The 267,149-nt window shown below is 26.5% G+C and overlaps 20 protein-coding genes and 2 non-coding genes across 27 annotated transcripts; 14 read left to right on the forward strand and 8 right to left on the reverse strand.

The window, feature by feature from the left end:
- The first annotated feature begins 726 nt into the window (after positions 1-726).
- LOC132930083 (leucine zipper putative tumor suppressor 2 homolog) lies at positions 727-47,377 on the forward strand. 2 transcript variants are annotated; one of them, XM_060995751.1, is made up of 8 exons: positions 727-1,006; positions 31,004-31,171; positions 43,212-43,332; positions 44,565-44,760; positions 44,841-45,162; positions 45,275-45,448; positions 46,227-46,445; positions 46,648-47,377. In XM_060995751.1, the coding sequence occupies exons 2-8, from the start codon at positions 31,031-31,033 to the stop codon at positions 47,056-47,058; spliced, it is 1,584 nt and encodes a 527-aa protein (XP_060851734.1). In that variant the 5' UTR covers positions 727-1,006; positions 31,004-31,030; the 3' UTR covers positions 47,059-47,377. The 2 variants fall into 2 exon arrangements, with proteins under 2 accessions (XP_060851734.1, XP_060851735.1); XM_060995752.1 differs by having other exon boundaries at positions 45,281-45,448.
- A 2,890-nt stretch (positions 47,378-50,267) lies between these two features.
- LOC132930359 (probable tyrosyl-DNA phosphodiesterase) lies at positions 50,268-54,222 on the forward strand. The gene is made up of 9 exons (XM_060996190.1): positions 50,268-50,769; positions 50,933-51,035; positions 52,312-52,440; positions 52,520-52,615; positions 52,670-52,837; positions 52,906-53,173; positions 53,233-53,348; positions 53,423-53,636; positions 53,705-54,222. Exons 1-9 carry the CDS (start codon positions 50,580-50,582, stop codon positions 53,825-53,827), a joined length of 1,407 nt encoding a protein of 468 aa, XP_060852173.1. The 5' UTR covers positions 50,268-50,579; the 3' UTR covers positions 53,828-54,222.
- Positions 54,223-55,428: 1,206 nt separating this feature from the next.
- On the forward strand, positions 55,429-56,109 carry LOC132929368 (uncharacterized). Its single transcript, XM_060994685.1, has one exon. It carries the CDS (start codon positions 55,634-55,636, stop codon positions 56,087-56,089), a length of 456 nt encoding a protein of 151 aa, XP_060850668.1. The 5' UTR covers positions 55,429-55,633; the 3' UTR covers positions 56,090-56,109.
- Positions 56,110-61,225: 5,116 nt separating this feature from the next.
- On the forward strand, positions 61,226-62,723 carry LOC132929366 (probable methyltransferase-like protein 15 homolog). Its single transcript, XM_060994683.1, has 2 exons — positions 61,226-61,944; positions 62,163-62,723. Exons 1-2 carry the CDS (start codon positions 61,364-61,366, stop codon positions 62,635-62,637), a joined length of 1,056 nt encoding a protein of 351 aa, XP_060850666.1. The 5' UTR covers positions 61,226-61,363; the 3' UTR covers positions 62,638-62,723.
- A 1,431-nt stretch (positions 62,724-64,154) lies between these two features.
- Positions 64,155-70,006, reverse strand: LOC132929358 (C-1-tetrahydrofolate synthase, cytoplasmic). The gene is made up of 16 exons (XM_060994674.1): positions 69,618-70,006; positions 69,358-69,556; positions 69,094-69,230; positions 68,487-68,579; positions 68,281-68,422; positions 67,837-67,948; positions 67,552-67,777; positions 67,307-67,480; positions 66,716-66,852; positions 66,297-66,629; positions 65,769-66,197; positions 65,529-65,674; positions 65,219-65,472; positions 65,031-65,157; positions 64,664-64,816; positions 64,155-64,585 (listed from the first exon to the last, which is right to left on the reverse strand). Exons 1-16 carry the CDS (start codon positions 69,665-69,667, stop codon positions 64,496-64,498), a joined length of 2,802 nt encoding a protein of 933 aa, XP_060850657.1. The 5' UTR covers positions 69,668-70,006; the 3' UTR covers positions 64,155-64,495.
- A 602-nt stretch (positions 70,007-70,608) lies between these two features.
- LOC132931090 (small nucleolar RNA U3) lies at positions 70,609-70,812 on the reverse strand. The gene has a single exon (XR_009662338.1). It is a non-coding gene; the product is annotated as a small nucleolar RNA U3 (small nucleolar RNA).
- Positions 70,813-72,091: 1,279 nt separating this feature from the next.
- On the forward strand, positions 72,092-72,295 carry LOC132931092 (small nucleolar RNA U3). Its single transcript, XR_009662339.1, has one exon. It is a non-coding gene; the product is annotated as a small nucleolar RNA U3 (small nucleolar RNA).
- Positions 72,296-79,325: 7,030 nt separating this feature from the next.
- On the forward strand, positions 79,326-86,698 carry LOC132930729 (tryptophan 2,3-dioxygenase). Its single transcript, XM_060996758.1, has 9 exons — positions 79,326-79,387; positions 79,453-79,598; positions 80,371-80,444; positions 80,526-80,588; positions 81,686-81,823; positions 82,977-83,177; positions 84,525-84,747; positions 85,194-85,287; positions 86,345-86,698. The coding sequence occupies exons 1-9, from the start codon at positions 79,341-79,343 to the stop codon at positions 86,439-86,441; spliced, it is 1,083 nt and encodes a 360-aa protein (XP_060852741.1). The 5' UTR covers positions 79,326-79,340; the 3' UTR covers positions 86,442-86,698.
- A 2,234-nt stretch (positions 86,699-88,932) lies between these two features.
- LOC132930251 (putative inorganic phosphate cotransporter) lies at positions 88,933-96,422 on the reverse strand. The gene is given in 6 exon segments (XM_060996016.1): positions 88,933-89,276; positions 89,642-89,765; positions 90,037-90,558; positions 93,466-93,822; positions 93,824-94,176; positions 96,125-96,422. Coding segments are annotated over 6 exon segments (1,425 nt in total). The 5' UTR covers positions 96,144-96,422; the 3' UTR covers positions 88,933-89,226.
- Positions 96,423-103,819: 7,397 nt separating this feature from the next.
- On the forward strand, positions 103,820-111,886 carry LOC132930787 (uncharacterized). 2 transcript variants are annotated; one of them, XM_060996836.1, is made up of 7 exons: positions 103,820-104,587; positions 106,238-106,373; positions 107,310-107,476; positions 107,849-107,957; positions 108,838-108,990; positions 109,060-109,175; positions 111,542-111,886. In XM_060996836.1, the coding sequence occupies exons 1-7, from the start codon at positions 104,399-104,401 to the stop codon at positions 111,758-111,760; spliced, it is 1,089 nt and encodes a 362-aa protein (XP_060852819.1). In that variant the 5' UTR covers positions 103,820-104,398; the 3' UTR covers positions 111,761-111,886. The 2 variants fall into 2 exon arrangements, with proteins under 2 accessions (XP_060852819.1, XP_060852820.1); XM_060996837.1 differs by having other exon boundaries at positions 103,823-104,587; positions 108,838-108,975.
- Positions 111,887-114,795: 2,909 nt separating this feature from the next.
- Positions 114,796-118,273, reverse strand: LOC132929363 (ralA-binding protein 1). Its single transcript, XM_060994680.1, has 10 exons — positions 117,935-118,273; positions 117,769-117,847; positions 117,158-117,378; positions 116,970-117,086; positions 116,562-116,706; positions 116,338-116,503; positions 115,728-116,280; positions 115,484-115,634; positions 115,300-115,375; positions 114,796-115,244 (listed from the first exon to the last, which is right to left on the reverse strand). The coding sequence occupies exons 1-10, from the start codon at positions 118,014-118,016 to the stop codon at positions 115,137-115,139; spliced, it is 1,698 nt and encodes a 565-aa protein (XP_060850663.1). The 5' UTR covers positions 118,017-118,273; the 3' UTR covers positions 114,796-115,136.
- Positions 118,274-118,456: 183 nt separating this feature from the next.
- On the forward strand, positions 118,457-183,405 carry LOC132929360 (leishmanolysin-like peptidase). Its single transcript, XM_060994676.1, has 11 exons — positions 118,457-118,838; positions 140,233-140,333; positions 156,350-156,380; positions 166,241-166,323; positions 168,151-168,268; positions 169,579-169,958; positions 171,563-171,788; positions 176,408-176,728; positions 178,052-178,211; positions 178,728-178,894; positions 180,502-183,405. Exons 1-11 carry the CDS (start codon positions 118,719-118,721, stop codon positions 180,787-180,789), a joined length of 1,995 nt encoding a protein of 664 aa, XP_060850659.1. The 5' UTR covers positions 118,457-118,718; the 3' UTR covers positions 180,790-183,405.
- Positions 183,406-183,715: 310 nt separating this feature from the next.
- Positions 183,716-203,140, forward strand: LOC132929361 (uncharacterized). Of its 2 annotated transcripts, XM_060994679.1 has the most exons (8): positions 183,716-183,870; positions 186,826-187,125; positions 195,319-195,570; positions 197,045-197,410; positions 197,705-198,043; positions 198,397-198,726; positions 199,215-199,520; positions 203,004-203,140. In XM_060994679.1, exons 1-7 carry the CDS (start codon positions 183,780-183,782, stop codon positions 199,472-199,474), a joined length of 1,938 nt encoding a protein of 645 aa, XP_060850662.1. In that variant the 5' UTR covers positions 183,716-183,779; the 3' UTR covers positions 199,475-199,520; positions 203,004-203,140. The 2 variants fall into 2 exon arrangements, with proteins under 2 accessions (XP_060850662.1, XP_060850660.1); XM_060994677.1 differs by lacking the exon at positions 203,004-203,140 and having other exon boundaries at positions 199,215-201,342.
- LOC132929367 (NF-kappa-B inhibitor-interacting Ras-like protein 2) lies at positions 201,569-202,782 on the reverse strand. Its single transcript, XM_060994684.1, has 3 exons — positions 202,421-202,782; positions 202,063-202,356; positions 201,569-201,972 (listed from the first exon to the last, which is right to left on the reverse strand). Exons 1-3 carry the CDS (start codon positions 202,517-202,519, stop codon positions 201,736-201,738), a joined length of 630 nt encoding a protein of 209 aa, XP_060850667.1. The 5' UTR covers positions 202,520-202,782; the 3' UTR covers positions 201,569-201,735.
- LOC132929364 (U4/U6 small nuclear ribonucleoprotein Prp4) lies at positions 203,080-206,635 on the forward strand. Its single transcript, XM_060994681.1, has 9 exons — positions 203,080-203,380; positions 203,474-203,678; positions 203,778-203,908; positions 204,007-204,211; positions 204,286-204,462; positions 205,263-205,484; positions 206,001-206,108; positions 206,171-206,336; positions 206,399-206,635. Exons 1-9 carry the CDS (start codon positions 203,227-203,229, stop codon positions 206,549-206,551), a joined length of 1,521 nt encoding a protein of 506 aa, XP_060850664.1. The 5' UTR covers positions 203,080-203,226; the 3' UTR covers positions 206,552-206,635.
- On the reverse strand, positions 206,354-211,416 carry LOC132929359 (conserved oligomeric Golgi complex subunit 7). Its single transcript, XM_060994675.1, has 13 exons — positions 211,027-211,416; positions 210,851-210,940; positions 210,504-210,686; positions 210,308-210,439; positions 210,060-210,243; positions 209,785-209,981; positions 208,920-209,139; positions 208,605-208,861; positions 208,415-208,535; positions 208,195-208,344; positions 207,845-208,032; positions 207,497-207,740; positions 206,354-206,799 (listed from the first exon to the last, which is right to left on the reverse strand). The coding sequence occupies exons 1-13, from the start codon at positions 211,027-211,029 to the stop codon at positions 206,633-206,635; spliced, it is 2,136 nt and encodes a 711-aa protein (XP_060850658.1). The 5' UTR covers positions 211,030-211,416; the 3' UTR covers positions 206,354-206,632.
- A 166-nt stretch (positions 211,417-211,582) lies between these two features.
- LOC132928950 (brefeldin A-inhibited guanine nucleotide-exchange protein 1) lies at positions 211,583-220,553 on the forward strand. The gene is made up of 23 exons (XM_060993909.1): positions 211,583-211,986; positions 212,070-212,242; positions 212,324-212,464; positions 212,527-212,919; positions 212,985-213,127; positions 213,195-213,429; positions 213,494-213,663; positions 213,728-214,096; positions 214,988-215,147; positions 215,685-215,842; positions 215,919-216,163; positions 216,231-216,382; positions 216,863-216,991; positions 217,047-217,347; positions 217,407-217,534; positions 217,597-218,065; positions 218,124-218,284; positions 218,372-218,632; positions 218,734-218,869; positions 218,938-219,104; positions 219,191-219,500; positions 219,566-219,816; positions 219,883-220,553. Exons 1-23 carry the CDS (start codon positions 211,863-211,865, stop codon positions 220,009-220,011), a joined length of 4,905 nt encoding a protein of 1,634 aa, XP_060849892.1. The 5' UTR covers positions 211,583-211,862; the 3' UTR covers positions 220,012-220,553.
- Positions 220,554-221,398: 845 nt separating this feature from the next.
- On the forward strand, positions 221,399-226,062 carry LOC132930326 (kelch domain-containing protein 10 homolog). Of its 2 annotated transcripts, none has more exons than XM_060996154.1 (6): positions 221,399-221,538; positions 221,672-222,004; positions 223,598-223,788; positions 223,857-224,040; positions 224,136-224,473; positions 225,376-226,062. In XM_060996154.1, exons 3-6 carry the CDS (start codon positions 223,615-223,617, stop codon positions 225,889-225,891), a joined length of 1,212 nt encoding a protein of 403 aa, XP_060852137.1. In that variant the 5' UTR covers positions 221,399-221,538; positions 221,672-222,004; positions 223,598-223,614; the 3' UTR covers positions 225,892-226,062. The 2 variants fall into 2 exon arrangements, with proteins under 2 accessions (XP_060852137.1, XP_060852138.1); XM_060996155.1 differs by having other exon boundaries at positions 223,607-223,788.
- Positions 226,063-235,236: 9,174 nt separating this feature from the next.
- On the forward strand, positions 235,237-236,416 carry LOC132928347 (uncharacterized). The gene is made up of 3 exons (XM_060992946.1): positions 235,237-235,438; positions 235,495-235,647; positions 236,222-236,416. The coding sequence occupies exons 1-3, from the start codon at positions 235,393-235,395 to the stop codon at positions 236,263-236,265; spliced, it is 243 nt and encodes an 80-aa protein (XP_060848929.1). The 5' UTR covers positions 235,237-235,392; the 3' UTR covers positions 236,266-236,416.
- On the reverse strand, positions 236,342-237,738 carry LOC132928346 (uncharacterized). The gene is made up of 3 exons (XM_060992945.1): positions 237,417-237,738; positions 237,148-237,360; positions 236,342-236,556 (listed from the first exon to the last, which is right to left on the reverse strand). Exons 1-3 carry the CDS (start codon positions 237,588-237,590, stop codon positions 236,413-236,415), a joined length of 531 nt encoding a protein of 176 aa, XP_060848928.1. The 5' UTR covers positions 237,591-237,738; the 3' UTR covers positions 236,342-236,412.
- Positions 237,739-237,863: 125 nt separating this feature from the next.
- On the forward strand, positions 237,864-252,665 carry LOC132928345 (partitioning defective protein 6). 2 transcript variants are annotated; one of them, XM_060992944.1, is made up of 6 exons: positions 237,864-237,990; positions 238,078-238,237; positions 238,301-238,526; positions 247,690-247,817; positions 247,881-248,147; positions 248,464-252,665. In XM_060992944.1, the coding sequence occupies exons 2-6, from the start codon at positions 238,190-238,192 to the stop codon at positions 248,722-248,724; spliced, it is 930 nt and encodes a 309-aa protein (XP_060848927.1). In that variant the 5' UTR covers positions 237,864-237,990; positions 238,078-238,189; the 3' UTR covers positions 248,725-252,665. The 2 variants fall into 2 exon arrangements, with proteins under 2 accessions (XP_060848927.1, XP_060848924.1); XM_060992941.1 differs by having other exon boundaries at positions 237,899-238,237.
- Positions 252,666-253,931: 1,266 nt separating this feature from the next.
- LOC132928344 (myrosinase 1-like) lies at positions 253,932-261,941 on the reverse strand. The gene is made up of 12 exons (XM_060992940.1): positions 261,799-261,941; positions 261,568-261,684; positions 260,566-261,146; positions 260,017-260,151; positions 259,356-259,478; positions 259,072-259,258; positions 258,539-258,636; positions 257,379-257,520; positions 256,989-257,149; positions 255,666-255,803; positions 255,082-255,188; positions 253,932-254,128 (listed from the first exon to the last, which is right to left on the reverse strand). The coding sequence occupies exons 1-12, from the start codon at positions 261,815-261,817 to the stop codon at positions 253,978-253,980; spliced, it is 1,959 nt and encodes a 652-aa protein (XP_060848923.1). The 5' UTR covers positions 261,818-261,941; the 3' UTR covers positions 253,932-253,977.
- Between the last annotated feature and the right edge of the window lie 5,208 nt (positions 261,942-267,149).

Genomic DNA, 267,149 nt, shown 5'->3' on the forward strand with positions numbered 1-267,149 from the left:
CGGTCAGTTCGAGATTTTGAGTACTTAGTAGCTTTCAATGTGATTTTTGTTTAAATTTAAAAATCAACCGATTTAGTGGCTTAATAATTATTGTTAATACATCGTAATACACTTGGAATACAAACACAGTAGATTATAAATACTTTATGTCTTTATACTACTTACAAGTTTGAAAATGTAAAACAACTCTTTTAAAGTTTAAAATTAAGTGTTTGACTTTTGTGGCGTACAAACTTTGCATACGAGTTTTGTGTTTCCTCGAGTGTGTTCCAAAATGACTCTTATTATTCAATGTTCCTATAGTGCGTTTGAAATAAGATATCCCCGAATGGGTTCTAAGAAAAAACGATCATAATTTTGTCGTTGGTAGATACGATTTTATTGCATACCTAGATTTAATATTTTCTAAGTATTTTATTCTAAAATTGTAAGAACTTATGGAAGCTATACATCATGTTTACTCTAAGTCACCAACCTGACAATTGTGAATTATGATAGCGTATCAGGTATATTGTATAATATTATGGTAGTTGGTAGTTTAATAATATTATGAATACGACGCGGTATGTGAGTTGTTTTGTTTATGTCGAGGACAGTTTGCGACGACAGTGACCCACACGAGAAAAACAGCTGTGAGCCGGGAGGAACGCACGCACGGTCGCGCGTGCGCAACAGTCGAACCGGTCGCCCCGCGCGAAGTGCCGCCGCCAAAGACCACCTCGGGCGCACGGACCGCAGTGGTGTAGTAAGTCGAATACGCAAGTAGTCGACGGTCGGTCACCACCAGCGACGTTATCGAATAGGTTTTGCGCGTGTATGCGCGACTCCGCCACCCCCGCGAGTTTACGCATAATAGCACGGTCGTTTTTTTCCGAAATAATTTTTCGACTAGAAAATCGTGATTTTTTTTCCCGCCGTTTACTATTTCAGCTCACGAGACCACGAATATAAGAATCACAGACATACGCTCTTATCGCCGGGATTTGAAGTTTATAATTTTATTCACGTAAGTAAAATTATGTATTATTATAATTATAACTCTTCGTCGATATCGACTATATATTCTGCGTACATTACAAGCTCAACGAACCAGAGGAAAACCAATCGTAAACCCTCGAAAATCAAAATGTTTTGGGTCCTATTTCCAATATATGTGCATTATAAAATCGATTAACTCATCTACTACACTATATAATATACAGTTTATTAAATATGTTATCTGTATTTTATACTTATAAATATTTAGACAATAGATATCTTCCTAATACCTACTATAGTATAATACTACGAGTTGCGTGAGAGACCCACTTGTGGAAAATGTGTGTAGTACAAGTGGGTTTTATTTTTTTTTTTATGAGGAAATTACGTGTTTTGCCGTGGAAAATGGACACCCGCGCGAGATCCGGGTGATTGTAAACATTCCAAAGAGGACCGAGATTTATGTGCAATTAACAATTTATTCTTCGATGGTAATAAAAATAATATTAATACGTGTATTATATATTTTTATTTTTTCGAATGTACGACCCCGTTTTGAGCCTATAATAAATATCGTTTATGATCATGTTATTTGATATTATATATATCTACGATAGTACGATCGATTATTTGTCAAACTGCGTAATTTATTGGTAAATTTAAATTTCTTCTTTGCGTATATGCCTGTTTTTAAATAAATAAATAATTTGGATTATTTTTTTGTTTGTTATATATTTTAAAAATATTTGTTACGTTGTAAACTCTCCCCTCAACACCACTCCATTAAACACTACAAAAATATTAACTTTTCATTTGATTGTTTTCATTTGTGTTTTAAAATCGATGATTGGTGGCAGTAAAACGTTGCTTGTAAGAAAATAATTATCTTAACGAATTCTGTGATCTGTGTATACATTTAGACGATACAGCTAAATTATTTTATTTACGTTTAAAGTTACAAATTATTTTTAATTTCAATAACGTAATCAACTTGAGATATGATAATTAAAAAGAAAAAATTGTTATCTTTATAAAATTTCGAAAATAACAATAAATATGTGGTAAAAACGTTAATGTATTATAGGTATATATCAAAAAATTTATAAAAAATTTATCGTCATAAATTATCATTTATATATATATAGATAATATATCAACATTTATATTATGTATATAGATTATTGATTAGTTGAATTATTTGTTTATATTGTATACACGCTATTGAAATATTTTAAATAAAAGATTTTTAATATTTGAATGTATATTTCATATATATAGGTATTAGTTATATTTGGGGAAAAAAAGTATTAGTAATATAGCCTATAGGTACTGTTGTATTTCCGTTTTTATTATTTACTTTTTCCAATTTAATATAGTTACCAGTTACGATGGTATAAAGAAATGTCGATCTATTGAAATTCAATTCCTAATTTACCAAATTGAGAACGAGTCGATTAAAATTTCAAGATTTATGTAAAAAATGAAACAATTCAAATCCTAGTGTTATTGTCATTGATTCGAATGGAATAACTGGTTTCGAAATTTAAAACTGTTAACATTTAACGGTGATTGATTATGGTTAATTGCGCGGTCGGGTAAACATTTTCCTATTCGGAAATATGAGACGATATAGCTTGTTACAACTTACAAGTACTATTATATTGGTATCGACGAGTTTAATAAATAACTGTTCAGTATTTCATCATCAGCCATTACTATAAACGTGTTTAATGTTTTTAGGTTGTTATGATTATCATTTTTATTTTTTTTACAATCGGATACTAATAATGTGTATGTCATATGCGTCTTTAAATTAAGTTTGGGATTCAATTTTTAGTAAGATACAGTGTATGAACTCTATCGATATATAAACTTATTTGCTGAAAATTCACCTCATCGTGGGTCATCATATCTTCAATAATATATTTAGAAACTTAATTGTATAGGATTTTATTATAATAAAATGTGTGTGTATATATATAGTTACAAAGGATTTTATCCCCTTATACATTCCCTATTGAGTGGGGGAAAGCGCGCGTGTACTGGGTCATACTTGTACTTTTGGGTGACCGGTTTTACCGCAACATTAACATAATGTAGAGATGAAACGAACGGAATTGTGCAGTCCCGATGGAATGACATTTTGCTGCTGAAAATACTGGTTTGCAAACGAGGCACCGGTCCTCCCGTTTTGGAAGTCCAGCGGACACATTAACGTGTATATAACACATATAAACGGCTGCATAAAAAATATGTTATTTTTTTATAAATCTTTATATTCCAGTAGGAACGTCTAGTAGAAATACACACACATATATATATATATATATATACTTACGGTTTGACCTTTCGAGGCCACAGACGCCGTCACCATATTCTAATCACATAAGACGCGAGTCAGAGCTGTGCGGGTAGACAAGACATTTTTGTACTTAAAAATAAGGAACAAAGGCTCTTTTCTCTCACCAAAGTCGACATCGTAATCAATAACTTATAAGTTATATTATATGCCACTAAATAAAAAAAATATTCAGTTGTCGATTGTATTAAAATATTACTCATTGACTGTAGACACGGAGTAATTATTCACTTTACACTTGTATTCTGAAGTAGGTAGTAGGTAAATCAGATATATTATGTTTTGGACTATTAAACTCTGATTTTTGTCGATTGAATAACCATGGTCAGGCGCGGATCCATAAAATTTTAATAGGGGGCGCTCGAAAAAAAATGTTATACCTTTCTACTTTCTATTTAATTTATTAGAGCTAACATTTTTATCAAACATCAATATTTATTAACTTAAAAATAACATTCATTTCTTATAAATATTAATAAAATAATAGTATAAAAATTAATCGTGAATATCGATCAAATAATAATAATTATCGAATATCGATAACCTGCAATTACAAATAGTTGTACGATAATAGCGGAAAGCACCGATATTATTATTTTTATTTTAAAAAATAAATAATATAATTTATAATATAACTTTATTTTTTGGTGGCTTAGATGACAGGGGGTGTCCGAGCACCCATAGCCCCCCCTAAATCCGCACCTGACTATGGTATAATTTTGATTGTCAGTTTCCTAAATTTAAATATTTGTATTATTATTATTTGAAAACTAATTATTCAACTCTATTACACCACCGATATCATATTAGGTATTCATTCGTTTTTTATTTTTCTATCTAGCATTGCGGTGCTTACATTTAAAATTATTGTGTGGGAAGTTATGACTATCATAATATTATTTAATATTCACCCTTAAACTTTGATATATTTATCAACATATCATCATTTAGAGTTTTTTAAATGTTGTTGACATGTCATATGTTCAATTAATATTTATATAATAATATTTGTATGTCGCACTAACGCTATTTGGTTTTTAGTACATGCAAATTGTGTATTCAGTGTTATTCTATTTTGTGATAACGATATAAATATAGGAAGTACCTATATAAATCTTCGTTTCATTTTATAATTAACCTATTAAAATTAATGATAAAAAAACTGGAGAAATTGCTCTGCTGTATAGTAGGTTTCTAGCGTAACTTGTCATTGAGTAGGTCACTGTAATGGATGTGTTAAATTTGAATTCAATGATAAATCATTCACGAAAAACAATTCTGATCGATGACGGTTAGTTTATATTTTTAAAGATATTTTATGATATATATATATTGTTATATTATAGTTATTAGTAATTTATTTTTCTGTTAGTAATGCGGTAGATTGAACTAATTTTTGCCAAAAATAAATTTCACCTATCATAATATATTTGTAAAAGTTATTAATTATTACAATACTACTATTTATTAGCTGTAACGAATGACTTTGGATAATTGAAATTTTTACCAAATGTTTAAATGATCATTTTTTTTATACATAATACAATTTTAAAATATTTCGACTCTTTTACAGTTATTTATGGACATAAGGAATTTTTTTTTAGTTTTATTTTTATAATTGCTGAGTGCTAACACTAACCGTATAGTTGAGCGGTATCAAACTTCCTCATCTTAATATCTAATTTGGACTATTTTTGAATAAAATATTGTGTATATATAGGTTTATGTATATTTGATATTATTGAAAGGTATAAGTATGTTAAAATTATATGAATACCTATTATATGAATTTGAATAGTATTTTTGTTGATTATATTTATATTAAACACACCGACACATACGGCCTCTTTGATCGGTCTAATAGCCGTTGTTGCAAAAATAAAACTCGTTTGATGTGTATCTACATTCTACTGTGTTATAATTTAAAATTTACCTATAGATAAGTAGATTACTTATCAGTTATCATGAACAATTCTCTCTGTGATATCAACACCGCATTCGTGAGATACAGATATTATTATCATCTTATATTATTATTACAGTTATTCTAAATTTTTTTCACATGATTTGTTTATGAAAGAAATGTTTATAGGCTAATATATTACATAACGAATATCACAAGTTTTTCTTCTGAATTTATATTGTATAACTCACTACTTAGAATGCTGCTGTGGTGTAAGTATTTGAATAATTTATTGTTTTGGATATACTATAACCCGTAAATAGTACAAATGTATAATAATGCATTGACCATAGTTTTTAACGGATACTTATGTACCATAGAAAGTACAAATTTATCCTTTGCATACTATACAGTGATGTACACTTATTTAGGAGATTAAAAAAAAAGCGTAAAAGTATTTTTCAGGAGCTATATTTTAAAATTTTCTCTGTGAAGAAGTTTAGTCTATTAGGAGATATTATGGTTATATATACCTAAATAAATGTTTCATTATTTTATACTCAATGTTGATTTCATTTTAGTTGTTCAACCGATTAGTTTAGTTTAACTAAAACAAATTTTAGATTTAGACATGTTTTTATTCTTAACATAGAAATTAGTTTGATTTTGCATAAGAAAACTGGTCATTTTTTGCATGTGTCTTAGGTACATTAATAGTCCCCGGACCGTATCTTTTATATCCTCCTTCATCACACTTTGTTGGAGCCGTTCAAGGTTAGGTTACAATGAATTGAGTATAAACATATACTTTATACACTCCGTTAATACTTGCAAATAATTAATTTCGTTATTTTTTGTCTATTTTAAAAATTGTGGTAACAATATCTAAAGATTTTTGTTATATACAAATTATGAATAACTAAAATTGTTTAATATACCTACATTAACCAACTTAATATGAATTATAAAATTAACTTTTAATTATTTTAGAATAATGGGACTTACAAATTTGATACTTTTCATACAATTTTATTTGATTAAACAAAATAGTATTAATTTTTCAAAAGTACAATTTCTGTAATAATTTTAATGAGATGAGTTGGAAAAACGTTATTTAAGTAGACTAACATATAATAATAAGACAATTCTGTATCCATGATGACCTGTCGTTCATGATGGGTATAGCGATTTATATATAATATAATATATGCTCTATCACGAAAGCTCCAGTGCGGTGGTTTGTCGGTTTGTTGGCATCGAACCTTGACTACCCCTCCCCCCTTCCTTAGAATAGTATAGAATATTTTAAATATTCATGCTGTGCCAGCATATAGTATAATGACTGCTGAAAATTTCGTCAGGCGTGACATCCCTAACTATATTATATTACAGCTGCGCCGAACTAAATTGATTTTTTTCGACAAGTTGTATTTATAAAGCGGTATATGAACATGTTATCAAGTTTTAATTTCCCGCGCACTATTAGATTTTTTATTAATTATTATTAAAACATCAAAACTAGTTTTTGTACTTATTTTTAATATACGAGGGATGAAATATGTATGCTTAAAGGGGAAATGTTGAAAGCAAATGTCCTAAATATATTATCAGGTCCAACTTAGTTTTATTTTCACGTTAAACACATAAATAGCAACGCGATACTTTACTTGAATGTTTGGACGATCATGTCTCTACTCTTTTGCTGCATTATGTTTGTTAAATTTATTAACTGCACTAGTATGATTTGTATCATCGTGTCGTTTTACACGGTACCCAGACTCATCCAATTCATATATATTACTATTATTATTATCATTATACTATGTAGATAAAATAGTACTTACAGTATATCTTATATATACATTATACATTTATACCCATATATAGATTATATAATATATATTATATTATATATAATAGGTAGTTATGATATTTTCCATAAACTGTATTATTATAACGTCCTATCACATAATTTATTTGTATAGTGAACAGTGAACACATGTATTTTTTTGCAGACTAAATCCAGCGCAGCGTTGCGCAAAAGCGCGCAAAGCAATAGATTAATTGTGACACGATCGGAGAAAGTGCACGTGTGCTCTGTTGGCAGGCTGATTTATTATAATTGATATATCTGTTGCGATACAATATGTATCGCACTCGCACACAATGTGTCCCGTTATAAATGGACTAAATTACAATAAAAACAATTTGAGGACAACATGAAATCGCGTATAATATATGTACCTAGGTTTAAGTACGCGGTCGTATCATATAATGTATTTAGAATAAATTGGAAATTTTAAACAAAAGACAACGATCACGATGCGCGTGGATATTAAATTATTATTACACTCGAGTAATGGCTAACTTTTATCAAAAATAAAAATAATAATAATAATGTATTATTTTTTTGGATGCGATCTCTATATATAGTCTTAAATTTGATAGTTTGTTAGGTCATGTTCGTAAATAATAAGCACCTTCAGGAGATGTATTTTAAGGTCAATGGACGACGAGGTGTCTTATTCAATGTCAAGTGCACATATTTAATATGCAATATGCATGTATGTGTGTCTGTTGGCAGGTGAACGAAAATAAAAATGAAAGTGTAGTTTTAAATCATTGATTTATTTTATTTTTGTTCTTATTTCTTAATAAACAAAAGCTCTAATACAAAAATCTTAAACTAAAGACAATTTAAAATTTGGACGCATTTTATTTTTAAATCATTGCTTTTATTGTGATATTTAAATGATTTGAAATTGAATACACGTAAACAGCATTACAATGTGATTCAACGCACGTAAAACGCACTTATCTGCTAAAATAGTACTGTTATTTTTTAATTATATTATACAATTTATAAAGAATAATAATTGCTGTAATTATTTCTCGACGTTATTTTGTTAAAACGTTTTATTTTTATTTGTAAAATATATCAGTCTTGCCGATTGTTTGTCATTAGGTACTAATCAACACATTTATATGTCTATTATGATCAATACTTTAGTAGATTTTTAATAATTAGCGATTACATTAATTATAACATAATATAGGTAAGCACTACGTTTGTTATTTATAGGAAATAATTTTAGAAAAAAAAATCGATGCGACAGTTAGTCTGTAGAATAATTAGGTAGGTACTTATATCATATTAAGTTAAACAAATATATTGGATTAATTACCACTTATTAAAATCATATTTTGCATTATTTTGTTCATTTTACTTTTCCCGTATGTACCCCGTGAAACGTTCATGATGGTGTAACGTTTTATTTATTATTATTATTATTTTTTAGTGTTATTGAATTATTCAATTTGAATACATTGTACAGAGTTGAGTATATTGACAAAATGATAAATAAGCTATGTATGTGTAATAATAATATATATTTACGAAAACAGAATTGGTTCAAAAAAAGTTTGTACGCCTTTATTTGTCGATTTGAAGCACAAAACTACGTATATACTGTATACTTATGGAAAACATTGACGCATTATTGCTGTGCATACAGAGATTAAAATAATACTTTATTCTAGTATGTTATAGATATTTATTCATGTAATATAATATAAAGAGGGGATTATGTAGACATGTAGTGTCAGATGGGCGGGTGTAATCTTGCAATATAGGCATAACTATAGTGTGTTATTCTATGCTCCACTAGAAAATCCTGTGCGCGCGAGCTGGCCACCTATAATTTTAACAATACATTTACCGACGACGGCCCCACATATGGCTCGCGAGTCTGTGGTGTTTTAGGTTTTTTCTTTTTTAAAACTAATTTAACAACTGTGCATTTTCATTCTATTCTTCGGTCCACGAGAGAACTCAGAGAAATAAACCGTTTCGCGCTTATAGATTTACGGCAGCGACCGATGTTGACTGACGCCAATGTTGTTCGTACCATCTAATGGGTGGGAGATACGTTAATTCAGACACGTTTTGGTCGGAAACTCTAAACACAGTTTACTTTTCTTATTGTGGGCTGAAGTATAGACTCGTTTTGAGTATTACTATTTTTTTGTCGCGGATAGTATGAGTACATATAAAAATGTACATATTATATTCTATATATCTAGTGTATAGTAATAAATATTAATTGTCGTCCATAATATATTTTCAATCACTGTAGGTATAGAGTGTAGAATCTATATTATAAGTCATATTAATATACATAATATAGTACAACTTCTATATTATTTTAATTTGTTTAGTATCCCACACACTGTACAAAGTACACACACGGTGACGATAGCAGTTGAGGTCACCGATTGTATACAAATTCTCAGCGGGAGATTCTGCGATAGCAATATACGAGTGAACCTTCACGTACAAACATCCCTTACGTCACATACTATACACCAAATATTCGTAGTGTATTATAAACATACTGCGCTTAGTGCCCTCCCGTCGAGTGTCGATCATGTACTATATAGACCGTCTCTCAACGATAAAAATTAATTACAACACACACGATCCGAATAGAGCCAGTGCAGCACCAGGACAAGAGAGCATAATAATAATATATGTTTGCCTCAGAGAGGTCATGATACTATGCGTGTTTGTGTGTGTGTGTGTGTGTGTGTGTGTGTGTGTGTGTGTGTGTGTGTGTGTATAATGTCGAGGCAACAGTTATATTTTACATTTTTTTCTATTTCCATCTCTCTCTGTGACGATGACGCTAGGCGGTGTCCACACATACACACACATACATAGAAACATGCACAAGAGGAGTATGTAGGATTTGTGTGCGAGATAAGGATAGGTACCTTGCGGATTACTCAACTGCGCGGGGTCCAGTCACGATTTTTAAGTATTAAAAAACAGCACGTAGCATAAACGTGAGAGAGAAAGCAACTTTTCTTGTATTATATATATCTACATCAGTACCTATATCTATAATAGAGGTGCATGAGGCGGCATCGGTGGCGTATTCGAAAAACTACAACTGCTGATATATATGGGTCAAATGCGCCCCGCAGGAGAATAACCCAGATCACCATTCAACGACGATATTACTCGGAGTCTATCATACATTTATATATCTTATATATAATAATATTACTGTTATACATAATCAGAGTTCGGAGATTGATAGTGATATCTGCAATATTGTTATAGTGCTTACATAATAATAATAATATAGCCGATGCACTAACTATGCTTCTTCTGTTTTGTTTAACACTACTACATTAAAACTGATAAAATAAGAAAAAAATAATAAAGTGCACTAAAATGATGTTTAAATATTCAAAATTTATACTACAATTATATTGAAAAAATAAACAAAGTATTTTAATTATTCATAATTTATAAATGAATTGGAATAAACTAAGAAACTTTGTATATTGTAATTAATTTAGTATAAAGTTTTTTTTTTTTACTGAAATAATTCAAATATATTAGTGTATAAGTATAAAAGAAAATTATATTAAAGTATCATATTTCTTTTTAGTTATTATACATATTATGGACACAAAATATATTTTGGATGGTAGTCATTACTAGTCAATAATAAGTCACGCAGGGAAATCCAATTATATTTTTTAGTTTTGAATATTAAAGGGTTCTACTTTTATGTCATTAAAACAATGCGATATCTAAAGCAGTACGTAAATGTCAATATATCCCGGAAAATTGTACTAGCTAGCTGTTTTGGCTATCAAAGCTGAAATCACTACATACTAACTTAACTAATCATTTTTATTTTAATTGGCACTACCCCATTATTACTGGAAAAAGAAAAAAAACACTTTCATACTTCAACTTCATAATTTAACGTATTGTAACATGACATACACTTCCATAGTAATCTGCTACATTTTAAGTCAATCCATAAAAATAAGCAAATGCTTTAAGTCTCGAGCCCTGGTTATAATAATACATAAATATAATAATTATTGTTATGAGTATAAAGAATGATCGGAAAATTATTACAAATTATAACAAACAAATAAACAATAAAAAAAATTGATAAATTTAAATTCTATAGCAACATAATATTTAAACCATGTTTTATTTTTAATTTTGGTACAGGTTAGTATAGTGTTATATCGTAGTTTATTCGACGAAAATTTTAAAAAGATGATTATATATTTTTATATTTCTTTTGTAGTTATCGAGTAAACTCATATATCCGTAGAATATATTGCATAAACATAGTATAATTGTTACTACAGTCACTGTATACTATACTTTTATATATGCGTATAGTGGCATGTAAGATTTTGTGTGGGCAAAAGAATAAAATATATACACGATAGTATATTCACATGGCGAAGAGTAGATTTCGATTTTTCATTATTGAAAACGTGTGAATCGTACAGTTCTTATGTTTCGTTAAATTTCAAAAATACTCCATGCTGGTATAGTCACTATTTTTCGTCTTAAAATTATTGTGTTATCATTCTTGATAATCGTTCTGTGGTTGACAAACGATGTGGTGTACTGACCCAGCTTTCACTGACACTGCCCGACGAATAATGACCGCAAATTGTGGTTTTTGTTTTTTATTCGTATTTTTTGATTTAGAACGTATGTATAACTTCTATAATAACTAATCCAATAGACTGCAGAAATATTTAGTCTGTTTAATAATCTTTATACTCCGACTGTGCGTCACAATACATTGTAACAATTAATAATAAGAAAAAACTTCTTATACGACAGTAGATATCTGATATAGCATATAGACACTGCAAATTGGAAATGTATTCAGCCTATTCAGATATTCTATTATTATGATAAACAACATACACATGTATAATATTATCTACAGTAACTGTTGTTATAAATTATTCGTATTTTGCATTTGCTAGTAAGAGTATAATTTGACGGTATCTTTTATTACGAATGATGTACAGAATGATTCTATAAGCATGTTTACCCTTTTTTTATTCCTCGATAATGCAGTTATTCAAAATTTAATTTATGAATATTCCTTATATAATTAAAGAATTATATTTCCAAATTTTTGAAATTTTTTCTTTTACTTAGAAGTATCCTATGAAAATGCACCTTTGCTGGTGTAAATTATTTAGTAGATATTTTTTCTGAAAATTTTAATATACCATAATCAAAATTGGAACGAGTAGATTTAGAGTTATTTAAGTTTGTGTACTAATAATAATATAATAATAATATAGGCCCATATAATAATAAATTTGGAAGATATGGGGTCATATCATTTAATGTGATTGAACATTTTAATAGTTAATATTAATCTAGCAATATTTATAATTTGGTCCAAGTATAATAAATACTAGTTCTGATTTTACATATATTTTGTATTTTTGTAAATGAATTTAAACAAATTATATTATTCTTAGACCTTAGTGTAATTGAAAATTAAGAAACTACTCGTTTAAATTTTCAATTAAGTATAAATTAAAACTTTTAAGTTGAACATGCTTGGTGAATCACCCTATTTATAAGTATATATAACCAGTAACCACTATGTACTGTATATATACTTGTATATTATATTATACAGCATTACAGAAATATAAATACATAGTACATACTCGTACGTCATACACGTTATAAACATTTAGTTATAAGCCAGTCGTGTCACCGCGAGCAATACGATATTGAACTACAGAGAAAGCAGAAAACGCACACACATAACGCCCGCGATTATGTGCGATAGGCGCCAAAGTGTTATTCATTATCTCAACCGATATCTGATTTTGTAAAAAAAACTCTTATTCGGTACATAAAATAACCTCGGCGTGGAATAAAACGCACGCAGTTGAATACTATAATATAATATATTATATATTATTCCTCTCACCTGCACGTTTGATAATATTTTAATATTAATAGTATCATTAGGTATAAGCACATAATCAGTAAAAGCTATACAAGCCGCCCACTTGACCATTTTATGTTATACCATTTAATATGATATATTCATCGAAGCATTTATATAAATATGTTTAAAATTTATTTGTAGAATTTATGAAATTTCGCAACTATCCTTATATCTTATCGTAGATATCGTGACTACCGAAGTCAGTTCTCCTAAACTCCCAACATTGCGCCAAAAATAATATATAATAATACTGCACATACTATCGTATACAACATTGAATATACATTATACGCGTTTATTTATACACGAATATACGTGTAATATGTATGTAATTATTATATTACCTATACATACGTACCGATTATTATTTCTCCAATATCCCTTCCGCAAAATGTGCGATAAATCCTCGAACGTGTAATTTTGTTCAAACCGACAATAAACGACTTATCGTTGATAACATAGAATTTTTTTTACTACTTAATAAAGATGTCGAAATTATACACAGCTTACTAGCTTAAGACTGAAATATGATTTTATCGAAATCAGTATTTATCGTGCACTCTATAACTACAGTGACTTTAACTTCATATACCTATTATCGTTTTTACCGAGTACTAGTAGGTATAATTAAGTGTATTCGTTTTTGTGTCATTGTTTATTATATTTTAACATACATGAATGATTTGTCGGTCATAAATCAATGTAGGTAGATTATCTTATATACTATGTACATGCAGTACATTTCTTTGTATATATGTCGTGTACGGTTTCTTAAAAACAACACGTTTTTGTTGTATACACACATATTATCAACAATCATCAGAAACGATTTTTGTCCGAGTGATTATTTATTCGTTTTAATTTCTAACCAAAATCAATGCCTTATTGTGTTATCGGTATATTGAATGAGCAGTAGACACAACAAACGAACGCTGGATAATTTGTGAGCCTATATACATAATGTATATTATATGTATACAAGTCCCTATTGGAAAACTATACGAGAGAAGATTAATTTTTAACTAATTAATTCTATAATAGTTTATAATTAGAGTATCAATAGAATACTGTTACTTATGTATAATACACATATTTTATATCATATTCAAAGATTGAAAATGCTATTATATGACGTGTAATGCATATAATACATACGTGTGTTGTATGTATCCACTATATCCGCATGCAGTGAAAATATCAATAAAAATTATTTCTGCAGATTCCAAAATAAACGTTGTTATTGTATTGCTATATGACTACTTGTAAATAGAACTATAGACACAAACATTTGTATAACGCAGATCACTGACAATTCTGATTATTGATAATACGTGTTATACATATTATGTACGTATAGGTAATTTTACAATAAATAAACCTATACATATTATTTAATAAGTATTTGAATTGAGGAATTATCTATTTTTCAAACTATCTACGTATATATACTTGTTTTTAGTATAGTAAGTATCGTATTTCAATATACCAGTGCCAAAAAGAAAACAAGGCCACACCTACAGAATTCAATATAAATATATATAATATAACCAATATACATATTATTATATAGGTTTTAATTTCAAATAACGGTGAAACTTAAAAATTCAGTTTATATTATAGTTTTTTTTTAATTATTATGATATATGCACATCCCATTAATAAATGTGTTGAAAATCGCTTGCACTAAATTTTCTAACATTTGCCTAGGTTTATGATTATAGTACATATACATAACATTTAATGGCATTAGTTAAGCTAGTGATGCCGCCACCTTAGATCGTTTCAACATAACCATATATTAAGAAATAAGAATTCATCTATATACCAACGTATACATTATACCATATCAGCTATTTAAATATTCGTAAATTAACGTTCACTTAACCTTTTAAACAACGTATTTAAACGTTGATAACATTGTTTGTTTTTCAATTTACTTAAATCAACTGTGGTAGTTAAACAAAAACGACGTTTCAAAAACAAAAATCAGAAAGTTGCTCTACAGTTTATAGTAGGTATCAAATGTGTACTTCATCATTGAGCTAAATCACTATAGTGATAGACGAGTTATAAATTTAATGATATATGAAAAACAATTATACGTGGAAACAGTTAGCCTATATTTTTAAGGATATTTTATAATTTTATTTTATATATTAACATTTATATTTTGTTATTTGTAATTTATTTTTCTGTTTAAGTTATACAGTAAATTTAATTAATTTTGTCGAAAACAATGTAAATTATGGTACCTATATATCATATAATAGTTATTATAATATTAATATATGTTCTTTACTTATAAGTTATAAGTCAATATCAACATACTGTAAAAGTACTGGGAATTATTTACTTTTTATTGTTAGAAAATCCAACTAGAACCAATTAGCTACTAGAAACCACCCCCTAGTTGAAGTAGTATTATTACTGCTGTTAAAGTGTACGTCAGAGTACTCAGAGTTAGACACTCATATATTATTATTGTACAACCAATATATATATATATATATCTATTGCTATGAATCTAAAAATACAATAATAATACGATTTTCTCTTTCTGTTAAACTATACCTATACATATTTATTATGCATACATCAACGCGCTGCTTATATTCCGACACTTACGCATCACACACACATAATATAATAACTATATAATAATTAATAAGTATTCTCGTCGCTGTTTATCATATCGTACAGTATATACTTTGTATCGAAATTATTACTTATTATTATTTAACCGTATCTTATATACCCACATGGCTTTATACACATTATAATGTGTTTGTGCAGTGGTTGAACTTCCGTCATCGTGGTCGATGCATGTTTCCGTCGACACGACGATAACAATATATATAATATATATTATAATCTTTGCCGTATATACTTTGCAGCTATTGTGTATAATATATACGCTTGTGTTTTTTAATTGACCAAACGTGACTTCCTCGACGTTTTGGACACGGGTCGTGCGTACCACCGTCGTTGGGCGACTCATAACAGCAAAATAAATATATATTTATATACCTATACATGTATATTTAAAGCAATAGCAGCTGCTGCTGTTGCTGTTCTGTTGTAGTTGTAGTTGGTCTTGTGCGGAGAAAGAGAAAGAAACGTGCATATATATTTGTTTATTTTTTAGCGCAGTAACCACGACATCACTAAATTGACTTTAAATCGTATTTAGTTGTACGCATTGATAAATACTTGAGCATATATTAACAGGTACAGGGTGAGCTGTTAGATATGGTCTTTGGATTATTAAAAATATAATATTATATTATATCGTATATGACTCACATTTAAATTATTAAGTTGTATGTGTGTGCGCGCTCTCAAGTAAAAGCATATTATTTTAGAAACGAATTGCATCTTAAAATCAGTTGCATCTACTACTTAACGAACTGCAGCTGGAAAAAAGTAAATAGTATGTCTAGTTTAATTAAACATTTTCACGTTGATATTTTAAATCAAATTTATAAGCCATTTGACCAGTTTTGAAAATTAATTTATTTTTTGTATAATTTTCCTTGAACAAGATACGATTTGTTAAAATAATGTATTGATTTGTTATGTTGAGAATGCATGCAGGTAGGACTTTGATAACGCTGCAACTAGGTTTGGAGTATTGATATGTAACATAGGATTTTTCATGATTGGAAATTGTTTTCGGAAACATTTCTCATTGAAAAAGCTATGGAAGAAGTACCTATAATATTAGATATTTCAAGAAATATTATGGTTATATTATTGTATGTAATACATATTATATGGATATTAATAATTTATTCGCGGTAAAAATTCCAGTCTATTGAAAATTATTTTAAAAATTACCTTAATTCTTTTAACACAACTTATACTACTCTCCAAGCTAAGTTAGTAGTCAAAGATTAAAAATTCATAAAAACGCATAAATAATTACACACAACTTATTAAATAATAGTATCTATAAGCAGAGCCGTCTTAAAGTTGTATGCGGCCCTATAATAATAAATTATAATATATACATTTTTAACACATAATGTATTATTATTTATTAAATATTATACTTTATTATTAAAAAGTGAATTTTTGTTTAAATTTCTGTTATTTTTTTGTACGTGTAACGTGTACCAGGAATAACTTTAAAATTTAGAAATTAATCAAATTGTATTATTTTGATATATAAAGCTAATTTTAACACTTTTTCGTACGAGATTTATATTAAAAACATTTTAAAAAAATTTAAAATTATGATATTCAGTAAATAATGTAATCTATGTGAATTTGTGGCCCCTAAATTTCGGGGCCCCAGGCCCATGCCTGAAAGCACTGTCTATATGTATATATGAATTACAGATGAACTATAAACAAGTATAAGTATATAAAATAAAAAGTAACAATGAGTAATTTAAATGTTTTTTTATTGTTTTGATTTTCAAGAGGTTTATTTGAACGACTTTTGTCTGTTTATGCACACATTTTATTACGTGGGGAAAAGTCAAGTCATTGAAATTTTTGTGTGAACCAACTCGCTTGGGCGCGTGCAATGACAACACAACAATTAAAATCGGTTTTGATCGATTGATTGCGTATACTCGTATACCTATTATTAACAATGAAATGCGGCCAAGTGATAATGTCAATTTATCACTGTTAATTTTTTTTTACATTTTCTCTAACGGTAGATATCTTTGCGGTGGGACGCATCATTATCAAAAATAACAGTCATCTTGTAAATATATTTTAATTGACAATAATTTTTGGATCATTACTGGCTAGTTAGTTACTAAAGTGGCTTGTTTAGCATTATTATATAATTAGATAGAGTTTGGTATAGGTATAATAATAAAAATATATGGTCTTGTAAAAATTATATTTCAATGCTATTATTGTAGAGTTAATATATACCGTATTGATGCCTTGATGGAAAAGCTTAAAAACAATGTGGTCGAAGCAAAATTAAAATTAATATGTATATATATATATACATTGAATTCAATGATTCATGAAATGTTTTATTACAATCATATTTTAAATTCTCGTCGAACTTCTGATTACTTTTAGACATTAAACTGTAGGTAATTAAATTATTTAAAAGAAAAAAATTACACGAAAAACTAAGAATATTATGTACTTGTATAATATTCAAAATATTTTATTATTGAATAACCCAAATATACATTATATTATTTATATTCTATATTGAGAATTATTCAAAAAGCTATAAGTTTATTTTTTTTACTTAGCACTTAGCAGGCATGTATCTTAATAGGTTTATTCGTTTATAGTAATTTAAAGAACTATATATTCGGTTTAAATTAAAATTATTATTTATTTATTTATTATACATTATTATATGTATTAATACATAATTAAATAAATAAACAATAAACTATAGAAATTAAAAATAATACATTATTATATTCATCGATATCACCACCATCGGGTATTGTTTAGCTGTTATAAATTTATAAGCAAGTGTTGGTTTGTATATAGATAAATACAATTGCTATACAATTTTACAGGATTTCACTTATCATAATTTGTCAAAAATAGAAATAAATTAAAAATCTCTTTTTTTAATTGATCTCTTTTTTTACGCTTTGATGATTCCCGTGGGTAGTTTTTTTGCCTGTCATGGCAATGCAAATAAATAATTATAATTTAATAGATTTACAACTGGTTTATAGTTCCTTGTTTGGAAGATTATACGGTATGTAATGTTTTTTACACATTTTGTATATTAGATTTACGCGTATTCAGTGTTGCTGTGTAAATATGATTTTATAGTATATACAGTTTATATGATCATTGTTGATATAAATTTCTTGTACATGAATAATTAATTCGAACAATTACGAGAATTTATTGACAATTTAAACGCCGAGACCTAAAACCCTTAAAATGCAGTTTAGTTGTTTAAGTTAGGTATGTTAAATTACACATCATTGAGTTTGTATAAATCAATCTTAATTCAAATTAAATAAAAATTTAAAATCTTGACGATTTTCAACTACCTACTATTCTGTCTTGTAATATATACGATATATACAGTGCATTCTAAAACGAGTAGAAAATTAATATACCTAACCATTGGCAGTATTGGCACTCTCGTATGATTTTTTAATTATTTGTTTGTGAAAATCATATTCATATATAGGTAACCATATCATACTAAACATATAATATATCGTTTGATGACGTGGTATCGTGATGTACACTCTTAAGTCCTGAGACTACTATTTATCATTATTATATTGATTAAAAATTTTAAAATAAATAATAATTTCGTTAATTTTAAGCACAATGTATAATATATTAAGTATAATTAGCTAGTACGTGTATTAAACGTAGAGCTGTTTGTGGAGGTGCGGTGGCGGCAAAAGAACACAGCTTCCGTTATTGGCGGAGAACGGGGTCGGCCGGTAAATCTTTCACGCGGCGGCGTACACCAAAGGAGTGCTTCCAAAGGAGTGCTTATACGACTCGATAATAATAATATAATATTATTGTGAATAATATACACGCGTATACTTGACCGAATGATGACCCTCATCCATCTCACTTAGCAGTATATTATTATTATTATTATTATTATTATTATTATTGTAATCGCCACTGATGCGGCTGTGGTCCACACAATATCTACCTTAAACATACATATAGATCCGTCTGTACGTAAGTTTATACGTATATAATACTATATATATATATATATTATATACTATTTATATATATACATATATGTGTGTGTGTTGCACTATTGCCCACCGTGTACCGGCAGCCGTGTCTCGTAAACACTCGTAGCGAATAGGTATAGGTACTGAATTATCATGTGTTCATATATTATAATAATACAATATGTGTATGCGAATGCGTTTATAAATACGATCGGTCGCCGTATGTATAAGTTCATATATTGTATTATATATTAATATATTATTGTATATTACGCATTTTTACGGCCTGGTGCTAAAACCGGTCTGTCACTCGGGATGCGCGATCATCTATTCTGCTGCGAACATCACATACACATAATCATATCTATACGTAAACATATATCGTATGTTAATCGCACTTTGCCGAGTCCTACTAGACCGTCCATGAATATATATAATATACAGAGTGATTCACCAAGCACAATCACCCCCATTTTTTCTTCTAACAATGCACCTTTTAAATTCTAATTGGGGGACGGGGTGGCCGAGCGGTCTAATTCGTCGGCTGCGGAGCAGCTGGATCCGGTTCGATCCTCGGCCACTGGGCGGCATTTTTCTCCGGGTAAGTCACGGTGTCCGGAGAACAAGTGCTGCCATCCCCCCACCCCGGGGCATGGCAGAAACCTACGGGTGCCCCATTAAAAATTCTGCCAATCAGGCGCCGGGCTTACTCCCGAACTACATACGCCATACGAAAAAAAAAAAAAAAAAAAATTCTAATTTTTGTAGATTTAAGTATATTTAAGAAAATTAAAACCATATTTTCAAATTGTTAGATTTTTTGTGCTACTTAAGGAGTGTCTTGTGGTTTTCAAATTATAACCTTCTTTTTTACTGTACCTAAATTATTATTATTATTATTATTATTGGATAATTTTGTTTAAAATGTCGATGTACTTAGTTAAAAATTTGAAAGTGTAGTTTCTTAGTTATTAAAATTATTATTCTAAGGTCCTTAAAAATATAAAATATATGTAATATGAATCTAATACTTATTAAACTTAGAGCGTTTTTACAATTATAAATTTTGATGGATCAATATTAACTAGGTTCTAAAATGTTCACAATATCTTCAAACACATTAATATAATGGAACTAAATTATCCTTAATAAACAAAGTTAATTTTTTAAAAATATAAAAGTTTTTATGACAGAGTAATATACTCTAATAATAAAATTAAGAACACAGTGATGGGTTCTGTTGCACACAAATCGATTATGTTACACTTAAAACAGAGACAAAATGTATGCTGATACCCTCAAAATAAATAAAGTGTAAGACATAAGTAAGATACTGAAAATGAGAACCATATATTGTTCAGCTATTATCAGGATGGTAAAAAAAATAAGAATATTCAATGAATGAAAATAGTTAATTGGATTTGTTGCACTAAGATAAACTGTATAACATCTCATTTAATAGAAGACGTGTACGACGTGAAACAGGAAGAAGAATATCTAAGGCCAAGAACAAGCTATATAAGATTATAGGACAAATAATGAGTGATGTTGATGTAAGAGCTTATTACACTTTTCGGTAATTCGTAAGAATGTTGCAAATAACACGAGGGTATATCATGAAGAAATTGATTTTGTTATTTAATAAATTCTATGATTTATAACAAATATAAATAGTTCTATATAGTATTTATTTCTTGTGTGTAAACTCTATATGCAGTATATATTACGTAGCTATTATACGGACAGAAGATATGTTCTGTACTGTACTAAATAATAGATATTTTACAATTCATGGGTACGGATACCGCTGGACTTATTATTAAAAACTAATCAAATTCCCACGAATTCGTTTGTTTTAAAATTACTGTTTAAGGCTATGCAACGTAGGCGAATCTCAAGCATGACGGTTTATTATATGCGTTTTAAATAATATATTACGACCTACTGCAAGTAAATAATATATATCGGTGAGAAATTAAATGCATTCTATATTCTAAAAACGTGATATTTTGTACAAAATCGGCGTTCTTTTGCATCACAGTTTTGATTCAGTAATAACTATATATGTAAACATGTAATATTATAAGCATAAATATTAATATCGTCCTTAAGTCAGAATTTTTTTTGTTGTTTTACTCTTCTGAGATCAACGTATCATTGTAAAAAAATTAATTGAAAATAATTTTTAAATATGCGATATTCCATAATGTACCGTATTTATATAAATATTGATCTACATGGCTACATAATATGTATACTATACAGGTTTTAGGATCAACTATATAATAATAAATTAATTTAGTATTATATAAATGTAATAAATTAAAAAAAAATGAAAAATTTAAAGGTATGAGCATATGCATATATAATATAATAATCCCGAACGTCTGGATAAGTAAGTATAACGATTGAAAGAGATTTCATTGTACAAAATAAAAATGTGGTTGTAATACATAATATTATAATTTATGTATCTATTAATTAATAATTTTCCGTTTGTGCATATATTAAACTATGTGGACACTGGCGCACTACCATATATTATTATTATTATGATTTATCAATTATAATGTGTATTATGCATGTGGAACTATTTTTATTGTGTATATTTTTCCAAAAAAATTTTAAATACCTTTTTTATTTTCGGGTTTTACTCATGTTTTCTTGTAAACCGTATACGAGGTGCAACCACCATGGATAAAATAATGTCTGGGAAGGGGTTTCCTCTCGTTGGTTTACAGTTTAACGACGTCCAAATACGGAAGGTTGGAATATTATATAATAAAAATATATAATATACGTACCGCGACGGAATCGTATGTAAAGGACTGCCGCCGAGTGTTTTCTCATGAGATTTTATATACATGGACGACGACCGACGACCGCGACGGTCGCATTATTATTAATACGACCCTCGAACCCATTACATTTCTCTAACCTATAGCGTCGGAAATGTAAAGAGCGGGCCGAACGGGTTTTATTATATTTTTTCGTTTCATTTATACCCCCCCCCCTACCTCACCCAATACATCACTAACCCGAACAATGGTTCATGTCGTAATAATACTTATACATGTTATGTTGTACAGCAGATTAAAAGCAATAAATTGGTGGTGAAATTATAATAATAATAAATAATATATGTATATATATATATATTGGTCACGGTCACGAAGTGCAGTTCGAACTCTTATAGTGCGATTTAATTTAAATCGTGTCAGGGGTTAAAATACGTTACAATGTTACATTATAAAACGCTTTGCAGTATATGTAATAATTTCATTGTACGTAGGTACACCCTTTCACTCGATGTCGTATTGTCGTAAGTCATTAATACAACTTTTTACGATGATAATTATGTATAAGTTATAATATAATCTTAAAGAGCGTTACAACAACAGTAATTATTCATTTTAAAAGCTTCTATTATATAGTTATTTTTATATCATATACCACATAATAATACATTATATACATATATATTTATTCTATGTATGTTTGAATATGATAATATAATCATCTACTTTACAGTTAGGTACATGTAAAAAAATGGTATAGGTATAAATATAATATAAAATAATTACACAGTATACTACGTTATTACTAGCTTATTGACTATGTACATCCTTAAAAATTCATGTTACGAAGTCGAATAGAAATCGTGTTTGAAATATTATTCGTAAGTATGTCCGCGTATGGGATTACCTACGTACTTTGGCCACGTATTATTTTTCTAATCAAGGGCCTACACAATTATAATTATCATAGAGTTCCCATATTCAAAATTAAATTATAGTTACGTCTCTGCAATATACAATAATAACTAATAAGTATGTTTTTGTGAACAGAACACATGTAGGTACTACACGTATTGTTGTGTTTTGTTTTTAATTAAACTGTGTATACTTTTATAAATTCGATCGGGTTAATAACGTAAAACGTACTCGCAATTTACAATTATTATCCATAATTTTTAACGAAAATAACGTGAATTGCAATATTATCCGAATAATACACGCGCATAATATTATGTTATAAAAATAATAATAGTTCTATTTATTTACGAAAATACGCCAACTAGGCTAGGTAGAATAACGTTGGAGATGTGGGGAAATTACGTATATATAGAGAGGCCTATAACCTCCAGTCTCCACTACCCTAATTTATTTTCTATAGTTTGTAAAATGATTCAATTTAGTGTACTTAGTATAATATGAATTATTCATCATAGTATCATACTTCACGTTTACACTTATTGAACAGCAACTATTTTGGTATGTCGTGTGTGACAGTTTTTTATTCAGATAATCAGTTTTTTTTTCTCTTCGAGTATTTGCAACAAAATTTCAGTTTGTCGATTATGAAATAAGTTTTGTGCATCAATTGCAAGTTTTTATAAACGTATATTTTACGGAAAATAAGAAAATTAGAACTTTGTTATATCAACGTTTACCGTGTGAACTCAAAAAATTGTTTCTGTTATACGATATAGCGTCCTTTACTTAGCATTCATACCTACTATCTTTTATTCACTCAGTCGCCCTCCTCATCAGTCCCCACATTTGCAGTATGATCGACTGACGGCAGTCATCCGGTATTGTGCACATGTATATATTCACACCACATACACACATACACAAACAAATATAATGGAGATATACTTCCTGTTTGGGTAGTTTATTGTGCGTTTTTAAGAAATATGAGTCCAAGGGAGAATAATGGTAGTTGTTATCTATATATAAGTACTTATAAGTATTTATAAGTGTTTTTCTCATCGTTTATTTATAAAAGGGAGGACATTTATTGGGTATTACCTAAAGAGTAAATACGGAGGACGGGTGCAGCCCTTTTGAACTGGAACGGATTTTCACACGCCCATTGCGATATTTACTGCAACATACATTTATTGTAACTTGTAAGTAGCTATACTGCAAAAATAAATGTGTGCAAGTTTCAGATTTCCACACCCTACTGTTGGATGTGAACATGCCCGTGTGCGCGAGTGTGTCAATTATGTTAACGGTAAAATAACTTAAGTACCTGTATACGAGTTAATATATTTTATATTATGTATATAATATATATTTATAATTTATAAGTATTTGATAGTTGTATACATATTTCATATTTGTATGAAAACAATTAAGAATAAGAAAAAGCACCTCTGGTCGGTATATTATAATAAGCTATTAATTGACCGCACGCTCTCTATGCCGAATTCATAATATGTAGTTTTATTATTTTTTTTTACCAGTACGCGATGTGGGCCGCCCTATTTATTACGATACGAATTTTTTGTTTTTGGTTGGCGGCAGCTGCAGCCTAAATTAATAATTATATTTATTATGCGCGCGCGCGGTCCGCAGGGTTGCTGCCATGTGTGCGGTCTCAACAGGCGAGCGCGCGGAAAAACTGGTTTGTGTGTGGAAACAGATTCTACGGTGAACCTATCGGAAACGAAATGGGTGAGCGCGACCGTGATTGTGTGTGGAGAAACGAGACCCGATTGATATACACGATATATATATATACTGGTGGAATATATCATATATTATACCTATAATGTATAAACAACGCTTCGAATGAAAACACATAAATCCTTTTGGACGACGACGCATTTTTTTCCAGTTTTGTATATTATATTATATTACGCATCTTCGAGATGCAGAACGATCGCGTACGGTGGAGACCACAGCACAGACAGATTATTCTCTCTTTCACATACTCACGTATTTGCTGGTTATATTACATAATATGGGAGTATAACACGGACATGAGGAACCAATCGTTTTCATCAAACTGTAGTTGTGTGTTATTGTATGATACAACTTGTATCATATATTCATATATCATATGATGAGCAGGTAACGGAGTGCATAATATTAAATATCTTATCGATTTCCCATTTTTGCGCACGCTCAAGAAAAATCTATATTATATAATATAAGTTATACATGCTCTAGTTTTCTCTATATTTTAATATCAATACATATGTCTATTTTTATGCAGGAAAAAATAATGATAGGTACTATATTAACGGCATGGACGTCCCCAGGGGGAGGGGGCAAGATGGAATACTTGCCCCCTAGAATAAACATAATAATGTACTATAAATAAAATGTAAGTTATTTTTTAAATTAATTTTGCCCCTCTCTCCCTAAAAAAATGTCGGATGACACATCATATTATGTACATATAATGCAATTGACGTTCAGCAAAATGGTTAAAATAAAATAACAATTAAATATTGTGTAAATAATGAATACAATTAAACTTAATATTAAAATTGTGTACAATACACTTGGCAAGAGCTATAGACGCGTCCAACCGTGTAACATGGACACATTTTTATTGACACATTTCGATGCGATGACGAAAATTGTAAGCGTGTGTTCTATACACGTGTTTATTACACATAATACACATAATTTACCTACGTTTCGATTGCACATGATGACGACGACTTGGTCGATTATTATATTTGTTATCCGAGTTGAACGGTAAATCGTCGTCTATACGTGTGCATACCGGAGGAGCCGACGGACGCTTAACTTTTATAATATTATACATAAACGATAAACATAACACATATTATGCCAAGACGACCGGTTGATGAAAAACGGGAAATTTATATGTACGAAAGAATTATGTACATAATAAGTATTAATAACATCATTATTCGTAATCACTTATTATCACCTATTATTATTTTTCTAATCCGGGATAAGTACCTACTGAACGTTCTCCTAGTAAATTCGTATACATATCTTCGTCGTAATTTTACGATTATAATGGTCATCGCTTTTAACTGATTTTAATAGATAAATATAAAACACGGCTTTGCATGTTAAAGCCACTTACAGCTAGTTTACACTGAAGATTCTGATGCACCGTCGTTCACAGATGTAGTGTTTATTATATACCTACACCTATTAAATATTTAAATATGCAACATTTCGTGGCTTTTGTTTTCCTTCTTCCGATCTGTTTTCTATTTCTGGTCCGAAATGGTAAATATTTGATAAGTAATAGATGTTCACTGCTCACTAGTCACTATATACAATAATTGCATGCGTATGATGGAAAATCTGATGAACGAGTATTTCGGCAACCTTGACACTGGTAACCACGCGCCATATAAATAATGGTGGAGACTTTAACGTCCCAAAAAAAAGATTTTAATGACGTCACATCAAATTAGCCGTGAAATTAGCGTAGAGGTTATACCCACTCGATAGACCGGTTATATCATATGTGTACAAACGCGCTGTCTATTAGTGTCTTGAAAGTCGTTAAAACCGAGTACACTTCACTCTATACTACCATAGCTATAAGGATGTGTTACAGAAGCGTCATATATTTTTATGTGTATATTTAATATTTATGTGTATAATATATTATGTGCACACGTACTAATCGATATAGAAGTTTGAGTGTTGAAACTCTTGTAGTCTAATTTTGGCCTAAAAACTTGCTCCCTTCAAATTTTAAAATAATTTGGTACCTACACGACTACATACTATATTGTATAACCACATTATGTTTACCAAACTCATCATTATAGTATATGTATATTCATAGCATATGCGACGAGACTAACACATTTTTTGAAATTAACTATTAACATGACAGTAATAATGTATCTGCCCAAATACGAGCTGCACAACTCTCATATCCTTTAATATGTGTTTTACGATCTAAAATTCTAAAAGCATTATTTTTTAATATTATTGTTATGTTCAAATAGTAAGTTGATGACGACTATTTTCTTGACAAAGTAGTCATTATTGTACTCTCTTGAAAAATTAAGCACATAGATATAGAAAAAAGGAATACAATACATTAAGTATAATATAATATATAATATATATATATTATATACCATTTATTATACTTTTTCTCATATAGGTACGATGTTATTGTAATAGTATGTATACTGTCTACTACTGTGTTAAAGGCCTAATACTCAATGTATGGAAAATTTAATATAGGTTAGGTTTTACATTAAACACTATGAAATATGACATAGATAATAAAATGTATTATATTATACCTGCATAGTATAATTTGCAGTGGTTAAAATATGGTAGTAATTTTGAAATATCAAAATTTAATACATATTAATTCTAGTTGTTAATTGTTATAGTCTTATTATATTGATCTTATCAGTGTTAATAAGACTGGGCGAGGAAGGATATCTAAGACAAAGAGTCAATATAAAGAGATAAACGGTGGATCGGGTTAAATGGGGAAACTTGATAAAAAAGCTTTCAAAAAGTCTCAATGGCCTGTATATATATATATATATATATATATATAATACTAAAAATAAATTAATAATATATTATATGAAACGTGTATTTTATAGGTATATAATAAATACACTTATATATCGTTTTGCATTATATATTATATTTGCATGGCTCTGTGATGACGATAGAAGGCTGGTATTGACCATTATGTCTACCGGTGATGAATATGTAAACAAACATTATATATTATAAAGATGATTTATCGTGAAAAAATGATGATTGTAAAATAAAATAAATATCAGTAAAAGTGTGTTTTATTATTTCATAGCGTACAAAGAAATCATACGTGGACCGCACGTGCGTTCAACCAGCCGTTATAGAAAAAAAGGAGAAAAAAAATCTGTTATTTGTACGAAAAATAGTTATTCATATATAATAGAGTTATATTATATATATAATCCATTCCATTACTATACATATAGTTGTCGCTAATGAAAACGTCATTTCTGCGTGCCCAGTCGTAATAATGGGACAAGAAAAAAAAATAAATAAAGAAAAGATTATTGACGTCGTAGAAATCTTTTCGCCTACCCAACCATTTAAATTATTATTATACTTAATATTATATAGACGCTTAGACCGCTGGGAGCATAATATACGCGCACAATATATAGTTTCAGTATATTATATGTATAGGTCGTACCCATATTATTATTACAGTATGCAGTTACCGCGCGTGTGGTATTGTGGTATATTATATTATATAGTATATTTTTTAGTATATTACAGTCTATATGGATATATAAAACAACGTCGTCGGTTCGCTTTCACGGCAAAAAAAATACACACACAAAAACAACGCACGGTGTAGTGTATCGGGTGTGAGCGCGCGCATGTGTGTGTACTGTGTATGTTTTTTTTTAATACGCATTGTTGTTATTATTATTAAATATACCTCAAATGAAACAACGTTCGTTTTAACACGTTGAGCGATAGATCCAAAAAAAAATAAATAATTCTAACGGTTCTAGCGCGATATTATGTACGTCCGTCAACTGCGCGCGCGCCATATACGTACAATGGCGCGGAATCGAATTAATCATTATATAGTATCTCCTCTCACTTTATCAGCCTCGGGGAAAACGCGTTCCAATCGATCCACATAATATCTATCTCAATGTGTGTGTGAGCACTTACCTTGTAACCACCAATATTTTTAACGTATATTCATATAAATATAATTATAATATAATAATATGATACATATTAGGTATACATGGTACATAGCATACTGCAGTACCTATACGACTATACCAACTACCTATTACCGCTATTATATGTTATATAATAGTTATGAGGTGTGTTTAATTATTTGATATATTTTACATCAAAATATATACTCATGTTGCACAGTCTGCACGTGCGAATGACCGACGTGCATCACATGTTTCTATTTATACATAATATTATACTTCCGTGTCGATCGCAAATAACACGTGAATATGCGAATCCATCTGATTGATAGATATAGTAACAAATAACACGTAAGATATTTATTAATATTTTATTGTCCCAAGTTTGACTTACAATTTTAGACAATTTTATTCGGAAATATTTGTATATATAGAACAAAGTATTAAATTATAGATATAGGTATTACAAATTAAATCATATTTGTAAAAACACAAATGTTCCAGATCAAACAATTTTAAAATACACAAAACCATATTTTATAATATACGACTAACCTAACCTACCCTAAATTTGATAGGCAAAAAAATTATGATTTTAAAATTTATATAATATATCGATATCTGCACAAATTAATTTTTACTCAAAAATTAAAATATACATAAATATGAAGTATAAATATATTTTTTAGAAATATTATAAAATAAATTATTCTAACAGAAGAATCGATTTTCAGATTATGAAATTGTAATTTTTAACTTATAAATCTAACCACACATTCCACATAATATACTTATTGTGCTCCGTGAGTATATATTGTGTATTTGTGTATAACAAATAAAGAAAAAAATAAATGTGTAAATCTCATAGTTATTACCGCTTAAATTATGCAGTTGTTTAATTATTTTTTGTTTTTAATTTATATATATTTTTATTTAATAAAATTTTAACGATAAATTATTATATCATTTATACCTCAACAATTAGCGATAAGAATAGAAAAAAGAATTTATATTGAATATTTAAAGGTATTTTTAATCATTTTATCAGTTGGACCTTTGCAAGTTTAATCGCTGTAAATCCCCTTAAAGGCTCTTTTATCAAATGACGGGGTGAATTAAAATCTCTATACGATTAGTGCCTATACATTAAAGGATGTCCGAATAAGAGAAGTATAATACTACATATTAATATAATATATCATTCCATCGGTCACGTTTATGATACAGCATTCCACATATAAACGATGGTACTATACCTACTTAACTACTATATTATAAACTAATACAGTATGAAGTATTTCTTATAAATACAAGGAATTCTTGCGGCGATGGACAATAACACACTTTTAGTCGAAAGTGCATTACGGCGGCGCGGCAGCAGGCAATCGGAAGATAGGCGGCATAATAGCGTTTTAAGGCAAACGTGAATTCTCCATAGACAAAAATATTCAAATTTTCCACATGTACCCATCAATTATTGTACGCATTTAGTTGTTATATTACGCTGCCGGTTTTTTTTTATTCCATAGCCACTGTAGCCAACGCGACGTGTCGTAAATACCTATCTACATCGTTCCTATATTATATATAAATATATAATGCTATTATAATTATCATAATATATATATATATATAGTAAAAATACATAGGTATTATTATATCAAGCTAGAATACAATAATTTTATACAAAAAAGAAACGCTAGCACGTTTCAGCATGTATAATATTTATATTGTACCTACTACAGGACTACATTATATATATATAAACTACACGAACCAATAATATAACTTGAAACGGATTAAAAAAAAAAAAATTCTGTTTTTGTTACATTCCAGAACCGCTGCAGGTTATGAGTATTGAACATGGATAGCGGCAACGAGACCCTTTTCTCGGAGGACTCATCGCCCGACTCGGCGCCACCGCCGTCGCCCAGCAGTGGCCGAGGGAGTCAACAGCCCACGCCAGCGCCCACCCCACCGCACATCACTTCTTCCTTATCCAAGGTAAACACACACATTTTGTATTATAATACTTTATGTTTGCATCAGTCTTCTGATACTGCAGACGATGTCTGTATACATATCATAAAAAGGTTTATACGGTTTTATATCGTCGAAACCCTTTTCTCTGTTTAAAATATTGCGTTGGGCTGAAACAGCACACGACGCCGTCAAGACTCATAATGTCATGTCGTGTTAGAAAATAAGGATCTGAAACGAAAACGATACTAAAGAATGTATTATATTTTCGTGTCAAAAATTTGATAAACCATAAACGTAAACAATTTAAAAGTAAATATAATATTTCATGGTCGTTTTAAATGTCTCTTCTATGGACCTTTTTTTATCGTAAACCAAAAATCTAAATAGTTAAATAAATACGTTCAAAGAAATTTTTAACGACTAATCCAAAAAATATAAAAATATTACTCAAGGTAAATATTTAAAGCTCAAGTTTAAAGAACATGTATAATTTACCTATAACTATCAAACCCCATTTTTAATTTTAAAACAAATCAGAAATAATTTTTGTTCTTATATTAATGTTGAATGCATTAATTATTAACATAATAACATTATATATTTGACTCAAAAGTCAAAATCCATCCCAATAAAAATATTCGTGTTTTATTGACTATAATTGGTATTGTTATTTTGTGCATTCTTATTCAAATCTCCGTTGCATTTTATCAGGTGCGTTGCAATAATTTGATTTCGATTTAAATTATAAATGTAGGTACTCAATCGATATAAAGATATAATATCTAGATTAAACATAAGAACGTGGGAAAAAAAATTATGTCCTGCTACTATTTCAATCAACAATAAAGAAAACAATATAATCTAAAAATTTAATTAGTCTGAAATCTGAGAATACACATCGTATACCTATTGGCTATTAAATACTATACTATAATGTGTGCTTAACGAATCGAAAAACATCAAATTGCGTATTTTTGTACCAAATATGTACATATATGGCCCCAAACAATTATTAATATATAATTACGTGTGCCTACGCGCGTATATTTTGTGCTGTAACTAACATCGGATAAGTTTGGCAAAATGATATGTCGTCATTCTTAATTATACATACTAAACTAAATATGAAATTTTGATACCCGCAGTACAAATACATTGTTAATTATGTAAAAACATATATGTTGGTAATTACTGCCATCCATTATACAAACATAAAATACTCGTTTTCCGTTCAAAAATATGTAGGTATTGTCTGGGAATATTATTCGATTTATAGAGTTTTTATGTTCAATATATTAACGGCATATTTAACTCACAGAAAGGTATAAGACTCGTATCCATATAGTAAGATTTTAATCGATTTAACCTTGTAAATCCTTCTGATTATTATAAATGATCATCACCGTTTATAGCAACGACAACGGAGCCATACGTGTGTATAATGTGTTTAGTCTGGATAATTATTTTAACAATAAACACAGTTTTATTAAAAAATATATTTTCGCTATTTTTATTGTTACCAGTGTTTGAATTTTTTACCTTTTTTGATAATAAAATGTTTTAAATTTGTAAAATTCGAAGCGGAAAATTTCTCTGATAGTAATAAAAATTAAATTTTTTAACAAGTAGTTAATATAAGTTCTAACTTTTAAGTTATGTGTGTTGTAATGATTAATTTTTTTCTCGTAAATCACTATATATTCACTTTTAATGCGTTTGTATAATGAAATATACGTAGTTATTAATTTTATGTATATCTAATTTTGTCAATTAATTTTGAATGACACCCCCTCTCCCCTTTGAAATTCCTAGCTACGTGCCTGTTGTAATCTATTGTATAATTATATATATTATAGGCTAATATTTTGTAAATGTGTTTAATGTGTAGATGATATTAGTGAGGAGTGATACTTTACAAAATGTTGATCCACTACTCTACTCGTCAGAACTTTAAATGTTAAAATATATTATCAAAAACGTTAAATACTTTTCGAGATGATGATGGTGATTAGATTTTAAAGAATTAACCTGTATGATATAAATAAATAACGATGTCAAGTACTTAAGTTTGGCAATGAGAAAATTCCTCATCTTCAAATTAAAATAATATACCATATACCTACCGTGCAAAGGATAATAGTGACACAGTAAGTTCAGCACAGTTACAGACTTTCGGCTATATAATCGGCATTAGACACATTTGGTGTATAATATTTCATATTTTAAATGCTGATTATGAAAACAGTTAAATATTTAGTTTTGAAATCTTTAACGTTTGTATTCAAAGACTAAGCGTATTTTTGCACTTATGTTTATTTTGGCATTATACCTTCACTTTCTAATGCTTTTGTAATGGTGCATACAAAAAATGTTTGTATAGATGCATGTACAGACAAAAATATATAACACTTTATACAGAGTGATCTTTTTATCATACGAGTATAAGGACACTCATTATTAAAGTATTAAAACGTATAAAACCTTTTTAAGTCATTATTAAAAAATAAAATGATTCAAAAATTGTTTATTTATTGTTAAAGTTTTTTACTTTTGAATGATAACAGACATACATATTTAATTTTCTAAGCAGATTATTTTTCGGAGTCTATAGAAACAAAGTTTCGAATAAACATTTAATTAATTATAATTTAAACTCGAAACTTGAAGCTCTTAAAAATTACTTAATATGCATTCATGTTTAAAAACATTTTATAAAACTATAAACACAAATAAGCCCACAATTAATATTCTTTTAGGTTAGTCACATTTATTTGATACGTATTTATGATTAAACTCTTAAAATAATATAAATGATAAAACAAATACCTATAGGAACTTATAAATTTCTAAAAAATAATTTTAAAATAACAAATAATAAATAATAAATAGCTTTTAAATTTTTTTTCTGGAATGAAAATATTCTTCTGATTATAATTATTTCTAATTTTACAATTCAATTTCGTATTTACAGAGCAAAAAACAAACAAATTAAAATTACCAGCCTATTTATAAATAATTTTAATTGCGACACAATAAAAATATTTACTTGTAAGTGCTACTTATACTATATCACACAAAAACTATAGTCATTGAAAAGTTTTTTCCAATTATATTTTAATAAAATGTATAACATAATAACATATAAATAATTTTTATACATTATTATATTAATTAAGTATTTGAAAAATCCTACATAATATGTATTAATGTATATAATATAGTGAATACTGATGAGTAATGCGTTTAAAGAAAATTAATCTTTAATATATTATATTATAATTTACGAATTTCGATTATCATTAATCATCAATTAAATAAAAAACACTAAAAAATTCAACTTAATGTATCGAAATAATCCGTAAAATATTCTTCTTCGAGATGAGAAAATGAAAATGTATGCTGCATTTAAAAATTACAGTAAAAATAGTAAAAAATAATAACATTTTTGGAAAACATACTTCTTATAGTGACTTTAAATTATTAAAAAAAAAAAATAATGTTAATAATGAGAAATATTGAATTTCGTTAAAAAAAATTATTGTGTAAGTATATGAACCACATTTTATGAATCGAAAGTAATCTACTTTTTTCCCTTTATTCACTAAGACAATATTTACTATGTACCTAATAAGTAATGACATTACATACAATATACATTGTGATTTATTGAGACGTCGGATAAGTGTCTAGTGTTAAATGTACCAGCTCATGCTAGTATGCTACCTAGTATGTATACAATAAACATACATATTATAATACGACTTTCGTTTATCGTATTGTAACGCTATATTATATTATTATGCACAAATAAATATATAGATTCAAATACCTATTTAATTATATATTATATCATGACAATATATAATAACGTCGATATTTATTTTAAATTATCTTAAACATAATATTTTATGTATAGGTACATTGTATTAAGTAATATTTTTAATTTTTAATTATTATATATGTCCTATTTTATTATCTACTTATTTTAAAATGTATATTTAGATTATACTATTATATTCATTTTTTTAATAATAATATCTTATGTATAAGTACACAACATGACTTAGGGTTATATCTATGGAAAGTAAAAATAATGACGAAAAATTAAAATAATGATTGTGGAACAATTAACCACGATTCATTAAACTATAATTTGTAAACACAAACTTCCTTTATATTTATCGTACCTTGCTATATATAATACATATAGTTTATTTGTGTAACATTATTTCCATGTAATAGTGTTACATATTAAAGTGTTTAGCTATTTAGCATTGGGAATACAATTAATAATTATTCTTTTATTTTACATGATTTTTACTTATATAATTCTTGAATATCTTCCTATTGGCTATCATAAAGAACTATTGGGAATTGGGATTTCAATAATAATATTTTTAAAAGCATATTATATGGGCACTTTTTAAACATTTAACATTAAAACTCGTCTACATTTGTTCGTTTAAATCTTATACTTTTACGGTTACTCGAAAAATTATTATTTTTTAAAAGTAAAAGTATATTAAATCGAACATAAAAATTATATATTTTATACGTTTATTAATATATCTATGTGACACATGTTTTTTATCGGTTATTTTACCGCATAAATTGTCGAAACCTCACTACCTCAGCATTTTTATTCGAAGGTTACACTTTCTGATAAATGTCAAATCAAATTTAATACGCCAATAAAATACGGCGGCACGTATTGTGTTGTATTTCTTAATAAATATAAAAATAAATTGTTATTTCACTGTGAAACACACGTAACGTCATTTTAAAATCGTTCACCAAATATTATTATTTATTACAGACTGTATTTTATTATAACCGGATACATCACATACATATAATATTATATCACCAAAACAATAATAATTATTCAACAATCTATAAAATATACCTATTAACCCAAACGTATATGTTAAACTCGAATCGTCGTATTTTTTTTTTATTGTTTAACAAGAAATGCATAATATATATTTTCATCAAATCTATAAATTAAATTTTATAATTGTTTTCATAGTAATAATGGTCGTCGGTCGATGTTGTTTTATGATCCATGCAAAATATAATTTACAAGTTGCGATGGGAACGATATTCGCGGGAAGTCGGGAACCGCGACATGTATACTATTATAAATATTTCTATATGTACCTGCATTGCTATACACATTAGTACATTACTCATATTATTTGTGGTCAAACTACACTAATATACTTTAATACTTAAATACGTATTATGTATGTTGTATGTAATATGTATGAATGTACGATGTAACTATTATAAATTTGTAACATATAATAATACTACAGTAGTAGAATATACTACACTGCAGTTGATATAATAATAGGCGACCATTATGATTACGACCTTAGGTAATAAGTAATGAGAAAAATCCAAACAAAAAAGTAAATTCTTTCCATTTTGTCTGTTTTATGTCCTATACGAGCTATCGGCTGGTCTCGTCGGTATATAAATATATAATAATATATTATTATATATTATTGATATTATTATTATTATAATATATTTTAGTCGTTGATAATCGTCGTTTTAACCGTTCATGTACTTATAATATATAGGTGTATTATATCATATAATAATATGTGCTCTTGGCGGGAAAGGAAAGAGACAGGCGAGACTGGTTTAGCACGTGTGTTGTGTTTAACATATATATAAGTTCATATTATTATTATTGTATATTTTATACGTGTGTTTATGATAATATATTATATATATTATGAGCATTAATGCATTTATTATATATTGAACATAAAATGTAGGTTACGCGAGTGACGTAGGTATATAATTTTATAATAATAATAATAAATAGTATACCCAGATACGTTTCAGTCGTGCTCAGTGCAGCTGTAACAGAAACCCGACTAATTACGTCAGTCATCGGATTTATTTGTTTACTTTTTTGTTCTAATCGTTTTTTGTTCCGCGTGTTGTTTATTTTTTTTTTCTTATATTCTAATCGATTCTTTTCCGTGTTGTAATAATGGACAACGGTAGTTATTATTACGCTGTACTGTACGGTCTGTACGTACTGTACTAAACCACACGGACATAGTAAAGTCATGGAGGAATTGTCAGGATTGATTATTAAGCTAATTCACGACGTAGACGAACATGCAGAGATTCATTCAGAATTGTATACGTTTTTAATATACCACAGACATAGTGAGCTCTTTAACCGTTAAATACGAATTGACAATCATAAATAAGTATATACATTGTCACATTGGTGTATTATTTGAAAATTATTTTGTGCAATGTGTATGGTACATTGCATGTGCATGTGTATACGTTGTGTCTTTGTTAGTTTGTTATTACTACTGCTGTTGCAACTACTATCGTCAGTAGGTACTATGCACAACTAAGGTTACACTACATTATTGATTATTGTTTGTGGATAAAAAAATCGTTCCGGTAATTCCGCCATTTCTCTGTGATCGCCGAAATTATGGTTTTAAAACTTACTGTGAAATTTCACAATACTGATTGCTTGAAAAAAAAGATTACATTTTATAAACCTATTTTCAAAATTAACAAATAACAACATAATACCATTGCACTGCAGCTTTTCATCAAACGAGTTGTGTTGTACCAAATTTGTAATAATTACTAACAATTTATAAGTGTATAAAATAGTAAAATAATATAATATTATATTATTATCACTGGAATACGATTAAATCAATTCATTTATTTCCTCTTCCTTTTCATTTGACGTTGCTATTAATCCTTTCCACTGTTCTCTTTTCGATACCAATGTTTTTCTATGTTAATAACAATTTCAACAACGAATCGAAAAAATACAATTATTTATTGAATTTATCATTAAAGCAATCGATTTTAGCAGTATTATAATGTTGCATTTAGGGGTATCAATATATTTTTAAAATGTTAAATATTCAGAAAATGTTTTTTTTTACCTCTAATTATCATTCGATTAATGATTAAAATGTTAAAATTAAAATAATATCTATAGTCTATACTATAGACTCTATAGGTAATATGAAAATCTGTAATGCTAATTAAACGTTAGTCATTAGTTCATTACTAATCCATAATAATTATAACTATTTTATTAATAAAATATTATTAAAATAATTTCATTATAATATTATGTTAAAATTTCAAATTTTATAATGAAATAATGCCTTTGATAATGAAATTGAATTTCAAAAAAGTAAATAATAAGTTCTATGTATTTTAACATTTTTAACCTTAAAGTTTAAATAAGTGAAGCACTACAAATTTCAAACGATGTTAATAAATATTTTCAAAAACACAAATATTTAAAAAAGAAAACTATTATACTTATTCAAATAAGTAATCAATTTTCGACATATTTTATATATATTTATCTCACTTCATAATATTATTAGCATAGTGTACCTAGTGAATAGGGGTTTAAACACGCAAGTGTTAAAAAATGTGTATATAGGATTTAGGTATATATCCCAATATTCAGTAAGCAGTAAATATACATTATTTAAAATTGTATATATTGCACGCTCACGGAAATAATCACCACCCCGCTAGGAAATGTCGTTTTTTTTCTCGCTTTTGTCATTGTTGGATGGATAAAGTAATGACACGACTAAGTATAGTATAATATATATGTATATACATATGTGCAATAAAATCAGGTGAGATATAAGTATACGAGGATGAGGGTTAGGGCATGTGTATCGGTTTTTAAAAACAGCATATTTCAGGATATTTGTGTCCTAGGTTTAAAACTAATTGCAATAGTGGTTTTTTGGAAACTCAAAATTACGAAAATATAATTAAATAGCAATTATTTGCGAATACAAAACATACATATAATATTGGCGTACAACAACAACGACTGTGCGAGCGTTGGTTTATGTGCGGCGGCATGTATACATATATAATAATATATACATGCATAACAAGGTCTAAGAGTGGAGACGAAAATTATTTACAATCCTCGGCGGCAGTGGCGGGCGGCATTATCTCTCCTCTCGGGGACGGACCGTGGGAATGCGTTAACCGAACGCCCACAGTCGTAGAGTATATTATATACTGACACAGACTGGTTTTTTTCTTATTTCCTTCTCTTCTTTACGTCTGTTAGCCTCTCCTTATCCTCTCGGTCACTACCGATTTCGTCTCATTTCCCGGTGAACAGTGTCAAATCCCTGTATAGCTCATTATAATAATATTATATATACCTATAGGTAGGTAAAAAATTTTTAAATTTATTGGAAAAGAAAAAGTATGCTTTAGTGTGAAATATTTCGGCTATTTTTTGTATAAAATAAAAATGTTTTATGTAAATGATACGTCATATGCCTATTAATCTATTTACTACAGGAATATGCAAGTATAGGTAATTTACCTAAGTGTGTTGGTTTTCTAAACTTGGATGTCTGGATAAAATAAAATGCAGACAAGTTGGCTAACCTACATAATGATATATGATATGTAGGTATAGTACCTATATACTATTTTATGTCCAACAACAATTTACATAATTGTATTTTTATTATTATTTTGTTAGCCCACTGTTATTGTTTAAAAAAAACAATTTCTATAAATTTAAATCTATACATAATAATATATATTGAAATACGCGGTTACATATCAAGATTTGTACATATATATATATGAACACTAGACAGTAATTTAGTTTCTTTATGTATAGATACTATTATACTGATATAGTACCTATAATAATAAATTACAACTACGCTAACGGTACATAATTTAATAGTTGAATTTCCTTGTATACGAGTGACGAGTCTGATCATTTTTTAACTATGTTGAAGTGATAATAATTATGATACTCATTTTACTATAATTTAAATACGAACTAATTTTTAATTTTGGTAACTTTATAACGTATTAGTTTAACGTATTATAACTATAATTTATAGTTTATACTTTTATTAAAATGTCAAAATCCTGTTATTTTTGGTGTAACTATTTAAAATCGAAACGAAATCTTAAAAAATAAATTGTTTTATGTCACTTGAAAATATTGAAAAATGCCAATTTATAAATGATTATTGAAATTCTGAGCGGAGCGAAGATTAATGATTTTAAAATCGACCTACCTATATTTTTTATAACTGTCGTCACTTTTATGAGAGCATTGAGAGCAGAGAATTTGCTACCATCGTCCTCATTAAATTTTGATTAAAATCAAAAATTTTAAAATGTATTAACAGATTTCTTCAAATTTGTTGTCTTTAAATAAAAATGCAATTTTATCATTCAAACATTTATCTAACAAAATATTACATACATATATAATCCCTATTATAATATAAAACTATGGCAAATTAATAATAATTTTTGGTCTGATATAGTGAAACGCTTATGATTACTATCTAAAAAAAAAGAAAGTGGAAAATTCAACACGAATTTTCTATCATGGTAATAAACTTCCGGTTTCTGATAATGTACAATTGAAATAAGTACATTACTTAGACAGTGACATTGTATGCTTAAAAAAATGACGACAAAGGTTTATTATTATGCAATCTAAATTTATTTTTATTCTTTAGAAGGCTAATTACAAATATACACAATGAGTGTGATGATATAATACACTAATTGTGTCACTTTTAAGTATTAAGTGCGTGCGCGCGCGCGCCCGTGTGTGTGAAGTTTTTATTATAATATTAATTGGATATTACAATACAAGTTAAAAACTCATTGTTCTATTACAATCTTAGATGTTTGCCGTAATGGATTGTAATAAATAATAATATTATAGTGGTGTTTGTAAAGATAGGTCGTCACAACTCGAACAAAATAATAAATTCATCGATGAGCGAAAAATATTTTACGCAACAAAGCTACACGACTTGACTACAACAAATCGCCTAATAAAATTTATTTTATTGCAATATACATATATGTATTACAATTTTACACTGATATTTAATCATGGTTTAGTTTAGACCATCGTCACGCTGCAATTTATCAATAATATTGTAAACTATATATTATAATTATAAGGCTCGAATGTCGATGTCTACGATAAATCGGCAAAATGCCTATACTTAAGATACAGTCCAACAATTACCAACAAACGTACTAAGTAAATGGCGTAACCAAGAGATGAAAGATTTTCGGAATGGATTTTCCTCTCTCCATCACGCATGAGTAAAATTTGAGTATAAATCTATAAACTAATATAAATGTAGGCTGAGCCGTGCCGTGGGGGGGCCTAGGGAGCATGCGCCCGGGGCGCATGGTTTAAAGGGGATGCCAAAAAAATTGAAATGCATAATGATAAATAAAATAGGGGGTGAATATTTTTAATTTTGCCCTGGGCGCCAAATCTTAACGGCACGGCTCTGAATGTAGGTACAATACAACTATAATATAATGGACGTGGTAAAATTATTACCCAAGTACCACCACCTAAGACTAATATAATAATATGTATAAAATATAATTTTTTCAACATTCAATATAATAAATTATTATTACTGTACTACAGGCCCACGTGGGTTATAATAATTACTGCAGGAAAATCACAGATACGTCATCATAATATTATATAAGCTATACCTATTTCATATTTGTACCTTTTATAGCCTTATAGGTGTCTATTAAATATCATAAACGTACAAATTATTATAAAGCGTCAAAACGTGAACAGCGATGTTTAATTTATTTTTCTTATAATCTTTGATCTACATATTTTATCCCTTGAAAAATACGAACGTTTTCAATGCTCTCCTGGAGCGTTTGTATAATTCTGACCTGTATCTAAATCTTGCTCAACGCCGGCACCATATCAATCGCTTTAAAGACATCTTAGACGCACGTGGCCTCCGGCGTGACGGCTGTATGCTGTTTTTTTTTTAATTTTGTTTTTCCACTTTAATAAAACGTCCACCGGTCGAAATTACAACCTTGCCATACGAGCCTCGAGGTGCCGGTCGCACGACGATGGCGCATATTATTCATACTATATATATTTATATAAGTATAATAATACTATAATAATATGTATCTATATCTACACATTTTTTTTATTCGAGTTCAATTATTAATATTAAAAGAAAAAAAATTAAGAAAAACCGGAACTCGATTTGAAGGCGGTGTTCCGCACGCGCCCATAGTTGAAAAATAAAATCACATGCGCAGAAAGAATATATAATAATATATGTTATCTATGTAGGATTATACACTGTACGGATACTGCAGCAAACTTAAACGGGAACGTTATCCGAAACCGGAAGAACAACATTTAAAAGAGTATCTATATTATATATTATATCGGCTGTTACCTACGACTCTTTATGTCGAAATAATATACATATATTATTATAAAACTATTATATATAAGTATTTAACAAATACATACCTAATATATGTATTTTCAAGTTAATAAATTAAATGTAAGATAACTGTCAAAAAAATTACGCAAGTAGATAGACAATCTTTTGATCCATTTTTATGGACGCGTATATATTCCCATATTATAATGCATCGAATGTGCATAAAAATTATTTATCGTTATTTTAATATCAGCGGATACTCTGTTCTTAAATAATTATTTTAAGTATAATTTTAAGTATAACACATGTATTATACTTAATATATTATTTAATCGGTATTCTTTTAAGTATATTTGTCTGCATAAACTATAAATTATTTTACAGCAATAAACGCGTATAAAATCCATGCAAGCCAACCATCGACCATTTTTCCCTCGTAAAACTACTATTGACTGTCTATTGTCAGTAAAGTTGTCACTGCCGATAATTAAAATATAACACATCAAATTTACTCCCGTAACGTCATATGTCTATGGTATATGCCACATGCGTACATTTAATAATAATTTATTATGTTCACGACGTTGTCGTACTTATTTAGTAATAATTCATCCTGATAACTACTGCCTAACCGACGAATTATTCAAATATATAGTTATGTATGATTATGATAATAATAAATCGTAATATTATTTACTGTGTGTATACCTACCTATCTATGTTTAATGTTTATAATACATATTTATCTTATACTCATCGTGGACGTTTTATTGCAGGGAAACAGTGTTATTCGTCCAGTGGCCTTCAAACCGGGTTCAATGAGATTCACCGACAACGGCGAAAGATATGGCTCCACGCCTATCCTGGCCAGATCCTCGCACAGACATCTATATGGCAGTAAGTACATTTATATAACACATATAATGAGATTTTCCTGCATTCATCTAGCCGATTGTAAGCACATAATATATAATAATAACAAACACTCGATTACTCGAAAGACCTATACGAGATAAAAGAACGCCTATGTATATATATTGTATATAGGTATACCAATATACCCAACCATCGGTATTTTTTCGAAATAGAATTTCAATTCTGTAGCCGTAAGCCCGTAAAGTACTAAAATAAAACTTAGATCCGTTTTTTGGTGGTGAATCGCGGCGTTACGAGGGGGTACTTCGCCTTAGTGGGCAGTCTTTCCCCTCGTATTCACATAATTTATTAAGAACAAAACAAATAAAATAGTAATTCTATTTGTTATACATGAGCGGAGCGATAAATGGATTATCGATATTGGTTTTATAATGATATGTACATATGTTATTGTTGTTTTTATTTTGTTTCTGTTATCGCTTTAAAGAGCAGTTTAAATGTTTAAATATTGAATGAGGTTTCTAGTAACAAATTAGACAAATTAAATCGATTAAGTAATTTGGGGAGGGGTTGTTAAAAATATTCTCGTTACTTTTTACAAACGATTACCTATAATGTATATTCCCTATAGTTGGTAACTCATACATAGTTATATAATATTATATCGTAATTTCCATACAATTTTTGTCTATATTAACAGTTGCGCAGTTGTTTATAACTTATAAGGTAACTTTTCGAGATTTGAAATTATTTATTTATTTTACTCCATCCTACTCACCTATATGGCTACATACCTACAACCTAACAACAGTTTGACACCGACTTCAGTCTTATAAAACAGTGAATTAAATTCCCAACGCCCATAATCAAACTAACTGCCTCTCATATTCCTACCGGAACATATTTTAGCAACCAGTCCAATCGGCCACAGGCGAGCTCGATACCATAAAATATAATAATTTAAATAGATACTATTAATTTAGAATTTATTCGTTTTTTTAAAACATTTGGTTGTGTATAATATTATATTAAACTAAATTAATTTATAAATGGATATCGTTATAGTTCACTAGAACTTTTTAACTTACGTCTCACTTCATCATGTATAATAAGATTATAAAAGATAATATTATGTTTATGCATGATTTTTGTTATGTATATATTTCAATGTGTAACAATTTAAACTGACAATATTCGCTTTGAATCGTATCTGAACAATTTTACGACTTTTTCATTTTTTCAATATATTATAGGTACCAATGAACTGCACCATCAATCTAAGAAAACAAATATGATATCTTCGGGCACGTTGGATCGAAAACTTCGTTCAGCATCTCCCATGGTGATGTCGTCGTTACCGGCTCAAACCAGCTGCAAATTTCGGCTGGGACAGCAAGACGATTTCAAATCATCCTCCTCATACAGTTCCTATAGAGATTACCGACCCAGGTATATATATAACGTTAATGTGCTAATACGAGTATATTTTTCATATATGTATTAACGTGAAATAATTTTATATTTTTTAGTTCGAAATCATTCGCGAGGCTCAGTAAACGATGTTCGGCATCCGAAGGGTCAGCTAGTCTGTTAGACCTGACCCCTTCGCCATCTGAATCTACAATGATGACCGAAATGGAAACAGTGTTGAGAGACAGGGACCGTGAATTGAGGCACCTACGGCAAACGATGGAGCACAACGAGCAAGTTATCTTCAGAGTTTACCAAGAGAAGGAAAACGCTTGGGACAGGGAATTGCGGAGGATCAAAGCAATGGGCGATAATCGACTCAAAACGGCCGCGCAAAAGTCACTTAAGCTAGAACAAATGCTTATGATGCAGACGTACAAGGTAAATATATGCGTAATATACATATCAAGGTTTTTTAAATATTGATATTGGATAATAATAATTTTATCATACTATTTGATATATATCTATATTATTGTGTCATGAATATTAGTTGCAGGATGAAAAAAAAAAATTACAAGAAGAAAATGAACGCTTGGAGTCAGAGACGACGGATTTGAAAAAAGAAGTAGACGAATTGAAGGTGAGACTTGAAGAAACTGAATGGGGATTGTGTCAGAAATCTGGAGAACTTGCTCACGTAAAATCACAACTGAAAGATACTCAAGTAAGTAGACATTATATATATATATATATATATATGTATAAACAATAAACTTACCTACTATATAAGTATAAATACTAAAAATTATAAGAACATATATAGGTACCTACTTAGATCTCAAATATATCTTAATTCAGGGGTAACTGAGTTGAATTTTTTTGAATTTCGTAAATACATTTGAAAATAGGTATGCAATCAAATTTATAAAACTATAGAAATGGTTTATAATAATAATAATAAAAATTGCAACATTTAATTAATATATAAATTGTAATAAATTTTTTTATTATTGTAACTAAGATTAACTGTTTATTTAACTATCATACAGTCAAAGTAAATTAATCATAGTCAAATAACTAAAAAAATTAAGCTAATTTACTATATTAGGTACTTAAATACAATCAAAATTATTTGTAAAAAAAAACAAAGCTTAGAAGTGGCGATTGGGCCTTCAATCCGCTCTTTTTAGTGGCTTAATTAGGAATTTTCCTTGGGAAGGAATACATTTTTTTTAATAAAAGTTGTAAACTATATCACTTCCAAAAAAAAACCTGTAATTTAAACTAAGAACACAATTATCTATAATATTTTAAATGGATTAACTACTATTCAATTATAAATATTAATACAATATTAGTAAAATAAGGTTCTGGGGGATAACCTATCTCCTTAATTACGCCCCTGACTCTTTTTGGAGTAATGTCATAAATTTGTATAAATAATTTTACATACGATGTCGACGTATCACTATTATTTTATACTCAACGGTACCAATTTTCAGAGCGAACTTACGACAAAAGGTCATGAAGTGATCGCGTTGAAATCAGAAGTCAGAGACCTGTTACAAAAACTTGAATCAAAAGAACGTCGTATTAACGAACTCGAAGGGAGACGTCTTGAAGGACGTAACAGTGACAATGGCGGTGACGGCAATAATTGCAACAATGACCAATTGGCAGCAGACAAACTATGTTCGCTCGTCGGACGACTCAACGAACAAGTAAGTTGTTGGATCGTAAAGTTCCGTCTAGAACACTGTCGTCCGTATTGTAGGCACAATAATAATGTTTTTTAATTAATTTTATAGCATTTTCACTATTTTTAGTAACATGACGTGTTAGCAAATAGTAGTACTTATATAACACCTAAATAATAAAATAAATAAATAGGTGGTATTATAATCGCGTTTTGCTTGTGCGCAGGTGGAGAACGAGTTGAGCAAATCGAACAAGTTATTGTCTGGATGCTATAGTACAGAAGACCTGCAGTCGTTGTTACCGAAGAAGGACACGGAGGCGGACTCGCCATTGGAGAAATTCGGAGAACTGGAACGGCATACGGCAAAATTGATCCGAGTGCTTAACGAGGAACGGAAGAACTGGGATCAAGAAAGACTCAAGTGGTTCCAAGAGAAGGAGAAAGTGTTGTGTTACCAAAGGCAGCTTCAGATGAACTACGTGCAAATGTTCAGGAGGACGCAAGCGTTTGAGGCACAGATCGAGAACCTCACTGTGCAAATGAACGTATGCTCGGACCACTGCACCAGCGGCAAGAGCACTGCCCGAAAAACGGCTGCCGCTACAGTGAAGACCGTAAACGCCATTAAATTATAGACAGATTTAAGGACTTTTTTTTTTATTAAAAGTCCATCACATGGGAAGTTATATATATATTGTTGTGTGAAGTTTTTACCATTTATCATAGTTATTATTTCTTATTATGTTTATATTTTATTGTCAATTAATTTTGAAATTATGTATCATATTGGTAAGTATTCTTCTTTGTATAGTTGCAATATATACATATTATGAATACTTCGATAAGGCACATTAATCATTTTGTGTTATTAAAAGTGCAAATTGTAACACGATTACTGATTAGTACTTTTTACTATATACATTTTTACAAGTAATAAAAAATACTTTATTGTTATTCGTTGTTATTTAAATTATTCTCGATTTGTTTTAATTGTTTTGAAATTGAAGCAAAATTGAAAGTAATTCAAACTATACACTGGTAATTAATTTACCATTAATTAGGTGTATTAGTAATTTTACTTATTGATTAATAAAGCCAATAATGGTTTAGATGTTTAGAACAAAGTAAATTGCACAAAATGCCTCCAGCACAATAGGAATTTAATTGCCACATAAATATAATATTCTGACGAAGCTGTATAATATCGTATCGGGAAAAAAACAATGTTTACTTTAAAATTTAAATTAAATTATGCATAAAAAATATTTATATTATAGTTATCAACCCATAATTCATATAAATTATAATAAATTATAAAAATATATTGAATTGCCAATATAATTTATAAATATAAAATATTACCTATATTAATTATAACATTTATAAAATAAATTCTAACTAATTATTTAATATAATTTATATTATATTTAAATTAATTAAAAAGCAAATAATACTATATGTGTTACTAGAAAATAAAAAGTATATGTATACTAATAAATATATTAATTTATTTTCATCAAATTTTTCTAAAAAATCTTAAATTTATTTGTATAATAATATCAATTTGTCGATACTATAATAACAAATAACAATATAAGAAATTATAAAAAAAAATTCATTTGAACTACTAAAAAAAACAAGATAGAGAACAAGAGGGAAGGAGGAAGACTGCGGAAAAAATGAAAGATAACAGTGTCAAGGAACTATTAGAATAAACTGGAGTGGACTGGGAGCAGGATAGAAAAAGATGGAAGGAAGACTAAATAACCCATAAATGGCTAAAATAAAAAAAAATTATTGTGTTGAAATTTTTAATTATTCTTTAGTTTCATTTTCAAAATATTCAATAACATCTTTTCTAGTTGCGGAGATCACTATTTTATATAATTTACAATTTTGATTAGTTAAAGTTTGCATGTATTTTGAAAAAATGTTAAAATTGTTAACATCTATTGAACCATTCTGTGAAAATTCTGTCATTTGCTGCAAATTCTTCATATAAGCCTATTATAAGCTAACATAACAGTGCCTCTGCCTTCTCTGTCTGTTGTCTGTTCTAAATAAGCACAATATTTCCTCGTCATAAACAGGATCCACTAAGGTTTTATTTTCATAAATACTCCATAAAAAAAAAAGAAAATGATTTTAATTATTCAAAAATGACTTCTAATATGAAAGTGGGTCAAATTATTTATTATGGTTAAAATTACAAAAATTGGAGTATTTACAAAATTAATTTTTTATAAATAAATATAGAAATTTATTCTAAATTAGAGTTCTTTAAACTTTAAATAATTTTAAAAATATTTTAGATTTGAGCTATTTATATAAATTTTACATATTTTTTTCATGGCAATATAATTGAAATTCTAATACTAAATCCGATACAAAATATACAAACAGCAATTACTTAAAAAATATTGAAAAAAAATTTACTCAATTTTTTTATAAACTATAAAATTGGATATTTATTGAAAAATAAATAATTTTTTGAATAAAAATTTTTAGTTAGACTATTTGACTTTAAAAATTTAAAAATTAGTTTATAATAAATTACTTTTATATTATATAACTAATAGAAAAATAAAGTACTAGTTATTTTAATATACAATTAAATATTATAGATAATATAGCCATTGAAAATAAGTAGAGAGCTGTTCCCACTCAGAATACTTTTTAACATTCAATGATTGAGTTTAAATTTAGCAGAAATATTACTGAGATCAGTGAGATCGGTCCCCAATAATATGCGAAAACCTACAATAACACAGACCACAGTGACTATTACTGGTTAGTCTGGTTTTAATTATTTTTGTAAAATATATTTTCAAACATGTGACTTTTAAAACAATAATTTGATCATTGTACACATAACACATGTCACTTTTCTAATATTTTTTTTAAAAAAGAGCTATTGTTTGCACACATAAGTTATCAATGCATGTTTATTAAACATTTAAAAAAATAATAAACCAATGAAGTATCAATCAATACAGCCACAATCACATCGAGGTATGCATCCATCTAGGTATTTAGTACTGTTGAAATTAAAAGACAAAATGTTTTTCACAAATCAATCGTTAATATTATTCAAGAATCCAACTGCAGTAACTGCACGTGTAGTGTAAAACAGCTAATCAGCTATAATTCTAATTAGGAGAATGAATGGGACAGAACTTATTCCAATCACCCTGCGGCCATAACTAACGTGTGTCCTTACAAGTTACAGGACATATCTTAAATCAGTTAAATCGTACCTTAAACCGTGGGTAGTTCATTATTGTGATACAATCATATTACGTGCAGTGGCGTATATTGGGAGGGTTTTTGGAGTTCAAACCCTCCCCTGCAATGTACGGGCATTGATTTTGATTGTATAATTAATTGGAATTTAAGAATGGAGATTTTCTTTTAATCCTCCTGAAATTAACTTCTATATACGCCGAGTGCTAAACCACAGAATATAACAATCAGAATGGACACTGTTAAAAAATAAAAACTGACTAAACACAGATATATATATATATATATATATATATATATATATTCATGATATTATATATTTATATCTGACGTATTAATTGTACCACAGCTGAAGACAGAATAATAATAATTAATAATTCCGTCGTTCTGTGAATATGTACACCGTTTATCAGAATGACAGAACGAACCGACACTGGCGTCCACGGCACGGATATAGATATAGTATCTATATCCATGGTCCACGGCATCTTATCCGCTGATAATATGTTAACAACTCCACAGATATAGATAGTTTATTATCTATATCTGTTAACAACTGTTTAGCCGTTGTGGTTGTCGCATAGACATATTATGATAATATATCATAATATGTCTATGGGTTGTCGTGGTGCACCGGTTCATATGCGATTTGTAGTGCCGGTATCATACATTTATATTTCAGTAGGATATTATTATAGGCTATATGCCTGTATAGCAGATATACCATAATTATGCTCAGGTCCTGCTGTAATTCTATACTCATCTGGTATCTTGTGATTCGTCGTTTTGATACTCGTGGCTCTTTCGGCTGTTTGAAAACTTTTTTAACTTAGATATAACAATAGTTACACGGTTTTTGACTTCTGTGGTTAAATTTTCGTATCCGTTTGAATTCAAGTTCGTCCCACAAAAAATGGCGTCTGGATCTGAGTCTTTGAAGCGAAAGGCTCCGGGTCCGGATTCGTATATCGATGAAGTGTGGAAAAATACGAAAGGAGCGGTTGACTTGAAATTGGAGATGTCTAAGCCTATCAGAATATTTATGTCTCCGATAGAATGCGATCCAGCAACACACGATGAAAAATCAACACTGTCGTTTGCAGGTGTGTTTACAGTATAAGGAGTATGCTATGTATTTCAGATGATGACAGTTATTACAGATACTGCATTATCCGTTAATACAGTTTAAGGTGTTAACAATGCTGTGATTTTAGCCAAAAAACACAAAAAAATCAAATGTATAATATTAATTATTGTTTGTTTTAGAACTTTTGGACTTTAGTCTCGGTACTTTGACTGAATCACTTCATATAAACTTCATGGTCGAGCTCGGATGGCTTATTGCTCAATACATCATAACTAATCAAAAGTAATATGATAATAAATATTAATTATAAATAATTTATATAAACTTACTTAATTTCATTATTTGTTTATACAATAACAGCACTTTCACAATTTTTTAAGTTTTACCAAATTTATTTCGTAATTAGACTAATTTAAATCTACAAGTTTATAATAGCATTAATCATTATAAAAAAACAGATAAATATAACAGAGTAAGCTTTAAATTTGTTTTATGCATCAAGAATTCAAAACTAAAAATTGTAGATTATTTATTTTTGTATATTTTAGCATTTAAGATTTTTAATATTCTTCAAATTTGATTAATTTTGTATTTTTCAAAAATTTGTATTTTGAATAAAAATAGAAGAAAAAAAAACTTGAGATTAGATTATAAATTTTAAAAATTACTGTTGTTCATTTCATTCAATCATTTCTTTACACAAATTTATTTTATATTATTTTATTAATTTATTCATATACCTATTAATTATTAATTACTACATATATACAAATTTCTTTTACGTCTTTAAAATAAGATGTTAGATAATAATAATAAAAAAAATGTTTATACATTATTTTTATTTTTAGTGCTATTAAATAATATTGTTCAAAATAACAAAATTGTATGTTTATTCAATCTGTTAATGAGTAATTAAATATATATTATGTATTTAATGATAATGTTGATTGATATTTGTGTTAAAAGGTTATACCCATGTTCAGGGACGTACGCAGAAAAAAGTTTTGGGGGGTGTTTTTGAAAATCAGTTATTGAAAAGTAGAACTTTTTTTAATAAATATACAAAAAAAATTTATGAAAATTAGGTATACTTAAAATTCTTTTTTTAAATACAAACATTAATATAAAAAAATGAATATTGAAATTGAATAAGTAAATAACCATGAAAAAACCCAAGTATTTCGGGGGGTGTTTGAACACCCAAAACACCCCGCTGTGTATATCCCTGCTCGTGTTAAATCGTAAATTATATAGGTACTACACAATTTTAAATACGCATATGTATACACATAAAATGTTCCATAAAACAACATATTATCTTGTACAAACCCTTTTAAAATTTTTAAATCTTATCATTATATTACATATTTAATTATAGGTCACTTATAATCTATATTTCAGAGTTTAAATCTTAAAATACTGTACCAAACTGTAATTAACATTTAAGGAATAATTTTATATTCATAATACTTAAAATAAGATACGTTTGTACAATGTAATTTTAGTTTATGGTAATATTTATTTTTTAAGTAATTTTACATTATTATATTTTTTTCAGGGGGAAAAAAATTACACTTTTATATGAGCATTGTGATGAAGATTTAAGAAAATTAGATTCAAAAAATAAAATACCAAATATTAAACATAAAAAAATACTTAATAAAAATGCTTTTGGTCATCAGCATAGGTCAGTATTATTCTGTAAATATAAATTTATAAACATTGAACACTTACAATAATAAATTTTATTGTATTGTAAATTTTAGTAAGGTATCATTGTTTGCTTATTCTGATGGTAGTTTACGAGTTGTAGTTATGACTGCCAATTTATGTGAAGATGATTGGACCAAATACACTCAAGGGTAAGAAAAATTATTGTTGTTTTTGTTTTTTTATTAAATCATTGTAAATTTTAGGATTTGGGTTAGCCCAGCATTTCCATTAAAAAAGGAAGATAATAAGTCAGATGGTAATTCAAAAACTAATTTTAAAACAGATATTTTACGATATTTAAAATCTTATGATGAACAATTATTAAGTCAATGGATAGAAAAAGTTGAAAAAGTTGATTTCAGTGAAGCAAAGTAAAAACTAGAATATATTAAAAACTAAAATTATGAACAATAAATATTAAAAACTTTTTGTTGTGCAGTGTGTTTTTCATACCTAGTGTTCCAGGCAAGCACAAAGAACAGCTGTGGGGTCATTTATATTTACAAAGTATTTTGAAAAAACATGCTCATCTACCAATTCATGAACCATCAGATTGGCCTATAATAGCTCAATGTTCCTCTTTGGGGTCTTTGGGTACCACAGAAAACGAATGGTTGAAATCAGAGTTTATTAAAAGCCTATCAGCTTCTACCTATTGTGATACCACAAAAATAGATAATAAACCTATTCCTATTCCCTTCAACTTGGTTAGATAAACAATGAATGTAGTAGATATTTAACCTAAATAATGAATTTTACTTTATAGATTTACCCAACTGAGAAAAATGTTTTGAATAGTTGGAATGGACCTTTAGATGGTGCCTGTTTACCCTACAATAAGAACGTACACATCAAACAATTATGGCTTAAAAAATATATGTGGTAAATATTTTATAATTTTTTAAACAATTGGACCTTCTTACACATAGTCTCTATGTTGATACATTGTTTTTCAGCTTATGGGAGTCCTGTTTTCGAAAGCGATCAAAGGCCATGCCTCATTTAAAAACCTATTGCAGAATTTCATCATGTTGTACAAAAATGTCTTGGTTTTTGTTAACTAGCGCTAATTTATCAAAAGCTGCTTGGGGCAGAAAACTTAAGTCAAAAGATGAGAGTAACTACATAATGGCACAAGAAGCTGGAGTTTTGTTCTTGCCAAAATTTTTGGTAGTTATATATTTTTTAATCTTTGAAATGTTTTATTCTTCTAAATATTATGTATCTTATTTTTGCAGACTGGAACAGATACATTTTGTATAGATGAAACCAAACCAAATAAATCACTAGAATATTTCTCTTTACCTTTCGACTTGCCATTAGCTCAATACTCAGCTACTGACCAGCCTTGGACTGTATAAATAGGTATATAATAAATTGATTTTTAAACTTTTATTTAATGAAATAATGAATACTGTTACAAACGAATATACCTACTCATTTTTTATTTTATTTTTTTATGTACCTTGAAATATTAAATTAATGTTTTTAATATTCTTAATTTTGTATTCACTATAGAATAGTTTTTCAATTAAAAATTATTATTTATAGATATTTTTATTTAATTGTGTATAATTTAAAAATACAACATTTCCCAAATATGGTGTAATTAATTTTTAAATATGTAAAACATATTAAAATTATAATTATATTGTGTGTTTAAGGTTTAGATATAATTATTTTATTAATATAATCACAATATTGTAATACAGTGCCACTCAAAATAAAGATTATACAGTGTATTTTTTACTTATAAGTTTTTTTTTTTTTTATTCAGAAAATTTACAATCTATTTATACAATAAGTAAAAGCGATACCTATACATTAAATTTAAAAAAAAAACATGAAGCACATTAGGAGAAAAGCCATCCAGCGATGGAACCCTTTGATTGAATTATTAACTCAATATTACTGTAGCAAGTCACGGTACCAACGCCTCTTGAGGTGGCATGATGAGTTGTCAGGAAGAGTACATGATGATAGATGGAAGATAGATGATAGATGATTAAAATGGTGTTGAAGTTTGGATTGAAGCCTGTTATATTGTACTTTGATTAGTCAACTGTTAAATTTTTAAATTTTTGTATAATTTATATTAGTTATCATGAGCATAACTTGAAAGTTTATTAGGAGGGCAAATATTTAGTTATATATCAATATATTATTAATTATTATTATATTACTTACTCCTAATTTATTCTAGGGGAACAATGGCCTATGTTAGTTATGTTTTTTTTGTAAAACAAGTAACTTATAAATTAATTAATAATTATGTAAGTACCCAACCAGTATAAATTAAACAAAGTTTAACCATATATAAGTCATGAATAAATAGTTTATTTAATCACAGTTTAAATAGTAAATACTTAACCGTATATATAGAGCCTATATATTAACCTCAACTCCCTATAGAGAACATTTTTTAATTCCCCGTGGCTGTCCACTACATAGAGGTTTCACTGTACAATAATACTAAGTAGGGTACTTCTGTGTTATCTTGACTACCCAAATATTTCCAAGACTACCTGTTAGAATCATCTGGGTTATCTCGACTATCTCCGTATAGGAATCTATTATAAAATGTTCCTATTACCAGTATTACCTATATAATATTTAAAATATTGATAGAAATATTTTTCCCAAAACTATAAAGCTGCAGCTATCTGACTCTAATATGCTCTGTACTCTGTTTGAATGCCTTGCCGCCTTGGTGATATCACTATAACATATTATTTTGTGCCTTTGTGGCCGTATTCAGTGGTTTTCAAACTAGGTACGGCGAGATATCGTTCAAAAAATTAAATAACGCCAAAAACAAAACAAAATGATCTTAAAAATTGTATTTATCTAACTTAGTGTTTTAATGTAAAAATAAAATAACCACGAAAGACGTAAAAAAAATGATGTGCCCTGAAATGTATGCAAGAGACCAGTGTTTAAAAAAATGTTGAAAACCACTGATGTAAATCGTGCATGGATCTTATACCCCTATTCGTGATACTTTTTCAAAAATGAACAATGAACGTTTGACACAAAGTGTCTGAAGTGGGTATAGGCAACAGGCATTGACTTTAACGTTCACACAGTGCATCAGTATTCAGTGCAAAATACGAAGTAAAACGGAACTAAATGTGTTAATAATAAATTAAAATATAATAATTGTTATAATGTTTGTAAAACAATTTTCCGGTGTCTCCGCAATAAACAATGTAAAAAAATTTGTTAATAAATATGAAGCTGAGATCGATTCAGATTTAAAATTTATAATCGGTTGGTATACCGTAAACATGGACCATAATGTACACGCGTTTATTTTATACCAAACATCGCGTGAGGATTCTGCTGCATCAATCCTCTTACTTTCGAAATGTGATTTCGACCCGCTAAAACAACAAAGAAAACCACACATTCTAGATTTTGTGTACACAATCCGATCTAGGCGAAAAAGAGGATATGCTGCTAAACTTATTGCAAAAGCTCAAGCCAACTTTCAATTTACGGTATTCTGCAAGAATGATGAAACATCCAAAATGTTTGCAAATTTGAAATGTATAAAAAATGATACTTTATCTGATTCGACTAATTTAAGTGTATTCCGCTGGGACATTTGTGAAAACAAATAAATTATAAAATTTTTTTTTAATTGTAGTAGAAATGTATTAGTTAATTTTATTTTCCCCAATAAGAATTTGACTATCTAGTTAGTAGTGTCTGAACTTGAAAATTATGACAATGGTTGGTTACTTGGTTATTTGTACATGGTTTTATTAAATTCAGATATACTTAATTGCAGTAGCATAGCCAGGGAAGCTGCACTCCCCCCCCACCATCACCCGAAATGTTAAGAAAATTATTTTAATTTTTAATGGTCTATGAAAATTGCAAAGAAAAAACTTAAATTGTATTTCACAAAAATTGATCAGCCCCCCCCTCCGAAAAAAATCCTGGCTACGCCACTGCTTAATTGCAAAGTTCTAATTGTTGACACAATATTTTTCTTTATTGAATATTTTTTTCATATACATTTTCTCATTTAAATAAAATTTAAATTTAGAAAATAATTAGCTATAATTGAAGTAATATTTTCAAATGAATTAAAATTAAATTTTGTTTTGATGGTTATAGCAATATAGCCTATAGGTATATATGTAATTTGGCATGATTTAAAACCTAACTGTCGTACATGAACTATTCAAATCCAATATTGGTTTATGAAAAGTTTTATTTTAAACACACATATCTAACTCTGATAACTACCTATTTTTGTAGCAAAAGGTAACTTTTTTTAAAATAATATAGTATAGTATGTACCTAATCAAATAAATATCTATAAAAATGTATGTATTCGACTAGGAGCTGTCAAACTGCCACTGTATTAGACATTAATATGGGGGAAAACTTACAACATAATAGACACATTTTCTCAGGAAATTTAATGAATTTAATATAGGTATTTCGAAGACTGAAAGAGTTATCTTATAAGAAAATTAGAAAGTACTAATTGTACATATTATTATTATTACTATACAGAAAACACAGCTAAAGATAAACAGTAAAGCAACTAACATATTGATTTTAATAAAATAAATAAATAATTATACCTGAAACACACTAGTAAATTAAAAAAATAATTAAATAATAATTTTATTACGAGATTACAATTTTAATGATCAGTATTATTAGTTCATTAAAAACCAGACATAAAATGTAAAAAAAATGTTTAAGTAATATGTTTTTTGGCCATAGTGTCATCATTACATTATATTTAATTTGTAACATAAAATAGCAGTTTAGCATAATTAGTGCATAGGTTAATACAAAAAATAAATAAATACAGGGAAAACGTGTGATAAATTGGATTGGAATACATTAGTAACTTAAAAAATGTTGTAACTATTTAAATGTGGCCCGAGGAGTTGTTAGTAGCTTTAAACATGCACTGTAAGGTGAAATTATGCCCATATAAAGTTTTATCTTTTATATGTCAATACATACCTAGGGGTTTTTAATATTATGAATATAATGTTTATTAAACATAAAATTAGCAGTTGAAGAAATGTTTCAAATATAATTTTAATTTTATATTTTCAAAATTATATTATTTTCTAGTGTTTATTTATTATTTATATTTAAATCTGTGTATGTTAGCAGGATAATTTTGTTGTTGTTTTTAAATGGAAGTTTTACTCCATACGTGGCAAAATATGCAACTATTCATCCAAAATATCTTTAGTTAGTAACATTACTGCCAAGAAGCAAAGAAGCATTTAATTTTCTTGTATTTAGTATAGTGTAATCTCACTGCCTATACATCTTTTATGACAGTGAATTTAGCATATCATAAAAATGCACAACGAACAAAAAAATACTAATACTTATTTTTATTTAAAATAAAAACAAAATATTTAGCTTATAAAATAAAAATAATATCTTTTAGTAATAGTACAATATACATAATTAATAGTCTAATAAGGAAGAACACCTTTTTAAATATTTAAAAACTCAGATTTTGATGAATGTTGCCTTTAATAGTTTAATTTCATTCAATTAATAAATTGTATCAGTAGGTAATATAATCTGTAAAATTCCCATTAGTTTTATTGAATAGCCTGTAAATTATATCTAATAATTAATACATTTAAAATCTTGTTTACAACTTAGGTAAATCAAAAATAATATATTTAACAAATTAATAGATTGAATATTCTTAAACTTACTATTATGTATAAGTAATAAAATGTCACCAGAATATTGGATAAATGATAATGTAGTGCTTCTTGGTGTAACTAACACATTTCTAAGTATTAAAACTCCAATATTGGTGTGTTACTATCTTTAATAATAATTAATATAGTTATTACTTATTATATTTAATAGATGAACACGTTTTTAAATATTTCATGTTTTTAGGCAATATGTTTTTAATTCTTAGTAATTTTAATGATTAATATGATTTAATCATTATTAATTTTCAAACAAATCAAGTACTTAATAACAATAACAGTATAATAATAATATTAAAATATGATTATATATTATATTGATTAGGTATAAGAATGTTTTTTTTTTTTTGAACATTTATAGTTTAAGACGTTTAAGTAATTTATCTTGCATGTATTATTGAGATATGATAAAAAAATTGTGTCAAATTAGTGTCAATCTCAAATCTCAATAGTCAATGTGTCATCAATGGATGACTTTTTTCATTAAAATCATTCATGATCTTTTTTTTTCTCTGAACCCATATGCTTATTGTGTTATATACTTATATAATATAGATTGTATATTTTTATAGAAATAATAAAATTATTCCAACTTGATTAACTTCATTAGACTAATTTCTTTAGTACCCAATGGGCAATAAAAAACATTAAAAACAACCTCGCGATGTTTGTTTTAAGTTTGTGTATGGCCAACTCGTTTTTAACCGACAGGGGTAATTGGACGTATTACGTAAAATTATATAATGTGTAATCTATTAAGGAAATTTAACTATTATTTAGTATTAACCGAACAATTCCATATTGTATGCCATATGGTATGAGAATAATTAATTGACAATTATTGATTTATTTAAAAAATAAATTCAATAGATAAATTCACAATTATTTTAATGGCCAGAGTATACGGGTTTGACTTAAATTAAGGATCTTTTTTTATATACTTATTTTTTCATTTATACTCTATTCCAAATAAGAACAGGCTTCGACGGCAACCAGTTTACGTCGGGCACATCCGTTTGTCCTTACCTACCAGCTGCTGGTACGACAAGTTGGCCGCCGAAGCCTGTTCTTATTTGGAATAGAGTATAGTTGTGTAACAGATCTCGACAACACTTATACTTCAAGCGTCTTAGGCCTTTAGGGATTACCAGGTATTGGAATAGAGATTTAGTTTTTTTATTAGAGCCTATAGAGGGTTAGTATGTCCGGCTAGACGATTAATGGTTATGAAATCTTTTATAAAAGCATATTTCGCTTCTTCGTTTATGGTAGTTATTTATATAAGACAGGTAAAACAAACAAACAAAAAAAAAATAACCACGGAAAACAATGACAACAATTCTTAATTTTTAAGCATACACAAACATACACTGAATATTCGCCCTCTTCGAATACTGATAGTTGGTAGTAATATTGTACCCAGAGAAGGGATCTATCATCTATGGAGTATTGGAGTCTTAACATTGTAAACCTCAACAAAATTTTTGTTAAAGTAATAAATTATGAATAATACATTATTTATGTTTTATTTTATTCACACAAAATTTTTAAGAAAAAATGATAAGGCTCCCCTTCATAAAATAAAATCCCTACAACTCAATTTTTTAAAAGCTAATTACAAAATTATTTATAATTAATTAAAAACATATAGATTTTAATAAAACAAAATAAATCATTAATAAACACGTCACAAATTTTAATTTATAGAATATGTATTGTGACATTGTGTTTATAAATGATATGGTACCTATTTTGTTTTATCAAAATCTATGTTATTAATTAATTATAAATAATTTTGTAATTAGCTTTTAAACAATTGAAGTGTAAGGATTTTTTTGCTCGGGGATTTTTATTCCGGGATTCGTTGATTTAGTTGCATTAGTTGCATATCGATTTTCACCATTGATGATTGAGTATTTGACTCATTAGTCATTGAGTGCTATAACTACAACTATAATAGACATTCAAATTCTTGGCTTTCATAAATACATTTTCAAAACAAATCTGCCAAAGTGCCAAATTATCGGACGATATTATTAATGGTATACTGGTATCATCACAGAATAATTTATTCTATGGTATAGTTTGCTATTCTGTGGTTTAATATTTAGGGTTAGTTTATCAAGAAGAGTTATCTTATCTTTATTTTAAATCGTCTTCGTGATTCGTGATATCCACAATCGACATTGGCGACATTCAAGGTTTATAGGTAAACTTTTCCACCGGATCGTGTTTACTTCAGTATGTAGTAAATAGTAATTATTATATAATATAGTGCTTTACACTGTGTTGTGCAACATACAGAAAAGTTTGAAGTTTAGTGATTAGACAATTTTGTAGTCACTAGTCAGTTTAATTTGTTTATTGAAATATAAAAAAACTTCAGAAACTATATAGTTAACATTTTAGCCAACATCTTGAATTACAACAAGCACAGTCTCATAATAGGTAACGCCAATCGGTTTTATTTCATATTGTTTAATATCCATGAACCAACCTATTTTGTTCATGATCATTATTTGTCACCTATTGTCGTAAATGCATTAACTCTCAATAAAAACTAAAAAGAAAATGGTGTAGGAACCTTTTGATTAAGCATTTCTCAATAATTAACACCTGTACTGGGTGTTAATGCTGGGTAATTTCCCAATTTATATTGTTCACTGCTAATCAAACTTGCTTATTGTATAAAAATGTTTTATAGATAGTAGATTTTCAGTTAAACAATAAAAATAAAATTTGCATTAACTATTTTTTATTTCAGATGGCCAACCTTTATAAAAACTATTTGAAACTGTTGAAACAATGGCCGTTGGATCCCAGTAAAACTGGCAGGTAGTTAAATCTTTACTGTTAACGTCTTTCCTTGTTATTTTTCATAAATTCCCTCATATGTATGTTTCATGATTGATGCCAACCTATTTCGCTTTCTATTGTTTAGAGATCTAGGTGAACACATACGCAAAGAAGTGGGAGCAGCTTTCAGCTCTGGTGATTCCTTCCGCGGTGATACCACAAAGTGCATAAAGAAGTACGAGTCCCTCAAACGTCTTGCTGACAACTACTACTGTAACAAATACAAGCGATCAATTCAAGCATCAGCATCAGGACTCAGTGTTCATCATTGTACTTCTGTATTATCCAAAGAATCTCTTGAGATTTTAAATAAACACAATGAAGGCTTTTTTAAAACAACTTTTAACAAAATCAAAGACAAAATCAGTCCGTCATCTCAGCAGCAGGCCCCACAAGCCAGTACTGCTGGAAGAAGCAATTAGATATCTGTCACCACAAAACGGCCACAACATCATAGATATGACATTCGGTGCTGGGGGACATACAGAAAGGATTTTGCAAGAAAATGATACAACAGTTGTTTATTGTTTGGACAGAGACCCAACAGCATGTGCCATGGCAAAACAACTTTCTGAACGTTATCCAAACAGGGTGGTACCTTTAAAGGGAAAATTTAGTGATTTGCCAGTTTTGTTAAAAAATTTAGGATGCAAAATGAATAGCTTTGATGGTATTTTATTTGATTTTGGTGCTTCCTCTATGCAATTTGACACAGCTTCTAGAGGCTTTTCAATTAGTAAGAATGGCCCTTTGGATATGCGAATGGATCCCGAAGAACAGACAGTTACAGCAGCAGACGTGTTAGCCAAAGCTGATCAATCAGATCTGTATAAGATATTTAAAGTATACGGAGAAGAAAAACACTCAAAAAAAATTGCAAATGCTGTGATCGAAGCAAGGTACAATTCCAAAGTATTATCATAAGTAGAATTGAGTTTTAATAATAGTAAATTTAAGTTTTTAAAAGTTTAAAACTTAGTTGGATGTATTAAATATTAATACTTTGAATTCTCACTATTAATTTACCTAATACATTTAATTACATTAACATAAAATATTTAAATGTTCTACTCTGAATCAGTAACTAATATTTTATCTACTTATTGTTGTATTTCAGGTATTTATTCAAACCATTAAAAACTACGCGTGATTTTTGTGAGCTTGTTCAAAATGTTTGTGACAATGAGATGAGAAGCGATATGTTACATAGACCATCTCATCCGGCCACTAAAGTGTTCCAAGCATTACGCATATTTGTCAATAACGAATTGAACGAAATCAACCATAGCATAGTGTTGGCAAGTCATTATTTGAAAATGGGTGGAGTGATGGTGACGGTTGCTTTTCATTCCCTAGAAGATACCATAGTAAAACGACACATTCAGGGTAATATCAATGAAAACATGGCTAACACTCTACCCTTGAAGTATATTAACCCAATGCAGGCCTATGATAAGGAGTTTATGAGTGTAGTAAATGACACTTGTTGGCATCAAATCCACAAACATGTAATAACTCCAAGTGTTGAAGAGGTTGAATCAAATCCTAGAAGCAGATCAGCACGTCTCAGGGCAGCTGTTCGAATCAAATAGTTTCTATTATATCTAGTTTTTGTTAGATTATGTATAATTATATTTATATATTTTTCTTAAAATATAATCATTTAATTTACATGCAAGTAATTGGTTAAAATAATCCTAACAAGGTAAAATGAAAAGTCAGTAAGAAACAAAAACCTTTAATAAACATTAAAATTATCCTTAACTATAAACAATGAAACATATTCCCTTAAACAATTTTGAATGAAAATAATGGTAATAGTTTGTAATTATAGGAAATTATTTATTAATAATGCTTTTAGTAAAATTAATTAGTAATATTTAATACTTTTTAATTAAAAAAAATATATTACTGAATTTGTTTAATAACAAATAATCAAATAAGACATTTTTAAAAATAAATTATTGATTGGTAATAATTTATTATAAGTACTAAATTTGTAGATTTAAAATTAATTTGCATTAATTTATTTTAACATTTCTCAAACTATTATATATATTATAAATATGACAAATATTCTTAAAGTAACTTTTTATATTCTACATTCATAAAAATGTTTTCCTGCATAATTCAATCATTATTGATTATAAAGATATAGTTAAAGCTTATAACTAGGGCTATGCATTTGTAAGTTTTTTTTTCACAGTCCAAAAAGTAGCTAGATAAGCTACAAGTTTTAATTATAGTCAATAGATCTAAAATACAAAGTTTTATTTTACATATTTTTGCATTTTTGACACGTTACAAGCGTACAACATATTTCTGTATTTTAAGATTTTTCTTTGCATATAGACAGTTTTTAAATGCATATTATGTAATGTTTTGATTATATTAATTAAATAACATATTTATAGTTATATTTACAGTCAAAACAATTTGCATTTGGTATGTATTCATTTTCATTTAGGGACATACCAAATTTTTAAAAAAAAGAAATATTTTCACCATTGAAATTTTATCATGATATAAAATAATTGTATGTAAAGATATTAAAAATAATTAAATTATAGATTTGTTAGCATATTTTAAAGGTTTTTAGAGCATATAAGTCCGGGCTCGACTTAACACTAAGACCATTCTACATTCATGGTTTGTAATCGGTTACATATCTTAATATAAAGCAATAAACTATGATTCCATATTATACAATTTAAAATTTAAATAGAACTTGGTATCTATTTATTATTACAGGCTAGTACCTACAATTTTACTTTGAATAGATCCATACTAAAATTATTTTTTTATTCAACTGCAATATTAAAATATTTAATACATTTTTAGTATTTTGTTTTGAATCAACAAACAATTATTAAATAGTTAATAAGAATTGTGGTAAGTCGCAGTCTTATTAATATTAAATAAAAGGACAAAATATAAACAACTTATATTTTATATGCAATGTAGAAAAAATATTTATTATGTATTAGGAGCAATGGAAGGTAAATAAATACCTTGTAATAAACAACGGAAACTATGTACAGGTAGCTAACTGAGGGATGAACACAATGGAGATATAAGGTGTTCTAAACAAAAATTAAAAAACACTAAATTAATTGTTAACTGTTACCATTTTTACTAAAAAAGATATTTAAAAGATAAATTTATAGCATATAATTAAAGCATCATTTAGTATAAAAAAAATAGTGTACTAACATGTGTTGTTATTAACTTGTCTCTATTTAAGAGTGAAAAATACAATTTAAGTTCAAACAAAATAAAATAAAATAAAAAAATATATGATGTAATATGAAATAAACTGAAAATTCCATAATGTATTTTTATTTTATATATTAATTTATTTAAACAATTAAAATATAATAATGATAGGTACTTGTATTTTAACAAGAATTTATATGGCACTATGTGTGTGGGTATGGTAAAATGGTTGCACTAAAACAGACCAATAATTTCTCCTGTTTCAGTGTTCAAGTCTATATCGTAGATACTTGGACGAGTAGACAAGCTAGGCATTTTGGATATCTATATATAAAATAAAAAATTATACATTTTTGTTATTATAATACTATTCATTATTTTTGCTAAAATAATATATATTACTTCTCCGGCTATTGTAACAACAAATCCGGCACCAACAGATACATATACATCCACTATTGGTAGTGTGAAGTCTGTAGGTACGCCTTTTAGACTTGGATCTCCACTTAATGACAACGCTGTTTTTGCTATACACACTGGTAACTTTCCATAACCCTGTAAGTATTTAATAGTACCTATTTAAAACCTTTCTTTATTTAATGATAAAAAAAATGTATAGAGTAGGTGTAAAATATGTAATAGATTCTTGATTTCATAAAGGTAAAAATACTTTATAGAAAATTAGGATGTATTTCATATTAAAAAATAAGTATTTTGATTTGTACACTAAGAAATTATTAAATTGATAGACATGACATGTTGTTGTTACCTTAGATTCATATTTATTCAACTTGTTTAAAATATTTTCATTAAACTCCACAGATTTTGCACCATACATTTCTTTAGCAATAGTTTCGATCTTGAGTTTCAGTGGCATATTCAGGTCATACAAAAATCTACATTTTAAAACAGGAATTTAATATTTACGTCAAGACAAACAATAGTATTGTAGATTACTTGAATTCCTGAGATTGTTGACTGGCTGTAATGACAGCCTCAGCTAATTTGATAGCTCCAGATCCACCATTTTCCCAGTGGGTACTAACAACCGCATCTATGGCACCTGCCTGTAGACTAGCATCTCTAACAATTTTCCATTCATTTTCGGTGTCGTCCTTCATAGCGTTTATAGCCACGACTACAGGAATACCATATTTGACACTATTGCTGACGTGCTTTTGCAAATTTGCTACGCCTTTACTTAATGCTTCCTGTAAGGAAAAATTAACATTATTAGATGATCTTAGAAACAAATCAATTTAGTTACTTCTTTTTCTTCTGATGTAACAGAGATATTGGGACTGATAGCTCCACCCCCATGCATTCTTAAGGCTCTAATAGTACACACTAATACTATGGTATTTGGCAAAAGACCAGAATATCTGGTTTTGATGTTGAAAAATTTTTCCATTCCTATAAGAATTTATTAAAAATTGAAATTTAGTGAAATGTTATATTTATGAGGTGTTTTCATTTACTTGTCTCTTTATTTTTATATCATACTCACCAATATCTGATCCAAAACCGGCTTCAGTAACAACATAGCCATCAGGGCCAACTAGTTTAGAAGCTAGCAGATCAGCCACAATAGATGACGCACCATGAGCAATATTAGCAAATGGGCCTGCATGCACCAGTACCGGTGTTCCTTCAAGAGTCTGCATTAACGTTGGGTTAATGGCATCTTTCAAAAGCACAGCCATTGCACCAGTCATACCTAAGTCATCTGCAGTGACATCTTTACCATTGGTATCCTGCGCAACCACTATGTTTGATAGTCTTTCTTTTAGATCTCTGACATCTTTGGCTAGAGCTAGTATAGCCATGATTTCACTGGCCACAGATATGTCAAAACATGTTTGCCTAGTAAGGTTTTTCTCAGTTGGTGATTGGCCAACCGTAATTTTACGTAAATAGCGGTCATTTGTATCCATTACTAAAAGTGAAAATATTATTTTTATAACCATAAAATATTATTCCAAGTTAATCATAATTTAAAATACAATACCATATGCGAATATTATTTAATATTTACCTCTATTCCATGTTATGGTATTTGGATCAATATTTAGTCTAGAGAAAGAAGTGATTTCTTCAGCAGTCAACGTTGACGGGTCAGTATTGTTGATTCCAAGCCTCTTTAACCTGTTCAATTGTATGGTAGAAAACTTACGTACACCATTCACAGTTGGTACAAGACGATCATATAAGGCTTGGTCCTTTTGAGTAGCCTCGTGGAACATACGAGTATCAATTTGTGCAGCCATCAAATTGTTTGCAGCTGTTACTGCGTGTATATCGCCAGTCAGATGGAGATTGAAATCTTCCATTGGTATCACTTGAGAGTAACCACCGCCAGCTGCGCCACCTGATAAAAGCAGTATTAATAAACAAAATCACTTTTAATCCCAAACAAATAACTAATTAGTAAAATTTATTAAAATATTCACAAACCTTTAATTCCAAATGTCGGCCCTTGTGAAGGCTGTCTCAAACAAGCAATAGTATTTTTTTTGGAGTGTGCTGCTAATGCTTGAACGAGACCTACTGTTGTTGTGCTCTTACCTTCACCTAATGATGTAGGCGTGATACTAAAATATGATTTTAAATCAGAATATTTTATCATCAAAAAATTTACTATATTAATAAAGGTTCATTCAAGGAAGAGATTTGATCTCAAATACAATTTATATTTAGTTAAATATATTATAACTATTTATTTAATAAATTATTAATTAAAAATAAGATAAATGCTAAATAGTATTAGTATTTAAATTAACTATTGCATATATTATTATAAAATTAAAATAAATTGTTTATAATTGTCTCATATTTATGTTAACAAATATTTCATATTGTGAACATAAATAAAGACATATTTAAATAGTGTTATGCATATTATTACTATTATTATTCCTAACATTAATCATTAAAATTAAAGTTGTTCCATTAATAGTTTTCTTAAAAATTTCTTAAACGATCCTGACTGCACTAATAAACAAGAATTATTATTATATTAATAATTTTTTATTTATATTTACATACCCAGTAACCACAACATATTTTCCATTTTTCATATTCTTCAGGCGGTCTAAAATTGATATACAAATTTTGGCCTTTTTATTACCATATAAAAACACTTCAGATTCTTTTAGACCTATTTCTTTAGCCAACACCATTATATTCTTTGGTTCTTGACTTCTAGCTATTTCAATATCACTGATAACAAAAGAAAATATTTTTAATTTTGGTTTAAATAAGAGAATTCATTATAATATTATCAACTATACTTTGGCACTGGTCTTTGAAGTTTTAATGGAAGTATCTCTAAATTCCATTGACTCTTGTAAATAATGTTTGCAACCTTTGTAGCTGCTTGTACAGTATTTGAGAGCAACATAGCTACAGTCATAGGTCCAACACCACCAGGCACTGGTGTTATGGCAGATGCTATCTGAGATGCTGATGCATAGTGAACATCTCCAACCAAACGGTAACCAGACTTTTTTGAAGAGTCTAAGTAAAATGTAAAAATTATACACAAATTAAATTGTCAAACTTACAAAGATAATTACCTGGAAGAGAATTGATACCACAGTCTATAACTACTGCTCCTGGTTTTATCCATGACCCATGAACAAATTCTGGTTTGCCAATAGCAACTACTAAAATATCTGCTTTGGATACCTAAATATAAAATTATTTAGTAGTATTAAATGTTTGATAGGTGACAAATAAAATGTATTTTTGAATAGAATAAACTAGATATAAACTAGTTACTCAAAAAAAATGTTCAAACAAAAATATATTAACATGTAAACAGAAAATTATCAAAATGTATATTAAACATAGCTAATAATCATTGTTGGAACTCTAGCTAAAAAATGGTATTTATTTAAGATAAAAATAAAAATGGTTGGTTTAATCAGAAAATATAAACATATTTAAAAAGTTATGAGTTATTTTTATATATTCTCATAAATGTACTAATTATATTATAGTTGACTTTATAAATATACCTCTTTTTCAATGTCCTTAGTTTTGGAATGACAAATTGTAACAGTAGCATTATGCCATAAAAGTAAACTAGCCACGGGTGCCCCAACAATTTTACTGCGACCCAATACTACAGCTCTCGTTCCAGAAATTTCAATTCCACTTCTAGAATTATAATTAAAAAATAATTAAATATTTATATGATTTAAATAGGAAAAAAAATGATTACCTTTTTATTAGTTGAATAACACCATTTGGAGTGCAAGGGATTAGACCAGTTAAATCACCAATTGCTACTCGACCTTCATTAACAATGTTTAAACTATGTACATAAACATAAAGATACATACAATATTTAAAATATCTTTCAAATAATTTTAAGGACAAGGGGTAGACTGATACCAATTTGTTTTTAATGGTCATTAAATTTAGTAAATAAAGAGGCATAACATAATTTTTATTAATTAGTCTAACACACCTAAAGATAGTTATTTATTGGTAACAGCACAGATGTGGTAAAAACATTTTTGTTTTTGTAATCTATGGTAAATCAATTGTTATTCATTGTAATATTCAAGTACATGTGAGTATAATAACTTATAAATATTAAATGATATATTTTAATCACCTACTGATTGCTATTATATTAAACTACAATAATAATATTGTATACACCTTACTGTATAAATTTAAATTTAAATTACCTACTCCAAAATTTAATATTTTATCGGCTAAAACTAAAGCAATGTCTCTAATATAAAAAAGCCCAGGCGACAATCGCCACTCATATCAGTCTGCCCCTGGTTTAAGATACAGTATGTATAAAATATATTAACCCATCAACATCCTTTTCAGGGGAAACAGCATTGGTGATCAAATGTGAATCGATATTTTCTATACAGTCTAATGGCATTTGAACGATAATACCATGTACAGATGGATCACTGTTGTATTTATTGATTTCTGACAATAACTAATTAACATAAGCAGACCAAATAATTATATTATGATATAAATGGAAAAATAAAAATGAATATTTTTGCAACTGCTTCAATTGAAGCAGAATTAATTCAATTTTAAAACCATAATAAACTACACACCTCATTTTGAGTGATTGTCTTGGGATACTGTATATGTGATGCTTCCACATCCACTTCAGCCGCAGACTTAATTTTCTGTCTGATATAAACATTGGAGTCATCGCGTCCTCCTACTTGAACAATAACGAGGTGTGCTTTAAACCCATTAAAATGTTCAGCAAGTGCATCCGTTTGTTTTTTTAGGGCAATTTTCGTTTCCCTAATACGTGATGAGGATATATATTAATAAGTATATCATCAAACTTAAACTTACAACTTACTTGGACAATTCAGTACCAGACAGTACTTTTGCAACAATTGCTTCGGACATGACGATGATGAGTACTAACAATAAAATTACTGAGAAGTAAATACAACTAATACTAGTACACGAGTTATTGAAGTGTGTGGTGCTAAACTGCTAAATGAAGGATTTTAATTTCTATAGCACAATGAACGAGATTCAAAGGTTTGAAAATAATTAATTCGGAATTACCATGGTCCAGTGTCCACTTGTTGCTCGTTATCAATAAAATGGAAATCGCGTTATCTACTCGCCGGTGGGATGCCCGGCATGTATTGTATGATAAATAATAATTATTATACGTCTTATTATTAAATGTAAATTCAAATCGTTTTCCAACTGTTGCTAGCCGATAGGTCGGACGTATAAATGTAATTACTAATTAACATTTATATCCAACTCTGATAGTTTTGGTTCAATCATTGTCTTATTATATAAAAATAATAGAACACAGGTCATTATTTCTAATCGCGTTAATGTCGATGCAATTCTTATCTCTCGTAAATCGATTATGATAATATTCGAAATTAATATGCAAATAATAAGTAACTATAAAAATTAATTTCGTCATACCTAATATTTAAAAAATGGTTAGCCGACTAGATAGATAATCGAGTGTTTGTAATTCATTTACTATTAGTTTAGATTAATCTACGTAGATTAGATTAGATAGCTGTATACGGCTATTCAATTATAAAAATTGAAAAATTGTTTAAACTAATGAAGTAAAGATCATTACATCATTACCAACTATCAAGTTTCGATCACGTCAAGTAGGTTTTTGGAATCTTGCATCAAATTTAATTGTTAAGTAGCAAAAATATTATATCTCGATGAATCAATCGAATTATAATTATATCTAATAAAACAAGAAAAAGAAAGAATATGTTTGAATTTGAGTGCGAAAAGTTTCGTGTTTCAGACGAGTCAAAGATATTTAATTTTTTATTAGCTTTTAAATAAAGTGAACCACTCAGACTGACCACATACCTTCCAGTAGAACTGGTTGCGATCATCGTTGCTGAATGGTCATTACTGCGAACAGCAGACCACCAGCAGCCTCACGCTCTGGTACATGGACAAGTCTCATCATCGTGGCTGATGACGACTCCAGATTTGCACCTGGAGGGGACGATGCATACTACAGAAATGATCCTGTGAAGTATGATCTTAATTTGTCTGAGTGACGCCGGCCCATACTTATGTTAGGCATCGATAGCTTAACACAAGCTGCTCTTACACTTGCACATCGGATTTTGGCATTATATGAATCGAATTCGTTAACTGGAATATTACCTGACTAAATATTTTCGTTAATTATGTCATTTATTTGATGATAAGACAAGAGAAAACAGTTGAAGGTTTTGAAAAAGCTTCAACGATGCCGCGTTCTAGTAGATGGTTGACGGCAGAGCCATCTATGAACATCTTTCGGAAAACTATCGGAGAAAAATATTTAAGTTATAAATTACAATAGTAGTACAATATAGTCTACGTAACTACATAAGAATCGTAAAACATAATAAATATATAAATGATTATATTTATTATTCATGTATACTATACAAATGGATTATATACAGTACTTTATAATAATTAATAATAAGGGCATCATCACAGCGTTGTAATAATAATGATAATAATAAAAAAAATCTATTTTTGTCATTTCTATTGCCAATAACAATATTGTCGTGTGAAATAAAAACAAAATTTAAATTACATATTATTTATTGCTATTTTGAGTGGTAATGTTATATTTTATGTACTCTATTTGTAAAGGTGTTCGTTGCTCACATTTTTTACCTTTCCCTATCAATTAGCCTCATCCCCTTATCGGGCCTTATACCTTTAATTATTTTTATTTTGTTCTTATTATTACTGTATACAGCACGGACTAAGATATATCTTAGTTATAATTATATTAGTTAGTTTAGAATATTTAAATAGAAAACAATAACAAATGCGGTTGATAGACACAATTAATTGGCATTTTATTATCAAGTATAAATATGGTACCGTAGCTTTAAGTTAACTATTTTTGTCATAATAAGTGTTCAATGGTAATTTTAACAGTTATTAATTAATAATTTCATAAAGTCATGACAAAAACGATCACTTTATTCACTTAGCCACGAATTAAGATATCTTAGTTCGTGATTTAGTGGATGACTATTTTCAAAAATTGTACTAAAGGGTGCCGCTAGATGGCACTAACGTTGTTCTCTTACTGTGCCGCGGCATTGAAACGCCGATTTTGGTGCGCCCAACACACTTTACTTGAATTCGGCTAACCTAACGATTACTCAATAGACAAAAAGAGCGTATATAAATACATTTTAGTAAATAAGTTCGGTCCATAATGTGACAAAATCCGATGTGCAAGTCTGTGAGTAGCTTGTGTTAAGCTATCGATGCCTAACATAAGTATGGGCCGGCGTCATCAGACAAATTAAGATCATACTTCACAGGATCATTTCTGTAGTATGCATCGTCCCCTCCAGGTGCAAATCTGGAGTCGTCATCAGCCACGATGATGAGACTTGTCCATGTACCAGAGCGTGAGGCTGCTGGTGGTCTGCTGTTCGCAGTAATGACCATTCAGCAACGATGATCGCAACCAGTTCTACTGGAAGGTATGTGGTCAGTCTGAGTGGTTCACTTTTAATGATTGAAATATTTTAAGCGACTTGTAATACAATAACATTTTATAATAAACTCGTTTTAACTGTTTGCCTCAAGTTGTAAATCACGCCTGGAAAATGCATTTACGCCGAGTAGAAATAAATTTATGACAAAGTTGTTGGACAAAAATTATATTATTTTGTGTATTTCAATACATAAAATAAAGGATAATTTCAAGTTCCGGGTTATCTCGACTACCGAAATATTTCCAAAATTGCTATTGATAAAATTCATAGTCCCAAAAATATAAAGTAAGGAAATAGGTAATATTTTAACAAGCATGCGCATAAATTGGCATGTCTCATAAGAAAAAAAATGTCAAACAATTACTTATGTGTACAGTTTTTTGTTTACAAAATAACATTTGTATTATAATCTATCTAGCGGTAAAATTATTGAAAATAAAACAAGAATTATATTTATGAATGTTTTGATTTGATTTAATGATCTATAACTATAATTTGAAATGAAGAGTGAAGACCTTTTGTTAATTCCTCAATAGCCTACAAGGCTAAGTTACATTTCCTCATAAAATATTTTGTATAATTCAAAAATGACTTGGAGACTGAAGTGTTGTATTTAAATAACAATAAAAACGACTTCTGACTGCTCAAATTTTCTAAGATAAAATTATAGAAAGAAAGCAAGGAAAATATTTTCTATACATGACAAATTAAATTAAACTATTAGATATATAGTTGTATTGTCAGTATTATAGTCAGTATCCGGTTATTAATTAAATTAATTATTTTTTTGGTATAAATGCACTAAATGCAGTTTAGTTTCCTCTCGATATTTTCGATTTTTTTCTTCCCAAAATGTGTGTTTTAAAACATTGAATACAAAAATCTAATTCAAAAATTCTCTCAAATCATTATTTTGGAAGTTATATCTTTCCAAAGTTTACGATTTTATGCATTTACGCATGCATGCGCGAAACGCTGTATACTTTGCTTTCCTACGTTTTCATATTAATATTAATGATTATTAATACATATTTTAGTTTTTACCCTGTAACCTACATGAGGAGGTTTTGCATAACAAGTCGAGGGATATTTTCGATTTGTGGAGCGTAGCGACGAGTGCCGATACACGCGTAGTCACTGCCTAGGGATATTGCAGTGGCGTAGCCAAGATTTTTTTTTCTGGGAGGGCTGATCAATTTTTGTAAAATACAATTTAAGATTTTTGTAGCGACTATTTTCATAGACCATTAAAGATTAAAATAATTTTTACATTTTCTTGATATTTCAGGTGGAGGGAGGGGACTGCAGCCGCATCAGCCCTCCTACTGGCTACGCCACTGGGAATATTGTGATATTGTGTTAATTTGTTTTATTATTATGAAGGATTTATTCACGAAAATAAAACCAAGGTAGATATATCCACCATGAATAAAACATTATTATTTATCGGTTTTATTGCCTTTTGAAAGTCGTTAAGTATAAAAATTTAAGTATAATCTAAATTTTTCATCAAAACTACTTTAGATAATAATATTATAACAAAAAAAAAAATTAATAAGGCCCAAGAGGTGACTATCCAATACGAAAACGTAGGAAAGCAAAGTATACAGCGTTTCGTGCATGCATGCGTAAATGTGTAAAATCGTAAACTTTGGAAAGATATAACTTCCAAAATAATGATTTGCGAGAATTTTTGAATTAGATTTTTGTATTCAGTGTTTTAAAACACACATTTTGGGAAGAAAAAAATCGAAAATATCGAGAGGGAACTAAACTACATTTGTTCCATTGGCTACACTGTTATTTTTTTTATAAAATATCAATATCACGCTTTATCAATTATGTGAATGTGGTTATCTAATATTGCTCATTTTAATATGTAAATATTGTACTTACTAATTATTATTTAATATCCATGCTTTCATGTTTATATCTTCAGCGCGAGCTATAATATTGTATAACTTCTATCTCTAAGACGTCGTGTACTAACTGTTTTGTGAAGTCTAACTAATAATTACAATTTATAAACTAAAAGTTATAAATATTCTTTATTTTATTACAATTTACAATTTTAAATGTGTGAAGTGCAATGTTATCCTAGATAACTACTTGTTTTGATCTATTAAGTTTGAATCGTTGACCAGTTAGTAAATTTTTATTTGTTTTTTTTTTTAAAACTACCTATTGCAACAATGGGTAAAGTTAAGTCAACGAAAATAGATCCCCATAAAAATTTTTCCAAAGCATTAATGAAAATGAAGTTTATGAATCCAGATTTAGACACAAAAGAAGAAGCTATAACAATTAAATCTGAACATAGGCCTAAAAAAAAAGATGTTTCCAAAACTAATAATTGGGAACCGTTTTATGATCTTCTACCTATGTCCAGACTATCATTTAACGGGATGAATACTGATGTAGAGAATTTAATGAAAAAACTCGGCGTACTGCAGCGTGATCCTCATGAACATGGTAAAATGGACGTGGACATAACAGTAGAAGAAATGATCATTAGAAAAAATAAAATGAAACAGAGGAAAAAGTAAAATTTTAAAATGTATTTTAATATAAATTTTGTAAATTTCATCTCTACGTATCTTAAAATTGTTTATATTATTGAGGGAACTATCATATTCATATGATCATTATGTTCTATTGGTGTATAAATTATTGATTATAAACATATCTTTTAACTAACTGTATTTTTTTTTATTATGATTGTGTTTTACTTTCAAACTTGTTTTTTTGCATAATACATAAAAACTTGACTGATATGTGATAGTTAATTTTGTATCAAAATTCTAATGGTTACCTATTATTAAATATAAATGGTACTAGGTAAGTTGTTACAAAGGTTAAGTACTTATGTTTGATACTTGATATTTGGACATTTGTTATTTTGTTACCTATATACCTATAAATTAAAATTGTAGTTGAAATACTGTCTAAATAATATGAAAAAAGTGAACTTTAGTTATTATAATTACTCCAAGTTTTACATTTTTTTAATAGATGTATATATATTATTCAATTATACTTAGATTTAAGCTCAAAGAAAGAAAAAATGTGTATGCCGATCAATATTTATTCAACTCTACTTTTAACCCAATTCGATAACTGGGTAACAAACATTTTATTTGGTATTGCCTACATTAAAATATGGCAGTTAACACTTCAAAATTATCCTCTATATGTGAGTAATCTTATTTTTCTATTAAAAATAAATAAATCCATTTACAGTTAATAAAACTAGTTTATCAATGACATATCCTGTAATTTATTGGGTTTAATACTAATAATTACATTTATTTATTAATATGTAGTATATTTATATACCTGTATCAGATGTTTCATATAATATTGTTAATTACTCATAAGTCAACACTGCTATAAGTACCATGAAATAGTGTAAGATATGTTTTGTGATATACCTTAAGGCTTAAAGTTAATCTAAAAATATTATCAATAAACTGGAGTACTATAATACAGTCTAGACAGAAACCTTAGTAAATAACTTTTATACTCTTACTGTACACCTTCTTGAAATCTATGAAATGTGGGTAAAAATATATATTTTTATTTTTATACAGAATGTTTTATGTATATAGTTAGAAGAATTATAATATATATTATAATTATATTAGATTGTGTTGATACTTGATTGTGAGCGGAGCCATGAATGTATTACTTTTAGTATATACAATGATTATTTTTTTTTTTTTTTTTTAGTGTATATTTACATGATTTATTGTAGAAAAAATGTTTCCATCTTCAACTTTAAGGATGTTTTTTGATAGAAAATTGAATTTAGTTGGTACTTACAATAGGAAATGTTCAGTGCTTTTAAAAATAACTGAAAAAAAAAATTAAGGAAAAACTGAAATTTTTACACAACACCAGTTTTTAATAAAATTTATTTTTACATATTTTGTTGTAGGTAAATCAAAAGTGAATAATTGATCACAAATGATATTTATAAGGTTAATACAATTAGATACAATAAATTAGCTAGGTATATTAAAAAAAGACTTACGACTTAAGAGAAAGGGTCTAATGATGGAATTTCATTACATGAAGTAAGTTGTATTTAAAATTTATTTTTTTTTTTTTAATATTATACTTTTTCATAACAATTAAAATTATTTTTTTGTTACCTATCTAAAATGTTAGTCATAGAAACCTGAAACATTTCACTGTTATTCAATTAAATTACCTGAAGTACCATAATATTTACTCAATTTAAACTATTAATAGTTATTTATTAGGACATATTCAACATTTTTGAATTTTTTAGTTTTTTTTATAAACTTATGTTGATAACATTTTTAGAATCATAGTGAAAAAGACAATCATGAATATTGAATTCCACGTACATTTTTCTTTATCAATTACAAAATATTAATTAATATATATATAAAGCCATAAAGGTATGATTTTTATTTATGTGCATTTAGCATTTGACACTTCCTGTATATTAGAGCGGTTATCAATTTATGTTTTTATTTTATATATACTGTGAAAACTAAAAACTATTAAGGTTTCTTTTACAATATTTTATATAGCTTACCACTTACCCCTTACTCATTTTTGTGTTGTGATAGCTGTATTATTATTATTTATTATACTTAATTTTAATTTTAAAATAGGTACTAACGACCATGACAGGTTATTTAAAATTTATTGAAGATTTTTAGGCATAAATATAATATACTATTTTAAAACTTTCTGTTTTTAAGAATTTTTTTTATCATAATAGCTAATAGGCGCAACTAGGGTCCAATAAAAAAGTCTTTTTCTATCGTATTTTGATAATTTGAAGCAAATATATCAATTTTTAAATTTTTAATATTTTTCGGGCTTTGGACTATTTTGTCATGCCTACTACAAATCTTCTTCATTCTCCGCTATTTCTTTTCAGTTTCGGTTTTCTAAGTCTTATATTGTGGAATTTAAAGAATGCTTTCTTTTCTTTTTTTGTCTTATGTTTTTTCTTGGAGCACTCTTTATATAATTGGCACGTCCATTTACCATTATAACCTTTTTTAATCTCGTTCAGAACATTTAGCATTTTGAACAAACTCTGTGCCTATGTATTTTTAATATTTTTAATTCAGGTAAAAAATTGTTTTATATGGGAACAAATATAAAATTAATAAAAAAAAAAAAAATTGTAGGTAAGTGGGTATTATTTTTCTGTATGTACATTAGGTGTCTAGTCACTATTATAGTATTATATGACTATTCGAGTAGGTGTGTTAAATTTGAATTTAATGATGTATTGATGTATCATTGTAAACGAAAAACGATTCTGAGTGGAAACTTACCGCCTATATCAAACTATATAACCTATATAAAATCATATTAATTTTTTTTAAGTTTTTTTGATATATATAGATATTAGAATCAGTTGTTTTAATTTTAATATTATAGTAGGTAAGTTGATTTAATTTTTTCCGAAAATATTGTGTTTATTATATTATTAGAAAAATATATTATATTTATTCGGTTATTCCATATTAAATCAACTTTTATGATACAAAATGTAATAACACCTTTCTGTAAATACAGTAAAATAATAAAAATAGATGTATAATAGGTACCTATAAAATTAAAATTTTAAAATCAACTAAAAAGGTTATTTCGTATAGTAAAATTCGTAATAATATAAATTAGGTACATAAAAATTAAAAGTTTAAGTTCTCATAAATAAAGTTTATAAATCATAATAAAATAATTAACATATTGTTTTTTATCATTTAAATAAGTAATTTTGTCTAAATTGCAGAAAAAAAAAATTGTCTTAATATATTTTTTAGATTTTATGGTTACAGTATCAACTACTTATGAAGAATTTTACATACAAATTTCAAAACTTAGATACAAAAAGAAAAGTTTTTATGAATTTTTAACTACAAATAGTTAACTATTTTTATCGAAAATTATAGAAAAAAAACTAAATTAAAAATGTCTTATATCTTTAAATAACTCAAAAAGTTTAATTTTTTTTTTAAATTTGATCGTATAATGAAAATGATATTATAAATATTTTTTTAAATATTATATTACAAATGAATATCGAAAGATTGTAAATATTGACTTACCGATAGAATTTTTTTTCATTTATAAGTTGAAAAGTTAATAAAGAACCTTTTTAAATCTTAGGCATTAAAGTAAAAATTTTATGAATTTCTAACTACAAAATAATTTACTGATTATCGCGATTTTTATGAATTTTGTTAAAGTTTTAATTTTCAATACTCATAAAAAATATTGTGACTAGATTTTCGATATTTTTAATTGAAAAATTAACAACTCCTGATGAACTATTAAATATTCAAGCATTTCTACCCTGCAAATAATTTTTAATCAACATTAATCCACAAAAAAAAGCTAATTAAAATAAACAAACTATTATAAAACCAATACATGCATTGCTCAACTCAGAATTTAAAATAGATATTTAATACAGACGTACAGTATTATAAGTTGTACACGTGCATAGTTTTTTAGACATATTGATATTAATGTTTTTGAAATGCATACCTGTATCTGATCACAAAATGGTTAACTATACGTAATATAAGTTCTTATGTAAACTATGTATACAATTATAATGAAGGCCTATGAACCTATTATGTAACAATAACGGTAGCAGGATAACACAATCCTTTCAGACTTTTATGCGTAACTCTAACGATTACCTTGAAAAAGATATTAGATTACCTTGACGCTTTTGCTATAAAGTATAAGCTATGCCCCTGCTGTAGGTTTTCGCCACACATGATACTACATTACATATTTGACTGCTAAATTGAGTAAACCTTACATGAATTCTATTAATCAGTAAATAGCACGTCATTTGTTCATACATTGTTCAATTTTCATTTATAAAGACATATCATAAATCCTCGGACCTCGGTTAATATTATATACAGAACAATATTTAAAAGTATATTTTAGAGGTACCTATACGCCGATTATATTATACATATCTAGGCATATAACAGTAGTTACTGTTCGTTTTTAATATAAGTGAACGAGTTAACCGAAAAATGAGTTGCATCAACGGTAAAGATAGAGTCAATGATCATCAAAATAAGTAAGTGTGGTATTTGTTCACTGTCTCATCCAAAATTAATTTGTTTACGGTATTTATTGTCTCAGCAAAAGATGTAAACAGAACGTGAGCGCATCAAACAGCTATGCAGATTATTTACAACTTGACAAACTATTAGATTCTCAGACTATGTTAAGCATGCAAAACGGTAGGGTTTCTTACGACGAGCATCTCTTCATAGTTACTCATCAAGGTAATTAAGGCTTTAAATAAACACAAATACATAATAATTTATCTTTTATTATTTATTATAGTTTAAATAAACTTTTGTATAAATATCAATAAGCAAAACATAATGAAATTTAATAAATAAAGTTGGTGATTATTTTGTTATTATTTAAAAATAAATGTTAGTAATTTTAGTGTTTTACTGTATTATTATAATCATTTTGTGAGATAAGTTTTCATATATAAACATTAAAAGCTCACATATAATGTATGGTAATTCAATTAACAGTAAATAATAATTTTCTTAAAAAATATTAACTTTTTGAAAATGCTATTTTTATATAATTTGAAGTTATTATAAATATATATATTTTTTAAAGTTGTATTATTTTATTTTTTTAATCGTTTTTACTTGTTCAAATGACAATTTCTATTTTTAATTTCATAGTTCGAAGCAAAATACATTCCTGAGTTTTTTTTCATACATAAAAATTAGATTTCTAATTTCTGTATTAGATTACATGTTTTTAAGTTTTTTAGTATCATATTTAACAGTTTAAATTATCAAATTCTTAACATTATAATTAATGTAATTAAGAAATTATAATTAATAAGCTACTCGTTTTTTTACATAAAAAAAATCACAGAAAAATATTTCGCCTATGAAATTGGAAATAATGGAAATGTATATTGCCATTAAAATAAAAATATTTGTTTTTTTTTTTCAAAAATGATAATTCAATTAACCATTATTCATAACTCATTATTTTATTACGTAAAAATTTCACTACTTTCAGCTTACGAGTTGTGGTTCAAGCAGATTTTATTTGAAATGGATATTGTTTGTAAATTATTGTCTGGTAATCTTTGGGTATGTATAATTTTGCTGCACCTTACCTTTTATAAATTATAAAATTAAAAACATTAATTAAATTAATTGACTAATTTTTAGAATAACGAGCAGGAAATGTTCAACATTTTAAAACGTTTAGGTAGAATTTCATCTATTATCAAGGTAAGCTTATATAAATACTAAATATCCGTAATACAAATTTGTACTTCGGTATTATCTAGAGTAAATATTTATAATTTATATGAATAGATTTAGAAATTATCGGATATCCATATTTTACTATCATGTATTTAAATACAGAAATATTAAACATAAATAAAATTTTATCAATGACAATATCATTTATTTCAGTAAATTCAAAAATATTAAATGAATTTCGTTTTGAAAAAAATGTAGGTACATACAACAATTATGAATTAAAATAAGTAATGAAATAATATGTATAGTGTATACCTATATAATAGTTTATTCGATAATATATTTATCATTATATTATATTACATAAAATACTTAAACCATTGTGTATTTAAAAAAGCTGGTTGTTTTTTGTATATTTAAAATGGCATTAGATCGGTTTCTGCAATTGATGTGGATTTCGACAGCACATACATTTTAAAGTAATATAATGGTAATCCCAGTAAATGTTTAATATATAGTACCTATATTATAGGTATTAGGTGTGCCATATGCATACTCATAGGCGTAACTAGGGGAAGGACTTGGGTGAGCTTCAGCCCCCCCAGAATTTTTGGATAAATGTATGTGCATTTAGACATATTAGTATTAACTTTATTTTTGCCTACGATATAACAAAATATATTGTTTCATTTAAACGAATAATCATTCAAATTAATTGTAAACACCAATAGAAACAATAAAATATAATAATCAAATTAAAAAAAATGTGCTATAGCCCCCCCTAACTTAAAGGACTAGTTACGCTTACGTACATACTAACATAATATAGCCTTATAGGTAGTTAGTAGAATTTAATATAGAATTATTATAATATCTATTATTTTATTCAATTTATTAAATAATATAAGAACATAATATGTTAATGATGAATATGAATACATGCATAATATTATGTTACAATACGGATCATTTTATAAAATACACTTATAAGGTTTTCCATATTTAAACAGTTCAAATGACTTTATTTTAAAGTAATTAGTTATATAATTATATACAATATACAATATACATACACGTGTTAATGCGGCTTATAATGTGTTCGGTATTTTTATTTGATTAAGTTACTGCTAGAACATTTTGGAGTTTTGGAAACCATGACTCCTTACGATTTTGCCGAATTTCGTGATTATCTAAAACCAGCATCAGGATTCCAAAGTCTTCAATTTCGAATGATTGAAAATAAATTAGGATTAAAAAAGGTAAAAACTGTTCTATTTACGTTTTTGAGAAATATCTAATGAATCGAATGGATTATCGCATATAAATATATAATACAAATAATAAAATATTATTTTTATGATTAAATGTTGTATCATAAAATACCATACGATTTGTTAGAATTTCTATTATTTTTTTAATTAGATTATCAAATAGATTATTGTTTTCTAAAAGTATAATTTGGAAACAAACTAATTTATTTGAAAGTCATGAAATATATTTATTTTCTAGAGTATATATATAGGTAGGTGCTATTTTATTAGCATATTACAATTTCCTTCTTAGAGGTAATAACCTGAATATAAGTACGTTAGCTATCAGGGAAACTCTGTTTTCCCTTATTTATTATCTTACATTTACACGAGGTGTACTAATATGTGTCAATGGATCATAACTTTATTTGTTTATTCTTATCGTTAACAGATTAGTGTACAACAAACACATTTTATTGCCTAATTTTCAGAGTATCAAAATATTTTCATGCTAGAAAAAAACGAAATGTTATTTAATTCAAATTGAAATGTTTTAGATATTAAAGTTAAAATTAAATACTTTTTAACTTTAAAACAATTGTTACATTTTCGAGATTTTGAAAAAAATAATAGTGGCTGTAATACTTTGTATTACATTTTTTTTACTCCATACAAAAACATCTCAAAAAAAAAATCTTGTATGAAGTTTTGAAAAAAAAAATTCGATTTTTTTAATCAGATTTTGTTGTTACAAGGAAAAAAAATTAATTTTGTCAAAAATATTTCCTTTTTTAATTAATTTTATTTAGTTATTGTGATTATTAAGAATATTTTACTTATCAACTACCTACCAACTAAATCTAATTTTCTGTCTAAAACTGTACTCAAATTTGAGATTGATATTTATTGTACTCTTAATCATTAATGGTTATTGATATACTAGTTTGTTTCAATTTTATGTATTGATAATTGTGAAATACTTTGTATCAAAATAGTTAGTTTTTTTTAATCTATTCATGCTAATTTTTTAAGTTTAAGAGATGGTCTGCTTATATTAATTTTTCATTTTGAACACTGGTATACCAATAGCCTTAATTTGTCATACCTAAAAATATGAATTTTTTAATTACCTACAGTAAATTTTTTTCATGAAAATGTTAAGGAAAACCGTGTCAATTGTTGTAAATCGTACACTGACTGCTTTAATGGTAAGAAATACGATGAACTCGAACGGGTCTCGGCTGAACCTAGCTTATTCTCTTTGGTTTGTCATTGGCTTGAATCTATCCCTATGTTAAAAGATAATATTGTGTGGGATCAGTATCGAAGAGCTGCAGATCATTGGTTAGAAAGATCTACTGAGGTATGTTCTAATAATAATACAAAAATATAATTGTAAATATTTTAAATTGGTTTGTTATTTGAACAACAATAGATGTTTTTCTGTATTAATCCACTTAAATTATCATTAATGGATCCTTTTGGTCTTATTATTTTTTGATTTTTATTGAAAAATTAGAGTAGATACAGTTTATTTCAGAAATGAATAACGTATACAATTACAATATTAATGTTTACTATAATTTTATAACTAATGAATAATAATAATAATAATAAAATATAAAATATAACGCAATATAAAATGATTATATTAATGATATCTGATATAATATAAACTCTTTAATAAATTATGATGGTAAATTATTTGTCTTTTGGGATATTAATTAAAGAGAAATAATACTTTTGGTAAGAATTTATTTAGAACTGTTTATTGGACATAAATTAGTGGGCTAATGAGTCCTTAATTCTTTTTCATCTGGATTTAATTTTATAACTATTTTTAGAATATTTTTAAACTTTAAAAAAAAATATAATTTATAAATGTATACGGTTGTATTCTTGTTAAGTATTGAAAGAAAATAATAATGTTGAGATAATTTATATTCACTTATAACAAACGTTCTTAGTCGAGTTTGCATGACCCAATTTTATGAACTTTTTAAAAGTCGATATTTATATACGCTAAAATATTTAACGTTTCTTATACTTATATCATTATTAGTAATTAGTTCTTAGTTATTTATTACTCAATAAAAAAATTATGACAATACATGTATTGTGATATTGAAGTGACTGAAAAATGTATGTTATCTTAATGTTAGTTTTTTATTGATTATTACGAGCATAATAGACACTGATGTATTTATTGTGTAGATTAAAATATAACATAGTGTACACTGTACATTTTTTAAGTTTTCACATTTTCACTTTAATAATTAAAATATCTTGCTGTGTTTAATAATTTTGATTTTTTTATATCACATTTAAAATAAATAAATAAATATTGTTTGTACATTTATTGCATGGTTAAAGTTCTCTTCTGGTGAGAATTTTGTTTCTTAACTATAGGTCTATAATATAGCTCTAAATAGTTCTTTTCATCGCTATTGTTATACGGTTTTTATATACACAAATTATGTGGACATGTGGCATCATTTAAGTACATTTACCTACTACTTACTAGAATTTAAGGTATCATCTGTATGTATACAGATGATACACATATATTAACTATAGCCTATTGGTATTATAAATCTATATACCTACAATAAATGTAGTTTATTAATTTAACGTGTTTGTATTATACGTGAATTTATAAATTAGAACACTTAAACATTCAATAAATTTGTTAATTATTAATTTAATTTAGTCTGACATATCTTGCCTGGAGAAACAACGTAAGCTTATGGACACTGTGTTTAAATGTGACCAGCACAAACGCTTGGTTGACCAGGGGAATCGAAAGTTTTCTCATATGGCCTTAAAGGGCGCCATAATAGTTTATGCATATAGACACGAAAAAGGATATACATTGGCCAACAAAATACTAGAATCATTGGTGGATATCGATACGCTTTTATCAAAATGGAGATGTAAATATTTGATTGATTACAATAATGTTTCAAATTTAAATTTATATAGACACATAATAATTACCTTTATGGCTATATCATACTATATAAGCTATGTGATAATGATGATTAAATATCAATAATCGTATGCTATTATCATGTATAAATGGTTATATTTTGGACTTGATTTGCATACATAATTTTAATTTTCACAGAAATTATAATAATAACAATTAATATTTTTGCGTATAAAGTTTAAAATAAAAATAAAAAAAAATGTTATATGTAAAAACATTAATTCTTATTGAAATAAAATAATAATCATTGAATTATTTTATGGATTAGTAATTGTTAATATTTTATATGATAACTGATAAGTACCTACCTATTGCATGTTTCATAATATAATATCATAATCTAGAAATATTTATTATGCCTGTGAAATTAAATTTAAAGTAATTTTATAGATAGTCATTTCGTTATGGTACACAAGATGATCGGATCCTATAGTTCTGGCACGGGTGGTACTACTGGTTCAGAATATTTAAGATCTACATTATGGTAAGTATACATACCTATTACCTATGTATTAGATTTCCACAATAAGTAATAAGTACCTAAAAATTAATTAATTTGAACTTCAAACACTTATAAATAAATTGTAAAGATGTATTATTGATGTCTTGTGAATTCTGCAGACAATTTTAAACAACGTTGTATTAAATGTTCAAGTCATTAAACTTAGAAACAAAAATGTATCATATATAAATCAAAATAATTATTAAAAAGGGAAACATTTTAAATTTCCTTTAATAGTACATGAAGATCTAAATTATTTAGAAAGTTAAATCATGATTAGAAAATACAGAAATAAATACGTGGAGAGAATTTTTATGTCTAGATACAGTTATTAATTTTTATTTACAATAATAAAATAAAGATTTCGTCCACACAGAATCTAAAAATAAAACACATCAAAATTAATAAGTAGTTTCGTTTTCTACTCGTAATGATCATTAATACAATGATATGGCATTACTTGCAATTTTCTGTAAAAATGTACTAAACTATAATTAATATCTATGATAACTACTAGTTGTTGCATAGTACCTAACCATATTTTATTCAATAAATTGAAGTTTATTAAATATTTATTTAGTAAACTATTTATAAATCAAATTATGATAGTTTAATTTTCATTGTCCACCCCTAGACCCTTGACGTCTAATTTTGTTCAATTCCTTTAGTGTCTTAAATATACCTCTTAACCTTTCCCCCATTCTTAAGTCTCAACATTAATTTGGAAATTATAATCAACAAAATAATCAACTTATTTTGGAAGCTGGATTTGTTATCTAGAAATCTTGCTTTCTCTGTTGTATTGTTTGACGTTTGTTTATTTGCATATTTGTGTTTAGTTAAGTAATGTATGTAATTGTCGAGCTAAATACTATTATATTGAAAACTAATAAAAAAAAATGATAGTTTAATATTTATATGTTTATATTTCATAACTATTATGACTATAAAAAAATAATATTTTTAAACACTAATACCAGTTTGCATAAAAATAGTATTAATTTAATGGATTAATACATGATTTAAAATTTAATTTCAGTGATTCATATCGAATATTCATTGACTTGGTTAATCTACCAGCACTAATAGTACCTGCTATGTACATTCCGCCATTAATAAAATCACAAGGTAAATAAAATCAAACACTATTTTTTGATTAAAAATATACAGTTTATTAATTTGTGAATTATGATTGTATTGTGGGTTTAAAAATTATAATATAAGATTAGCTAGTTTTTTTTTGTCACTGCAATACTTAGCCAAAACGTTTGTTAATCCTTTAAATATTTATAAGATACTTACCTAATATTGTTCAAAAAATAATTAAAGCACATGAAAATATTAAATAAATGTTTGTTTCAACAAGTAATTAAATAGTGTATATTTTTTAAATTAACGATCTATAATTTTTATATTTGTTAGTTATTGTTATATAAAAGAAGTATTTACTACATAAACATATAGAAATCAATCTTTTATATTTAAAGTCTCGCAGCCCGCAGGGTTCAAAAATATTGTAATAATAATGCTATAATTTGAATAAAAAAAAGCTATTGTAATTTAGTATAAACGTAGGTAATTATTAGAAAGAAAATTCCATATTCTAATACAGTGGTGCCCCACCTGCAAAGGTATTCTGTGTGGCCCGTCACAAATTTATAAATAAAACATAATATTATATTATAAATCTAATACGATGGTATTCAATTCCATCAATTACACTACATTTTAATATTTAGTAGTAAAACTATTCCAAATTATTATTGTAAAATTTTGAATTTTATTTATTGTTCGAAACGACTATTGGAGAAATTTCATTAATTCTTTTTATAATAGAAATTTTTATACTAAAGGATGGATAAGAAATTCTGGGAATTAAGTAGATAACTTATTGTACTGACTTAACTATAGTTTGTTAAAATAAAATAAATGCGCAATTTTAAGATTAGAATGTGTTTATACAAATGTATTTAATTATTCACTAAACGATTTTTGAGTGTTGGACAGGTTTATTATAAGAGATGACATAGATAAGGGATACCTGAAGTCATAATGGTAAAATAGGTTCAAAACTTCAAAAGACACCATAAAGGCATAAAGTATATTATATAATATATATATTATACATTCAAATTAAATAAGAGCTGAGTCAATCTATTTTCACGAACAAATGTATAAATCATTTTATTACAATAATATTGTTTTACTACTAATAAGAAGTATTTATTATTTTATTATTAAAAAAAATAATAAACGAAAGTCTGGAGTACCTATTTAAATAACATTTAATGAATATTTTGATTAATATATTTTACAATCACCAATACTATGATACTCGATAGGCAATCTATAAAACTATACAATACAATTTTATATAAATGTGCATTCATTTCCAACTACCTGTTAGATTTTGGATCACTCTCCAACAGAAAATAGTTTTGTAAAAATAAAACTCGTTGGTTGGCGTCGAAGTTAGAAATGTGAAAAAAAAATTATTATCTTATACTACAGCGTCATCTAGCTACTACAGTAAGCGGTGATGGTGGTGAAAACAAGTATGTAGTTTTTTGCGCTCCTGCAAAATAGTTTAAAACGGTGACATTAAATGGCGTTGCTATTATTGTCCAAATGCATCCACCAACTATCATAAATTCATATAGTTTGTGGACTTGTAGTTGGTCATCGTTCAGTTTGAACTGTTTGGAGTGATTGTCATTTGTCAGTATTGCCTAATTTTTACTAATTTATACTATTGAATAAGTAATAATATTCTTCGATGGTTTTTTCATCGAATATTATTCGAATAGTTTAAATATATGACTTTTTGAGTCATTATCTTTTAGAGATTATGATTCACGCCTGACGATATTTTCGATTTAAGTATAGTCGTATTTTAGATATTTAGCTTGTTTTAATTCAAAATACCTCTTAACATTTAACATATGTAATTACATAATTATACCTATAGTTCTTAATTATATGAAAAATAACTTTTATAAATCCTGTTCTGTTTATTTTTATTTAAGTTTTATTATACGTATGGTTCACCATTGATTATAATTATAACTTATAAACTTACAAACATCACTCAATAGTAAATGACTGATAAAGAATAAAAACAAATAATACCCCATACAATTAATTATACTTCATGAACCTGTGTAAACAATTTAAGGATTACATGTAAATTGTAATCCTTCAGTGCCATAGACTGCCATCACAGATATAATATGAAATCTTCTTGAATTCCGGAAGTACCTATACCTATAATAGTGTATTAGTGTCAATCATTTCTGTACAAATAATCAATATTTTTTGTACCTACGTTATCATCACGGCAATTGCTTTATGTTTATTATATAATTAATTCATGTAAGTTGAAAAAGTACGTACATACTCATCCTAACACTCGAAACCGTAAACGAGTATCTAAAAGCTCTTGAAACTTAAACAAAATAATATGTACTCTTCATCTTGAGTTGTATGTTTTTCGACATTATTTGTCTAGTTGTTTACATTTATGCCTTAAATAGCATTTCGTTCCACAATTCTATGTAACTGTATGATTTAAACTTAAAGTAAAAATAGGTAAGTACTCACTGACCATCCATAATACAACATACAAGATAAAGTTTAAAATATAATTTACTTAGACGTTGATTATAAAAAATAACAATTATTTGGTATTTATTAAAAATTTTAAACTCTAAACTATGGGCCAAAATAAAATAAAATGAGAATTTTAAACAATAAATTTACAATTACATTGTAGTAATTTAAATTTTATAAATCATAATAGTAAGTAGGCAACATTGTGATGACATGATCATAATTATTATTATATATAGACAGTTAGACAGTATATATAATAATCGATAAATATGTGGCTTTAGGTGCATTGCATATGATATGCATGTAATGTTATCCAACAATTTCAACATCTTGTTTAGTATTATCCATTTTTAGAGAATCTAGAACACATAATTTTAATATTATAAGTACATTTAATATATTAATAATATTTTAATATGCATGTTAATTGTAATTATTTAAAAATATAATTCATCTTATAAAACAATAGTTTTTTTTATGCTTGTTCGTTCTTAATTTATTTTTATATAATACATTGGTCATTGATGCGTACGATGACTACGATGTATACTTAAATATACTTATATACATTAAATGTTTTATATTATTATAGGTACACATTTTGTATATTGCTGTATTTGTAATATATAAGTGTTATTTTAAGAGATTTTTATCGTTAATATTTTAAAAACTAATATAATAAAAATAATTAAAGTGTATAATAGCAGTCAAGATTATACTGTACCGTTTTTGTGTACTGAATTCCAAGGCTGAGTTTTTGCCGAGCCAAATATAATAAAAAACAAATTGCATACGAACAGCACTATTGCACCACTGATGAACACAATTCGCCATTCCGAAACTGAAGTCTAATATAATATTATAATACAACATCGATTATTTAATGTAAAAACCAACATAAATATAAGTGACAAATCGTGTAGGAATGATTATCAAAACAATCCAATTACACTCTATATACATACTTCTACATATGATACAGTTTGGTTAAATTCTAAAAGTGAAAATGGTATTCTTCTGTATACACTAAGTTGGTTAGGTACCAATATACATATATTGAATAGGATGCACAGAAGTATAGAATTATGTAATGTACGTAAGATTTGAGTCTATTTGTACCTGATCGTCAACAACGAGACCGACGAACAGAGGGGCAATAATCCCTCCAGAAGCTGCGGCTGTATTGGTGATTCCCATTAGGAGCCCAGCGTAGTTGGGTGACAGATCCATGTGATTTATGTTGAATCCAGCGTTCGATGAACACCCTATGGCTACGATGAACACGTAAATGATGATCGTCAAGTGGGTGTCTTCGATGTAACCTAGTATGATTAAGCCAACGGTGCCACCCCACATGGATATTGTGTTCCAGAATTTTCTAGACGTTGTGAGGGAGGTGATTTTGCGCTTATTCAGAAAATCGGCTATGAAGGTGACTGGGATTTGGAGCACGAACATGGCGAGATATGGCAATGAAGACAGCAAACCATCATCCTTTATATCGAATTTCAGCACCGTATGAATAAACGTAGGCATCTCAGTCAACAACAGCCAAAATCCCCAGTTATGGCCAATGTGCGCTATAGTGGTGGCCCACACCGGAAACGACGTGAATATGGATTTCCACGGAGTATCTGACAACTGATCACAGAAGAAACTAGTTAATTTTTCGTTTGATTGTGATTTTGAAATTGACAAATCAAATTTTGTTTAACACTTAAACATAATATATGTATTTATTAAAGTCACGGTAGTTATGCCGTTATGCGTAAGTATATATATATAATTATATATTTAGTAATATATCTGCAGGTTAATCTTTGCCATATTTTTAATGTGTATTTTTGTAAAATGGATTATTTAATAACTATATTTTTCGTTAATTTATGTTATTGTAATTTTCAACTATTTAAGAATTAATTTTTGGTGTTTAGGATTTGCAGTACCTATGCTTTATTAATATCTATAATTTTCAAGGCTCAAACTGTCGAAATGAGAGGGGATTGACATTTTAGATCTAGTTAAGATTTTTGTCTCAACTTATCACCGTTCAGTAAAATATATATATATTAATATATTATATACCTAGTACCTACCCATAACTAAAATAGTGTTTTTGGTTTAAAAATTAAATATCGTATAAATATAAAATTTAGAATGTTCCCTATAAATGTTTCTCTAATCATATACATTGCATCATCGATGTTCAGTAATTCTTGTAATTTATACATACATTGTATTATTGTACAGTATTAGACATAATACCACTAAATAATTTTAAGCCTAATTAAACTCATTATTATGATAAAGGAATGATATTAATTTGAAATAGAAGACAATATGAAAAACCTTAACTCACGAATGACGACCATATCATGTTGTCGCTGTATGTTACGGTATTGCCATTTATTCACCATCATTATCTGATATCTACTATTTTTCTAGTTTCAGTGTATGAAAGCCATAAAATATAAATTAAATCAATATATTGTCAGATTATAAATATTACATTGAAAAATAAAATAAATGTTGCACTAGTTATTGGATTGTAGTTTACGAAATGTTTACAATGTTTATAGGTATCTTCAAATTAATTTATGGTGTTTAGTATTATACCATTGTAATTTTGAATTGTATTAACTTAACTTAGATAAATTTAATACAACAATGTAGGTATTATAGTAATAATATATAATATTATATAATACATACATTATAATACATAATGTATATATTATATAACACAACTTTTGAAATATTTTACAATGGAAAAGTTTCGTGAGTGTGAACAATTTTTCTAAAATAAATGTACCTACAACATAAATAATATTATATACCTACTTTCGATTAAGTTTACATGGTTGCCTATTGGGGAACTTGCCCCTTCTGAAAAAATATTATTGACTTATTATTTAATAAATATTACTATGGTATTATTACTTAATGATTTAGATATCATGAAACGAAGAAATGTACAGTTTTTATTTACCGATACCGAATATTTCATTTGATTATATTTTATTTTCTATTTTACGAATACCAACATTATAAATATTAATTATATAAATAATAGCATATATATTTTATATTTATGCGCTGAAATAACCTTACATTTTAATTTAGCTTTAATTTGAATATTTTTTTATTTTGACCCCTCTTCCTAAAATTTTACTTATCTACGCTCACATGAACGTTGATAGTTTAAAATTACGTATTTATTGATAATCAACATAAATATTTAAAATAAAAATATATTTTACTGTAATAAAATGATAATAATAATTAAAATTTTTATGTTGCTAGTTTTAATTATTTTTGCTTTTTTTTAAAGATAATTTGCTTTGCATAGTTTTATTAACCTATAAATTATGATCTATATTTTTTTAGACATAAAAGATATAACACATAATAATATAACAATTATAGACACATAACTATAGAAGGCCAAAAGGATAAGTACTAATGCATTTTGTGACATCTAATGTATTTATCTATAGAATATTTTTCTTTAAAAAAAAAATCGTTTACATTTCTTAATTATATTATGTTATGTACCTACTATGGACTACAATTTATTTTTCAAAAATGACAAAAAAAGGCAGTTTTTAACTAGGTACTCATTAATATATGTTTTGATTATTTATACGCAAATGGGTATATTATGTTATTATGTAATTTAAAATTCAATAATCTAAATCCCAGACTTAATATTGAATTACACTTTTACAATATGATAACGTTATCTAAAATTAAAAAGCGTCATTGACAAAATTATTATTCAATTTTAAAATCAATAAAGTAACTAATCTAGTGTAGACCTTTTAATCAATAATGTTTACATTTACACTATAGGTACTCTTGATACATTTGTATAATGAATCCCTTGTTAATTAGTTGAAGGATTAATATACAAATACATATATACTGATATTGGGGAGCTCAATTATACTTATGAGTTATAATCGTTGTTTAAAATGTAATTAACACGCCTTACCCCGTAAGAAATTCGAAGCATTTGTTATTATTTTTTATTATTGAACATAAACTAAAAGTAAATGGATGATGGCTGATAATAACAAAGTGTCTACAGTTTTCTTTACTACCTAATAAGATATCTATTCATATTTTTGTTACATTAAAAATTGAAAAAATTAAAATATTGTATTATTATAATTTATAGTTTCTGTAGTTATTAATTTTTGAGCTACAACAAAAATAATTTCCCATTTTTTAGGTAATTTTCTTTTGTTTTTCCGTTTATTTGAAGATTATTACAGGAAATATTCATTCTTGACCCCAAAATACAAACCAGATCTAATTTATTATCGAAAACTTCCATCGAAACAGAAAATTGGATTCTATAATCATATATACATTATAGTCTATATATGTATCGAGGATTATTATAATTATTATGCGTATTTTAATATTTTGTGCAGTCTTATATCTCAGGGTTTTTTTTGATGAGTTAAGTTCTGTTATTTTTCGTCATATACCTACACGGGATTACAACACAATCGTAATTATAAAATATAATATTATGATCACCCGTATTTCGTGATCGACGGTGTTGGCGAGCGACGCTTGAATGTAGTCCTTCTCGGCCTGACTGATGAAACGGTGCGTGGACAGCGAGCCGGCGCCCAGCAGCAGCCAGACGACCGTCCACGCCAGCCCGATGGCGCCGCTCAGGTAGTAGACGGACGGCCAGCCCAGCGAACTGCCGCACAGCGCGCCGGAAACGGCCAGCGTGACCATGGTGCCCAGCTGTATGCCGCTGGCGATGAACCCGACCAGCTGGCCTCGCTCGTGCGGCGGTGCCCACTTGGACATGATGCCATGCACCATGGGGAACATGAACGCCGACGACAGGCCCTGCGCGAACCGGACGGCCACCAGGGCGGGGGGCGCCGTACATGTACACCAACTGTGGGCTGACGATGGCCAGCACCGACGAGATGGTCATGCTGCACGCCAGCAGCGTCTTGTTGTTAAACCGGCACCCGAGCACGGACGCCGGAAAGTTGGACAACAGGTAGCCGACGAAAAACGTGCTCAGCAACACCGACCGCGTCGAGTTGGTCCACCCGAATATCGGCACGTGGTCGGCCAGCTCTCGCAAGTAGTCCGTCGAGTTGATCACGGGATTCATGGCCACGATAGTGACGGACAGGTTCACCCGGATCAAGTACCCGCTAACCACGCACAGGAACAGCAACAGGCTCTGCAGGTGTCGGCACCCTAAACCGGGTGAGTCGGCTGCTGGACGCGGCGGGTGAAACGATAACGATATTGTTATTAGTATTATTATCATCATCGTAGTCTTGGTCGAGACCATATTAAAAAAAATTGCAGACTCCCCCCCCCACAACCACTACCACCACCATTATTATGAACCCTTACTGAGATTTGGTTCTAGTGCCCGAATCTACAGCGGGTTAGACTTTGTAGCACGCGTTGTAACTATATATACGTACAGCTAGTGACTGGTTTAGGGTACTTATTAAATACAATTGTAAGCATCTCATATTGTAATTATAATAACTTTAGTTTTGATTAAAAGTACCACACGTCTTATCTCATTTAACTTTTCCACATATTAGACTACACGACTTACTTGTATGTAAATATCAATTTATTAATTACATTATTCATTTATTTATTATACTTAAAGGGGCTATCTCATTGGAGATATAACCCCAAACATGTCCATGATGTATACATATAATGTATGTATACATATAATTTTAAGTTACTACTATATTATATATTATTTATTGATTGATTATCATGTAAACACCCATTACATTGTATTTATTAAGACTTTTGGTCGTTTAAATAAAGATGACTAGTGCAGTTTAAAAAAAAAAAATTATTATACTTATCTATTTCGACACGAATGATGAATGGTACCATTTTTTTTTACTGACATAAATTATTCGTATAATAATTTATTAATTGATTCGTTTATATTATTTGTTCGACATCAATTAACATATTTATTTGATTTTTATTATCATATCAATAAATTCTAATAACACTAAAAATTGGCTGTGCTATTTACGACTGACATGTATTTATTTGTTTTGTATAACATACTAGTATATTACCAAAGTAATATTTAACTTGAACTTAGAATACATGAAAATAGTTCTATACTTCAGAATATAAATAAAGCATGACCTAAATATCACTTTATATTAGCTAGTATAATCTTTAATTAATTTATAATACCTGTTACCTATTTTTTATGATGTGTATTGTTAATATTATTACTATTTTTAGATGATTATTAAATTATTTACATAATAAAGTATATCTATAATATTAGGTATGGATTTTATAAATTTTATAAATGTAATTAACATATGATTGCTGTATGAATATTTAATAATGAACCTTAAATCAGTTAGGGGACGTAGTGAAGACGTGCACCAAATCTAACCGATTTCGGGGACTAGTACCATAATAATAGCTCAGTAAGGGTACACAAATACGCATCTGGAAGTGGTTATACTCAAATTTCACGGGTGATGGAATTTTGAAGGAAACTAACCCCTTAGGTTAGGTTCAAATATGGTTCGATTAAAGAATCACTCTATATGTATATAAATAATAGGTTGCGTAAATTTAAAAAAATGCCTACTTCAATAATCGTGATGGCTTAACATATTTTCGATCTGGCTGTATTTTATAATTGTTTTGGAATTTATATTATAGCTTTGAGAGTGTATTATCGGTGAAAGAAATTGGTTCAATATTTGAAAAAAATTAACTAACTGTGTTTTTTTCAAACCAGTGTTTGGTATATATATATTAAATCATGACGAAATGCCTAATTCTAATATAAATACAATAAAAACTTATTTACTACTAAGTACCTATCTATATTATATTGCATTATAGGTAAATATTTTCATTCGATTAAGTCAAAAGTTACAACTTAAAATTTTCTCAATATTTTAAGTAAATTAATTTCGACTAGAACATTTTATCAAGTTCTAATTATTGTATATATTGTATGTATTTTACAACAAAATAGTAATTATGTATTTACTATAAATATTCCCCATAAATAAATATAAATTATATCTAATAATTGTTAAAACAAACATTTTAACTCATTGATACAATATATCTATTGAACCACAATAATGTACCTACTGTAAGTAGTCTATGTATAATTATAATAATGTGATTTACTAACCTTTTTGAATAGAATTCATTTCTTGACAATGAACCTGTTCTGTCTAGGTGTTTCAAATTAGGTTTCTTCAGTTTTATTATTTTTAAAAATATACCATAATTATTAAAAAAAATATATAGATAGGTACCTACTAAAATATTTTTAATTGTACAATTAAAATTAAATTAAAATAATTCAGTATCTATGTAATTGATTTCTATATGATAGAAGAGCGTAATTAATTGTATCATTTCGTTTTAATATATCAATAAATAAAATGTAGGTATTCCTTAGTATACACGCGATAAATAAATAACATATTAAAGACTGAGCACTTTTATAATAAATACAGTAGTTTGAATGACATAAAAAACTATAACACTTTAAAATATCATAATAGTGGGGAATTGGTTAATAACAATTAAAGTTAAAAAAATATAACTTAATAATAAGAGGTGCGCATATAGATACACATACGTAGATATATATACAAATATTATAATAACACTCGACTGTGAACAATGATTTACATTTTAACATAATAAATTAGGCAATTTGTGTAACACAAAAATTATCGTAAAATATATTAAGTTTCTAAGAAAAATATTAAAGTATTCCAAACGTGTAAATTCACAAATCTTGTCTCTTTTATAAAATTTTTTTGGTAATTATTATTAAATGCACCGTTGCTACAATATTTAAGTGGCAAGTTATGAGTTGAAAAGAATTAATTTTAAAATAATATTTATGGTTGTATGTTAATATAAATAATTACAATAAATTTCTATTAATTTATTGTAGTCTTTGACTCTTTGTTGACTGTAACCTAGAAAAAAGTGATAGTGACATTGTCTTGTCTTTATCACCTCAATATTACATAAAGCAATTACTTATTATTATTATTATTTATTTATTTTAAAGCGAACATTTAAAAGTCTCACAAAAAATAACAAATACCCCAATGTCTAAATTGTCAATCTTATGGGCACACACGAACCTACAGCGTGTTACCTCTCAAAATGTAGGAAATACGACGACCACCACTAAAAATAAATCTCTAAATGTCTCTCTGAAGGTTCACACCCAATTTATTATAAAGGTTGCATTATATACAACTATACAAGCAACTCATGACTCATCCCAAAACGTTTCAACTCCCCGAGAAAAAATATCAAGTAAACAACCTATAACATAACGTCATAACAATTAACAACCCAACATCTTAAGTAGAAATCCTCAATATCTTCAACTATCCAACATTGCAGCCAACACTCCAGAAGCATACAATAAACTACAATAATTAATTACCAAAAACCTCTCAATAAACCAACTTACGTATGTAGATATAACATAACCGTGGGTCACCAATTCACCATTCATCTAACCCAAATTAATTCCATACTTCAAAATAATAATAATAGTCAGATTTTCAAATTCCTTGAAGAATTTTAATCAATGATAAAGTCCTCTCTTATATCTCCTCACTAATCTTTTTTCAAATCTTTTAAGCAATAAAAATGTCATTTAAGTAATAATGCTATGTCTAACCTGGACTTCTTAATTGACTGAATACACGCACATGCCATGAAATCCCATCAATGGACAAATTCTTCACACAAGTCTAAACAATCACTTAATCAACCAAATCACTTTCGCTTATTAAAAAAATTAACAAAAAAAAAAATATATTGCAGCGTAACATAAAGTAGTTATAGTTAAATATATTATATATTATTTAATTATTTATATATATATATATATATATATATATTATATGTTACCGTCAATGACGTTATTTAATTGATAACGTAAATGTTTAGAGTTTACCTATTATCTAGGAAATGTCATAATATGCTTTTATTGAAATGTTCATCACTTATTTTAAAATGATAATATCAATAAAAGCATATGACATTTCCTAGATAATATTCTTACCTTTAAATTTGATAACAGGTAAATTTACTCTAATATTAAAGCTAACATCACAAAATTAATTCTGCTGAACGAACATTTTCCATATTAAATGTATGTAAGACGGAGACAACACATGCGAGTATAACGCCCTAGCTTTTAAGCATTAACAGACAATATAGAAAATATTGAAAAAAAACAAACAGTTTTTTAATTCATTTACAATTATGAATTAAAAATTACTTACTGGTAGCCGGTAGGCAATGTTAATAATTTTAAAAATATTTAAATTGGTATTAGGAAATTTAAAATGACGCTGCATAGTTCACAAAAAAAATGCAATCGACTATATTATATTATGATATTTACACAGAAAGAATTTTATGTATAGGTAAATACTAAATATTATATTATTACGTAATGTGTTACAGTGTTCGTGTATGTATACAAATATTTTAACAAGTACATTGTCCGTAAAAGTAATTTATATTGTACATCCACTATGCTATATTTTACTTAATAATATACAAATCGTAAACAAAATTCAAAAATATGGTATTTTATAACTTATACAATGTTAGGTATAAGCACTGATTAGTGATTAGATAAATCAGTTTTACAACATTTTACAACACAGATCCGATTCTAATTTAAGAATTAAATTTAATGAACATTTTTATGAATTATGATTTATGGTTGAAAAATACCGGGATTACCTTTTATCGTTATTACCTAGGTCCTAAGAAACATTAATAAACGCATCATTGCCTGAAAATAATGGGTATTATTGTATTAATATTATTTCCTAGTCAATATCGTGTACAGTATACGAGTTATTATGTTTGGAAATATCGTCATTGACGTTGCTGTCATTAACGATAATTCCTTAATTTACGTCTTTGACGGTAACATATTTTATTTATATTGAGAATGTAATCAAGCCAATAATACTACAATATTTAGTTTAGATAAATTTAATGAGGACTGAAGTGAGGGTTTATATAAACTATAATATTTAAAAACCAAACTAAAAAACTAACAACACATAGACACTTATAATACCATACGTTGTTCCTAATCGTGGTTTATAAGTAGGTACTAATAATTAGGAGCCGGAACTTGATACATTTGCATTTTTTTAGCTTTAATGCGTCGCTCGTCTCTACTTATATAATCATTTAATTCATGAAACATAATTTTAATGATACAATTTTTTCAGGCACTTTTTGAGAACTGTGTGGTTTACGGTAATTGTTTATTTGTTTTAAAGTATATTTGGTATATTTTATTTATTTCTCTGTCTACTTTCTTTTACATTTATTTGCATTTCCCCGTTGAAAGTTATACTTTATTGTAACATATTATTAAATTATTTAATTAAGTATTTGAAAAAAGTAACATGATATTATAACGTATAACCTTCAATTATTTCTATAAATATATTTATTTATATATTTACTACAAAGAAAGAAATTTCACCGAAAAGCAGTGTGTAATATAGTTTATTTTTCAGATGTAATTGTAGATTTTATAGGTATCTATGTAGTATATCTATAGTATTATTTATAATATTTATAATGAATTTATTAGATTTGTATCATAAAATAATGATTACCATTATCAATTAATTTTATACATTTTTTGTATATTTTTAGATAAAGTTTCGGGTTTCACTAGTAATAACTAATGTTTAATATATAATTATATTGCTTGTTTTTCCCTTGGAAATTGGAATAAAAACGTGTAAGTACCTAAACCACTGGATTTAATATGCATTATAGTTATTGTATTATCATACGCGCGTATAAAGCTGAAATGTATTATTGTTTTTATTATGTAGTAGCCGGTATTGGTATCAGATATATAAATAAACAAGTGAATTCAATCTGTTTGATTATATAAATGGCTGTAAGCATTACGTAAACTATATAGTTAGGTAACTTAAAAACGCCAAGTTACACTTTGGGGGTTTTATGACAAAATCCTGCTGTGTATAACAAAACTATTGTAAACTACAAGCGTTTTCACCGAGTATTGCCCTAGTTTCGTTTAGGAATTTAGAACTATATTTTTGCAAGGACGGGGTATCCTATATAATGCAATCAAACTTTTAGGCTTAAAGCTAAGGTAGGCAGATACAATACGTAGCTCGAATTAACCGCTATACCGCTTAAAATGTATTAATAACGTACAGGAATAATACGTAAGTATGCTAATATGCATATTTCATAATATTGTATTATTTTACTTATAGTAGGTATTTATATAATTGTGTTCGAACTAGGATGCTGTGGTATAGATGATAACTGGTAAGGCATCTAACGTCCCGGAACATGGGACGCATCAAATTTCTATGACGACTAAAAATAAATCGCGATATTTAATTACGATTGTGTATAAGTAATAAAATAATATATATTATATTTTAAATAAAATAGGTAGGTACCTATGTGTACCAATTTTTTATTTACAAACCCTTAACTATAATATACTATATAGTGAATATTACAATACTTAGTAGTTAGTTGTATAGTTACGGGACTGTTGTCGTGCGCCATGATGCCCGAGTGTTGTTGACCTACTTATTTATATAATATAGGTAGATACAGTAAAATAACTTAAAACACTGAAACGTATTTATAATATATACGGTTCACCTTAATAATACATAGCACTTAATCACGCAATCTACTGGAGAACTTATATGTAAATGGTTAAACACGGAGTTACATAGAATATATATACTGAAAGCTGATTAGAAAAACAAAATAAAAACCATATAACTTGGATATTCATACATAATTGTATAAAATATAGATGAGTAAGGCTTAATTTAGTACAATGCATTTTAAAACCTTTTTAATTATAAAAGTAGAATAGTGCGGATAAATAACTTTTTAATTATTTATATTCTGAAACATCACATTGTACCTACTCAAAATTTATAAATTTATAGAACACTCAAATCCTATAAAAATGTATGATTAGTTTCTCCTGAAAATCGTCAATTCACCTATAACTTCTACTTTCTAGAGCATTTTCAATTAAGGAAGTAATTAGTGATTACTATACTTCGCGTGCTCGAAGACCTACAAAACAAATGTCGCCTCACGCTCACGACATTTTATAAATCAATACAAATGGATTGTTTTTATAGTGTGAATTTAACACAAATTATTCGTTGTGTATTAAACCATTTAAAATAGATTTTACACTGGGAAAGTAAATATTTTAAATTTTTATTTGTATAATTTGTGTTATTTTACTAATAATAAATATTTTAATAAACGTATAAAAACTTAATTTAAAGTAATTAAAATACAATTGAAGTTTTAAAATAAAAATATTTTGTCTTATGTATACAGGTAATATTTTAATATGGATTATATATATTGTTTTATTGTATATTAATATTAATACATTTATAACTAAAGAAATTAAATATTTTAACTACGAGAAGAACCACTTCGGCGCTTATTGGTTTAAAATGAAGTGTTCATTTTATTTTATTTTTTAAGATATTTTAAGAGTATTCAAAATTCTCAGATTTCAGTTTATAGTGAAAGATTTGATTGGTACTTAGTTTTATGCTATAGCTTAGTTATTTTGAAAAACTTATATTACTACTGTATATTAATTTATATTTTATTTTATAATATTAATATTATCTTCACATTATCCAATAACTTGATTAAGCCATATAGGTTGTAACTTTTTAAGATGCATATATTTTAAATTATTTAATATTTTTATTATAAACTTTTTTTCATTTAATTGCCAATAGCTCAACAGTGCGTACAAATGTACAATATACACATTTATATCATTTTATTGAAATTTAAATTGATGAATAAAATATTAAAACGGAGTTGAGTATATTATATGTAATATACAAAGTGTCCAATCGTGTTTATCCTTGTCAATAATACTTTCTATTATTTTTAAACGTTTGCGTATTGGAATAGTTCTATAGGTAAATATGTGAGTTATCTACTATTCAATTTTTCGTGTTATTTAAAACTAGAGTAGGCCTGACTTAAAAACAATTATATTAGGTATCTTATTAAGTTTATTAAGTTATTACCTACTAATTTGTATTATTGTAATTAAGAATTTATAATTTAGATTTTAACTAGTCAATGACTTGGATAAAACCGAGTCAGTGGTTGTACGAAAACTGATGCATATATACTATTATATATTATATTAGTATAGATACGATATTTAGTCAATCCAAATATTTTTCTATAAAGTATAAATGCATAATATCATACACAAATCAATGGCAGAATATTATTAATAATACAATGACTATAGTGTATTACGCGTTTTAGTGATTTTATTAATTTACCGTCTGCCCTCCCTATTTTTACTGAACGACATGATATACCAATATGCAGGGTAGGTACACGTAATAGGTAGGCATATATTTATATATATATATTTTATATATAGTTATACTCTAAACAGTCTAAACTATCCCATTGCGTGCACATATATCAAGCATGCACAGTTAGCAAGACGAAAAGTAAAAAAAAAATACTCGCAGGGTAAAAAAACCTCGAAGTTTAATATTTAACAGTATATACAGGGCGATTCACTAATCGTGCTTACTCTATTTTATTCTTTAGTTACGAATTTATTCCAATTCTGATTTTTGGAATTTTTAAGTTTACCTAAAGATCATATTTTTAAATACATAATTTTTTTTATAAATTAGGGAGTGTCCAGTAACAATAATTATTTCTTTTTTTTTTAAATATTAATTACTCTTTTTTTTTTGTAAACTGTTAATCAGATTTATTTAAAAAAAATATTGAGGTATCTATATCTAAATCGAATTTCGAAAGGATAGTTATTATTTAACTTTGTTTACCTACCTACTAAGAATAGGTTAAGATCATAAAAAATAGGTAGGTATTGGAGGCTATAATTATTTGTACATTTTAGTACTTTATTCTATTAATATAATTAATTTATCAACATTATATAACGAGTAAATATTACCTGAATTTAATAAATACTAGATCCAATATTACATAATATAATATCTTATATTTTTTTAAAACTATTACTATTTTCTTTAACCTTATATTTACCTTAATACATGCATTTTAATAACTAAATTTTTCAAAAAATTATTTGCTAAACAATTTACAATAAAAAAGATTGGTTTTAATTTGAAAAAGAAGTTTTTATTGTCCTAGAAATACAGAACATTCGTTAAATGGTATGAAAAAATCGTAATAATTGAAAATAATAGGGTCTTTATTTCTTATAACTTGTAAGTATACTTAAAACTTTAAAAAATTGGAATTTCGATAAACTCGTTATTATTGACTTGTCTATTTATTATTAAAGGAATAAATGAATGTGAACATGCTTGGAGAATCATCCTGTATTCCTGTAAATTCTTCTATATAATTAATATATTTACTATTTGTTTACTGTTTGGCGAATCATAGCTAATTGTACGCGTATTATCAGCGTGTCGTGCCTGTAACCGTATATATCCGTAATATTATAATATGATACCAAAATACTGAAATACAGGGTAATTCATCAAGTATCCTCAAGTCTATTTTATCTTTTAATTATTATGCATTTATTAAAATTTTGATGTTTGGAATTTTTAAGTACCTTTAAGATATATTTTAAGACCTTATTTTAAAATAATAATTATATGTTGTATTTGATAAGTGTTTTGTAGCAATACAAATTTATTTTTCCAAGTGAAAACATTCGCTTTTTACTATAAATTGTTGAGATGTTGATATTTTTAAAATGTTAATATACCTAAAATCTAAATTGAAACAAGAATGAATTGTTTCTGAGGTATTAAACTGTATAATAAACCCATATAATAGTCTTTAATGTAGTATGTATAATTTGAACGTTATAAACAATTACAATTATATTCACTTATTATAATAGTTAACAGTAAAAAATTATGGTTCTCATTTGAAGAAATAAGTGTATCATCCCCACTAGAAACTTCTTAAATGGTAAAAACAAACAGTGCATTTAAAAAATGGTCTTATATTAAATGTTATACCTACTGAAAAATTCCAAAAATCAAAATTTGATTAATTAAATCAATAAATAAATTAAATGCTTAATTAAAAAAATGCATTATGGTGTTGACCGTGTTTGATGAATCACTCCGTATATAACTATTATATTTTGCAGAGCTAACTTGCCTTTACTTATACATCGCATGTATACATATAGCCATATAGGTATAATGGGTATGTACATAGTTCAGAGTGCGCTTGAAACACGAAAAACGGTGTGTGTAGCTGCTAGTGCACGCGTTCACGTCGTTCAACGTAGTCGCTTATTATTAGTGTTGTTTCAATTGTTGTTATTATTATTTTTTTCGACATGACGAGTAACAACATCAAGTTGTCAAACAGCGGTGGCGGTAAACACGTACGGTCGCATAGCCTAAAAAGCTTTCCAGCAGTGGCCGTTGCGGTTATCGATAATAAGAAACAGCCGGACAACGGCGTCGTGGTAGCTGCAGGGAGCGATCCACAAACAACAGTAAAAATGACATCAACGTGGAAACAGGTGTTTATTTTCGATTATCCAATAATACGATATATAATAGACTAATAGAACAATAAATTACGGTCTTCTGAATATTTTTTATTGGTAATTTATGGGTTTAAATCGCAGTTTATTGTTGTTTGCGAGACAGTATAAATCACACTACTAGATATATGTTTGAATATATTATGTCTAGTCGCAAATAAGGTGGGGCTTGGGGGTGGGGGATTAGCCCCCTAGAATTTCTAAAAAAAACAACTAATGATTTAACTACATAATACATTGGAAATCCAGTATAGAACTGAGCCATAGAACTCAGTTCCTCCCCCCAAACTTCAAACACTATTTGCACCTATTTGTCTAGTATAGTTGTCAATTTAATTTTAAAATGCTTAGGTAAATTCTTAACGTAGGTGATACTGTGCTGGTATTATAAATTGTTTTGAAAAATATAGATCATTTTGTGTAATTTTTTTGATAGTAAAAAATAATATATTATAGGTATAAAATGAGATAATTTAATTACCTATTGAATTGTTAATTGCATTTATTGTTCGTCGTATTTATACTAATGTATCAATTTCATAATTTGTATAAAAATGTATAAATATTAAAATTATTATAACAAAAAAAAAAAACGTTCAGAGAAATGACGGTAAAGTAGTCAGTAGATGTTGTGTGCATGCCTAGCATCGAGTAAGTCACTGTAACGGATGTAAATTTAATGAAAATTTCAAATGAATTTGAATTTAATATTAAATATTTATAAACGATGGAAATTCTATTTTGAGCAGGGACCGTCTTTTATTTTTTATTTCTGTCGTTCGAGCCTACAAAAACAACATTAATAATTTTTAACACATTAAATAATTGTACAAGTATAGTATATCTACTCAGTGTAGGTATGTATAATATAAGTAAAAACTAATAACCTGCGCATCATTATAGTTGCATTAATGACATAGTGAGTATAGATCATAGTTATTTGATTCGAGGGTCATTAATATAAAATATGTTACAGCTAAATGAATCAGTTTAATCGTGTCTAAAATCATTAAAAACTTATTAACATTAGGATACAATTTGATAGAAACAGATAATATTATTTTATTTATACAATTGTATTATTTAAAAACGATTTAAAAATATGGGTAAATATAGAAAAATAAACTAAATCACTACCTGCAATATTATACATCAAAATAATATAATACGAGTATAGTATGCAACTGAATACTGAAATAAAATTATGTAATTTATTTTATGTATGTTATTGAAATATAAAATATTAATCAAAAAAGAATTCACTCAAATGCGTCTTTTGCTATCAATATTTATAAATAGTATCTGAAATATAATATGTTTGTAAATTATATTTTATTTTATTTCTTCCAATTCAATATCTTGTCAACCTGATACAACTCATCAATATGTAACTTACAATAAGCTTTGACCTAATTTATGTATACGGTTCCTTCTTAATATTTACTTAATTATTCGTCACCTATACTCAAATTAAATGTAACGTATAGGTATACATTTTTTTAATAACTTGATTAGTTAAATTAAAATAAATTTTAATCTAGTTTAATTGTTTTTACAAAATTTTTATTCAGAATTGGTTTTATTTATTTTATCCATAGTAAATCAAAACAAATATTAAATGTTAAGGCATGTGATCGAACTAGAGATCGAACTAAACAACTGTTACGAAGAACAATGTCGTGGAAAAGTAATACGATCATAATGCAGCCCGAAGAACGCAAGCCAGACGAGTTATCCAGTACATGGGAAATACATGTATGGGGTATGTTAAGTAATAAGTAATATTTTTTTATGAAAAAACCTTAGACTTTTTTTTGTTGAGGCAATGGTATATTATTATAATGTTCGAATTCTTTGACACATGTGTAAAACTGATACTTTATTCGTAAATAACTAATAATAAGTATATAATAACAACTGCCAAGTTGTCATCCTTTATAATATAATATATAAAAGGTATAAAAAAATTTAATAATATTGCATCGGACATCAGTATTGACTATTGAGTTTTTAATGTGTGTAAAAGTGTATTATTATACGTTCTATATAATTTATTATTTAGGTAAACTATTGTTTTATTTAGGTCTTCGATAACCTAATGTCCAGATACTATAGAAAATTATTTCAGCTTAAATATTCATGTTTATATTCGTAATTTAAAAAAGCATCAAAAATTAAATAAATAAGCGGATATTTTAAGTAAAAAAATAGTAGAATAAAGGAAAATAAATACATAGTTACTCTAAAAAAATACGACGTTATCTAATGTTTTCTATAATATTGAAGTATGACGAGACACACACACACACACATAGTCAACATTTGGAAAAGGTGGTTACAACCTTAAAAAAAATATGTTATATTGACATATATCTAACTTAGTCCTTATTATTTTTGGTATTTTGGTATCACCAAAATAAAACCTAAATATGTCTGCTTAAAAAAAAAAGATATTTAAATATGACCAAAAAATCTACGTAACAAAGGATATAAAGTTTGGGGAGAAACGAATTTTCTAAAATTATGTTAACGAGTACTCATTACCAGTATTTTTTAAATTAAAAAATAAAAGTATTACAGATATTGATTATAGATACTAAATTTATATAAATAACTAGGTAGAATATAATATAAGTAATAAAGAAATGGTATCTTAATTCAATGATATTACCTTTTATTTGTGTTTACATTTTTATAGCTTCTTGGATGAAACGTTATGCTAGCGAAGATGGATCAAAAACATTGGATATTCCATTTAAACTATCGCCATTACAAGAGGAAAAGTTATTGATTTTTTTTAAATATTATTTAGACGGCGATTGCGACGGATTCGTATTTGAACACGATTTCCATCAGTTTGCAGAGGTATTTAATTATATATATGTATATGTATTATGAGTTATGACTGTTTTAGATGATTAATTGCATTCTATTTTAGTTAATTAATGAAAAGTTAACTGTTTACCGTATAATACAGGATATATGAATATCAATAATTATAATTATCAATAATACCCATTCAATTTATTTTTGGTAGATTGAAAAATTAATTAATTAAAAACCTTATATATAATTTAGTTAACATTTTTTATAATATTATAATTTTATTTAAATGATACTAAAATAATAATTATGATTTTGTTACTTAACATTTTAATTATGATTACATTTTCATGAGCTTTTATGTAAAGTTAAAAATTAAAACTTACTTATATTATTATTATTTATAAAATATAGAAATTAAGACGTTTTGCTGATTGGTCACCAAATAGTGATGAATATATAATATTAAAACAAGTTTTAACAGAATTAATTCAAGTATTCATTCAATGTGAAAGCGGTCAAAGTAAGCATAAAAGATGAAACCAAAATTATCTTTATTTATTTATAACCTCATTTTTATAACAATAGACAATAGAACGTATAGGACAGAAAAAAATGTTTTTAAATTATCAAATATAGGTAATATTATATATCTTAACTGACTCTTTCTCATTATAAGTGTTAAAAGCTTTTTGTGTACCAATAAATAAATAGGTAAACGATAGAAAAAGTGAATATTTTTACAATTCTTAAATTTTATATTCTTTAAAAATATAATATGATAAACAGATTAGATACAAAAACACAGTATTGTATTTATAAAAAAAATGCATTTATTCCTAACTATCTAGTTATAATATATAACTAGAACTATAGGTTATTAAATATTGATAATATATTATTATAAATAATAATATATAATATCAAACAAGATTGTGTATGATAAAATAGCTCATCGTTTGTAAAATATACAAGGACTAGGTGGGCCCATTGGGTCATGTAGAAATAAATTAAATAGAATGATAATATGGATCCCTTGAGAAACATTGTAAGTCTATGTAAATATATATATACCATACATTATATTTTAAGTATTAATCATATTTGGGTCAGAGAGTGTTAAATATAATATAGAGTGCCTCAAGCCCTCAAGGCACTCTAATATAATAAATTAACGTCAATTTTATAATTTGTTAGTTATAAATTCAGTGTACAAATTGCTTATGTAAACTTAATTGATGATATTTATTATTCACTTCAGTAGATCGAACATTTGAAAATAATAGTTTTTAAAAATATTATTAGCCCTTTTAAATTATAAGTTATTTAATTATGCGAAGTACAAAGTACCTAAACTTAATTATTTGTATATATACCTACTGCCTTTTTGTAATTATTCCTAGATGTTGCGTTTACTAGTCTATCAACAGACGACTGGCTTAAAGTATGGTGTCAAACGTTAAGCAGGTGTACTGTAGCTTCAGACATGCCATTGTGGCTGAAATATTTTCAGAACATATTGTTTAAGTCTTTGGATTCAGGTTATTATGATCATTGTAATATTCATAATAATAATTAAATATTATTAAATATGTGTACACATAATACGAATTTAATTTAAATAGGTAAAGGTGAAATAGAAAAAGCAAATTTACAAAGATTCTATTGTACGTTTCTCAATTCAAACTGTGAGGAAGCTAAGCAAAGTGTGATCGACGCGATATACGATTCATTAACGTCAGTAAGTTGTTCACATTATTGAAAATCTATGAACTACCTATATGAGATAATATTGAAAATACGTTCTGTGTCTATAATTATTTTCCTTATTTTATGTTGTGTTAACAAAGATCTTTTATTTAAAAAAAAACCTAACCAATATTGGCTCAAATAGTTTTGTTCAAAAATAATCAATTTAAAAAAGAATTTTAATTTAATTTAATTAAATGATTTTATCCAATTTTTTATTTGAATTATGTACCTATAGGATATTAATCATTGGCAGCCACTTAGATAGTGAGTTAGATATATAGGTACAGAGTGCCCCGTGAGTATTTACCCATTGTGATATATCTCCTGAAATAACGGATATATCATGATTTTGGTTTTTTTAATAAGATTCAAACGGACAAGAACTACAAATATTTTATATTTTAATTTATTTTAATGTTTTGGTAAAAAAGTTAAAAAATATATTTTTTTATTTAATTATTTTCAAAAAAATTGAAGATAGCCATTTTGAAGAGTTCATTTTTCTTAAAATATATTGACGTTTCAACATTTTAATTTCATTAATCTCCTAAATTTTAATACTTTTTCTAGTTTCGAAAAATACTGCGAATTATAATACGATGTGGTATCATTGTACTTATATCAAGCATGTGACCCGTCGCCTGTGTGCTCGTACGGCCCTCGAACGCTTTCAGTGTAGCTCGTGATATTCAAAATAATATTAAAAATCAGGGGAGATAAATAAAATTAAAATGTTGAAACGTAAATATTTTTAGAAAAGTGAACTCTACAAAATGGCTATCTTCATTTTTTTTGGAAATAATTAAATAAAACTTTTTTTAGCAAAACATTAATATAAATTAAAACATGAAATATTTGTAATTCTTGTCCGTGTGAATCAAGGGCGTATTTGAGTTGAGTTCATGGGGGGGGGAGGCAAAATTATTTTTTCTTCTATACATATAAAATACCAATAAATTATTAATTAATGTATTATATAGAAATAAATAAGAGTGGGGGGGTGAATGCCCCCTTCGCCCCCCTCAAATACGCACTTGATGTGAATCTTATTAAAAAAACAGAATTATGATATCTCCATTATTTTAGGAGATATCGTAATGGGAAAATCCTCTCGGGACACTGTAATTATCTAGATGCAGAGATGTTGTATAATAATTTTGACTTGGAAATATATAGGCAAAAAAGTGCTACGTATAGACGTTAAGTAGATACCTAAGTAGGTAGGTATCTATATAACACGATAAATAAGTTTTATATATAGAAAAAATATAGAAATTACAAATTTAACTTATTTCAGTCTTAAAATAGGGTTGACAAATTTTTAGGTGTACTAAATTTCATTGCAGGGCCACACAAGTGTCAGAAGTGGCGGCATTAAATAAGTCTTATTTACTCTACACTTGTCAATGTTGTCACTACATATACAAAAGTGTATTTATAGATGGTGCTTAAATTTTAATTTGATTTTTAAGTTCAATGGAATCGGAACTCGTAAGGTTTATATTTACTTTTTCATACCATTTTTCCAATTTATTTACGATTTTTTTTAGCACGGTGATTGTTAAGGTTTTTTTTCATATGGCAACCCTGTTTTTCGTTTTCTATTGAATCTATTCTGAAGAAAAATATTATTCCGAAAATGTATAAAGTATAAAAAGTATAAAAAGTACAAATACCTACTATTAAACAAATACAAATTGTCAATATTGTTCTTATTAGCGTTTAAAGTTTAATTAAATTGAATTGAGTTGCAGTGATACCCGGAAAAATATTAGTGCACGCCATTCCGCCTATCTAAACTTAATAAAATACTCATAAATAATTAACTTTTGTCATTTGTTTGTTAGGCAAACGTAAAACGTTACCTACCTACTACATTAGTTAAATATTAAATAAATGTCAAAGCATCAAAATAGTGCTGTAAAATTCTGACTTCTTAAATGTATTTAAAACCTCTTGTCAGTTGTTGGAGATTAAAGTATAGCCTGTAGGTATATTATAGTAAAAAAATATCAATGAGAGCCGAGAGGGAGGATAGAGAATTTAGTACATTGACACAACAAAATTGGTATCATCCTTTGGCCAAATTGTCCAAGCCTACCTTATTATATTTTATACTTGATATATTAAAAAAATTTTAATATTTAATTTTTAATCGCCATAAATTATTATTTTTTAATATTTAAAATGTACATAGGTATTAAAATGAATATTAAGAAATACCAAATCCTAAGGGGGCTAAATATATCTTATTTAACTCTACAAAAAATGTATTTTATAATTATCACGGTAATTAGACATTAGGTAGGTAAGTCATTTTTATTTAAACTTAATTATTATTATTTTTGCCTTCAGAATGGAGACTTTAAATTGGACCGCGACACTTGGGGCCAATGTTTCGCAAACTGGTTACTGGGCACAAAACCTAATGGATGTGGTCAATGGTTATTTGGAAAATGTGGCCCAACGCCTGAATTTTTCCCTATCGATTATTCTGCTATGAATTCGACGGTCGATACAAGGGATACTTATTCACATAAGAGGCGGAGCGATAGACATTCCATTGTGGTCTAAAGAAAACAGTAATAATCAATAGGTACTTATTTTTGTTGCCATGTGGACAATGTGCTAAACAGTCCATTTGTGTATATTTTGTATAAAGGAAATATAAACATCTTACCGTTTTCACATTTCTATAAATGATTACGTTTTTTAACTTCCTCTAGTTCCCAAATAGAATTAAAAGTGAAAACATTTTAACTGAATGCCGCACCTGTGGTAAGGAGAGGCGGGAAAGTATAAGATTTCTAATGTCCTATTTGAATCCCTCAATCAGTGCGACAACGAATCGTTAATAGTTAATATAAATTATTTATAAGAATATCTCAGCGAGTACCTTACCTACTCAAAAAGTCAAAAAGATATTTAAGTCTTTATTTTAGGTGTAGATGACCTTATAATTGACAATTATGATTGTAATTTAAATCAAATAGTTACATGCAGTTACTCCGTCTTACTGAGGATTACCTATTTGAATATAATAAAATGTAAAAACTAACACATATTACAATATTTATTTAATTATTTATTTATTTTTTATTGAACAAAAAGAAACATCGGCTACAAAACCATTAGTTATAGTATTACATTATTATTATTATTATTTTTTTTTTTAATTTTGAATAGTGAGTATTTTGTATAAAATTTTTTAAATTAGGTTGTACAGTTTGGTTTTCTTTAAGAAGTTGACTATATTAATATTTGATTGGAGGTCTTGTTGTAGAACTTCATTAAGTTGATATGGAATGGAGTGTTTGGATCTTGAGTCTGCGTACTTGGAACAATCAATGATTATAATGATTATATTATGTTTGACAGTAAACTCCACTCCACATGTTTCGCATATGGGAAGGTCTTTTTTAGCCATGAGGTATTGAGGTGGTTATGTGTTGCGAATGTATGCCCAATTCGAAGACGATTTAGAATAATTTCGTCTTTCCTATTTAAAAACCGGGGTTTCTCCATACTTGGATATTATTTATTATTATAGCTAAGAGCACGAAATCTTAATTCGTGTCCAGGTGGTATATACATATTGTTTATCGAGCATATTTTAATGTATCGTGTGTTGAATTTGATGCACTCAAAGCTGCTAATAATCAAAATCATCATAATATTATTATTAAATCTAAATCACTTATTATACTGATTAGTAAAAGAAAAAAAATAAATAAACAGCCTTGCTTTTAACTTTTATTTTGATAACGAATTTAAACTTTTTAACTTCACTGTTTGTGTATATATTTTGAATAAAAACAACTGCAATGGTAACATTTAATTTTAAAATTCTATAATAATTGTTCTTTTCTGTATTATTTTTTTTCTTGTATTTTGTATTATTTGATGTACTTTCTTTGTCCGAATCTGGCTGATAATAAATAATTAAAAATAATATGTTGTTATTGCTATTGTCAACCATATACAGTTGAAATATAAAATATTCGTCGAGTACTTACCTAATAATATCTATCTGAGACTACAGTTGATTTTCAGTATTATTTCAAAGAGCATACCTATCGAATAATTCTTAAGACGGTAGTGAACTCTTTTTTTTCGTTTATTATACGCATATTCGCAACAAATCATGCAAGATAATAAAGACATTAAGATCGATTGCGAAAGCCAACCGGACTCGATGGTTATTCCCATCGTGAAAAAGTCGAAAAACACGCAAACCACGAAGATTTCGGAATTCTCGGGTTTAAAGGCTAAACCGTTCTTCAGATCGATGACGAACATCAAAATAATGACGTCTTGCGGCGAATCCCGTAGACGCACCACTCGATGAGTATCGTCCATCGCCAATTACGCGGGGTCGCAAATGCGGCGAATGATCGCGATCGTGAACGTCGCTGTGATGGCGCCTGCCGCAGAATCCGAATCGCCTATTCCTGCGTCGTCGTTACGGCAACATTCCGACGATGATCCGACGGTGAGCGCTGTCGAAGTCATTTTTTCTTTGATATTATTAGTTAAAAAATTACATAACTATTACATATTTGTTTAATTATTGAAATCATTAGTTTCTATGTATAAGTAAGGTAGGCATACACTATATAGCATTATTGAATAAGATTATATGTTCATTGATCATTTTAAAAAGTATTACTGTATGTCTGTATAATATGTGTACCTACCAGTGTACCTAGTGTAAAAATATATTGATGAAGATAGGTATATACATTTGGAAGTACGAATTGCGAATTATGGAAATAAAAACTAAAAAGCCTTAATATTTAATTAAAAAAATAGGGAAAATAAAATAGTTTTAATAAACAAACAACTTACAAGGTAAGTACAATAAATAATAATATTATGGATTTAATAGATGGTCTGTACTCTGTAGTGACTTATTGAATAGAAACATTAGAAACTGTAATGCGTTTTTACAGAAGGAAACCTATAACTTTTAATATTTTTCTTCATGGGTACTAGTACTATAAATTATATAGTTAAAATCTGTACCTATAAACCTAATATTGATAGGTACCTAGTTAATTATTTCTGGACTTATTTGTTTTTGGAGTTAATTTAGAGTATCTAAAATACAGATTCTAGCTAGTTTGTATAGATTTATTATTTTATAAATCAAATCTTATAAAATGCTTAACCATTACCCAATTATGTATTTTATATAATATGCATGGTACACACATGTATTTTTATGCGCGCAATATATTAAATATTTTAATAATTTGATAGAATAATCAATTATAGAATTTATTCAGTGTTTTTTTTTTGGTTTTCCTATTGAATTATCGAATAAAATTTTATTTGCTTCTTCGGTAACTTTATATAATTATTATTTGAAATAACCATCTTATCAGAATAAAATAAATTACATACTTTATTTTATTCATATAATGAAAGCTATGATTAGTTGTAGTCTTGTAGAATATGTTTATATACATATTTTTTATAATTTAACATTAAATTAAAAAAGTTAAGCTACAGAAGTTAACTTAGTTTAGTTTATTTTTTTTATTTTTAACTGGTTATTAGTAACAACTTTGCAATTATTGTTTATTAAATATAATATATAATAACAATTCTAAAAAATGTAAAATAAATTTACTCAACCATAATTCATACTTACAAATAATTCAAAACAACTAAATAAATAATACGTCTATGAAATTATAAAAATACCTATTAATTTTGTGTGTACTTATCGGGGAAAAAGTTGTACATTTAAAAAATAATAATTAACATAAATAATATTTATAATAAAAACAATTTCAATCAGTTTATAAACAATTTAAATATGCAATAATGCAATCAAAAGTTCTAGTCATAATGTAAAAAAATTTCATCATATGATATAGGAGGGTATTAAGTTTTAACTAACATGTTAAAATATAAATAATTTTTGACATTTCAATAATGCATTTTACAAAGCTGAAATATGTTTACGTTTTGCTAATTTTATTTGAATTTTCAAATCAAGTATGGCCTCTCGTTCTTCTTCTATACTTTTTAATAAGTTCATTTTCTGGAACTTATAATTAGGCAAATTAGTAAACTATTTATAAACACACAAAATTTATCCTTACTTGCAGCATTTTATATTCACTTAACAATGCACTGTTAGTAACTGTTGTTTCGTCAATTGGATACATAAAATATTCTCTGTATACAAATTATTTAATAAATATATAAAAATGTATAATAAAATATTAAACATATTTAGGTATTCAGCATTAAACTGAAAACCAGATACATGCCAAATATAAATACCTAGCATTGACAATTTTTCCAACTGATGCCAACTTTGTATGCAATTTATCAATTTCACATTTTTCTTGAACTATATAATCTTTTAAGTTTGCAATGAGTGACATTAATTCTTCAGATTCATACTGTAACACTAATTCTTCATTATCACTATCTAAAAGTTAATTCTTATGATTAAAACAAAAATTGTATTTATCTAAAAAGTAAAAATAAAAATATAAGCTTGATAGTAAATTTTCTTTACTACCTGAAGTAGTTGTTTGTATCTCTTCATCAACTAAAGAGCTCTCACAATTTGAAATATTAACAGTATCACTTGTTATTGATACTACTTCAGCTTTGACAGATACACTGTTGTTAGAGTTTTGTCTGTCTAGTACTGTTTGAGTTCCAACTTCTTCAAACTTTCCGTTCATCTGGTCTTCTAATTTGGGTTTTTCTTTTGATACTTTGTGGTTATCCTTTTCCAATACCTTAAGTTTTCTTTTCAATTGTGTAATTATTCTTTGTACATCCCACAATTCTTCTTCTTTTGTTTTACATACAAAACCAGCATTCATTTCACGGTGAATATAACCAAGAAGTGATTCTTGTTTTTTTAATTCAATGGTCATTTCTTCTTTACCTGATGGTAAATAAGGGCTAGCACATCTTAAAGGTGGTATATATTTGTGTAAAACAGCAGAAGAAAACAAGTCATTTTTTTTGGTTACAAGAAATGAAAATAGTGTTTGAGACATTTGAAGAACAGGACAAAGGACACAACCAAAGTTTGTAGTATTCATTTTGGTATATTTTTCCTAGTAACAAATAAATAAATCAAAATCAAGTTATTGAATATTATGTCATTAACTTACATTTTCTATAATACTGGTAAAATGAACTATTAACCATGTGAGTGTATGCTTATTGCATAGTGGAAGTTCTGAAATTAACAACTTAGCCAATTCATTATTTTGTTTTTCAGCAGCATCCTCAAATTTTGATAAAAGATCCGGTGTCAATATAGGATCAGGAAGTTCCCTATGAATTTTTTTTAAATTAAATTATTATATAATATATATAATTAAAAATACAATACCTTAAATATTGTTTCAATAGACTCGTAACAACAGCTAAATCATAATCAGACAAATTGACAGATTGCCTTCTATTATATTGAATTTTAAGGCTTTGTACTTTAGATTTCACACCAGGCACTTTATACACGCCATCAGTACATAAGCCTAAAATTTAAAAAAATAATAAACACTTCAATTTTTTTATTTATAACATGCTGATAGTGTTAGTATTATTTAAACATTTTAGTTAGAAAATATACAGTGTTAGTTTAGGTCTAGAACTATTATATTAATTAAAATTTTTTTTGTTTTTGTATATTGACAATTTAAAGCTTAGGTAGAAAATGAAGTATGTAGGTAACTATATAATTTTTTTTAGAAGAATGTTGTATATTTAGTAAGTAGAAAACATAATTTTAGATACTTACCGTGCATTTGCACATAGTCAATACAATTTCTCAGAACTAATGGTAAGTGTATATCATCATGGCATGGATTTCGTTCAAATGATATTTCTAATGGTACTCCAAAAACAGGTTGATCTTCTATATATTAAAAAGTTGATAGATGTTTTTAATATTTATTTATTTTTGAAATTAATTATCATTTAAATTACCATACAAAGAACCTATGTCTATAGCATCTTTTCCATCAGAACCTTTCTGTTTCTTTTTTTCTTTTATTTTATTTTTGGGTTTATCTTTCTTTTTATCCTTTTCTCCATCTTTTTTTTTTTCTTTAGGCATGTCTTTAGAATCTTTATCTTTGAGCTTCTCATGCTTTTCTTTTTTTGTAGGAAATTTAAATGGCTTTATTTTTTTTATTTTTGAAGGACTTCTGTAAAATATTATTTTTAATAATTTATATAGGTACTTTTTTAATTATTATACTATTATTCATTTAATGAGTTAATGTGTATGTATGCAAATTAAACTAAAATTAACATCTGGATAATATCTGTTTTGATTCATTTTTATGTATGGTTTATAACATAATTATATTAATTATAAACTTACAACTATAGATTACAACAACTAGAAAAGATTTTTATATACAATTTTTAAATTATATTCATTGTGATTTGTAGAATGGTTTAGGAAAATGGTTTGTTAGTTGGTTAAAAACACAATAATAATTATATTTTAATTCTATTACTTTATCAATCATAAGTATATAACCAAACCATTGAATAAATGTACAGTATATTTAATCAATGACTATACTTACTTTGCATCAGGCTCTTCTTCTGGAGAACTTTCACCTTCTAGTGCTGCATAACCACGGTCTTTTTTCTCTTTTCGTTTGCCTGTATATATTCATGTTATAATAATGTTAGGTAGATACCTAGCTTAAATCATCCCCATATTCAAGATATTTTAATAGTTTCCATTACCGTCAGAGTCTTTGTGTCCAATTTCTGTAGACGTATACAAGCCTGGGAAATCCTTTTCGACGTCAGGGCTATCAAAATCCATAGCTCCTCCCAGAAGTGATGTATCGTACTTTTAAAACAAATGCATGCAGAGGGTCAGCCAAATTGTGACTCCTTAAAATATTGCAGATGGTAGATAAGTACTATAACTATAATGTACTAAAGTGCACAGTATCAGATATTAGGCAGTATGCAATTATAGACAGTAGTCAAAGAATAAAATAGAATAGACAGCAGAACAGCAGAATACATATGATTGCGTTATCAACTGCCTACTATATTATACATTACAATAGTATTCTCTGATACTAATCTACTACTTTATCACAACAACAACAACAAAAATAACAATAACAACACTGCGCACTGATAAGCCGTGATGAGTCACCGATGCCAGGATCAAATTTTATAAAAGAGTGGGGATATGATTCCGTCACGCACTTCATGCCCTACCACTTGCCACCGTGCGTGTTCAGCAGCCGGCAGGTAAGAATTTATTCCATCCGTACAACTCTCGGCTGGTCTCGTCATATCGTTCACTGTGTTGTGTATATTGTGTTCAGTGTCTTATCAGTTGTCATTCGCGTACGGTCTGTTGTTCACGAAATCGACTCTTCCTTCTCCGACGACGTGTTATTAACGAAGATAATATTATAAATTCGTTTGACGACAAAGTTAATTGTACCACTTCAAATGATCTCGTCAAGTGCTGTTTAGATTTATATTTTTAATACCAGTGGCTGAAATGCCAGTCAAAGTAAAATGGAAAACCGTTTACGCGGCAGTATTGGTGTTGGCCGTCGAACTGGCCTCTGGTATGTTTGTACAGAGACACTGCAATCATTTGTACCCCAAACCAGACGAGGTAAGAGCTAATAACTATTATTGTGCATAAGTGTATAATTATTTAGTGGTTTGTTTTCTTATATCTGTAAGTTATATATGGGTAATTTTTACGGTGATTGGTTTAAATATTGTATATTTCCTGAAGGCATATCGATTGCAAAACTGTGAAATAGCTAGTTTAGAATAGCTTTAGACAACAGTACCGCTGTGTATAAGTTTTTATAATGTTCTTACTAGTCACCAAAATCATATTATCGTGTTAGGTAAGCGATTTCCGATAAATCAACGTTAAATACCTAGTAAGAATAATATAATAATATAATCATTATTTTGAATCCTGATAGTTTTGACTGGAAGTTATAGTTTATTAATGTTATGGCTATTCATTTATTAATAAGGGATTAATATTTATTTTTTGGCAGAGAGATAATTCTATCTGATTAAAAAAAAACACAAATTCATACTACTTATTCCTTATTTAGTTTATATCACATTTTTAAATATGTGTTCGTTGTACTTGCTTCTGAAAACTTGGAGTGGTAGTTTATTATTTAATCGATAAATGTTTTCCTATTATTTAAGCCTACATTTTTTTCTTAAAAGCACTATAAATTTGTTTTTAATAATAAAATTACTGCGTTTTAAAATTTAAATTCGTTATTATATCTACATTTAGGTTAGGGTACTATAATTTAGGTATTATTCAATTATTGTGTATCTATATAATTAATTTAAGCATCTAGTTAAAATTGGGGTCAAATCATAGGGGTTTCCGTGGTTGCCGGGTGTGATTGGTGCATTAAAATTGAAATCCCAGAGCAAGGGACCAGTACTGATGTTACTAAAATAAAATTTATTTTTTTCTAAAATATTTGGTAAATACTAAAATATTTTAAATGTATGTGGAAAAATTTATTATGATATAACAGCTAAATGTTGTACAAAAGGACTACAAATCATAAATAAAAATTGAAACTATCTTAAAAATGGATATTAAATTTAAGGGAAAATATTATGAAAAAGGCACAAAAATATTGTAAACACACCCTGAAATTCAAGTCTGCACACTTTTTTGGGTTAAATATTATATAATTAAATTAAATACAAAAATGTACCTATGTAGCTATTGCGTAATATTATAACTTGTATTTTCAATTTAATGTATTATAAGTTTGTTTATATATTATATATTTTAATATTTAAAGTTATAGGTCTATTTTTTCTTTATAGTATCTACCAACAAGAAAAAAAAAAAATTTTTTTTTTTTTAATCAACTTGTATACTATTAAGTAAAAATTTAAATTAGTTTAAAATTATATTCGCTACGTAATTTATTTTGTGGTTATACTCGTAACAAGCTTTTTTATACTTTTCTATAAATTTGATATTCAGATATAAATTATAACTTATATTTAATAATCTAATATATTTGTTTGTTATTACGTAAAATGTTATAAAAATATTTATTATTTATCTATTTATTAGTTAATGAAATCATAAAAATTATAATAGATTTTAGTGTTTAATTTTCGTAAAATTTTTAATTATTGGTAAAATAATTAAAAGCCCTAATTGAGAAAAACCTCATTTTATATTGGTTGCCAAAATATGCATAGTTGCATAGTTTATATAGTAATAGTTATATTATACAAACATATTTTAAACGAATTGTTTTCCTTCAAGTTAAATACCTACTTATCTTTATCTACGACTACTTAATATAAACTAGGAAGTGTTTAAAAAGTCTGGATAAACTTTAATTTTGACTATGTAATTAACTTTCCTTGTATCGACGTATTAAATATATTTACTTGTATTTAAAAGTATTTTAATTCAAATGCAAGACATTTTTTCTTGAGTAGAATGCAATTTTGTGTTATTGTCATTTTTTGTGGTCACCCATGGCGTTCTCAAGAAATTTCGCACAAGGTTAACTAGGTACTTACTAATGATGTAATTATTTAGTATTACTAAATAAAAAAATTCAGGTCAAATCCCCGTTCAATACTGTTGTATCGAGTATCGGATATGATTAAAAACCGTATGATAGTCGTCAGACTCGTTTTTGAAAAATATAAAGAAACATAAGATGAGTCTATTCATAAGGAATAATTTAAAAGATTAAAATTTATTATTATGAATAAAATAAGGTACAGTGAAGGTACGGCTTTTACTAATATTTACTTAAAGTGTAAACAATTTGAATTGTTTACAAACAATAAAACGTAAATTACTAATGTCTAAAAGTATGATCTACATTTTATAATTAATAAATATTATGTAAGTATATGTTTCAAGTAATTGAATCATCTTAATTTGTTAATTCAGCGATTGTTGTGGAAGTAATACTTTTTCTGTTATAGTTACTATAGGAGTGATACCACTTGAGTTTTTTTAATTAGGGTTTAAAAATTTTATCAGGCCATTTTTTTTACCACTTATTTCATCATAGTAAATACATTTATTTTATATTCGTAAGGTAAATATTTGAAGTTGAAGGGTGCAGATGTACATTTAATAATTCATTAAATTATATTATGTTGCGATATAAAATTATTTATGTTCAATTTATGTATATATTTTTGTTGCAAATATTTACGTATCTGCATTTTGCTATTTTTATATTATTGTACATATTATACTTTATATAATATACCTACATAACTCGTATAGTCGTATGTATTATTTGTAACAAATTGTTTAAATAAATATATATTTTTAAATAATTTATTGTTTTTACAGAGTTCTGAATTTATATAAATAGGTAGAAAGAAACTTGAGTAAACATAAAAGTATCTACTATCTACTATCTTCTTTGTTAGTTATTTGGTTGGTCTTTTAGGAAAATTGTTTGTGGTTTAAAAGTGGATTTAGTTTATTGGCTTAGATATTTTATCGCTAATTTTGTAATGTAGATCTCCTTTAGTATTATTTAGGTTATCAATGAAGTTTTTGTATTGGTTATAATAATGTTGATCTATGTGTCATTGTGTAGTTGATTTTTCCATTTGTCTACATATATGATCACATATATGATGTCCACATTTGATTCATTTGTCCACATAATATTATGCTGGTTAAAAATGATGATTTTTTGCAAATTTTATTTTTATAATTTTTTTTTGTCATGGTAGGTAGATATAGTAAGAAAAAATAATAATAAATAATATAATAATGATGATTTTTTTTTCTAATTAGTTACTATTTTTGGTAACGATCAAAATGATGGATATATTTATTCGAATAATGATTCGGATATTTAGTGTAAAAAAAGGTCAATTATTCAAAATTTTATGTTTGTGATTTTAAAAAACCTATCTTATAACTTATAAGTTATAAATAAAGTTCTTAAAGGTCATTAGGAGATTGGGTCATCAGCTCAGTAAACCTGTTATCTTACTAATGGCATTATTTTTTAGTGTACGTTGGTATTAGCTATTCGATCTAACAATCTATTGTTGTTAATAACCAAAAAATATTTTATTAAACAATTAAAATATTGAACTTGAATTGAGTGCATCAAATAATTTCATTATAAAATTTATTAATTTATTGGTCTTTATACTGGATAATTCATTTAAAATAAGACACTCATTATTTCTAAAAATATTAATATTTTTTGCATCATTTTAAGTCGTTAAAAACAACATTTTTATAAAAAACAAATATATTTTTTTATGGTTATCGGTTTTTAATTTTTTTTAAATTTTTTTAATAGAATAAATTTTTAACCCCTTACTTAAAACCCATATATTTTTTGGAATACTCTCTTACATACAATTTGAATTTTGGTCGAGTAGTTTATAAAAGCGGTACCTACCATTAGAAATTTAATTTATAGATTAAAATATTTCGAATAATATTTTGTATGGAAATATAATAACAATGATTAAAGTTATATGAGTGATGTATGACTAATTATATGTGCTTAATTATTGTTTCCTCATTTTGAATCCAATACTAATTTTTACAGTACTGCAAAATACATTTATAAAGTCACCAAATTTTTATTTTATGTCGTCGCATGTTTTTCATAGCTCATAAAATTGGTTTAGGTAAACTACAGGACGCAAATATCTTTGCTGACGTTATTAAACTCTTTTTAATTAACAAAATTAATTTACAACTTTGTGTCTATAGCTAATAAAATTACATTCATTTAGTTTAAATATTTTATTTAAAAGTATAAGTTATACGTTTTTCTTAAAAACCACATAGTAATAAAATTGCATATTGGAGACCGAATGGGCGTACACACACGTAGTATTTCCGCGGTAAATCGTGATAGCCTCGAGGTGTATAAAAAGGAACACTACGAACCTTCTGTGTAGTATAATGTCCATATACCTGTATTAAATACGTAAAGTAAAACTGAAACCGTCACAACAAGTATACCTACTCTATTAAATAACTTATTGGTGCAACGTGGTGTAGAATATGAAAGTAAAAGCTGGCTTATAGTAAAATAACGGATCGGAATACATTGTATACTATATATACTGACGAGACCCCGGAACTCTTTAGGCCTTCTTACTCAGGAAGATGTAAGACATAAAATTATTTCTATAAATATATGTACATATTATGTAAGAAGACATTTTTGACATTAAATATTCATGCATTTATATTAAATAATTATATTTTTTAATTCTAATTGTATTATACATAGGTATAATTACATGCATTAGGTGTATATTACTCAGAGATTATGTTAGGAATTAGTATCAACTGTGCAATGTATAATTTTTTTTTTATACATCGTAATTATTTATATTAATTTAACTTATTATTGATTTTGGTTTTATTTATTTCTTAAGTTTTCATCATAAATATATAATGCATATATTTTTAAGCAGTTAATGAGTTAAAATTTAATTTACTTAAAAAGCGTTTAATTTGTCTAGGAATATAATATATTATAATAAACAGTGAATTTTATAAGTAAACATTCATTATTTTGACAATTATTTAAGTTTTTTTACATTTTATTTTACTTTAAAATCATTAATAAACTCAATTTTGTAGAAAAAATATGATATTTTTATCATTTTTTTACCGTTAGCATTATATATATGTATTTTTAATGATAACGTACATATTTAGTTTCATATTCTTAAGCAAAATATCTTTTTGAAAATTAGTTATTAAATCGAATTTATAAGCATAAAGTATAGTTTAGCGAAGTAATAGACCATTATTTTGCGGAGTACCCATGTGAATTTAGATCCACTTAGATTAAATTTTAAATGCTTATAAAATTATAACTTATATGCTTTTAAATAATTAAATATTAATTTTTTTAAATAACTCATGATGTAAATTTGATAAAATTTATAAAATACGAACTATATACATTATACATAATGTATTAGTAATCTTCGAAAGTAACCTAATAATTAAACATTATTTTCAACTATTCATTCTTCTTTATTCCTTTATGTATTTGACCATTAAGATCATACTACCAAACATTATTCTTTTCTTACAATTTTTTGAGATGTATGCATAGGTACACCTGCATTTTTATAAAAATAAAAATACAAAAGTTCAGTATTATTATAATAGTTGGGCGATTATTAACTCGGCCCGAATAAAATAAACATTTAATTTTCTTATAATATTTTTGAGAACTATTTAGTATTACCTAGGTCCTAGACTCTAGAGGACACCACGAGGAGGTGATTCTCATTATCCTACAAAAATTATTTTCATTATCATATTATTATTCATAGTATTTAAAATTCGTTACCTATATACAAATATTAAAATTTTGTAAAAATATAGATAAAATGTTTCATTGTTGGATTTAATTTGACTATTCAATACAAAAAATATAAGTAAAATGTATTTATGTACAATTGTAAGTGTAAAAATATAAGTAAAATTGTAGTGTAATAATGTAAGTTTATAATATAAATCTATTTTTTAAAGTAAAAAGCCATGTGTTCGACGTATTCACTCACCCATATTTTCTTATTTTTATATTTTTAAGTGTTCTTTCTAAGAATTATTTTTTTTTTTTAGTTTTTGTATTTTGAAATTGAAATGGTATATTTAGGCTGCTCATTTTAATGTACGTTTATGTTGTACTTCTTTTAATTTTATAATGACGGAATATATTATATTGGTGTGAGTTGAATTGAAACTTGAATTAAAATGCGCATGAAATGACTCACATGTATTAGTTGTTAAATACGTATCAACTAATGCACAGGCCCACACACATCAGGCGGAAAAATACCATCTTCTCCTATGTTCAAAAGTCCTATATGAAAATTAAATTATTTGTCTCAATGTTTAAATAGATTTTAACATTCGTTAATAACAAATTGTATATGATAAGATATAGTACTTTATTTTTTTACTTTATTATTTGCAAATTAAATTATGCGTTGCTTATTATATTTTATTTGTCAAAGTTATCGGGCCGAGTATACAACCGACCTTTTTTATTATTTTAAATTTCCGGGCCGAGTTTACAATCGACCTATTTTATTACCTAAAATTTCCGGGCCAATTTTACAACAAAAAAGGTAACCGCGGGCCCAGTTTACATTTGCCCAAATAGATGCATATTTATTTGTAATGGTTTAGTAAGTACTTTATATAATATCAAAATTAATTTTAATGATAATGCTTCTTTTAGTTTCGTTAGATTATATAATGATTTAAATTTCAAAATAATTATGTAAATTACCTAATTAATTTAATTTACTTGGTTGGTTTATTAACTTAAATTAATTTGTTTAGATTCTAGTTAAAGAATTAATAAAAATTAATTGTTATTTTGTAATTTTTCTAATCAGAAACATATATTTCTTCTATTGTAGTATTCAACATGGAAAATTGAATAATTTATTATTTATTTTTAAATAATATAATAACATATGTATTATATTAGTAGAAGTAAAATAATTTCAAATAATTAATATGATATGAATTTAAAAATAAGATGTATAGAAATATAGAGTAGTACTTTTGTATAATTGGTAGTAAATATTTATATTAATTATTATGATTTAATTTAAAATTAAAAAACGTATCAACGTAAATCCAAAACAAAAATAGACAATATTATAATCCTAAAATTAAATAATTTCACAGTATTTACAATCTATTTATTATTACATAGTATAATAAACAATTTAATATAACTTAAAATTATATTATAACTTTATTTTGTTTTAATTTAATTTTTAATTTATTTATATTTTTATCATACAATTTATTTATTTTTTAGATGGGTGGTTGCCCAATTTAAGTATAATTTTTTTATTAGTATATAATTATTACATACGATTATAGTTGGAAATAATTTCAGCAAGTAAACAATTTAAATATGCATTAAAATCATTTTTAGTTACACTAAGTAAAGAATCAATATTTTGGATTGTGTAGTACTATGACCAATGACCAGGAATCGAGAAATTTAAATTAGCAAGTAGATTAGGACAATAAATGTTTCATTAACTGATTTAAAAATGAAGCAGATCTAACCTTATTAGTCTTGTTTTTAATGGTTTGAGGTTTAAGAAAGTTAATAATGACTTGTAGGAGTAGTGAGATTGTCATATAACATTGCATCTAAAAGATAATGTTCTCAAAAACCGATTTTAAATTGATTCTATTGTTTGTATTGAACCTACTATATTTCAACAAATAATCAACAATTGATCGTACATAATATGCGCAATATAGTGATTCAATACATAATGGATTTTTAAAGTTCTTGCAACTTTGATTTTTAAAGCCTAACCTAGATGAGTATTTAATTGTAACTACGTATTATTTATATATTATATGCATCACTTATTAGTTATTACTAAGGTACTATACTTATATTTTTAATTATTAGTTTATACTATGTATAAATACATAAAAATCAACTTTGTTACTGTTGAACCGTTATTAGTTTTCAAAATAAATAGTATACCTGTTGCCGCTTTTGGTACTTGACTAACATATATATTATATACATAAATAAATAATATTCATATACATTTGTATATATATTTACTTGTAATTATAAACTATAATAACATTATATAATAATTAATACAATTTAAAATTTATAATTAAATATTTTATTGTTCAATTAAATCGTGTAAATAGATACTTACTAAAAAAATTTTAAACCTTATAGTACCTAATACCTATAACGTGTAAAGTATTTAAAATAAATAGTAATATATAATGAATGTTATAGAATTTTACAGACCATGCAGTATTTTGATATTTTTAATTCATATTGTTGGAAACAATAAATCATGTTATTAACATCATAATTCATTACCTATATTGTTGGAAATAATAAATCATGTTATTAAAATCATAATTCATTACCCTAAATCTGTATAAGTTAATAATTATTTTAATGGTACAGATGTTTTTGCGATTTGATTTCTATGATTCACAAGGGATAAAATGGATCCATTTATTTATTTGATTTATCATTGTGAATCATAATATTATTAACCCATTTTAAATTCTACACTTATTCCATACTTATTATAGGTACAAAAAATAAGAAAACACTCTTATTTTTTTTTATTGTTAATTGGTACGTTATTAAATCATAAATACTTTATTATTATTTATGTATATTTTTAGTCTTCGTAATTTATAATTTTCTTTAAAATTTAATTTGAAATAGTTTTCATTTGGTTGAACGAATAAAAGTAATAATGAAATGTCAATGTGATTTAATATATACCTACATTATATATTTTTCCGACATTATAATAATTTTAGGCAGAGGAATGGATAAATAATACAATTTACCGGTGAAAGTCGCATCACTAGATAATATTGCTATTTTACATTAAAAAGAACATGCTAGAAAATCATGTGTATGACGAAGAGCACACAATTCGATTTCAACTCAACATTTATTTTTGGCAACCGTTTAAATGGTGTTACAATTCTATCGTGATGATTATTCTTAAAACGTATTTGTTTTCACTTGGCTAAATTTCACAAAATATTTATCAGCTTATGTCCATCGAGTTTTAAATGCTGTTACGAATAAAATAGTAATGTGACATTAACCTCAATAATAAAATTTAAATTTTAGTCTGTATTTCATACTTTCATTGCGTCATTGAATTTCTTAAGCAATTTTGTATAATTTGTAGATATGTGAAATGTATCTATTTAGTATACGTAATACGTTAGTAAGTATTTAATTTTTTTTATAATATTGCAATAGCCGATATTTAAAATAATTATATTACAATAATACATAATATTATGTACTACTTGTACATGTGCCTACTATACATTATTATGTCCTGTCTGTAAAAACGCTTTTTTTGTTTTATGTTAATATATTATAATATATAATTATAGAAATTGGGTATGAATTGTTTTGGATATGATAATATTATATAATTTTTGTCGTTTTATTGTTTTAAACTGGAATATTATCGCAAACTACGTAGATATTAGAACAATTATTAATGATGTAATACATTACAAAGTTGTATTCGAATCCAATTTTGTTTTAAGTTGTAACCAACTGTGGATTTAATGTCAATATATCTTATTTTTTAACAAACTGAAGTTTGATTAGCACCTCATATACAGATCAAAGTATTGAACTTTTTATTGCCTAGGTTGCCTACTAAATAAATGTAAATAACAAACAAAAACCTGTTTTTTTTTTTGTTAAGAATGTTATTACTTATAATACTGTTAGAAGTGTTTAACGATGAAAAAAATAGCAGGAAACCAGTTTTGTCTGCTTCTTTTTGTACCAGACTCAGAGAACCGTTATGCAACATTTAGATTCACATTTACAAAAACAAGTGTTCAATATGATATGACTATATGTGGGGTGTATGGATAGGTGGTAATAATAATAGGACAGTACAACAAATTAGCTTTAAACAAGGCTCCGTTATAATTGATTCTAAATTACAGTATAGGTAATTAATAACTTTAATTAGTTGATATTTTTTATGTTGATATATTTTAAATTAAATTAAAATCTAATTTATTTATAAAAATTTGTTCAAACTTTTTAATAAATTTGTGTTTAATTTATATATGATTTTAAATTAATACAATTATTATTATCCAAAATTTGTTTTAAAAATATGCTTGAAGCTTTTTAAAATCTTATTTAAATATAGTGGGTATAATGAAATTGATTCATTTATATTTTTTACTATTTGGAAAATATATCGTGTTGTTATATTTTATGTTATACCTCATGTGATAATATTATATTAATATTGTAGTTATTATTTTTACATGGCGATTTTTAAAGTTTATTATATATATATAAACTATACTAATATCATTATAGAACTTAAATTTCTTTATTTATAACCATAACTGTTATTTTAGTTTGAACACATAATTATTCAAATATTTTATTTTAAAAAATCAATAGATATTTTAATTTTGACTTGTCTGAATAACGTTTTACAATTTCCTTTCAACTGTTAGATGTCTAAACTTTTAGACTTTGTGCACTTTTATAGTCTAGGATTGTCTTTGAAAGTGTTTTTCAAAAATAAAAATACCTACAAAAGAAAAGTAAAAACTGAATATTAATATCTATCGTTTCCTTTCTCCTGCTCTAAATAAAAAAATGTAGGTGGTATTAGTACTGCGGTTAAATAAAACTATTTAAATAATTCATAGATATAATACATAGGTATTATCTGTAATTGTTTTGATTCCTAACAGATTTTAATATTTGAATTCAAACTTCATAATTAGGTATTATTATTATTTTATTTTTTACAATGAAATTTTAGTAAATCTAGGTCTTCAATGCATTATTATAGCACATGTCCTACCTCTACAGTCTACACCTGTAATATAGGTATGTCTACAATATTATTATTTGTTGCGTTTTTACTATGCTTAAAATCGGTTATTGTTATTCAATTTATATGGTTGTTATTTATATTTTTTTTTACATTGAATTAATACTGCCAAGACAAAACAGGTCGCGTATTTATAATAAGTTAAGATATGTGGAATAATAATAACGATTATAAAATTGTCATGCGCAAATATTGTATGCTTGGAAATATCCGTAGTTAATATGCACCATGATTGATAAATCTTATGTTTATTTTTTTTATAACTGTCAATCATAATCTTTTATAATAAAATTTAAAATGTTTCATTTTTATATTATTAACATATTTTTATATTTTTATTTGTTCCGATAATGTTTTGCAATGTTATCGTTTATTTTAAAGTTGCTATTTTTTAAATTATTTGTATTGATTCTAAAATGTCTACCTATTCGTATAATATGATTATTAAATTTAGTTTCTAACGCTGATCTAACTTTAGATTTTGTTTCTCTTTTAATATAAGTACATATTATTTAAATGATATAATATACAAAACTATACAAGTAATTTTATTTTTATAATTCGTATTCACTGTTTATTGTTTATGTAGCATATTGATGAGTGGTCGTATTTATTTAGTTTATTATATTGAATCTGCAGGTTATATTAATAATCTTGTTAGTTAAAATTATTATTGAAGTAGATACCACCTTTTGAATATAATTTAGACTACTTTCTTATTATTATCTATAGCAAAAACCATGATTTTTTGAATGGCCTAACCGCCTAACTGTGATTTATATTGATTATTATAGCGATATTCATAATACCTCAGAGTGAAAATATTTTAAATAATAAATACTACTGATTATTCATCTTTTTGATGTATCGTTAATAATTATTTATTGTGCTTTCTTTCTAAAATTACAACCATGGTTCGTAAACCATTGTTCTTACAGAAAAAATAAGTCTTTCGGAATAGTTACCTAGACATAACGTAATACATATTGTTTTTTCCATAGAATACCAAATTTGTTATTTCCGGATATACATTGTTCTCATTCTTGATTACTTCATTAAATTTAACGTTTTCTATGGTGTATACTACAATAATAAGCATTATTGTTACATCATGTTTTCTGTTTTTCAACATTTCTATTCAAATTTTATGTATATATAGTAACATCAATTGACACTATCGATATCTCTAATTTTCGCTACTATTACTTACTAACTTTAAACAGTAAACAATTCTAATTGTCGATTGTATCTTTACACGCTCTGTAATATCTAGGAACAGCCACATAAAAAAAAGATTATTTAATTATCAAGGATTATATTTAAAATTATAATTTATAAATTTTGTATGTTAGTTTTGTATCTGAGCAATATTTTTTGTTTCAGTTAATTTTATCTCTTATCATTTGGTATATAGAAGAAGTTATGTTCCTAAAGTTTCATCGAGTTAGTCTGTATGGATGTTATGTTAAGGATTTTTTTATAGTTTTTTCTATAACAAAAAAGAAAAAAATACCGATAAAAAATAATGAAATTTATGATACAATTGATTTAACAAACTCTATAATATAAAGTTATGTTATTTTTGTTACAATTTATAAAAACATGCATAATTGACCAGGAAGTAATAATTTAAGAATCACAATTCTTTATATAAGGGAAACTTAAAATACGACTTATATTACTATTACAGTAAAACTTCCATATAACGTACTTCCATTTTACGAAATTTTCTGTTTAACGAAATATTTTTAAGAACTATGAACTTCATTGTTAATGAATACGTAATTCTATTTAACGAATTCTTCCATATTACGAATTTTTTTTGTTGCTTATTCAAATTCGTTTTATGGAAGTTTCACTGTATTTGTTTATTTTTTAACTAAATTGTATCTATTTTTTTGCTTTCCTTGATGGCCAACTATCACCAGTAAGATAAAGAATGAATTAATTCCAAAATTTGATTTAGCCAAATAAATGTAATAAACGATAAACGTCCATCGTGTGAAAAACACGTCCACTTAAAAAAACTAAATGACTTTATCAAATCATATGCATACTTAAAAAATAGTAAAAATACTCATAAATCTATCCCTTAAACTAAAAAGATAACTTTATAAACTTCTGCTTAAACTCGTGTATTAATATTTAATATTGGGGCTCAAGGTTAGGTTAGAAAAGTTAGGTTTTATAAATGAAAACAGTATGACTAAAGACGTTTTCACACTTAAGTCATAGAAACACACGACTATAGTTTATGTTTTTACTAGTATCTCAATTTTATAAAATAACTATGTTATTCGTGACTTATTTGCAGATATGCCATATAATAGCTCAAAAGCGCGTATTAATCACTTTACAATTTGAACTTAGGTTTCATTTAAATTTTTAGTTTCAAGTTTGAAATAACAATAATTTGGAATTGTGTACCATAGGTATCTATTATTATACTTACTTTATCTAATTATATAAGTTTGTACGACGAATGTGATTTTTAATCTTAATAAAACATAGTAGTCCACGGATAAAACCTATATATTTTTATAGATAGTTTTTTTTATACTATTTTTACCGGAAATTTTGTTCTGCCAGTTGAGCATGAAATTCAATTATTTATGTGTAAAAAAATCAGTGTTCCCAATGGTTATGTAGTATGTGTTTCTTAGTCTATGAAATAATAATTTATATGTTGTAGACGAATCTATTGTATAATATTCAAGTAACAAACGTATTATATGACTCATTGCGGGGGGTTGGTATGAAAACGAATAATATGTACAAAATTTAGTTATAAGCAAGCAACTTCTGAATAATAATAATAATAAATGTGTTTCCATCTTACTCTTCTTTATTGCATTAACATTATAATACCTATAAAAAAAAAAGGAAGCGCTTTATTTAAGCATCAATTTTATTAACTTTTACTTTAGTTTATTTAAACCATGATTGAGTGTAAACTGTAAGTTATAAAATATTTTTATTTTATATTGTATTATATTAAATAAAGAGTTTGTTTACACGGGGCATGTGAATATATTGTGTAGGGTGTGTATTCAGAAAACATAAATATTTACTTTAATAATATATAGGTACTTATCCTTGTTTTGGTTTAGTATACAAACTATTCAGTATAATCATATACAGACGAGGGATTTCATATACATACTTCATAAATAATTTGAATGATACATTTATTATATACTGATGCGTAAGTTTATATTTTATTATATATTTATCTGATTTTTAGTAGAAAATTCTTGTTATTATTTAATAATTTATAATGTTTTACGTACTACTTAAATAAATAGTATACATTACCAAACATCAGAAGGAACTCGATTCTACGGATTTGAAAACAAAAACAAACGTCTTTACTACTCTAGCTAACACAGGACGTAGGTAATTCTATCGGAAGATTCCTACAACGAAAAATAATTACGCTCATATCCTATTGCCTAAATCTTATTATTTTTATATTTACTGACTCTTTATATATTTTCTCTACTCACTAAAATTAATATTACTTACAAACTTAAACGAAGCAAATAACTACAATATATTATAGATAAATTATAATGTAAAAATGTAACATGTTATGCTGAAATAATTTAAAATAAAAAATAACAACCTATTTAAAATGTATTTTATAACTATTGAAGTCTTAGTTATATTCTTATACTTATATTATTAATAATCGTATTTTCTTTTTTATAAATTTTTCAAATACGTGCGTTCCCACTTAAATAAAGATTTTATTAAAATGGTAAGCCATTTTATCATTAACATAAACTATAAATTTTCGTGTATTTAATATTTATGAAACCTTTTTTGGAAACAATTTAGGCTTATCTATGGTAACCAATGTTTGTTTAATTTAAATTAATTTAATATTTTTGGTAAAGACTTCATTTTTAATAACGAAGGTTCAATATTGATAAATAAATTTTAAACTGTTTAATATTTAAAAACGACTATTGTTTCTCAGTACTTTCTCACCGGAGCAATAATTTCTACTATGATAACCATAACTATCTACACATTATAAGAATAACAATAGTCAATAATATTCGTGTCTAATAAATAAATCTTACAACATTCGGTCAATCTGTACGTGATGAATCTCCGTATAACGGTTCGTAATGGACAATCGAAAAATTGCGTAATCCTATGGCATAGTTCCAGAAGGTACACGACCGAGTAAATTAATTTTGAGTCTAATTCACATTGACAGAAAATTATTTATCTCTTCTTTTATTTCTTAGTTTCTTTCTTACTGGAATTTATTAAAATATAATATGTTATGTATATTTTATTAATTAAATAGTATTGAACGTAAATTCATTGAAATAATAATAATAATAATAATGATAAAAAAACATGGTTAGCACGTCTAATAGTTTCGTATTATTTTCATATTTTTAATAATTATAAATCTATACAACTTTTATCACGATTTTATTAGTAAAATCTATTTCCAAAATGTCTTTTTAAAATGAAAAATTAATAAATATCAACTAAAAATATATGTATTATTTATATTATTATCTATGTAATTTCATTCATAATATAGTTATAATTTTTGTGAATAATTATTTGAAAACTAAGTACTAAAATCACTATACAGTGTGATTCTTTTAACGTTCATTCATTATCTCGAAGTGTTAAATTTTTTAATAACAACGTCAAAATCCCTCAATATTCGACGTACGCGTGGTTCGGTGTGCGAGTCTTTGACTGTTTTTCAATGAATTGTTTGGTTCCATTTTTCTAGAATCTTAAATCACAGTTTTTAAAAAATAAAATATATTTTTTCCCCTCTAGATGTTCTATTAGTTTCCCGCCATAGACAACGTCTTTTATTTTATTGAATACCAAATTGTATCGTTTTTTTGGTCTTGACGTAATGTCAAATATATAATTATATAATTCACACATTTTACTCCATTACTAATAAATAATATCACGACAGATATGTTGCAATTGCTGATTTAATTTTAGAGTAATTTATAGGTAGAAATAAATTATCATTATAAAAACACACGCGTAATAAATTAATATAATAATATGTGTATATTTGACATGGTTCGGTGGAGCGTTACGTATAGGAAGTCTACAATGTAACTAAATAAAGTTTCAACTACTGTGTATTTCCAGTCTCCACCAATTAGTTTCAATCACATGTACAATATGATCCCAAATTCACATAGTAATTGCAATTCGTATAATGCATATACATTATATACGCAGAGATACATTTATGTAGTATCCATATCTATGTATAGGGTTTATTGATTTCATGTTTTTTAAACTTTAAAAATAATGTACTTGTTATGTAAATTGAGTATATTATATTAAAAATATAATTAAAGTATTATATCTATTAATGGTTTATTTTCATGTATATTATATTTTTAAATCTACTTTTTTTTATTATTAAAATACCAACAAGATATTTTATTTAAAATGTTCTTAATTGTTTAAAATTCATTTTCAATAAGCCGGTTATTTATTTTAAGTTCTTTCGAAATTTGGTTATTTTTAACTGTGATATACTATTGTTTTTAATAGTTAGTATAATAGCATTCAATATATATTAAGATGAAAGTAAGCCTTAGAATAATTTTTCGTCACTGTCACGGATGGTTATTATGGAGGGTCAAGTGCAACGCACGAAATACGATTATAGTCGAATTTGTATTATTGACCATAATATTAACTAATAGCTATGAAATTATAAAAAAAATGCAGATATTTTTTTAATAGTTTTAAATTTTTGGTTTCTAAAAAATAATATAAACAATAAGCTAGGTAAAACCATGACAATTTATATTAATATATAATTTCACGGATTACCTCAAAGCGTTACTAATATGAACATAATATTTATATATTTATTCAGCTATCGACTAGCTTAATTAAATACTTTATCTACTAATTATTATGCTGTAACAATTGTAATAAATTAAATTTACTAGAATTAGTATATTAAAACGGTTTTATACTATACTTATCATTTGCACATTTATATGTAATCGTTAATGCGCATTAGATTAAGTTATTCCGGTAGTCAGGTGTAATAAAAATCTTTTTAATTTGCATTATAGTCTAACGTGCATTGACCATTAACTATAGATATTTTATTATTATTGTTATTAACCTATGTATTTATTATTTATTAAAACGTGATACCTAGTTAAGTGCTTGCAGCTAAAAATTGAGTGTTTTTAATTATTGATGTATTTTATCTGTAATATTTTACATATAAGGATGTAATTACATTATTACGACCTATTCTCTTATAAAGTTCTGAGATGTGAGAACTGAGAAAAGCTGAATTACTGAGACTAGTGGTATTTGAGAGGAAAGTTTTAAGCAAAATATATAGACCTGTCTTTGATACTCAAACAAATAGATAGAGAAAATTACATAATTATGAACTTTAAATGCAGTTTCAGAGACCTGATATAGTTAAGGAGATCACAAAAAATATATTCATGTGGGTGGGTCATGCCTGGTGTAAGCAAGGATCTCTAGTTAGGCGGTTAATTGAAGAAGAGCCCCTAGTATATAGAAAAAAAAACCTTTAGGGTAATCTTAAATTAAGGTGGAAAAATTGTGTAAAGAATGATATAAAAACGATAGGATTAGAAATCAGATGAAGGGAAGCTTCAGAGGATAGATGTGACGATTTGTATTTAGCGGCATGGTCTTAAAGGCCGGAACCAATAGAGAAGAGTATAATACACATAACGTAAAACTCGCTTTAAAATTCAAATAAAAAAAAAGCCCGCAAAAATATTGTTAATGATGTTACTTCAAAGTTTGATAATAGGTTTAAATTCATTCTAATATTGAAACTAATGAAGCTATACGTAAATTGTTGAACGAACATTTACCTGTTATACGTACTTGTAACATGGGTACAAGAAATCATATAGCATTATTATAAATCTAATAATTCGTTTTTATTGGGTATGAATATTGAATACAACACAATAGGTCCGGTTATAGTCTAGTGTACAATGCTGTAGTGGTAGGTGTACGCACGCAACGAAGTATATTAGGTAACTGGGTGCACATATTATATTATATTAGACTATACTCCCACCCAGCACGTTCATGTAACATAGTTTGATATATATGTATATATAATTTTATAAATTTATAATAATGTATGAAATTATTGAAAACATATTTATCACATTGTATAATTTTATTTTTATATTTCGATATAGTTATCACTAGGTATAAAAATAAATACAAGTAGTTAAAATGAGTATATTACTCAAAATAACATATACAAAACTGAAAATAACCTATATTGATTTACTTAGCAATAATAGTTTCCTACATATAAAATTGTGTTTATTCCATGAATATATATTGTATTATTTAATTTATCAAGAGCAGATAAAAAAATGTAATTTGAATACATAATACTCTATATACTTGGGTATAATGAAGTCGCACAATGTTGCAGTATATATATAAATACTATATAATAATAAAACTATACTTATACGGGTATAGAAAAATAACAATGTTTTGTTAAAATCCTACTCTCATAATAATATTTATTAAATTATATAGCTCGTATTATTATAGAAAATGTTGTAACATTAACTTCCTGATATTATGGAGGATAAAAAAATGCAGTCACGAGGCTTTTAATTACTCGATTTAATTTATGCAATTGCAAGTACCTATTTAAAAACATTATAATTCCGGAAATTTTTTTTTTCATATGAATACGTTTAATTCGATTTAACTGTATAATACTAGTATCAATTTGATTTTGATCGGAGCAATAATGGTTTTCACTATTGAATTTTTTTTTTTTTTTTATTGGATATTTAAACATAAAAAATGATTTATCTAACAATTTTAATTATTTTATTGCTATCTAAAAAATATTATTTTCTTTTTACAATTAAAATATTAAAATACATTAAAATCCACTTACCTATAAATTCATAACAGTTTACAGTTGCGGTACAGACATAAGTTAATAACAATCATAATAGTTATTATGTAATGTTTATTTATCAAATTACCGTATTGTCCGTATTACCAATAGAAAAATAAAATACTAATATTGATATTAATTCAATTTTAAAATATCTTTAGGGATTGTATAGGCTGACAAGATGTCTTCACATCAGAATAATTATTTCTAGGCATGTTATGATTTGTCATTGAATTCCAATTGAACATAACCATTATACATTTATACTCAGAGCCTACTCAATGACGAAGTAATCTCGATACCCACTATACAGCAGTGTGACTTCCCCAGTTTTTTTTATTGTTATCCTGTGATCAATCTACCTTGACTGCAATTCCGCTTAAGCGATAGGAAATAAATAAATATGGCAGGTAAAAGAAATTTACCTATTAGATTACATATTTTTTACTTTGCTAAGCTACCGAATATCGAAATATTATGCAACATTGATTTCTTTTTTTTTGTTTATTGTGTTGTATAATTTAGGTCCCTTAAATTTATCTCCGAATTAGGTACGTGTGTATTTTCAATTATATATGAAAACGGTTTTGAGAAAATAATATATACGTTTATTTTCGTAATGTATTAAAAAAAATAATAAAATCGATTATTTAACATGGACGTCGTACCCTCATGTGTTGTCTTTGTCTTATATCCATCTGCATATTGTTATACACCGCTATACAGTCAGTGGCGGATCCAAGGGAGGGGTAAAAGGGAAAATACCCCCACCCCCTTGAGCTTATTATATTTAAATTTTATAAATTTATAAAAGTATAAAAATGTTGTCATTAATACCAGTTTGTAAGAATAAATTCTAAATGGTGAATATTATAATAAGTAAATAATATAAGTAATTAATGTTTATATTGATAAGTATGTTATTAAGTAGATATGAATAGTATCTGATGGATATATTTTAATTACCCCCCCCCCTTGATGAATTTTTGGATCCGCTACTGTATACAGTTTAATTTTAAGCATTTTGATTATTGTGTCTGATCAGAAGATAAGACCTATATTGGCCACGGATACAAATACATAATAGTGATGTACAATTTGTACAGTACAAACGATGTTAGCAAAGCGATTTGAATAGGGATTATATTTTTGACATAATTGGTCATCGCTATAGCGGCGAATCGGTATTTGTAATTTTACTAATGTACAATATATTTACAAATTTACGTTCGGCAGAATCTATTTTATGGAGTTAGCTGTCAATTGACCTACTATCAAACTTAAAAGGTAAGAATATTATTTAGGGTATCGCGTAACTTTTTATTGATATTTTAATTATAAAGTGAATTATATGAGCATTTTAAAGATTTAATATTTTATATAGTTATAAACTTATAACTCAGTTTAAAATTAAAATATCTAAAAAACCCTACATGAAGCCTTAGATAATATTCTTACCATCAAGTTGAATAGTAAGTAAATTTACCTTACTATTAAAGCATATTAAAGCAAACAGCATAAAATGGATTTTTCTGAACTTAAATTTGCTACGGTGTACGTTAGTAAGACAAAGGCAGCACATGTGGGTACGACGTATTCTTAAAATGCACGGAATATACATATGTATAACTAATATTATAATACCATAGATGTCATATAAGGTTGTCAAAAAAATTAATCTGTGGTGTATTAGTATACGTCTATAATATTGTTTTTATTTAAAATAAATCTCAAGCAATTTTTAAATAAAATTATTTTCATAAACTTTAAATTCTGAATATATTGATTTTAAAATGATGTACCTGTAATATAATATAAAAAAATATTAAAGTATATTTTTGTGTGCCTGTGGAGATATACCTTTTAGAATAGTAATAAACATTCTTCGATTTTCTACTTTGTAGCTGGATTCTGTTAGAAAATTGGATCTAGTTGGTACTTTGAGGAAAAGTAAAAAAATGCTCAATGCTTTTAAAAATAATCAGAGAGAATAACTACAAAGTTTGTTATGCTCGGCCAAAATTCTTGAAAATATATTACAAGGTTCCACATCCACATGAACATATATAATTCATTCTTATAGAAATTTAAAAATATTAAAAATACGCAGCAAAAATTTTTTTTAAACGTTTGATATTTAACTTTCTAAGAAATTAGTTATTTCTATGGAAACTAACGGTTTTAATTATTTTGTTATAATTTAAAAAATATTATTTGTATGGACTTGAAATTTCTGGCTACTACGTATATTATTATTTACTAAACAAACGTAATGATAATTTTAAAATTGATAATTATTATTAATTATAAATAAGTATATAATCTGTGCAATTTATTTTGGCACCAATTAGTTCAGCTTATACTATATGTATTATTAATAGTAATAGATATGCAATAACATATTTCTTAAAAATATAGACTTATCGATCAACTGTCTTTGATCAGGATTGTGTTATTACCCAAGTGTTTTTACCATAAATCATTTTAAGTGATCGTGTTCATTGAATGAGATCACAATATAGTTAATTATATGAATTGCTTTTTAATCATGATAAATGATGCTTAGTTGTGTTAATACATATATTTTTATCCATTTTTATTGTTATTGCAGGTAATACATGGAGTGCACATTGAATCACCGCACATAATGAGAAAAAGAAGTGTGAATCAGCCGCTGCGAATTCTTCTCTATTACGACGAGAGCGTGTACAGGTATAATATTATTATGTATATTATTATGATATACTATACGTTTATTGTAATTAATGATCATCAAATCACATACTTATATACAATTATTACGTTAAATTACAGTGAATGCATTTTTTTGTGTACACGACAAAAATGAGTTGTTGTTTTTTTATTATTATTATTCTTTTATGTATACATATATTGTTATAAACTATAATGGCGTTACAATCTTGAGTCTTGACGTAATAATTTCTCAATGAAATACGCCATGATGAGCACGCACAGATGCTATTTTGTATTTACCGACAAGTCGTGACGTTTGGTTATTATTTTAATTGACGATATATTGCAAACAGACACTATGATCTATCTTTATGTTTTGTCTTAGAAGATAATATCACTATTTAATATTTATTTAAATATATCCTTCGTATATTCTATCGTCTGTATTTGTATAGATAGAAACAGAATAATTTAGATGTCGCCTTTAGATAAATCGTTTATATAATTAATCAAATTATTACATATTTTAACATTTCGTTTTTTCTAGAAGATATTTGTATAAAAAAAATATTATTCACACATTATTATAATTTGATGTGTTGATCAGTTTCAATTTTGCTGCCGTTAAACTTCACCTAATTTTTTAAATTAAGATATTATATTATTTAATTACACATTACAGTTTTTAGTCAACAAAATGCAAAATCAAATTGCGTTGGTATACCTATTATAAAATCATAAATAAAAAATTTAAATAAAATTACAAATAAATATTAGAGCACTGAGTATTAGATTGTAGTTTATAATAAGGAAGATAAATTCAAATTTCTATATATTTATGACAATTTGTAGTGTTGTATAAGTATAACTACTATTAAAATTGATTGTATTTGTACTTTATATCAAACAATATAATAACAATGAAAATAATAACAATAATTATTATTATTATAAATAATTACATTTATTGCGATATGTAGGTAATATAGGTTGGTACTCCGCGATATTATATTATATCTACGTTTAATTCTCTACTATACACGAGTAAATAATCGATTACTTGAATAATAATATTAAGAAAAATAATTAATAGAATAATTTGGGAAATAAACACCAGGGGGCAAGATGAGACGGCGGCGAGACGGGATACAGCTGTCCTGCCTTATTAAAATTAAATTTAGTTTAACTTATCTTATATCTGTAAATTAAAATAAAAATGCAAAATGCTTAAGTGAAGTTCCTTGAATTTTGTAGATGATAAATTAAATTTAAGTATAACTTCCTAATTATTTTAATCCATACTTTTGTGCATAAAACATATTTATGTATATACAATGAATAATTCTAAATCGTATTTAAAAGAATATTTATGTTATTTTAAACAAAGTTAGGTATATGCTTGTTTGTTTTTTGATGCAGAATAAATTTGTGTATTCTTAATTATTATAGCATCAGTACAAAATATAAATACAAATTCACGTAACCATATTATTAAAAACTTTCTCATCAACAGTTTTCAATTAATAAAGTTTACAATTAACTTCATCTAATTAACATAAATTACATTAGACTAAATATAAAAGATTTCATTTAAATAAGAATTATACTTATCTTATTAATAAACATTTGTTTAATATTATGTCATATTTATTTAAGCATACTTTTTTTGGGCAATATTAAATATATTCAAATAATTATTAATACATCGTCAATTCTACCAATTGATATGCTATTAATGTTAATTATAAAATAAATTAATGTTTGTTAGTAATGATTTTTATTTAATTTGTGATAATTAACACAGCTCACTTGTTCATGTACTATTATAGCCTATAGGTACATTCACAGTTGCATTTATTTTAATGTGATTTTGGAATTTTTTTAACTAATTTTTATAGTTAATTGGAATTTTATTAAAACTACGTCCAAATTCCAAAATTATTTAAAGTACATAAAGTATTCCCTATATTATTTTCAGAGCCCAATTTAGGAAATATGGGCTGGGGGCAATATAATTTTAGGGACCTTTAATATTTGTCAAATGTAATTTAAAAAAGACAGTGAACATTAAAATATAACATAATTGCATTAGTTTAAAAAATTTTTAATCACAGGACATAATTTAATTTTTAATACCTGTATACAATTTAAATATAATTATTAACTATCTATATATGGTTATAATAATGTTAGTACAAATTAAAAATATTAACTAATGTTTACTGATATACATAATTTAAATGTTTAACTAAAGCAATAATAATATCATAAAATTTCACAGTGCCACTTTAATATTCATAATCATTCAACAGGGGTCCAGAGCCCAAAATAATATCGGAGCCCGGAGCTACAGCCCCCTAGCCCCTCTCCCTAAGTTGAGCTCTGATTATTTTTTATGTGTTACACTGATACTTAACAAGAAAATGTTTGTGTGTTTTCTATAGACTAATGACATGTTGTTGTGAACAAACTGAAAAGTATCGTTCATCCAAGGTCGCATCAACATAATATTATTCTACTAATGTTTTTCTTATGAGGACTTTTAAGTTTTCGTTCTATTAATGTGTTTAAGTTGTATTTTTAGAAAAATATACAATTTAGTAAATAGTAATATTGTTGATGATACCACGTAATAAATTATTTATGTGTGTATAGTGTACCATAAATAAGATTAATACCTACATAATTGTATCTTATTAATTATTGAAAAGTTTTCCTTATTTGATTTTTATAATAACAATTTTAATTATATTATAATTTTAAAATGTAACTTAATTGTCAACATTGTCCATTAGTTTACGTATATTATATAATTTACTACTTCAGTTTCTTTTTTTGTTAAATAGACAAAATACACATGCAGTTATTCAAAAATAATTATGGTTAACATTAGGCTTTTAATATCATTGGCATGCCAATAATTATTTATAAAAGTTGAGAAATTTATTTTTGATTATTTTTAATAGAATGATAAATATAGGTCTTTATGTATTTATCAATATATATCAAGTATAATTGTGAACTGATATAACATATATGTTATAATTGTTTTAAAAATCATCTGTGAAATATAGCGTATTTTTAATTTAAAACCATGAAGATGTACCTATATAGTTTGGTATTAGTTTTTTGTTCAATAGGAATAATAAATTGTTGAATTTTATAAATAATAAAATTCTGATTGGTTTAGTCCATATTTTGTTAAAAGCGGGCACTTGCTTAACTCTTATCTGCTTTTTTCGAGGTTCTTTAAGCAATTTGTAAAATGTCTTTTTCAATTACTTATCTTTAAAGTACTTGATACATTTATATAATTAAGTTTCTACGGTAGTAATAATAATACTGCAATAGGTACCAAACACTTTAACAATAATAGCTTAAATAGTTAATTTTAGTACTCAATTAAATAGTTACTGTAATAATTTAATTTCTATATTCATTGCATTTTACGAATCCTACCTAAAACATACCTATAATTTACTCATAAATTACAATTTTAATAATATAGTTCTACGTAGCATACACATTATAATAAAACGAGCTACACTCAGAGTTGTTTTTAAATATTATGATGATTTATCAAGGCTTTCAAAGTTATGTATTAAACATTTTAATTCACTGCTGTCTATCTATCATCTAGGCAAAATGATATTGTTGAAACCTCGATCTCTGTATATTCTGTTAGTTTTTTTTATGTGCAATATTGATTTATTAATTTATTTCGTCATCGATTTTCTTTTCATGTGTAGGTACATACCTCACCCACTATTTTAAACTTTTTTGATTACGATGTACAATCGCTAATTCTATATATGCACATGAAACTTAATATCAATTTACATATTTTTAATATTTAATTTCAACAAATAAATTACCTAACGATAATATAAATTACCTAAGACGATTATTTATTTTTTACATAGGTTGAATATTTATATATGTATATATATCTATATATATATTGTTAAATATTGATTCAATAAAAGCAAACTTGGAAAACTGATGATGCATATTTAAGTGTTCTTAATTATTGATAAGTAAATCGTGTATTAAATTTAAATTCAACGATAAATCGTCTTATATAAAAAAACGATTCTGATTGAAGCTTTGCATCTTATTTGTGGAAGAATAGGTTTAATATGATAATAAATTTATCACTAAAATGTCATGTGTTTCCTTATTTCAGTAGGTTGAACTTATTCTTGATAAAAAATAACATCTTATAGAACTTAGTCAATATCGATGTATATAATATTAACAATTGTATTATGTACCAGGTACCTTGTACCCGTACAAAATAATAATAAGACATAATAATGACGAACAATTTCAAGTCTGCGAAGACGATCAATAAAATAACTAAAATCGTAAATTTTAGGTTTGAGTATCCAATTTTTATGGAAACTAAATTTACAACAATTATTCTACAATAATATAATTATAATGTATTTAATAACATAATATTATAATAACATTTAATATATTATGTTATTTTTTCTGATGTTAGCGTACCATTCAATAACGTCAAATGTGTGGTGCAAAAGGCACGCGTGCCACAGGTTAGCCACCCTTGATCTAAATAAAATTTGCTACTAAAACCTTCTAGTAGGTAAGTTTAGGGATTTAACACTAACAGATTTATCGATGTGAATATAGAACTACCTTTTGTATTATAAAACATTAATAATTAAGATAAAATAAATAAATAAAACACATCATTGTAATAACAATAACTACATATTCTTCGCTCCTTTCAGAATCTAAAATATACGTTATACACATTTTCTGAACATAAAAATTATGTTTTAATATTATCATTAAGTAATTTAAGTATAATTTTTTTTTTGTTATAGCTGTACTACAATTGATAAAATACGCTCTCTTAAAGCTTATATTATTATGTTATTATATAGGTAATATATGTTTCAATTGTTTTCATGAATGTTTCAAACCAATTTGTATTAATACATTGGAACGAAAAATGTTAATATGAATAATAATAATTAATATTGTTAAACCGTTGTAGGTACCTATGTATTACAAATATATTCATAATTTAAAAAAAATAGTAGACATTTCTTCCAACACACAAATTGTTGAAATTCTACGTGATTATAATAATAGTATCAATTTACTGCTGATAGTGTTCAATTAACCTAAAAAATCTTATGATATAGAAGTGATGCAAAGAATATCACGACCGACCACACCACTTGCACCTATATTATATATAGCATCCGATACTAAACAGAAGATAAAATAGAATTCTTAAAAATATTAGTTCCCTTTTATTCGTCTTCATATGCTTTCACTGTGTATTGTTTTTCTTGGGTACCAATAGTGACCATGGCACATTTGTTTCATTTTTGTATTTATAGTGTTTACGAAACTAATCGTGAGCATTATTCTCTATTCATCTGTAAACAGAAGGTCAGTTAACGAAAAGTAAATAATTATTATAGTTTTTTTTTAAATTTTTACAATGCCAAGTAAAATGATTGACTATATAAATCAATGTATTGTCAGAGTTAAAACATATTTATAACAAGAACAATTAATAAAAAGGTAAAAGGCCTCAGCTTTTATATAGCCATTGTAGTATTATTAGTTTGTTATTTATTTAATGTTACAACCATTTCAAGTTTTCCGTTTTTGTAATACTGCCTGAGGATAAATTAGAGTTTTTATTATAGCTTTCTCTGCGTAATAAGTAAATTTATAAATATCGATAAGTAAGTAATTTTATAAATAGAAAAATAATAAATATCTGATATTATAATTACAATTAAATGTCATTTTTTGAGTAGTAAGTCAGGATGTTTTGTCTTAATACTGGTTTCAATCATTTACACCGTAGAATAAAAATTATTTAATTATGTCTATCATTATAATACAATTAGTATTTAAGATTTGTATATGAATATTGTGTTATTCAAAAATAATAATTTTAGAAATCTGTTATATGATTATGTGTTATAATTATTGTTTTTTTTTTGTAAACTTCAATTTTTATACGTAATATAGGTGTTTTAATAATTGCTATTAATTTACTTAAAATTAATTTTTCAATGCGTACGATTTATTTTTAAATTAATATTTTACTTTTTGAAAAATATTTTTAAATGGTGTAACTTTTGAGTAAGAACCTAGAATATTGATATGACATGTGTATAATAATTAGTACATTGATTGGATTGTTTTTATAAATTATTTTAACACGCATGTACCGAAGGATATTTATTTTATGGTGAAATAAAATGTGTTGAAAAATATTGAACTTAGATTGTAGGTGTATCATAATTGTAAAATAATATTTATTCTATAAGGATAAAAAAAATAAGATAAAAAATAACTAAGAATAAACATATCCCAGAGAAAAATTTTGAAAGGACAATAGAAATTTGATAAGTTTTTATACATCACAAATAATTTTATTTAGATGGATTTTATACTGTCTATAAAAATGGTTTATTTTTTATGTTTGGGTTTTATAATTTTGTATTACTAAGAATTGTTGATTGTGTAAATAATAAATATTTATAAAATGTATTTTTGTGAAATAAGATTTTCTGAATATGAATTACAAACATGTGCTATAATATTTCAATATTTAAGTAAAATAGAAATTCGTTTAATATTAAAAAAGAATCTATGTATTAATTTTAAATACGCTTTATTTATAATTACATAAAACAGCTTTAACTGTATTCAATATCACTTAATTATTATACTTATTATAATAATTTGTCTTAATAAATTTTAGTACCTAATGAATAAAGGGTTTGGAATTACACATTTACTAAAAGCGTACACGTTAAACTGCATAGTTGTGAAAAGTAATATAGGTAATCAAAATAATGGCGAAACAAAAAAAGGTTATGTTTAAAACATTTAAGCTAATGAATGCTTAATAATTTCCTATAGGATATGCAATCGAATACTGAAAAATAAAAATTTTAAATTAACAGACCGTATATAATATATGGATACATAAAAAATAAAAAATAAATACCTGGTTTAATAATTATCTTAAATATTTATGATAAATTCATTCAAATGCTAAAATAATGACATAAAAGAACATTTTGACTCCTGAGTTAGTTAAACTACTAGCAATAAAAGGTTTTATATGCTAAGTGTATCGTTATTAGTTATATCTCTCTATATTCGTTATCTTATCCTTCCATTTTTACTTTCTCCTCCTCATTTTTCTTTCTCCAGAAACGATTAGCCGAATGACCTTTATCGTCGGTGCTTTTGATGCGAATTAAAATCAAATTTTTGCCCATTCTTTATAGCCATTTGTCAATCGAAACTATAAATATGAAAGTAAGCCATCTTCCACAGTATGATTCTAACAAACCCGTTAGATTTCTGTTCATTCATTTGAAAATTGTTTATAGGATAATTTATGAAACAAGCTCTTTTATTATATATCACGCAATAATTGTAATTTTAATTATCATTATGTTTAATAACTGAGATTTAAGATTTTAATTATAAAATGTCCTAGTAAGTTATAATTTAAAAGTTTAAAACCATTATTAAAAAAAAAAAAAAAGATAGACAAATAGGTACCGCACAGCTGCAGTACATCAGGTGTCGAGTGGGTTACTATTATAAGCGTGTAAAATTTGTATTCAATGATATATCATTGTATACGAAAACGATTCTGAGCGCAAACAGCTTATATTATTAAATCATGTGATATGTTTTTTTATATAGCTATTATAAAGTCAGTTGTTTTAATTTTAGTACTATATAGTGAGTTGATGTAATATTTTCCGAAAATATTGCATTTGTTATATTAATAGTATTTAATTACTATAATATTATATATATATATATAAGACAAAACTTAATTATGTATGTCTGTAAATACAGTAAAACAAAAAAATAGTTAAAAAAAAAATATATATATATATAAATATACTTTATAATACCTATTAAATAAATAACATTTAAAAAAAAATTAAGTATAATATTATTGTATATATTTTTTATGAACATTTTTAGAAATTAGAATAAAAAAAACTGAAAGTTTCTCATGCTTATAAATAACTTTAAAAAGTTAAAAAATTAAAAATGTAATCATATAATGAAAATGATAATACATTTGGTGAAACTAATAGTTTATGAGTAGCTTTGTATTACATTTTCAAGCATTTCTACCCGATAAATAATTTTTAATTGACATTTATAAAAGAAAACTAAAAAAAAGTTAAAAAATTCTTATGCTATAAATATATTAAAAATAATCGAAGTATTTTAATAATTTTATCATAAATAAAAAACGATAATATAAACATTTGGTGAAAATTTCAAGTATCTACGGTTATTCGTTTTCGAGTTACATAAAAAAACAAAATACATTTTGTAAAAATTCCCGTTTTTCTTTAATTTTTTGTAGGTACAAATTAGATCCAAATTTATATCAAAAATCATCCCCATTTTATCATTTTTGAAAATCGAACCATTTTATCGATAACTTCTTGTGTACTCATCCACAAAAATAAAAACATCATGATAAAATTAATATACTCATCGTTCCGCTCAGAATTTAAAGGAATTTTATATTATATGTACATAAATATTGAGTAAAGCAATAATGTTGTTGATTTTGCTGAGTAATTAGTGATTACTGATTAAATATTATACACGTTAAAACATTAAATTTATATTTCAAATTATTAATATTAAAATTCAATTTTTAATTCAAAAACGTTTGTTAAAGTAAGATATATGATATTACATTTTTTCTTGTATACCATAGCTTTTTTTGTTTTTTCGACATTAAATATTCGAACTATTTTTTGTCATTAAAATTGCAACAAAAATTACGGTAAGTAGTTTGAACTGACAGAATGTATATTGATCTCTGTATAAGTTTATAAAAACTCAAAATGTAATAATTCCAGCTTGAGTTAAAAATAAAAGTTTGGTATAAACTGGAGATAATTTTACCATTTTTTATTTTTACAAATATATATTAAATATTCTAATTGAAATTAAAAGAGTATATTATATAATTTAATTATTATGTTATGTACGATTTAAATTGTATTATATCACCTATCAATTTTTACATTTTATTAGATTTTACTTTATTGTGCTAAGAAGGATAAATACGTGGATCTAACATGTAAATATAAATATTTTCATGTAGATAGTTTTTTTTTATTGTTTTATCTCAAAAATACATTTGTTGAATTCTTAAATCAGGACTGACATTTGCTAAAAGCAACGTAGTATTATTCGAATCTCACTTAATAATTTTATCGGTCTTCTGGAAAACGAAAAGTGTTTTCGCGAAGCATGTCTACTTCTGATCAAATTGAAAACTGACAAAATCCTATTTGATAAATGGCCTGCCAAATACTGAACATTTCAATTTATTGTAAATTCATATCTTGTTTGATTATGCTTAATATTTAACCGAGTTAGAATTTACTGTAAAAGAACCGAATCGTTTCATAAATAAAATACAACTATGAAAACATTGAAAAAAATATAATGTATATAAGGTAAATCTTATTATGAATATTATGCGTATAAATGATGTTTGAAAGTATGTAATATTAATAGAGTTATGTTTTTTTTAAGTAGTAAAAATTATTAAACAATTAAATTTGATATAATAATAATTAATACTATATTGGTTATACTTTGTTTTATTTAAGTATTGGAGGTATTATATGAATTTATCTCAACTATTTTATTGTTACTCGACAATGAATGTTACATTATATATGTATGAAATTTTACATAAAAAGTAGTTCATAAAAATATGAACATTAAAAAAAAAAAATGGAAGAAAGATATTAAACACTTCTACTGTACAGTAGCCAGTAGGTTTTGGGTGTTATTCTCGCCATTGAGTAAGCCACTGTAATAGATGCGTTAAGTTTAAATTCAATGATTAAATTATGGCATTAAAAGACAATTCTGAGAGAAACTATCTATTAGCCTATATATATATATATAACCAAGTATTACAGAAGGTTAAATTAATTTTTATCGAAAACATTGCATTTGAAAATGTCATTGTGTATATTATATACAACAATATAGTTATAAGTTTCAAATCTCCATGAAAAATATTTTTGAACCACAATAAAATAACTAAAATCTTAACTCTACTTACATAACTTTGTCCGAATTTATTGAAATTTTTTATAAAAAAAAATATGCTTAATATTTTTTTAATTTTTGGTGTAGAAACTACTTATGAATAAAAACTTTTTATATATTGAAATATATATTATAAAAAATATTTATTTTCATCCTATAGCTAAATTGAATATTTTTTTTTTATACATTTTTCATGATTTTGACAAAAATTGCTAAATTTTGTATTTTGAATGCTTATAAAAAAATCATGCCTATGTTTTAAATATTTTTTAATAGCTATTATAACAAAATTTTGAATATTGATAATATTCTAAATAATTATTTTAAAATTAAAGTGTTTTAATTTAATCGGTCTTTAATTTTTTATCAATTCTTTGATTTGTTTACATCATTTAAATTAACTTACCATAGAAGACCACAGTATTTAAATTCGGATTTATAAACATACCTATTTCCGTACCTATTATATTTATGATTAAATGTGTTGTATAATGGGCGTTGGACAATATTATTTATTTTTAGAAATAAGTAAACGGTTTTTTTTTTTTATTGACGTATTGGGTTGGTACATATCATTTAATTTCATTCTTAATTTCTTGTTCTGCAAGCCATATTAATCCGGCATAAGTCCTGTAACTATCGCTGAATTTTTTTTAAATTACGGCATGTATGTATTTATTGGTGTTCCTATATAGTAGTTTTTCCTTTGCCGTCATCGCATTATGACATTTATTATATTATTATGGTTCATGTTTCTTTGACTTAAGTTAGTACATCTTCATTATTTTTCTTTTCTCGCTTACTTTTTTTTCCATACGTCTCCAACACCACTTTTCACAAGCAAATAGTATGTTATTAGTCTTTTGTTTTAGAGTTTTCTTCTCCCCTGTAGTAATTTCTTTTGTTATCCAAAAATTATTAATCATGGCTCAGTATACCTTAGGTATTAATAATTTAATTAATTATGCATTGTAAAATAAATAATTTTTATTATATTTTTAGGAATAAAAGCTTTATACCGTCTCCGCTGAAAATAGTTTTTTGAATGCAATGATTCAAACACTGAATTACAATTTAACAAATTCATTACAGTAACCAACTAAATGGAAAGATTCTCAAACCTACCAATCAGTATAGTAACTTTTCTGGTATTCTTTATAAATATATATTATGGAATCTTTAAAGTTTTCTCGTAAAAAATGAATAATTTTATGGTATTTTCATTACTTTTCATTATTTATATAAAATATAAAAGATCAATTCTTTAAAATTAATCTTCCACTATGTTTATTTTATAAATAATAATCGCCTAGTATTTTAAAAAAAACATCTTTGTGAATTATGTTTTGCGTATTCAACATATTTTATGTATTGAATTATATTTATAATACAGTTAATTGTGGATTTTATTAGGTATTAAGAAAAAGGGCTTAATAATGTCGCTTCTGGCACTTTCTAAAATGCTTTTTCTTTCATCTGTGAGCATCTGGTAAAATTACTGATAAGTTTATATAGGTAATTATTAATGTAACATCTGTTTTAAAAGCTTTTCTTTTTAAGTATTATAAAGATCATCATACTATTTAGTCGTTTATAACTATTATTATTTATCTACTTTTAAAGCACTATGTAGTATTCATATTTTTTTAAAGAATCAAATTTTTTATTCTTGATTAATTATTATTTCAATAGATTTTGAAACAAATATGATGAAAATATTTTTTAATTTTCGAGATGTTTATGGTTATAAACAGTGCCTATGCTATTATACTATTGGATTCCTATAAATATTGGATTTAAACATACATTTTTTTGTATAATTATTTTTTGTCAAAACTTTGACATATATGTAGATACATGGCTATAGATTATTTCATATAATATATCAATTGAACGAATTGAGAATTTATTAATAATTTATAATTTAGCAAAAATGTATGATTTTGTATCTAGCATCACTTTTAGTAGCACAGTGAAAATGCTTCAATCTTCAAGTTTGAAGGTCAATTTTGGTAATAAATCGAATCTAGTTGGTGCTTTGAGTTAAAGGTTAAAATTAAGATATACTCTTATCTATTATATAACAGAGCAACTTTCCCAAGGTTTTAAAAATATATTTTTTTCGAATTTTCATTGCAATACTGGTTAACTATTTATTGTCCTCGAAAAACCATTATTATCTACACGATAAAACACATATACTTAGAATTTTAAAGTCGATACCGGGTAGGTATAAATAATTCTATCAATTCAAACATCTGTTCATCTTGTACGACTTACTTAATTTGAAGTTGCTCATAAAACTTATTAGAAACTTGTACCTATAATGTGGTTTTAAAAATCGATTTCGTTTCACATTTATTCCCCTGCAACTTGAACGAGTTAAGTCACTTCAACTTCTATTCAACTTGCATTTTGCTAAGTGCACTTATCCCTTATTTTCCATTAGATTTTCAGTTTGTTGAACTGTGCATATTACGCATTTGTATTTTTTTTTTTTTGTATCAATATTATACTATTAACGTAATTTACAAAAAAAACAAGTCTACAAACGTTTTACATATAAATCATAAAAAAAAATAATTTTGTTCATTTTCATTTTCGTAATTCACTGTTATATTTTAGCGATAGTCAATATTTTAAGTTCATTATGGTAAAGCGTGATGTCAAAGTGAATTAAAATAAAACACTATTCACTACATCCGAATAATATTAAATTTGTGTAGAATTAAAAACGTTTAATTGAATAAAATAATGTTTTTAAAACATTTAACATTATGTCAATTTAAAAATAGCTATTATATTATGTCAATTAAATATAATGTGTCTAAATAGTTAATTACTTTGTTCAGCGCACATATAACAAGAACAATATATATCTGTATAATTTATACGGTACAATAGTCATGTTTTTCCTTTATAGTATAACCTATACGGTTTAATGTTGTCAATTATTTTTATACTTTTTTGTACCAAAATGTTTAATTTTAACGAAATAGAATTTATTTTGATTTTACTATGACAAATTATATAAGTTTTAACTAGATTTAAACCCTTACAATTAGCTATGAAGTTTTGTAAATGTATTGTATGATATATAATAATATATTATTGTTAGGTGTTATGTTAGTTTACATTAGGTTTACCTAACTTGTTACAATGTTACATAATACACAATATACATTTATTATTCATAAATAAAACTTTTAATATCATTATAATTATTTGAATTTCAATATTTTTAGTTTTAATAAGCAAAAAGGTAATTGTCACACAATTCGTCCTGAGTTAAAAAATTGAGTTAAGTGGTTCATTAACTAAAGCTGAATCAATTTTACTTCACGAGATGCATTGATGTAACGTCGATTACAATATGGAATGAAGATAGTATGGTTATTTCCTTTAATTTCTATTTTTTTCCATACAGTATTTTTACATCGGCATATTGTTATTTTCATCAAATCTAGGCCATTAAAGATGCAAATTAAAGTGGCATAAATGTTTGCTGAGTTATGAAAAGCCAATATTTAACAACCACAGTCATACATACCGCAATTATTTATATTTGAAATATAGAGTATACAATATACATTAATCATTGTATATTTTACATATATATAGGTAGGTACATAAACGAGAGACAGACTTTTTATATCACTTCAATTGTGGTTTTGGGTACCGTGGTAGTTTTTACTACTGTCGACAGTCTACATCATATACTTTACGTCTTGCATTACACACTATATTAATTGTATATTATTAAAGAATTTTGTGGTTTATAAATCGAATGAAGTATAATGCACGTATATGATAGGAACACCGTGATTTCGCTCATATAACAATAGTACCTATTGCTATATTTCCCAGTGATTGGCGTATAAATATGTACGTGCGTAGTTAAAAGTAACGTTTAATATTTAAAAAATATATTTATATAATATTTTTTAAATATTATTAATTATAATATATGTCTTGCCGTAGATATTTGATGAATTTTTGTATACAAAACATTAATTTTAATATCAAATCTATTTAAGTTTTGAATTCTACACATATTACTCTTACTTTTTAATAGCTTTTAAGTACGTACAAAGTGTCTATAAAGTTGAAATTACTTTGTTGAAAAGCTTGTAAGAACTATATATATATATTATGTTATTAGTCTTAAAAAACAATACTACTACTTACATATAAATCTCTAATGACCTCGGCTATCGGTGCATTAGTTTAAAATAAAATAATAATATTATTATTTACTTTTTAATACTTGTCCTTGTGGACGAATGAGACCTATTATATTATATTATTATATTATTACATTAATATTTACTAATTCATTTATCAAGCATCCTACCTCCCACCCCTACCGATAATTTTTCCCTTAAATAATTTGTTCATATTCTGGCATAGGAACTTATAAGTATATACTTAAGGAATATATTTAATGTATTTAATTTTTTTTTTAAGAAGTGTGCTTTGGTGATAAAAACTTATTCTTTTTTAAATGAAAACCATTTTATTGCAAATTGTTAAGCAAGTTATTTTATTTTAAATTTTGATGTGCTTATCTAAATCGAAATTTTAACGAGTAGTTTTTAACCTATTTAAATGTATATTATGATATGATAGTCTTGAAGATGGTTTTACAAAAATATAAAGTATATGTTACATTAAATTTGGTATATACTAGGAATATTTTTACAAATTATATATGATAAACTAATATTAATTTCTATAATTTTCGGACCATCATCATAGCCCCCATATCTTCTAAATCAATTAATTGACTTATTATTTTCAATAAACAAAGTTAAAAAAATCAAAAACTATACTCATTTGAATTTGAATTTATATACATTTACATTTTCAAAAATTAATTTAATTAATAATTTAATATTTGTAGTAAATAAAAGGATCGTTCTTATTTGAAAAAAAATTAATTTATATAGCTATAGGTCACTCCTTAAACAAATAATATTAAAATTTAAATATTTAAAAATATAGTTATTTAGTATAATTAATAGTATAAAATAAACATAATTTATATAAATTTATTATTACAAGAAAAATTGGGGATTATATTTTAAAAATAAATAATAAAATGGATACATATTTAATATTTAAAATTATTTTATATTTTATTTGACTGCATAGATTTGTAACGCCTATGATGTAAAGTCATTGATACCGATGATTTCAGGCTTTTATGGCCATCTGTTCTCAAAGAATATCGCCGAATACTACAGCCCAAAGTGACCTTTTTTATTTTTCCAATAGAAGTAGCATTCCAATTGGTTGACTTTTTGTTTATCAAGTAACAATGTTATATTGTATTTTCGTTGTTATTACAATTTTCAAGTATAGACATAAGTAAAAAATCATAACAATTTTTCATAGATTTAACATAAAAATAGTTTTATTAGTTTTATTTGTTGGGTTATAAATTATATTATGTAATTAAAGATAAATAATTAAAAAATAAATAGTAATAGATTAATATTAATCTTAATTGTAATAAAAAACGTAAAATAAAATATTCTTCAAGTGACATTTCACTTGAATATATAAAGCTATCTTTGAACATGCATCTTCAATTTATAAAAAATTCTGTTAAAAATTAAAAGTAAAACGTTACCTATGAAGAAAATAAATATACACAGATAAATTTTTTATTATTATAAACATTATATACATATAGTTTTTTCTGCTAAATATGATTTCAATTTATATCTTTACTAATATTACGTATTTTGTTTATTTTATCACCAAATTTACTTATAGCTATTATATATTATATATTGTAAATAATAAAAGTATTAAGAACATAAAAATAGAATATCGAAACTATTTTTAAAGATTTATACATATTCCTGTTTTTAATTAATATTTTTATTTTGTTTCAGGCTTACCGAAGAGAAATTTCAGCTAATAAATGTAAGTTTTTTTTTTAGAATTTAAAGCTTTATATATTAGTATTGTCAAATTTGTTTAAATATTTAAATCGTGTTCATTTAAGGAAGAAACGTATTTTTTGTTAGATCGTATTGACTTTCAAAATTATATTACTTTGGTTTTGAGATTCTGTATTGTACAATTTAGTAGCTTTCCGATAATTAAATATATTACACGAAAAAAAGGTTAAAACTTATTAAATGTAATCATATTGTGTCTATCTACTAAATTTGTTTTTACAATCTAACTAATTTATGTGAGTATATATAAATACAATTTTATAAATTTTCTGAAATTATTAATTGAATAATTCACAGTGGTGTTATGGAAGTTATGTTTTATCTCCTCGTGTTTAATTAAATTTATTTAAATTCGTGTGTAAATAGGTTATCTGTTAATCTGTTATTGTTTATGGCTGGAGTATTAATGTTGATGTGACTTTGAAAATAACATTTAATTATCAATAAATGTATAGGGTACATAATACATATTGTATATAGTATATACTATTGGAGTAATAATAAATTGTTATCATAAAGTAAATTAAATTTTAACATATGGTAATATTGTTATAACGTTTGAAGTTGGAGAGAGGCACATTATATGTCCAATGTCCATGACTCCATATAGTGATGCTATCTGTATATGATGGCTATTATCAAATCCTTTCTCCAGGTTGTGCGTCCAGCAATGAAAGCCCTTTTGACCCATTACATCACAATCAGAGGTGTTAAAAGTGAAATAAATATTACATGTTTTTATTTCAAAATTAGTTTGACTTACCGATCATGATTATTTAATTATCTAACATTGTGAACTATACAATTGCAATCTTAATTTTTAAGTATAATTTAAAACATAAAAATAATTAATTTTTTTAATGATTAAATAATGATATAATGATAAGAAATATATTATTTTTAAAAGTTTATTTATATTAATTTAGTTAATTCCAAAAATATGTTTTTTGGGGGTTACCTATTTGCGCCAAAATAAAAAGGGTATGTTTATTCCGTAAACATTTTACATTAATGACTTGGTTAATTCATATATTTAAAATACGTCGTGTTTTTAACGTAAAATAAAGTTATTTTTATAAGTCTATAGATTTTGAAACTGCATATTATCAACTATTATTACCTATATTCTAGAGTTTTTAAAAACAATTTACATCAATCCTGATAATTGTTTTAAAAAAATATGTATTATTGGTTATTATTTTAAAAAAATTCTTACAATTGATTATAATTTAAATACAATTGTATTGATTATTATTATTTGAGCAAAATTTATATTACTTTGTTATAATTATATCAGGTACATTTGGTTCATTGGCGCAAATGGGCTGACGGAAAAAACACCTTTTTTATTTTGGTGCAAATGGGCGATGCCCGTTTTTTCATTATTTCCTTATTTATAAATTATAATGGAGTAGGTATAGTACTTTGTATAGTTATATAAAACAATTATGATACTATAGGTAACAGTTTTCTATATCTTAATTCTTAACGCACGTAAGATGTACTTATAAATAGAATCCCTATCGTACTTTTTTTTTTTTTTTATTTTTACAAGGTATTTACAATCTATTCATAGAACAATAAGTAAATTTGATATGAGTAATAAAAACATGAAAAATATGACGGAAGAAGCCACCCAATGATGACACTACCTATTATCGTACTTAAATACTAAATTGTGTATTAACACTATTAACTCAAAGATAACATTTTTTTTTATAATTTATTGTTATTTTAATTCATTAGAAAGATGCGTACACATGTATGAACGTAAATAGAACTTTTAATTATATTTAATATTTTACATCCTCAGAGGAATGATGAATCTATTGATTTAACAATGAAATGTGTTTATTAGAAACAATACTTTGGTTTTCAAATTTAGTACATTTATTCAAAAATTAATGTAATTGGTACTTTTAGGAGATAAAAATTGAAAATTCCAAGTATTTAAAAAAATAATCGGGAAAAACTGGTGTTTTTTTTAACCTAAATCTAGTTTTTAACAAAATTGATTTTCTTATTTAGTTGTAACTCAAAAATGAATATCCGTAGATGTTTGTAATTTCCATCAAATATTAATAATGACTTATCTACACATTCTACACATGTTATAATTTTAAAATATTTTTAATATTTTTGAGCTAAAAAATTTCCCTCATTTATTTTTTTATAATTTGTATATAATAATTGCATAATCTTAATTTATATTAAAAATATTATTTATGAATTTCAAAAAAAAAAATTGTAATTCTTAAAAATATAAAGAAAATCTTCATTGAATTAAATTTTGTATTTCCGCGGACTTTAACTATTACTACGGCGGAGTTAACATTTAATATAGAAAGTAGGAATACAATATACACATTATATACAATATATTATATTTAATATGTAAGTCGGTACATCATAAGTCTTGTAAGTACACATAATTCCAATTAAAATTTTTCATTATCGAGTGTACAATGTACCTACATTGTTACTATTCAGATAAATTTTATATATGTATTGTTACTATTTATTATACACGCATTCTTCAGTTTAAAAACAAAGAGAAAATTATTTCCGTTAATTGTAATTATAGGGTAGTGGTTATGTCAAGGGACGAATTTCCAGAATGCTGAACATTTCATTGGGTAAAATATTAAAATATCAGTTTACCGTCGTGATTATTTATTAATATTTTAGAATTATAATTCAACAATATTTGATAGGGTATTTCAGAAAATAATTTAGGGAGAAAGATGGAGAGAGTAAGTGTGTGTGTGTGTGTGTGTGTGAGAGAGAGAGAGAGTGATTTAAATTTAAAATAAACGGTAAATTGAATAGCACTTAAGGTTGCTGCATTAATTACTGTACTTTTACTATAGTATCAGTTGTTGACCTTACATAGATCAGACACTATGAAAATATTTATATTATTTGGATTTCTACTATTTTAGTTTATTAAAGTACATTTGTTATTTAACATTTACATAGAATAAATTTTTTTTTTTTGGTTGAATGTACATTTCTGTACTGTTTAAAACATTACTAAGTCACTCATTTAAATAAAAAACTCTGTTCGTTGATTCTCAAAGGGATGTAATAAAAAGATTTTAAAGTTCTGTATTAGAATGTGATAAATCGTGCAAATTACTTAAGTAAATTCTTACATCAGTATGTTATATAATAGTCCCAATAATATACATGTTATATAGGTACCTTCAAATACTTTACTTTTACAGTTTGATATATTATCATGTTTATTATATATTTATTAGTCCTGTTTTTAACTTATTTAACTCCTTTTATTTAAATTAAAATAGTGGCCCAAAACACTATATTTTACGTTTTTTATTTTGGATTGGATACACTCAAAAACCTAGTACTTATTAGTATCGCTTTTATAACTGCTAAGTAATTTTCAATACCGTTAAAATTTTAAAAAATGACGGCACACCTGTTGTTAAATACTAATGTGTTCCATTATAAAACTATTTTTATATGGAACTTTTATTTAAATCTATTTAATCATAATATTATATAAGTACTTCTGCAGGCTCTTTCGCTTTTTCTAATAGATCAAATAATTATAATATTTTTAACAACTCTTAGTTGAAAATAGTGTTCAAAAAATAAAATAATTATACTTTTTTAAGAATATGGTTATGTATATTTATAGATGATTAAAGTGAACACATACAAATTTCATTTTGTTTCCTTGAATAACCGTTAGTAACTCTGCATAGATATTTTCATGTCCAAAATATATTTTTTTATTTAAGTAATATTATAAATTGTTAATTTTCTCATTCTAAGAAATTTTGATTCGGTAACTATGTTGGCGTAGCTATATAAAACATACACACCCAAAGTATTGTAATAACTACTAATTCGCCTGGAGCCATTGTAGACACTTTCGTTAAAAACCGACAATCGGTTTCCGTAGAGTCAGTCCGGAAGTAGACGTTAAACCATTACATAAACACAATCGCAGAACTGGATCATGAATCTTTTGAGACACTGTACTGGTGTCCGTTCTTGGGTTTATTTAAATATTTATTGTAGTATTTCTCTAGTCACGATTATACAACTACCTATAATGAGAAACTTTATTAGAAGTGGGTAGAATCGATAATGACGTGTACCTAAATACGAAGTATAATGGAGGCGTCATGTTAAACGAAAGTGTTTCATGGTGTGACCAGTATAAGTGCAGCCAGATTTTATTTTTATTAACTTTCATTGTTATTTATTTTTTATTTTTTAGTCGTTATTTTCCTAATTTTATAAATAAATTTGAAAATAAATATGATGGATCACTTTTTTATTAATTTACCTGCAAAACATAAACTATATAAGTAACATTGGAATATTGGATTACTACATAATTTTATTTTCCTTATTCAAATCTAAAATAGATTCTTAACTTTTATGTATAAAATTGTTCTATACTTAGTGTATAAATGATAATATTTTATTGTCTTGTCTTTATAATACAATTCAAATTCTACCAAATATCAATACTCAATAATATGTAATTTCCTTATTTTTATTTATTTGAAATAAACCATTTTTTGTTTTCTGTTACACAAAACAATATACGGTAATTATATCTATATAGTATATACTATATAGGTATAATAATACTTAAAAGGATGTCGGTGCACTATTTGTTTTCTCTATCTGACCTACGCGCTAAATAGCGAATTCACGTTGAGCAGAACGATTCTTATATTATTAGTTTTAATATTAAAGGAAATTAACTTGTTGTGAAAAAACGTATAAATATTAACCTGGAAAATATTAAAATTGAAATATCACCAAGCTTATACCTTAGATAATATTCTTACATTTAATTTAAGGTTAATTCTCTCCAATACTAGAGCTAACAACAGAAAATTGGTTCTGCTGAATGTAGATTTGCTTTGTCACGCATGGGCTAGAGAGAGAAGACTAACAGTGCGTTAACATCCTCTAACGATCTTTATTATAATTTATAAAATAAATTATATTTATCAAATTATTATGAAGTAATTTAAAATAATTGAAAATCATTCGTTTAGGAAAGAGTTTCTATGAAACTAATGAGATTTGATTTATTCACATTCACACAATTACATCTATATTGCATGTTAAAAAATATTTAATTTTATTATTTGAGGAATAATTGTATAAGTAATTAAAAAGTATTAATGACAACAAATTAACGAAATCAATAAATTACAGTCAGTCTAAAAATTAAAAATAACTATTAATTTTTAATTATTCAAATGACAGAAAAAAATTATAAGACTGCTAGGGTCTTAAAAAGTTTGTATGCTTATTTCTTTATTAATTAATCCTGTAATCAATAAATTATTAATAATATTAATTAATCTTTTATAGTTTTTATAAATTGTAATTTTAAACAAATGAATAATTTAAAAAAATTTAAATAATCTAAATATTTGTAATATGTGATCAGTTTCTAATCCATTTAGTTTTTTTTCTAACCCCAGATGTATTAACGAAAAGATACATTTAAAATTTTAGTTAATAATTTCAATCTCTCTAAAATTTAATTTAAATATGGTATTGCAATTTAAAAATAAAAAGGGTGGGCAAGTGGGTATCGCTCTGATGTGTAGTAGAGATGGAGAGTAGATCACTATAATGGATGTGTTAAATTTGAATGGCAGGTATCATTGTATACGAAAAACGATTCTGAACGAAGATAATTTGTTAGTCTAGGATAATTATTAGGATATATTATATTATTACCTATATTTAAATTAATTAAATTGTAAAATATCGTTATTTTACGCGGTTTCGTAAAAAATTAAATCTTAAACGCTCTTAAAATTTTTCTTTATTGATGCTAGTATTTTTTTTTCAGTTATCTGAAGAAAAAGTTATGGAAAACCTTGTATTGGGATTTTTAACCTTTTATTCCTTTAAATTTTCGCGATTTTGACATATTTCGTAAACATTTGAACTTTAAATGCTTATAAACAAAAATTGCGACTAACGATTTTATTTTATACGATAAGTAAAACTTATAATAAACCTTGTATTACATTTTAAAGATTTTTTGGTGTGCCAAATTTTTCTTATCGGCATTTCAAGAAAAAAAATTTAAAAAATTTCAGTTATTTTGCAAATACCTTAAAAAAAGTCAAAATATTTGACTTAATTTAATCGTAAATAGATAACACTAATATAATGATTTGGTGAAAGTTTCAAGTATTTAAAATGATTCGTTTTTGAGTTACAGCAAAATAAAAAAATCGATTTTGTCAAAAACTGGTTATGCGTATAAATTCCCGTTTTTCTGTTACTTTTTTACGGGTTTTCCAGACGCATTTGAAAACTACTGGAAATTTTTTACCTTTGACCGCCCCCCCCCAAAGTACTTACTAGATTCATTCTTAAAAAAAGGCTGAAGTGAAAAAATCAAAGCTTTATTACTACTCCAAAACATGATGATGACAGACACACAAAAAAAAAGAACACACATATCATTGTAAAATTAATGCATTCATATCACTCCGTTCGGAATTTAAAATTTAATTATTAAAATGTTTATCTAATTTTTATATTAATTTTAGTAAGTAAAAATGTAAACATGATGTGTGGTTTTGATAACGTATGAAATATTGTATTAAAATTAACTCAATTGCATGATAAATTACACAAATAAGTGTAGTTATATTAAGTACACAAGGTAGTTACAAAATCTTGGTATACCAAAAATGTTTTCTACTATATAAACATGAGTAGAGTTGCTTATAACAAAGAATGTTTCATTTTTTTTAAAGAGCGTAGACTATAAAAAACACTTAAAAAGAAATCGAAGTATAGAAATACTCTATTTTAGTATTATTAATTTTAATTTTAATTAATTTTGTTTTTTTATACGTTTTAAATTTTAATATAATTTGATTATAAATAGTTTGGTGTATTATATATCTATAAGAATATTGTATAATAATTGTTGTCGTAATATTAAAAATACATATTTATTGTATACTATAACATAATCTAAAAATATTAAATTAAATTAACAAATTATTCTGTTTAAATTCAAATCTATATTATTCATTAATATATTATAATAAATAACAAATACTCTTAGGTATAAAAAAATATTTATTAGGACTCCTTTACAAGAGGCAGATTAGACGAGAGGGCACTCGTCTGTCTTACTACCTAAATTTAGCACAAATCACTATTATATAACTTGACGTTATTAATATTTGGAACATTTAGTATCAGAAATATAATAAAGAAACTAATGATAAAATATTAAAATTTTTCTAATCGATTAAAAAATAATTATATTGTTAAAACGTAAACGACAAAAAAATATTTAAACGAATTGCAAAATCAATTTATTTTATCTAAGAATTTGACAGCCTTTCAATTTTTATAATTAATTATTCATGTAAATATTTATGTATTTAAATATATGTTATACAATCTAAACTATTGCATCTTCTACTAAAATGTCATTAAAAATGAATAATAATTGTTTTTTGTTTATTAATAATTTTTCATTGAATATAACATATAAATATTTAAAAAATATTAAATATTCAACAATAATTCTTTAAAAAGAAAAAAATCTATTCCATATTTTTTCTGAATAAAATCTGCTTGTATTCTTAACTGGATATTTACGTAAACATGTAAGTTAAAATTGTTTTGTAACATTGTGTATTGCGTACATAAAATAATTTATAGATTGAATTAAATTTGCAATATATATAATTGTGTGTTTTTATAGAAAAGAAATTAAGTTATGACATTGCTTCCAGCACTTTCTTTATTACCTTTTCCAGAAATTATGAGCATTTGGTCAAATTATTGATAAGTTAATATAATTATAAATTATTAAAGTTATATCATAAAAGCTTTTCTTATAAAGTATCATAAAAACCGTCATACTATATTTAGTCATCTATGTTTATTATGAATTTAAAAGACACCAAGTATATACTTTACAATTTTTCAAGTATAACCATTTTTTTATTCTTAGTTAATTCTTACTTCAATAGATTTTCATTTTTTTGTTTATTTAATGATTATTTAAATCCATTAATTATGGCAAATAAAAACTTATTTATTACAAATTCGTAAATTTTCTTTTGATATGTTTGAAATTATGTATAACTCAAATGGTGAATAAATTAAAATGTGGGTTTTCATAACTCTTGTTAGAAAATAAATTTAAAACTCATAAAAATATACTCCATAGGGATAAAGAAAAAGTTAAAATTAGTAATCTGTACATGTCATGTATTTTATTTCTGAAAATAATAAATATACAGGTTAAAAAAGTATGTTTTATATTTTTTAGTGTTTTCAGTCCTCTCATGAATGTAGATGAAAAAATACATAGAAAACTCCCTTAATTTTAATCATATTTAAATTCTGAGTAAAGCCATGAATGTATTGATTTTGTACAATCATATGTTTTTTTATTAGTGTACACAAAAATTAGTACATAATATACTTTGATAGTAGTTTTTGATAGCAAATGAAGTGTAATTGAAAGATCAAAATCAAAATTCCTAGTTTTTTTTTCAAAATAAACGAAAAAAAAACACAAAATAATTTAGGCAAGTAGATACCGCTCTATTGTACATTAGGTCTCTAATGAGTAGCTATTATAGGTGTGTAAAAATTTGAATTCAATGATAAATCTTTATTTGGACAATAGCTTTGTGTAATGGTCATAGATGTAAAAAATATTCTTGTTTTTGAAAAATTAATTGGTATAGGTATTTAATTTAACGTATACTAATAATAATGTAAAACAGATAAAAAATATATTAAACTTATAGCCATTATTGAATAGTATTAATTTCCTCATTCGTTTTTCATATTTATGTTGCAATATATTATAGAGTATATAATTGAAAGATTTTTTCCCCTATTACGAAACATCAATTATCCTATTATCTTTGAAACTTGTTTGAAAATCTAAAAATAATAAAATACATATTGTAATAAAATCTGAATTAATGTAGAATATGTTTGACAACAACCCTAATCCGTTTTAATAATTTTTCTTTTTTTTGACTGTGGAGATCTATTATTTTAATGGTTTAATAATAATAGTTGCGCTTTGCGTATAAATAACTTAGGGAAACTTTGCTCATCACTTTTACGTAATATGACAGAATATATGTATTATATTGATATTGTTGAATTTAAAAGCTATGATTTCTCATTTATCACCAATTTTTATTAATGAATATGCTTGGGCTAAATTTTTTATCGAACATATCTAAAAAAATACTTTAAGAAATTTATATCTACTATCTACATGCATTGAACTATATTAGACATTACTACTTGCAAATATATTTCCAAAAATATCTAAAGTTTAAAACCAATTTCTAGTTTTATATGCAGAATCTAAAATTGTGAGGTAAAGAATCCACAAATCTGTTACATAATTTTACCTATATCAAAACTGTCAAATCAATTGTTTAGATGTAGAATATGCTAATAACAAAAAATACAAATACGAAATTCGTAATTTTATGTGCACTATCAAGATTGGACCATTATAATATGTGAAACGATTTTCAATGAGTAACACGTGTCGGTTAACTGGATATTAGAAAGCGTCTAAAGCTAATAATAAGAGTAGGTATACTATTGGATAACACCATTGCCTTGTAAGGGGATCACATTGATAACAGTTTCACATTATACTACGCGACCTACTAAATGGCTTAAGAACTAAATGGCTTAATTAGCCAACCGATTAATTGATTTTATTCTCTGGTACTGTCACATTTCAAATGTAATCAAAATGTTGTTGATCATTGTTTCTTTTCTTTTTAGAATACCATACTACCGGAAGCTGTACGTTTTTGGGAACAAGCACTCATGGTTCGCAAAACTGAAAACGTTATTCGACTCAACCGGTAATTATGTGAAAAATCTATTTAAAATTAATGATATGCATTAATAAAAGGAAATTATATGTAAGAATTAATTGACATTTTTATTGAAATATTGCTATGTCTAATAGTTCTAAGATAATCAGAAATGAATAAAGAACAAAATTAATTTAAATTATATATATTAACAACTTTTAAGATAGCGTTAATTATGGTGAAAAATAATAACATCTGGCATAATTCAAGTTATAATTTCAAAAAAATATTCAATCCTGAAACCATTAAAATTGAATTGAAAAACAGGGAAATCATTTTGCTATAATATAATAGTTGTCGTGTTAACCTTGGCATTGAATAGTTTGCTTTTAGAATAACTTATAAGGAATCTTCTTTAAATTGTTTAAGCTTTGCAAAGCTTAATAGGTATACCTATTACAATTGAACATTTTTAACTATAAAATAATTTTCATCGCTTTGTCATTTAATGATTATTAGAAATTTTAATCTTTAAACGGTTAAAAAAAAAATTAAATATATTTTCGGTATTTTTTAATTGTAGTAAAAATAACTAATAAGGGACCCATGTATTAATTTTTCAAGATTTTTGATCACAGATAAAAATATTATTGTACATAAATCAATGGAAAACTGAAATAAGTCAAACATTTCAGGTATCTATAGTTTACTATAATTAAGAAGAGACAAATTATTTTATAATTATATCATATCTAAATATGTTTCATATAAATATTTGATGATAATATCAAGTTTATGGTTATTAATTTTTAATTACAACAAAAAAATAAAATCAATTTGGCCAGAAACTGGTTTTATATAAGAATTCCCAGTTTTCTCTAATTCTTTTTTCAAGTTTCTCCCGATACTTTGTTAGGTACTAGGAATTTTTTATTATTAACCCAAAAAGTTGAAGATTGAATAATTTTTTAGTATATCAAAAGGTGATGACACACAAACATACACACACAAAACATAGCACACTCCTTTTGAGCTCCACTTAGAATCTAAAACAGTAAATCATTGATTACTTATCGGTAATTATCGGTATAAATACGAAAAAGTAGATAGTAATTTTTATATTTACACACAATGCATATACAGTACGTTCTTGATATTATTAAAATACAATGCAAATGTAAATTATTACTAAATTGAATTTTTAGCTCACACTAATACAAGCCATAAAATATACATATATAGTACTAGCTGATCCCTCACGGCGTTGCCTGTGACAAATTAAATAATGTTTGTGGATTTACATTGTCCTAAACTTATTTAAATGTGAACTACACAATTATTAAATTATTTCTTTAAATATAAAATAAAAATATCAAATTTTACCCAATTCTAATAAAATGATATTTCATTTTCTGTAACCAATGACAACATTAAATAAACAAAAACATATTCGTTTTTTGTGAGCCAGCAAATCTATCTATAAGTCTCTTTAAAATACAAATTTAGGAAAATCCTTTATTAGTGCAATCATACGAGATGGTATCTATGTACTACGAACATTTCGAGTTAGTAATAGCTATCATATTTCTATAAATTATAAATATTTTTATAAATCACTCAGTGAATTAATCAGTGTGGGGAACTTTTTATATATATTATAATATAATAGCTATGCTATTCATTGTGTAATATATTTAGACTTGCCCTCATAAACAAATTTTAATCTCAAAAAATGAATAGAAAGTATTTACAATTTTAATCCAGATGTGGATTAATAATACAAGACTTGTACTTTTTGAATTCTGATCAATTTTTTAATATTTTAATTTAGCAAGATGTAAATTTAATAAATGTATCTATTGAATTTTTTTACAGAAAATGTGTTAACAATCAAGTTTTTTATCGAAAAGGGGATCCTCATCCATACTGCAAGAATGCATGTGAAGACCGAACAATGTGCGGTGAAGTACAAGTTCCCGAAGAGCATTTGGAGGTAAAATGTGTAATAATAATAAAATAGATATTGAATTAAAAATATATATATTTTAATTTCCGTGGTATTATTGTAACAAATGTCTTTCGTTTAATTATATTAAATTATTAATTTATGATTAGTTTAAATATCTTTAAGTATATAATAAGTAGTAATAAAGTACCTAAATTAACTTAACGTAAACGATTATATTATGGTGAACCATATAATGTGAACCATATATGTGAATATTGTAATTTGCGGTGTCTTGGAATACAGAACTCCAGAACTGCCATATCATTATAGCATGATGATATTATAATATAAGCGTGGCGAAACTCATCAATGCTCACATTAAACATAATATACCGTGCTAGGTCATGTATTTTAATTTTTAAATGCATTATATTATAAGCATTTGTCTATGGAACAAATAATCACCTGTTTATGGTGGGCTATGTTTATGCAAGTAAAATCAGGGTACACGTGCACTTGACTCCAAACATCTAAGGGTCTTATTACTAGTATATTACACATATTGTTAATGGTAATCGGTTAAAATGATACGGGATAAAGCCAAATAAAAAACTACAAAATTATAATTTTAAAAGTACACAAGGACAAACATTTTAATTAGTTTCAGCATTATATCAAGTTTGATTTCAATTTTAATATTAATGTTTCATTGTCAATAACAATAAATTAAGTCAGGATTATATTATGATATCTATCGTTTTAGATCAAACGCTCGATTTTTATTATTTTTATTTGAAAAATGATATATGTGATTTTTAATTAAAACCTATATTTTGACGTTTATAACTTTGTTGTTTTTTACTGTATCGTTTTGTTGTACTTGACATTTTTTTCTGTGCTATTTTATCTTGGTTAATATTTTCTTTAATCAGCTGTATTGATTTTAAAAATTAATGTTTAATAAACAAATAAAATGTTTGTGCCTATATAACGTAGAATTGTAAACTAAATTTAATAAAAAAATTCTACCTCCAACACAAGCTTTGCTTATAGGAAGTAGACAAACCATAGAAATTGTATGATGTTTGATTATAAATTGTAATAAATGGTTATTTTTAATATAAAAAAAAAAAAATTCTTAAATTATATAAAATTCAAAGTAGTTTAAAATATTACCTTTAAGTATAACTAAAAATTACAAAAATAAGAGAATTTGATTAAATTAATTTAAAAATAAAAAAAGGTGAGCACGATTGATGAATCACCGGCTATGGATGAAAGGAGTATAAATAAAAAAAACCCCCGTTCGAATTAATCAGCTACATATTATGTAACGAGTGTCTTTATTTATTTAGGCATGCAAAACGTGTAACGCATCGGGCATGGATTGTGGCACGGGAACTTCAAAATCAGGCGTGGGCATTGAAGGAGCTGACTTCGTGTTCTACGTAAGCGCAATGGAGACGGAACGGTGCCACAAAGGGTTGACGGTGGCGTACGCAGCCCACTGCCAGCAGGAATCGTCGCTGGACCGGCCGATTGCCGGACATGCCAACCTGTGTCCAGAGAGCATTAGCACTAAGCCGCAGGAGCTTGAAGTGCTCCTGTCCACGGTCAAGCACGAAATACTGCACGCGCTCGGTTTCTCCGTAAGCCTGTTTGCATTTTACCGAGACGCTAATGGGTATCCACTGACTGCCAGGGAAGACAACGGCAAGCCCAGGCTCAACGAGAAGTAAGCTAAACGACCAATTAATTTTATACTCAGTGCCTGATTTAGGAGAGGGGAACCAAGGATTCGTACTTGGCTGTAATATTTTTAAAATTATTTAGGGAGTAAATTGTACATGTCAATGTATTTTTCTTTTGTAGTTTATACATTAATGACAGGTTGGTTAAGTAGCAAACCAAATTAAAGCGTGTCTTGCCATTTTCATAATTGAAAACAAGTTAAGTGTATTACATGATCGAATTTCACATACATAAAATGATAAATCAATACGTAATTTTCAGAAATAGTTCAAAGAACTACGCGTATATGTATAATAAATATTATATACCTAACTATATAATAATCCTTGTATTACATTTTCCAATCTCAAGCCTAATGATAGTCAATTTAATAATTGTATTAACTAAAACATCTAAAACAAATTTTCAAAATATCATAAAATTTCTAAAGAATTTTTGTAACCAATACATGTAAAAATACTTTTTATATAATAAATAATAATTAGTTGTTTAATTTATTAAATTATTTTTAATATAAAATAAAGAATTTTGGTATGTTTGTACAATTCAAATTATTTGATTATTATTTAATAGCAAATATTTTAAAGATTATTGATAAAATATATCTAAACAAATATGTTATAAATGTAAATAAAAAAATATTAAATAGATATTTATAAATATTAACCGATGAACATTACAATTAAAATTACCACATGATTTACATTATGTTTATTTGAAACGATTTTTGTTGTTTTATTATTTTCTGTATAAATATTAATACTAGCGAGTATAAAAATATAAATTAAACCACAAACAAAATAATATATTTTTTAAGGGTATTTAATATTATAATTAAATTTATTAGTTACAACTTAGTTATTTCAATAAAAATAGTCGATTTTATTAATATCCCCAGAAGTTAAAATCCCTAGATCTGGATTTTTACTTAGGCCTAAGTTTATAGGTACTAAATCAGTCATCTTGTTCATAAGTACCTACCGTTGTGACGCGAAATGTTTAATATATTTTAGGTATGTCCTTGCTGGGTTCACTCGTTATGACTACTAACATCAATATTATCGCTGCATTTTATTCTCGAATCATTACAATTTATTTCATACTTTTGTTGATTTTCAATTTATTTGGCTGACGTAAATAAATAAATAAAAATACAATTATGTATTATTTTTTTTATAACAAATTTTAATACTAAAAATTACATTTTATATTTTTATGATTGATAATTACTACTTAGATATAGTTAAACACACTTAACATTTTTTTAATTTAATGAATGATGTACTTTGACAGTACCTTATTGAGTTTTGCGTTTTCATTTATTATTCGTTGAACATTTCTAAAATTTAGATCTTTTATTTAGTTAACTTTGATTTATTTTATTATAATATTTTAACATATAAAGTACTAGACTGGTGCATATAAATTCAATAGATACTAAAAATTTAAATCCATTCTTGTAGTTTTATTAAATTAATCGATGGCCGATTAAGTAAAAAATACGATAATTCCCTCCAATATATTTTCTGTTGTTTAACATATAATAATAAGTATAACTTACAAACAATCGTTTGATTATTATATTAGACTTCAAGCAAGGCAGTGGAGTGACAAAGTAATCAAGACGGTGGTAAGACGCAATTGGACAGTACATGGCGGCGTAGTCGACAAAGAAGTTCAAATGATGGTAACACCTCGAGTCGTAGAAGAAGTTCGAAAACATTTCAACTGCTCATATTTAGAGGGGGCTGAACTGGAAGACCAAGGGGAAGATGGTACTGCTCTCACTCACTGGGAAAAAAGAATTTTTGAGGTATTTACTTTAAAAATTAACTTAAAATTATGGTAATTATATCTATTCACTTTAAAACACATACGCGTATAATACAATTACATATTAATTAAATTTATCGGTCTCGTTTTAGAATTTCTTTTTTTAAGTTGATTATTGTGTCGAAATATTTCATATTGTATAATATTTCTTCAATTTTGAAAGTTTATTTTAAACAAAAATGATGGATTTGAGTATGACACATATTATGAGATACCTCTTTCTCTTATTTTTTCAAATGAGTTTCTTCGAGTTTTTAAATTTTTCCAATCTGCTAAAGTAATCAGTAAATTTGGTTATATGTATATCGTATAAGACGATAAAAAATAACATTGATAAAATTAGCATCAATCATAAAATAAAAAGTCTAATCAATAAACCAACTGTTTTGTAAATTGCCTGTAAACACCAATAATATTGTTTTCTACACTTATAACCAATATTTAGAATATCTTGAAATTAGATTTACACTTCGAGGATTTTATAAGTTTATAAAATGTTTGAAGTTCAAGGAATTTGATGTTTGTTATAAAGTTCATAGTATATTATAATTTCTAAGGGTCAAATTTAATTGAGAAAAAGAAACTTCATTTTTGCGCATTAAAAACTTATATCAACATATTTAACACAATGTCAATACCTAACATTATTTTAATAAATCAATTTTACTTAATAAATAATAATTTGATCATTTTTAATTTATACGAATTATCATATTTAATAATTAAATTTTAAAAAGATGTTTACAATGTATTAAATTAATTTGTAGCTATATATAAAAATCGTTCAGCAACTATTTTTAATATCAAACAAAAAATTAAAATAAATATTTATGTAGGATTAAATACACAAATAATTTAAACAATAACTTTACAGTTATACCTAAGTATCTATTTAAGGTAATGCGTACTGATTTTATATTTAGATTTTCGGTTTGTCGATTTTTAAGAATATTTTATAATTTATTTTTTTAACTACCTAGTTGGTATTAATCTATTTTTCTATTAATAATTTGATAGATTGAACTGATTTTTGCCAAAAAAACACCTATCATTTATTATTGTTGTTACTTTATGAGTCAAAACCTAAGTACAGTGTGAATAGATTCCTAGTTTATATTTACCACTAAATAATTGCTTAAAATTAATCTTAGTATTTGGAAATTTTCATTGTGTATAGAAAATACTAATAAACATAATACATAATAACTAAAAAAAAAAAAATGTCAAGTTCTTATAATCAATTTTTTGACGAAAACTAGTGTTCTGTTTTTCAGTATTTTAATGTTGTTTACTTTTTTCGTTTTTGCCTTTTATTTTGAAAAGTTTTTATAATGTTTACTTCTGACTACCTACAAACTAGATTCTGGTTAAAAACCACCTCATGATTGAAGCATTTTTTTTTTACCAACAAAATTGTTTTCGAAATATTTAAATTTTTTTCATCAAAATTCTGAAACAAATAACTGAATAAGAGACCTAATATTTTTACAAAATATTTAAGATTATATTTCCTATACATGATAGGATTATTTTTTATACACTTATAATTTATAATATATTTACCTTAGCTTTACTTATTTTATATGATAATGATATCATAAAATAATATTGAATTCAAAATTTTTTCCACTTTTTATAATTTTAATTTGAATTTACTAATTATAATTTGATCAAACAATCCGACATAAATAAACTATTAACTTATGTAACAACTGAATCAGTTTTTCTCTTGACAGATGCATTATGTATTATATAATAAACAGAGACCTATAAATAAACAAACAGATATTGTAAATAAATTACCAATTTTCCACTGATAAATCCTAAACCTGCTCTTATATAAGACCTTATTAGTCCAAGACTTTACAATATGACTGATACTTAAAAACTAATTTAAAAACTAGTTCTAATTTTGTTATAAGTTTTCATTTGAAAAAATGAACTCTCATAATTCCGTTGCTACCCGGTATTTCAGGAAGTATGTGCCATGAAAACAATAAGACAATAGTTAATATAATAATTTCAAAGATACAGATTGGTATAAACAAGCCATTGTTTACTTCCTTGATAGTCTTTAATGTATAAAGTGTAAATAATTTATTTATTAAAGTTCGCCCTTTATTGTTTTCAATGAATGAAAATAATAATAACTAAAATTGAATAAAATTTTCAAATTATATTATGAATACAATGAAACGATTTCCGCGTTCTTTTTTTTTGATAAAATAATGTAAGAAAAACAAATTAATCAGTGTTTTATAATATTTTTGAAAATCTATATAGTCATCTTTATTTCCTATATAATATATATAATTTAAAATATTTAATTTTAATGTAGTAGTCTTCTGATCCATCTAATTATCACAATAATAAAGACTTTTATTAAATTTTCTAAACATTTAATATATCAAAAATTGAGACTTTTAATAACATATAATTGCGTTGTTAAACATCCATTATTTCAGATATTCTCACTTTATAATTAAGTGCTGAAGAAACTATGTATAATAACTCACATTTGTGATTAATATTAGTATATTATTATTATTGTAAAATTGAAGGTTATTATAAATCATTATTGCACTTTCAAAACAATTATAAACGTTTAGCACGATTGTCCATAACGTTTAATGAATGTTTTCTTAAACTTTAAATGCTCGTCAAAATTACTAAATTTTGATATTACTTTTAATACCCTAAAAATATAGATTTTATTTACATAAATGTAAAAACATTTAAATATGTTACAGTTTGGAAAATTGTAGATAAAAAAAACACCAAGCAAATATTTTATTAATATAAATCGAATACGACCACTATTTAGTAGATACATTAATTTTTTATAATATAGATTATTATTTTATTTATAATAATGTTTATGTAGTACACTAGTACAACTAATTTAAAAATTAATATACATATTATAGGTAGTAATAATTATTTTATGTAAACGTTTATACGTCTAATATGTGTGTCGGTCTAAATATTTTTATTTTGAACGATTAAAACAAAGAAACAAAATGCTTAAAACTTTTCCTAAGATAATCTTAATTAATAATAAGTATTTACATATTAAATATCTTATACCTACCTAATAAATATTTTAAACTTCATATGGCTAAAAAAGGATCCTTTATGATAGTCGACTAATTTTCCCAACTGATAATGTATGATCTTTAGTTTCAGACTTGTATGTAATAAAAATTATTCTTGTTTATTTCTATAATATCATTAAAATATATATATATATATATATATATATTACAACTTGTGAATAAAACCATAAGGTTAGCATTACTGCATTACTGTTTTTTTTTAAATTAATAATAATTGAGGTATTGAATCAAGTAGGTAACAAATTATTAAGAAAATATAAAAATGTATAGGTTTGAAATATTTCTATCTAAAATTTTTTATTAAATTATTACAAAAACACATGATGACCAGAATACCAGATATAAAAATCCAAATAAAGTACATTTTGAAACTTTGCTCCTCTATCATAAAAAACCTTTCCTTGGAGAAAATTTGACAATGTGTATTCTATTCTACTTATTTTGTCCAAAGATAGTTTCTATCTATATAAACGATTTTTTAATACTCTATAATAGGAGTGGCGAACCTTTTTTGGGGTTAAGTGCCAAATTTTCCCAATCAAGGTTTTAGAAATTTTATCACGTGCCCAAAGAAAATTATATTTTCTTAGGATAAAAATAATGTTCCAAATTTATTATGTATTTATTTAAATATGCACACCTTTTTTTTATAATTATAATTTTTAAATGTATATTATTAGTTTCTTTGAATTTCTTATAACAGTTATAATCAAAACTCTATAAATGGCATAATAATTTCAATTTTTCACGTACCATTGAAATTTGATCAACATGCCACCTTTGGCACGCGTGCCGTAGGTTTGCCACCCCTGCAGTCTATAATTTCAATTTCTATTATCGACTATAAAAACTAATTATTTAAAATTATATTTTCATCACTATAACAACTTATTAGGTGTGTTTCTTTATGATGAAAATACTTTGAACTTAATATATTTATAATATAAGAAATTCTAGTATATTGTTATTGAAAAAATTAAACTTTAAAAAAATCATTAGATAACTAATAATAATATGTTTCCTATATATTTCACTTCAATAAAATTATATATTATCTTGTATTATTATGCATATGGGGGTCAAATAAAATACAAATAAATAATCAAATTATTAAAAATCATTACCATGTCTTACACCTTAATATTTTCAACAAATATACTTAACACTATTCTTAAGGACACTAGGAAAATGTATCAAAAAAGAATATGTATGGTCATCATACCTTTACAGCGTACTATAAATACCTATTAACCATAACCTAATTTTTCAAGGAAAGTTAATTCCTCAGCCTAAAGTAGGTGTAATTATTTCTAAGAGTTTAGTGGTATAGAAGCGTAAAATTATCGAACTTGACTATAATATTCGAGAGTTGAGTCACGTACCAGCATTATATTTTATCATTAAATCGTTTACTGTATTTTTCCACTTTACTATTATACCACTTTATTTCATTTAAAACTTGTTATATTTAAACGTTTTCTAGAATGAAGCAATGACTGGTACTCACACACAGAATCCTGTATATTCGCGGTTAACTCTAGCTCTGATGGAAGATACTGGATGGTATAAAGCTAATTATTCATTAGCCCAGGATCTCAGTTGGGGCAAAAACTTGGGTTGTGATTTTGTAACAAAAAGCTGTAAACAATGGATGGACATGAAACGTGCCAAAGGCCAATCCATCCATCCATTTTGTAATAAGGTGAAAAGAGATCCTCTGGAAACCGAGTGTACGGATGATCGTAGCTCGGTAGCATTGTGCAACCTAGTCGAACACGTACAGCCATTACCAAACTTCTATCAGGTCAGTAACATACTTTGTAATTATTATTGTTTCAAAATTTGTGCTTCTATGTTACCGGTAAATATTCTAAAAACGAAATATGTTATAACTTCATTTATTATATTATACAACTGAACATTGTACATTATAATACATTATAATTTATACCACGATAGTATGAAACTTAGTTTTTTTTGTGCTTGATATAACCCACAAAGTTAATCCTAATAGATAAATGTACCTATTTGTTTATTAGATTTTACTTTAATTTATTTTATGTAAATAAGCTTACTTTACACATTTTACCTGTTCTAATTGTATTTATAATATAGCTTGAATTATAAATATTATAACTTAGAATAAAATAAAAAATTAGACTAAATTTTTTTATAATTATTGAATATTGAATTTGCCCACTTATTTTAATAATTATATATCACTTATAGATTGTTTTGAGTAAAATGTAAGTTATAAAATACTTTATTATTCGTATTATATATAGGTACAATAGTGTAACATAAATAATATAATTACGTATAATATATGTAAAATCAACTGTTTCTAAAGCACCAAAGGAATAATAATATAGAACAAATAGGAAATTGAATAATACATTGAATCTTATATACATTTTTAGGATATTTTTACAAAAATACAGTAAATTATGTTGTAAAATAATATAATTCTTTTTAAAGTTCGTGTTTTATCTACTTACAATAGTTTTATTAAATGAATATTTATTTGAAAATCACAAATATATCAAGTACAGATATACGAGTATATTATTGATTCAAAATTATAAATTTTCCTTTTGAATTTATAAAAATTAAAATACCCATTTTTTTTTTTTAAATAAATAAATTTAAAAACAGTACGGACATAATCAGATACTTGGTAGAAATTTATCATATTTTACTAGTACTGTATAATAATTTTAATTTAACAGCAATAATATCTATAAAAAAAAACACTCGGATATAAAAGTTTATCGATTTTATAATACTTAGAAAATATGGAAAAATTGTAATATAACTTTAAATTAAATCTTTTAAAACCTTAATACCTAGGTTATAGGTTCTTACAGGAATATGTTCAGCGCAGTCCATTATCTTGAAAAATAAATAAAAATAAATACCTAAAATAAAGAGTGGGATTTGGAGTCTAATTTAAATAAACTTTAAAACTTCTATTAAAATGTTCATTTTAACTTAAAACAAGTACACATTTTTAAAGTTGTATAGAAATACTTTAATAATGTTAACACTATTAATCACTATATTTATTTATTATTATTGTAGCTATCTAGTAATTGCATTTATTCTTATTTTTATTATATTATTTTAGAACTTTGATAACATCCCACACGTAACACCCGGTCGTGAAGCATATTACGGAGGATCTGTAAGTCTAGCGGATTATTGTCCATATATACAAGAGTTTATATGGAGGTCAAAAAGTGTGGTGATAAGAGGATCACATTGTCAGTATCCAGAAAATAATCCACGTAAGTACATAAATATATTATACTTTGAATGACATGCATCACTATTGCTGTTCAGATCAATGATTATGATATTAAATTAATATAAGTATTGAATAATACAATAAAATTTTAATATAATATGCATCACTGTATCAGATATAATATTAGGTTATATGTATTGGTAAATTTAAAAGTAAAACATAATTTAATCGTTTTATTCAAGACGTTGTAGTTGTCGAGTTGTATAAAATAAAAAAATGTAAATGCGTGTTGCTTTTTAAAGTTCTGTGTATATCATCGATTATTGACATGCAACAGACACCTTATAATCTAATTTCGATTTATATAATAGACTTAGTTTTATGAAATCTAAGTAACTCTTGTTATCTCGTAGTACAATATAGTTATAGTTGGACCAAAACATAGTTGAAAGAAAAATAAATGTATTGTAGTTTTCTAATGTTCGATGACCATAAAATTATCTAAATAATAGACTTTCTCAATACACAGTTGATAATTTTATCTTATTCTATATAGATCCGGATAAGAACTTTGCGTTAGAAGTATATGGAGACAATTCTAAATGTTTCGACCATACTAATCAGATGTGGGAAGAACAAACGTGCAAACAAGTTAGACAATGGCAACACTGGGGCTCTGGATGTTACGAATATAGCTGTCAAAATGGAAGACTTCATATTGTTGTAAGTATTTCCCTACTTCAATTATTAAAACATGTTGTAAAAATGTAATTCGAGTGATTTTTTAAAATATTATCTGAATTATTTAATGAGACGAATCTATTAATAGATGTTTTGATTTTTCTCAATGGTATTTATCAAACAGAATATAAATTAAAATTATACATATATATGTTAAAATTAGTTTTTAGTTAAATAACTGAGTATCAGACATATAAATCTTCAATATAATTTTTCAGTAATATCGATCATATTATAATTAACCATATAGGTAGGTAGGTAACTAATATATTTATACATTTATTGGCTTGTAGTAGGTTCTAAATATTAATTCCTATTTCCGATTGACGGCTCATTTTTTTTTTCTTAGCGACCTTTTAATTGAGTTTCCTAGGTATTGTAATCTAATTATTCTGTTTTTAAAACATCTTATTCTAAGTACTTATATTGTTTTCAATCATAATTTATTATATAAACTGTGTACTACGCCGTATTTTTAATTTAGTACAATATGCATTTTGTGTAGTTGATAATAATAAAAAAAAAATAGATTATTTAATTTTAAAGAATAAAGTACCTATAACTAATCTTATAAAATACTATAGCTTTTTAATATCTACTAAATTTGTTTTTATACAAATACATTTTTATTTAAAAGAAATATCCTTGTACGTATATAGCTTAAAAAAATCTGAATTTAATTAACTTGCGTTTAAGATAAATTACTTTATTTAAAAGCTTACTTACATAGTTTTAAAAGAAAGTATATAAAATAATCTAAAACTTTCGTACATTTTAATTGAATCATAAGAAACTTCAAAGTAGTACAAACTAAGTATCAGAAAATTATAATTTGCTATACAATAGTATTTTCTGTAGTTTTGAATACTACTTAATTGTTTTCCAGCAGAACAAAATATATTAATTGTATTCTCAGAATGTATATATATATAGGAAGTGTTATGTAACACTGTGTAGTTTATTTTTGTAATCTGAAAATAACAGATCATTTTCAATTATTTAAATCAGTAAAATAATAATTATGTACAATTTTTCTTTGGAAGGGCTTTAATGTCAAAAATGTTTGAATCAACTTTAAATTTCTTTTCCCATTAGTAGTGAGGACGGGAATTTGTAGACACGACTACGTATCATCACAGAATAGATTATAGGTAATAGATAAAAATATCATATTAATTTGGCTAAAAGCGTATCGGTAGGGGTGGATTGACATTTGGGTGTCTATGGCAAAGCTCTCTGGTGAGTTGATGTGACTCAGCGGGTGAGCAGAGTGAGCAATGAGCACAGCTGCCTATTTTATTATAGTATTTTTTCTCCTCACTTAAAAAAACAATGATCGTGATCCCATGATCCCATCCATATCATTGACAATGCAATATAGTCATTGCCCAGTACTAAGATAACAATTCGTGTAAATTCACGCCATGGCCTATCCATGACTCATTGATGTATCCATAATTGCTTAATATTTATATTCTTCGTTATCGTATAGTGCAGTATTATAATATAAAATATACAATTGGCGTATCACTGTATATAATACACCATATTATAATATCGTATGACGTATTTGTTTATGTGCATTACAGGTGTCCAATCACACGTACACGTGCTACTTCCCGGGCCAGGAATTGGTCATCCGGCTGGTAGCCAACGGTTGGCTGCACAAGGGCGTCATCGTGTGTCCGGCGTGCGAGGAGTTGTGCGGCGGCGGGTCGGACGACAACAAGTGCAAGCCGCCGCAGGACGTGCCGCTCACCGTACCGTATCACCGCGAACAACTAGCATGCGGCGGCACCGCCACAGTCGCCGTCACGGCCGCAGCCGCTGTCACCACGGTAACCGTCGCCACGCTGTTACTCATGATCTCGACGTGAACAAACAACGATGTGATAATGTTAAGACATATATTATCGTATTTCGTTTATCATTCCCTTTCCTTTTCATTATCTCATTATCTATATCTATCTCTTTCTATTTTTTTTATTCGTTCGTCCCTCTAACCGCAAGGGCGCTCTTGCGTGTGCGTATTTGTGTATGACGTATGTATATATAATATTCCTTGTATGTATATAGGAATAAAAAAGATAGTAATTTATGATCGTCATCGTAGTCATCGCAGCATTCCTAAATCGTTGCGCGCTTGTCCGGAGCGCGAATTTCATCGCACTCTGCAATAAAGTGAATAACATGAATAACTATAGATCGACGCAGATATTTACGCATCGATATTTTTCAAACCAACAACACAGTATACGCATATAATTAATATAATGCGTCAACGCAACGTAGGTACCCCCCCCCCAACAAAAAAAAATTGTACCGCAGTCGTGTCGGCATGTCTTATGAATATGTTACTAGCTAGGCATATAGGTTAATCGATTTTTATGCGCGATTTACGAACTAAAGTGGTCATCCTCCAGGCTCCAATTGGATTTGCGATTGCATGCGCGTATCCGCCGTTTGATGTACAGTGTACACGTATACATCTCAAGTACAAGGTGTTAAAAAGTGGCATTTCACCTTTAAATAATTTAATTTTTGAACTTGACCTCCACTGTACTATAATATAGTATAATGTGCGGTGTTTGAACAAAATTAAATTATATAAATATAAATGTTAATGTGGAAATATTGACAATCAAATTAACATTTCTCAATTACCTACTTATGCAAGCGTATTCGCTTTTCCCAGTTTGTAGACGTTATTTATTGGCTAGTAACTCTTATAATTTTTTTTTTATTTTGAGAATACGATTTATTTATTATGAAGTTTCGATTTTTCTTTATTGCGTTCCCGCTTATTATTTCTGTGATAGCTTTCATTCCATTTTGTTATTTTTATAGCGTACAATTTTCCATTGTAAATATCGATCGCCCTCGTGTTGGAGGTATACAACGTTTTCGTAATATCTCTGGACAAGGGTCATGGACCGTGGAACACAAAAGTAAGTTTTCTTCTATTGGAAACATTAAGAATTTTAAAAATTAATATAGGTGCTAGAACCAATCCCAGTGATGAAAATGCTCATGTATGGATATAAATGTGAAATAAAAAGTAATCCTTTTAATTGTAATTTAAGTTAGAAAAACGTTAGAAAAAATATTAATGATACGTATACGTACCTATAGGTATACCATGTGTCATTATAATCATTAGAATTCTCGTGATTCGTGTGTAATATTTTTAATTTTAAATTGAAATACGTATATAAATTATTTAGTTTGCCTATTTCAATGTATACATTCTTTCATTGATATAAAGAGTATCCGAGTAGATACATGTATTATCTATGTTTGTGTAATGATATGTATTAAATGACATTATAAGTTTTTTACCAACTCTGTACAAAATATGTTAGTTAAGAGTAAACAGCTATAATCTAACTTATTCCATTTGATAGAACAATTTTGTTAACAAAAGGAAAAAATATCAAACAAAGAAAATTGTTTTATAACCAAATTTTTAATCAGTATTTAAGCTTATAAAAGTTTCTTTTTTAAAATTTAAAACTAAAATGTATCAATGAAAAAACTTCTTTTTATTCCGTAATATAATAAAACATAAGTCGCAATAAAAGTCTATTTCGTTACTGCCATGGCCAAGGTACGTACTTCAATCAGTATTTAACTTTCGTTATTCGGCGAAAATATTCCGAGTATATTATTTTAGGTAGATATTATTATGTATTTTACTGTTTTCGTGCACGAGTAAATGGCCAGAGGCCGGATATTTAAAAATGCTCAAAAATAAATAATAATATTCTGATATACTGCAAAAAAACATTCCACACTTCCAGACTCCAATATATACGTATATAATATATGTATTTTGTATATACCTACTGCCCTACTAGTTAGATACTGCTTGGTGCTTTAGTAGAATTAATTAATTGTTTGAGCGGATGTAAACATTTACAATTGAAATGGAACATTGCGCCATCATAAGATGACGTATTTTCTTATCAGTAAATCTTCTATAATTTTATCTTCCATATCCTTATAATATTATGTATATTCTATATCATAGTTACCTACCAATTTGTATTGTGTAAAAATATTATTTTTATTTTATTTTTAAGTACCTATTGTAATTACTAATTACCAATTTATAAAATACATTATGTTTATAAGTGTCACTAGACGTTAAGTTGTGAATATGCGTTTTTTTCCATTAGGATTAGTTTTATAGTGTGTATGTAAAATTAAAAATAACGCAAATATTATGCATATTATGTCTGGATGATTTCCCTCAAAACCACACCTTAACAATATTTGATAAAACTTTTTTGGTGACCACTATTGGTAATTATTGTTTATTATACCCTCATTATTATATTGTTTCTAAATTATATAAATAATTACGTACTATTAAGAACTATATGTATATTGTTTACCTATAGTACCTAATACTCATATTATATAGAATCATTTATCGTGTAACCCGAATATAATAAAATACATGTTTTGTTGTTCCTATAGAATATATTAAATCGTGTTTTATTGTTATGCCTATCATAACTAATAACTGTAACCAAGTCCTGCGCGTGTCGTTTTGGCACGGCGAATTCGGTTTTAATTTTTCCGATTACTCGCAGTCTGCGGCTACCATCATCTTTAACAGAATATAGACGATGACGATGATAATAATATATATATTGTATTATACACGACACTCGATAATATACATAACATACGTATATTATACGTGTATATATTCCTCTGGTTCTAAATATAAAATTTATATTCTCCCACTTGTACGCGCTGGCGTCACAGAAAACGCCGTCACGGTGACAAAACGAAAAACGAGAATAAAAAAAAAAAAAATCTGAAAAACTGTAACGTTTTCGTCAGTCGCGCTCTCAGTATGTCCGTTGGACAAATGGACGTCGCCGCTGCGCAAGTCGCATTACGGGTACTCCTACTGTTGTCGTCGTCGCCCGCGACTGTCGTCCGAGGTGAGTGAACATCAAAATATAATAGTAATATATAATATTATTATAGTCATAAATGTGCGCACTAGATTAACGATTTGTTTAGATGTATGACTAGCTATACAAGATTATACATTTTTTTTTATATAGTTAATAAACGTAAAATAATAGTTATATATATATATTTTCTAAATTAATCGTTAAGACGTTACAACGTTTGATTTAAAAAATATATAAGTATTATCAGTTACCATTAATAAATTATAATATAGCCTAAAATTATTATATCGTTGGCACGGGAATGGGTGTATGACTAGACTAATGCAGGTTACTATAATACTATGCTATTCTACAGTAATTTTATAAATTTAAAATTTATAAATATTTTTTCGTTTTAACTTTTGTATAATACTGCTTTAAATATCTTATGCGACTGATATATATCTATGTTTAAGATGGTAACATTTATATTAGTGGTTAATAAAAAAAATTACCCTCTCCCCAGTCTCCCCGGAAAGTTGTTGAAACAGAACTTTAATATCAATTTGAATACTTATTTATTATTTATGACTGCAATGCCGATGTCAGTACACGTGTGTGATTATAATGGTATTATATTACACAAATGCAACCCGATATCTGTACAGTGTACACTCGACCGCTATTCGGACACTGGTTACACTACTACCGTGAACGATGACTATACGTTTTGCTTTTTCGCATCATTATTTAACGGGATACTAGTTAACGTTACGGTTTTATCTATATGTATTAGGTATATAATATTTATATATATATATATATATATATATATATATATATATATTACAGTAAATACGCCGTTGAGGTATTGACATATATTGTACTTCTATTAATATGAAACTAGATAAAAAAAAATGTTATACACACCGACACATGGCTCGTTTTTTTCTTTTCTTTTAAGTACCTACTGTATAGTTGTATAAATTCTACATTATGGTGAGAAAATCACTGGTTGTATTATTTTACCTATTAGTCATACACGTGTATAAATAATGATGAGTTGACCAAATAATGTTAAATTACATTTGTAAATTTGTGATAGAAAGTTCTCTGAATTGTTTTTAATTGAATAGTTTATTTTATTTATTATATTATAATAATATTATTCAATAGATTTCAACAATAAAAAATGTATATTTATCTTATTAAAATAAATTAATAATATAATTGTATTTCTTAAAATATCTTAATTGTTGTTTTTTATTTAGATTTGAAAATAATTTTAAAATCAAAAATTAATTTAGTAGGTACGTAATTATAGTAAAAAGAACTAAGAATTTCTGGCAAAGCGAGAAAATTATTGTTGGCATTTATTGAGTTAAAGTCAAATAAGTCGCCAATTTCATTAACAACCGTCAACGACCCTTCACAAATATTTCTTAATGTTGACACTCCTACCGATCACTATATTAATCACACTCAATGTTCTACCAGCAGATAGAGTATATCACTATTTAGAATTTACTAAGCCGTTTCTATATGAAACATTCAATTTTCATTAAGCTTTCGATATATAGGTACTATATGCAGCGGTTCTCAAATTTTTTTTTACCACTTAAGTATATTATCAATCAGTCGCGTACCACTAATGATTAAAAATAGAACGATCCAAATTCCAAATTGTGTTGTTAAATGCATTTATTTTAAATAATTAAGCAGTAAAATACTACAACTACAGTATAATTATTTTTTATTTATTAGTTTTTTAAAATAAGATATGAATTAAATAATTGAATGAGTTTATTATCTAAAAACGGCCCTCCGCGTACCACCATGTAGTCTTTCGCGTACCACAGTTTGAGAACCGATGCTCTATAAGATCTTATTTGCGACTAATCACAATACAAGGTAAAGTTTAAAGCTCATTTTCGTGTAGGCTGATTGCTTGTTATCATAAAGACTAAAAAAAATTAAACGATTATTTACTAGTTGCGGACCAATTTTTCAGACCAATGTTATATAACCGCAATATAATATATACATTATAACATAATAATTGCGGTCATCAAGTTAAAATAAAATCCATGTGAGTTGCGGACACAAATATTTCCTTCACTATTTTTTTATGACCCAGAAAAAACTACTAAAATAATTGGTAGGTGGAATAAAAATTATTTTTATCTTACATCATTAAATATTTAACTAATATTTTATGAAAAAGAAAGATATTTAAACAGACATATAAGTAAGGTCGTTTTTAAACTAATTTAAAATATTTATTGACTGCCATCTCAAAATCACCGACACTGCAATCTTAATTCTTAATACTGATAAATAGGTATTCATTAATAGAGTAGCTACTGGCTACGTATTTAAACAATAATGCTAATCGTCGACATCAATCACAAATTTAATTTGTCTAATCTACTTGTATTTTTCATTCGATATATTTTCACTACATTGGGTATTTATATTGTCAATTGCGATCGATCGGTTACACATGCGCGATGTAAACATTATTAATTTCAGTTTTTATCATAATCTTTTAGTAATAATTTAAAAATAATAACAATATACATATGCATTTACATTACATGATACATTTTAAAAACTCTTTATTTTTTTAAATCGAAGTTTTTTCCTAAAACCTTGATCAATCGAAAAAATGACATTCCTTGAATTTCGACTTATTGTGGTTCTACTGTAAATCTATACAATAAGAAGCCTCGCATATCATTTTTACATTACAAATTCCTGATTTCATCGCTCAAGTATATAATATATTTTTAATTGTACCTATAAGTTATATAAAATGACAAAACCAAAAAAAATCGAAAAATGAGTTTTTGTGTCAAACAATAACTATTATACGATGACATTTTAGGACTAAAAAAAAGTATTATGTTTGGACAACTCGTTACACTAGTTTGACGCCATCTATATACATAATATGTAATAAATCTATATACTTAAATATTGTTCATTGCATTGGTGCAGTCCTGTGCGGCCGTCCCGTGTGGCTGACCGACGGCGATACGCTGTACTTGAGATGGCAGAGCGGGCTGGGCCTGTTGAACCGTTGCTCCGTGGTGCTGCCCAACGGCACAGAGACAACCCTGTCCGACGCGGCTGCCGCAGTCGCCACCGCTAATCTCACGTACGTGGGCGACGGTTATCAGTCCGGGCAATGCGGTCTAAGGGCCGTAAGTGTGATGCCCGGCGTCGGCAATTGGACGCTAACGGCGTCGTCAGTGGACGGGCGATACAATCGGGACACGAGTCGCGTCACGTGCATCGGTAAACGCGCTCAATATTTATTTATTTTACCTAATTGATAATTGCGTAATTAGTGTAAACGTATTGCCAGTATATTATTTAAACATATAGTTTAAATAATGGATAGGTTATCGAACTCTTCGAATTTCTTGAAATTCGAACTGTTTAAAATTTGGAGAAATTTTGAATTCAAACATATAGTCCAAGCAAAATCATATTAAAAACGATTCAGTTTGCAAGGCCGTCAAACAGTAAATATATACGTAATATTAAAAAATGTAGGTTTTAAATCAGTTTTATTTATATTTTTAACTAAATATTTACAATCCATGTTAAAGGCTTTAACTATGTACTTATATATAATAAGTATTTTTGATAAAAAATATGTACAAAAAAAACAAAAGTTTTATTTAAAATAATACAAATACAAATATCAGTAATAAATAGTTACAGAAAAAATGACAGATAGGAAAGCCACCCAATGATAGAAACTACTATACTATAGTACAGTACTAACAGAAGTTATTTAGGTTAATTTTTTAAGGTATTATTATAGCACTATTAGTTCTCTATAAACGTCAAACTAAAAGTGTTATTGTTGAGATTTTAATTAAATTAATATATTAGGGTGAAAATGAAGTTGTGTATTTACTTAGGTTATTATTAATTGATCTTTTGATCTCTATCGAAATCTAGAAATAGTACATTTAACTAAATACATTTTTAGTATATTTACAAAATAAAATACATTTTAAATCTATGGAATAAAAAAAATTAAGTCAACGTAAAATAAAAATAAAAATGTAATTTTATTAAACGTATAAAAGTTTTAACGTGGTGATTTACGACATAAATTAAATATGTAGGTAACGTTTTTCAGCAAAGCAAATAAATTTGGTTAAAAGTTTAAAACCGTTCATTTGATCATTTACTCGTACCTTAATAAATTATAATGTGTACACAAGCAAAGACGCAAATAGAACTATACACAAACATACATAGGTACCTACTTGAAAAGTAATCGTATTTATGCTTTATTCTTATTTACTTAAAAATTTATAATATACTATAGCTACATTGCCGAGTTATAGGTCGTATTTTTCCTGTACAACCAGATTTCTCACAATTTTCAAACTCTTATTTTTACTCTTTAGGGGTTGAATTTTCAAACAATTTATCAAAAATTACTTCTTAACGAATTCCTACGAATAGCTATCTGCATGTATGCCGTATTCAGCCCGATCCGTCCAATAATCAGTCACGTTTCCCTTTTGTATATAGATTATATTATACACGACGTGTGCGAAATAATTAATCAAATAATTGTAGCTGTTCTACGACTTCTACGATGTCTTTAATATTAAACCACAACCACACGTCTATAACTGTCTGCCACACTAACTGACAATTGTAAACCGTATGTCTGTACACATAGTAATATAATGACAACATTATTTCCAGTACAAATCGAACATATATATAGGATATAATTGCCAAGAAACGGATTTACAAGCATTTACTCGTTTAATCGTTTTTATGAAATGACATCTACCAAGTAAAATCTATAACAGCGTTTTTCAACTGTGGGTTGCAAGTCAATTTTTGGTGGGTCGTGAAAATGGTTTTAATTATACATAGATTCTAAGGTATTTATGTTATTGTATACTGTATGAATATAAACTTTATAAATTATAAGATGTTATCAGCCACAGCAAGAAAAGCAAGCACACGCTTTGCATACGCCTCATTATTAAAAATAAATATGTAAAATTATATAAACTATAAATCAATAGACTTTATAGTATAAAGTAATAAGTAATAAAAGTAACAAACAAATTTTGATTTTTTAATATTACTTATTGATCCTGTAATAGTGAAACCACGTGGGCCGCGATAGATTTTCACGGAAAAATTTGGGTCGTGGTCCTAAAAAATTTAAAAACCACTGATCTATAGCATATTATACAAAACTTGAATCTTTTTCGTGTGTGTATTTGTATGTACAATAAAAAATAGCGTGATTTAAAACTTTTGTTTTATGCATAGAAAACATTCAAACTTTTTGAGATTGCTTGACTGCCTAATTATATTATGTCTTAATTTATATTTTATTGTGTTTGTATTGCGTTGATATATAAATAATTTTTTCATTTCTAATAATTTTTTCCTAACATAATTTTCGAACAAAAAATGATAGTTAATTAATTAATTTAAAATGTTGTCTTATGAATGGTTCTTTACTTCGTGATTCATGTCCTTTTTTCTCTTTGTCATAAAATTTGCTTATTGTTCTTTACGCATGAACTATATGCAATAATAAAAAAAAATGTGTTCAAAATTTAGTTAATTAATTTGAAATTCACGTCATTTAAAAAAATAATATATATGTTATCTTCAATGTTTTTTATTTTATTCTATTTTTAATCAGTAATTACAATAAGTATCTTCCTATTTTATAATTGGTATTTCAGTGGCGTATAATACATAAATGACGTATTAGGGGATTTGTAGGAGATACCTAATCTATATATAGGTTCAAAAATTAGCCATTTTAAAGATGTACGTGTTTTAAAGTATGCTAAAAAAAAGGTCATTGATGTATGAAAAAATAGCCCCTCAAATTCACATCTCAGCTATCATGCACGCTTAAAAATGCAATAACTCTATATTGCAATTATGACAGTAACCAGTGGCGTGGTTAACTTGCAATTTTTCAAAGGCAAGTCTAGTATTCCACCCCCTCCCCTACTTAAAACCCAATGAAGCGGCTTTTATTACTATCATATTTTTAATAACTTATTATTCAAATTAAATATCATCTATCCGCTTTATGACTATAAGTCAATAACATCATGTGCTATAAGATTACTAAAATAATGAACCTCGCTCACTCGCTGTAAGAGACAGGCCAATCTAGACACCTCCTTCTCCTACTTTAATTTACTATAACCAAATTATAAATTTTTTTTAATATTATTTCACGTGTATTTCACTGCATACACCATTTTTAGAATTTAGGATTTTTAGCTACTTACTTATTTCGTTTGGTATTTGATAAGTTTTCAGGATTTTATCGATGTTCTTACACAAATTGTAAAATTGTATAACTATAATTTTAATTTTTTTCGTGTTATTAATTTTATTTAGAACACTATTTGTTTGTATTTTTTTTTTTTAATATTCCTACAGGGGTTATTCAATTTTATTTTTATCGTGAAGCTATAGAAATAAATCTCTTACATCCCGGAGGTGGAAAATTGCAAATTTAATTATTTTTATAACATTATTTGGAACACTACTGATTGAATGAAATTAAATTTGTTTGTTAGTTTTAAAAATTGTGGTGATGTTATTACGGAATTTATTAAACAAATAAAAAATTCCACAGAGGATATAACACCGTCAACCCACTGATCCTTCTACACAACCCTGAAATAGGTTACTTTTATATTAATCATGAAATTATCGAAATGTTCAATATTATTTATATTCAAACTCATTAGCATTCATCGGTCGAACGTTTTATGTTTCTATTTTGTCATTTTTATTGCCTATTTCTGAATGCTGACATAAGCTTAATTATTATATTACGAAGGATAAATCCCAACCCAAAAATTCCAAGTGGTCGCTCCCAATAAGTTTAGTTATATCTTTGTTCCACCGACGTGCATTATGCGTCGATGCGATTATAATATTCTATAAACAATGAAATATTATGACCGTCCACGTACACAAATAATCTATATAGTATGCATAATAATGTAATATCGACGCTGTTTACGTTGGTATATAATTACTCAACTCGGGTACTACATAACCACAAGCCATACGTAATATGCTATGTGGGAGTATGATGCGATCGATATAATATTAAGTACGTACTGTACAAAATATGTCTAGTGCAGTAGTGCGTCTATTTTGGCGTATTATAATTTATAGACATATGTACTACGGATGTATGATGTATTTATTATTAAAACTATAATATTATGTTTCCTTGTTGGTGTGTTGATTGCACGACTGGAGGTGAAAGAATTCTAAATGTATATACATTGGTAACGTTATCGCATTATTGATTTGCTGTTCTGATAAAACAGTGCAAGTGATTGATGGCATAAATAAATATTATTTACTGACTGGTTGTGATAGCAATATATCGGTCGGAATACATACGCTGTTCTATTTTTTATGATTATATAGTACTATGCAGGTATCGTTGAAAATGTATTTTGGAAATATTGAATGAGAAACTTTTTATTCGTTGAAAAATGATTATACATTCATGTCGATGTTAATATTTGTATTACCGCATCTGTATGAATTCTTTAGCAATTGGCACACATTTTATTATTTAATATTTTAAGCAAGCTTGTTTAAATCAACCAATGTATCGGTGCCGAACTCGAGTAATTAATGAAACTAAAGTATACTTGAAAACTTTAAAAATCGATTATACTTAATGTGTTATGTATATTATTCACCTAGTATGATCTTCCCCACTTTTTATTAAATAAAAAATTTATTAAAATTCTGACTTTTGAAGTTTTTAAGTATACTTGAAGTCTTGTAGATCATATTACTTTCAATTATTTAGATTTTTAATATAACTTAAGGAGTATTATGTGACGATACAAATTTATTTTTTCAAATGAGAACTCCTTTTAACTGTAAATTATTTAACGGATATTATGTATCAAAATTAAAATTCAATAATTAAGTCACTTTTGAGTTATTAAAATGTGTACCTATTACTGAGGATAACAATTCATCTTTAAAGGTGATTTTATTAAAAATATAAAATACCATCTAAGTGATTCATTTAAAAAAAAAAGACATAGATTATTTCAAAAACACATAAGGTTAGGTTAATAATATGAGTTATAACTTAAAGTATTTAAAATTTAGATAAATGAAGTGGAGTGATACCTCGTCTATGTTGGTTGAAAACGTATGCTGCAATTTTAAAAAGTGGAAAAATTAAAAATGTATAACAATAAATAGTTAATAAAAAATATAATTTTTTCCAAAAATGTTTAAATATAAAATTATGTAAAAGATATTTTCAAAAATGTTTCTATAATATTTGGTGTTAAGTTAAATGTATCACTCCGCATATTATGTAATATTATATCTATAGTATTTATTATGATACTCAACAGTTTTACTTTTACGAAATATGAAATGTTGATAGATTAATATTAATTATGTATAAATACTATAATTAGTATAATTTTCAAATCATCATTGCCACATAATTTCCAAACCTGTTGACGTGGGAATTGATATCCTTAGTACACAATATTAAATTATTCAAAAACTACTTGTTCAAATTTCGATTTAAATTAATCGTATAACTTGGTTTTAGATTAAATTACACTGTAAGAACACGCTTGGTAAATCATCCTTTATTACTGATGGTGACCAAACGGCTAATATGATTCTCCATTCTCCTTGATTAATTAAATATGAAAACAATACTAAAATCCTATGTCACATTCTATATTCCTACATACCTAATAAGTGTAGATATTATTACCTATACATTCAAATGAAAATGGATTATTCGTAACTGTTGCAACAAACATGGGATATAGGAAACGCTGTAAAGGCATTATTATAGATACACAAAAGCTAAAAAGCACTCATGTAGATAAAGTAAACTAACGCAGTATAAAATACAATATTGAAGTAATTCTGTGAACAGTATATTATTATTTAACCAGATATACACACAATACTATAATATATTACCTATACGTCATTATATATAATATAGGTATAGTATAAACCTATTGATTAAATAATATTTGATTGCCAATTTAAACTAGCTTGTCGGTGTTACGCAATAGTTGTACTCAGAAAATCTGATATATACTTTTAGTACACATTGTCATACTTATTTTTATTCAAACTTCAAAGCAATCATTTTATCTTGGACCAGATAAAATTATATGAAATGTAAAGAATTTTTAATATTAGTTTTAATTTTTTTACAACTTTGAAGTTTGAAGCAGAAACGTTGATAGTGCAAGTGATGCAACCAGGATTTGTCAAAGGTAGAGGAATATCAATTATCATGTTGTTTGCCAAAAATGGACACATTTTTCGTAGCACAATACACAACTAAATACAACATTGGTATATACGGTTTACCTAATATTGTATACAAATTATTAATATGGCCAAAAACTAAACTTCTTACATATATACCTAATATATATATTATAAATTTACAACCTATCTAGTTCGACATAATTTGAATTTGCATGTGTCAATTCATAATAATTGCAGTGAGAGCATTCAAAAGTTGTCTTTGTTAATATAATTTTCAAACGCATCAAATGAAGTATTTATTTATTATATTATGACTACAATAACCGTAGCTCATCGTTAGTAGGTATAATATATAATTATACAAATTGTATAATATTCAAAAATAAAACGAAAATCACCAACGAATCCTCAATCCTTTTTTTTTTATTACGAAGACCCGGCTCATTGAATATCATCATAATGTACCTTATGCCTTATTATACCTATAATCTATTTACTATGAAAATCTATTAAATCGTAGTGTATAATGCTGCATGATTCGGCTATTTGGACTTTGATCAATTATTAACGAGAGTATTTAATAATACATTCGTGGTGTGATGAACACAATATTATATACAACATATTTTTAAATATATTTGTTTACTTCTTTGAACCGTCGCCAAAAATCGCATGGTTGTTAAATATTTTTTAAGTACCTACTTATACAGTGGTACTTACAATAATTAAATAATATCAACCGACTTGTCATTGGAACATTTGACATTATAAATTTTCACTTCTTATAATTTAATTTGTTAATTCATTTATACATAATACCCTCCTACTCGCTTATCTCGTACATTATAACAATCTTGGTATTAAAAACTACATAGTTATTACTTATTAAACAAATATTAAAACCTCTGTATCCTGTATGTGTTAAACAGTAACTCTACTATTAATGGACAACATAATCATTCCTTGTTTTTAGAACTTTCAATAATTAGAATGAATTTATTCAAATTATTATTTTTAAACATACTTAAAGACTGTATTTTAAAGTTTCTTGATTTTTTTATACTATTATTTTAAATAATGTCCTGTGGTGATGATTTTACAACAATATAAAATAGATGTAATAATATTGGATCTAATATTTATTTTATTCTAATTGTATCATTTTTGCAAAATAAATTATAAATGTTGACAGATATAATTACTAATATAAGTAATATGTTCAAGTCACCATCATATCCCTCATATTTTCTAAATACATTATCATATGGACCTATTATTCTTAGACTTTCGTACATAGCTAAATAACTCAACAACTACTCGTTCGCATTTCGATTTTGATACGTCAACATTTTCAAAAAACTTATCCATCAATTAATTTTTAGTTGAAGAACCCCCCCCCCCCTGGTTAGGTTCTCTTTGAAAAATAGAAATGTATATCTCCCCATAATACTTCGAAGTACGTAATATTACAAAAAATTGTAAATATGACCTTTAAATATATTTTAAAATAAATTCATTATTAAATGAAAAAATGGAGTGAGCATACTAAAACATTTTTCCAACAAGGGCTATTTTATAAAACTAATTTTTAAAAATGAATAGGGACTATAGTTCCTACTCCTACATGAATAATGATTACGTACAATTCAAACAAACTCCGTGTTTGTTATGCCAATATTGTAACTTATAGCCAACCGATACCTTTGTTTTAATATAATATAATGATAATTAATATTACAGTAATAATCAATAAACTTCGCAATTCCCATTTATGATTATAAATAATAGTGTAAACAATCAGCAGCTAATTGAAATAGCTAATCATAAGCTCTGGTTCAGCTTTTGAATTGAATCCTACTTTCAGAAAGACCATCAAAGCTAATCGTTGTCATCATTATCAATATGTACGTATTTTCTGTTTTACTATCGTCTCAATCGAATTGTGATACAATTAACTTATTTCCTCCACATCCATATCAACTACCACACCTACCGCCAATCCCCCCCCTAAAACAATATTAACACTTTATGGAATAGAATATTATAATGTTTTAATGTTTACCAAATTATAACACATAATAATATAATAAATATTTCTTTCAATATTATTATTTCATGTCAGTCAAAACACGCGCAGTTTATTTGTATGTGTATTTACAGCGAAACAATGGCCCAAGTCGACGACAATCCGCGTGCCCGTTGGTAGCGCGGTGAACGTGACATGTGGACCACCGAAAGCATTTTACTGCCGCATGTCGGGCCCGTCCGGCGAAGTGTCCAGGCACAAGGGCCAGTGTTGGGTATACGTCAAGTCTGTCGGATCGCACCACCAGGACATGTGGACCTGCTGGTCGGTTACAGCTGAGTCCGCGGCTGAAGTTCAGTACACCCTTCGCTTACACGCTTACCGAGGTGAACAACAACAATAATAACTACCGTTAAACGTTATTTTATTCGCTTTCTTCTTGTCTCGTTCCTCCAACAACTTTTCCGTTTTCCTACACGGTGTGGGTAAGTTGATTATTTTAATTTTTTTTTTACTTTCGTCATTAAGTGTAATAGTATTACTTATTTGTTATAATATAACCTTATAGGACATAATCACATATATAGATATCTTATATATTATTAAATCTTGCTTTAGAAACTCCATAGTGTATATAGTATAGTAAAATTAATTACTAATAGGTTCCCATTAATATAAATACATACATATTATATGGTCTTTATTATAACCCAGTGATGCCCAACCTTTTTTGTTCGGCGTGTCACCTTGGTAAACAATCATCTCCGAGCGGGCCACCAAATATAAAAGTACCTTCAATGATCAGTATAATATCAACAAATGAAAAACACTGATTTATAAATTTGTGACGGGCCACACAGAATACCTTTGCGGTTAGGTAAATATAACCCCTCTGGCCTTATTCATCCCCTCATTACCCTAGTGAACATCACTGCACGGAATGTTATGTTGAGAGTTCGGGATTTCTTGCATTTGCGTGTTTTTTATAGTGGACTTAGATTGTTCTAGGTGAGTTATAAATTTGTTTTATAAAATGGCGAAACTAAATACTAAGTTTAAATTTGCATATTTTTGTATATTTTGTCATATTTTAGGGAAAATGCATATTTGAGAAATTTTTAGCATATTTGTGCATATTATGCATTATTTAAATTTGTATTTAAGTAAAACTATCGAGAAAAATTATAATTGGAAAACATTCAAAAACATTTTTTTAAATAAATTAAGATCGTAGTCTATCGTATCTGACTCGTACTTTTACTCGTCAGTCATCTGTTTACGATAGTTTTTTTTGTGGCTTGAGAATCAACCTTTTTATCGATAATATCGACAATTGTATAATATATATGTACCAGTTTTTTTATAAATTATAAATTTCTTTTTTTTCACGATTTTTGTTGTATATCTACCTAATTTTTAAATTTTTATTTTTATAATTATAATATGCAGTGGCGTATCTGGGAAAAAATCTAGGGGGGGCAATGTATAATGAATGTAATATATTTATTATTATCAAAACCCTGACACCCCTCCCCCCGCCCGGTTAAAATATATACCTTTAGCTTTCAAAAAATTGTTAGGGGGGACAAGTGCCCCTCTTTCCCCCCCCCACAATTACGCCACTGATAATATGCTTTATGCGTTTTCAAAAACAAAATAAAAAATTAGCTGCATATTTTTAAACATATTTTGATGATTTTCACTGCATATTTCAATATTTTTAAGTGCAACAAGTCCCGAACCCTAGTTATATTGTTAACCCTTAATAAATACACGAACACGTCTTAGACCACGAGTCTTGCGAACTGTCCGTGTTTTTTTTCTTTGGTCACTACATACAGCCATCCTCCTCATGTCTAGAGGGTGCAATAACAGAAGTCGGATACGACGAAACACCGTCCGAAGTGCGGGTATTCTGCAACGTCCACGACAGTAACTCCACTGAAGTCAGCAGCGGAAATAGCAATGCTGTTGGTCAGGATGATAACTTTCGGTCCAAATACTGCAGGCTTACGTTACCACGAGACACGAAGATCCTGTCACTGGCGTACGGTAGAGGCACTAGCCGGTACTCGTATCACGGTGCAGCGGACAACGATTGTGGTGTGTCGTTCGCAAAACCGTTGAAACGATCCGAAATTGGCCGATGGAAGTGTATGAACGGTATGTCCGACGATCGAGTTTACGGCGGATTCGTCGTCGTCGTACCGCCCAACAATACGAAAGGTATGTGACTGACGGCGGTGATGACGAAAATACATTTTATTACAATGCGACTCAATATATAATATATAACATGAAAATGTCCTATTATTCTGATTTTCTTTTAAAAATAAACTTTGAAACAATACAAATTAAATAAATGTATAGTATAAAATAATAGTTTTCTATAATATACATAATTATTTATTTGTTGCAAAATTGTTCTAACTCATTCGTGGCATTAAACCAGAGCCACAGCTATAAGCCTATAACGATAAAACATTTTATAATATTTCCTGGTCGTTTTGCATTCGGCAGGTATACCACCGCTCACGGTGACAGCCAGCAAGTCTGTGATGGTGCCAAAAGGCAACACGTTTCACGTGGAGTGCAGTGTACATTCAGAAATCGACTATTGCTGGTTGCGGCATCCCAACGGCACTGCTATCCCGGTCACAGTTCCAGACAGAACTTTAGACGACGACCGGAATAGGATCGGAACTAGGTACCGGTACACGGGCGAAGGGTTGTCATTCGGCCAATGTTACGTGGCGATCAGTGACGCCTCCACATCGGACACGGGTGCTTGGCTTTGCGCTTTAGGTCTGCGCGACGACCGCCGTGAAATGTACGGTACGGTGGACATTACGGTTTCCGGTAGGTGTATGTTATGTATATAAATAGGTGTATAAATATATAATACTAGTTGATCTTGCATAGCATTATTATCTATAAAAAAATGAATTCCCGTAGATTCATATCTTCTAGAACTTTGTTGAATGTAAGCTGTATAAATTTTTAACACAATTATATTTAGGTAGTTTTGACCAAATCTAAAATACAAGTCTTTAATGATGTATATCTATTAATGGTATAGGTGAAAATGGTACAATTATAATAACTGTTTTATTTTACGTAACCAATGCATTAGGTACCAGTCCAATTAGTAGGATAGTACAGTAGGGGAAATATCCATTTACTGATTACTAAGGAAACACCTGTTTGCGCAGAGTCGGTGATTGCGGCCCGCCAAGAAGAACTATACGCGACCGAGGGCAGCCGGGTGACGTTGGGATGCGACACGGTCGAAAAGCAACCTATAGCCTACTGCCGGTTTCTCACGCCACGTCTATTCGGATTCGCCGTAGACGAGAAATCGGACGCACAGCCACCGCCTCGATACGCATACTCTGGCCAAGGACTGACGGCAGGCCACTGCGGTTTGTCCATCGACCGCGTGGACGATTCCGACTACGGAAACTGGACATGCGCCGTGAAAATCCTCGATTCTACCGGATCTGAAGAAGTCAGTACGACCGTCCTATTGCGAAAACCCGAAGGTATTATATTAAATCACATAAAATAATGACACGCATACAAATGAACCGGCAAGAATGTTATGCTAGCCGTGTGGCTGTGTGTTGGGTCAACTTTTATAGACAACAAATCACATTTTCAATAATGTAATAATAATAAGAGAACTCCAGTAGCGTTTTTATTTTTTTTCGATATCACTTTATTACCAAGGACATTATTTAACATAAAAATAACGAATTGCAAAACGATAATAACTTTTCTTCGTATTAAAAACAAAACGTAAAATAGATAGGTATTATATTGTTTTTTGTTTTTTTTGTTAGGAAACAGGAATATTAGGTATAGGATTGATGGTACATTTATATAGACCCGCCAAGACCGCGAGTGGTAAATGTAAAATTGTATTTTACTTACACGACACAGACACACAGTTTCTAACGAACATTTTACTTAACGCATCGGCACGTGTTTATATTATATATCGTATGTGTATATCTGTGTTCTTTCACAGGATTTACGATGATCCAGATCATCGGCATCGTGTTATGCGGCACTATGATATCCATCATGTCGCTGTTCTTTGCCAATCATCTCATCACCAATCCGTCGGCAAAGACTAGGAAAAAAATCGAAAAATTAGAAATGCAGCTCGAAGCGGGCGAACAAGGCGCAAGTCACAGAATCGGCGCCAGACGCGCACAGAATAGCACGCGGGTGATCAGGACTCAGCCGGGTCGGAGCAAACAGGGGTCCGTACCTCGGAGAATATGACCGCTGCGCTCGATTATTTTATTCGCTACGATTAATAACATTTCTGGTAGGTATTTGTAAAGTTGTAACACGAGATCTTTACTGCAGCCCTCAACACTAGTTCGATTCCACATTTCCACTCGATAATAATCAATACATGTCTATATACGTATATTACGTACATTCATATAATAACAAAGATGGCGTATTGACGTATAATAACAAATTCCTAATAATAAATTGGCCTCTGCGGATTATATTTTATTATCTTCAACATTATTTGTTCACTATTTAATATGTACAACTCGTTATGCCAATGACGAATGCCATGATGATAAACTTCTGTCAGACTCGCACAGTCGCACTGCTGACGACTTGACTTACATATACAATCACTAAACATTTAATAAAATAATAACGAGCTAATAGATAGTTCATTAAACATGATTTAGTGATCCTTGCCATTTGTTCGTTAAATTAATCATTTTTTATAAAATATATACAACTCGGCATTTCAGCGCTTCAGCGTTTCTTAAATAATTGTTGTACGCATAATTCTTACAAATTAATAATTATCAATAATCGAGATAAAATTTCTTAAAAATTTGAATTTTAAACGCTTATAAAAGAAAATATAACCATGTATTTTTTATATTTTTTAATTATGTAAAACAAGTTATGCTAACCCATACAAAAAATTTCTCATAAATAAGCCGAATGATGACTTTAAAAGTCAACAATTTCAACTTGTTTTAAAATGTCTATAAATAACACAAAAAAGCCTAAATATTTTGAAAATTATGAATTTTTAGAAAATAATAATATAAATATTCAGTTAAGCACAATTAACAAGTTTGTTTATTTTTGATTTACAATTTTTAAAAAAATGTAGGCTTTATATTTTTTTCCTTGTAAATATTTGTAAAGTACTGGAATTTTTACTTTTAGTCCCTTCCCCAAGTATAAACTTTTCAAAGTTAAATATTGAAACATTCTAAACTCCTAAAAGTTAACATAACTATATTCTCAAAATCTACAATATATCATTGAAAAATAAAAATAAAATAATAACTAATTAATAACAAACTTTTTTATATTATATGGAAATTAAACAAATAAAAAAATAACTTTAAATGTAAAAATATAATTGGAGTATAAAATAAATATAATTTAACTTTTTTTCTTACTGTACAAAAATCTACTGACATAATGTCATAATGATATAAGCATAATAATTTAAACCTCACTTTGATCATCAATATTTATAAAAATGCTGCTTTATTATTCAATATAGTTCGTTTGTTAAAAAAAATAGTTTTTAGACCTGATGATGTTAATATTTAATTTTTTGTTTATCATTCCATTGTTTTAATATTTTTGCATTATCTATACTAATATTAATTGCTTAGTCTAAAATATAAAAGTTACACAATACTTAAAAACTATAGGTAAAGCTATTATTGGTTGGTTATTATATTAATGTTATCTATAAATGAAAATATATTATTCTTTGTCCATACAATAAAATTAAACAAAATACTGTGTTTTATACTTTTACTCTAAAAACTAATAAATATTTTAGTTTATAAGTCAAACAAATTATTTGAGAGATCATTATTTCCTCTTGTAAGCATGAAACATTTTTCATTTTATTCACAGTGTTAGATATTCCAATGATATAATTTCTAAAAATATATAGCATATTATTAGCCACCTAAGTAGCTCTTAAGTTTTAAGTCATTAAGAAATTTAAGTTTATTCAAGAATTGTAGAAAATACCATATTAATTGTTAACAAGTGTAATTTGTCTTCCCAGATGAAAACAAAATATTATAGTGTTACTGTATATTATTATTTAATCATAATACATAAAACATTCAGATTTTTAATGATTAAATTTTTTGATGATTTATAAGCAAAACAATTTAACTTGCTTATATTTTCTTCTTAACACATAATATGACACAACATGTATGTTCATAATAATCCTTTATACTCGTTATTTTTAATTTTAGGGCGAGTTAATTTATTAATAATGTAAAGGTAAGAAAGCCTCGCATAGATTTTTTTTATTTATATTTTAGTTTTGAAACAAGGTAAGAACATGTTAAAATGTACAAACAAAAATATTTTTTATTAAAAATAAATAATTACAATTTATACATAATGAAAAACAATAAGAAATTATTTAGACAACTTGAGGATAATTATTAATCGTATAATAAATTATAATATAAAATATTACCCTTATGAGTACTATAATTCAATGAAATTAACAAGCATTAATGTTGAGTACCTTTTCGTACTAGAGGAAAACTACTCTTTGGTTGTGCAGTATTAAATTTTGATGCAATATAAATAAATGGATCAAATAAACTAGTCCGGTCCAAAGCGTTAACTTCAAAATGTTTCATTTTTTCTCTAATAGACCAATGGGAAGCTCGACTAGTAGGACTCTCTAAAGTTGGAGCTTTGATATCCATTTCTCGCATTCTATGGCCAACAATGACATAAAATGTCTAAAAAATAAATACATCAAACATAAAATATATTGTTAAGTTAAATTAATGTATAAAATGATAAATTATTTTAATTTCTACTATATTTACATCCTTTTTTTCCTTATTTTTATCAATTTCTTTTTTTAATGTGACTAAGCAATCAAACGTTTCTGGTCGACTAGTGTCATATACTAATATAAATGCATCTGCAATAGATGCATACTGCTTAGCTATTTGACCAAATGACAACATGAGCGATGGATCTGGATTTGAATACAATCCAACCTCAGGTAACTGTGTCAAATCCAAACCAGCAGTATCATAAAAACGAACTTGTTCACGTACATTTTTGCCAATTTCTATAGAAGCCTGATATATATCCTCGATAGTAGGCCACAGTTTCTACAACCAAAATTAAACAATAATAATAAATAATAACAGACTTCTGTGTTTGTAATATACTCACATAATTTTTGCTAAAGTGTCCATAAATAGCTTGTTCCAATATTGCTGTCTTACCAACACCTTTCACACCAAATACAACGACACGATAATTTTTTACCATTTTTACTCATACGGTTTAATTAAAATTAAAACTAATTACAAATAACAAAAATAAAACATTAGTGATATTATAATAAACGATAATTTATCATAAAATCTCTATACTAGTCACTGACATGTTATATTTATATCAACTTTATTATTAGTTGATGACGATTGACAACATTGATTCAAACATAAAAAAAATTACATTTTTTCGTAAATTTTAAAAAATTCTAAAAACTTAAATCCTACAATAATACAAATCTAATAAGTAATAATCGTTCATTGTGATAAAGTAATAATAAACAAAGATAGTACTATCTTAGCTAAAATCACGGTTATCTACGTAGTGACCTAGGGTTATAGCCTATAGGTATGTTAACAGTTAAAATTATAAACACAAATATTGTTAATATTATATTAACACTATAGTTAAAATAATATTAAAAATAAACCGAATTGAAATTGAATATTTATATTATGCATGGTTTTAATTTTTTTAGAACAATAATTTATGATTTAAAGAATCAGATATCTCGTTCTTAACATCAATTTAAGCAGATATCAGAAACCGATATTTTTGTTTACCGACAGACATATCGGCAATCGCACAGACAACAAAATTTGATATTTATACATGAAAGCATTTCAAATAATATGTTATAATAGTTATTGGTTTTAAATTTACGATAATATAATATCAATAACATCAATTACCTTGACAAGATGTCGGACGACGAAGAAATTACTTACGTAAAAAAACAAAAAACAATACACTATGGTTCATTGGAAGACCAAGAACGCATCCGTCTATCTTCAGCTGCCACTGACAATGATGGCGAACCAAAAGTTATCGGAGGAAATATAAACGTATCCAATGGTAATAATATTAGATGAATTATAACTAATCCAACTAAGTCGATTTGCTATATATTTTTTATTAAATTATTAATTGCATTGTTGTTGTTTACAGAATATTTTGATCTGGAGGATGCTATATCTAAAGACAAACAAGCATTACTTGAAGAATTTGAACGAAAAAAGAAAGCTCGGCATGTGCAAGTTTCTACTGATGATGATGAAGTTAAAAAAAACCTAAGGAAACTTGGACAAGCCATATGCTTGTTTGGTGAAGGACCAGCAGAAAGAAGAAATAGATTGCGAGAACTGCTTTCAAGGTATTTTAAATTGACTTTCACAAATGCATTAATTGATGAATTACCATTATGATAACATTAGGACTTAGGATTAACGTACATAGTTAAAAACTGTTTTAGAGTAGGAGAAGATGCTGTAGCAAAAAAACCAGAAGAAGAAAAAGAAAAACGACAGCAAATCAAAGATCAAGATACAACCTGGTACCATGAAGGGCCCCCTTCACTATTAGATGCACGTTTATATATGGCAGGTATGTATTGTAAATTATATAATATGTATAAATGGCATTAAATTTTAGTATTAAAATAAAAACATTCAATTTTTATTTTTAAAAAATAATAATTTTAGAGTATTCATTATTGAGATCACATTTTCGTTTGGAAAAACTCAGAGAAGAAGCTAGCATACCTGAATCAACACTTACAGCTCGCTTACAAGATTTACACAAATATACAACATCTCTTTCAATTTATTGTAGTCAAATTGGCGATACCAGACCAATATCATACTGCCGATTTAGTCCTGACTCTCAGTTTATAGCTACATCATCTTGGTAAATTATTTTTATTTCTTATATACTTTTTTTTCTTTTAATTATTGTTGTATTTATACATATACTTTTTTCAGGAGTGGTTTATGTAAATTATGGTCAGTTCCTGATTGTACATTAGTCAAAACATTTAGAGGACATAATTGTAATGTCTGCTCTATCACATTTAATCCACATGCTGGCACTGATGAAAATGTTTGTGATCTTGTGTCATGCGCCAGTGATGGTTCTGTTAAACTATGGTCAATGAACAGGTATGCTATTTTACTGCTTGTTTGTGTAAAGTAGCGGTTCCCTAACTTTTTTCTATTGCGGCACATTATTATTAGTTATTATAAGTCACAGAACTTTGAATAAATATTATCTTCTTATCGAATAATACGTAGGTAACATCTGATTTGATAATTAATCATCTCATAATTTTAAAATAAAAAATAAAAAAGTACTTCCCATCTTTGCCTATTAACGAATATGATTGGGTGTGCAATCCTTTTGCAGTAACATCAGATGTAATATCACATCTACAGGATTAGTTGAACAAGAACAACTTTTAGAACTTCAATCTGGCGTTCATTGAAATTAAAATTTATTTAATGAACTTAAACTGTTCCAGTTTTGAAGTCTTATTAAAACATAGTATCTGATAATTACAGAAATTTCAATAAATATATTATTACCATTTTCTACAACATACCTACCTCTGTGAGCTTAGGTTTTCTTCACTAACAAATATTAGAAATAAAAAACGTGAACTACTTTTATCAGTTGAACAAGAAATGCTGGTGTGTTAATTGTTAATCTCTCCTAAAATTGAACTATTATGCAAACAACATCAAGCACACGTTTTACACTAAAATTTATTATTATATCTCTTTTTTTGTAATTTTAAAGTTCATTTTTATATTAATTATATTTAAATAATTTGAAACAAATCATTATATGTTTTTTTATAAAAAAAGTTCAAGTTATCGCGGCACACCCTTTGGGAAACACTGGTGTAAAGTGTATCATAAAGGTTAGGTTAAGGTTATGTTATAAAAATGTTTGTTTTTAGTAAAAAAGAAGAACCAGTAGCAGACTTGGAAGGCCATGCACCATTTAGAGTGTCGAGAGCAGATTTTCATCCATCTGGTCGATTTTTAGGAACTTGCTGCTTTGATAATTCTTGGCGATTATGGGATTTAGAACAAGGAGAAGAAGTTCTCCATCAGGAAGGACATTGTAAACCAGTTTATTGTATGTCATTTCAGAGTGATGGCTCAATTGTTGCAACTGGGTAAGTAGAATTATTCATTATTTTTTTTTTTTTTTTTTTTAGTATAAATACTAATTATTATAAATAGTAATTAAAATCAATGATACTATATACCAGATGATTCTTTTATTGAACAACACTCATTATTTCAAAATCTATCAACCTTTTTGAAAATATTTTTTACATAATTTTCAATTATTTTATCAAAATAAAACATCATTTTTATTGCTCATCTAAATTTTAAATACTTTAAACTCGTATAACTACTTATAATTTTTATATACCAAAATACACCAAAAAATATAACTCCAGAATATGAAATTAAAAATATATGGTGACATTCATAAAAGTAAAAGACTTAAATCAATATAACTATTAAATATATATACAATATACATATACATTATACATAAATATTTTGTTTTATTTCGACAAGAAATTGTATAAAAAAAGTTAATAGATTTTAAAATAATGAGTGTTAGATAAAAGAATCACTCTGTATACTCTAAAAAGTTAATTTTTATTATATGTTAACAGAGGTCTGGATGCTTTTGGACGTGTTTGGGATTTGCGTACAGGAAGATGTATTATGTTTATGGAAGGTCATTTAAAGTCTATATATAGTATAGACTTTTCACCCAATGGGTAATTTTTTATTTAACTAAAGCTTTAACACAATTCACAACTAAAATATTTTTAATTTCAAGTTACCAAATGGCCACTGGTAGTGAAGATAACACATGTCGTATTTGGGATGTTAGAAAAAGATCATGTTTATACACTATTCCAGCGCACATGAGTCTTGTTTCAGGACTGAGATACCAACCTGAAGGTCATTTTATAGTCACTTCTTCATATGACAACACAATCAAGGTAATAAATAAATTAAATAAATTGTGTTGTTTCATTTAATAAAAAACATTTTATTACTATAGATTTGGGCAAATAAAACATGGCAAATGTTAAAAACGCTATCTGGACATGACAACAAAATTATGGGAGTGGACATATCTCCAGATTCAAAATACATAGCATCATCATCATATGATAGAACATTTAAATTATGGGCTCCCGAATACTCAACATAATTGTTGACCTTAGCTGATTAAATATGTTATTTTATACTTGTAAAAATAATATAGTTTTCAAATAAATTAAATTTTTTTTTTTTATCTAATATTTCTAATTTTTGCTATTACTGCCGCTACTTTTGAAGCAGCAATTGATGATGATTTCATGATGTATTCATCACTTTCTAATCTTAATAAATCCATGATTTGTACAGTAGTCTCATTGAGTTTGACTCCTAGTTCTTCCAATACATATCCCAAGTATTCTGAAATAATATATGTTTGAATGAACAAAATAAAAATTATTAATAATATATAAGGCATCCACTAATAATTTTTTCCTAATTTTATATTTAAAATCATATTTTTTTTTTCAAATAATCTGTGCTATTATTATATGTTTTTTTTTAATTTTCAAATGTGAACGACTGGCGATTAGATCAAAGAATAAATTTATATTGGCTGAAACTCCTTTTCATTTTCCACATCATACAATGTGGTTGGAGCATATTTAAATGACAAAAGTTGTCCCAAATTTAAAGTAATATTTACATCTTTTTCCGTTTCATATTCACCATTTATAATGTTACAAATTTTTATAAGTGTTTTGAATCTCTTATTCTTCTTTAGCACAAAGTCCATTTTAGTTTAAATAGGTAGTATATTTATGAAAATTTGACAAATGACCAAATAATTATAGACGTATAGATATAGATATTGTATTGTTATAGATTTTCAAAAATGTATATATATGAAATTATATGTATTATGTTCAAAATATGCAAAAGAAAATTGTTCTATTTCATCAAAAATAAGCCAAATTGTGGACATATCTGACAACCAATCAATTTGAACTTAGGAAAGGAAAAATGCAAATGCATAGAAATCCTAGCCCTACTTATCATTATTCTATTATTGAGGTATGGTTCAATATTGAATAAAATTCATTCATAAAAGACTTACCAATGTCTGCAGCTAGTTGTTGAGCAGCCAAATTATTTATTTCTCTTAGTGACTGTATCTGTTCTACATATACATCACATGTATTTCTTGCTAATATCCTTAATAAGACATTTGTATAACTTTCTTCCAGAGAAGCATCAGTGTAACGTCTATCAGATATATTTAAAACTACAGTTACTGCTTCATTATCTCGAACTAAAAATGGTTCAACATGCTGAGGAAGTGTAATTAAATACTGTCCAATCTAATAAAAAAAATAAAGAAAAACAATTATTTGCTAAATATTTATTATTAATTATTATTTATTTGGTCTTAATTATTTAGAGCCATATTTAAATATAATATTACTTGGGTAATATATTCTCTCGGAGAAAGTCTATGAGCATCAGATGTTTCTTTACTAAATTTTACTTTTTCTAGTTGCTCTAAGTAAAATGATATTGGCCTAAATGATATTTTATAAAAAGTTTGATATATATGAGAACACAATTTTTCTGTCGCTTGAATTGATTCCTTAAATAATTTCCAATCATTATCTATAGATACAAATATAGGATAGAAATTATATACAATAAATATTGAGTTAAAAAGGAAAAAATATTAATAAATCAACAATGCTTTGTGTATGTAAAGATTAAAACTTAAAAACATTTACATAATTAATAAATAATAATTTAAAATTTGAGAATATAACATACCACTTTTTAACAAATCAATAATATTTTTCAATTCAATTTGTTTATCTTCAACTAATAAATATTTTGAAACATTTAATGCTCGTTGTTCATTTGTTAAGATACAACTTTTAAATTCAGATTCTACAAAGTATAATTCACGTAAAAATTCTCCTAAAAAAACAAAACAATAATTTTAAGTGTCAAATGTATAACATTATTTCTAGTTATTCAGAAGAATTACCTGAAGATTGTAAAAATTTTAAACATATTTGAAATAAATTCCAGTTTTCTCCAGGTTTAATGTTAACTAATATTTTTTTTAATACTTCTTTCCCTCCTTCAATAACATTAGAAAACATTCTCTATAAATTAAATTATTTATCATTAAAATTGTTTAAATATATTATGTAATTTAACATTATTTTTATTACGTTAATTGCAAATATCATTTCAGGAAAAACACAATGACTTAAAACAGCACTTCGACGTTTTGCTTCTTCTGATGCTCTGAAAACAGTTAATTGAGACTGACCAAAAGCTTGAACTACATCTACTAAATCATCTTTGTTTAATTCAAAATTAGTAATCTTTTTTGAATGCTCATATTCAAATTCTTTGTAAGATACAATTTGTGGAATTAATGGTCTGTATATACTTGTTAATATGTTATCCCAATTAAATGAATCACCTATACAAATGTAATTTTTGATGTAATGTTAATCAAAATACATAAATAAAATGCTTACTGATTTTTGAATCATTTTTAATGTTTTTAATAAAAACTTCAGTTACTATAAATAAATCTAATAGTAAAATAAGTGGTTCTTGATGATTTTTGATAGAAACATCAACCAACTCAAACATTGGAAGTTCTAATATATTAAACAAATCTCCGTATGATAAAATTAATTGACTTTCTATTTCAGACTGCACTTCAATATCAAATAATTTTTTGTACAAAATCATCTGTAAATAATATTTAAATTCATTAAAATCAAATTTAAAAAAGTTATAAATACTAATTTTGAAGACTAAGCATTCTTACACGTATTAAAATCATATAACACAAATAGAAATGTCTAAAAACTTTAGAAAATGTATATATTTTTTTAATAAATAATGTATACTATATTCTGTCTAGCAAGATAACACGCCTGACTTACGCATATAGACTAATGGTTAAAACCTCAATTCCCTTCCAAGGAACTCAATTTTCTCAGGTTTTTTGGTGGCATATTTTTCACATCAATATCAATAACAATAATCAATAGATAACATGATTATGATGGAAGTACTTTAACTAGGCTTAGTATGAAGACACAAAAACCAAAAAAAAGTTTTGTTGAGCCGCGGTATGTTTTCTCATTAGACAAAATAATAAGTACCCAAGATAATATTACTATATTATATGATATTTATAAGTACAGGAATTTTTCAAAGAAACTTATATTTTTTTAACAGTAGTTGTATATTTTAGATATTAATTTTTAAATATTTAACACAACTATAATAGAATAATGAATAAATTATAAATACTATTCTCACGTCCATTATATATAATTTATAGGTGATGTATTGATTTAGCTTAAATTTATATAAATGGTAACTTACTTGCTGCTTTTTACATTCTATTAATGCTTCATAAAAACTTTCAAAAAATATTAGAGGATTTTTAGAATATTCATTTGCGTACATTTTTGATGACCATTCTTTACGTAATCTGTTTTTATTACACTTTAAATAATATTTAATAATTTGATCTTGTTTTTTGAGATCAGTAAATATATTTACATAATGCTTTGATTCATCTATAACATGCATTATAATATTTTATACATTATATAGCTAGAGCATATAAAATTATTCTAAAAATTAGTTTTTCATACCAATTTTTTCATTTTCAAAAGCCACATTAACCATTGGAATTAATATTACTTCAAATTTACTCTTTAGCTCTTCCAATTGGTTTTTTCTTTCTTCATAATCAGAATTATTTTCCAAGACTGCTAAAGAACGTTGCATTCTAATCAATCTATTTGTCACTTGGTCAATTTCTCCATTATCCATTAACTAAATACAACACATTGTCTAATATAATTTTTCCAATTATAAATTAATTATTATTATAAATTACTATTTCAATATCAGTAATAAGTTTTGTCCAATTGTCTGCTTCCTCTAAAGCATTTTTGGTAACTTCCATGTTACATTTAATTCCATCATATAATTGAAGTTTTAATAATGATTCACCAGTATGACTTTTTACCTATGCATCAAATTATAAAAAATTCAATTAAAAATATTGTTTTTTTCTTAAATTAGTTAATTACTGTATTAATTTCTTGTTTTAAGTCAATAATTTTTTGTTGTATGTTTGATGCTTGATTTTCAAATTGCTCAATATCATTGACGACTTTTGGTAGAGAAGAAAGAACTTGTGTTGTTGTTTCATCCAGTACCTCGTGTACCTGTTCTACACATAATTGTAACTTTTTCAACATAGATGGAATAACCTATTTCAAAAATAAATGTTTGTATTTTTACTAAAGATTCCATTTTTATAAGTATAAGCAATATTATACAGTAAATATATAGCATAATTTATATATTATGTAATTATATTTTAATGTTTAAGCTATAAATAATAAATATTAATACATTTATATACTTTACACACCTCACGACATTCATCTGGGGGTTTGTCCTTTAACGTGTTATTAATCCAATCTACAACACTAAAATCTTTTTCTGAAAATGATGAAATATTCTGAAAAATTAAATTTAGGTATAAATTTACAAGCTATTTATTAAAAAAACATTTTTTTTTTTTTTTTAAATAAACGTCAAAATTACCATTGTAGTTGAATACCAATGATCCTAATCCCAAACTTCTGTGCCCAATACTGTTAAATCGTGTCTTAACTTAATTTATTAATAGTGGTCGTTACTCCTTAATGATTCTTTAATTCTTTAATTCGTGTCCGTGGCTAATAATAATAATTTTACTATCTATGATAGCACATACTATAATAATATTGATAATAATGATAATATCACGATTACAATCAATTTGGATTTATATCCAATAATATTATTATTTATAATTGGGGACTGTTATATATATATTCAGCGATAAATTGGTTATGTGTTATGATATCAATATATATTACATTAGATTTATGAAATATTATAGGTCACTGTCTTAAGATTTAAGAAGATCTTCTAAGACCCTGCATGAGGCTGCGTCCCTGCAGCTTTAGGTTTATATACTTGTGGTGGACTAAATGATCGTCCGGTCTGGTGACTGATAACCGCGTACTAGTGTCGCCATCTATAGCTACGGTTCGCCGCTAATACCCAAGACGACTGTTATCTTACGATGGTCGTTATCACCTATCGGACATCCAGTTGGAACTTGGGTCTTGGTGACTAAATTGATATATTTTACAATATTATTATTATGCCTAAAAATTAGAATATTTTGCCGCCGCGGTGATGCAACGATTGTTAAATACCACCACCGCTTCTTTCCGCGTTAATTGTAAATAGGTAATTGAATCGATTCTGCAGTATTGTTCTGTACACGCACGCCATTTATTCCGCCGCAATAACCGCTCACCCGGCAGCAGATTCCATCCCCGTACGTCGTCGGCGACACTGATGGTCGCCCCCGCCCGTTACAGGTTAACATGATCAAGAGGTCCAACGCCAAAGAGATGTTCATCATACGCGCGTTGGAGAAGATTCTCGGGGACAAGGATGTCAAGAAGTCGTATCATGCCGAGTTGAGGAAGGAATGCGAAGCCGCACTGCGTAAGTAATATTCATTCAATTGCAAAGGTGAATGTTAGTAACGCCACTGAATTGATTCATATATGTTTTTTTATACGTTATAGAGAGCATAAAATCTGAGTGCCAAGCTGAAGAGAAGACAGATGCATCATCTGCCTTGCCCCTGCCCAAAGATGGCAGTTCGGCTATATCGGCAGAGAAATACTTCAGACCATTTGAATTGGCTTGTCAAAGTAAGTCTCCTCGAATTGTCGTTACTTCATTGGACTGCTTACAAGTAAGTCTATTTTTACTAATTTTGTCAATACAAAAAATATGATTTGTGAGTTACATAATGCTTATTGATTGATGATTTCAGAAACTCATTGCATATGGTCACTTAACTGGCAATTGTACCAATGGCACGGGCAAGCCATTAATTGATAAAATTGTAGAAACTATTTGTGATTGTTTCACAGGTCAACAAACAGATGAAGGAATTCTATTACAAATCATTAAAGTAAAAATATTTTATAATTTTAATTTTTGATTTATTGTGTATTTTTTATATATTTTTTCCAGGCACTATTGACTGTAGTTACAAGTCAACATGTTGAAGTGCATGAAGCAACAATTTTAAAAGCAGTTAAAACCTGTTATAATATTTATTTAGCTAGTAGAAATTTAGTCAACCAGACAACAGCTCGAGCTACTCTTACCCAAATGTTGAATGTAATCTTTACTCGCATGGAAATGCAAGCAATGGAGGCAGAAGTGCCTAAGTATGAGTCAGAAATTGTAGAGTCATGTGAAGTCGATGAAACAGTTCAGAGTGATGATTCAGTTAATCCAGATATTGATGAAAGTACTATTTGTGACATTATCAATGACATATGTGATTCTGCTATACAAAGTATTGATCAAGGTAACAAAACAAGAGAATTAGCCCAAGATATTGTTAGATCCATGTCTCAAGTAAGTAATTTATTATTTGTTGAATTAATAATATACATATTTATACTTAATACCTAATTGTTTAGGAGAGTTTGGAAACTACAAATGAAGCTGAATGTAAAACAATTGCATCTTTTAATCATATTTTACAAAAGGATGCTTTTCTAGTTTTCCGATCTTTGTGTAAGTTATCAATGAAACCATTGCCTGAAGGAACACCAGATCCAAAGTAAGTATTTTTGTTTAATGTTTTATTAAATAATTTGTTTATATTGTTATTAACAACTTATTTTAAGGTCTCACGAACTACGTTCAAAAATCTTGTCTTTACATCTTTTATTATCCATTTTACAAAATGCTGGACCTGTGTTTCGAACCAATCCAATGTTTATAACAGCAATCAAACAGTTTTTATGTGTTGCTTTATCTAACAATGGCACATCATCTGTACCTGAAGTATTTGAACTTTCACTAGCTATATTTTTATCCCTGCTATCACGATTTAAAACGCATTTAAAAATGCAAATTGAGGTAAGCAAAAAAAGAAGTCATGTTAATTTAATGTGATTGTTATGTTTAAAATTTTGGTTAATAGGTATTTTTCAAAGAAATATTTTTGAATATTTTGGAGACTTCAAGTTCAACCTTTGAACACAAATGGATGGTTATTCAAGCTTTAACGCGTATTTGTGCTGATGCTCAAAGTGTTGTTGATATGTATGTCAATTATGATTGTGATTTGTCTGCGGCAAATCTTTTTCAAAGGTAAACGTTAAACTGTTATTAATAACGAATAAAAGTAATATTTAATATTTTATTTTTTTTTTAGGTTAGTTGATGATCTTTCTAAAATTGCACAAGGTCGTCAAGCAATAGAACTAGGTGCGACCCTAAATCAAGAAAAATCCATGCGTATTCGTGGTCTTGAATGTTTGGTGTCAATATTGAAGTGCATGGTAGAATGGAGTAAAGATTTATATGTTAATCCTAATTCTCAGACTAATCTGGGTCCCGAAAGAAATGTACGCGAGTATGATGCCAATGAGTCAGCTGTTACTCAGGACAGTCTTAACTCATTTGATGGCAGTGAATCTAGTTTAACATCAAATAGTTCTGGTAACAAAGAAGCTCCAGATATGCCTCAACAATTGCAAGTGCTTAAACATCAAAAAGAAGTCTGGGAAACAGGCATACTTATGTAAGTCTGAAAATAGTTTTATTGAAATCAGCTTTGGTTGGTTAAGCTAAGGTGGAACCTTACATAAAATTTGAATTGAATAACATTATTTTGTATACTGTTTAGCAAATTTTTCAAATCGTATTAGATCCTTCATTAACTTTTTAACAGAATGTTCACTTTTTTAAATAGTAAATACATAAATATTTAAAAGAATATTAGAAAACTTATTTTTTCTTTACCTGCTCGCAATAGCAAATTATTGTTTAACAAAATCAATATTGGATAGTTAGCTTTTTTTTAACTTTAGAATAAAAAAATAACTTATTATTAAACTTAAGAGAAAAATATTATAGGTTATTATTAAAGGCACCTCAAAGGTTTTTATTTTAATTTTTAATTGAATGTCAAATTGAAAAATATTATAATTTTAAAATTCCCATAAGTTAGGAATCTTGTCTGTGTTTCTATGTTGGCTTTTTCATGATATTTTAATGTTTAAATGAGATATGAGCATTTTTAAATTGTGATATATCAAAAAAAAAGTCAACGTACAAGTGTCTGTTAAATTATTTGCTTGTTGTCACGTGTGTGTTTTTATATTTTATGCATGGTTAATGTATGTATTTTTATTTAATTCAAAATTTAAATGTTCTTAAAATGAATTTAAATGGATAAAGTTGTTTTATTGTTGAATATGTCATTTTTATGTTAGAAAAGTAATATGTTTATTAAACACCGATCCTACTATTATTTTGTCAGTTATTACTTAAAAAAAAAATTATTTTACTGTACATGGTTGTTTCATAGATGATAGGGGTTAATACGCATAGGTCACCTCAATTGAAAAATATAATAATAACAGCTTTTGATTGAAATATATAATATTTGTTGATAACTGATACATTTCAGGTTTAATCGTAAACCCAAACATGGTATAAACTTCCTTCAAGAACAAAAGCTTCTTGGGACTAGTCCTTCAGACATTGCAGAATGGTTTCATGTTGATGAAAGATTAGATAAAACAGCTATTGGAGATTTTCTTGGAGAAAATGAAGACTTTAACAAAGAGGTAAAGTTATAATCATTTATGGTTTATATATCTTAGATACATACAATGAATAGAATTGCATATGACATACATAATTTATGTAGATATGATCAACAAGTTCCTTATTTATCACATATTATATGTACCAGTAGGTAGTTGATAACCTAATTGCATTGACATAATATGAACATCATTATTTCAGCTATGTAATAAAAAGTGTCTTAACATAGCACAATATTTTCTTCTAATTAACTTTTTAAGGAAATAGTGGCTAAAAGGTAGAAAAGATTTTAATTTGAAATTTCTATCCCTATCATTTAAGTAGGTCATTACACTCTTAAATATGTTCCATGTATGTTTAATGTTTATACTAATAGTTCCCAATTGGTCTATGCCTCCATCTGAAAAAGAAAATATCACACCCAATGGTGGAGGTACATAACCCTTGTTTTCTCTGGATACAACAACCCATCTATTTATTGTATATAATACAAGATATATTTTATATTTATTATTATAATTTAAAATTTGTCATTATTATTAATTTTTGTATTTTAGGTTATGTACTACTATGTAGATCAAATGAATTTTGTTGGCAAAGATGTTGTTACAGCATTGCGATTTTTCCTTGATGGATTTCGGTTGCCAGGTGAAGCTCAAAAAATTGATAGATTATTGGAAAAATTTGCCAGTAGATGGTTTGAGTGCAATCCAAAGTAATTATTTTATAGCTTAACTTTTTTCATTAAATTATTTAAAAAAATACTACTTTTATATTATGTTTATTCTCAGCAATGGGCTCTTTGACAGTGCTGATACACTGTATGTGCTTTCCTACTCAATCATAATGTTAACTACAGATTTGCATTCTCCACAAGTCAAAACTAAAATGACTAAAGAGCAATATATAAAAATGAATAGAGGCAGTTGTATATCTGATAATAAAGATTTACCGGAGGAATACTTGAGTAAAATATATGATGACATTGCTGGTCATGAAATTAAGATGAAATCAACAGTAAAACCGGGGAAACAATGTATATATTATGAATGATTAAAACTATGTGAATATTGCTAACCTAATTTGTTTATTTTATGCATTAGTAATACCAAATGAAAAGAGACGGAAAGTATTATGGAATATGGAAATGGAAGCTATAGCAGTAGCGGCTAAAAATCTTATGGAATCAGTTAGTCATGTTCGAGCACCATTTACTGAAGCTAAACATTTGGAGCATGTTAAACCCATGTTTAAGGTTTGATCTTTTAGCCAATATTTTTTTTAAAACTATTATAATCAATATTCACAACTTAGAATACTTGCTTACTTTTATTACTTTACATAAAATTTAATGGAGAGCTATTGAAATATATTTCGTTGCTACAAGATTAAATGTATCATTTGAAAGATTTTAATTTTTCTCATCTCAAGGATTTTTAATGCTTTTTCTAGTTATTTCTGCTTATTTTTTCTATTTTGAGATGATGCAGGAGGTAGCCACAGACATAAACTAATGCATTATTAAAGTATTATAAAAATATACTCAGCATGGGCATAATTACTTAGTATTTTATAATCTAAAAGAAAATATATGGACCTTATTTTTTATTTTTGGAGTTTGAAAGAGATTTGCTATTTTGATTATATTGATGATTTTTAATAGATTATTTTGATAATTTAAGGTGCTTTAAGTCTCTACCTTGTTTATAAAATACAATTATTATTTCATTTCTAGATGACATGGACACCATTTTTGGCAGCCTTCAGTGTTGGTCTACAAGATTGTGATGATCTAGAAATAGCAATGTTGTGTTTGGATGGCATACGATGTGCTATTAGAATTGCTTGTATTTTTCACATGACTGTAAGTTCAAGTGACACATTTTATTTTGTAAAAAATAAATATATATTTATTTTAGTTGGAACGAGATGCCTATGTCCAAGCTTTAGCACGTTTTACTTTATTGACTGCCAATTCACCTGTGACTGAAATGAAAGCTAAGAATATTGAAACAATTAAAACTTTAATAACTGTTGCGTACACTGATGGAAATTATCTAGGCACTTCTTGGCTAGATATTATCAAATGTATATCACAATTAGAACTTGCTCAAATGGTGGGCACTGGAGTTCGACCACAATTTTTATCACAAGTTATTAGCAAAACTTATCCTCCTATTGAAGCTCTTAGTCAAAAATTAAACTTTTCCACATTAGATTGTAAGTTTTATACTATTTGTTTTTATTATATTATATTACTTATAACTTTGGGTCTTTAGCTAGTGGTAAAGGATCAATAGGAGAGACAAGTAGTCAGAGTGTTGTTGTTGCAGTAGATCGTATATTTACTGGCTCTACAAGACTTGATGGAGATGCCATTGTGGAGTTTGTTAAAGCATTATGTCAAGTATGTAGATTTTGTGTTAAATAATAACATTAAATGATGCATTATCAAAATTTCTCTTTTAGGTTTCTATTAATGAATTAGCTAACTCAACAAATCCCCGTATGTTCAGTTTGCAAAAAATTGTGGAAATTTCCTATTATAATATGGGGCGTATTCGACTCCAATGGTCAAGAATGTGGCAAGTACTAGGTGAACATTTTAACCGTGTAGGCTGTTATCCAAATGAAGATATTGCAACTTTTGCCCTGGATTCACTACGCCAATTATCCATGAAATTCATTGAAAAAGGAGAGTTTGCTAATTTTAAATTTCAAAAAGATTTTTTGCGTCCATTTGAAATAATTATGAAGAAAAATCATTCCCCAACCATTAGGGATATGGTAGTTAGATGTATTACTCAAATGGTAAATTCACAAGCAGCTAATATTAGATCTGGGTGGAAAAACATATTTGGTGTATTTCATTTGGCGGCTTCTGATCAAGATGGAGCTATTGTTGATATGTCATTTCGTACAACACAGCATGTGATCAGTAAGTTACTATAAAATAACTATTTTTCCAGCATTTTTATTTTTGCTTTGTTGGATAGACTTATTTTATAAACAAAATTGCATAATTATGATGGAATCATTCCAAGATGCTGTAAAATGTTTATCCGAATTTGCATGTAATGTTGGTTTCCCAGAAATCAGTATGGAAGCGATACATTTGTTGCGTACATGTGCTGATTGTGTTCATGATAAACCTCAAGTAAGTTTAGTATTAAAATAAATCAGAATAAATCATACATCATTATAATATGTACTTAATATTTTATTATTTTCAACTCTGTTTTAGATATTTGCAGAACATTTTTCTGAAGAACCACATTCTCTTGAAGAAGATGGTGTGTGGGTACGAGGGTGGTTCCCATTGTTATTTGAATTGTCGTGTATTGTTAGTCGATGTAAACTAGACATTCGTACTCGTGCCTTGACTGTACTTTTTGAATTGGTTAAAACTCATGGAACTGTTTTTAAATTAAACTGGTGGAAAGACCTTTTCAATGTGCTATTCCGTATATTTGATAATGTGAAACATCAAGAACACAGCGTTGAGGTAATAATTTTTTAAGTTTTTTTTTAATATTTTTGTACCATTATATACTACTCTCATTATATTACTCTTATTTAACAATAAAAATAATGTGTTAACATTAGAGGATTGAATGGATGACAATCACTTGCAATCATGCACTGACATCAATTGTAGATGTTTTTACACAATACTTTGATATATTGTGTGCTATTTTGTTGCAAGATTTGTATGCTCAACTTCAATGGTGTATTCAACAAGGTATAATCTATAAATATGTTTATTTCACTTTAAAATTTTTTTTATTAAAATATTATCTTATATCACAGACAATGATCAGTTAGCTCAGTCTAGTACATACTGCTTAGAAAATTTGATAACATCTAATGGTTCAAAATTTGATAAAGTGAATTGGGATTGTACTTGTCAGACAATTGTGTCAATGTTTGACAGTATGATGCCAAAACCATTAGAGGAACAGGATATAAGGTCCGAAGTATGTACATTAAATGTTATTTATAAACATAATAATTTTGATGAGGCATTTATTTTTTATTAATGTAATTATTATTTATTTATCAGCCTGTTAAACCAGACATCTTAATTACTGCAAAATGTGCTATTCGCCTTGAGCTTATCCGCACTGTGGATAATATTGTGTTCTTCCCCTCCACGTCGCGTAAAGAGGATCAAGAATACTTAGCATTAGCTCAAAATACTACAATCAATCAAAATACTGAAATAATGGAACAACAACAAGAGGAACAAGGAATGTATAGTAACTTGAGTTCTGAACATTTGTTTATGTTAACTGATTGTCTGTTGCGTGTTCATAATTATACCAAACAATATAACTACACATTATTACAAAACATTCCACAGCGAAGTTATGGTATGTGAAAAATCATAAAAATTAATTTTTAGTATTTTTTTATTTTTTTATTTATACTTTTACAGTTAATGACGATATATCAAATATGTTGACGCAAGAAACTCAAAGTATAGCTTGCGTATTGAGAATAGCACTAAAAGCTATATGTGATGAGTCAAGGCGTGTGCATTGGGCACATGCTCAAAATGTGGCTAGTACTGTTGTTAATGATTCTTTTCAGTATTATTTATCATTGAACAATCATTACCATCGAACTTCATGGAATCCTATTTTATTGCTCATATTTACAAAACTATACAAATTACCTGAAGACAAGGTATATTCAAATTTTTTTAGCTCTGTATATTATTTATAGAAACAAAACTTTAATTATTTATTTCAGTTTGCTGTCCAATCTTCTACACACTATCCTCTGTTATGTGAAATGATCAGCATTGATCTAAAACCTGAACTAAAAACTGTCCTTGGCAGAATATTTTCACGCATTGGACCCGTTTTTAAAATAACGTAACAATACATTAGCCACTGAACTGTTACATATTTTATTATATTTTTAATCATTTATATGAGGTTTATATTTATTGCTCACTAATTACTATTATAGTCTTGTTATACAAAGGTTATGATCACCAGAGCATTCTAAAGGCTAATAGCACACACTCATTGATTACAACTATATTATATGATAAATAAAAAAGAACTCTGTGTTTGTTTTTACTTATATTACTATTTTCAATTATTATTGTTAACTTTGTACACGATAAATATATAAACATTGTGTCGGAGTATATTATTATTTATTGTGTCACTTGTTTTTTTCTAATGAATGTGATTAAATTAAATGTAGATATAGTTTAATAATCCTTATAAGTTATTTTAATATCTATAGTTTTATAATTATTGTATTATCTAAACTACTAGAATGTGCTGATACAACCGTCCCAAAATATATAATATATTTTTCATCTTGTGAATTTTGTTTTATAAGAATTTCACTTTGTGAAAGTCACTGATTGTTTACTATGTGTCTTATTAAATGTTTGTTATATTTTATCTGTTATCGTATAATTTTATTTAAAAATGTCTACAATATAAAATCGGAAATTTTTTTTTTTGAATTTCTGACTATTCACTCATTGAGCATAATTATTATTTTAAGTTATACATGGCTATTCTATGGTACAAGAAAAAAAAACCACAATGGTGATGTAATAAATACTAAAAATCTATGATTGTATGGAATATGAACTTAAAATGATTTATTCTCAAAATAGCTGGATAATATTAAGTGAACTTATTTTGTACATAAATGAAGTACTGGGTATGTGATCACCTTACATTTTGTAATTAATATTAAATGTTTTATTACTTAGAATATTTTAAATTAGGTATTCAAAAATAAGCAAACTCTTGACATTGAATCCAAGAACAATTAATATCAATTTACTTAATTATACATTGTATTTTAATATTGGCGTCAGTTAATCTTTTTTATGTTAGTCTTAGTAGTCTGTACATACATATATGGTGCTAGTATTCCTTATTAGTTATTACTCGTACTTTTTTGTTAGATCTGCTAAAAAAGTAAGGTTTATTGGGTAAGAATACATTTTAGGTAATCTCAAGTTTGAACTCCCAAAAACACAACGAGCCCTATAAATTCTATTCTCAAAAACATGCCCATCTACTTAAAAATATAATTTTTTTATACTTGTGTGTTAAATCGTGGTAGCAACCCACAAGTATCAAATACCAATAATAATATTGGTCTAAGTTAAGTACACTGAACACTTGTACTAGTTGTACTTATATAAACATTAGACAATTTATACTCTATAGTCCATGTACTATCGCCAAGCGTTATAAATTAATTCGTGGCGGGAACCGATTTGTTTTCAATACAGATGTTATCACAGATTTTACTATATGTCTGTGGAGTATGGATTATTATGGACTTGAGAAGATATCATATAAATTAATAATAATCATAACACTATTTCGGATGTAGCTGCACAAACCATTAGAACATCAGGATCAGGTCGTCTAAATATACCTAATTATAATATTATATTATTATTATATTTTTAATTTTATATTATGTCCATTTCCATGATTATATATTATTATCATTGTTGAGTGATAATGTGATATTTTCGTATTCCAATTTCCAGCTGTTGCAGGTTTGTGAAAACTGGAAATTCACCAATGTGAATAGTGAACGCTAAATTTAGTGAATTGTGGTGTATTGCGGTCCTCGGATTTCGGTAGCAGTTCCACTTGGGTCATCACATGTTAAATAAACCATTTATTTAGTCATGGGCCATCAATCATCAGTCATCACTCATCCGGTCATCGACTGACGCATTCTTCGGATCTTTAATCTGGATTCCGGTTATTGTCTTCGATGTTTATCGGATATCGAAAAATGTCGTGTCGGCTCATCGCACAATTCCAATAACTCGTTTTACCAATTACATGATATCGCAACTTGTTAAATAAACCTAGTAAGAATCGTCTTCAACACGCTTACTTATTCTGTTACTATTCACTAGGTACCATTTTTGTGGTGTATTAACTACAAATAGTAGCATTATTTTTTGTGACATTCTGATCTATTGGCTAGATAGTTGTTAGTCATCTTTATTCCATGGAGAAAATGTTACAGTTGTCTGTGACATTAGTTATAAAATGTGTAAAACTTACCCTCACCCCTTAGTGAGGGATGGTATTGATGTCGAGTAAGATTCTCCACTAAAAAGTACGGGTTTATAATACCAATTACCTATGACAATTAAACCTATGATTTACCAAGCACACCACCTCCAATCTTCTTCAATAATGAAATTAATTACTCAGTCTGATTTTTAGAATTTTTAAATATACTTACAGATCATATTTTAAAATTATTAATATTTTTTTTTTACTACTTAAGGAATGTCCTGTGAAGATAAAAACTTTAATTTTTCAAATGAGAACTTCACTTTTCAACATTTTAACTCTAAACTATTTAGTGAATAGATCTTTTGAAAATGTTGAGGTGAGGTATCATAATAAAAACTAGTAGTTTATAAGTTCTTCAACTGTGGTTAATAGATTTATGATTTTACATTTAGAAGATATTGAGGCTACAATGATTTAAGAATGTAGTAATTTATATTAAACCATTAATATTTATAATTTATTGAACATTTTCAAGTGAATAAATATTGGAACCAATATTACATCAATTTTATATTTTTGAAAAACCATTTTTAAGGACTTTTATCATTACAATATAAAAATTGTATCAACTAAAAAACTGCTCATTCTAATCTTGCATTAAGTACATCAGCATTTTAAAAAACAAGTGTCTATCTCCATAGGACACTCCTAAGTAATACAAAAAAACTTAAAAATTTGAAAATAATATGGTCTTTTAGTATACTTGTGAATTGTAAAAATGATATAGGTGTTATTACAGGAAAAAATTGGTGTGTGCACTGTGCATACTTGGTGAATCACTATTTTTTTTTTTTTTAAGCAATATCTGTGTTATTATTTAATTCTGTATGCTATATGCAGTATAATATCAATTGTATATTTGAGGCATAATTAAAATTAATGCTGTAACACATAGCTCCTATAACACAATTGACTTGTTATATTAGATATGATACTCACTTAATTATCATATTATTAAATCTAAACGGTTGTCTTATGGTATTAATATGGTTACAACAAACATCAAGGTAAGCATTTAAACTGTTTGAGGTGCTTCAACTGAAATTATTGCCATCTTTTATTACTTGGACTTTTTCATTTAACTTGTTATATAATATATTTGTAACCTTTTAAATTTTAATGCCATATTTTTTACTATATTCGATAAGATTTTTTTATAAAATAGTTGCCTATAATAATTATTCATTATGAGTTTTATTCAATTTATGATCAGAGAATTTGTTAACAAAAAACTATCAAAGTATGATCTAAATTTTTTTAATAAAATAAAAATCTGACAGCATTTACTGATAAATAATGAATAGTAAATGATAATTACCAAATTGAATTTTAGTTTGTTCTACATTTAATGTATCTCTTTCATAATTATTCTACAGAGACTTTAGATCATAACATGGCGACATCAATGGAATACAGATTTAAGCATTTAGTGTTTGATATACATCCTAAGAACCCGCCAGAATGGGACCGTCCTCTTTGTGTAATTGATCAGGGGATCGCATGTAATGATGACTACTTGTTTAAATACAACCGCTATCGAAAGCATTCTACAAAGAATAAGTCTAAGGTTTTTATTTTAAATTGTTGAATTACTACTGTTATATAATAAGTAAACAATATTTTCTTACATTTTAGGAACTGGCTAATGAAACTCTAAAGAGATATAATTTTATCGCCGATCGTTGGGAAAAAATAAAATGCAAGAATTTGCCAACATATTTTAAGTTAACTTCAATTTTGTTGTCTGGCAATTTAATTATTATTCATGGTGGAAAAGACTTTGAGTACATTAACAAATACACTTTTCAACTTTTCATTGGTATTTATTATTAATTTGTTTATAAACATTTTAAATTTTAATATTACTATATTTAAAATATTAATTTGTTTCATCCATAAATATTTTGTACTTAGGAAATTTGGCAAAAAAAAATCAAAACAACTGTGTAGAATTTGAAGAGATTTGTTCTACAGATGAAATACCCATCACTGAGTATGGTCAACCAGTTCTTATAGACGGACAATTTGTATATTCTCTCAATGGAACATCTGAATATCAAAATGAAATGGATGTTTATAGGCTTGATTTGTGTACTAAAAAATGGCAGTTATTATGTCAAGCTCGTGGTCAATACCCAAGAACTGATGAAAGTCTTAGACGTGAAGTGGCCTTTTATGACAATCATTTGTACATGTTTGGTGGTGCTCATGTGATGATTCTACTTAAGAATATGTTTCTAGACACATTTGAAGTAAGTCTTACTTGAGTAGTCTATTTTAAAAATGGCTAAAATTGATTATGAACCAAAAAATTAATATTATTTAATATTATAATTTTAGTTTTGTCATAAAAAATTGTTTTAAATTTAGCTAAAAATTTCAAAAACTTATCTTCTATTGACTCTATTGAATCCAAATTTATAATCTATGTATGTGTTTTCATATAATTTATTATAATAAATTCTTAATTGTTTAATATTAAAGTTTAACCATTTTAGTTTACGTATATATACAATATGTTTATGAATACAGTTGTAGGAATTCTCATTCAAAAAACTTAATTTCAAAACAAATTATATTATTTATACTTCATAAGATCTAAAACTAGTCATCTAAAATCATTTTTCTTATATAGTTATGTTTGATTTAAAGTTTTTGACATATAGATATAGTAAACAAATATATTAAAATATAGAGTAAATTGTATGTTGTATCCAAAATTGTGTTAGGCATTTATTAGTTATTTCTCATTTTCCTAAAATTTCCGAATAAGTAGTTATAGAAACTTGCTACTTGTTTAATCATTGTAATAAAGATTATACTAAAATAGTAATGGTACTATAATAGTTAATTATTTTTAGTTATCATCTGAGTCAGGTGTATAAAAATTGCATTGTCCTACCACCCAAAAATTATTAGGTTCATGTGATACTGGCTTTAGATTAGATTTGTATGAGTATTATACATTTATACCCATTACCCATTATATTGATCATATTATGGGTGATGGTACAAAAACATTTTCAAACTTTAGGTAGAGCAATTATAAACCATTACCAAAGTAATTTTTGTTTAATTTAGATATTTATACAATTTTAATAAATTAATGATATTCAGTTTTTTATATAACTTTTAAAATATTTTATTTTTCAAGGAAATACAAGTGTTTGACATATCAACTAATAAATGGGAATATTTTAAAACTTTGCCTGATCTCCAGAATTCATCGTCATCTTATCCTGCAAATCGCTGTTATTATGGATGGGCACAATGTGCAACCCAACCAGAATATGTGTATATGAGTGGTGGCTCTGATAACGTTAACTTTTTCTCAGATATTTGGCGTCTGAATCTTACTACTCTTCAGTGGTGTAATCTTACGCCATGTAAACTACCCAAATCCATGTTTCTTCATTCATCTACTGTTGTACCTTCTGGTCGCATCTACTACTATAATGGAATAGTTAGTACTGAATCAGTTGATATACATCAGAAAGATGACATACTGTGTGCATGGGTGAGAATCCCAAAATTAAAGGCTATGTGTTGGGATGCTATGTTATACTATTTCAAAAATCAAATGTTAAAATCATCTCTAGAAGACTTAAAGAATTTGGGGTTACCATTAGAGTATTATGAAAGCATAATTAAAGCCAAAACTTTAGTATAAATATAATGAATAATTTATGTATTTTATTCATATTTCATCCTATTTTAAATGTAAATTTATAATTTAATAATTTATTATTTTTAACATAAATAATGTATTTATATATATTTATTTAAATTTGTATTACTATTTATGTACAAATATTTTAAATTAAATATTTTGCATTCATCGTGTAATGTTTATTTATTATTATAGGTAATATAGTTGTCAAGTGTTTATATTTATGGTTTGTACAAATTCACATTTCATAAAATAACTACCTATACATGCTATTTTAATTGCTGATGCCAATGAGCTATAAACATTTTTTAGCATATTATCTATATTCTATGTTAAAATGTTCCTATTGTTGACCATTGAAAAAACAACCCTAGGGAGAGCAGAACCTTAACACTAATTAATATATTTTATAATTTATTGCATCATTGGCCACCCATCTCTCAATTACAACAAAAAGTTTACCAGAAATCTTACCTATAGATATAACTAAATAACTTGTTGTTTGTGCTATGGAACTCAACGAATTTAAAAAAACTTTTATTTAAAAAAAAAAAAAACAAGCTCATAAAGTGTACAAAACTTAATCAATATATTGTTGATTATTTAATTTGTTACGAGCGCGCGGCAAATTCGAGTTAAAACGTTGTTTTAAAAGGAAATTATTATTATAATATATTAGCGTTCTTTACTAGAGCAGTTGAGCACAAAACTATTACGTCCGTAGTCTTCAAGTGATTATCCCATTTCTCAATTTTTGAAAAAATTTATCTCGGCGAGAAACGTTTGGGGATCAAGTAGCAATCTGCCACGTTATTTTCTTCTGTCTGTATATATTATACGATTATTCCTATAATCTAATTACCTAACTAACAAGGTGCTGAGTGTTATTGGTTTCATTAGGCGACAATCTTCAATTCTCACATATGGCATATGCCATTTCTCGTTATGGTTAGAATGGTTAGATCATGATTAGAATGACTAGTCATTTTTCTCCATTACGGAATTCAAAATGTATTATGTAATAAATATATTTGTAAATAAAATTGGCGTTAATTTATATAAATAAAATCTAGTATTACTTAGTTCTTAATAGTTAATGTAGGTACACTAGAGAAACTTTTACTAGAGCTAATATAGTAACTAATATCTAATAATAACAAAAAACTTGATAAATTACCATTTAAAGTATTAGTCACATGTTTCCAATTTTTACGATACCCATACAATTATATTATAAAAGCTAACAATTTGTCTATCTCTGATGCGGTGTAAGAGTGATTCTGGTGACAGTATGATACTAAACGGTGGAATACAAGAGGATTTAGAGTTCAAATCCTGATTCAGAATACTGGATACCTACTTTGTTATATCGAGTAAAATGTATTGACTACCTAATAACAATTACATTGAAATAAAATATTAATATATTTTACTTTACCAATAACCTGATACAGTGACGTACACGGGGGAGGATGTTTAGGGTGTTCAAACACCCCCCGAAATACTTGGATTTTTATATGGTTATTTACTTATTCAATTTTAAAGTTAATTTTGTTATATCAATGTTTGTATTTAAAAAAAGTATTTTAAGTATAGGTACCTAATTTTTATAAATTTTTTTTGTATATTTATTAAAAAAAGTTATACTTTTCAATAATTGATTTTCAAAAACACCCCCCAAAACTTTTTTCTGCGTACGTCCTGACCTGATAGAAATACACGATACGTATAGCAAATCGAAGAATTATACCAATTGGCAATTATAATTATTATACAAATAATATAATTTTACCTATATATAATACAGAATGGATTTAAGATGAAATATCACACATATTTCTAGTTTTGAAATTAATGTACGTATATTATAAATTATAATAGTAAAAAACAAAGTACCTAGATACTGTAAAGGTGTTCACATAATTACAATATATATTTTTTTTTTCATAATAAAAACAAAGAATGAGTATGGATTTTACACATAGGACAATTAATGTAAAGCTAATTCTAAGAGTCAAAATTCAAAAGGTTCATATATTCAGTATATATTTTTTAGTTACTATATCACTTATTATTGGTATTTAATAAAAAAGTGTATGCAAAGTAACTATAAGATAAGAATAACAGTGTTAGGTAATTTTCCACACCACCTTTATTATTAAACGACGTACAATAACATTGTCCGTATTGTTTAATAACTTTATGAGGTATTACACGAGGCGCGTTTTTTTTATTGTGGTGTCCCCAGTAGGCATAATCCACATCTTAAGCGAGAACGCATCATAATATGCAGGGGCGTATAGTGACGTCAATCATTAATATTTTTCAAAACAAATGTGTGCCATAGAGAAATATAATACTATAGTATTTATACAACATGGTATTCTATGGTATTAACAGTTTCACCATTGTGCGGCGTAGAAGTTTTTTAGTTTTTTTTTACTGGGGGGGGGGAGGTGGCAAAATATGTGTTGCCATTATCCTAAAATTCCTAAATACGTCACTGAGCATATGAATGCATTCAAATAATAAAAAAAAAATATACAACTTAAACTATTATGTAGATATTAATAATACTACCTATATAATTTATTTAAATAAGGAAACCTAGGAATAAAAATACGGTTTTTGCTTTTGTACAAGCTACAAAAACGGGTAATGGGTATACCTAATATGTGTGTTTGCCGGCCGGCGATAGTCAATGTGTTGGATGAGTGGATGAGAAATGAGTGTTGACGCGTAAGGGGACAACTAAATAAAAATTAAAAAAAAAGAGGTACATAAATGTATTAAATACTAAGACCTTATAATTATACTTAGGTATATATATTATGTGTATAGACAGTCGACATATCTTCCATCAGTTGAATGACAAATTCTTCGTCGGTGGATAGTCCATGATACAGCTAAATGTTCGGTTCCTATAAAACTTCAACTAATGTGCAGATTAAATGTAATTTAAACTTATAGAAAAAAAAAATTTAAATCTTGGTGTTCTTTTATTTTTTAATTTTTAATTTTATATTCATAATTTATCAGTTAAAAAATTTAAACAAGAAGATTATAGTATAGTGCCATTTAAATTTCTGTTCGGTGGCCAAAAAACGAACTAGCTATGTAATAAGAAAAAAAAATTGAAAAATTTGGTAATTTATCAATGTATTATTAAAATTAAAATAAAAGAACACCTAAAACCGTAGTACAGTATATTATCTGAAAAAAAACCATAAAAGTTAAATAAAACTTAAGTAAATATTCATAATATACTGTACTACTGTTTAAAAAATTATACTATAAAACAAACACATCATGGCCACACTTGATATTAAGATGAGCTTCTTATTAATGCAGCAAATCTTCCTCCGGTTTGAGTTACAGCCAACACATTTCCCATCAACTTTGTGACAAATTCTTCTTCACTAATAAATATTATATATATTATACTGTACCTACTACAATTCTAAAAATTATAATATAATACAAACAAATCCTTTCGACAGTTGATATTAGATGAGCTTCTTATATTCATGCTGCCAATCTTCCTCCGGGTTGAAACGAAGCCGAGTGCCGACACATTTTCCATCAGCTCAATGACAAATTCATCGTCGATGAGTAATCCACGATCCAGCCAAATGTTTGGTGCCTATAAAACTTCAACTAATATGCAGATTAAATGCAATTTATACTCATAGGTAAAAAAATTTTAATATTTGTGTTGGTGTTCTTTTATTTTTGAATTTAAATTAATTTTAAATTTTATGTTCATAATTTATCAGTTAAAAATGTAGACAAGAACTAAAAAGATTATAGTATATTGTAGTTTAACTTTCTGTTCGGTGGCCACCTTTTAAATTCCTCACTCTCTTTTATAAGAAAGTTAAACAGCACAATAACTATAAAAAATATAAATTTAAACATACACAAAGACGATAGGAAAAAAAAATTGAAAAAATTGGTAATTTATCAACGTATTATTAAAATAAAAAGAACACCTAAAACCGTAGTACAGTATATTATCTGAAAAAAACCATAAAAGTTAAATATAATTTAAGTAAATATTTATAATATACTGTACTACTGTTCAAAAAATTATAGTATTAAACAAACACAGCCTTGCGACATCTTGTTATTCAGATGAAATTCTTATTGATGCTGCCAATTATCCTCCGGGTTGGAATTATACAAGAATATAGCGTAATTATTTCAGTTTTGTTGTTTTTTCGATATTATGGCAAAATCTGAAATTTTTTGTTTTATTTTACTATTTACTACCCAAAGTACCAAATAGATCACATTTGCTACGATAATTCATGGCAAACAGAAAATAAACTACATAATTGTAAAATCATTATACATTTTTTGCTACGTCCAGGATCTAAGGTGTACTTAACGACTTTATTTTATTCTTGGCAATTTCATCATTAATGAATGCATGGTCGGTAACCTTTTTGAATTCTCAGGCCACATTCACAAATTAAAAACAGTTTGGGGACCAGATAAAAATAAAAATTTTATATTCTTAAATTTTTTATTATGAAAAAAAATATTGTCTAGAACTTTAAAATAATAAAATAAAAATAAAAAAAAATTTCAGTGTTTTAGAATTTAAAACGGGTCGTATATACAAAACCCGCCGGTTGCCGACCATTTCATTGGACTGGACGATCGGAAATAAAATATAGGTCTGTCATCGGGGTAACAGCTTGTAGAAGTCAATAAACACCCGGCGTGAATAATAGAATAAAATATGTGCTTACGTCGATTACATCGTCCGAGTAGCCGATTGTTCATATAAATGAATATATTTTATTTTAAGTTTAAAATGTAAATTTAATCCTAATAGAGAATAAGAAAAAAACTTACGTAATATTCGACGTAGTGGTGCACCGTAGCCGAAGAAACTGCTAATTTTCTTCATCGATCTTCATCGTGATTCTAAATGAGAATAAAAATACATTTTATGAAAATAAACAGCACGAAATGAAAATGAGAGTACTTGTCATGTACTTCAGTATACTATTCATTAAGACTATTATAGAATTGTTAATCGTCTCCGACGAATGTCGTCGATTGCCGTATGCCACGGATGACGAATATTATAATATGATAAATCTATATAGAACTCTTTGTGATATTATACGATCTATTTTTCTATTTTAGCTGTTTGACATACGTAAAATTGAAACATATAAACTAGACCAAATCTTTATAGATATTGCAAAGTAGTAATATTTTATTCTAATGAAGATGATTACAAATTATTTAATTTAATCTATAAATATATAGTGAACTAAATAAAAATAATTATATTATTATTTATTAAGTATATAAAAAAAAGAATTATGATTAATATCGTTATGTTTCTAAGTTATTATTTCTGCATTATTTTGATTCTAATCTAGCGCATTGTTTTAACTTAATCTTACATACCTATTACATTAGAAGCAATTACCTCTGTCTGTAGATATTGTGTCTGAAGACACCTATCATAATAGAAAAAAATTCATACATTTCGTTTATTGTGGTTTCTTGTAACAAATAGTACCTAGTCACTATAGTCAATGATTTGGGGAATCAATTTACTTTTTAAACTTAAAATAAAATATATTCATTTTTATGAAGAATCCGTTACCCGGATGATGTTATCGATGTAGACGTATATTTTATTAATTTATATATAAATTATATAATACTGAACTTCAAACAGTCATAATATAAGTTTCCAGTGAGCATTTTCTTTTGTTTTTGCATTAAAAAAACTAATGAGAATTCCTATAGAACATTTTAAAATTGTAGATATAAAAAGAAAATATTTATATGAATACTAATGAAATAAATAAAGAACATTGTATAAATATAGTTTGAAATATTTTTTAAATAATAACATAAATAAGAAATACTCTTATAAAAAATTAGTTAAAACCTTAAGTTATCGGTGTATAAGATTATTTGTTTTTAAACTATATAGTATTATAGTATATATATAACACAATATAAAATTCGTTTTACAAGAATTAGTTTTGTTTTAGGTTGAAAAATTAATACTCAATAAGTCATAAAATATTGAACTTCGGTCATAAAAAATAATGTGACTTTTCAGTAAACCTTTTATATCTGTTGTATTTAAAAAAAAACTTATGAGAATTACTATATTAAATTTGTATATAAAAAGACAATATTATATGAATATCTGATGAAAAAATAATTCTGAAAATTGTATAGATTTAGACAAAATTTGTCAACATTTTGATTTTAAACGTTTATAAAAATATATCATGACTATACATTTTTATTACAGTAATTTAGTGACTGATAAGGAACACTATTAAATTTTAAATCATATTTGCTATCAATAATTTGTATAGGCTTAAAAAAAAAAAAAATTTTAATTATTTAAAATTGTTAAAATGTTTTTATAATTATACAATGTATAGGAAATCATAATGTAGATAGTTAGTAAAATTTTCATCATTCTATGATTAGAATTTTTGAATTAAAACTTAATAAATGAATTAATTTTGTCGAAATTATAGAAGTATATAGCGTAATGATACAAGTTTTTCCGATATTATGACAAGATCTGAAATTTTTTATTTTATTTTACTATTAACCACCCAAAGAACTAAATTTTCTTCAAGAATTCATAACACTATAACGGATAGAAAAAAAAACTAAATAATTTTAAAATCAATATACATTCATTGCTACGTCCAGGATCCAAGGTATAATTGACAAATTTATTTTATTCATGGCTAGTTTTTAACTTTCACCTTTTAGAACTCTTATGTCATATTCACAAATTAAAAACAGTTTGCGGGCAAGACAAAAATAAAAATTTAATTTCTTAAATTATTTACTATTAAAAAAATATTATCTAGAACATTCAAATAATTAAATAATTAAAAAAAGATTTCATCGTTAAAGAATTTAAAACGGGTCGTATACAATAACCCGCCGGTTGCCGACTAACTGCATTGAACGATCGAAAATAAAATATAAGTCTACGTAATCGGGGTGGGATCTTGTACAAGTCAATGAATATTTATTTAAAGTATAAAAATTAAATTTATTACTACCCTAAAATTATAGGAAAATTAACCTACGCAAGTATCCTTCGACGCTTTTCGGCGAAATCAAGCTGTGCCATATTAAAGTGCAAACGTGCACAGCCGTCTGCAGCCACCGAAGAAACAGCTAGTTTAGTTGTTCATTTGTCTTCTTTACGCTTCAGAATGAAATCATTGAAATTTTTTATGAAAATGAGAGTACTTGTCATGTACTGAAGGCTGTTGTTTGACGACTGTTCAATAAAATTATTAGAATGGTTAATCGTCTCCTACAAATGACGACGATTGTCATTTGCCATGGATGGTAAATATTATAATTTATAATAATGTTTTTTTTTATAGAACTCTTTGTGATTTTATAGAATTTATTATTATATTTCAGCTGCCTTGGCGTCTTGCATACGAAACTTTTGGTATCTAATTAATTTCATACGTAAAATTATAATAATTGTATATCCTGAATTTTTTTTAAAATTATTATTTTATTATTTCAATTTTCAATAGTTGTTTGGTAAAATTTCTCACCATAAAATAAGACCATCTTCGACCAGCATCATTTTACATTGTACACAATGCATTAATGCATTATACATTGAAAATTGAATTCAAATTGTACAAATTCATTATAGTGACACACCTAACCTAGTCTACATGTAGTATTGTAGTCACCTACTATAGTAGCTATACAGCAGTTTACTGTTTGGCTGTACTACATGTCTACATGATTAATAATTTTAAAAATATTTAAGTTTAATCATTCAATTAATATTACATACTAAATAGTTAATAGATTATGATCTACGTATAATAAAGAAGAACTTACAAAATCAATAAAATTAATTTCTAAATACAAACAGTTATTCACATTCGACTCATATATAATACACATGTGACTATATCATTTTCGTTTCGGTACCGTCCTGTTTAGGAATAATACATACGTAATCATACTATTTTTTACTGATTTTAAAATAATCAGTAGGTTCTAATGTTAATATGCTCAGATAATTTGCGATATAAATATATATATATATTAAATGCATCTATTTATGGTATTATTGCATTATTCTATCGTTATTTTATCCTATAAGTGTATAGGTAGTCAACATATTTTGAAAATTATAATATGTCTAAGAAATGCAAATATTAACATTTGGTAACATTTTCAAATAACTACAGTTATTCGTTTTTTAAATTTAAATTACTACAAAAAAAAACAAAAATCGGTCGAGCAGAAATAGTTATCTCAGAAATATGAAATAAATATCCAATGTCTTAAAAATTCAAAATTCAGAAAATTATAAAAAAATATTAATGCGTCTTTTCGGAAAACTTTTTATTTTTGTTAGGGATAAAATAAACTTATATTAGTCGGGTACTCGGCCGGTTAAAAATGAAAAATGCCATTTATACAATCAATATAAATATAAATTATTATTCTATAAAATGGGTTTGCTAATATGACAATTATGTATTTTCGGTCTCACGTATTTTATATGCATTGCGCGTTCGGGAATAAAATATGCATACGTATATATTACCCGGCAGGTAGCAGATTGTCCGGTGCAATAAGTATGTATTTATTTTATGTCTAAAAAAAGTAAATTAAAGGTCCAAAAGTATAGAAAATCAAACTCACGTAAACATCATTTTTTTTTTTTGTGAAAACTTAGTTGTGTCATATTTAATGTCCACACGTTCAGTAACCACATCGCCGACCTAGGAACACCTTTCCTCGTCCGTCTTTACCGCTTTTCGAATTGAAGATATTGAGATATTTCATAAAAATAAGCTGAATAGAACGGCATATGCGTGTAAAATATTATACATATTAAAGTACGGTTTAACGATTTGTACGTCTATTTTTTTTCTCCGTTAAAATTATTACAACCGTCAATCGTCTCCGACGAATAGCGTAGATTGATGATTGCCATAGATGATAGATTAATATGATAGATCCATCCATATCCATAGATCATATACTACATTATTATATTGTAATATTATTAATAGCCAGACATTTAAATTTATTCGGGAGTCTGCCGTTCGAGAGACTCATGCGTCATTTTAATCTCGCGTCAATTGGATCCTCTTGCGTCAGTTAGTCACTGGGATCTAGCTGTCAAGGGATCTATGTGACCGTTCGCCGGCGCAGCCAGCTGCAGCAGCTGTGTGCCTCAAGGTTTTGTGTGCCTGGCGAAGTGACGACTGTGTTATCCCTATTCCCTATCAAAATTCATGGACTTTTTTATGCGTCCGATTATCTGGCGTAAATGCAACTATAAGTGCACAACACAAGGTTGTTGCCAACTTCATGCTTCATACTTTCACAGTCATAATTTGATAAGAAATAAGAATTAATTTAGGAAAATAATTTGTGATTTCATAAAAATTATTTTTTATTTAAATTGTATTTTTTCTTTGAAACATCAAAATGAAAACCGAAACAATTCTCAATCCAGCAAAATATGGATCGGGGCGTAAGTATTTTAACTAATAAAAACTGTCTAATATTAATTAATTATTTTTTATATAGTCAAGGGCATTTTCCGACAAGCCATGCATGAAATGCCATTGATTACAATTTGTTCACCATTCTGCATTGTCGGATTAGGACTAATTGTGTACCATACTTATAGATATGACCAAAATGATGGAAACAACAGGAAATATAAATTAAAATATACCCGTAAGTACAATAAATACTAATCTGTACGCTTAGTATTGTACTCAATAAGTTTAACTTATTTTTTTACAATTATTGATAATCTAAACCATTTCTATAGGTTTATAATAGTTATCTTCTATATGTATAGAAAGGAGAATGTTCTCCTCATTGATAATTTATTCTGAACCCTAAATTACATAATAATTCTTTGTTCATCTTTCTTCTCAAGTAGAACATCTGAGAATTTTTCCTGACTTTTATACTCTTATTGTTTTCCATGTCCAAATTTTGGGATTGGGATCTTATTTTTGACCTTAATTGTGTGGAACTAATTGTTAAGGAAGCTACAAATTCATTTTATACTAGTACAAACGTATTTATAATTTATTTTTAATGCAATTATGGATATTTTTTAATTGGATTTAAGTTTTCTGTAATATTACCACAGCTATTTACAGTAGATAAATATAAATATAATTATTTTTTTTATTAATTAATGACTATGTTATGTGAAGATGACTCTAAGAAAAAAAAATCCCATTTTATTTAACCTATATTTGCTATGTATGCTATTAATTCATTATTTATTTTTCAGTTTATCGACCAGATGATCCAAGAGTTCCACACATCAAGAATTGAAAGTTAAAAATTAGAATTATTAATACAAAATTGTATGCTGTTAAATTAATAGGTATTAGAAATAAATACAAAGAAATTAAAAACAAATCCTTCTAATATTTATGAGAAAAAATAATGTATAATAATAAATACAATGCATAATAAATATTAACTACTTTGTTGATTTTTGAAAAAATCAGGGCTGTATGATGCAATTTTTGTGGTGTCTGTTTGAGCAACATTATCTCGTCCACCTCGTATTTTTAATGGCAATTTAATATTAGAGTCTTTGTTGTCTCGTTCTAATACCAACTATAAAACAAAATGTACAATGTTATAAAATTCAAACAAGGACGTCCGCAGAAATATAAACTGGGGGGGGGGGGGTAAAATCAAAAGTATTAATACTTAAGTCATATAGACAATAAAACAATTAATATTTAATATTAAGTGGACGTTTCACACGCATGTGTTATCTCCAGCTAATATACATACAACATGGTAAATTATTATTCACCAGTTTCAATAGTGTGCTTTATGTTTTAATATTAGAGTGAATTGATCTATTATCAAACTTATAGGCAAGAACATTATCTGTTAAGTGAATTATGAACATTTTCAAATATTTAATAATTTCATACTCACCTAAAAATTAAAACATCATAAAAAACCTACGAGAAAACACAGATAATGTTCTTGCCTAAGAGTTTGATAATAGGTAAATTCACTCTAATATTTAAACTAAAAGCACACTATTGAAACTGATGAACAAAAATTTACTATGTTGTACGTGTGTAAGACGGAGATAACATATGTGGGCGAGACGTCCTCTTAACTAAAATAGCGAAAGGGGGCCATCTCTCTGCGAGTGCCCTTGAATTCAAATGGTATAATTATACTAACTCTCATGAGAGGTGGCAACTCTATGGATCCAGGTACAAACTTCTCTCGTGGCTTACAATTAGCTAATCGTTCCCACCACAACTGTTCCTCATCTTTGGGTATTAAACGATAATCGGGTTTGTATGAAACACTGTATATTTCAACAGGTTCTTTGTAACGTTTACCCCGGAATATTTTCTCGGCATGAACTATTATTTTCCTTGCTTTGTCTTCCTGTAACAAAGTGCATATCAAGTGATTTTCAGCTGAAAGTTGCGATGATAACTTACTATTTGTGCGGTAGGTTCGACGGATAAAACTTTAAAAAAGCTAGGTTCTTCATATCTATCATAAGAGTTCCTAGTTACCAGACGACCAACACCCGTGGTTCTTAGATTGCCTAAAATTTCCCAGAGCGTCTTTCCATACAAATTTGTGGTTCTGCCAATCAATTTAACAGACATTTTAGCACAATTATTATTTAAAAAATGTGCTGTATACTTTATAAGTTCTGAAAGTTAAAACCGAACTACTGAAGTCATAACTTTGTAAAAACGTTTTTTCGTAGTAAAATATAGTAGACTGGTGGTGCTAGTACTATCGAGTATCAGAGATTCAGAGTATTTAAAGTATTTGATAGTAGTTGATATACCCAGTGATAAGCCCTGTAAACCGGACGAAATAATAACCGGCGGGAGTTTAACAACTTCTTCTGAAAATGCACTGTTAAGTCGGCTGTTATCATTCCGCTCCGTGTTGCTGCCTAGCCACAGCGTTTTACGTAATTACGTGTTTTTATTTCTTTCAACAAGCCGAGTTTAGTCCGCCGCAATTTATCTAGACAGTGCTTTTGCTGACTTCCTAGTAAGTAGTAGTAGCTGCCTAGTACCACTGATATTGTATCCCTTCGAGTGATATTTGTTACGCCTTTTTTTTTTTTACGCCCCAAAGTGGACAAGCAATGACATTGTGCAACAGGTGTATTTAAACCTCCGAGCTGTTTCCAACGGCCGATGAGGAGGTGGTGATATAATGACACCGTCACTTAGAAGTTGACATTCAGATGGAACGAGATCTTCCGATGATGGCTAAATTGGAAATAAAAAGCAAAGTACGTGATACCGGGAATGATCAGTTAGTTTACAAATGCTACACGTTACATGTTATTTTACAGTTTGACGCCGAGTTCCGTCGTATCTCGTTACCCAAAACAGACGTTGGCACTTATGAACATTTTAGAATTCTCATTGAACGTCTACACAAGTTGATTGAGGTGCCTTTTGTACTGTCATATACGGACCCTAAGGATGGTGATCTATTACCAATCAACAATGACGATAATTTAGGACGAGCGGTTTTAACAGCCAAACCATTATTAAGGATAATCGTACAACGCAAAGGTAAGATTTAAAAAAAATTTTAAAACATCATGTGTTTACTTTAACTTAATATTTTTAAGTATTATATTATATATATTGTATCGTTGAAAATAATTGTGGAAGATTATTAAGATTACTGTGATGGGAAATATTTCTATGATTCCTGTGGTTATAATTTTACTGCAAATATAGGGCATATCTATAATTTAATTTTTTAAACATTAGTCTGTTCATTTGCATTCATAGAACAAATAAATTTATATATATATTTATTTATATTTATATCTTAATGAATTATGAATATAAATTAATTAATTTAATTTAATGTTTTCCTGCTTTGATTTAATGCAAATTACAATCCATGCTAACTTTTTAACATAGTTATTTTTTATTAAAATTATTGCAAATTTTCTTGGCCTATATTTGAGATAAAGTGTTTCTTAGATAATTTTTAATTAATTTAAGTTTTGAGAATGTGTTTTTTATTACCTACAGTTACTTACTAGTAATGTAAAAATATAAGTAGAATACCATTAATAAACCTGAAAAACTAGTAATTAAATTATTATTTTCAATTTTTAATAATTTAGTTATTTCAAAAACAACAAGAAAATTTTAATGAAAAACATACAAAATTTTAAAAATTCATCAGCCAAATTTATTACGTTTGTTCTTGTCTTGTTATTTAATATTACACCAAAATTTACAAATCTTGTTAATTGTGTGATATCAGAGTCAATACTTAAAAATAACTTGCATTTTAAAACAATAATTTCTTTTTGAAAGACAACTGATCTTGATTTAATTCATTATTAAACTTTTTACTTTTCTTGCTTATTTGTTTACATATAAATTCTAGCATCACATTCCATTGTTATACTTTAGAATAAGCTTTATTATCAAAGTTGTCATAGAATTTCTCATTATTTCCCAATGCTGTTTTTATCAAATCAACCAATCTTCAATATTACCTTTATCTTCTAATGATTATATTTATTGAGATCTTAAATTAATTATTGACAATATTTTATACATCAATAGAATATTAAAAATAATTGTTTCATATCTTTCAAAATATTTCTCTAAGTATGGAAGCATGTTGTTCATCCATGTTTAGCTCAGTCAATATAATGTTTAAAGATTCCATGATATCTGGGTAAATATGATTAAGTTTGTATTTTTTTATGACTTGATGTACAAATATTGATTACCTAGTGTGAACTATAGATTAATTTATTATACACATTAAAACTGATTATTTTGCTTATTTATTTGACTTTATAAACTTACATTTTTAGAATACATTTAAAAGATTTACATGAGACAAGACAGAATGTAAAATAATTCTTGCATTCTGTAAAGAATAAATTACTAAAGTAAATAATAAACAGTAGAATCCTCTTATTTGGGACACCGCTTAATAGAGACAGATTGGCATAGTCCCGAACAAATGTATCAGTTTATTAGTTATTCGGTTAATCGGAACAGTCTGATAATGGGGACAAATAGGTCACCCCCAATGTGTTCCAATTAAAAGGATTCTACTGTACACGTTCTGACATTAAGTAGAAAACACCTTTAACGATGAAGTCTGTAAAAAATCCCACCTTCATAAGAATTACAAATTAAGAGGAAATAATTTAAATATTAATATTTTAGGTTATCCTTTTTATGAAATATTATGACTATTTTATTTTTACTAATACAATGTTTTAGAAAATATTAAACATTTTTAAATGCAATATCATAAATTTATATAAGAATGTGATAAAATAAAAATAAATGTGTACTGCCTCAGTACCTACTACAGTATTGTATAATCAAGAAACATAAAATGTACAATTAATATTTACTCAAGATGAAATGGTTTGTGAAATTTTTATAGTTGAGGGAACTTTGTTGAAATTTTAATTTGTTTTTTAATAGGGCGTTTAAAAATACTATTATTAGACTTATAGTAGTTACAATATATTATGTGTAATTAATTTGTTTGTAAATAAATTTGTTCATTTATTTGTAATCTGTTATTCTATTTCATATGACATCTAAGAAAATATTTTTAATTAAAAATTAAAATTAAATTTTGTTAATTATAAATTACAATAAATCAATTTACCTAATTGGTGATTATTTTTATTATTTTGTTTAAACATTTAATTATTGAATATTTTATAATATTGGCATTATTAATTACTTAATTTTCATATGTGTATCTTAAATCATAGAACAATTTATATTGTTAAAAAATAAAAAGTTGTCTTTTATGATCTATTGATCTACATACTCAGGAGTATTGTATTTCAATAACCAAAACATTTCATCTAAATGGTACCCGTATAGCTGTATTCATGCTTTTTAATCTCCATTGTCTTAGAATAAACAATAATTCATGAGCAAGTAACTTCATTGTTCTGAGAACTATTGAAATAAGTTGGCAGGTGTTGGGGCGGAGTTCTTATTAATTTCTTGTAAAAAATCCAAACACAATGATTGTTATACAATATTTTTCATTTAGCTTAAAATACAATATATTGAGTATGTTGATTGTATTAAGGTTTTTACTTAGAATAAAAGCAAATCTAACTATATCTTATAGGATTATATAGATTGTGTATTTGTAATAATAATACATTTATTAGTAATAACTCCTAACCCTATTAAAACCAAAACACTTATAAAAAGTTATCTGGTTATATTCTATATTTTTTTAAATTTTTATAATAACTCTTGAAAGAATAGAAAATCTAGTATTATATTTCCAAGCCCAAAGTATTGGAATTAAATGTTTTTTGAATTTTTAACTATAAAATAATTTTCAAATTATGATTTAGATTAATTTTAATACTTATTAAAAAAAAAGAAACTTGTTTTAATTTTTAAGCTTATTAAACTTTTAATAAAAATACTATCAATATAAATTGAAATAAGACTGAAAAAGAAAATAACAATTCTAATTTCAAATCTGTGAATACATACATTTATAACTCACAATAAATAAACATTATTTTGTCAAAAACTAGTTTCGTGTTAAAATAACTGTTTTTTTTTCTTGATAGTTTTTACATTTTTTTTGTAACAGTACTGGAAATTTTTCACTTGATTCATCAGTCATCACAATACTATCTTTATATCCAATTTTCCACTGTAAACACTAAACCATCTTTGACGTTAAAAATTAAAATATTTTTTCTACTCTATAAAATAATTATGACAAAATTAAATACATCATTGTATAATTAATACATTGCAGAGCTCAGAATCAAATATTTCTTATCCATAGAATTAAAATCACCTTTATAAAATGTACCTTCTTTCTTAGAATTTTGATATAATTATTAGTTATCGATGTTCTGAATTTATGTTTGTAATTAATTGTTAGAACCTACATTTAATTTAATTTTTAGATTTTTAAATATGTATTTAATATGAACATAAACAATTAATTTAATATTTTTATCATTAGCCATAAAAGAAATTTAATTTCATTGCAAATAACTTTCTAAATTTTGAATTGTGATATTTTATTTTATTAGTTGTAACCATCAGTATATTGTAATATTCCTTTTATGGTTTTAACCACATCAAGAAAAAAGTTGTTAAGTGAAAATAGTGTGTCATTTGCATTTTTATCAGTCTAAGTTATCTGAGGTGAATATTGAATAGTAATATTATATTATACCTTATAATATATTATATTATGCACAAATTTGTTCCTAGTAAGCTGTTTCTTATGAGTTTAAACAAATGTGTGGGTTTGGCGTCTGAATAAAAAATGATAGTTTTTTTTCTGATGAATACAAACAATTATTTTTATTGTGCTCATAATCTCTGTATATAGATATTGTACTATTGTATGATATATTATATTAGATTATGTAAACATTATTATAAACACTAAAGAAAAATTGTATATTATTTAGTTTTATTTATTATTATTTGAGCTAGAGATTATATTAAAATATTTATCATCTATATACAATATACAATTTAAATTTTGATTATTTATATTATATAGTTTGTTTAATATCATGACTACTATATCAATTTTTACAATCATATTTCTTTTAAAATAACATTATTCTTAATTATTGATGATATCAACTTACAAAATATGAAAAATTTATATTAGGTATTTATTTTATTCATGTATCTATCCAAGGCGCCGAGAACTGTGTTTGGTATGGCAATGCTCTGTAATTATTTAGCTGTCTGTGAAGAATTTTAATTGATGTGGAACTACGGGTAGTAATTAAGAATAAAGGAAAAACTAACATTTGACAGTTTAGATTCAAGGGAATTTCCCACGGAGAAACTGGTTTTGTTTCCTAGTCATTTGGTGGAATGTATTTTTTTTCCCTTATGCAGTGTCATCGGAAATATTGACCGTCGAGAAATACAAACGGAACTTGCCATTACGTATGGTTAGTTTTTTATACGGCGACAGTCTGGGCGTCTGGCGATAATGAACCGTGGTGACTGGTGATCACTGCAGTGAGTCATATACTCATGTCCCAAACACACTGAAACAAGCCTATTGCCTTTATTATTATACGATATTGTGTTGCATCACATACATTCTGTCTTTTTTCTAACTAATCGCACAAGGATGCTAGGGAAGGAACTGTGATCGACTTTTAAGTTCAAGATCAGTTTTTTGTCATTTTATTATATTGCTGCATCATGTGTGTTTTATATAATACGTCAACACACACCAGTCCCTGGTTTCGGCCTCCTCGTAAATTGACAACTGACGTATTTGTATATTCGTCTCATTGCAGGCCATTGTCCATTACACGGGTCTTGTAAAGCTGTAAACAGCTATCGTAATCGTATATAATTTAGATGTAAAACGTGCATATCATAAGCACTTCCATAAAAATATATAAACAATATCTGGAGTCTCGCGATGCAATATATTGCAATAACGACTGTTTTGCCCATTGTATATATCTTTCAATACGTTTATACCTTTACAGTTTACACCGACTGCTTCAAAAAACTTGGACAGTTTGGTGATTTTATAGACATTTTTTGGAAGAATATTAACATTTTACAATAGTAAAACATAAACAAGATAAAACTTTACTCCTATATTTTGTCTTTATTTTTACTATAGTATAGTTTTTATTTAATTTAAATTGTTTAGCCCGGGAAATGAATCTTTTGCCACCATGGTATTTATAGGCAGTGTTTTCTTGTAACATTGCACTTAACGTTTTTTCGTCTGCAGTTAATACAATCCTTATTATTGGGTACGTCTATATTTTCGGTATTTTCTTTATTCGTACAATCATATATATTCCATTTTATATTGACTCATGCCTGTGATAAATTAAACGCGCATCGAACTCCTTCCTAAAAGTCGTTTTGTGTTTGTTTGTCGATTAAAGTAACTGATACTATATTATAGGTGCGCTTAATTCATATTCTTCTTCTAACAGTTAACAAACTTAAAAAACATACTCACAAACATAGTTCCCTCTATCACTCAAGATTAGGAAATCTGTGTCCGGTTCTGTTTGATGCTTCAAGACTATTATTACTTGATATTTCTATCTCAACTTGGGGCGTCCTTGTAATCTTTTATGTACTTAAATGTATTATAACCAGTGGCGTAACAAAAAATTTTGGGCCCACTGGCAAAAATAAAAAATGGACCCTAAAATATTGTTATGATATTATAAAAAATAACAATATACATTTAATATTATACAATTATTACTTAATTTATAAATAACTACATTTTACTGAATTATTTTATTTAAATTTCTGCGATCTTCTAGCTTTTTTTTTGGGCAAATTTGTCAACTAACATGTTTATATCTAAACTGCGCATAGGTCAACTCTAATATAATTTGAAAAACAATTATTCAATTTTTTTTCACGGGAAATTAAATTTACTTTAACCAAAGGCCCCAAATCACTGTGTCCCCCCCCCCCCGCAACGCGGGGGTCTGTGGACCCTCAGTTACGCCACTGATTGTAACAGACAATAGGTGTATAACAATTTTTTTTTTTACACCAGCTCAGCGCTAATTTTTTTTATTTCGCCCACTGCTTAGGTACCGGTAATTGTTATATTTAATTATTAATTTTAAGTTTATAACAAGGGTTTAGGTTTTATTATATTGGGACTTAAGTTTATATAACTTAATTGATAATGATTTCGAAAAATAATGAATAAATGTATTATTCTATGAATGATAATCTATAGATGTCAGATGCAGCCTGTTGTCAAATGTCAATTTGTCATGTGTTTCATAAACTATAATATGGTATCTATTAACAGCTTATAAATAGTCAGCGTATCTAGAAGTATATGATTGTTTATAATAAGATACCGTCGCATTAAAAATGTGTTTTTACATTTGAAAAAATTTATTTTTTTTTAAAAATATTATTTAACTTTTGTAAATTCAGGTATCAAAAATCTATTCCAAGATGTTTTATTCGTCCATCCAAACCTAAGTATTATTTAAAATATAAAAGAATTATTTTTGTTATAACTTATAAGTTATAACTAATAATACCTAGTTACTAATTTTCTGTAGCCAATATAAACTAGTAAATACTCAATACTCATACTGTCAATACAAATATAATAATGATAATGAGTAATGACTCGGTGATTATTATTTTATATTTTCGATTTTATTATTCGTATTTATATTACCATTGGGTATATAATAATATATACTCATTTTTATTACCATTGTATTTTACATAAATTTAAATCATAGATTGAAGTTGTTATAAATCATATATTCTGAAGAATACACGATATGAAGTACCTAAACTATTAGTATACTGTTTATTGTAAAAATTATTAATTTTTTCTGATAAGGAGAGATGGGGTATTTTTTGTATATGTTTGAATTTCCTAGTTTTTGGATAAGATTAAAAGAGGGTATTATGTTTACATAATATAACTAGAGGCTATGTCTATCTCTATTTCAAAAGTTAGTAATTATTCTATATTCACATTTTCTATAAAGAAAATTAATAATTTCATATAATTGGGTTTTAACCTATAAATAAATAAAACTAACTACTAACTAAAATAATACAAAAGGGGGATTGAAGTCTGCCCAAATATTTAGGTTTTTTTCGGCTATGTTTGTTTGTAATATTTGCAAAAAAAAACAATACAATTTTAATAATCAAGTATAGTATGTACACGGGGGAATAAAAGATGACACTGTTAAAATGTCAATAGAAAAACTGAGGGTTAAGTCCCAGGTTAGGTTTATTAGCTGAACTCAGAACTGGATATATTGACATTAATGTATAATTTAAATCAGTAATATAAAATTACAATTGTAATCATTTCCGTCGCCACCATCGCAGGATTTTAAAATTGATCCATACCATGTGTATAAAATTCTACGGCGAGATGCGACGCACACATTGATAACTGCTGTCTTTATTTAAAAGTTATATTACAATTTTACTGTTATTCTGTTTGATGTTAAACCTAGTAAAACTATAAAAGATTATGAACATATTTACATAGATGCATTACCGTTGTCGTCAACTTTTAAAAATATAATACCCTTTTACTGAGTTAGTAGGTGTAGGTCACTAATCCAGCGGAGCATAAAAGCTGCTTTTTTGACACAGAAAAGTGCCCAGAGGCAAAAAAAAATTTCGTCCATAAAATAATAGAAATGATACTTTTTGTCACTAAAACAGTACTGTGAACTCCTAAAAATATAGTATGCATGATTGAACTGCCTCTGCTACACTACTGCTTTAATCAATGTGTTAAATTTGATTTCAATTTTAAATCTTTATGTACGATAAGAAACGACTGAGTAAAGACTGTTAGCCTATATTTTTTGAAGGATAATTTATTATATACATTTATATTGGAATTGGTAATATATTTCTCTGTAAGTTATAAAGTAGGTTGAGCACATTTTTGCCTAAAAACACCATCTAGAATACCTATATAAGTATAATAATAATTATTATAATATTACTAACTATTAACTATTATTGTTTTATTAACTTATAAGTTAATATAGCGTTTTAAATAAGTGTATAGTAAATAACATATGTATTCTGTAAACAAATTTTAAATTTATGTATAATAACATATGCTTAGAATATATTTTGCAATTACTTATAATTAACTAATACATTATATTGTTTTTTTTATTATTAAAAAAAGTTATTTTTTTTTAATAGCTTATTAGTACATGAGCAATTAAATAAAAATTACATATGAATTTGTCATGATTACTTATAAATTTATTATAAATTATGACACATGAAAAATTATATTTTATCAGTTAAAAATATTTAATGTGAGGAGTTAAGGTAAAAGTAGTAAAAATATAATAGTTTAAATATTATTGTATGCCTTAATAACAATATAATAGGTATGGAATATCTTTACTTTGTTCCTTTAACGTACCATTGATATCAATTATAGCTTTGAAATTTAATGAACCATTATATCTCAAATGATAATATTGTGACAATTATCTGAATAATGCTGTATTTAAGATAATTTTTCAAAAATTTTGTATAAAATTATGTATCCGTCTTTTTAATTTATCATAAATCAATCAAAATTTTTCCAGTAAATATTACGTATTATAATTTATATTTATATAGAAAAAATAGTTATATAATTAAAGTCTATTTTGATGTCTAACAATTTTACAGTTAATATACATCAATTAGTTAGAAAGGGTTTTCCATGATATATTGATTGTATTATAAATTTGGTTAAAATAAATATATAAACTTATAATATAGGTAGTATATAAGAACTTACTGCTAATAAATATTTTGTAAATAAAGGTTTATTAATCATAGTGTTTTCATAGCATGAAATATTTTTTATTTATATAAAACTAAGTAAAAAGTTGTATATAATTAACATAAGTATTTCAAAGTTATTCAAAGTTAGTGTCTTCATTAACGAGGCATATCAAACGGTATAGAGTAGCTTAAGATAGTTGGTGGTAGAGTAAAAAATGATAAGGGGTTGTTATTCACCAAGAAAATAGGTAAATCAACAAATCCAATTATAAATTTATCATGAAATACTATACTAACTGTTTGTTGATGGTCCAATAGACTGCTCAGACTATATTAATTTTTAAATAATTTAATTACTGTTAAATCTTTAATCAATTATATTCAAATCTAATAATATTTATTGTAATTTCAGGTGAAAGTCTTGAAGAATTGAATGGATATGGTACATATAGGCCTCGTAACATAATATCATCAATTTTGGGTGGTACACCTAGCAAAGCAAAACATCTTTGGATATCAAACCCTCAGGATTTTCGACAAGTAAAATAAATTATTTGTTATGTTAAGAATTTTCAAATTTGTATCTAATAATTTCGATTTTAGGTGTCTGCAATTATCGATGTAGACGTAGTTCCAGACACATGTCGGCGAGTTCGACTACTTAAACATGGTTCAGAACGGCCATTAGGTTTCTATATTAGAGATGGCACAAGTGTGCGAGTTAGTCCTTCTGGTGTGGAAAAAGTCCCTGGTATTTTCATTTCCAGATTAGTTCCAGGAGGGTTGGCAGAAAGTACTGGACTATTAGCTGTCAATGATGAGGTTTTAGAAGTAAATGGTATTGAAGTGGTCGGTAAAACTTTGGACCAGGTAATTTAAAATTAATTAAAAGATAGATTTATAGTAAAAAATTATAGTTTATGCCTGTTTCAAAAATAGTTGCTTATTTATCAACTTAGAATTTTTGTTTGCTTTTGCCTTAAAAACTAATTGAAAATATAGAATTAATGTCTTAAAATTATTATTTGTGAAAAATTATCAATCATTAAACCCCGCATATAACTTATTAAGGTTTAATCCTGTCCTTAAAATTATTTTCTTTGGAAACAAACATTTTATTTTTCAACCAATAGATCTTGTTATACTCTAATAGTATTAATATTAATTATTTAATGTATGTTAATAGGTAACAGATATGATGGTAGCCAATAGTCATAACCTGATTGTTACTGTAAAACCGGCTAATCAGCGAACTACAATGTCAGCACCCCGGCGAGGTTCTTTATCAAGAACGTCACAGTTATCTAGTGGATCACAACAATCAGCGCATAGTGCTGCTACCACAGTTAATACCTCTGAAGAAGATGACCAAGATGAAGTGGTAGATTTAACTGCAGGTTTAGCTTTACAAGTAGCTAATGAATCTACTAGTACTACAGACCAATAGGCATAAAAGGTACTTGTCACTTTTTCTCAAAACATTAACTATGTGTCTAAAAAAGAAATGAGCTTATACTGTATTATTGTTAAGTTAATAGGACATTATCATTCCAAAAAAATTAAATTATAATTAATTAGTCTTATTTTTGATGTTAGATCATTTGTCTTCCACTTCATGTTTTCAAATGTTTAATAGTTGTAGTTTAGTATATATGTTTTATAAAATAGTTAAACTCAAAAAATTAATACTAACATTATTCAAAGTGACACTTCATTTAATAGTACACTATGCTACTCAGTTTCTGTAACCTACAATATTTCATTATCCAAATAATATAAAAAAAGTTTCCTTGTGAATATTCGGTTAGGTTGACATTGTTGACAATTTAAAACTGAACATTTTAATTAATTTTTTTCTAGATGAATACCCATTTTATTAATCAAAATTACTACATTTCTATTGACAACAATACTAAAATACTCTTGTTCCGTACATTTTTCATTTCCTTCTGATCTCAAAAAAAAAAAAAAAAATTATCTGGTTATAATCTTAACATTCCAATATTACACAAAATATGTAGACTGAAAATAGACAAAATTCCTTTTAGTAAATATATTTTTTATCTATTAAATCTGATCTAATATGATAATTTCTTTAAAAAAAATTATTTATTTATGTCAATTTATGTACATTTAGTGATTGGTTTTGTGATATTATTACACACTATTTTATAATTTACATATAATTAACAATTTAGTATATTAATATACTTGTAATCTATCACCCATAAAGTATTTTGTAAAATTGATTCATATTATTTCTATCAATTTAAAATAATTATTTTCAAATAAGTAAAGTTTGCAAACAAATATCCGTCCATTATAGGTATATATTCAGTTCAATTTAATAAACATACTTGACGACAACCAATTTTTGTCAGGCAGCAGTCAAGCAACACCTTTTTGACACTCACACTAATTCAACCATCTGTAGACTGTCATGTCGTGAGGTGGGCACAATTTGATCGCTGAGTATGTTTCTTAAGTTGAACAGAGTATAGATGTATATATATTTTTTAAATGTTAAATGTACTTCCTGTATACGTCATTTTTGTGTTGATCATCATTATTACTTAGTATTATCATCATCATCCATTATTATTATTATTATTATTATTATCATTATTATTATTACTATCATTATTATTATTGGAATTATAAATATATCATGTTAATGTCCAAAGCAATTGATAAATAATCACACTTATAAAAATTATCAAATAATTTTATATTTGTAATCACTGTTAATGTTTTATTTTTGTATTAAATAATATAGTCTAATATTTTTTTTTTATTATTAGAAAAATAAACAATTGAGCATTAACATTTGTTTAATCAAACATTAATGAAAAATAAGTATACTTATAGATAAAATATATTTTGAGAATATGAATTTATTTAAAAAAACATACTAAATGTACAAACATATATTTGTATAATAATACATTTTCTATTAATAATGTTAAATAAAAATGAACAGATGTACAAAATTTTAAAAATAATACAATTTATTTTGTTTTTTATAAACTATACTCCTATCCGATATAAAAAAATTACTAATTTAATTAATTAATACTAAAGTACTTAACTAGATACACACACACATATTATATCAAAATTGCAATCATTTAAAAAAATTTTAATTCATCCTTTACACAAGTAATATTAAAACATAATATTGCTAATTATAGTTGTTAAAATCAATAAAGTAATGTAATCATTAAACTAATTTTTGTTATATTATTATTATTTCTTGATAGACTTAACAAGTTTCATAAATAGTTGTTAACAAGATTTTTTATTTTTAAAGTTCCTTATAATAGTATAGCAAAAATCATTTCAATATTAAGCACATATATTATTTTTGTTAATTTTAATGGCTTAATAATAATTTTAATAATATCATATCAGTATTTTTGTAAATTTAATAATTATAATTAACAGATATACTCATTTGTTTTAAACATATTTCAATATAAATAACACATTTAAATTATTTTGTATACAAATAAATTAATAATATATTGATTAGTACTCACTATAGAAATTTTAACATCTATACAGTTTGTAGTTTAACAATTGTATGTTTTTACTTAATGTATTAATCAAAATGTATCTTAATTTTTATCTTAAAGTGCAAATTAATTTTACTATCTCTACGGCTATTTATAACAAATACAATAATATTATATACTAATTTTATTGTATAGTTTTAATAGTCTGTACTTAAATTATAAGAGAAAGAAAAGATTTATTTTATCATAAAAGATGAAAAATACAAAATTTAAGAGGAATAATATATTGTGTGCAATAGTTATATTTTTTCAACTTAATCTGTATTTAAATTGTATTAGGAATATCATTTTGTATTTACTTGGTATATATAAATCTGTATAAAACATTGTTTTATATTATAGGTATACAAATATATATATTTTTCTAAGTGTAATAAGTATTTAATTTGTATTACCAAATTCATGTATTATGTGTATTATTATTTATTTTTATTAATTAATTATTGAATATTACCGATGTTCTTATTATTGTATTTTGATTTTTGATTTATTATAATTTTTGGAGCGTTTGTTGCCCAATATTCTTACATTTGTATTTTTATTAAAATTATCAATAAATAAATCTACTTAGACTGCCACTTAGACATAGACTTCTCAAAACCACAACCAATTACTTTCCCTGTTTAGGGTATCTATTGTTTACAGATTTCTCAAACTTTATTACCTTTTTCTTTCTCGAGACATTTAAACCTTATTAACAAAATATTAATTTATTGAACCCTACTTAAACCCATATAGACCTATGGAATCCAGTTCTGGAGTTTTGCCAAGCCATCCAACATAAACTGTGTATCCTAAAACTCTAGTCCTAGCGTTCCATCAAATCATTAAATTCCCATATTATGTATGTAACTACACTACTAAAAAGGATGCCACGCCCACATGTGTTATATCTTTCTTACAAACACACAACATATCAATTTTATGTTCAGTAAAACCCATTATGTGTTGCTGGCTTTAAAATTAAAGTGAATTAGTGACATATTATCAAAGTTAAAAGTAAGAACATTATTTTGGTTCTTTTGTTTAATATTTTAATTTTTAATTAAATAAGAGTGTGTAATATATTACAAATTAAAAATGATCATATCAAGAAAAAATATCAATGCTCAAACGCTTATAAATTTCTTACTTTTAATTTTGATAATAACCAATAGTCAGTTCACTCTAATATTAAAAGGATGTCGGCGCAATATTTTTTTTCTCTCACACACCCACACGCAATAAAGATTAGACACTTTCAGTTTTCACCTAAAATCGTTATTTTTATAACTTTTGAGTAGTTTTAGTTAGACTTTCAAAAAAAAAAAAAAAATTATGTTAATTTAAATGTATAAATGGTTTTGAGATAATATTAGGACAAATGAGCATGTCATACCCTCAGAAATATTATTCTCTATCATTTTTGTAATGGGTGATTTTACTCTAAGATTACTCAAAAACATAAAAAAATTATTCTATGTAAATGCGTTTTGCTTATGTTGCGCATGGGCCAAAAAGAGAAACAAACAGTGCGTTTATATGCTCTTAATATTAATGAGTTCTACTGAACGCAATTTTGCTATGTTGTATGTTTGTAAGACAGAGACAACACGAATCGCGGACGAAAAATTATAAAAAGTTGAACCATATAAGTCCGGATTTATTTTTTATAGTCAGACAAAAAGTCTGAAGAAGAAAATACAAAATATTTTATATACCTAATTAATATTTATTTTAAAAATTTAAAAATGCTGTACACATATTATTATATTTTCGTATAGCTAACAAAAATATAACGGAAATTCACTATAGTAGTATAGTTAGGTACCTACCTATAACAAATTTATATTTTTTTAAATAATTATGATATACTGTTTTTTTTTTTAGTTTTTTTTAGATTGACGTGTTTATAAATAAAATAAAATTCATTATTTGTTAAAATGTATTTAGTTACAAATAGATTTTGATATTGTTATTCTAATATGTTGTAATAAATTATATAATTATAAATGAAAATAAGAAAATAGAAATACATATAATAATATTAATGTGTATAATATATTATAATGTCTATACATAAACAATTTAAAATTTTTAAGTTTTTAAAATAAATATTAATTCATCATGAAATTTTGTGTTTATGTTCAGTAGGTCTGAGAGAGTGATGTAAACTATTTTTCATACCACTAGCGCCCTAGGTGTAAAGGGTGGCTTTCAACAAATATTTTTTAATATTTAACCTGTAAATTGTATACCTATATACGTATAGGCTGTGGCCCGCGGGTTTCGAGCTACCTGTAACCTGACCTTTTTGTCCGTCAGATATGATTGTTCCGAGAAGTTTATCGATAAAAATAATCTCGGGCATCGCGCGTACACAAACATAATAGGTAAATACTATAATAATAGCTTTTGCTTGTTACCCAGTCGACAGTCGGCGATTCGGTGTCGGTGGGCCACGGTGGCTACTATATGCTCACATAATCACAAAGTGATAAATTGATAATTCATAAATTAAAGTGATATATATATATATTAATATTTTTTTATTATTTATAACCCTATTTGCATAGTTTGTCAAATTAAATAATCGGATCTGCTTATAAATAGCTCAAAAGAGTCGAAGAATTTGAAAATATTACTATATATAGAAAATAATAACATTTTGTGAAACTCAAATATCTACAGTTATTCGTTTGAATTACAATGAAAAAAAAAAACAAGAATCCTTTGAGAAGAAATAATTATTATACAAATGAATGAATGTCCATTGTTGTAAAGTAAATTTAAACAGTTACATAAAAATTAATTTGAATAATTTGATTTTCCAGTAGAATTTTTTTTATATAGGTTGCAAAACGTATAAAGAAAATTGCATTAAATTTTATAATTGTAAACTACTAAATATTTTATTAGTTTTGAAATTTTGTTATTAATGACTAAGTATTTTGATTTTTAGTCTATTTAAATTGTTCTATACTTTTATTTAAGATTTATGTCATGTTATGTGCTGTTTGAATCTGCAGTAGAAATGATAACTATTTATATATCATTCTAATATTAAATAATTTATAAATAATAAAAGAACAAACGCATATTAATATATTATAGTTATGTAATTAGAGTTATATATTATTTCACTATTAATTATTTTTACAACAATTTTCGTTTGTTAAGAACGGTTCAACCAGTTTCCGATTTGTGAATACTTCGCGGAACCACTTGGTTGATGACTTGTTTGTACGTGGTCTGTTATCGTCGTCAAAGTCGACTTTGTAAATTCCATATTTCAACCTAATTAAATACAAGTTTTAAAAGTCATATACTCATATATTTCGATGATTATAATTTACCTATAACTTATACGGCATAAGACGTGTAAGCAAATTTAGTATTTAATATAATATTAATTATCATATTTTTAAAATAATAATATATATATTATATTCATATACTACAACTACAAAATAAATTTAAAACATTAATTTGGAAATTTAGTGCATTTTATAGATTAGGTATGTGTGTAGTTTTATGAATACCTACATTGATTTTTTTTTTTTTTAATTCAGCATTCAATCACCCCAGTCCTCATTATTTGATTTTATCAACTAGATATTCAGAAATTTAATAAATAGGTAATTAAAATTAATTAATTAATTAAATGGAAATTTTATTCTTTTGACATTATGTTGAATTCAAATCTATTTTTAAAATCTTATCTAATAAAAAAAAAACAATATTGGACAAAAAAGTTTAACGAAAAGGAACTTTACATGTGTCTTTGATAATAAATAATAATACTTACATAATAATTAATAAGTTATAATCACATGTGCGGAAATTATGATAGTTAAATATACACACTTCGTACACTTAATACTTATGATAATTTATTACAACTTGTATGCAAATTCTAATAGAAAGCATTATATTGTTCATATCGAACTTCTTAAAAATGGACCATTTGTAATATTCTTATTTTGTAGTCTAAATAAATATTCTAATTAGATTGTAATTTTCTAATATTATTTTTCGAATTGGTCTAAGTTTAGGTATAGTGCTCCTCTTTCAGGTGTTTTTAAAAATTTTAAATGTAGACCATATAGTACTTTTCAAATTTAAATTATTTTAAATTTTCAGAGTAGTTTCTCGAAGTGTAAGAAATAATAATAACTGACAACCGAAAAATAAATTTTCAAAAAAGCATGATTTTAAATAAATGGCCGGTGTGAAGTGCATGAAAATACCTGTAACCATTCAACCATTCCATCGAATCCATTAGAGACCAAACACAATATCCGATAACCTTTACATTGTAATTGTTCATTGCAATTAGTGTGTGGTTTAAGTGATCCTAAAAAATAATAATGCACATTATTATCATTAATAAAAAACAATAACATAATCATAGTTTTTTTTATTATATTTTTAAATTAATTTATATGAATTCCTATAGGTTATTAGTGTTAATTATTACTTATTAATGAAGTAAAATTATCATAATATAATGTATACCATAGTCCATAATAATTACATAATTTTAATAAAATATAAAATAAATAAAAAAGGAAAATCGCTATAGTCATGAATTTATTGATATTTGAACTTTTAAAAAATATTTCGCTATAAAAACAATTTATGTATAATTTTTTTAAATTTATTAATGCATTTTTTTAAAAAAAAAACTAAAAAATTTGACGTATAAATATTTAAAGCTTAGTCTAAATATTTAGAAAATTTAATTGTGTATTGGAAATAATTTTCGGGTCTTATTACGCTACATATTTTAAATATTATTAATTAATATATAATTTATACTATAGGTACATACGTGATGGTATTTCAGTTTCTTTAATGAAAAATTTAATCCTTCTGGTTCTGGATATCCATTTTCAGAAATAAAAATTTCTGGATGATTGTAAGTTTTATCAATCCAATTAAGAATTAAGGACATTCCTTCCGGTATATTCTAAAAATTATAAATTTATCATTTAAACATTTTAAACAAACTATACATTTATATAATATTATGCATATTAAAACTATAAAAAAAAAAATAGTTTAAGTATATTGTATCGTTCAATCGTTGTTTGCGTAATGCGTATACTAGGAGATATGATTTCTAAAAATTAATTTAGATTTAGTTTGCATATTTTATAGAATTACCAGATAGGTAAAGTTATAATTTCTAGCAAATAATGTATATTGTATATAAATTATACAATACAAATTAATAATAATTTATTTATTATATTATTGTCCCACAACTCGTAAATTATAAATTACTTTTTTACATTAGGTAGAAGTTTTTACGAGCACTGCAAAAACATTATGAGTCTTATTGAATATAGATATTATAGATATTAGATATATTAGGATTATATTAGATTTATTGTTTAAAAAATTTAATTCAGTTTAGAAACTCAATGAAACATTTTGGACACTTTAAACTCCGTATATATATACTATTTCAAAGATCACATTTATTACAGGCTAAGTATACTTTTTTCAAACTCAGTTGAGCATTGTAAATATACATTATCACTCACAGGTCTGGCTGCGCATTACTGCATATTAATAAACCATCAGCATACCAATCAGAAATTGCCGTAGGCCCGCAGCAATGTGTGGTATGTTAATAGCGGCGGCCCCATCTAAAGTGTTGGACAACTTAACTGTTGTCTCAGCCCTTTTCGTATAACCATGTATTGTATATTTGATATTAACATGCATATATAATCATGATTATATATGAAAAGTTTATAGGCAAAATCAAAGTTAGCATTGACTGTATTAATATATATAAATATATAATTTATAAATCAAAACTAATGTAACATTGCAAAGTTTCAAATAATATTACATTTACATATGATTTCAATAATATCCATTATCAAGTGCTATTATCGTATTTTTATATTGGTGTATACGTGTAATGTATTAACTAATAATTTGAATAGAAGAAAGTAAAAAATATTCTATTTTTGTAATTTTTAAATAAAGTTAGATAATACAAAATACTATATACCTACTATATACTATTCTTATTCTTGACACTTTGGTTATTTTATAAATTTTTAATTGTCAGTGAATTTAATGTAGATATATATCATGGTGATAATTATTAAAATATTTAATAGTAGGTATTCATTACCTTACACCATGGTCTATTTTCAAGTTCTTCGTCACTCTTAAGCAGCATCTTTTTTATATTTGCATCAAGTTCACTTACACTTTTTCCTTCTCTTTCGTTTGGAGGCAAATCAGTCACTTCGAAGGACATATAATGATTTAATGACACAAAATCATAAGAACCTGTAAGTAAAATAATGATAACATTGAAAATATTACCTATTATTACTTATTATTTCTATGTATAATATATTATAAGATACATAAATACATTGCAATTTTACTCGACGTATGCGAGTATTTTAAATGTAAATATTATTTTTAGTTGGTACATGAAAATACTAAAAATGAATGTCTTATTTTACAATATTAAATTTATTTAATTAAACGTAAAAAATGTATAGGTACACACCTTTAATAAGTTTTTTTTCATCGTCAGAAAAGTTTTGGAAACGCACATTAGAGATATTTAATCGTTCACTATTGTTTTGTACTCTGTATCGTACTTCTTCTGGATAATCACCATAGGTCAATGGATGAAGTATCATCCCAACCTGTATTATAACAAATTAAAGTATTAAAATGGAATAGTGTTAATATAAAAATTGGTTAGATTTTACGAAAATTAAATTTTAATTATTCGTGGAAATACTGAAAATGAGGAAATGTTAAGGCAATATTTTATAATAAATAAATAACATAATATTAGATATATAAACATTTTCTATATAATGTAATAAACCAAGGCCTAGTGCTAGATTGTACTCAAGTAATTTTAAATTGCTGGCAATATAGTTATATAGTCCTGGTTTTTCAATCATATTTAACTGATAGTGAGATTTAACCGACAGTTAAATGTATGTCCCAGTTAAACTGTTTATCAAACCTTGTTTAAGCTAACTGAATAGCTTAATTAGAAGTTAAGCTAATCGCTAATATGTCCTCCAATAACTGCAGGTTACACCTGCATTTATCACACAACATCATACCTATTAGGTAAATATAGTTATTTCGTCTTATAAAAAAATCAGATAACAAATTATATGCGAATTTGAATTTTTCTATCCTCGTTATTATTTCATACTTGTACTTAATAGTTAATACTCAACGTCATCACCAATTATGAAACTCATCGTGGTCCTTGCTAGCTATACTTTTTGAAGATGGCGATAATGAACTTAACGGGTAGTAAACTATGTTCGAACTGTTCGAAAACCTTATACTGTATAAGATGTAGGATCGATCATATTAATAAATAGGATGATAACGATTTGAAATCCCGATTTCGATTATCTAAAAAGACGGTTATTAAAGTTTTAAATATCATAAAACATACAATTTCATCTAATTCGGATAGTTGTGTATTTACTATTTATACTTAGATTATATCCGATCGCAAGTTTAGCTACGAATTAGGTATCATTATTAGTGAGCCTAATATATATTAATTAAACAATTTTTTATAATTTTGACCATGAATCATGTAGTTATTTTACCAATTTATTGAAAAACCAAATCTTATATTCAATTATTATTCAAGTCATAATATTTATAAATAAACTATTATTTAACCTGGAACTTTAATCCTATTTCAGCAGCATCTTTATCCTCTTGTTTGTCTTTATTTAACGGGTAATACCAATCACCAGCTATATTAACGCTAATTTTCCCTGAAAAAAAATTAATAAATATATTATAATAATATGTAATAAAAACAATAATGTAAAGTAGGTATGTCGTATTGTCGTACTCGTACATAACAAGATAATTTCTAGAAATAAATTTAATTTTTATTTTCAATAATTTATATAGGTACTAATATACTATAATATAGTAAATGTTTTTTGTTTAATAATCAATGGAAAATACCTAAAAGCTCAATCGTAACGTAAAATTTGAATATCTTATATTTCAATTATAACTTGTAAGTAATAACATTAATAAAAATATACCTAGGTATTTATATTTTATAAATAATAATACTATAATAAATTTGGTCTGATATTATACGTAATTATTCTATTAGTACCTATTATAGTCTAGCTAGCTAAATACAAAAAGGATACAATTGTTTAAATGTTTAACACAATTAATTAATTGTTTACCATTTTGGGTAGATTTGTATTTTTTTTTATAAATGTCATATGCACTAGCATGGGCAAGAATCATATTATGTATAGCTAAATAGTCGGCTACACCACTCATATGTAGTCCTAATGCTGGAGCAGCATTCACAGACTTGTATCCTTCAATCGCCACACTAGGTTCATTAATTGTTGTCCACAGTTTTACCTAAATTATTTTAAATACTTTTTAATTTATAATTAAGTATGGTAAATTAAATAAAACATTAATACTTTAATAAAACTAATGTTATAAAGAAACTCACCCTGTCACCAAAAGTGTCGAAAGCAAAATCGGCGAATATTGAAAAATAAATTATCATAGCCTTATTTGACCAACCACCAATCATTTGCAGATGCCTTGGTAAATCAAAATGATGTATTGTAACCTTGTAAAATTCCATGTTATTTAATTAACCACATTATTAAAAAATAATTACTAAATAATAAATTACGCTATATAAGGCCTAATATGTTTTTATTAGTGCATAATTAAACTGTGCGAGCGCACAAAAATTGTGTGTAGTTTTCTATTTATGGATAGTAAATACCTAAATTGTAATTTAGTAAATTTAGAAAAATCACATTTGAAACTAGGTATATATGTATATTTGATTCTTCACACTTATTTTCTTATTAATTATGATAGGTAATAGATATCAAATATTAACATTTTTAAATCAAAAGTATTTCAACTATTTTTATCGAATTTCAAAAAAATAGTATCTCTTTTTTTTGTTAGCATTAAAAATTAAAAAAAAAAAATTAACTACATACAATCAGGTAAACTAAGCTCTGCTCCGAATCTTTTTCGAATGTATTAATTAACAAAAAAAATAAATAATGATATCTTGTACTTATCCTATATATTATTATTGAATAAATAATTAATTTTCGATGACAATTTTTATCAACTCGTATACTCACATAAGGTTCGATACCATTTTCTTTAAGTGTGTTGATTAATCTATTGTAATAATTCACAGCATCTTGATTAAATTCTCGGGCATTTCCCTTTGGATATAATCTTGGCCAACTTAATGAAAATCTATACACTTTCGCCTGGAAAAGTTAAAAAGTAATTACTAACTACATATTTACACTATCCCGATCAGAAATTCACAACAGGCATATTAACCGCATAACACTGCGCCAGTACAATTCAATCGATTTATACTTTATTTCACTCCACTCCGCTTGTTTTTTATTAAAATTCATAAATATTTAGAGCTAATTGACTACCGCAGGAAGTAAAATATTCAAATTTTCAGAAAAATTGTTTGTTCCGAAATATGAGACTAAAAATTTATAAAGAAATAGCGATGATAAAATTGTATCGTAAAGACTTTACATTCATAATAAAAAAAATATATTTACAAAACCGCATAAATCTACCGAGATGAAAGCAACTATTTCGTGATTAAAAAATTATTCTGTAATATCTACACTGTATACTTATATAGGTGCTGTCTTTACCCCTAGATCCTTGAGCAATTTGACGTCTTCGTCGACCTTGTAGTACGAGTTGCACGCCACGTCTCCGGTAGCCGTGTCGAGGTCGGCGCGGGACTCTGTGTGCATAGTGTACAAGTCGTAAGTGGAAATCTCGTTGACGGAGGGAAGCTTGAGCACGGTACGAAGCACTTTGTCGGGCAGCGGTTCGTAAATGGGTACCCCCTTGTAGTAGTCGACTATCTTAGGCGGTCGGTGTGGCAGATCGGCCATCCACGGTTCCGTGTCTTGGGGAAATTTCGTCGAACTGTCATTGTTGTATAGCAGGTTGGTGTTGCCATTAGACGGCGGCGATGCACCGACCCACGCATTTTGACCGCCATCCAGCCACTGTTCCATGTACTTGTTTACGGCCTCCATGTAGGACGGGGTTGACTCGGCGGGTTGGTGGCCCAGGATACGGGTGCTCGTGGAGGCGAACAGCTGGGCATCCGCCGACGGCTCGGGCAAATGATTGCTGTTGTCTATCTTCGGCAAGAACGTGTGTATGAACATCAAATGCTTCCTGTGATGCGTCAAATCGTCCCAGATACTCTCGGTCTTGCCTTATTCGCACGAAAGTAATTTTTATAATAACATTTAACATTAATATATTGCGGTATATAATCGCAATAATTGCATCAAATTTTTTTTAAATATATTATTTTAATTTTATATATATAATATTTCTATCTACGTTGCTTAACAAATTATTTAAAAAGAAGTTAGAGAAATACATACATGCAGATGTAAACTGTTTTTATATATAATATATACATGAATTATAAATATTATGTAACGTGATGGAAGTATCGTGGATTAAAAAGTTAAGTAATTTCATTACAATTTCTAGTACCGAGTAAAGTAACTTCATTATTTTAATCTCAAAGTAACGAGTAAAGTATCTTATTTATTATATAATCAAACATAGTAATTTTACTTACATCATAATAATTAATAATAATAAATAATAATACATCGACTTACCAGAGATGTTCCATGCTCCTTCTACTTGATACGCGCTACTGCCAGCCCCGAATAAAAATCCTTCGGGAAACACCAACTCATTACAATATGCAGAAACGACCAAGGAAAAAATAAAAACTGCAACATAGAACAGTAATTTAATACATTAACTGAATTTTCATTCTCGTACTAAGTCAAATATGATAATTATGTATATCTCTATAATATAGTATATTTTACTTTTACACTTACCAAATTCTAAAGCTCTCATTTTTAATGATTTTCCACATATAAAAGTCCAAGTGATTCTAACATAATGTAGCCCACACGCGGTCAACACACTGCTATTTATATAGGTCGGTAGGTATATATATATATTATCTAATCTTTTACAGTTTATTGGTCCGTAGTTTCAATATCAATCTTTTAAAAATAAGTAAAGTTTAAAAAATTGATTATTATAATGATGCTTTTTAAAAGTCTGCAGATACTAAATATTATTTATAAGATGATATTTAACCTGATATTCTTTTATGGAGTAAACATGTTCAGTGGAACCCGCATTGTCTTCTTGAAGAATAATTAATAAAAATAAAAACTGCATCAATTTCTTAAATTCAAAGAGGAAAGGTTAGGTTAAGTGACCTTGATCCCATATTCCCATTTGGCTATTTTAACGTAAAATTTCCTATTCAATAGGTACTTGCCTTATTTAAAGTAGATATACCGCTATACCAATAAATTATAAAAATGTACATAGTTAGTTACATTGTAGGCAACTTTAAAATAAATAATAATAAGGTACTTCCGAACGTAACAAAGTCAAAAGAATATTATAATATCATTATATATCTATGTATAATTATAATTTATAACTATTTATTTGTAAGACAACACAGTTACGGGAATGTTCAATTAAAAATTGTAGATTATCCAATTTTTTAATATAAATTGATAAATTTTCTCTTGACACATCAATAATGACTATCAGAAACCATCACCCTAAGTATAAATATTAATTAATATCGCAAAATTATGTACCATTCGTTAATTATATTATTATCATTTTATGGTTGTTATTATATTATATATGCTTTATAATATTTATATTTATTATGAAAATATAATATTGATAAATACGTTATAGGTACATTGCAATAAAACAATTAGTCTACATACACATTAGCATACAAAATATATCTTTTAAAATAATTAATTTAAAAAAACTAATTTAATATATTAATACATAGGTATTTAAAACCCTCTTATAAGTCAATAGTCATATCAAGTTATTATTATACTATATTACTATATATATATATATATATATATATATATATATCAATTAATGGTTTTTGTAAAAAGATTTAATACTAAAAAAAAGTATTCTTAATAGTCTGAATAAATAATAATAGCTCAAAACGAGTCAAAATATTAATAAAATTATATCACATGTAGAAAATACTAAGGTTTGGAAAACTTCAAGTTTATAATGGTTAGTTTTGGTTTTGAATTAGATAGGTACATAAAAATATATATATATATATATTTGAAGAGAAATCGTTATTTTACGTGTGAATATCCAATTTCGACAAAATTTAACTTACGATGACGCTTATTGGCTTATTAAACATATATAAAGTATTTCGCACAACTTTTTTTCGTGTCAGCAAAATGTATAATAAACCTATTCATTACCTAGCACATTTTTATACAGCTCTCTCTATGACTATATAATATATATATATATATATATGAATTGAGTTGTTATTCGCGTAATCTTGTAACAAACACAATATGAATTAAATGCTATACATACATAAATTATATATCTATTATTTGATATTATATGAGTATATACATAAATAGTAGTTATTAAACTTATGACCTATTGTCCTTTTTCAACTTCTACGGGCTACAGGCAACACATATACCTTGTGTTATAACTACCTATATAGTAAATAGGTTATAATTTAATTATTATGAAATATTTGGTCGCAAGCGAAGCTAGTGATTTTTTTTTTTACCCATTCGGGCTGGTCAAAACTTTTGCCCCCTCTATTGAAAACTTAAATGACGCCACTGTCATCTATGCTATAAAACTTTTATATTAAGCTCCTAAAATATCATAAGACATCAATACATCACTATTAAAAGACCTTTTTTATTGACCAAATTGTTGTGGGAATTATTTAGGTACTTAACATTTAATTCGTAAAACCCAAATTGTAAAATAAAATTACCTATAAATTAAATATTGACAAGCTGATAGCTTATGATGTTGAGGTCTCGTTTCCAAAATCCAAATGCGTTATAATTATAAATAGCTAACATACTAACATCGCAAACCCAAATACCCAATATTGTACATATTATATAATATAAAGTATGTCCATCGTCCATGGTATTAGTGCATTACCAATACAATAATACAAACTTATTAAACTTATTTTTATAAACGCAAAATTACACTTTTAACAATATTTTTAGCCCAAAATAAGCTGGGGGTGCTAAGCATCTAAGCACCCTCTGGCACCTCCGTGGACTGCATGTGCAACAATGGCTATGTTATAGTTTTAAAACATACTTTTGAATTTTATACATTTATAATTTATATAGTATATATATATTATATACATATGTAGGTAGGTTGTATCTCAATAATTTAATATAATGTATAGGTACGTATATTGTATATAATCGATGAATTGTCGCATTGAACTTAGGTTAGAAATTAAAATACAATAAGTGGAATGCTCACCACGTATTGTAATTATTTTAGCCCAAGCTAGCATGTTAAAATGAGACGACTTGATGACGAATACATTAGGAGTATCTATTTCTGTTTAACACGCGGTGGAAATGTATTATGTATTATTATCGATAGGTAAGTGCCAAACTGCCAAGTAATATCTAATTGTATTTACTATTTATGCGGCTTGATAACTAACTCATAATTGAACTATGATACATTTATTTATAATATATATACATTGATTAATTAGTAATAACATATCATCTGAGTTCAGAAAATAAACTGCCAGCTTCATTGACAACTAGCTTATATATATTTAGCAATATAAGTAGGTATATTTGTATTGGTATTTTATTTTAAATAATATTAATTTAATTGAAATTTTTTATTTATTCAGCTCTAAAACAGGTGTCCTAATTAATAATTATAATAAAAAGGTATAAACTGCAGGTAATGCTCTGCTATACGCTTATACATTTGGTAACGAGTATGTCATTTTTATAGGTGTGTTGAATTTGAATTTAAAGATATAATTCGTTTTAAACAGAAAACTATTCTAAGCGGAGACAGTATATTATATACGTTCAGTGGCGTAGTTACGGAGGGCGCAAAGGGGGTGCTTGCCGCTCCAACCTCCCCTAAAAATATAATCTATGATTATTATGAACAATTTTAAATTATGCCCCCCCTAACTAAAATTCTTAGCTACAGCACCACTGTATACGTTTATAAAAATATTATGAATATACATTTTTTATATTTCTTTAACAACTTATTAAGAAATAATTAGTTCAATTTTCAAGGATTTTGACCCATTTATCAATTTTTGTTATTAAAATCCACTAATAAAGCACGCTAATATAATTGTCTATAAAGAGCTCAAAATGAATTACAATTATTATAAAATTATACCATTTATAGAAAAAATGATAATATAAATACTTAGTAAACATTTTAAATTTTACGGCTATTCGTTTTTGAATTTTAAGAAAATAAAAATCACTTTTGTTGAAAACTGGTTAACGTAGAAGATTATGAAAATAATGATTTTAGAAGAATTGTAGCCTATGGTTAATAAAATCCAAATGTGTACAATCACATATTCACATTCAAACATTTGTATTTTATTATAAGACACAAATACCTACGTAACCACTGCATCAGTAAATTAGTAAAATATGAAGTTTCAAATTTACATGAAATAAAAATAAAATTATTAATAAAACACACAATAATTAGTAAATAAAAATATGTGTAAATTCAATGTTTTAAATAAAAAAATAGATACATACAATATTTCTGGCAATATTATAAACTAGACCCGATTTTTTTAGTGTCTTTGTAAAATAAGAGCTAATATAAAAACAACTTGGAGTCTTTTTATAACAAGTCAGAGAATATTTTTTTTTCAAAACTATTTTATTATAATACTTTATAAAAAGTTAATATTTCTCGTTTCTTGATATAAATAATTATTTTATTGGTATTTAATAAAAAAAGTGTATGCAAAGTAACTATAAGATAAGAATAACAGTGTTAGGTAATTTTCCACACCACCTTAATTATTAAACGACGTACAATAACATTGTCCGTATATTGTTTAATAACTTTATGAGGTATTACACGAGGCGCGTTTTTTTTATTGTGGTGTCCCCAGTAGGTCTAATCCACATCTTAAGCGAGAACGCATCATATATGCAGGGGCGTATTTAGGTAGGGGCGTATAGTGACGTAGTGACGTCAATCATTAAAATTTTTCAAAACAAATGTGTGCCATACTGCCATAGAGAAATATAATACTATAGTATTTATATAACATGGTGTTCTATGGTATTAACAGTTTCACCATTGTGCGGCGTAGAAGTTTTTTAGTTTTCTTTTACTGGGGGGGAGGCGGCAAAATATGTGTTGCCCTTATCCTAAAATTCCTAAATACGTCACTGATCATATGAATGCATTCAAATAATAAAAAAAAATGTACAACTTAAACTATGTAGATATTAATAATACTACCTATATAATTTATTTAAATAAGGAAACCTAGGAATAAAAATACGGTTTTTGCTTTTGTACAAGCTACAAAAACGGGTAATGTGTATACCTAATATGTGTGTTTGCCGGCCGGCGATAGTCAATGTGTTGGATGAGTGGATGAGAAATTAGTGTTGACGCGTAAGGGGACAACTAAATAAAAATTAAAAAAAAAAAAAGGTACATAAATGTATTAAATACTAAGACCTTATAATTATACTTAGGTATATATATTATATGTATAGACAGTCGACACATCTTCCATCAGTTGAATGACAAATTCTTCGTCGGTGGATAGTCCATGATACAGCCAAATGTTCGGTTCCTATAAAACTTCAACTAATGTGCAGATTAAATGTAATTTAAACTTATAGAAAAAAAAAATTTAAATCTTGGTGTTCTTTTATTTTTTAATTTTAAATTTTATATTCATAATTTATCAGTTAAAAAATTTAAACAAGAAGATTATAGTATAGTGCCATTTAAATTTCTGTTCGGTGGCCAAAAAACAAACTAGCTATGTGATAAGAAAAAAAAATTGAAAAATTTGGTAATTTATCAATGTATTATTAAAATTAAAATAAAAGAACACCTAAAACCGTAGTACATATCAGTATATTATCTGAAAAAAAACCATAAAAGTTAAATAAAACTTAAGTAAATATTCATAATATACTGTACTACTGTTCAAAAAATTATACTATAAAACAAACACATCATGACCACACTTGATATTAAGATGAGCTTCTTATTAATGCAGCAAATCTTCCTCCGGTTTGAGTTACAGCCAACACATTTCCCATCAACTTTGTGACAA

The sequence above is a fragment of the Rhopalosiphum padi genome, chromosome 4 (assembly GCF_020882245.1).
Source record: "Rhopalosiphum padi isolate XX-2018 chromosome 4, ASM2088224v1, whole genome shotgun sequence".
NCBI lineage: Eukaryota > Metazoa > Arthropoda > Insecta > Hemiptera > Aphididae > Rhopalosiphum > Rhopalosiphum padi.

Coding starts and splice junctions, on each gene's coding strand:
- LOC132930083 (XM_060995751.1), top strand. CDS start 31,031: ATGGATAGCGGCAACGAGACCCTTTTCTCGGAGGACTCATCGCCCGAC. Junction 31,172..43,211: donor TCACTTCTTCCTTATCCAAG/GTAAACACACAC, acceptor GTTTTATTGCAG/GGAAACAGTGTTATTCGTCC. Junction 46,446..46,647: donor TCGGACGACTCAACGAACAA/GTAAGTTGTTGG, acceptor GCTTGTGCGCAG/GTGGAGAACGAGTTGAGCAA.
- LOC132930359 (XM_060996190.1), top strand. CDS start 50,580: ATGGCGTCTGGATCTGAGTCTTTGAAGCGAAAGGCTCCGGGTCCGGAT. Junction 51,036..52,311: donor TACATCATAACTAATCAAAA/GTAATATGATAA, acceptor TATTTTTTTCAG/GGGGAAAAAAATTACACTTT. Junction 52,616..52,669: donor TGGACCAAATACACTCAAGG/GTAAGAAAAATT, acceptor TGTAAATTTTAG/GATTTGGGTTAGCCCAGCAT.
- LOC132929368 (XM_060994685.1), top strand. CDS start 55,634: ATGTTTGTAAAACAATTTTCCGGTGTCTCCGCAATAAACAATGTAAAA.
- LOC132929366 (XM_060994683.1), top strand. CDS start 61,364: ATGAAGGCTTTTTTAAAACAACTTTTAACAAAATCAAAGACAAAATCA. Junction 61,945..62,162: donor AATGCTGTGATCGAAGCAAG/GTACAATTCCAA, acceptor GTTGTATTTCAG/GTATTTATTCAAACCATTAA.
- LOC132929358 (XM_060994674.1), bottom strand. CDS start 69,667: ATGTCCGAAGCAATTGTTGCAAAAGTACTGTCTGGTACTGAATTGTCC. Junction 68,423..68,486: donor GTTATTCAACTAATAAAAAG/GTAATCATTTTT, acceptor TTATAATTCTAG/AAGTGGAATTGAAATTTCTG. Junction 65,675..65,768: donor CGGTTTTGGATCAGATATTG/GTGAGTATGATA, acceptor AAATTCTTATAG/GAATGGAAAAATTTTTCAAC.
- LOC132930729 (XM_060996758.1), top strand. CDS start 79,341: ATGAGTTGCATCAACGGTAAAGATAGAGTCAATGATCATCAAAATAA. Junction 80,445..80,525: donor TATTGTCTGGTAATCTTTGG/GTATGTATAATT, acceptor ACTAATTTTTAG/AATAACGAGCAGGAAATGTT. Junction 81,824..82,976: donor ATAAATTAGGATTAAAAAAG/GTAAAAACTGTT, acceptor GAAAATGTTAAG/GAAAACCGTGTCAATTGTTG.
- LOC132930787 (XM_060996836.1), top strand. CDS start 104,399: ATGACGAGTAACAACATCAAGTTGTCAAACAGCGGTGGCGGTAAACAC. Junction 104,588..106,237: donor TGACATCAACGTGGAAACAG/GTGTTTATTTTC, acceptor TTAAATGTTAAG/GCATGTGATCGAACTAGAGA. Junction 107,477..107,848: donor ATTTCCATCAGTTTGCAGAG/GTATTTAATTAT, acceptor TATAAAATATAG/AAATTAAGACGTTTTGCTGA.
- LOC132929363 (XM_060994680.1), bottom strand. CDS start 118,016: ATGGATTTTGATAGCCCTGACGTCGAAAAGGATTTCCCAGGCTTGTAT. Junction 116,504..116,561: donor CTATTGAAACAATATTTAAG/GTATTGTATTTT, acceptor AAAAATTCATAG/GGAACTTCCTGATCCTATAT. Junction 115,635..115,727: donor GATACAAACAACTACTTCAG/GTAGTAAAGAAA, acceptor ATTAACTTTTAG/ATAGTGATAATGAAGAATTA.
- LOC132929360 (XM_060994676.1), top strand. CDS start 118,719: ATGCCAGTCAAAGTAAAATGGAAAACCGTTTACGCGGCAGTATTGGTG. Junction 176,729..178,051: donor CATTACCAAACTTCTATCAG/GTCAGTAACATA, acceptor ATATTATTTTAG/AACTTTGATAACATCCCACA. Junction 178,212..178,727: donor GTATCCAGAAAATAATCCAC/GTAAGTACATAA, acceptor TATTCTATATAG/ATCCGGATAAGAACTTTGCG.
- LOC132929361 (XM_060994679.1), top strand. CDS start 183,780: ATGTCCGTTGGACAAATGGACGTCGCCGCTGCGCAAGTCGCATTACGG. Junction 187,126..195,318: donor GAGTCGCGTCACGTGCATCG/GTAAACGCGCTC, acceptor GTGTATTTACAG/CGAAACAATGGCCCAAGTCG. Junction 198,727..199,214: donor CCTATTGCGAAAACCCGAAG/GTATTATATTAA, acceptor GTTCTTTCACAG/GATTTACGATGATCCAGATC.
- LOC132929367 (XM_060994684.1), bottom strand. CDS start 202,519: ATGGTAAAAAATTATCGTGTCGTTGTATTTGGTGTGAAAGGTGTTGGT. Junction 202,357..202,420: donor GACACTTTAGCAAAAATTAT/GTGAGTATATTA, acceptor TTTTGGTTGTAG/AAACTGTGGCCTACTATCGA. Junction 201,973..202,062: donor AAAATAAGGAAAAAAAGGAT/GTAAATATAGTA, acceptor TTTATTTTTTAG/ACATTTTATGTCATTGTTGG.
- LOC132929364 (XM_060994681.1), top strand. CDS start 203,227: ATGTCGGACGACGAAGAAATTACTTACGTAAAAAAACAAAAAACAATA. Junction 205,485..206,000: donor GGCTCAATTGTTGCAACTGG/GTAAGTAGAATT, acceptor ATATGTTAACAG/AGGTCTGGATGCTTTTGGAC. Junction 206,109..206,170: donor ATAGACTTTTCACCCAATGG/GTAATTTTTTAT, acceptor TTTAATTTCAAG/TTACCAAATGGCCACTGGTA.
- LOC132929359 (XM_060994675.1), bottom strand. Junction 208,345..208,414: donor AAAATTTTTACAATCTTCAG/GTAATTCTTCTG, acceptor TTGTTTTTTTAG/GAGAATTTTTACGTGAATTA. Junction 207,741..207,844: donor CGAGAGAATATATTACCCAA/GTAATATTATAT, acceptor TTTTTTTATTAG/ATTGGACAGTATTTAATTAC.
- LOC132928950 (XM_060993909.1), top strand. CDS start 211,863: ATGATCAAGAGGTCCAACGCCAAAGAGATGTTCATCATACGCGCGTTG. Junction 212,465..212,526: donor TTCTATTACAAATCATTAAA/GTAAAAATATTT, acceptor TATTTTTTCCAG/GCACTATTGACTGTAGTTAC. Junction 216,992..217,046: donor CTTGTATTTTTCACATGACT/GTAAGTTCAAGT, acceptor TATTTATTTTAG/TTGGAACGAGATGCCTATGT.
- LOC132930326 (XM_060996154.1), top strand. CDS start 223,615: ATGGCGACATCAATGGAATACAGATTTAAGCATTTAGTGTTTGATATA. Junction 223,789..223,856: donor CTACAAAGAATAAGTCTAAG/GTTTTTATTTTA, acceptor CTTACATTTTAG/GAACTGGCTAATGAAACTCT. Junction 224,041..224,135: donor CACTTTTCAACTTTTCATTG/GTATTTATTATT, acceptor TTTTGTACTTAG/GAAATTTGGCAAAAAAAAAT.
- LOC132928347 (XM_060992946.1), top strand. CDS start 235,393: ATGAAAACCGAAACAATTCTCAATCCAGCAAAATATGGATCGGGGC. Junction 235,439..235,494: donor AGCAAAATATGGATCGGGGC/GTAAGTATTTTA, acceptor TTTTTTATATAG/TCAAGGGCATTTTCCGACAA. Junction 235,648..236,221: donor ATATAAATTAAAATATACCC/GTAAGTACAATA, acceptor TTTATTTTTCAG/TTTATCGACCAGATGATCCA.
- LOC132928346 (XM_060992945.1), bottom strand. CDS start 237,590: ATGTCTGTTAAATTGATTGGCAGAACCACAAATTTGTATGGAAAGACG. Junction 237,361..237,416: donor TCGAACCTACCGCACAAATA/GTAAGTTATCAT, acceptor ACTTTGTTACAG/GAAGACAAAGCAAGGAAAAT. Junction 236,557..237,147: donor AGTTGCCACCTCTCATGAGA/GTTAGTATAATT, acceptor TTTGTTTTATAG/TTGGTATTAGAACGAGACAA.
- LOC132928345 (XM_060992944.1), top strand. CDS start 238,190: ATGGAACGAGATCTTCCGATGATGGCTAAATTGGAAATAAAAAGCAAA. Junction 238,527..247,689: donor GATAATCGTACAACGCAAAG/GTAAGATTTAAA, acceptor TTGTAATTTCAG/GTGAAAGTCTTGAAGAATTG. Junction 247,818..247,880: donor ACCCTCAGGATTTTCGACAA/GTAAAATAAATT, acceptor TTTCGATTTTAG/GTGTCTGCAATTATCGATGT.
- LOC132928344 (XM_060992940.1), bottom strand. Junction 258,637..259,071: donor ATACAAATCTACCCAAAATG/GTAAACAATTAA, acceptor ATTTTTTTTCAG/GGAAAATTAGCGTTAATATA. Junction 255,804..256,988: donor AAAATAGACCATGGTGTAAG/GTAATGAATACC, acceptor TATAATTTTTAG/AATATACCGGAAGGAATGTC.